The sequence below is a fragment of the Dendropsophus ebraccatus genome, chromosome 6 (genome assembly GCF_027789765.1).
Source record: "Dendropsophus ebraccatus isolate aDenEbr1 chromosome 6, aDenEbr1.pat, whole genome shotgun sequence".
NCBI lineage: Eukaryota > Metazoa > Chordata > Amphibia > Anura > Hylidae > Dendropsophus > Dendropsophus ebraccatus.
The window spans coordinates 8,290,410-8,578,767 of NC_091459.1; the positions used below are offsets into that span (position 1 = coordinate 8,290,410).

General features: G+C 44.0%; 4 protein-coding genes and 5 long non-coding RNA genes across 14 annotated transcripts in view; 6 read left to right on the forward strand and 3 right to left on the reverse strand.

The window, feature by feature from the left end:
* Positions 1 to 17,760: 17,760 nt before the first annotated feature.
* Positions 17,761 to 30,341, forward strand: NPPC (natriuretic peptide C). Its single transcript, XM_069973401.1, has 3 exons — positions 17,761 to 18,119; positions 24,778 to 25,065; positions 29,649 to 30,341. The coding sequence occupies exons 1-2, from the start codon at positions 18,027 to 18,029 to the stop codon at positions 25,039 to 25,041; spliced, it is 357 nt and encodes a 118-aa protein (XP_069829502.1). The 5' UTR covers positions 17,761 to 18,026; the 3' UTR covers positions 25,042 to 25,065; positions 29,649 to 30,341.
* A 23,573-nt stretch (positions 30,342 to 53,914) lies between these two features.
* Positions 53,915 to 67,547, reverse strand: COPS7B (COP9 signalosome subunit 7B). Its single transcript, XM_069973402.1, has 7 exons — positions 67,440 to 67,547; positions 61,123 to 61,306; positions 60,555 to 60,630; positions 60,108 to 60,196; positions 59,498 to 59,700; positions 57,911 to 58,016; positions 53,915 to 55,080 (listed from the first exon to the last, which is right to left on the reverse strand). The coding sequence occupies exons 2-7, from the start codon at positions 61,282 to 61,284 to the stop codon at positions 54,922 to 54,924; spliced, it is 795 nt and encodes a 264-aa protein (XP_069829503.1). The 5' UTR covers positions 61,285 to 61,306; positions 67,440 to 67,547; the 3' UTR covers positions 53,915 to 54,921.
* A 5,424-nt stretch (positions 67,548 to 72,971) lies between these two features.
* PDE6D (phosphodiesterase 6D) lies at positions 72,972 to 109,804 on the forward strand. Of its 2 annotated transcripts, XM_069974454.1 has the most exons (5): positions 72,972 to 73,140; positions 103,000 to 103,088; positions 103,272 to 103,397; positions 105,008 to 105,113; positions 109,456 to 109,804. In XM_069974454.1, exons 1-5 carry the CDS (start codon positions 73,037 to 73,039, stop codon positions 109,535 to 109,537), a joined length of 507 nt encoding a protein of 168 aa, XP_069830555.1. In that variant the 5' UTR covers positions 72,972 to 73,036; the 3' UTR covers positions 109,538 to 109,804. The 2 variants fall into 2 exon arrangements, with proteins under 2 accessions (XP_069830555.1, XP_069830554.1); XM_069974453.1 differs by lacking the exons at positions 72,972 to 73,140; positions 109,456 to 109,804 and adding an exon at positions 78,383 to 79,044 and having other exon boundaries at positions 105,008 to 105,122.
* An 8,287-nt stretch (positions 109,805 to 118,091) lies between these two features.
* Positions 118,092 to 194,356, reverse strand: LOC138795416 (uncharacterized). 5 transcript variants are annotated; one of them, XR_011363605.1, is made up of 5 exons: positions 194,253 to 194,356; positions 157,527 to 157,680; positions 145,734 to 145,814; positions 119,139 to 119,222; positions 118,092 to 118,705 (listed from the first exon to the last, which is right to left on the reverse strand). It is a non-coding gene; the product is annotated as an uncharacterized lncRNA (long non-coding RNA). The 5 variants fall into 5 exon arrangements; XR_011363602.1 differs by lacking the exons at positions 118,092 to 118,705; positions 119,139 to 119,222 and adding exons at positions 131,478 to 131,707; positions 137,652 to 137,758; XR_011363606.1 differs by lacking the exons at positions 118,092 to 118,705; positions 119,139 to 119,222 and adding an exon at positions 118,970 to 119,138.
* LOC138794631 (uncharacterized) lies at positions 120,141 to 126,208 on the forward strand. Its single transcript, XR_011363477.1, has 5 exons — positions 120,141 to 120,167; positions 120,248 to 120,282; positions 120,508 to 120,539; positions 123,743 to 123,785; positions 125,711 to 126,208. It is a non-coding gene; the product is annotated as an uncharacterized lncRNA (long non-coding RNA).
* Positions 134,621 to 166,446, forward strand: LOC138795417 (uncharacterized). Its single transcript, XR_011363607.1, has 3 exons — positions 134,621 to 134,855; positions 156,037 to 156,244; positions 166,287 to 166,446. It is a non-coding gene; the product is annotated as an uncharacterized lncRNA (long non-coding RNA).
* LOC138795415 (uncharacterized) lies at positions 146,592 to 153,510 on the reverse strand. The gene is made up of 2 exons (XR_011363601.1): positions 152,268 to 153,510; positions 146,592 to 152,212 (listed from the first exon to the last, which is right to left on the reverse strand). It is a non-coding gene; the product is annotated as an uncharacterized lncRNA (long non-coding RNA).
* Positions 194,357 to 224,859: 30,503 nt separating the features above from the next.
* LOC138795418 (uncharacterized) lies at positions 224,860 to 229,217 on the forward strand. The gene is made up of 4 exons (XR_011363608.1): positions 224,860 to 225,272; positions 226,417 to 226,597; positions 228,763 to 228,997; positions 229,141 to 229,217. It is a non-coding gene; the product is annotated as an uncharacterized lncRNA (long non-coding RNA).
* A 54,067-nt stretch (positions 229,218 to 283,284) lies between these two features.
* The window catches only part of PTMA (prothymosin alpha), a 7,608-nt gene continuing 2,534 nt past the window's right edge, over positions 283,285 to 288,358 (forward strand). Inside the window, exons 1-2 of the mRNA XM_069974456.1 lie at positions 283,285 to 283,494; positions 288,118 to 288,192. Of these exons, the coding sequence (XP_069830557.1) occupies positions 283,450 to 283,494; positions 288,118 to 288,192 (120 nt within the window). The 5' untranslated portion in view covers positions 283,285 to 283,449. The remainder of the gene's footprint in view (positions 283,495 to 288,117; positions 288,193 to 288,358) is intronic.

Below are 288,358 nucleotides of genomic sequence, written 5' to 3' on the forward strand. Positions count from 1 at the left end.
CACCGCATCTCGTGTCGTCCACGGTCTCCGATTGTCAGCAGTGACGTCTTCTTCGGGAGGCCGGCGGATAACTGTGCTCAGCCAATCGCGGCTGAGCGGCTGATGACGCGGCCACGTCATCAGCTGCTCAGCCGCGATTGGCTGAGCACAGTTATGCTCAGCCAATCGCGGCTGAGCTTCGGATGACGCTGCAGAGGGCGGCCGGTACTCTGGAAGATCCGCTGGCCTCCCGAAGAAGACGTCACTGCTGAGGATCGGAGACCGTGGTCGGCACGTGACAGGTAATGTATAGCGCACCACACTTCCGGGTACACGGGTGGGGGTGGTGGGACACGGGGAAGGGGGCCATTCACAGACATAACATACATTACAAAGTTGTATAACTTTGTAATGTGTGTTATTCTGTGAATAATTTTTTATCGCCGGACAACCCCTTTAAAGGGGTTATCCAGCAGAAATATTTTTCTTTCAGATTATTTGGTTTTAGAAAGTTATATTGATTTGTAATTTACTTCAATTTAAAAATCTCAAGTCTTCCCATACTTATCAGCTGCAGTATGTCCTACAGGAAGTGGTGTATTCTTTTCAGTCTGACACAGTGCTCTCTGCTGCCACCTCTGTCCATGTCAGGAACTGTCCAGAGCAGGAGTGGTTTACTATGGGAATTTGCTGCTGCTCTGGACAGTTCCTGATATGGACAGAGGTGGCAGCAGAGGGCACTGTGTCAGACTGGAAAGAAAATACCAGACATCAGTATTCAAATGCCGAACGATCGGACTTGAGCATGCTCAAGTTGCACTCAACTCTTTAACTTATCTCGTATTAAGCACCATTTGCTCTATTCTGCACTTTCACTTAATCAATGTACATTTGTTATTGTGTAATTTATTTATTTTATTCGGCAAAGTTAAATGAGTAAAAAATGTGTTTAAGGAGCCTTGAACTGCCTAGACTAAGGGCCGTACTACATGGGCCAACATTTGCTGTAAACAAGCAATAATCTGCTAGATCGGTGGTCACTTACCGAGCCTACTACACGATTTATTGATCGTACAGCAAGGGCTGTATGTGTGTGTGTATATATATATATATTGTTAGTGGTGTCCAACTACACGGAGCGATAATTCGTTCAATTGATCGTTTAACGATTTTGAAGCAACGATTTGGTTTTTATAACGATCAGTGTTTAGACAAAGAGATAAATCGTTAGAAAAAATCGTTTTTGCGATCGTTTTAAGATCTCTTATGCCCACCTCACACATTAGGATGAATATGTGAAAGACTGTTTACACGAAGCGATCTGCAAATTTTTAGCGAACGACCAAAGACGATTTGAGAACATGTTGAAAGATCACAATGAACGATTTGTCATTCGTCAAGCAGATTATCGTTCAAATGGGATCGTCATCGAGAAAATTCAAACGATAATCGCTCCGTGTAAACGCACCATCACAGGGCCCTCACTTTACATTTTCTGAGTATTTCAAGGGAATAAGGCTCCGTTCACACGGAGTAAAACTGGCGGAATTCCGCGGCGGATATATATTTATATATAACTTATCTAAAGCTAAATTAGGTTTTGTAACAATTTTATATAATTTTTGTCTCCCGTATTTAATTCAGCAATTTTGCACGTTTGTACGTTGTCATTATATGTGGATTGGTATAAGCTGAATGTGCTCCCTGTTCCTTGTCATCAGTCAATGCTTCGGTCTCACCAGAGATTGTCTTTAAACTTATCATTATTACCTCATGTGAAAGGGCAGGGTTTGTATATCTCAAGTAAACATTTAAAACTATGGGGAGTGCATATTGTTATTGTACTGGAAGCAGAGGTTGGCTCTGTGGGGCACAGCACGTCCACATGTGCACTCAACTTTTGCATAACTAATGTCTTTTAAAAGTATCCAGCCAAAAGAAACTCTGCCAGTATTGTTTCATGATTTCCCCTCTTAACATTGGGCAGAGAGAATACACTGATACCAGGCAGTGCAGTGTGTGGACATCAAAACCTTGGCTTAATTCTAAGGCTAGGTTCATACTGCGTTTTTGCAATCCGTTTTTTTCCCTTCTGTTTTATGGGATAAAAAGAATGAAAAACAGATGCATTTGTCTGCATTCGTTTGATTTGTTTTTTCATTGACTTTCATTTCATTATATAAAAAAAAAATCATAAAATGGATCAAAGCACATGCATTTTTTTAGCATACACAAAAACGTGGTTTTTGTATGCTAAAAAAAGAGGATGCATTTTGCTCCATTCTTTCATCTGTTTTTCTTTATCATGGAAGTCAATTGAAAAAAAACGGATCAAACGGATGCACTCAAATGCATCTGTTTTTTTCATTCTTTTTTTCATAAAACGGATTGCAGTGTGAACCCAGCCTTAGATATGTTGGGTTCATGTTTCTCTGAGGGGCAGATATAAGATTATTTCTACTTCAGAAATTATATAGCTTTTACTAGGGTACATTCACACACAGGAGATCAAGTGCTATACAACAAAAAATCGAAACTGTAAGGCAGTTAAGGGTACATTCACACGTCCCATCTTTGCTGCAGATTTGATGCTTTGATGATACATTAATGCACATCAGTAAAAGTGGCATCTATAGCGATCGCAGAGTTTAAAACGACTCTCATCCTCAAAAGAAGTTCAGTGGCACTCACCAAATGACAGTGGTATGGATGCTTTATTTTAAGGAGATACAAACAATAGTAGCAGGTGCGTTACACACCTTCCTGCTACCTTTGTTTGTATCTCCACTGAGTCTGTGGAGTATAGGAAGCCGTAGTGCCTGCCTTTCTTCTGTTTTTGTCATATAAATCAACTCTGTACCCACAATCTGACCCCCCCACAAACTGCTCGGAGAACTGCTTTTAATCCAAGATCTGCCCTGGAGTCCTGGCAGGTGATGCAGTTATTGTCCTAAAAACAACTTTTATACTTGCACTGTATCAAACTGGTGTGGCCTAGAGTGTTTGTGCCCTAGGCTCTGTCCCTCCTCCCCGCCCTCCTCATCATTAGGAATGCCCCAGGGCAGGATTTTTCCTATTCCTCACCTGTCTGAACACTGCACAGGTGCCTAAATGATACTGCACATGTGCAGTGTTCAGACAAGTGATAAATAGGAGAAATCCTGCCTGGGAGTGTTTCTAATGGTGAAGAGGGCAGGGAGGAGGGGCAGAGAGGCGTCCCAAGCCTAGGGCACAGACACTCTAGGCCACGCCAGTTTGACACATGGCTGCAAGTTTAAAAGGTTTTTTTTAGGACAATAACTGCATCACATGCCGAACGTACCCCAGGACAGATCTTGGATTAAAAGCAGCTACCCAATGGTACAAGCGGCTTGGAAGGGATAGATTGTGGGTACAGATTCGCTTTAAGGATGTCAGTGACAGGAATAGCACCACAGCATGGGCCCCCAGCCAGCCCTGTAGGTGCAAAAATAAAAGCATCATGGCTCCTAGAAGATGAGGAGGTGACATGGCTTCATTGTGACCTAGACAGGCATGCATCAATGCCCTTGGTCTTGAAGGGGTTAAGTACACTTTTTCATTTCTTCAGATGAGCAAAAATTAGGAATGCAATATGGATGGGTTGGGGATGAAAAATTTATAAAAAAAATATACTGCCTCTTATAGACCCCAGTTCCTGTGCCATCAGCAGACAAGGGGGGAATCACCAGCCTCTCCAACCAGGCAAAAGTGTTCTATAAGTAATCACTTCTCTGTATACTATGTATCAATGCAAAACCATTGGTGGTCTGACATCAGAGCACACCTATTATTATATTTACTATTCAAAGATAAGTCAATGAGAAAAACCCCATTGATGTTCATTGATTTGTATCTTGGAATCTACTTATTACAACCAGTACTTATTATGTAACACCTTACTCATTAAAAAGGCCTTATAGTTAACATGACACCCATTTTGCTGTTCTAACTTTTAAGTCCTTCACACCCAACATGCTGGAACATCTCATGCTAGGTACAAATTTAGACATTTATTAAGTCATTCAATTAAATCTACCTAGCATCAGATCAGCGCACGTTTAACTCACATGCGCCACATTATGTCACGAAACCTCAGGTGTTAATGTACTGGAAACATTTCAGAAACAGTGACTCTCTAATAACCTCTACTACGTAGGTTTCATAACCTCATGAGACATGATATCACGAGACATACAAATTATGTAAAGTAATGCAGAATCCTTATCGGCCAGTGCTGAATAGTGCGTCATAGAGTACTATTTTAATGGGTCAAGGACTATGCAAACTTTTTGCATGTATTCTGTATTAGCAGATATACATGTAGGTGTAAGATAATAATCTTACCTTCTGTAGTCACAAGATAATGTAGGAGACATTAGCATACCTGCACAGCTGAGCTGGTCATACATATTGGACATGTCATATAGACGCTTTCATTATGGTAAGATCAGCCAACGTGTATGGGGATCTCCTAAAAGATTGGGTTGAAGAATTAAGGCCCAGTTACAGCAAATCAACTGGTGGCAGAAAGTACCAGAGATTTATAACTTACTTTTATTTTAAAAAAAATCTCACGTCTTTCGGTACTTATCAGCTGCTGTATGTCCTGCAGGAAGTGATGTATTTTTTCCAGTCTGGAGAGGTTTTCTATGGGGATTTGCTCCTGCTCTGGACAGTTCCTGACATGGACAGAGGTGGCAGCAGAGAGCACTGTGTCAGACTGGAGAGAATACACCACTTCCTGCAGGACATACAGCAGCTGATACGTACTGGTAGGTGAGATTTGACTTGACAGATGTTCAGAAGGCCGTCATTCACACACTCCACAAGGAGGGTAAGCCACAAAAGTTCATTGATAAAGAAGCTGGCTGTTCTCAGAATGCTGTATCAAAGCATATTAATGAAAAGTTGAGTGGAAGGAAAAAGTGTGGTAGAAAAAAGTGCACAAGCAACCGGGAGAACCGCAGTCTTATCAGGATTGTAACCAAAATGCCATTCAAAAATTGGGAGAGAGTCAAAGAGTGGCCAGCTGCTGGAGTCAGTGCTTCAAAAGCCACAAGCACATCCAGACATCTGCAGGACATGGGCTACAAGTGTTACATCCCATGTGTCACTCCTGACCAATAAACAACGCCAGAAGAGTCTTATCTGGGCCAAGGAGAAGAAGGACTGGACTAGTGATCCGTGGTCCAAGGGGCTGATTTCAGATGAAAGTAAATTTTGCATTTCATTTGGAAATCTCGGTCCCAGAGTCTGGAGGAAGAGCGAAGAGGCACAATCCAAGCTGCTGGAGGTCTAGTGTGAAGTTTCCACAATCAGTGATGGTTTGGGGAGCCATGTCATTTGCTGGTGTAGGGTCACTGGGTTCATCAACACCAAAGTCACCGTTGCCGTCTACCAGGACATATTAGAGCACTTCATGCTTCCCTCTGCTGAAAAGATTCTTGGAGATGGAATTTTCATCTTCCAGCAGGATTTGGCACCTATCCACATTGCCAAAAGTACCAATCCCTGGTTTACTAACCACAGCATCACTGGGCTTGATTGGCAGCAAACTCACCAGACCTTAACCCCATAGAGAATTTATGGGCGATTGTCAAGAGGAAGATGAAAGACACCAGAGCCAACAATGCAGACGAGCTGAAGGCCGCTATCAAAGCAACCTGGTCTTCACTAACCCCTCTGCAGTGCCATCAGCTGGTCGCCTCCATGCCGCATTGATGCCGTCATTCATGCAAAAGTTGCCCCGACCAAGTATTGAGGGCATTTACTGTACAGACTTTTCATTTGGTCGACATATCTTTGTTTAAAACTTTTTTTTTTCATTTGTTTTTATATAATATTCTAATTTTCTGAAATACTGACTTTTGGGATTTTCTTGGCTGTAATCCATAATCATTAACTGTAACAGAAATAAACACTTGAAAAAGTTCACTCTGTATGTATCAACTTTTTGTTGATACATTATACTAATTTATTGCAAACCACTGTACTTTTACATTTACTGTCAGCAGAAATGGGTGACACCGCCCATCTCTAGGAATTGCAGGGTTGCTGCATGCAGTGTAAGGCTTGGTTCACATCACAATTTTGCAATCTGTCTTACTGTATCTGTTTTGGAAAATGTACAGAAAAATGGGTCAACCACGTATTTGTGTACATTACAAAATGCTAAAGAAAAACAGATCCGTTTTTATAATGTAAGTCAATAGAAAACATCTGTTTTTACCATCCATTTTTTATCCTACAACGGATACACTGAACAGATAGCAAATAGTAATGTAAACCTAGCCTTAGGGTGAGTTCACATGTAACGGATGCAGCAGATATCCCGATGTGAGTAAGTACGCGGCAGGCCCCTTAGCCCCCCACGGTCCGGTGCATACATTACCAGTCTGTACTCCGGCTTGTTCTGTGGCTCCCAGCATCTGAATGTTCCACTCAGCCAATCAATGCACTGCAGCAGGACAGCGCGACTGATTTGCTGCGGCTTACATACTCGCAGCAGGATGACAATTCCGCTGCGAGTATGTAATACTATTGAAACTAACAGGAGGGGAGTCGCAGCGATTTTGCTGTGAATTGGCAGTGTGTAATCCGCTGCCATTCCATTACATGTGACCCCCCTTAAAGGGAAATCATCTAACCTATTGATATCTCCCCATATCGCACGGGGTGCTGAGGATGAAGGTACGTTTTTTACCTTCATATTTGGGCAGTTTCCATGATATAAGCTACCACTTCCACCAATCCACCCCGTACTCGGCTGGCCCGCACTGCCGATATTCATTTGAAGGGGATGGTCGGTCACAAGTGGATTGTTGCACTGGGGGCAGTAGCCCCGCCCCCAGTGCACCAAGAGACCTACTTAGCATATGGATTTAACTGCTAGTATTGTGGAATAGGAAGATATCATAACTTTATGATATAAATGTAAGAAAAAATATTTTTTATTTGCTGCAAAACCCTTGGGTAAAGCTGTGTTTTTATTTTTTTTACCTAAAGGGCTGATTGTGGCTGATTTTTTTCTTGTACCATGGTTTGGTTATTATTGGTGTCACACTGGTGTTGATGGCAATTTTTGATTGGTTTTTATCTATTAATTTTTTTCTGAGAAAAAAAAAGTGACAAAAAAAAAATCAGCAATCCTGGCATTTTCTTTTTGTTTATGCTGCTCACCGTGCAGGAACAATATTTATATATTTAAAGAGTCACTGTCGTGAAATTTTTTTTGCAGAAATCAATAGTCCAGGCGATTTTAAGAAACTTTGTAATTGGGTTTATTAGCCGAAAAAATTATTTTTATCATGAAAGAGCAGCTTGAAGCTCTCCCCCCTGTCTTCATTGTTCTTCTATGGAGAGAGGGGAAAGAGACACCAAAACAGGACAACAAAGAGTTAATTAAAAGCTACATTACCCTCTGTCCTCTCTCCTCTGATGTCACCACTATCTGACCTCTGAATAGCTGCCCTGCTGAGTAATGCTTTGTTCTCTGTTTTCTGCTGCCTTCCGTCTCTTTCCCCCCTCCCCTCTTCATAGAACAGACAGGACACGTCTGATTGAGATTTCCTGATAATGAGCAGTGGATGACAGAAAGGAGAGGAGGGGGGACCTGGGAAAAGGCTTTTTGAATGCAGATAATGGCATATTTGCCTAATAAACCCAATTTAAAACAAAGGATTACACAGCAGGACCTGTGTGAAAGCCCGTATTCAGAGGTCAGAGAGGTCAGTGCTGACTTCATAGGAGATAGCCCGGTGATGTAGCTGTAAATTAACTCTTTGTTGTCCTGTTTTGGTGCCTCACCTCCCTCAACTGCTCCCCTCTCCATAAGAGAACCATGAAGACAGGGGGGAGAGCTTCAAACTACTTTTTCATGATAAAAATGCTTTTTTCGGCTAATAAACCCAATTACAACGTTTTTTTTTTAATCGCCTGTACTATTGATTTCTGCAAAAAAAATTAAACAACAGTGACACTTTAAGCCCCTATTACATGGCCCAATCTTCACAGCAAGCGAGTGCCGATCTATTAGCGCTTGTTGCTCCTTGCTCCCCCGCCCACTGCCTGTGCTTTTACACGCGGGTAAGAGTGAGGGCTGCCCCGGGGTGATTGTTAGATCGTCTTTTCAGCCCATAGAAGATAGCGGCGGTCTGCTGCCGCCGCTCCTGTTACAGACAGCAGATCATTGCTATCGTGGTCGTTGTCTTTCAACATGATGAAAGACAACGATAAGCAGATATCGAGCATTTCAGCTGATCGTTACCTTTTACTAAATGATGTAAATATGGCCGATAATCACTTGTGTAATAGGGCCTTCCTGAAGCAAGCTGGAGAACACTGAAGCTCAGGAGGTGCCTGAGCACAATTGGTTTATATAACCTACTGTCTATTGATTATTGTGGGGGAAAAAAACAAGGTGAGAGCCAAACCCCGTGCTAACGTGATGAAGAACAAAGATGTTATTATATAGTGGCGAGTTCTAGACAAAAGGAGGAAGCAGGTAAATTTTCCATCTTCCCTTACGTTTCCTTAGCTTGGTTAACCACAAACCAAGTCAATGGTATAAACGCTAATGTCAAGTAATAGAAATATTGAACAGCTTGTTAATATTTTTGTGACACATCTATGAATCTCGCTTCTGTACCGTAACTAAGGGCCCTATTCCACCGGACGATTATCGTTTCCATAATCGTTAACGATCTCAAACGACCGCTATTGCGAAAGACCTGAAAACGTTCACTCATTTCCATGGAACGATAATCGTTACTTATGATCGTAATTGCGATAGTTTTTCTTCGCTATTTATTCGCTATTGCCTTCGTATCTATTGCGAACGACCGAACGATGTCTTATTCAATGCGAACGATTTGCGAACATTTTGCGAACGAGCAACGATAAAAATAGGTCCAAGTCTTATAAAGCAATCAACGATTTCTCGTTCGATCGTTAATCGTTAACTGCATTTCAACCGAACGATTATCGTTTAGATTCGAATAATTTAACGATAATCTGAACGATAATCGTCCGGTGGAATAGGGCCCTAACGGTGGCGATGCACATTAGTAAAAAGTAGTTCGATGGAAGAATAACCATTGATGGAACAGTCTTTTTACCATTGCAGCCATAAACATTTTAATTAATATTATTGTCAAGAAAAAAATAAGTTTAAGTCCTGCTTTACTAAATGGAAATCTTTTATATGTGCATTCCGTCGGACAAGATGGTACTTGAGAGTGGATGTGGCCGATTCTCTGGGAACGTCGCATGTACCACTGGAAACCAGACAAGCCTCAGGTCGAGACAAATGATAGATAGGGTAATGGGGGGGGGGGTTCCTCTTGCAAAAGAGGTGGAATAGGGAGGGGGGGGGGGTCAGGCATATTTTGCTCTCTAGAATTCTAATACGTAATACCGTCTTTGAAGTCACCAGGTTCCGTGGTTTAAATGGTATCTTTATTAAGGTAAGCGTGCTGTTGTGCAGATCCTATATAGATGTTGTTAATTATGTACTTTTCTGTTATTAGAATATTAGAGAGTACAACTAATGTGTGTTTTAGGCTATGTTCACACAACGTTAAAAACAAAAAACAGAAAAGATGTCTGTTATTGCCGAATTTTATTTGACCCTAATGCATTGAAGTCAATAGAATGGCGGATGCCCAATGTCTACTATGTATAAAATGATGGACGTCAAAATACTGATCATGACAATTATTTTCAGACGTCTTTTGCAAACAGCGGACTGTATTTTTAGTTGGTCACACACAGTTTTTCTTTTTTTCACCATTCTTTCACCGTTTTTACTATTAAATTTCATGGACTTTTAATTAAAGACAAAGGGCGATCAGTCCACCTGACCTAGAATAACGGGCCGATAGCCGTCACTGCACTGACCGGCAGCCAAACAGCAAAATAACAGACGTAATTTTTTCTTTTCAAAAATGGAGAGGAAAAAGGGTCCTGTAAACATAGCCTTACCCTTATTTAATCATTTCTTATGTATAGCTCTGACTTCATTGGCACATAATCACATTTGATTAGTTTTGTTCTATAAAATATGTTTAAAACTGAATAAAAATATTGAAAAAAATAAATAAATAAAAAATGTATATATATTATATATTTATCTACTGGGGTAACATGATGCTGCAGTCACTACAGACACAACAGGAAGTCTCAGCTTAGTTTTAGCCCCAGTGGTGAGAATGAAAACTACAAGATCTCAAGATTATTTTATAATACAGATAGAAAAAGGGAAAATTAGAAAAATTGTCACCAAAAATTCTTTAAAAATATGTTTAATATAAATCATTATTTATACAATAAGTCATTTTCTGATGACACTGTCCCTTTAACTCTTAGACCTTTTAAATATTGCTGACATCTGACCGCCTAAAACGTGGTTGTTTATTTTCATGCTAAGATTATTTGTTGGGGTTGAAATTAGTTTTTTCATCAACTTTAGAGTAATCTGTTTGTTGTCTCTGCTCTCTCTTATGAGAAGACATCTTCAGCCATAATGCGGTTGCCTTATATACTGACCCATAGAATGGCCTTGATGGAAGCAACTGAAGCAAGATGAGCTGAAGACACCCATCAATTCATCAAAACAAAGAAGACAGATCGGTCAGGAATAAGAAGGTTATTATAAGAGAGAGATGTCCAAAATGTCACCAGTGCTTTCTCCACAGATTTTTTTCTTAGGATTGTTCAAAGTGGATTGACTACTGGTCGGGGTGTAAGAGCTTTCTTCAGGGGTGTAGAAACAGAGCTGTCTTTTCCATTGGCGGGGTAGGCAGCTGAAGCTTTGGGGCATAACTACTGCTGTAGCAGCCATAGCAGCTACCACATCAGGGGGGCCATCCCTGCAATACACTAGGCCTCCTGAGCTGTCATCATACTTCCAAGGGGAGATGCCTACCAAGGGGGACACTATGTACTGGCAGGGGGGTAGGATAATAGGGGAGATGTCATTCTGGGGGACACTATGTACAGGGGGGATACGAGGTGAGATGCCTACCGCGGGGAACACTAGGGGAGATGCCTACCATGGGGGACACTAGGGGAGATGCCTACCATGGGACACACTAGGGGAGATGCCTACCATGGGACACACTAGGGGAGATGCCTACCATGGGGGACACTAGGGGAGATGCCTACCATGGGGGACACTAGGGGAGATGCCTACCATGGGGGACACTAGGGGAGATGCCTACCATGGGGGACACTAGGGGAGATGCCTACCATGGGACACACTAGGTGAGATGCCTACCATGGGGGACACTAGGGGAGATGCCTACCATGGGGGACACTAGGGGAGATGCCTACCATGGGGGACACTAGAGGAGATGCCTACCATGGGGGACACTAGAGGAGATGCCTACCATGGGGGACACAAGGGAAGATGCCTACCATGGGGGACACTAGGGGAGATGCCTTCCACGGGGGACACTAGAGGAGATGCCTACCACGGGGGACACTAGGGGAGATGCCTACCACAGGGGACACTAGGGGAGATGCCTACCACGGGGGACACTAGGGGAGATGCCTACCATGGGGGACACTAGGGGAGATGCCTACCATGGGGGACAATAGGGGAGATGCCTACCATGGGACACACTAGGGGAGATGCCTACCATGGGGGACACTAGGGGAGATGCCTACCATGGGACACACTAGGGGAGATGCCTACCATGGGACACACTAGAAGAGATACCTACCATGAGGGACACTAGGGGAGATGCCTATCATGGGGGACACTAGAGGAGATGCCTACCATGGGGGACACAAGGGAAGATGCCTACCATGGGGGACACTAGGGGAGATGCCTTCCACGGGGGACACTAGAGGAGATGCCTACCACGGGGGACACTAGGGGAGATGCCTACCACAGGGGACACTAGGGGAGATGCCTACCATGGGGGACAATAGGGGAGATGCCTACCATGGGACACACTAGGGGAGATGCCTACCATGGGGGACACTAGGGGAGATACCTACCATGGGGGACACTAGGGGAGATGCCTACCATGGGACACACTAGGGGAGATGCCTACCATGGGACACACTAGAAGAGATACCTACCATGAGGGACACTAGGGGAGATGCCTATCATGGGGGACACTAGGGAAGATGCCTACCATGGGGGCACTATCTACTGGAGGGAGGGGGAATACCAGGGGAGATGCCTAATATATGCTATCTACTGGGTAGAGGGCTAACAGGGGGATCACCTACAGTGGAATGGGGGAGACGAGGGGGCTGATCAAAAGTTTGCTATGGGGCCCAGCCGCTTCTAGTTATACTCCTGTGTCCAGGCATGATGGGAATTGTAGTTTTGCAATAGCTGGAGGGCCAAAGGTTCCCCATCCCTGATTTAAAAGTATGTCAGCGGGGTAATGTTCTCTAAGTACAATACAGCGACTCCCCTCCAGGTTTCAGACACTACAACCTTTCCTACTTCTAGAACACCTGCTCACAGTCTAGCAGACACCTCTTTTAGTCTCGCATCTAACATTTCCCTCAGTCTGACAGCTAATGGCAGCACACAACGTCTGGAGAATTTTGGTGTCAGTAATTTAGTTCTATTTAAAAATCTCCAGTCTTCCAGTACTTATCAGCTGCTGTATGTCCTGCAGGAAGTGGTGTATTCTCTCCAGTCTGACACAGTGCTCTCTGCTGCCACCTCTGTCCATGTCAGGAACTGTCCAGAGCAGGAGAGGTTTCCTATGGGGATTTGTTACTGCTCTGGACAGTTCCTGACATAGACAGAGGTGGCAGCACTGGAAAGAATACACCTTTTTGCAGGACATACAGCAGCTGATAAGTACTGGAAGACTGGGGATTATTAAATAGAAGTAAATTACAAATCTTCATAACTTTTTGATCCCAGTTGATATGAAAGAAAAAAAAAAAATAATCGGACTTCCCTTTTAATGTATGAACTGTGTGTTATGTCCTACCCCAGAAGCTCAGTCATGACGCCTACACTTTACCTTTAAATGTCGTCTTACTGTACTGAGTATTATCATACAACACAACACAATTATGCTAAATGTCAGCTATTACTTTAGAATTTCCTTCGCTGCACTTTACATAAAATACATATTAGATCAGTCATTTGCAGATAAAGCAGGTAAAGGTCCAGAAGTTCAATGCCCTAGACCGGGGGTAAGGAACCTTGGCTCTCTGGCTGTTACAAAACTACAACTCCCATCATGCATGGACAGCCAAAGCTAAAGCTTTACCTACCCAGGCATGATGGGTGTTGTAGTTCTGCAACAGCCAGAGAGCCAAGGTTGCCTACCCCTGGTCTAGACCCTCGCCTTTACTTCTCCTCATGAGTCATGACATGAATGAAGTCCCCCAGGCTATCTATCCATCAGAAACCATTCAGGGTGATGGATATGTCATTGTAGGAGACGCCTGATACTAGGTTGGTTTCCATCTTCAGCTTATTTCCAGATTTTGTCATTCTGGTCCTCTTGGTTGCTGGCAGCTCTCGGCGGGTTTCACCTCTTTTCTTGCTTCATCCTCCTCCATGTTGACTGCTTTGTTTCCATCTCTCCAGTTCCGCTGCATTATCTCCCGTCCAGGTTGATTCCTTTCTTGGAGATGTCAGCTTTTCTTCTAGCCATCCAGTTTTCCGATGAGACAATGACTAGTTATAGGTATTATCCCACCCAGCTGCACAATGGGGGCTCCTCAGGGATGGAGACTATTACCCTCTTACCTCCAAGGTAATAATAACCCAGAGCCTGGGTGGCATGTCACGCTCATTACTCGTTCTTTTCTATCCTTCCTTTCCACTGGTGTCCATGTTCCTGTGTGGGAATTCTCGGGGTGCAGCTGGGATGTCGGATAGGGGACTGACTCAGAACTGACTCAAGAGAAAACATTGCACAATGTATCGATTCTCTTTGTTCTCACGGATGTTTCATTAGGAAAGGAAGGAAAAGGCGAGAAAGTTGGTGATGCTGCATGATAAGTGAGAGGAGATCTGTCACCCCATGTCACTATCCTAGGCTGTAGCGTAGTACATGGTGTATGAGCGCAGATATGTCACTATCCTAGACTGTAGCGTAGTACATGGTGTATGAGAGCAGATATGTCACTATCCTAGGCTGTAGCGTAGTACATGGTGTATGAGAGCAGATATGTCACTATCCTAGGCTGTAGCGTAGTACATGGTGTATGAGAGCAGATATGTCACTATCCTAGGCTGTAGCGTAGTACATGGTGTATGAGAGCAGATATGTCACTATCCTAGGCTGTAGCGTAGTACATAGTGTATAAGCGCAGATATGTCACTATCCTAGGCTGTAGCGTAGTACATAGTGTATGAGAGCAGATATGTCACTATCCTAGACTGTAGCGTAGTACATGGTGTATGAGAGCAGATATGTCACTATCCTAGGCTGTAGCGTATTACATGGTGTATGAGAGCAGATATGTCACTAGACTAGACTGTAGCGTAGTACAGTACATAGAGCAGGGGTACTCACCAACTTTTAGTGAAGGGACACTTACCGGGGTCTATTGTTAGGTGAAGGTCCGAGCTGAACATCAGTAGTAAACATGTTTTGTTAACGTTTTACAAACATTGTTGAACTATTTACATACAGAATTGATGCTTATTAGTGGGAAAACTGGCATTTTTTTCTCTATAACCAGCCCTTATATAGTGCCCCTGTGCGCTCCCCCATTGTATATAGCCCCGTGTGCACTAACTCAGTAGTATATAGCCCTTCTGTGCGCTCCCCCAGTAGTAAATAGCCCCCCATGCGCTCCCCCAGTAGTATTAATAGTCTTCCTGTGCGCTCCCCCAGTATATATATAGCTCCCATGTGCGCTACCCCAGTAGTATATAGCTCCCATGTGCGCTCCCCCTGTAGTATATAGCCTTCCTGTGCGCTCCCCCAGTAGTATATAGACCCCCTATGCGCTTCCCCAGTAGTATATAGCCGCACACTTTGTGCTCCCCAGTAATAAAGAGACCCCCTGTGTGCTCCCTCTCCCATATAGCATATACCATTAAAAAACTATATAAAAAACATTATATAGTGCCCCTGTGCGCTCCCCCAGTAGTATATAGTGAGAGCAGATATGTCACTAGACTAGAATGTAGCGTAGTACATAGTGTATGAGATCTGTCATCACATGTCACTAGACTAGAATGTAGCGTAGTACATAGTGTATGAGAGCAGATATGTCACTAGGCTAGAATGTAGCGTAGTACATGGTGTATGAGATCTGTCATCACATGTCACTAGACTGTAGCGTAGTACATGGTGTATGAGAGCAGATATGTAACTATCCTAGGCTGTAGTGTAGTACATGGTGTATGAGAGCAGATATGTAACTAGACTAGGCTGTAGTGTAGTACATGGTGTATGAGCGCAGATATGTCACTATCCTAGACTGTAGCGTAGTACATGGTGTATGAGAGCAGATATGTCACTATCCTAGGCTGTAGCGTAGTACATGGTGTATGAGAGCAGATATGTCACTATCCTAGGCTGTAGCGTAGTACATGGTGTATGAGCGCAGATATGTCACTATCCTAGACTGTAGTGTAGTACATAGTGTATAAGCGCAGATATGTCACTATCCTAGACTGTAGCGTAGTACATGGTGTATGAGAGCAGATATGTCACTAGGCTAGAATGTAGCGTAGTACATGGTGTATGAGCGCAGATATGTCACTAGACTAGGCTGTAGCGTAGTACATGGTGTATGAGCGCATATATGTCACTATCCTGGGCTGTAGCGTAGTACATAGTGTATAAGCGCAGATATGTCACTAGGCTAGAATGTAGCCTAGTACATAGTGTATAAGCGCAGATATGTCACTATCCTAGGCTGTAGCGTAGTACATGGTGTATGAGCGCAGATATGTCACTATCCTAGGCTGTAGCGTAGTACATGGTGTATGAGCGCAGATATGTCACTATCCTGGGCTGTAGCGTAGTACATGGTGTATGAGCGCAGTGCCACTCGTGTTCCCCCCTGCAGTGAGTGGACATGACGTGTGGCTGATCACAGGTGAGGGACAGGTCTGAGCCGGTGATCACGGATGAGCCAGTTCCACCCGGTGTGTGCGGTTACTAATCCCCCGGAGATGCTATCTGCCCGTCACCACATCAGGCGTCTCCACCACTTCAAAGCCGCATCCTCCGGGCTGCTGCGTTATCTGCTCGGAGCTGGAGACTCGCGTCTTTCCTCAGGTGCCGCTATGTAATGTGACCAGGGGAGAGGCTGTCCCCACCTGTGCCCTGATAGCATCTCCCAGCACACATGGGGGTCACCTGGCTGGCAGTGCCGCAAGGAAGGGAGGACTCCTAATGAGAGTGCCAGGGGTCCGGGTGCACTGTGTGACGGGTACAGTCAGGGTCGGGGTGCACTGTGTGACGGGTACAGTCAGGGTCGGGGTGCACTGTGTGACGGGTACAGTTAGGGTCGGGGTACAGTCAGGGTCCGGGTGTAGTCAGAGTCGGGGTACAGTCAGGGTCCCGGTACAGTCAGGGTCGGGGTGCAGTGAGGTTCCGGGTGCAGTCAGGGTCGGGGTACAGTCAGGGTCGGGGTGTAGTCAGGGTCGGGGTGTAGTCAGGGTCCGGGTACAGTCAGGGTCGGGGTACAGTCAGGGTCCGGGTGTAGTCAGAGTCGGGGTGCAGTTAGGGTCCCGGTAAGTCAGGGTCGGGGTGTAGTTAGGGTCCCGGTACAGTCAGGGTCGGGGTGCAGTGAGGTTCCGGGTGCAGTAAGGGTCCGGGTGCAGTCAGGGTCGGGGTACAGTTAGGGTCCCGGTACAGTCAGGGTCGGGGTGCAGTTAGGGTCCCGGTACAGTCAGGGTCGGGGTGCAGTTAGGGTCCCGGTACAGGTAGGGTCGGGGTGCAGTTAGAGTCCCGGTACAGGTAGGGTCGGGGTGCAGTTAGGGTCCCAGTACAGTCAGGGTCGGGGTGCAGTTAGGGTCCCGGTACAGGTAGGGTCGGGGTGCAGTTAGGGTCCCGGTACAGTCAGGGTCGGGGTGTAGTTAGGGTCCCGGTACAGTCAGGGTCGGGGTGCAGTTAGGGTCCCAGTACAGTCAGGGTCGGGGTACAGTTAGGGTCCCGGTACAGTCAGGGTCGGGGTGCAGTTAGGGTCCCGGTACAGTCAGGGTCGGGGTGTAGTTAGGGTCCCGGTACAGTCAGGGTCGGGGTGCAGTTAGGGTCCCAGTACAGTCAGGGTCGGGGTGCAGTTAGGGTCCCGGTACAGGTAGGGTCGGGGTGCAGTTAGGGTCCCGGTACAGTCAGGGTCGGGGTGTAGTTAGGGTCCCGGTACAGTCAGGGTCGGGGTGCAGTTAGGGTCCCAGTACAGTCAGGGTCGGGGTGCAGTTAGGGTCCCGGTACAGGTAGGGTCGGGGTGCAGTTAGGGTCCCGGTACAGTCAGGGTCGGGGTGCAGTTAGGGTCCCGGTACAGTCAGGGTCGGGGTGCAGTTAGGGTCCCGGTACAGTCAGGGTCGGGGTGCAGTTAGGGTCCCGGTACAGGTAGGGTCGGGGTGCACCGTGTGCCGGGTCCGGTCTCCAGGCTGGTGCCTCCACGTTCCCGCTCTCCTCCTTCCCCTTTTATTATAATGAATAAAGCAGATCCCGCGGAGTGCCAGGAGAAGTTAACTCGTCCGAGTCCCGGCATAGAGAGCGGCGCGCTGCCCGGTGCCAGGAGATGGGCAGGATGGGCAGGGAGCCGGGCGGACACCTGAGGCCACGCTGCTCCCGCGCCCCCCGTGACACCAACAAACAAACAGACCGGCGGCGGATCGGTCCGGGAAGGGTTACAGATCCTCCTATCACTGGGTGACGTCACCCGCCCGGCAATATAAATGAATGGGCTGATGATATGAGACTTACAGAAAGAGAAGAGAACAGGAGGAGGAGGGACTACAAGTAACCGGGACTCCTCTGCCACCGGGACTCCTCTGCCACCGGGACTCCTCTGCCACCGGGACACTGCAGGATTCTTACCCCGAGGAGACTGAGACCACTGTTAGGATGCACTGCTGCCATATTGTGGGCTGGGGACTAGTGCTGGCCGTGCTGTGCTGCAGGATAGAGACCAAGCCGGTGATGCAGCCACATCAGAAGGTCAGTGACCACCTGGAGAACCCCCCATGTATCCCAGCCCGTGTATCGCAGCCCATGTATCCCAGCCCGTGTATCGCAGCCCATGTATCCCAGCCCGTGTATCCCTGCCTTTGTGTGCTCTCTCTTTCTTCTTACACATCTGGCTGCCCCTCTGCTTTTTCTTCCAGCCTTCACTTCTGTATCTAATCCTGTATCTAACTTCTCTATACTTATTCAGGATGCAGTGGTTGAGTGACAGGTGGCAGAGGAGAGGGGGCACATGGCTTCCATGCACTGATCCTGGTACAGAAGGTTACTGGTAGAGAGTATTGGTACATAAGGCATTGGTAGAGAGTACTGGTAGAGATGGGCACTGGTAGAGAGTATTGGTACAAAAGGTACTGGTAGAGAGTATTGGTACAGAAGGTACTGGTAGAGAGTATTGGTACAGAAGGTACTGGTAGAGAGTATTGGTACAGAAGGTTACTGGTAGAGAGTATTGGTACAGAAGGTACTGGTAGAGAGTACTGGTAGAGATGGGCACTGGTAGAGAGTATTGGTACAGAAGGTACTGGTAGAGAGTATTGGTACAGAAGGTACTGGTAGAGAGTATTGGTATAGAAGGTTACTGGTAGAGAGTATTGGTACAGAAGGTTACTGGTAGAGAGTATTGGTACAGAAGGTACTGGTAGAGAGTATTGGTAGAGAAGGGCATTGGCAGAGAGTACTGGTAGAAAAAGCACTGGTAAAAGGTCATTGGTAGAGAGGAGCATTGGTAGAGGAGAGCACCGATAAGAGGGCACTGGTAGAGAGTATTGGTAGAGAGCATTAATAGAGAAGAGCATTGGTAGAGAGTACTGGTAGAGAAGGCACTGGTAGAGAGTATTGGTAGAGAAGGTATTGGTAAAGAGTATTGCCAGAGAGCATTGGTAGAGAAGGCACTGGTAGAGAGTATTGCTAGAGAGTATTTGTAGAGAAGGCACTGGAAGAGAGTATTGGTACAGAAGGCACTGGTAGAGAATATTGGTAGAGAAAGTACTGGTAGAGAGTATTGGTAAAGAGCATTGATAGAGAAGAGCATGGGTAGAGAGTACTGGTAGAGAAGGCACTGGTAGAGAGTATTGGTACAGAGCACTGGTAGAGAGTATTGGTAGAGAAAGTACTGGTAGAGAGTATTGGTAGAGAAAGTACTGGTAGAGAGTATTGGTAGAGATGGGCACTGGTAGAGAGTATTGGTAGAGAAGGCACTGGTAGTGAAAGCACTGGTAGAGAGTATTGGTAGAGAGCAGTGATAGAGAAGAGCATGGGTAGAGAGTACTGGTAGAGATGGGCACTGGTAGAGAGTATTGGTAGAGAGCAGTGATAGAGAAGAGCATGGGTAGAGAGTACTGGTAGAGATGGGCACTGGTAGAGAGTACTGGTAGAAGGGCACTGGTTCTTCATGATTCATAGTGGATGATCAGACCTTTATAAAGTCCAGTAGTCAGAGTCCCCATAGCGGCAATCTATCTGGAGCAGAGGGCACACAATGCATGGCTGTAAAAATGGTGATCGGGCTTCTCCAGTGCCAGGTGCCCTGACCTGAACTAACTCCGGGCTCACACACATATACTGGCCCCATTCACACCAATACACTGCTCACACATTGGGCTTCATTAACACCAATACACTGCTCACACATTGGGCTTCATTCACACCAATACACTGCTCACACATTGGGCTTCATTAACACCAATACACTGCTCACACATTGGGCTTCATTCACACCAATACACTGCTCACACATTGGGCTTCATTCACACCAATACACTGCTCGCACATTGGGCTTCATTCACACCAATACACTGCTCACACATTGGGCTTCATTCACACAGGCATATTCTGCTTTTCTTATGACCTTTTCCAGGCTCTGATCCTATACTAGTGATCGATACACAGTCCACACATGGTGCCATAATACCAATAACCCCCTCCCATTACCCTCACCAGGATTATCTATGGGGTCAGGTTGATATCCTCGTAATAGCAGTGGTAGCCGGTCCCATCCATTTTCTGATCACCATTCCATTATTTATCTGTTTTCACGGCCATCTGACTGGGAACGGACTCTAGACGTGACGGGCTGTCAGATAGCTCTCCCATTCCCTCCAATAAGTAGACGGCTGAGGTTTTGAGAATGAATTCCTATGGGCGGCTTTAGTAATTGGTGCAAACTGGGAGACCACCCATTTAGGACAGTGAGCAGCAGCCAAGTCTTCAGAGCGGACTGTGATATTTTATTCCTGAGGACTCCAGGTGTCTGGCCGGGTACCAGGAGATGCTAGGACTGCGGATGGGAACAGATAATAATCCCCTTACTATGACAACATAATGGAAGGATACTAGAAGGTTTTATGATCTCTGCTAGTAGGAGAGGGTCCCAGTAAGCTCTGTCCTTGGGTGGCCTTATATAACCCCATCTATATAACCCCATCTATATAACCCCATCTATATAACCCCATCTATATAACCCCATCTATATAACCCCATCTGTATAACCCCATCTATATAACCCCATCTGTATAACCCCATCTATATAACCCCATCTATATAACCCCATCTATATAACCCCATCTATATAACCCCTTCTATATAACCCCATCTATATAACCCCATCTATATAACCCCATCTATATAACCCCATCTGTATAACCCATCTATATAACCCCATCTATATAACCCCATCTATATAACCCCATCTGTATAACCCATCTATATAACCCCATCTATATAACCCCATCTATATAACCCCATTTATATAACCCCATCTATATAACCCCATCTGTATAACCCCATCTGTATAACCCCATCTATATAACCCCATCTGTATAACCCCATCTGTATAACCCCATCTGTATAACCCCATCTGTATAACCTCATCTATATAACCCCATCTATATAACCCCTTCTATATAACCCCATCTATATAACCCCATCTATATAACCCCATGTATATAACCCATCTATATAACCCCATCTATATAACCCCATCTGTATAACCCATCTATATAACCCCATCTATATAACCCCTTCTATATAACCCCATCTATATAACCCCATCTATATAACCCCATCTGTATAACCCCATGTATATAACCCCATGTATATAACCCCATCTGTATAACCCATCTGTATAACCCATCTATATAACCCCATCTATATAACCCCATCTATATAACCCCATCTATATAACCCCTTCTGTATAACCCATCTATATAACCCCATCTATATAACCCCATCTATATAACCCCATCTGTATAACCCCATCTATATAACCCCTTCTGTATAACCCATCTATATAACCCCATCTATATAACCCCATCTATATAACCCCATCTGTATAACCCCATCTGTATAACCCCATGTATATAACCCATCTATATAACCCCATCTGTATAACCCCATCTGTATAACCCCATCTGTATAACCCCATCTATATAACCCCATCTATATAACCCCATCTATATAACCCCATCTGTATAACCCCTTCTATATAACCCCTTCTATATAACCCCTTCTATATAACCCCTTCTATATAACCCCATCTGTATAACCCCATCTGTATAACCCCATCTGTATAACCCCATCTGTATAACCCCATCTGTATAACCCCATCTGTATAACCCCATCTGTATAACCCCATCTGTATAACCCCATCTGTATAACCCCATCTATATAACCCCATCTGTATAACCCCATCTGTATAACCCCATCTATATAACCCCATCTATATACCCCATCTAACACCATTGTAGACTTCAGACCAGGGATGGGAAACCTTGGCTCTCCCGCTGGACAGTCAAAGCTTTAGTTGTCCATGTATGATGGGAGTTGTAGTTTTGCAACAGCTGGAGAGCCAAGGTGCCCTACGCCAATCTATAATGCACCTGTATCTGTATATACAGCGACCATCAGGCAGCACTGGATACAAGTGCATTTTTCTAAATTATTTCTATTTTCTATGTAGATCAGGGATGGGGAACCTTCGGACCTCCAGCTGTTGCTTCGCTTTGGCCATTCAGACATGATGGGAATTGTAGTTTTGCAACAGCTGAAGGGCGGAAGGTCCCCCATCCCTGGTGTAGATAAACCTGCTTCATTGATGCGGAAACAATGCAGACCTAGGCTAGGTTCACACTATGTAAAAACAACGTCCGTATTTCATAACAGCGGCCGTTGTTGCGCAAACAATAGCGGTTATTTGCCATACGGCCGTTGTTTTACATGGGTGAACATAGCCCTAAACTTACATGGCAAACTCAGCTCTGATAAATAGGTTCATAGACAGCTGACGGAGAAGGCTGGTGCTAAAATAAAATTCAAAAAATAAAATAAAAAAAGACAGAAATGAGTTAAAATACATGTTTCCAATAAAATAGACGTGTCTAGCTCAAACACAATGTAGTTGCCCCTCTGCCTGGGCCCCCCCCCCCCCCCCCATGTCATTGATGAGATCTATAGAACTATGTAGGCGGGCAGAGGCATGTGTTCTTATATATATATATACGTATATATTTATATACACAGAGTCGCAGGGAGATCTCGCTGATATTCCCCAACAAGGCTCCCAAATTAGTTTAGCAGGTGGTCGCCTGACATTATATTTAAATCAAGAGGTCAGTCTGCATGGTAGATGTAATGCCAGGCGTGGAAAAGCGTCTAGAACGTTAACCCTTTCCTCTTCCAGCACTGTGACAATGTATATTACAGGACAATACGTTTTATATTAATATTATTGCATTTTATGTGCAACACGACTACCGGCACGGAATGGGTTACTGAACAGGTGACATAATGCAGTAGCGGCAATCTCCAGCTCAGAGTCCACCACGTAGTCAGCAAAGTCCTACTTGTAGCAATCTAAAATAAAATCCTTTATTGCCCCGTATACCCCTGTTTATAAGCCGCCTCTGTGCCGGACGTGACCGGCTTATCCCATGGGCAGACACCTTGCTGAATGGTACAGACTGGAGAGCAGAATACAGTTCCTGATCTGATCGGGTTATCTCTTCTTCTCCAATTACAGTAACTGATAGGACCAATTGGAAGTCTGTTATCTTGCAGACCAAGTCCGATAGCGCGATGTCAGCGACAGTCATCACATGTAATATCTGACTACATCATCAGGGATAGAGACAGAGTTCCAGACTATACAATGCAGGCGGAGGGAGAAACCCTCTTTCCCAGTACTATATGTACAGTAATATCTCTGCTCTCCAACATAATAGGTTCAGGAAGGCAGTTTGAGAACCGAGCAGTGTCCTCCCATGTAAATGTGTTTAGTTGGTTCCAGCAGCCGCCAATAATTACCTACAGTACCCATATATTACATTGTATAGTGCCCAGTATAATCCCTACAGTACAGAACAGCACTATATACTGTACAGGACTAAATACAACAAAACCAGCAATTATAGTACAGTAGTCACTAACTCCTCACTCATCCTTTACTGTATAGGGCCCCCCCCATCGCAGCATTGTAATGGATGGGAGATGGTGGTGCACTGACTGTACTACTACTGTGCTGTATATGCACTCCAGCAGTCTTATACAGTACAGGATGGGAGATGGTGGTGCACTGCCTGTACTACTACTGTGCTTTATATGCACTGCAGCAGTCTTATACAGTACTGTACAGGATGGGAGATGGCGGTGCACTGCCTGTACTACTACTGTACTGTATATACACTCCAGCAGTCTTATACAGTACAGGATAAGAGATGGTGCACTGACTGTACTACTACTGTGCTGTATATACACTCCAGCAGTCTTATACAGTACAGGATGGGAGATGGTGGTGCACTGCCTGTACTACTACTGTGCTGTATATGCTCTCCAGCAGTCTTATACAGTACTGTACAGGATGGGAGATGGTGGTGCACTGACTGTACTACTACTTAACTGTATATGCACTTCAGCAGTATTATACAGTACAGGATGGGAGATGGTGGTGCACTGCCTGTACTACTACTACTGTACTGTATATGCACTTCAGTAATCTTATACAGTACAGGATGGGAGATGGTGGTGCACTGACTGTACTACTGCGGTGCTGTACATGCACTCCAGCAGTATTATACAGTACAGGATGGGAGATGGCAGTGCACTGCCTGTACTACTACTGTACTGTATATGCACTCCAGCAGTATTATACAGTACAGGATGGGAGATGGTGGTGCACTGACTGTACTACTACTGTGCTGTATATGCACTCCACCAGTCTTATACAGTACAAGATGGGAGATGGTGGGGGTGCACTGCCTGTACTACTACTGTGCTGTATATGCACTGCAGCTGTCTTATACAGTACAGTACAGGATGGGAGATGCTGGTGCACTGACTGTACTACTACTGTGCTGTATATGCACTCCAGCAGTATTATACAGTACAGGATGGGAGATGGTGGTGCACTGCCTGTACTACTACTGTACTGTATATGCACTCCAGCAGTATTATACAGTACAGGATGGGAGATGGCAGTGCACTGACTGTACTACTACTGTGCTGTATATGCACTCCAGCAATTTACTGATTTTTAAAGAAACATCTACAAATTTCCAGTGAGTTTTCCTTGTGAGGCCGCGTTATCTGAGAACACCCTGACTAATGGCCTCCTGTATCCTGTGTCTTTATCTTGCAGTCGCTGCGCGCATTGTTAGGGGAAGAACTTGCCGAATACTTGGCCTCTGGAGAAAGGGGTGAAAGACACATCGACCCCAAGACTCGTGCTCGGCTTCTGAGAGATCTACGTGCAGATACGCGGTCGAGGGCGGCGTGGACAAGGCTGCTCAACGAATATCCCAACACCCGAAAATTCAAAGGCATCAATAAAAAGGGGCTATCGAAGGGCTGTTTTGGCCTCAAACTGGACCGCATCGGAGCCATGAGTGGCCTGGGGTGCTAGAAGTTGGAGCACCATCTTGTGGTGGTCAGTATGAATTACTCTATTGTTCTCCCTTACCCTGATAGTCAGCTACTATTGTAATTTATAGGAAATTCTAGGTGTAATAGAAAGAAAATTACAGACTGGTTCAGAGGGAGAGAGGACCCTGCCCTGAGGACTTACACTCTACATACTGTATACTTTAAGGTTCTCCTATATAGTCTTATGTATTTCTAAAAAAGAAACATGGGCGGAGGTTTATCAAACATGGTGTAAAGTGAAACTGGCTCAGTCGCCCCTAGCAACCAATCAGATTCCCCCTTTCATTCCTCACAGACTCTTTGGAAAATGAAAGGTGGAATCTGATTGGTTGCTAGGGGCAACTGAGCCAGTTTCACCCTTTTTGCAAAAAAAAAAAAAAGGGATGAAAAAAACGGATGTATTTGTCTGCATCCGTTTTTGATAAAAAAAAAAAAGTTTTTGTATACGTAAAAAAAAACCTTATGCATATTGATCCGTTTCTTTTAAATGGAAGTCAATGGAAAAACGGATTAAAAAATGGATGCACACAAATACATCCGTTTATCCATCTGTTTTTTTTTCATCCGTTTTTTGTAAAAACATAGTGGGAATTTAGCCTTAGGGCCCTATTCCATCGGATGATTATCGTTTAGATTATTATTAAATCATTTGACTCTAAACGATAATCGTTTGGTTGAAATGCAGTTAACGATTAACGACCGAAATCATTGATCGCTTTATAAGACCTGGACCTATTTTTATCGTTGCTCGTTCGCAAAACAGTAACGATTATCGTTCTATGGAAATGAGTGAACGTTTTCAGGTCTTTCACAATAGCGGTCGTTTGAGATCGTTAATCGTTAACGATTATGCGAACGATAATCGTCCGGTGGAATAGGGCCCTTAGGCTATTTTCACACACTCAGTATTTTTGCTCAGTATTTTGCCACCAAAATCAGAAGTGGATTAAAAACACAGAAAGTCTATGTTCACACACTGCTGAAATTGAGTGGATGGCCGTCATTTAATAGCAAATAACGGCTGTTATTTCAAAACAACAGCCATTGTTTTAAAATAACAGTAATTATTTGTTATTAAATGACGGCCATCCACTCAATTTCAGCAGTGTGTGAACATAGACTTTCTGTGTTTTTAATCCACTTCTGATTTTGGTGGCAAAATACTGAGCAAAAATACTGTGTGTAGGAACATGGCCTTACCCAGCTGTGTATCAGTATTGACAAGCTAGACTCTTGAGCATTGTACGGTCACTTGTATCCAATCCATCACATTAGTAGCGTGATATCAGACACTGGTTATTTAGTCGTATTCGGTATTTGCCTATTCACATTCACCCTTGAATTCCAGCCCCTTTATTCAGTACTAGAGATTGAACTGGTTCCTCGCAGATTATTCACAGTAATTGCAGACCCTTATCCTACATAACAAATTATACAGCTTCATTCTCGGAAATTGTCTTTCAAAAGAAGAAAACACCGAAGAAGCTAAAATACAACAAATAATGGTAGGCGTTAAGACAGGAAGGCAAGATTGCACATGAATGTGTCTGTGTTTGTTCTCTACAACCACAAACAGCAGGCTGACATCAATCACAAATCGCACAGTATCTTAAAGGTTTTTTTTTTTTACACAAGAAAGACCTTAATTAGATAAGAAATAATAAGAGAAGCTAATGGGCTCACGCCCACACCCTCCTCTTCTGATCCTAAAGTCTACATATGTACGAGACTCCTCTTGGCCAGTCACAATGCACAGAAGGTTCTGGACTTTTGCTCCTTCCACTGCATGAAGGAGCATTACATGCATAACGTGCAATCTCCGCTCCCTATTTAGTGTATTCACTCTTTATTATAACATATTCAAATAGAGTGTACTGTGGGTATTACACTCAAACATAACTTTTGATATGTTGCTGCCCATGGTGAGACTAACAACTCCTTCCATACTTGTTATTATCTATTCAGTCTCCTTCCTCCAGTTCTCAGCTGCTGCTTTCTGCTGAAGACACAGAAATCTGTGTGTGAGCCTCTTTCTCTGTCTTCTCCTCCTCCCTCCCTTCTGGGACAGCTGATGTAAACAAGTCCCTGGGAGGCTTTCTCTGCAACATTGTATTTTCTTTGTAATGCTGAGATGGTGAATCTTAGTGAGTTCATTAGCAACTTGACCTCAGAATACAAGCTACAATGCTGCAGATAAAGCCAGTCAGTAACTTGTTTACATCAGCTGTCTCAGAGGGGAGGGAGAGGAGAGGGAGACAGAGAGAAAGGCTCACACACAGATTTTTGTGTTTCAAGCCGAAAACAGCAGCTGAGAACTGGGGAAAGGAGACTGAATAGATAATAACAAGTATGGAAGGAATTGTTAGTCTCACCATGGGCAGCAACATATCAAAAGTTATGTTTGAGTGAAATACCCCTTTAAGCGTTCCATTATTATGTATTACAGTTCTAGATACTGTTCTGGCAGTTATACAGGAAAGCATAAAACAGATGTATGTGGTATATTTCCTATGAGAACACTTCATTGGCTTCAGTTTCACAGTGACAATATTTACGATGCTAAGACAGCCCTGTGTACTTATCACATTGTTCTTACGCTGTGTGATAACTCTCCTGAATTATCCTGAGATGCCATACAGTATAGATAAGCTATGAGATCATACTTAAAGGGAATGTCATCAGAAAATGACTTACTGTAAAAGTAATGTTTTTATGTTAAACATATTTTGAAAGAATTTTTGGTGAAATTTAGTTTTTAATATATATATATAATATACATATATATATATATATATATATATATATATATATATATATATATATATATATACCGTGTTTCCCCGATAGTAAGACACCCCCGAAAGTAAGACATAGTTGGACTTTCGGGGGCTGGGCTAAAGTAAGACATACCCCGAATGTAAGACATAGTACATAGGGCGGTATTTTTGTACTTTTATGTCCCTGCGCCCGTCCTGTCAGAGGCTCGCACGCGCGCGCACACACACACACGCGCGGCCCGGCACGAGCGCTGCACGTCATGTGCAGGGACGCCGGTATTGGTGCGGGAGCTGAAGGAGCAGCAGGGCCCAGGTGACTGCCCGCACCGCCCCCGTCTGGTCCAAGCGACCTTCCCCCCACCCCCCGTGCGCGCACCTGTCCGCCCTCTCTGAGGCCCCGTCCTGCCGCACCGTCCATGCGCCCACCACCCGTCCGGTCCGGCGTCCCTGCTCACTGAGGGGAGTACAGGACAGCCGCCCTCACGTGCTGCTGCTCCTCCAGCTCTGACATGGCCGCCTCCCTGCACACACAGGACAACGTGTGACAGCTGACCTGTCATCTCATCCCCTCAGTAACAGTACAGGATAGGAGGAATAATGGGCTGCAGCAGGCGGGATAACTTATAGCTGTGTGTGTTATCCTGCCAGCTGCAGCACATCCATTCCTCCTATGTTACAGTCCTGCACTGTTACTGAGGGGACTACAGTCATACACCCCTGTCCGCCCCCCTATACAGTCATACACCCCTGTTTCCCCCCCCTATACAGTCATACACCCCTGTCCGCCCCCCTATACAGTCATACACCCCTGTCTCCCCCCCCTATACAGTCATACACCCCTGTCCAATATAAGACATACCCCAAAAGTAAGACATAGTGGGACTTTTGGGAGTAAAAAGAACGTAAGACACTGTCTTACTTTCGGGGAAACACGGTATATATATATAGTTATAAAATAATACTGATCTTGTAGTTTTCATTCTCACCACTGGGGCCAAAACTAAGCTGAGGCTTCCTGTTGTGTCTGTGGAGATAAGAGGAGGCTGATGTAAAGTGATCTGTACAGCATCGCAGCGTCATGTGACACCAGTAGACAGAGGAGACAATAGCAGCTCCCTGTGGAGTGACCTCTTCACAGGTCACAGAGCGCGCTCAGTAATGTTTCACATTCATCCCAAGGGGACAGACTCGGTCTATTGTCGTCTATGTCCATGAGTCTTGCTGTAAAGCATGTCACTAAATGCTGTTAAAAACAGCTCAGCCAAGATGGCCGCCCCCATAACAATGTACAAAAAGTGAAGTAAAAAAAAAAAAATTGCAGTCAGAAAATAGAAACCGATTAGAATTAAAGAACAAGTTTTACTATCTGACTCTAATCAGTAAATAAAATGTAGGTGACACATTCCCTTTAAGTGTGCAATCTATGTTGGTTGATTGCAGTGTTTCCATAGCTGAGAGCCATATTGTCCTTTAGTAACAGTGATGTAAATGTGAAAGCGCTGCGGTCCATCGGACCCGTTCTGCACAGTAGGTTCGGGCTTTGCCTGTGTACAGAAATGTTCAGCCTGTGGGAGGAACACGGTGACAACTCGAGGAAAATGAATGATTTGAGGCCAGAGCTGCGCTTCCCAGGCTTCTGGCACTGAATATCCTGGGGCTGTGTTATTAATAACCAGGATCATAATTCCATCTGCATTTTCCATGTGCTGTTACAAGCCTCGAAGTGCTGTATGAGAGAAGTCAGAAAGCTGGCCTGCCGTACGCTCGTAACATCAACGCCATCATCCAAACTCTCCTTCTCTCTTTCCAGGCTCCTGACATCGACAACGGTTTGCTGATCACTGGTCATTATCCTGTCTTAGTGTAGACGCCCAGCTGAGAATCTGACGTTTTCCAGAAGATTCTATGGTGAACGGACAGGCCGGTACGATGGGACGTAGGACCTGCTGTTACCACATCTCTCATCATTTTGTTGCCGGCGCACATGAGAGCCATTAACGTGCGTTTTTGTATACCTATGTGTAATGAGGGCCGCCTAGATGTTTACATATCAGTGTTCAGACACGTGCTTCACCTTATAGGTGGCCAAGCAGACTGTCCTGGGTGTTCTTAACCCTGTAGAGTGACAAGGCTCCGTAAGTGCAAAAACCATTCCTAATCCATGGACTGTCAACGTGTGAGCCTCAAGGAACCTTCTCCAGGTTACCACTAAACCACCCTATGCCTGACTTTCAATTTTTAACCCTTGACGGCTCATCTTGAGCTGCTGTTTGCGCTGTAACGAAGCACCGGAGTTCAGTTACCAACCCGCCACGTCCACAATAATGACCTGCCTCTAGCCGAGAGGTCCGTAATGCTTGTCCAGTAATAGGGTATGACTGCAGTGCTTTCTGGGACAAAGGTCGGTCTCGAAACCTTAGTAGCTGCTTGACTATTTCTCCTCCTTTCTGTTAGTCTTACGCTGATCTTATGGCCAAGTAAATAAGCTCCAATGCTACAAAACAACACGGACATTTTGTGTTTTTACTTTTAGACGTCTAGCGTTGTTACGGGACTGCGCGTAACTATAGGAAAACAGGGAATTTACTATGTTCTTTAGGATTTCTCCCAGATCTGGGATACCTAATCGGTAGAGGTTCCGGCCAACGTGTACGATACTTGATAACGATACTAGCATGATGTGTGACTTTGCAGAAACGGTCTGCGAGAGTGCTATGAGTTTAGACAGGAGTCCTTGTACATCTCAGCTTTTCATATATTACGAAATGTATCCGACAAATATAACTTTTTTTTTTTGGTTATTATCAGAACCTGACACTGAGGGCTTGTTATCTCTACAATGATATAGTTAGTTGCATGATTAAGTATTCCGAGAAACGGACAAATTCAGTTCATCTGTATGCAGTGGGTTTCACTGAAGTTGACCGACCAGACAGAGCACACATAAAGTCTTCACTTACCCCACCACTCTCATTGGGAGCTTTGTCAGGGAGAACCAATCCAGCAGTGCAAGGATAAGGTCTCCTGGGGTACTCATCTAGATGGATGGAGGGGGGGGGGGGGGTCTGACAGAGCGATATGTAAATCCTCACCTTGCATCAATGTATTTATGTTGTAAAGCTATTTATATTGTTTATGAAGAGATATTTATAAAATCTTTTATTTATGTAATGAACCGGGTCAAACATTGTACAGTGAAGAAAAAAAAGACTTCATTCCATGTACATCTGTAATCTGTCTTTATTTCTGATGTTCTGTGATTACATTCATTCTTAGGGCGCACTCACACACGTTTTTTGGCTGGCCCAAAAAAAAAAAAAAAAAACAGTGCGGCACATGGCTTTTTTTTATGCATTTGCGTTTTTTTCTGACGTTTTTGACTTTATGTGTGAATGATCTTGTTTGTAGTTTAGGTGTTTTAGTGTGGTGAACTTTTTTTTTCCTCTGCCATTACATGTCCTAGCTGTTGGACCACAAAAGGTGACAAAAATAAAAAAGAAACGCCATACGCACAGTAATGGCATTTTTGAGAAAACCAGAACAATCCCGTTGAAGTCTATGGGAGAAAAAAGCCACCCCCTCAGCATGCTGCATTTTAACAAAACTGCCACAGAACCTCAAAAAGGCCAGAGAGGGGAGAAAAAGTCACCCCATATAAACGCCATGTGTGTAAGGCCGATCATAAACTGCCAATGACCTTTAGCTAACATCTGGCCGCTGGCTTTTTAAAGGCAATTTTAAGACCGTGTGAATCCGGCCTTAAAGGGTTATTCTCATCTGCCGAGAAACTCGGCACTGCTGTGTCTTCTGCTTCCATAGGGGGGAACAGGGGGAGCGAGGACGGGATGCAGCGGTGCTGTGCTGAATCAGCTTGGCATCGCTGTGTCTCCCATAAGGTACACATGTCTCCCAGGACAATCCAAACCCCAGAGATATGTGTAAGACATGGAGTGAGAGTGGGAGACATAGAGTGAAAGTAAACACTTACCACTCTTTAGGATCCCAGCCACCCGAGTGCATGACAGCCCTGCCACCGCTCCTATAGCTGGTGGTCGGGAACCTAGGCAACAAGCTGTCAACAGTACAGTACAGGTGCCAAGCTACAAAAAGAAATCAATTTAGTAATGCTGAGCGTTTTCAGAATTGCTTTCTTTTGCATTCCCTATCACCTAACAAAACTTTTTAAAATCCTTAAAGGGGTTATCCGGCACTCACATATTTTTAACATGATGCTGCCATATAGGAAAACATAAACATGTAATGCTTACCTCTCTGCGCTCCCCTGGTGTCCCCCGCTCTCTGTAGCGGCTGTTACTGCTGAGACGAGCTTGTCTCAGGAGTGACAGCCCAGTCCTGTCTGAGTTATTGATTGGCTGAGCTGGTTGTCACTCCCAAGACAAGCTAGTCTCAGAAGTAACAGCAGCTACAGACGGCAGGTAACACCGCACAGGACACCGGGGGAGCACGGAGATGTAAGTATATAATAACCCCTTTAAGCCATGGATTACACACATAATTGAAGATTTCTGTGGATGTTACATAAGAAGAGTTCCCAGTGCTAAGAGGTGGCAATTGCAAAGCTTAAAGCTCTTGGACCCCAGAACATCATTTACAGTTCTCCTCATATGGGACAAAAGGACCTTCTGCATCCCCTCAGGGTCTGGGTCTAGGTGGGCCTAAGAAATCTAAACACTTTAAATACCAGTGTCGTAGTTACCATAGAGGCAGGTTAGGCAGCTGCTATGGGGCCTGTGCAGCAGGGGGGACAAAGGTAAGAGCTGTCCTGCGTCCTTCTGCTTAAACCCTTATGTACTGCAGTGTGTAAGGGTACTATTACACGGAGCGATAATCGGCCGATTATCGTTCCGTGTAATAAAGACAATGATCCGCTGATGATCGTTGTCATCGGCTGATCGTTGATATAGGTTCTGACCTATAATTGTCGGGCGCCGACCATGCACCACTACATGTAATAGCGGTGCGGGGCCGGAGACATTACCTTTTCAGGCTGCAGGGCTCCTCTTCCTCTCTGCTTCTCCCTGGGTCCCGCGCTATCCAGCTTCAGAGCGGCCTGTCTCAGCTGACAGGCTGCTCAGCCAACCACTGGCCGGGACCGCCGTGGCCAGTGATTGGCTGAGCGGCCTGTCAGCTGAGACAGGCCGCTCTAAAGCTGGAGCGTGCGGACCCGGGGAGAAGCAGAGAGGAAGAGGAGCCCTGGACCATGGACAGGTAATGTATGCAGTTTAAACAAGGGCTGCAAGGACATTGGTAACGATGTCCGTGCAGGTCTTGTTAAACAATTATCGGGCCGTGTAATAGGTCCAGTAAACGAGCACCGATCTAGCAGATCGACACTCGTTTAAATTTATTATTGGGCCCCCATCGGCCATCTAATAGTACCCTAAGTGACCCAATGTTTACTTACATGCTGCAACACACAAAAGGGTTAAAAAGCAGAGGACAAGGAGATCTCTGCTTCACTGAACTGATAACCCCTGACCTCTGTTCTCGGCTGCCTCCCACGATCAAGTAGGAAAATGTGCAGCTCTCCAAGCAGAGGTCAGGGGGTTATCAGTGCACCAGCAGTAAAGCAGATATCTCCTTGTCTTCTGAACTTTGGGTCACTTATACACACTGCAGTACGTAAGGGGTTAAGTAAAAGGTAGTCTGCTCCTGCACCTATGTATTTAACCGTAAGGGCTCCTAGCAGCCATTAGATCTCTGCTCTGCTATATATATATATATATATATATATATATATATATATATTGCTCTGTGCTGTGTGTGGGGGGGGGGGCATCGCAATTTTCTGCTATGGTGCTCTGTGAATAATACCTACGCCCCTGCCTATAGTTTTTTGTTTTGGAGGAAATACCTACCTTGCTGGGGACCAGTTATATAATGATATCAGCTATCTCACATGACGGCTTTTCCTCTGTACACATCTGTCATTCCATACAGTGATTGATGACACCAGCATGGGGGGGGGGGCAGGTACAGATGTCGCACCAGTGCCGCCTCAGGCTTTGTCTCTGAATAACTTGTACAGAACATGGTTATTATTCTGCATTTAAGCATGATAGGAAATCTAGTTACCTGCGATCAGAGAGGATTACTGTAGAACTAGCAGGAATGTAATAACAAGCTCACTCCTAATCAATGTATGGCCTGCGGAAGAGCGTGACTGTAAAAGGGGTTGTTCACCAAACATTGTTTTCATTCTAAACAACTGGTGCCAGAAAGTGACAGAGATTCGAAGAAAAAAAAAAAAAATCTTGAGTCTTCCAATACTTATCAGCTGCTGTATGTCCTGCAGGAAGTGGTGTATTCTCTCCAGTCTTGAGCGCAGGAGAGGCTGTCATTGTAAAATAGCAGCCAATATTTTAAAAACAGCGGCCGTTATTTTGTCTAAAAAGATGTTGTGGGAACATACCCTAGGGCTTCGGTCACACAACGTACATTTTATGACATGAACGGCCGTTCTTCTCATAGTGAAATGTGTTGCATTGAAGTCATGTCATGAAGACATGTCAATCATTTCCGGCCATTGAGCATTGATTTCAATGCAATTTTCCATGCCGTTATCCGTACACTGTGTGAATATAGCCTAAAGATGTGGTGTATTCTCTCCAGTGTGACAGTGCTCTCTGCTGCCACCTCTGTCCATGTCAGGAACTGTCCAGAGCAGCAAATCCCCATAGAAAACCTCTCCTGCTCTGGACAGTTCCTGACATGGACAGAGGTGGCACCAGACTAAAAATAAAACACCACTTTCTGCAGGACATACAGCAGCTCATAAGTATGGGAAGGCTGGATATTTTTAGAAGTGAATTACAAATCTATATAATGTTCTGACACCAGTGTGCCCCTTTAATTCCATTAGAAGTTTCAGGAAATGTAATAAAACATCATCCATTTTATTGTCAAATGTTTAAATCCTGTGGTCGAGCATTGCTGCAGTTTTGGCCTATAGATTTCTGTGTGCGCCACCTTATAGATCCACATCACACAGATCTCTGATATGTAATGTACATGAACATTGGCCCAAGGTAAAAACTGAATACAAGCACTTTCAATCAAGCATCAGGTGTCTCCTCCTCCCCTCTCCCTTCTCAGAAGTCCCTGGCAGGCTTTACCTGCAACATTGTAGCTTCTTTGTGATGCTGGGAGGGTTTATTGTGGTCAAGTTGCTATTGATCTCACTGTGATTAACCCTCCCAACATAACAAAGAGGCTACCATGTTGCAGATACAGCCAGCCAGGGATTTGGTAACATGAACAGTCTCAGAAGGGAGATGGGAGGAGGAGAAGGAGACAGAGAGAAAAGCTTACACAGAGATTTTTGTGTCTTCAGCAGAAAGCAGTGCTGAGAACTGGGGGAAGGAGACTAAATAGATAATAACAAGTATGGAAGGAATTGTTAGTCTCACCATGGGCAGCAACCTATCAAAAGTTATGTTTGAGTGGAATACCCCTTTAATTGAGTCCATTGAATTTAACAGTAAACTTTGTGAAATGACGGTGAAAAAAAGAAAAAACTGTATGTGAACAACTAAAGAATAACGTCCAGTGTTTGCAAAAGACGTACGAAAATAGTTGTCATTATCATTATTTTGACATCCGCGTAAAAAACGTCCATTATTTTATACACTATGTGCATTGGACGTCCGTCATTCCATTGACTTCAATTAACTTGCAGCAATAACGGACGCCTCTTCTGTTTTTCTCACGTAGTGTGAACATATCCATAAACTTTTCAATTGTTTTCAAACATGCAAACATGTTCAGGAGCAGTGATTACAGTAAGCACCATCCTGGATCATCAGATGTATAGTACGGAGTCTCCGCTGGATGGCCGCTGTAGCTCGCTGCTCTGTTGCAGTACCATTTTTCTGCATGTGCTGCAATTCATCTAATAATGTTGTGGAAAACTTTTAGCAGCGGAATGTCACTCTAATCGTTTTTATACACTTTGTTAGAACACGACTTTAGAAACCTTTCCAAACTATTTGCCTGTGGGTCTCATATATCACCTAAGTGTGTAGAAGTGCCTGCGATAGAGGAACGCAGGTCAAGATAACGTCTGTAGTATCAACACTCACCAGCAACTTTAGTCATTATAAGCATCAACATTTAGGTGCCCTCTATACACAGAATTAAAGGGCTTGTTCACAAAATTTATCAGCTGCTGTATGTCCTGCAGGAAGTAGTGTATTCTCTCCAGTCTGACACAGTGCTCTCTGCTGCCACCTCTGTCCATGTCAGGAACTGCCCAGAGCAGCAGCAAATCCACTTAGAAAATCTCTCCTGCTCTCCAGACTGGAAAGAATACATCACTTCCTTTAGGACGTACAGCAGCTGATAAGTATGGGAAGACTGGAGATTTTTTAATAGAAGTAAATTACAAATCTCTGCCACTTTCTGGCACCAGTTGATTTGCAAGAAAAAAATTTTAGATGAAGGCAAAGCTTTAAGGTGTTACCAACGGGAGTCGTGGATCCGATGTACCGCCGTTAGCGATGACATAAGCCGTGGACTTGGATCGATGGACTTGCAGAATGTTGTTCAGGTACACAATGATACACGAGGTCTCGGGATGTCATTGACAAATTCTTGGAAGACCGCTGGAGCATTGCATAACCCAAAGGGCATGACTAGATTCTCAAAATGCCCATCCCTGGTGTTGAGGGTGGTTTCCCATTCGTCACCTTCACCAATCCTGATCAAATTGTATGCGCCCCTAAAGCCGAGCTTTGTGAAAATTCTGGCTCCTTGAAGACGATTAATGAGCTCCGAGATCAAGGGCAGAGGATCCCGGTTCTTCCCCGTCACCTTGTTAAAGCCCAGGGAATCGATGCCGGGATGGAGAGACCTGTCCTTCTTCTGGGCGAAGAGGAACCTGGCACCAGCAGGAGAGGGTGATTTGCGGATGAAGCCTTTCTGCTGGTTCGGGCCAATGAACCTGCTGATATCACCCAGCCGCTCTTAACCTTAGGACTGCAGTGCCGTTATTCTTATTTCAGTGCGGTCTGGTATAGTGGCGCTTTTTGATAAAAGCCCATATGCTAATCTCCGGGTTTGGAGCATTTTGGGCATTCTCTGTCCACCCGGAGCACCCCCTCGGCCAGCCTAACTTGCCCCTCCCACCTGCCCACTATGTATATTCATATGAGCATAGTTAGGCCGCTTGTTACCGCACATGTGTAGGGAGCAGCTTGTAATATTCATAGGCTCGGTGGGCTGAGGGGGTGCTCTGGGCGGACGGGGAAGGCCCAAAATGCTCCGAACCCGGAGTTTAGCACATGGGCAATTATAGAAAATCGCCACTATACTGGACCCCACTGAAATAAGAAGAATGGCACAGCTGGGTGATATCAGCAGGTTCATTGACCCAAACCTGCTGATAGTGCCGCTTTAATACAAGCCAACATGGCTTCTGTCTCTGCAACAGACAAAGGATACACTCTTCCTTGTGGGGGCAAAGCACCAGGGAGAAGGTCGATGGGACAATCATATGGCCTGTGTGGGGGAAGTGTCTCAGACTCCTTCTCGGAAAAGACATCCGCCAGATCTTGATACTAATCCGGGAGACCTGGCAATGGCTTGGAGGGGTCTGGTTTAGGAAAGGATGACCGAGCCTGAGTGGTCTTTAGACAGTGGTCAAAGCAATTCGATCCCCAATACAAAATCTCCCCAGTAATCCAATTTAGGATAGGAGTGTGAAGCTGCAACCATGGGAGATCCAACAGAATGACAGAAGAGGAGCAAGGCAGAATGTAGGGGGCGATCTTCTCAGTGTGCAGGGTGCCCACTTGTAGGAGAAGTGGTTAAGTCTGGAACTGCAAATTGGACCAAGGGTTTGGCAAATTGGACCACTGGAAGTTTCCACTCCTTCACCAGGGATGCAGCAATGAAATTGCCTGCAGAACCAAGGTCCAAGAAGGCTGTGGACTGGAACTGCTGACCAGAAGGAGGAGGGACCGTGACTGGCAAGTAGAAATGTGGAAGTACACACACACCAAGGGAGGCCTCTCCTACTGACCCTAGGTGCAAGAGTTTCCCGACCGTTGTGGGCACTGAGGACAGTTCGGGCGGAAGTGGTTGAGACTGGCCCAATAGAGGCAAAGGTTCTGCTCCCAATGGCACGTTCTTTCCTCAGGTGTCAGACAAACTCTTTCCACCTGCAAAGACTTCTCAGAAGCTGGCGGGAGCGATGCAGTAGGCAATTTTTAGAATGCTGGTGCCAACCAGAACAAGTGGCGAGGATGGACCAACTCGCTTTCTTGATGGGCCTCTTCCTCTTTTGCACAAGCTAACGTCGATCCAAGTGGTTGGATGGATCAACTCGTTCAAGGAGGATGGGAGGTCCCGGCTGGAGAGCATGTCCTTCACTCGACTGGAAAGGCCCTTCTTGAAGGTGGCTACTAGGGCAGCATCATTGCAGTCAAGTTCGGCTGCCAGCATGTGGAACTGTACCGCATACTTTCCAACATAGGAGTTCCCTTGGTTTTGATTGGGCGGGCGGTCTCCGCAGACGAGGCTTGAGCTGTCTCCTCAAACACATACCGGAACTCTGATAGGAAGGCCTGGAGATTAGTGGTGACTAGATCATCCCAATCCCACAGAGGTGTTGCCTAGGCTTTTCTTCAAGGAGGCTGATGACAAATGCCACCTTGGAATGCTCCATGGTGAACTTGTTGGCCATAAGCTCTATGTACATGGTGCACTGTAACACAAAGCCCCTACACATCTTGGGGTCACCACCATACTTGGACGCCAGGCATAGATTCGACCCAAGGGAAGACATCACTGGCGGTGGAGGAAATGATGACGTGGATGAGGCTTGCTGAGCCGAATCGAGCTGCTGTATCATGGCGGTCAACTGCCGTAGCTGTTGCGTCCATTGAGTAATCTGCTGGGTCTGTTGGGCGACCAATCTGGCAATCTAATGGACTTCTGGCACCTTGCTGGGATCCATGGTTGGAGCCTACTGTTACAAGTTTCAAGTCGTGCATCCACTATACCACTGCTAGCAATGACATAAACCGCATCGGGGAGTGGAGTCTAAGTCTTCACCAGCATACACCACAAGGTAGAGGCGACCCCCCCACTCCACTAGCTATAATAATGTCACCATATTATCCAATATTCTGCCACCACTTTTCCACCATGTAGGGTGGCTCCTATGTACACGTATAAATGTGGGGCCAATTTCATCACAGAGGTTACAGGAAGGGTTTCGTAGAAATTACAAAGTTGCAAAACTTCACGCATTGCCAGAAAGGAAACTGTATAAACAAATTCCTTATTGACAGTATAAAAAATTCATGACAGGAGTCTTGTACCTCGGCTTTACTCATAGTAGCCTGCAGCTAAATCTACGAAAAACAAGCAAGGGAGCAGCAAAGACAGCGCCCAAACTGGCAGCTTTATTGATGACTTGTCTGAGGGTTGGTTAGTAAGAAGAGTCACTATAAAGGCCTCATGCACAAAAATAACGAAATACGATAAGTTTTACGATAAGAATTATTGCCGAAAATCAACAAATGATAAAAATGATTGTCTCAGGTTAAAGGTACTTTAGTTGTGCATTCAGCTTTGGAATCTCTAATTCTAGTAGTGATGATTCCATAGAATATGATTTCGGCGGATACGATAATCTATCAAGAGAAGAAATAAAAACATTGCTGAAATTAGAGATGGATCCATGGATGGACTGCAAACCTTCTGCTAAAAATTTAGGACCCTATAACACTGGACGATTATAGTGCGGAAAATCGTTATATCATTCAAATTTAAATGATAATCGCCCTGTGTAATTGCAGGCAACGATTGATTTGTGTGTGATTGATTGTTAATTTTGATCTGACCCTAAAATCATTGTTAATCATTCACTAATCGTTCAGAGTAATTCCACATTTGTTCCTAGTAACGATCATCGTTCTGTGTAATATTGTGAACGATTTCCGGTTAACGATAAACATCTCATTTGCGACTGTTTATCGTTAATCGTTAAAAATCACTTTGTGTAACAGGAGCCTTAAGCCCCTATTACACGGCGGGATCTCACCTGTCAGGTCAGCGCTCACTGCCGGTGCTATTACACGTGCCTACAGCCAGCGGGTAAGAGCAGAGGGGGGGGGGGGGGCCGCAGGCAGCATTTTTATTACACAAATCGATTGGCGGCCGATAATCGATTCATGTAATATGGCCATTACTGTTCAGAGCTTGTGTGATTTGATCTGAAAGCGTAAGTCAACCTGAATAGCAAATCAACTGAGCCAATTCCCAAAAAGTTGACTATCACAACTTTTTGGGGGACATTTATCAAGACAGACCTACTCATACGCCTGTTCTAAATAAAGCCCCGCCCCCTTCCCCCGTCTGGATTTACTGAGAGGTGCACGCCGGCCCTGCCCCTGGCGCAGGCATTGCGGGACACAGCTACACCTGCTGGGGAGCTAGGTATAGATTTGGATCATGATTTACGCCTCTTGCAGAAGGGTCATCAGGCGATCGGGGGATACGGCCGGTGGCACCACTGAAAAGGGGCAAACCTGGATAAATGTCCCTCTTCATTACCTTCTTAGAGTTCAGGAAAGGGTGGTAACCCTTAGGGGCCACCATGTTGTATCTAATGTCTCCTACATCGAACAAATCTCTGTTGTCTACATTTACCACGCTTTTGTGAACACGGCCAATTTACATTTTTGCCTCCTCCCCTTCTAAGAGCCATAACGCTTTTATTTCCCCATCTACAGGGCCATGGAAGGGCTTATTTGTTTCTCAAAGAACAACTCCGGCGGGACCTGAAAAAAAAACCCACATACACACACACACACACCATACTTACCATACTTACCATACTCACCATACTTACCATCCCTCCGGTGACAATCGCCACTTGAATCACCCGGTGTCCACGTCTCCGTCACCTCCGGCCGCCGTCCTGCAATCTCCCTCACTTCCGGTTTCAAGTTTAGTGAATGGGAGAGAATTAGGGCCAATTAGGGCTGAGCAATCTGGAAGCCATGTGATGCGCTCCAGCCAATGAAAAGCACACTGTAAAATAAAAGAAAAATACGGCCATAATTTTGAGCTTAAAATACATCCGTATTTTTAATATAATGATATGCTCCATTGAAGTCAATAGGAAATTAGCCGGCAATGCGTCTAAGCTCTTAGGGTATGTTCACACTAAGGAATAGGCAAGGAATTTCAACCTGAATCTGTGCTGAATTTATGTGTATTCCGCTTTAAATTCTACCTGGAAAATATATACAGAGCAACGTCCCCTTGTGTTGCATGGGATTTCCGCTCTGTTGTTCACATGGCGCACTTTACGCATGAAATGTTCTGCAGCGGATACGCTTTCGGCCCAAAGAGTTGACATGTCCGCTAGAGAATCCCATAGAAGTCATTGGGGCTTTAAATTTCCGCTTTCTGCTCGGATTCTGCACCTATTCCACCGCAGCTGAAGAAATGAGGAAATTTTAAGCAGAAAACTTTCCTCTTCAGCTCCTCACCTGTTCCTCAGTGTGAACACACCCTTACAGTCTAGTCGTGAATGAGGCCTTAGATGTCTTGTGTATCGTGACTTATTCCATAGTTCTTCCATGTGTACCTGGCTATGGTTTACCTTTATTCTACCTCTCAGCTTGCTCTGGTTTTCTTCTCATCACAGATGTCCGGCCCCGGCTCTGGGAATAGAGGATCCACTGGGAGAAAATCAGTAAGAAAGTGCCGGCATCTATCATGTCGTAGAGTCAGTAATATTCCGATGCCAGATGGTAGCGAATATTTTTTCTGCTCTGATTGCCGAGCTAATGAGTTCCCTATAGAAGATCGACCTACAGCGCGTCCGATAGGGAAACGTTACTCTGGCTGAAGGACTTTGGTTCTATCTCATGATAAAGAAGTGTCGGGTGAATCATCTGGAACCCAGCTTCCCAGGTTCTATACTAGTCATTGAGACCCTTGATTCTTAAAGGGGTACTCTGGAGAAAAAAAAATTGTTTTACAATTAACTGGTGTCAAAAAGTTATATAGATTTATAAATTACTTCTCTATAACCACGAAAATTCAAGCCCTCTGTGGTGACCCAGTACGGGCCCCTAAGTCTTTATTGCACCTGAGTAATGTAACTCCCTCGGGTTCACACAGGTGGGGATGAGGTATCCACTGCAGTTAGGGTTTTCCCCACTAGGTGTCACTAAAGCACAGACTCTGCTGAAGTTAAAGGGGTTATCCAGCGCTACAAAAACATGGCCACTTTCCCCCCTCTCTTGTCTCCAGTTCAGGTGTGGTTTGCAATTAAGCTCTATTTACTTCAATGGAACTGAGTTTGAAACTCCACCCAATCTGGAGACAAGAGAGGGGAAAAGTAGCCATGTTTATGTAGTGCTGGATAACCCTTTTAAGCCTGGTCCTCTGACAGGGACAGAAGCAAGCCACAGATTCTCTCTATACAAGCTACTTCCCTATACAAGCTACCAGCTACTATGCACTGCTAGAAAGTATCAAGGGGGAGAGCAGCCACCGAAGGATCACCACGCCAGGAACCTTTCTAACAGGGCAGGGCAGTTACCTCAGCAGTCATAGGAACTGACCCCAGTGAAACAAAGTTACTTCGAGTCTAGGTATTCCACTGCGCAGTGCAGGATGACCGGAAAGTCTTGGAAGTCTGCTTAGCCCAGCTAACTAGACCTGAGGCCTGCCTAGTAAACTGTTTTGCCAGTAAACGGTTTCATTTTTAATGTGTTTTTGCCTATTACTGTGCGCCCGCACCTACACACCTTTACACTGTAGTCAAGCCTTGCATGCAGGCGGACCACCATACTGTCTGAGGTAGGTCCTATCCCACTCCAGGCTACTGTGACAAGTGCCCAAATTAACCTAGACCCACTCAGCTACCACACCATCGTACCAGCAGTAAAACCAGCCCCCCCCCCCTTGCCGGTGCACCTCCAGTACTTAGCATCTGCTGTATGTAGTGTGTGTAGGAAGTGGTGTATTATTTCCAGTCTGACACAGTGCTCTCTGCTGCCTCCTCTTTCCATGTCAGAACTGTCCAGAGCAGGAGCAAATCCCCATAGGAAACCTCTCCTGCTCTGCAGACTAGAAATAATACACCATTTCCTGCAGGACATACAGCAGCTGACAAGTACTGGAAGACTTTTTTAATAGTGAATGACAAATCTTTGTCACTTTCCGAGACCATTTGAATAAAAAGAATAAAGCAGAAAATCAAGACAAAGCTGGAGCGGCTTAGGGACAACTTGGTGAATGTCCTTGTGTAGCCCAGAGCCCTGACATGAACCCAGACATCTTGATGGTCTCACTCCGACCTGACGGAGCTCATGAGCTGCAGAATTGGCAGAAAATCCCCCGATCTTGGGTGTGTAAACTGAGTGACATTATACCCCAAAAGACTGGAGACGCGAATCGCTGCCAAAAGGTGCCGCAACCAAGTACTGAGGACAGGGCCCTAATGTTACTGCCATATAGAAGTCTTCACTTTTTCAATAAATTAGCGGTGATTCCAGAATTATGGGGGGAGGGGCATCATTACTATAAATTTTTTCTTTTTTTTTTTTTTTTTTAAGCACAAAGCCATCACAAAATGTGAAAAAGTGAAAAGATTGACGTATTTAATTTAAAAATTCCTATTTAAGAATGTACTAAATCCTAAAACATTGCAAACAGTGACCCTCTGCTGCCCTGATGCGTCACTGAGCCGTGATGTACGGTCGCTGTCTAACAGATAGCTGCGCGGCCTCCTGCATATACGATTAGCCGGCTTCCCTAATGTCATTGTCATGCTTTATCTTTATTATAGTCTAATTCACTTTACAATAATACATGTGCTCATTCCTCTAAGAACGCTCTCTGGTGACCCTGACCCTCTAAGTCAGTTCATGTGGTTATTATTCTTGTTTGGCACATTTATATTTCATATTATTTTATATTATATTGATCTGATCTCCATCTACTCCCTAAACGTAAAGCTAGAACATACAATGCCTATAGATGTTAGAATATGACTTTACATGATGAATTTTTTTTCTTTAAAGGGAACGTGTTGCATAGAATTTCATTTACTGATTAGAATCAGATACTAAAGCTTCTTCTTTTATTCTATTCTATTTCATGACTTTTTTTTTTATTTCACTTTTTGTACATTGTTATGAGGGCAGCCATATTGCCTGGGCTGTTCTTAACAGCAGTTAGTGACATGCTTTACAGCAAGACTCATGGACATAGATGACAATAGACAGACTCTGTCCCCTTGAGATGAATGCAAACATTACTGAACACGCTCTGTGACCTTTAAAGAGGTCATTCCACAGGGAGCTGCTATTGTCTCCTCTATCTACTGGTGTCACATGACGCTGCAATGCTGTACAAATCACTTTACAGCAGCCTCCTCTTATCACCACAGACACAACAGGAAGTCTTAGCTTAGTTTTAGCCCCAGTGGTGAGAATGAAAACGGCAAGATCTCAGGATTATTTTATATTAGAGCAGGAGAGGAGGTTTTCTATGGGGATTTGCTGCTGCTCTGGACAGTTCCTGACATGGACAGAGGTGGCAGACTGAAAAGGACAAAAAACAAAAACAAAAAACACTACCTGCAGGACATACAGCAGCTGATAAGTACTGGAGATTGGAGAAATTGGAGATTTTTAAATAGAAGTAAATTACACATCTATAAAACTTTCTGAAACCAGTCGATTTACATGAAAAAGAGTTACGCCGGAGTACCCCTTTAAGTACCAGGGGCAGAATCTAAACATGATTATCCTTGGCTGACAGAAAAAGCAGATTGATTGTGCAGTAGCTGAAAAAATACTTGATATTAAGCCCAGTTTTAACTCCGTTTCTAATGTTAGCAATTTGGATGACCTCATAGAAATTGCAAAGACTATAGCGTAGTGGTTACAATAGCAAACATATCTCAGATGGTGTAACTACAGCACAGCGGGGGTACAGAAGCTGCTCCACAGATCAATTTATTAGGACCACAAGTGCCACACGCTCATAGGGTCCTATTACACGGGCCGATCACCAAGAGAGCGCCTATCTGCTAGATCGTTGCTCTTTAACTGGACCTATTAGAAGGCCTGATAATCGGGCAGTAAGGACTGCATGGACATTGTTAGCGATGTCCATGAAGCCCTTCCCAAACACCTGATACCTTACCTCTCCCCGCTCCCTTAAGGAGTTTTATACGGGACGAATATTGGGCAGGAGCATCGCAAGAAACGACGCGGCCAATAATCAGTCTGAGTAAAAGGGACAACATTAGGCCAGATGCACGCTAATCTGAGGAAGGGAATCAATGCTCCGCGTGATGTCAGTTTGTAGATCACACAGCAGTACATACTTACCTAGTGTGCTGCTGCTGCTACTGTGATCAGGCATTCTCTTCTTCAGCTCTCCCGTCCAGCCGGTTCATCTTTAGGTCGCCACCTCCTTTAGATTGATTGACAGCCGGAGGTGGGGAACCTAAAGACACAGCGGCTTGACAGGAGAGCCAAAGAAAAGGATGTTGGATCACAAGCAGCAGCGCACTAGGTAAGTATCTACTGCTGTGTGATCTGCAAACTGACAGCCCAGATGTATACATATCCTATATGTACAGTATATCCTATATACGTATCTGTACTGTCAGTTATCAGGGCTGCACAAACAATCCCTGTTGCTTGATTCGTTGTGTTGTGTGAAGAAACAGAAAACGTTTGGGCCCCCCTGGGGTGCGGCTTTACTCTTGTTTCATTTCATTGGTCGACAGTGGGAGATGGCACCCAACTGCCATGAAGCCCCGTCTAGGTGTCACTGTCCATGTAGGAGATGGGGCCCAACTGCCATGAAGCCCCATCTAGGTGTCACTGTCCATGTAGGAGATGGGGCCCAACTGCCACAAAGCCCCGCCTAGGTGACACTGTCCATGTAGGAGATAGGACCCAACTGCCACAAAGCCCCGCCTAGGTGACACTGTCCATGTAGGAGATGGGGCCCAACTGCCACAAAGCCCCGCCTAGGTGACACTGTCCATGTAGGAGATGGGGCCCAACTGCCACAAAGCCCCGCCTAGGTGACACTGTCCACGTAGGAGATAGGCGGGGCTTTGTGGCAGTTGGGTCCTAGGTGACACTGTCCATGTAGGAGATGGGGCTCAACTGCAACAAAGCCCCGCCTAGGTGACACTGTCCATGTAGGAGATAGGACCCAACTGCCACAAAGCCCCGCCTAGGTGACACTGTCCATGTAGGAGATGGGGCCCAACTGCAACAAAGCCCCATCTAGGTGACACTCTCCATGTAGGAGATAGGACCCAACTGCCACAAAGCCCCGCCTAGGTGACACTGTCCATGTAGGAGATGGGGCCCAACTGCAACAAAGCCCCGCCTAGGTGACACTGTCCATGTAGGAGATAGGCGGGGCTTTGTGGCAGTTGGGCTCCATCTCCTACATGGACAGTGTCACCTAGGCGGGGCTTTGTGGCAGTTGGGTCCTAGGTGACACTGTCCATGTAGGAGATGGAGCCCAACTGCCACAAAGCCCCGCCTAGGTGACACTGTCCATGTAGGAGATGGAGCCCAACTGCCACAAAGCCCCGCCTAGGTGACACTGTCCATGTAGGAGATGGAGCCCAACTGCCACAAAGCCCCGCCTAGGTGACACTGTCCATGTAGGAGATGGAGCCCAACTGCCACAAAGCCCCGCCTAGGTGACACTGTCCATGTAGGAGATGGAGCCCAACTGCCACAAAGCCCCGCCTAGGTGACACTCTCCATGTAGGAGATGGGGCCCAACTGCTGCAAAGCCCCGCCTAGGTGACACTGTCCATGTAGGAGATGGAGCCCAACTGCCACAAAACCCAACCCAGGTGACACTGTCCATGTAGGAGATGGGGCCCAACTGCCATAAAGCCCCATCTAGGTGACACTCTCCATGTAGGAGATAGGACCCAACTGACACGAAGCCCCGCCTAGGTGACACTGTCCATGTAGGAGATAGGACCCAACTGACACGAAGCCCCGCCTAGGTGACACTGTCCATGTAGGAGATGAAGCCCAACTGCCACAAAGCCCCACCTAGGTGACAGGGCCTCTATGGTAGCCCTGCATTCTGGAGCATCTCCCTAAATGGCCGCTTTAACTGATTTACCAAGCGAAAGCAGTTTATCATTTCGGCACAAACAAAATTCATGCGGATCACCATAATCTGGGGCTTCATCAATCAGAAATCAGAAACTTCGGCATTTGAGTCTGAGATGGAAGAGGACGCTAAGGGGGAAGGATATGCGACACTACGAGCCATACGGTTTTGCAAATGACTTATGGAGGGACTTGACTTGTGAAAAGCTTCCACAAGCTGTGAACCAGCCAAAAAATTCCTTGACCTCAGACTGGAAACCTGATCCGACATCCTGCGGGGTACAAAAATGACATACATCCAGGGTGACATAACCAGGGAGAGCCTGCAAACACTTTACACAAACCCTGAATGTTTCCTTTCTCTTTCTTTCTATAACCGAAGACAGAACATGTAATGCACAAAAATGGCCACAAGGGGTCACTAGAGCAGCATAGATACCTTGTGAGAGCAAAGCAGAGTACTGGACTGATCTTCCACAGTGATAGAACAAAAACAGATTGCTGGTGTTTTATATGCCTCTACCTGCTATACTTAGTTACTGATCCATCTGGCTAAAGGGGTACTCCAAGCAAAGATAACTTTTGATATTCTCATCATGGGCAGCAACATAACAATTATTTCCATACTTGTTATTATCTATTAAGTTTCCTTCCCCCAGTTCTGAGCTGCTACTTTCTGCTGAAGACACAAAAATCTGTGTGTGAGCTTTTCTCTCTGTCTCCCCCCCCCCCTTCCTTCTGAGACGGCTGATGTAAACAAGTCCCAGATTGGCTTTATCTGCAACATTGTAGCTTCTTTGTAATACTGGGAGGATTAATCACAGTGAGCTCATCAGCATCTTGACCTCATATTAGACTTTCCAGTATTACAAATATGCTACAATGTTACAGATAAAGCCTGACAGGGACTTGTTTACATCAGCCGTCTCAGAAGGGAGGAGGGGGAGACAGAGAGAAAAGCTCACACACAGATTTTTGTGTCTTTAGCAGAAATTAGCAGCTGAGAACTGGGGGGAGGAGACTTCCATTTGTGCTGTCTGGAAATCTTATTCCTGTTGTCTGTAGGCTAAAGAACAGTAGTTTGTTTGTCAATTATTTTTGCTTGATGAAAATAAAGCTGCTGGGAACTATTTTTGAAAAAAACAACAACAAAAAAAACAACTCTTTGCCAAAGCTAACATCCCAAACTGATACCAGTCCTGCTGGCTCGGTGCCCGGTGTCCTGTGTGCCAAAAGTTGCCAATGATGCCCAGCCTTTTCTGGATACACCACTGACTCCGTATTTTTCTCCACAGCTAGACCGATAAAACGGTAAGGTAAAAATAATACAGTCTTCTCCCTCCTTCCATTGCCTCCAAATTAGAGACGTTTCAGAAGACGTCTCCCACCATCATAACTTTTCTTACAGGGATAAGGTTACTTAATCCCTCGGCTTTGGCTGTACTTAGAGGGAATTTGTCAAAGCTTTAGCTTTGGCTGTATGATGGGAATTGTAGTTTTGCAACAATGGAGGGCTGAAGGTTTCCCATTCCTGACTTATCAGCTGCTGCATGTCCTGTAGGAAGTGATGTTTTCTTTCCAGTCTGGAGAATAGGAGGGGATTTCTATGCGGATTTGCTGCTGCTCTGGACAGTTCCTGACATGGACAGAGGTGGCAGCACTGTGTCAGACTGGAGAGAATACACCAATGTTGTAATGACTGTTACATAAGCTAAAAAAGCAAATCGTCAGTGTGGTCCTATAAAAATGCCTTATAGTCCATGTTTACAATTACTGCATCTCATTCTGACTGGTGACTACCTAGGAGAAGGGGTCCGAACATCTTCACAAAGAGAAGGACCACATGAATCGTGTCACTTGAAACTTCCCAGCCAATGGTGTTCCATAAAAGAGAGCAGAGAACAGGAGGGAGATGGCCCCGGTTTTCAGCTCTTTTCGGACGGAAACACACACAGCAGTTTTTTTGGGGGGAAATTGCTCCCACAGTTTTGTGTCAAAACCAGAAGAGGATCCAACAGAAGAGAGAAGTACACGTCCGACCTTTGTATTTTTCCTTCCCATTGGAATCCACTTCTGGTTTTGGCACAAACAACTGAGATGTGTTTCCACTAGAGATGAGCGCACCTGGAGCAGCTGGAGTCCATCCGAACCCGATCGTTCGGCATGTGATTAGCGGCGGCTGCTGAAGTTGGATAAAGCCCTAAGGCTATGTGGAAAACATGAATATAGTCATTGGCTGTATCCAGGTTTTCCAGACAACCTTAGGGCTTTATCCAACTTCAGCAGCCCCAGCTAATCAAATGCCGAACAATCGGATCGACTCGAACCCGATTCGCTCATCTCTAGTTTCCAGGCTTCTAGGGTCATTTCCTCTCCTTTGCATCTGCAGACGGAACACAGAGGAGCATAGTGTCATCTTCTTCAGGGTGAAAGAAGAAAAGCTGCCAAGCACTTTGCAGTTGCTGCCATGCTATATACCAACATCGGCCAGTCTGTATGATAGGCTTCTGCACATGCTGCCACTACATATCGGACAATTTCCTGGAGAACCCGGGGATGATACTATGAAAGTAATACTCGAAAGCGGAATGAGTTTTGCAATATTAAATAAATCAACGGCCCAGTCATTGGCTTTGCCAAACCTGTCTGTTCTATGGAGAGGGGAGGAGAGAGATTAGTCGCTAGCAGAGAACAAAGGATTACACAGCGGGAGCTGTATGAAAGCCAGTATTCAGAGGTCAGTGCTGACTTCAGAGGATATAGCTCGGTGATGTAGCTGTAAATTAACTCTTTGTTGTCCTGTTTTGGTGCCTCATCTCCCTTCACCCCTCCCCTCTCCATAGAAAAAGATGAAGACGGGGGGCAGAGCTTCAAACTGCTTTTTCATGATAAAAATGCATTTTTCGGCTTATAAACCCAATTAAAAAAAGTTTCTTAAAATCGCCTGGACTATTAATTTCTGCCAAAAAAAAAAAAAGAAAAAAAAAAGAAAAATGTAAACGACAGTGACCCTTTAAGAATGGTGCTGAGAACTCCTGATAATGGAAAGGGGGGACATCATCACTATAACCTGCATTCTGTATAATTTCTATGAGACTACCCCCGATAAAAGCTCAGTTTTGCCTGATTGCGTCAAGAGGTTCCATTGTTATCAATCTGTCTTTCTAAAACAGCTGGAACGGATATGTGATCTATCTTGCTGTGTAGCAGCATTTGCCGTATTGAAATATCTGTAGCAGGTGGGTTTCCAGGCAACAGGAAGACGAACACGAGAAGAAATGCTCACGTTATTCTAGAGATCCATATAAGCAAAGGTTTGTTTGTTTTTTTAGGTAGAATCATACTGATGAAGTGCGGGTATACCATTACACTCTAGAGAGGAAAGCGGATTCAGTGGTATGAAGGAAGCAGAGGTCCCCGATTGACAAGAAGTTGTGAATAACTGCAGGGAAATGAACAGTGCGCTTTTCCTAAAATTCACTTAGCGGTAACTGAAGTATATAAATAAAAGCTTAAAGGGGTATTCCACTCAAACATAACTTTTGATATGTTGCTGCCCATGGTGAGACTAACAGTTCCTTCCATACTTGTTATTGTAGCTTCTTACAAAGAAGCTACAATGTTGCAGATAAAGCCAGCCAGGGACTTGTTTACATCAGCTGTCTCAGAAGGGAGGGGGGAGGAGGGGGAGACAGAAAGAAAAGCTCACACACAGCTTTTTGTGTCTTCTGCAGAAAGCAGCAGCTGAGAACTGGGGGAAGGAGATTGAATAGATAATAACAAGTATGGAAGGAATTATTAATCTTACCATGGGCAGCGACATATGAAAAGTTATGTTTGATTGGAATACCCCTGTAAGACTAGTGTTGAGCAAACATGTCAAATTATTCGGCAACTTTCTCCCCAACCCGAACACTCAGCATTTGACTGGAGAAGTTGGATTCATGGATGAAGCGCTAGAACGGTATCCAAGTTCTCCAGCTAACAGGAGTGAAATGCTGAGTGTTTGGGTTCGGAGAACATCGCCGAACCTGAGTTTGGCAAGTTTGCTGAACACTACTTAAAGGGGTAGTTCGGCGCTAAACAATTACTCACTAAATAACACACATTACAAAGTTATACAACTTAGTAATGTATGTTATGTTAGTGAATGGCGCCCTTCCCTGTGCTCCCCCCACCCCACCCCCCCACGCCAGAAGTGTGGTGCATTATACTCACCTGATCCCTGTCGACCCCCGTCCACCATCTTGTGACAAAGATGTAATCTTTGGGCGGCCTGCCGAACCGCTCCGACCATCCCTAGTCCCGGCCACCCTCTACCGCGATTGGCTGAGCACAAGATGGCGGACGGGGGTCGACACAGATCAGGTGAATATAATTGCACCACACTTGCAGGTCTAGCGTGGGTGGGGGGGAACACGGGGAAGGGGGCCATTCACTAACATAATATACATTACAAAGTTGTATAACTTTGTAATGTGTGTTAATTAGTGAATAATTGTTTAGCGCTGCACTACCCCTTTAAGATAGATGTTCACTGTATGGGGTCTATATAGTAATCCAAAGATGTTACGACAATAGCTAGCCTCATACTTTTCCTGCACAGTCCAACTTATTCTCTTCATCTGTGAAGGTGTAGTAAACCGCAATTGAGTAACGAGTAAGCAGATCGACTGCAACATCAGGTATATAATTCACCTTATCAGAATCTTGCAGGAATATACGTTTTGTAGATTTACCCCCAGGTCACAATGCATTTTGGTCAGAATATTTAGCCAAAACACAAAATGGAGGAGACACAAAGTAAATCTACAAAAGGAAAGGTTTTCACTTTTTTTTTTTTTTTTTCAACTCATTCTTTGTCGTGGCTGGAAATACTGACCCAAACACTAAGTCTGAGCACAACCCAACAAGACTAATGCTTTGCATCAAACCACGATCACAAAGATGTATAGCAGTAGCGAAATTTGATGGGGGCAGGGGGGCGGCCGCCCCCGGGCCCACTCTGGCAGGGGCCCACCCAGATCGCTATTGATTTTTTACGCCGCCCGCCGCCCGGCATGCTGACGCAGCTCCCCCGGCCGCCGCCATCTTAATCAGATGCGTACGGCCTTAGCGCACCGCTGCTGGTGCGTGCGCCGCCCTGGCCCGCCCACCTGCCAATCACCTCTGGCGCCGCGCTGTTCCGTCTCCCGCTCGCGCGCACAAGGTCAGTGCCGGACTGCTGCAGCACACAGACAACCCAGCTGGTAAGCGGGGGGAGCTGGATATGTGGACACAGGGGGGGGGGGGGGGGGAGCTGGATATGTGGACACAGGGGGGGGGGGGGGAGCTGGATATGTGGACACAGGGGGGGGGGGGGAGCTGGATATGTGGACACAGGGGGAGCTGGTAAACAGGGGGAGCTGGACATGTGGACACAGGGGGAGCTGGACATGTGGACACAGGGGGAGCTGGACATGTGGACACAGGGGGAGCTGGACATGTGGACACAGGGGGAGCTGGACATGTGGACACAGGGGGAGCTGGACATGTGGACACAGGGGGAGCTGGACATGTGGACACAGGGGGAGCTGGACATGTGGACACAGGGGGAGCTGGACATGTGGACACAGGGGGAGCTGGACATGTGGACACAGGGGGAGCTGGACATGTGGACACAGGGGGAGCTGGACATGTGGACACAGGGGGAGCTGGACATGTGGACACAGGGGGAGCTGGACATGTGGACACAGGGGGAGCTGGACATGTGGAAACAGGGGGAGCTGGACATGTGGAAACAGGGGGAGCTGGACATGTGGAAACAGGGGGAGCTGGACATGTGGAAACAGGGGGAGCTGGTAAACAGGGGGAGCTGGACATGTGGAAACCAGGGGGAGCTGGACATGTGGAAACGGGGAGCTGGACATGTGGAAACAGAGGGAGCTGGTAAACAGGGGGAGCTGGACATGTGGAAACCAGGGGGAGCTGGACATGTGGAAAACAGTGGTTTTCTGATTTAACCCTATTTGGCCCAGTTCTCTCTGGCAGCTTCATAGAGGAGCTGGGGGCTGATCTGGAGATCCTGGGGGGAATGGGGGCAGAGGTCCAACCCCCCCACCCCAGTCTCTTACAGGATAAGGGACAAGTATCTTTAAATCAGAAAGCTGTGATTCGGATCAGAGAGAGCAGGGTGCAGCAGCCTGAGGTCTTTTGTAGTGGCAGCTAGTGATTGAGCCTGCGGTACCTCCCTGTGAGTGATGCACCTGTCTTAAGCAGAATGCAAATTATCTACCTCTATGGTATATGGGTCAGTCAGTGTATAGGGAAAATAATAGTCTTTGCATAATGGATTTAACTTTTTTTTACAGTTTTAACTACAGATCTCAGGTGAACCTGTTATACTGCCCATACATCCATGACATTGGGATAGTGAGCGACTCCGATGAGAAGACACCCCTTGTAAGTCACTGTTTCATTTTATGTGTCTATATATGTAAATGTAGAAGCCTCTAACACTGCTCTTAATTCACTATGAGTAATGGAGCAGAATATACCCTTTATTATTTAGAAAGCATTGTTGTCAAGCGAGGTTCCCTTTGGGTAACATAATCGGTTGGGGGCCCACTCAGACTTGCTCGCCCCCCCCTAGGCTGAACCCCTAGCTACGCCCCTGATGTATAGATAACCTTTAGGCCATGTTCACACAATGTATTTTTTATGATAAGAACGTCCGTTTTTGTCATAGAAAAATGTGTTGCAATGAAGTTGATGCAAACAACGGCTGTGCTCACACGATGTATTGAACAAAGGCTGCTGCGCAACAACGGCCGTTCGTACACTGTGTGAACACAGCCTTAAAGTTCACCTGCTGCCACCACTCCATACAGGATCTAATAAGACTTTCTACAAAAACTATTACAGACGTGCCATGTGGATTTGTAATTTTTTAATAATTATTTGGAGATTTAGAAGCACAGCAAGGAAACAGTGTATCATCGGCAAACTGGCTCCACAACACCCGAACTGAAAGGCAGCAACGGGACAAGGCAGAGACGCCTTCTCAGAGTGAAACACATCATTGGGATCCCCAAATAACACTTACTGTTTAAATAGTACGGAGTTTTGTTTAAGATGCAGTGAGGATTATGTTCCTATAAATCCTGTGACTTTTCCGATAATAGCACCACATACATAAGAGCTACTTTTTACACCTCCTTAAAAGGGGTATTGTCCTCTGGGCTTGTCACCACCACCAATCCTGAGAACCGGGATGCAAGTGCCCAGCGATGAGAAAATACCCCCCTTACACTTACAGATATAACTGGCTACAGTCTGAGTCGGATGACCACAATATATTGTTCTTTCCCCCATTCAAAAACAGCCCTCGAATATAGCATGACATGGCGTGACTGTATCAGGCAAGACGTCTCGTACGAGAAGAAAGAAAATACAATCTCCTGGAAAAATAACGCTATAACAGGGTGCATTTAAGAAAATAGGAAAACTTACTGTACAGACCTGTCCCTACTGCACATTTTAAATCTCCAGCAAGAAAGAGAGAGAGAGAGATGACAGGACCAAAGTCACCTGGGATATTATAACCACACAGCAATAAGCAGCCATTTCTATAATCCTCTCTCTGACAAAGAAGCCGACTGTGTACTGCGGTGACTTCCACAGCCGACCTCTCCAGCAGAGAGATGGACCCACAAACGTATAGGCAGTGTCCTGGTCTGCATGGACAACAATTTGAAAACCAAGCTGGGGGTCTCAGCACTGTTAGCGCTAATGGGTTTACTGTCCCCTCCTAGCAGGCAGGATCTCCAAGGGTTCTGGATGGAAAGAGGCCGATACAATGGTGGTGTGTGTGGTCGAGTCTGTAAACAAGCCAGGGGCAGTTGTAAGCCGCCTGGTGCCTCCTCCATGCTTTCGGCTTCATTAGTGGCGACTGGAGACCAGACCTTTAACTTTTGACATCTTCTTAGTGGGCTGTCGCTGCTCAGCAAGAGGGGGTCCTTCCCGCTCTGCGAGGTGCTGGTCAGTGTCCTGAGCGGTGGAGGAAGCTGTGGCTTTCAGAGTTTTTTTTATATTTGTCACCTGGAAAACAAAAAGGACAAGATGAAGAAAAACTTTGCTTATGTACATCGAGTACCCAGCAATGATGATGTGCACTTGGTAGCACGTACGTGTAGAATCCTGGTTTAGATGAAAAGAAAACAAAAAAGAACATTTGTGTATTATATGTACATTTCCACTGAACCAGTGAGTAAATTTATGCTTCATTTTTATCCTACTTATCGTGTGTATGCTTAAAGGGGAACTATCAGCAGGTGAGACACGCTATAAGAGACACGCTATAAGAGACGCTATAAGAGACACACTATAAGAGACACGGTATAAGAGACACGGTATAAGAGACACGGTATAAGAGACACGGTATAAGAGACGCGCTATAAGAGACGCGCTATAAGAGACACGCTATAAGAGACACGCTATAAGAGACACGCTATAAGAGACACGCTATAAGAGACACGCTATAAGAGACACGCTATAAGAGACACGCTATAAGGGACACACTATAAGGGACGTACTATAAGAGACATACTATAAGAGACACGCTATAAGAGACATACCTTCCTCCTCAGCATCTCCTGTTCAATAGGGACATATCTGGTTAAGCTTTGTCTAAACTGCTGATATTTCCCCTTTAAGCCTAGATTCACACACTGTAAAATAAAGCTAAATACAGCCGTAATTTTGAGTGAAAATAAAAACAGATGAATAAAAACTGATGCATTTTGGAAGAGTAAATGGTAAATAATAAGCATTTTCATTATTTGGATTCATTCCTCGTGAATTACGGGTGTTATTCTATACAGTGTGTGCACCGCCATCCAATTTCCCATTTACTTCAATTGAGGGCATTAATATGGCTGTATGTTTAAGTCAATATTACCCCTGTACTTTGGTTTTATTTTATAGTGTGTGAACATAGGCTAAATATATCCAAACGGATCCACTAGTCAGATGAAATGTGACGCTTTGGTCTCCATCTGGCTGGAATATGTCAGAATACCACAAAATACACTGTGCAATATCAAGACAAAATAAATAAAAAAAAAAAAAAAAAAAGCTACCCATTAACCCCTTTCAGCACCACGCTGTCGCGATTCGGCGTCGTAAGGAGGTATAGAAAAAAGTTTTTTTGTTTTTTTTTTAAAAATGTATCTTGTAATAAAAGGTAAAGTCACCCCCTTTTCCTATTTTCCAAATAAAAAAATATAAACAAAAAAAAAAGAAATAATAATAATAAACTATTTGGTATCGCCACATGCAGAATTGCCTAAACTATTAAGTTATGGCATTCCTGGTCTCATATGGTGATCGGCATAAGCTCAAGAAATATGCAAAAGTACAAAATTGTGGATTTTTTACCATATCACATCCCAGAAAAAAATTTGAACAAAAAATTATCAAAAAGTCACTTATACACAAGTGTGGCATCAAAAACTACAGATCATGGCGCATAAAAAAAAATGACACTTAACATAGCCCTATAGACCAAAAATTAAAAGTGTTATAAGGTTTAGAATAGAGCAATCTGAAACACCTTTAAAAAAAAAAAAAAGAAAGAAAGAAAAAAAAAAAAGTTATATAAATTGCCTATCATTGTAATCAGACTGACTTCAGGAACATAGATAACCAACGTGTCACATTTAACCCATGGTCAACAGTATAAACACAAAACCCACCTAAAATTGAAAATTTACTTTTTTTTTTCCTTTCAATTTCACCTCCCAAATATTTTTGCCCCATTTCGCAGCATATTTTTTGTTGTTGCATAAAACGGATGGAAAAAAAAAAAAAAAAACAAGCAAAAACGCAGTATGAACCCAGCCTATATTTTATCATGGGTTGTCACCGCAATAAATTCAATAATGGTGGTAATATCACATGTGGATAACTAACGCCCTCTGCTGGCCTCATGCAGAAACATCACATCACTACAGTCTATGGGTACGGAACTTTCTATCTGTTACGTAAATATGATTGAAAAGTACTCCAGAGACTTCTTGGACATGATACTACGATATAAGCAGTTTCTTATTTATAACAGCTGCTTGAGTAGGCAGAGACACTACCTCCATAAGGCCCATAGAATCACAAACATAGCAGATAGATATAAGTCTCTCAAACTAAGTTTCCTCTAATACAGGGGTGTCAAACTCAGGCCCTCCAGCTGTTGCAAAACTACAATTCCCATCATGCCTGGACAGCCAAAGCTACCCAGACATGATGGGAGTTGTAGTTTTGCAACAGCTGGAGGGCCTGAGTTTGACACCCCTGCTCTAATATATTACTGTATACAAACAATGCATGTATGCCTGTAAGTAACAATCTCACATTTCAATGTTTAAAGTTAAAAAATAATATAATAAATATATATATATATAATATATATATATATATATATATATATATATATATATATATATATATATATATATATATATATAATATATATATATATATATATATATATATATATATATATATATATATATATATATATATATATATATATATATATATATATATAATTATTATTATTATTATTATTATTATTATTCCTACCGCTGGAAAAAAAAAACAAACAAACATAAAAAAGATAAAATACACAGCAGTCTCCAGAATCAGGCCAGGTTCACACCAGGTTTTTGCAGTTTCCTGTTTTGTTTTTTTTATCCCTCATTTTTATAATTGAGGTCAATAGAAAAATGGGTCAAAATGGATGCACTTCAGCTTTTTTTTTTTTTTTTTTTTTTTTTTGAGACAGATAGAAAAAAAAAACACTGCAAAAATGCAGTGTGAACTGAGCCTACATGATATTTCCTTACCCATCTAATGAACGGCAGAGTATACTTACTTCTGTCTCTATTTGCTGCTGTGTACGGATGTGGTTCTCCTTGTACTGGTTTGCCCTCAGCACTTGCTGTTCGATTCCCATTAAAACTGCTTCACAACCATCACACCTGGAACAACAAGATTTTTAAGATGTCATGGGCAAGTACTAAAGTAATACAAAGAAAATGATATAGATTTTTAAAATCATATTGTAGTTTAGGTCTAACAGTCATAATGATGATAAAAAGAACTTTTGTCATGTCACAGGGACATGGGACTTCCATGGTGTCAACCAAAACTCCTGCATAGCTCTCCGAGCTCCCTGATGTCCTGCTAGCTTCAGCCCACCCCCCGCAATGCCTGAAGTCACGTCAAAAAATTAAAAAAAATCCTACAAGGCCTGCACGGACATCGCAAACAATGTTTGTGTAGCCCTTGCTGCCTGATTATAGGGCACAGTATGGGCTCAGTAAGCAAAAAAGTAATTGGGCTGTGTAACAGAGCCCTACGTTACAAAATCACACCCAAACTGGAGACATACTGTTTCTGGAAGAAAAAAGCCGTGTTTTTCTAAACCTGGATAACCCCTTTAATGCTCATGTTAAAATGTAAGTTCTATCTGAAAGCATTTATAATCTATTTTTAACTTGTGAGCGATGGAAATACTCAAGCACAGGACTTGTCTGTTTCTGTCCAGTGTGCAAGATTTTCCACTTCTAGTCCCATTCTGTGGTCATGTGACCCACACAGCTGGGTTCAGACCTCCACGATCCAACATTCATCACCTATCCAGGTAGATGTGATAAGCTTTTGAGACACCTTAGTGACCAATGTTTGTCACTATACGGCCATGTGCACACTATGTATATCACCGGCCGTTCTACGATCCGGCCAGATCACAGAATGGCCGGTGTTACTGAAGATCATCCCGGCCGGTACTGCAGTTCAATGAATAGTGGTCGCCGAAAACCGACAAGTCAGTTTGCTGTGCGGCCGGATAGAATCCTGGCCGCAGAGTATAGATGTGTATACTCTATTTCATTCATTCATAGACAACATATGGTTTGTATAAATCATGGCCGTTGTTGCAGATTGCAACAACGGCCGTGATTTATACAAAACATACTTTGTGTGAACGTGGCCCAAGAGTCTAAGAGCAGAGATACAATAGTGATGGCCTGAACACTTCTTGCTTCCGCCTTCTCCATACTAAAGTATAGCCAACTTGCAAAGAATGTGGTCAAGAATGGCAACTTTCTATAAGATTGATTCTGTATAAGACGGCAGTTTTCAAACGCCTGTGTTAAAGCCGGCAAGAGAAGAGCTTGGTGACCTGAAACAAAGATTTACTGGTTCTTGAAATGAAGCGATCTAGAAATAATGTGATCCACAACTCAGCTTCCAATATCTTAAGATGCCCATACACCTAATACTGACGGGATGCAGACAATACAAAGTGTATAGCAGCAGGAATTTTGCAGCCCAGCCCTGCTGTTCTTTGAGGGATAAGCCAGAGCTGTCTGACTGCAGCTTAGCCCCTTCCCATTATAGAGAACACATGAACATTTGGCCATGCAGAAAGTGCATATGTATAGACTAGTCCCCTTACCATTCCTGGAGGGTTTTCACAATGCTACTTATGTCTTTCTTGGGAATGTCCCGTCCAATGCAAAAATCAACTTCTAATACGTGATTACGCTGATCCAGTTTGCCCTGAATAATGTCTGTGTAAACGGCTTCTATGATTAGATCCTCCAACTCCCGGAGGTTTCTCATGTCTAAATCTTTCAGCAGCACAGAGTACGGAATGCACTGGCAGGTTAAAAAGATAAAAATAGTATTAATATCAATTAAGAGCAAACAAAAAAAGCAAATAATGACAGTAACATTACTCTAAGGGTACAAACACACACACCGTATACGCAGCAGATACGCAGCAAATACGCAGCAGATTTCATGGTGCAGATTTGATGCTGTGTTCAGTTATTTAGATCTAATCTGTTGCGTATTTGCTGCGTATCGCAGCAGTAAATACGCTGCGTATATGGTGTGTGTGTGTTTATACCGTAAAGCAAAGATGAAACCTGAGCGACAAAGTCACACAGCCTGCACCACTCACACAGCCTGCACAAATCCCATTACCAGCCAAGCATGTGTTCCCTAAGAGCGGGCTTAATGATCACACCAAACAGAAGGCAAGTGCACCCCATCCATATTACCTTCATCCTGGATGCAAGGCTCACAATTGTCAGGTGTTTCAATTTGTTTTTCTGTACAGCTGAAAGTTCTGGCAAACTGTCCTTTAATGCTAAGGGAGGAAAAAAACTAATTTAGACAAGGTACGGTATCATGATTAAGGTAATGCACTATACTTAAAGGATTATGCTAGCACCAATGCAGAAATTCATATGCTGTTGGGTCTGTTCAAAAATATAAAAACCACTGGCCTAGATTAATCAAACTATAAGGGTGCGTTCACACGTACAGGATCCGCAGCAGATGTGATGGTGCAGATTTAAAGTTGCAGATTCAAAGCAAATCTGCAGCATCACATTTTCAGTAAAACTCCAAAACTAATGACTGAAAATCATTTCAGACTTTCAGTTTTTTTTTTTTTAAACTTCAACACCTTCAGTTACTACAACATAGAGTAAGATTTAACTTACCAACATAATCTGGATAGGTTCCATAAGCGAACAAGTTTAGGAGTTGTAGGTAGCCAGAATGTGGGCTATCTGCGAGCTGTACAAAGAAACACAGATACCGGGGGTGAGTGAACTGAAAATGTATTTACTGGCACATACAAAAGAAATGACAATATCAGCTCAGCATTCTGTAACTGCATTTACGTACAGCCCATCTGTACCTGCAGGTTCTGTACAATAGCGTGCCCACCACTCCATAATAATACAGTATATATGGTGGTGGTATGGTTTGCAGATTATGTTCACACACTGTATAGCCAACGGCCATTGTTGCATTAAAAATGTAAATGTTGCATTGACGTCAATTATCTCCACGGCCGTTGTCCAATACATTGTGTGAACAGCAGCCGTTGTTTGCAATGACTTCAATGCAACCTATTTTACTATGTAAAGAAAGGCCATTGTTTTAATTGAAAACAATGGATGTTTTTTTCATAAAATGTTGTGTGAACATAGCCTATATATGAATCTATCCTAATAGGCCACTATAGGGTATACAGGTGCTGACACTTCATAAAGCCCCTCTTACCTCTTGTACTGTGGGTAAATCTAGAAGTTCTCCAAATACGTAAACTCCTGGAGCTTCTAATACTTGGTTGATGAGGGCTGGAAGAGCTGAACCTTTCGTTCCCTTGGCTAGTAAGATGAATTGCTCCAGGAGACTACTGGAAGGCTTCTGTTCTCCTGCCATACTACAACTAGAGATCTGAGACCTGTAAAGAAAACGACACGTTATAAGACACAATGGGGGGGGGATATACTATGGCTTGTGTTACCGTTCTCTGAATAACAAAAGTCCTGCCACTTCTTTAAAGTTTGCTGGGGCTTAATGGGAAAGTGTGGGGCCTCCAGCAGCCCAGCACATTTACTATATTGTAATGTGTACCTCCAGTGGGGGGAATTCTGTGCTGTGCCAAGATCCATTTTGAATATAAACCCAGCAAAGGTTTCTGGGTGCCTGTTCTCCCTGTCACAGAGCCCATCGTCATCTTTATCAAGTGCATTGTCAGTGCTGGCCTGAGGCAGACAGAGAGCACATCAGCCATGAGCCCCCTCCCCCATGGTGCTGTCCATCATTGAATAAAGAACCATTTTGAGCTGAATACAAGCAATGAAGGTCAACACCAAAGGTAATTTTGAAAATATTTAATTAAGAGGAACACCACCGAGCCAGAACAGACAGGGGTGACCTTTCCCCTTCAAAGTGTCACGGTTTAATTTTTTTTTTTTTACAGAAATCAATAGTCCAGGCGATTTTAAGAGACTTTGTAATTGGGTTTATTAGCCGAAAAAAGCAATTTTATCATGAAAAAGCAGTTTGAAGCTCTCCCCCCTGTCTTCATGATTCTCTTATGGAGAGGAGAGGGGCGGAGGGAGATGAGGCACCAAAACAGGACAACAAAGAGTTAATTTACAGCTACATCACTGGGCTATCTCCTCGGACGTCAGCACTGACCTCTCTGACCTCTGAATACCGGCTTTCACACAGGTCCCGCTGTGTAATCCTTTGTTCTCTGCTGAAGACTAATCTCCCTCCTCCCCCTCCCCCCTCTCCATAGGTTACACAGGGCCCGACTGATGTAAAAGAGTCAAGATTTTCTGATAATGAGCAGTGAAGGAGAGAGAGGGGGGGGGGAGCCTAGGGAAAATCTTTTTGAATGCAGATAATGGCAGATTTACCTAATAAACCCAATTACAAAGTTTATTAAAACTGCCTGTACTATTGATTTCTGCAAAAAAATTAAAAATAAAAATTTTTAAACAACAGTGACACTGTAAGGCTATGTTCCCACACAGTATTTTTGCTCAGTATTTTGCAACCAAAACCAGGAGTGGATTGAAAACACAGAAAGGCTCTGTTCTCACACTGCTGAAATTTAGAGGATGGACGTTATGTAATGGCAAATAATGGCCGTTATTTTAAAACATTACATAGCGGCCATCTAGTAAATTTCAGCAGTGTGTGAACATAGCACATAGCTTAAAGGATAACTAACAGCAAAGGCATATTACATGGGGCGATTATTGGCTGAACGGGTCAATGTTGCGCTGCACAACAGACCCAATGATCAGCCTACAGACACTTGTTTATGGGCTGTTCTGACATATTATGCAGGGCTACTAGTTGGCCACACATTTTCTTGTATAAATTCGGTACGTGCTGCCGGCAATAATGGAAGTAATGGTCCAGTCATTGTTCATGCAGCTTGTCCCTATTCTTTGCAGGACTATTTTCACTTCGTAACACCTTTAAATGTACCATAAAATATACTGCCAAACCAAAAATTATAAGACCCTGCATCAGTACAAACAGGCCAGATACGGGGGCCTCGCCTAGGCCACAGAAATTTGGTGGCACCCCATGACTGCATCCAACTACTTTAAGAGGTATTCCACCCCAAATCATTACTGCAGTCTTAGGCTATGTTCACACACCATAAAGACAACAGCTGTTATTTGGCGCTCAAAAACAACAGACATTGTATTAGGTGTCAAACAACGGCTATTCCTGCATTGAAATCAATTCACGACAGTCGGAAACGGACATGTCAATTATTTCAATGGATGTTGTTCAATACCTTGTGTTAAGAATGTCCGTTGTTTGCTTGACTTCAATGCAACACATTTCCCTAAGAACGGACGTTGTTTTATTTTAAAACAATGGCCCTTTTTGTCATAAAATATACTTTGTGTGAAGAACTTGCAACCGGCCCCAATAACGGCTGCTGCAGCATTCAGCTGCTTTGAAAGGTAATTTACCCCACTCTGTCTCGCTCCTGCTCTGGTCCCCCCTCCCATCTGAGACGTGGATCACCTGTCCTCCGTCTCTGCAGTGGGCTGGGTTAGTGCTTACAAAACGGCCCAATACAGAGAAAGGGGACACGTGATCCATCACATCTCCTCACTGTTCTGCAGCAACTTGCCCCCGGTGTAGACAGCTCGTGGCGGCGTCCCGTGGTTGAGGCTGTAGCTGGGGGTCCTCAGGTCAGGTAAGACCCCAAGGAGCACTGCAGCACGGCTAGGGGTATTGCCCCGCTCCCATAGCGCCAATCTGTAACTGGCCAGCCTGCCCCTTTCTAATGATAATAAAAGAAGCAGGCTGGCTGGGGGCGGCGCTGGATGAGTACTATGTGGGCGGGCAGTGCTCCTAATGGTCTCAACGGACTGTGGAGTGTTCATTATCAGGAAATCTTGACTCTTTTACATCCGTCATGCCCTGTCTGTTCTATGGAGAGGGGAGGGGGGAGGAGGGAGATTTGTCGCCAGCAGAGAATAAAGGATTACACTGTGGGAGCTCTATTCAGAAGTCAGAGAGGTCAGTGCTGACCTCAATGAAGATAGCCCGGTGATGTAGCTGTAAATTAACTTTGTTGTCCTGTTTTGGTGCCTCATCTCCCTCCACCCCTCCCCTCTCCATAGAAAACCATGAAGACAGGGGGGAGAGCTTCAAACTGCTTTCTCATGATAAAAATGCATTTTTAACAAACCCAATTAAGTTTCTTAAAATTGCCTGTACTATTGATTTCTGCAAAAAAAAACTAATAAATAAAAATAAACCACAGTGACACTTTAACAGCCAGGATTGGATTTATATCCAATTTTGTATGTTACTCAGGGGTGACCGCAGGGTCATCAAGGGTCATCCGCTGGTAGTGGCGTTCTCATTTACCAGTTATTATATATTTTGTATCCTTAAATTTTATGCAGTTTCCCATTGACCTTCTACCAATTGTAAAGATGCTGTCAGCAAAAAAGAACATTCTTGTTAAAATCCAATGTCTAAAACCCCCAAACATACTGTACAAGGTCTGCTGCAGTTGTATCCTGTCCAGGCAACGTCATCAAAGCTGCCAGATCTCCAACATGGAGGAGAAAACTACTCTGATAAAACGTTTGCCTCTATGGTCTATGTGCAGTTCCACCAAACCCGGAACCCTGGAAGAAACCGAAAGGGCAAATCCCATGGATGGGATGGAACCTGGCTGCATTCTGCTTGGTTCTATCACCGACCAGCCAGTATATTTCTGCTAGTGAGTACAATAAAAGTCTATTATTTTTCACGCTGTCCGGCTGCGCTCGCTGTCCGTAGTCTCCAGGAGAGGAAGGATCCGGAATTTCCTGGAATAGTCTTCTTGGAGAATGACAAGGTTCAGCAACACATCTGTCAGCACGGGGAGCAGCAGTCATTTGGCAACTATCCCGAGGAGCTTAAAGTGACGGTCCCTGAAGATGTTCGGTATTTGGAGGAATCGTACACAGACATTATTCTGGGAGTCGACAAGTTTATTATAATGTTCTTTTCTGGCCTCTTCTAATCCCCACCTGCTCCTATGTTCTGTGTGTCCCTTTCATTGCTATACAGAAACACAGATCTTAAACAATGGTGAGGGACAGAAAGATCATTTTAAAGGGGTAGTTCACAAAAAAAAAAATCTTTAAAACCAACTGATGCCATAAAGATTTGTAATTTACTTCTATTAAAAAATCTTGAGTCTTCCAGTACTTATCAGCTGCTGTATGTCCTGAAGGAAGTTGTGTATTCTCTCTAGTCTGACAGTGCTTTCTGCTGCCACCTCTGTCCATGTCAGGAACTGTCCAGAGCAGCAGCAAATCCCTACAGAAAACCTCTCCTGCTCTCCAGATGGGAAAGAATACACCACTTCCTGCAGGACGTACAGCAGCTGATAAGTACTGGAAGACTTGAGATTTTTGAATAGAAGTAAATTACAGATCTCTGGCACTTTGTGGCACCAGTTGATTTAAAAGAAAAAGTAAATGTACAATCAGATACATTGCTCTTCTTTTTTACCTTAATTGATCGGCCACGGCAGTGACACAATCCTTTTTTATGAAACACCCGCACTCGGCACTGGTCTTTCCCAGGGCCCAAAGCACTGGGGCCAGGCCTGCCGCCGCCGCCACCACCAGCCCCAGTGTGACAAGTGGAGCAGCATCACAGAGGGGAGGGGGGTTTCATCACACACCACAACAGATCTTACAGCGACTTATCAAGACTCCGGATTAGTAAATGTAGCAGCAGTATAGCCCGGTCATCTATAGCAGTGATTTTCAACCAGTGTGCCGTGACACATGGTCGGGTGTGCCACCGGGAAAGTTCCCCAAACTATGGTGCCCCTGTGTTTTGTTCCCACGCAATGTGCAGCGATCAGTGGCGGATTATAATGTGGGCAGTTGCGTGGTGCGCTGCGGCGGGCCGTGATGCACACATCCAATCAACGTGTGTGCTACGGCCCGCCGCAGCGCACCATGCTCCCGGTCTGGGCCCTACGGGCGGCCAGTAGGTGAGGCGGACAGCAGCGGCGACCATCTCGGAGGCGGTGAGGAGGAAGGGGGGGTGGGGGAGAGAAAAAGCAGAGAGAAGTATGGTGGAGAGAAGCACAGGGGGGAGAAGTATGGTGGAGAGAAGCACAGGGGGGAGAAGTATGGTGGAGAGAAGCACAGGGGGGAGAAGTATGGTGGAGAGAAGCACAGGGGGGAGAAGTATGGTGGAGAGAAGCACAGGGGGGAGAAGTATGGTGGAGAGAAGCACAGGGGGGAGAAGTATGGTGGAGAGAAGCACAGGGGGGAGAAGAAAACAGGCCCAGGTTTCACACTGAGTATAAATACATTTAGAATCTATATTATTAACTATATGTATAATATATACTGTTTTAGTGTCATTTTGTGCCATTTTGGTTGGTGGTGTGTCCCAGGAATTTTTAAGTATAAAAAGTGTGCCGCGGCTCAAAAAAGGTTGAATATCACTGATCTATAGTATAGTGGTCATACAGTATAGCCTGGTTATATATAGTATAGTGGTCATACATAGTACAGTGATCATACAGTATAGCCTGGTTATATATAGTACAGTGATCATACAGTATAGCCTGGTCATTCATAGTATAGTGGTCATACAATATAGTCTGGTCATACATAGTACAGTGATCATACAGTATAGCCTGGTCATACAGTATAGTGGTCATACATAGTACAGTGATCATACAGTATAGTGGTCATACATAGTACAGTGATCATACAGTATAGCCTGGTCATACAGTATAGTAGTCATACATAGTACAGTAATCATACAGTATAGCCCGGTCATACAGTATAGCCCGGTCATACAGAGTATAGCGGGGTCATACAGTATAGCCCGGTCATACAGTATAGCCCGGTCATACAGAGTATAGCGGGGTCATACAGTATAGCCTGGTCATGCAATTAGCATGACTAGAAGAAAAAAAAAAAAAACATTGCAGTCTGGGGCTGACACTATGGTAAGTGCCCAGGAGGCGGGCTCTTCTTCTAAGGTGTCCCTGACCCTTCCTCTCAGTTATGATTGGCAGCTTATCATGTTCTCCTGATTGGACGCCAAAACTGTCACTCAGAGCTGAAAGGAGGAAGGAATACAGCGGGCTCTGGTCACCTGACATGGGGGCCCGCCCCCTGGACACTTGGACCTCCTTACCCCCCGTCTCCTGACCTCTGTATAACAGTGAGCGGCTACAGGAGCTCAGAGACTGCTGACAGATCCCCCGGTCCCGGAGCTCTCCCTTCCGGTGGGGTGTGCTGCTCTCTATCACATCCCCCTCTCTACTACACTGAGTACAGGCAGCTGTCCCGGGCACACACCGCTCACTGCACCGTGTGTGGGGGCGGCCGGCGCACACCGCTCACCACCGGGAGGCCCGCTCTCCGTGCTCAGGCCCGGCACCTCTCATCCAGTCACCCCCCGGGCCCGGCCCACTCCCCCGGCCGCGGTGTAGCTCTCTCCCGGGCCTCGGCAACCCCACACCCCACGTTGCTCTTCCTAATCCCGGCGCCCGTCCCTCTGACTCCCGCTACCTTATGGCTTCGCTGCTTTGGTCAGGACACACTCTATCCGGCTCTACCGTGTGGTTGTCAGGCAGCCATGACAGCGCCGGGTCCGCTCTGATCACCTTCCGCCGGAAACAAAATGCCGGCACTCTGGTGCCGCCCGGAACCTGTTCCCGGTCACATCGCTCCTGTATACTGCGGGCGCTCCTGTATACGGGGGGACGTCTATGGGGTTATAGGTGGATTCACATAGGAGGGAACACATGTACATAAATAATGGTATAACCGGGACCACAGGCGGGGGAGAGGGACTATCACATAGTATTGCACTACAACTCCCATCATGCCACGAGCTAAAGCTTTGATGTCCGGGCATGATGGGAATTGTAGTTTTGCAACAGCTGGAGGGCCGAAGGTGTGACACCTCTGAAAGGTTTTCATTGCACTTTTTGGCTTGTGCTTTTTACTTAAAGGGGAACTCTGGAGATTTTTTTTTTTTTAATACGCTGCTTTAAAGAGGTTTTCCAGAGCAAAATAAACTTTTCCTCTATCCACAAAAACATTTTTTTTTAATTAACCCCTTCAGGACCAGACTAATTTTCGTTTTTGCTTTTTCGTTTTTTCCTTCTTGTGCTTAAAGGAGAAGTCCTGTGAAACTTTTTATTAAAGTACTGTATTGCCCCCCAAAAGTTATACAAATAAATAATATACACTTATTATGGGAAATGCTTATAAAGTGCTTTTTTCCCTGCACTCACTACTGCATCAAGGCATCACCATGTTATCCAGGAAGTGACATCACCATGTTATCCAGGAAGTGACATCGCCATGTTATCCAGGAAGTGACATCACCATGTTATCCAAGAAGTGACATCACCATGTTATCCAAGAAGTGACATCACCATGTTATCCAGGAAGTGACATCACCATGTTATCCAAGAAGTGACATCACCATGTTATCCAAGAAGTGACATCACCATGTTATCCAGGAAGTGACATCACCATGTTATCCAAGAAGTGACATCACCATGTTATCCAAGAAGTGACATCACCATGTTATCCAGGAAGTGAAGCCTTGATGCAGTAGTAAGTGCAGGGAAAAAACACTTTATAAGCATTTCCCATAATAAGTGTATATTGGTGATTTGTATAACTTTTGAGGGACAATACAATACTTTAATAAAAATGTTTGCCGGACTTCTCCTTTAAAAGGCCATAGCACTTGCATTTTTACACCTACAGACCCACATGAGCCCTTATTTTTTGCGGCACTTATTGTACTTTGCAATGACAGGCTAAATTTTTGCATAAAGTACAGCTGCATCTGAATACTTAATTAGCGAGCACAGCGATCGGACCGTTCCCGCTAATAGCCGCAGCCCGGGCCACATGTGGCACCCAGGACCGCGGCGGTTCAGAGCGGGGTCGCTGCGCAGCCCAGCTCTGAACGCCCCCACCGGCGTGAGGACGTACAGTTACGTCCTTGTGTGGGAAAGGGTTAAAGGGGTTGTCCAGCGAAAAACTTTTTCTTTCAAATCAACTGGTGTCAGAAAGTTATATAGATTTGTAATTTACTTCTATTAAAAATTCTCAAGTCTTCCCGTACTTATTAGCTGCTGTATGTCATGCAGGAAATGTTTTCTTTTCAGTCTGACACAGTGCTCTCTGCTGCCACCTCTGTCGGAGACAGGAACTGTGTCTCGGTTTTATATGAATCCCCATAGAAAACCTCTCCTGCTCTTGACAGTTCCTGTCTTGGCCAGAGGTGGCAGCAGAGAGCACTGTGTCAGACTGAAAAGAATACACCACCTCCTGCAGGACATACAGCAGCTAATAAGTATGAGAAGACTTGAGACTTTTTAATAGAAGTAAATTACAAACCTAAATAACTTTCTGACACCAGCTGATTTTAAAGAAAAAGGTTTTTATAAAACAAAGTAATATAACTTTATTAAGGCAATCTATTGTTTTTAAATTCTCTTCGGAGAACCCCTTTAGAGGGGTTGTTCACCAAAAAATTTTTATTTTAAATCAACTGGTGCCTGAAAGTGCCAGAGATTTGTAATTTACTTCTATTTTAAAGAGTCACTGTCGTTTTTTTTTTTTTTTTGCAGAAATCAATAGTCCAGGAGATTTTAAGAAACTTTGTAATTGGGTTTATTAGCCAAATCTGCCATTATCTGCATGTAAAAAGCCTTTTCCCAGGTCCCCCCCTCCCTCCTCTTTTCCATCCACTGCAAAAAATCTTGTTGCATGAGACGTACCCAATCTGTTCTAGGGAGAGGGGAGGGGGGAGGAGGGAGTTAGCCGACAGCAGAAAGCAGATAACAGAGGATTACAGGCATGGAGCTGGGTGACAGCTGTAATCAGAGAGGTCAGTGGTGACTGACAGCTCAGAGAGGTCAGTGGTGACTGTTAGAGGAGATAGAGGGTGAGGTATTTGTAGATTAACTCTTTGTTGACCTGTTTTGGTCTTTTATTTAGCTCTCTTCATAGGAGAACAATGAAGACAGGTGGGGAGAGCTTCAAACTGCTTTTTCATGATAAAAATGCATTTTTCGGCTAATAAACCCAATTACAAAGTTTCTTAAAATCGCCTGGACTATTGATTTCTGCAAAAAAAAAAAAAATATTTACAACAGTGACACTTTAAAATCTCAAGTCTTGCAGTACTTATCAGCTGCTGTATATCCTGCAGGAAGTGGTGTATTCTCTCCAGTCTGGAGAACAGGAGAGGATTTCTATGGGGATTTGCAGCTGCTCTGGGCAGTTCCTGACATGGACAGAGGTGGCAGCAGAGAGCACTGTGTCAGACTGGAAAGAATACACCACTTCCTGCAGGACATACAGCAGCTGAAAAGTACTTGGTGATTTTTTAATTAAGTAAATTACAACTACCCCTTTAATAAATCTGGATCAAAGCGTTAAAGGGGTACTCCAGCCCCCCCCCAAAAAAAGAATCTTTCAAATCAACTGTTTTCAAAAAGTTATATAAATTTGTAATTTACGTCTATTTAAAAATCTCAAGTCTTCCCATACTTAAAGAGGATGTACCAACCGATACATCCTCTTTAACCTGAACCCACGGATCGATCGGCGCCACAGGGAAGCTGGTGCCACGGTCCGTTTTTCGGACCGTTGCCCGATTCCCGTGCAGGCGCCGTTCGATCCAGAGGTACCGGCCGGTGCTGAAGCACTGGAAGTCGGCCGGCCCGCCCCCAGTGGGAGGGAATTCCCTCCCCTGTATGACGCGGCTCCATTCATTCTAAGCGAGCCGCGTCATACAGGGGAGATCCGTCCTTACTTCTCTCCTGCCTACAGTATGGCTACATTGGCCTGAGGAAGGTCGGAAGCAGGATCGAAACGTCGCCAGTAGCATTGCTTACCTGCATAATTACATTGTACTCTGATCTGGTTGGATTGTGACAAAATTCTTATTTCCATGTGAATAAATTTCTTTTCAAGAGCATCATAAAATTGGAAGTGCAGTGCTTTTGTCTCTATATACAGGGGAGGCTCGGCCGACCTCCAGTGCTTCAGCACTGGCCGGTACTGCTGGATCGAAAGTGCAGTGCACGGAAACCGGGCGGCGGTCCGAAAAACGGTCCTGCTCTGGACAGTTCCTGACATGGACAGAGGTGGCAGCAGAGAACACCATGTCAGACTGGAAAGAATACACAACTTCTTGCAGGACTTACAGCAGCTGATAAGTACCGGAAGACTTGAGATTTTTAAACAGAAGTAAATTACAAATTAATATAACTTTGTGAAACCAATTAATTTGAAAGAGTAAAAAAAAATCATTGCTGTAGTACCCCTTTAAGATTGTGAGTCCCAGTGGAGACAGGGACAGATTCTTTGGCTCATCATTGCAGAGCCTCCATTGGCTCGGAGGAAAATATATAAGAAAACGAAAATAGTCATGTAATGCTGGAGAAAGATGAAGATTACATGGGAGATGCTTCCTGCTCACCAGCAGATGGCAGTCAGCATAAGGGTACTATTACACGGAACCATAATCGGCCAAATCAGAACGATTCGGCCGATTATCGCTCTTTGTAATAAATACAACAATCAGCCGATGACAACGATCATCGGCTGATCGTTTATATAGGTTAGAACCTATATTTGTTGGGCGCCGAGCGCGCACCGCTACGTTTTAAGGGGTACTCCCGCGAGGGGGCATTTTTTTCCTGACACCTGAGGTGGCTGAGGGAAACGACGTCCACTCACCTCCCCGGTTTCAGCGGTGGGTCCCGGCCGCTTACTGGTGTCTGACGCGGGCCCGAGATGTGACGTCCCAGGTCCGCTCAGCCAGTCAGTGACGGAGGCGGGATCCGTTTCGAGTCCGCTCAGATGCCACCTCTGTCACTGACCTGAGACGTATCGTCTTAGGCCCGCATCAGACACCAGGAAGCGGCCGGGGACCGGAGCGCCGCGATACGGGACCTGTCCCTGGAACCGGGGAGGTGAGTGGACGTCGTTTCCCTCAGCCACCTACTTCCCGGTGTCAGGAAAAAAATGCCCCCCGCCAGAGTACCCCTTTAATAGCGGTGCACAGCCGGTTACTGACGATATACATTACCTATCCACGCTCCAGGGCTGCTCTTGCGGTCCGCTTCTCCCCGGGTCCCACGCGCTCTAGCTTCAGAGCGGCCTGTCAGCTGACAGGCCGCTCTGGAGCTAGAGCGCGTGGGACCCGGGGAGAAGCGGACCGCAGGAGCAGCCCTGGAGCATGGATAGGTAAAGTATACGGTAACGATGTCCATGCAGCCCTTGTTAAACGATTATCGGGCTGTGTAATAGGCCCAGTAAACGAGCGCTGATCTAGCAGATTGGCGCTCGTTTACAGGTATTATCGGGCCCCTATCGGCTTGTATAATACCACCCTAAGGCTCTGGTCATCTCTGGGTTGTGGTTTCCTTTACAGAGGTCACAAGGCCGGGATCCATTTCTCATCCACAAGACACCAACAGCACCCAATGGATCCCACAGGATTATATAAGAGTCCACTCATGTATAAATGGCATAAAAAGCCGTAGAAAACAACAATACTCTTGCTGTAGAAAACAAAGGAATCTGCATCGGCTCCATAAATACTCCATTTTACATCTGTAAGCCCGGCCTTTCACATAAGCCTTCTCTCACCTCTATCCCTTCTATCAACAATATCATATGAGAATACATTAAATCTGTTCTTCCTACTACTATTACACTGATCTCAGCTCCTGGCTGTCCATTAACTTATAGAATAAATCTTTAAAGGTCTTATATATACTACCAGCTCATGGATATCGATCCATATAACAAATAATCCTACATTTCTACATCCTTAGTAGACATGTTACTACCGTGTTTATCCGAAAATAAAGACATTGGGGGGAGGTTTATCAAACATGGTGTAAAGTGAGACTGGCTCAGTTGCCCCTAACAACCAATCAGATTCCACCTGTCATTCCTCACAGACTCTTTGTAAAATGAAAGATGGAATCTGATTGGTTGCTAGGGGCGACTGAGCCAGTTTCACTATACACCATGTATGATAAATCTCCCCCCAAAGTCTTATATTAATTTTTGCTCCCATAGATGTGCTAGGTCTTATTTTTACATGAAGAAGAATTCACATGTCACATACACAGCAGGGACAGAGCGTACAGTACAGCGGCTTCTGGCTACCAGGGGGAGCTCTTCACAGCACACTGGTACAGCACAGCAGGGACAGTGGACGGTATGGTGGCAGTTGACGGGATATTCTATATTCTGTATTTGTATTTATTTATTTATTTATTTATTTTGCTGTCCTGATTGTGTGGTGTGCATATTAACGAAAGTGGCAAGGGAAGTGAGCAAAGTAAGACCATGTGCACCCCCTTTGTTTGGGGGGGGGGTTTTGAAGTCTGCTAAATGGTCACTTTTAACGTACACAAAAATGTGGTCAACCACATTTTTGTGTACGCTAAAAAAAATTTTGGGAATGTTTCTCAGCAATTTTTTGGATTAAAAAAAAGCTATATTTTAAAGGCCAAACACCCTTGAAAATGCCAAAAAAATGACAGTGCACATCTTAAAGGGAACTATCAGCAGGTTATATTAATCTAAATGAGGAGTAATGTATTTCTCTTACCTTCATCCTCGGCGCTGGTGCAGTATAGTTAGTCATGTGCTTTGGTAAGACCGTTAGGAGCACTGCTCGCCCATAGGGTCGATCCAGCCCGCACCATTTATGATTATTAGAAAGGGGCCAGCCGGCCAGGGACAGATGGGCACTATGGGGGGGGGGGGAATGAAACACATGCCTAACTGCACTGGAACGACACATAGAAGGAAGGTAAGAGACATGACTCATGTGCAATGGGAACATATTGTTCCCCTATAAGGCCCCGTTCCCACTGAGGAAAGGTAGCGGAACTCCGCGACGGAATTGTCCGCCGCGGAATGCCGTTAGCCTCCCGCTCATAATGGGAGTCTATGGGAGGCGCGCGCTCCTGCCCTGTCCGCGCTGAAGAATGAACATGTTCATTCTTCAGCGCGGACAGGGCAGGAGCGCGCGCCTCCCATAGACTCCCATTATGAGCGGGAGGCTAACGGCATTCCGCGGCGGACAATTCCGTCGCGGAGTTCCGCTACCTTTCCTCAGTGGGAACGAGCCCTAAGTATGAATATAATCTAAAACAAAATTTGCTACAATGTTTTTTTTTTTTTTTTTTTTTTTTTTTTGCGATATGGGGTGGGAGGTGGTAAAGTATGCAGGCTGGCAGGATGTGTGTGTCAGGGCTGCTTTTTAGTTCCAATCCGACCCTGGTTTAAACTGATACATTATTTCAAATGTTTTAAGCATTTCTGAAACTGTTCTTTTTAAAGGGGTTGTCCGGCGCTAAAAAATTATTCACAGAATAACACACATTACAAAGTTATACAACTTTGTAATGTATGTTATGTCTGTGAATGGCCCCCTTCCCCGTGTCCCCCCCCCCCACCCGTGTACCCGGAAGTGTGGTGCGCTATACATACCTGTCACGTGCCGACCACGGTCTCCGATCCTCAGCAGTGACGTCTTCTTCGGGCGGGCGGCGGATGTTCCCGAGTGCCGGCCGCCCTCTGCAGCGTCATCCGAAGCTCAGCCGCGATTGGCTGAGCAAAACGTGGCCGCGTCATCAGCCGCTCAGCCGCGATTGGCTGAGCACAGTTATGCTCAGCCAATCGCGGCTGAGCTTCGGATGACGCTGCAGAGGGCGGCCGGCACTCGGGAAGATCCGCCGGCTGCCCGAAGAAGACGTCACTGCTGAGGATCGGAGACCGTGTTCGGCACGTGACAGGTAATGTATAGCGCACCACACTTCCGGGTACACGGGTGGGGGTGGTGGGACACGGGGAAGGGGGCCATTCACAGACATAACATACATTACAAAGTTGTATAACTTTGTAATGTGTGTTATTCTGTGAATTATTTTTTAGCGCCGGACAACCCCTTTTAAGAGATATAGATTTACTAATCCCCCTATGTGTCTGCTTTATTATGATAACCTGGTGTCCTTGGGTATGACTTACTAAGGTGGCACAGGTATGCTCAGTTCCAATGCAAACTCCAGTGTGGTTGCTGCTCGTGTGGTTTTGTAGCAACTGCGACCGGTCACTTGCTAGATGGTACTGTGTGACTCCACTGCAAGGGTGGTTGGTCGGTGGAGTAAAGCTCAGCCAGGTGGTAGGTTGTCATGACGCCAGTGCTGACTCAGCACACAGGTATAAAGGCACACCTGCTTTTAGTTTTTTTGAGGCTGGCTATACACTTTCCCCAACGGTCGGTGACCTGCTGGGTTTCTGATGGGTCTCTAGGGCTCTTATCACAGTGGTCCGGAGTGGAGATGTGACCCATCCGGCACCGTCGGTACCACCACCTACAGAAAGGGGAGATGACCCAAGGATGGTGTAGCCTGTGTGTAGGTGCTGGTGCAATAATCACTGAGTCCCAATAGAATAAATAAACCTTCCTTTTACTTAAGAATCTTCCGTGATACAAGTAAGCAGTATAATACAATCTGGACTTGACTAGATCTGCACCGAGAACTGTTGAGGTAAAAGTGAAATAGCAGTGCTGGCTTGGTTGCGTGCTGAGAAGAGTACATAGAGTGCAAAGGAGTGGAGAGGAGTAGGTCGTGAGGGTCCCAAATCAGTGTAGTACTGTGCTCTGCCAGAACTTTAGTAGAAGAGGAATACTTGTGAAGAAGACTACTTGTGCCTATGTTTCGACCTTTATTGCTATACCACCTTTTGCCCTGCAGTGTCGAGTTACCCATCCTACCAGGGTGACACAAGCCCCAGACCTTTTTACCTGAGTTGAGCAAGGTATCCAAAGATATCTGGTTTCACCTGCGCTGCGAGATACGTAGACTCTTGGCTGCTTTGCGCTATCCAGATCAGTTCCTCTGCTTTAGGATACTGTCTTGCACTTTTTAAGATGTTCACGGCATGGGTTGGGGTGATCCCTGACTTGTCCGCTCTTTAGTGTTTGGCACTGCATCTTAGAAGTTTTGCTTTGAAGAATAAAGTCTCTGTGTTTTCCATAAGCGTCTGTACACTACAGCTGGTGTGTCCTAGACGGGGAACCTGACAGAGACAGGTCCCTAGCTAACTCAACAGGGATGCCTGATCTGTGTGTCTTGCCTCTCTGAGAAACAGAAGAGAACTCACTAAGTGTGGGTCTACACTTCCTCTACAACCTCCTACAGGGTGTCTAACAGCTCCTGTAAGTGGTGTAAAAGAGAGTGCAAAGAGAAAAAAAGAGGTGGAAGAGAAGAGCAGCTCTCATTGGTGTGCAAATCACAAACAAACAATAACCCTTAGTTCACTACAGCTGTGCAACATACATATAGAAATACACATACTACTGACATCTAGTGGCAAAACTTATACATGACTTCATTACCACTTTACTTTGAGTTAAAGGCTTTTGTGAGGGGTGTTTAAACTACACCTGTGGTGGGACACCACACCAGGAAGTACTTGGAGTTGGTGCAACTCTAAGGTGTAGGTCCCCATGTCTTTATTATTTCATCCCATAAAAAACTGATTTTAAGCAAAACAGATCGATACATTTCAATTCAGGTAATCTTAAAGGGGTTGTTCATAAAAATATAATTCTGTCAAGTCAACTGGTGCCGGAAAGTGCCAGAGATTTGTAATTTACTTCTATTAAAAAAAGTCTTCCAGTACTTATCAGCTGCTGTATATCCTGAAGGAAGTAATGTACTCTTTCTAGTTTGGAGAGGAGGAGAGGTTTTCTATGGGGATTTGCTACTGCTCTGGACAGTTCCTGACATGGACAGGGGTGGCAGGAGAGAGCACTGTGTCAGACTGGAGAGAATACACCACTTCCTGACGGACATACAGCAGCTGATAAGTACTAAAAGACTGGAGATTTTTTTTTTTTATAGAAGTAAAGTACAAGTCTCCAGCACTTTCTGGCACCAGTAGATTTGAAAGAATTTTTTTTTGTGAACTTGTGACAGAATCAGCACAGAGCAGGGCAGCACATCCTGGAGGAGGGGAGTCTGATTTTAGCTCTATGAGGTCCACAGGGAGCTGCTGTCAGTAAGTGCAGTGCATACATTTATTTATACTGTACACTGAAGAATTTTACTATAAAGTGGCCAACCCCTTTAAATAAATATTAAACGGAAAGAGCACCCTTTTATTAAACATTTTTTCAAGTAGTAATGGACAGTCAGTGGTTACTGAACGGTGCCTGTCACACAGACTTAGGGTCCTATTAGATGGCCCAATCAATAATGTAAACGAGCACCAATCTGCTAGATCGGCGCTTGTTTACTGAGCCTATTACACGGCTCGATTATTGTTTAGCAACAGCTGTATTTATATATAAAATCATTAGTGATGTCCGTGCAATCCTTGCCCTAACCTGTTATACATTACCTCTCCATGCTCCCAGTCTTCTCCTGCCCTCTGTTCTCTTCCCTGGTCCTGCAGCTGCAGCTTTAGAGCGGTCTCTGAGCTGACAGGCCTCTCAGCCAATCACTGGCCGCGCTGGTCCCAGCCAGTGATTGGCTGAGCGGCCTGTCAGCTCAGAGACCGCTCTGAAGCTGCAGTCACGGGACCAGGGAGGAGAGCAGAGGGCTGGAGAAGACTGGGAGCGTGGAGACGTAATGTATATCGTCGGACGCACATCACTTTTACACATAGCTAATACATATAATGTTGCGTGGTCAGCGGCCGAGGATTTAGGGTCAAGACCTAAAGAAACGATCACGCGATAATTGTTGTCTCTATTACACGGAGCGATAACGTCCTGATTCGGCTGATTTTTGCTCCATGTAATATGGCTCTTGGGCTGGGTTCAGTGTTTTGGTATATATATATATTTTTTTGGTAAAGACACGGAAAAGATTGTGATTTTAGTTTTTCTCCACTATAGGAGCCACCGAGCACGCTCTTCTCCACAGAAGGAAACCGCTCACTTCTATATAGCATTGCAGTGGCTGCAACACTTTATATTTTACATAGTGATTGGCTATGCAGGTAGTTCCTGTCACATGACCTATCAGAGGAACAAGGACAGCACCAGGGAGGGAATGGGGGAGGTAGGTCTTGTTATAGAGCCCACCTAGCCATGTAACTTTACATTTAATTATCATACTATTATATTACTTTCGCATTATGTATTTTTATGTAACGCTTCAGCCACCATATTACCACATGGCCAAGGTTTCCTATCCTGTAGTCTGATTTTTAATCGTGTGATCACAATTTGCCTTTATGATAAAACGAGAGCGTCTAGTTTTGTCCCCTCTCGCTTCCCGTACACTCCACACTCCGTTTCTAAGGAACGTCACGTTGCTGGGTAGAGTGACGCGCATATTCTGTACTAGAACGTTTAGCTCACAACTAAAAGTGTTGTCTGTTAGGCCACGCCCATAAATGCGTCGTTCTATGTAACCCGGCTTCTGATTGGTTAATAGCGCCTTTCTCCGTGAGGTAATCTTACTGCCATTGGGTCGCCGGGTAGTTCGGTTGAAGTGACAAGGCGGGAGGAGGCGCTGTAGCCGCTTCGGTAAATCCGCTTATCTGATGCCCGAGATACCTGATAATGAATAGCGGCCTCCCAGCCGGGATTGTAGCACCTAATAGGCCGTTTCTGCTACCGTCAATGTAACGAAGCCGCCATTGTGGGTATTGAGAGTGACCGCAGACTTGTTCTGTCAGGTACTGGAGCTGCCACAGCGAAACTTACACGGGACAGGTCCCAGCTATTACCGGGAGCCAGTCAGCGGCCCACCAAGTCCCCGGCCCATAGGCTGCTGCCCACATAGCCCGTCCCTTCCCTCCTAGTGACCCTGACTGCTTCTCCTGGGGGCCACAGGGTCCTTCCCTACCTGAGGAGTCAGCTGGTGTCCTCCTTCCCTACCTGAGGAGTCAGCTGGTGTCCTCCTTCAGCCTCCTCCTCCATTGCTGACAGATTGTGGTGTCTCCTATATTGGGTTCCTGGACTTGTATTCTGCCAGAGGAGGAAAGTGACATAAAGCCTCCACAGATCCTTCAGCCATAGAAAAGACTGGAAGAAGACGCTGAACATGTCCAACAACGAGCGGGCCAAGAAGATCATGGAGGGATTCAAACTGTATCCGAACCGCGGGTGTTGTGGTAATAGAGCTGTGTGATCGGAGGGAGGTATACCGTGTATATACCGTATAACAAAACAAAGACGGCACTTAGGGCCTATTCCACCGGACGATTATCGTTAACGATAAACGATCCAAACGACCGCTATTACGAAAGACCTGAAATCGTTCACCCATTTACATGGAAAGATAATCGTTACTTATTATCGTTTTTGCGGTCGGCTTGTCGTCGCTATTGCGTTCGTCACTACTGCGAAAGACCAAACGACTTCTTATTCAATACGAACGATTTGTGAACGAGCAACGATAAAAATAGGTCCAGGTCTTATTAAACGATCAACCATTTCTCGTTCGGTCGTTAGTCATTAACTGCTATTTAAACGAACGATTATCATTTAGATTTGAACGATTTAACGATAATCTGAACGATAATCATCCGGTGGAATAGGGCCCTTAGGGCTAATGCACACGTCCATAGATTTCCATCCGTCCGGACTAGTGTATTAGCCCTAAGGGCCGTATTACACGTAGCAATCTATAGGAGGAGGTGAGTGCAGACCTGTCAGTGCTGCCGACGCTCCCGGTGCTGTCGCCGCTCCTGTAACTCGGGGTGACGGGCAGCAGACTGACGCTATCATTTTCGTTTTGATAGAACGTGTTGAAAAAGAACAATCGTCTGACATCATGCATGTTGATTGATTGTTGTTTTTTAACATGACCTATTACACCAATCGATTATTGTCCGGTAATTGGGCAACTACGACTGATAATCATTTGGTGTAATAGGGCCCTAAACTTGTGTGGTTACCAGTTGTTCTGGTGTCTTAAAGTGACTGTACCACCAGGCCGCGGCTGAAGCACTGGAGGCGGCCGACCCACCCTTAGTGGGAGGAAACCCCCGCCCCTCTATGATAGGGTTCCATTGATTCTAATGGAGTCACGTCATGGAGGGGCTGGAGTTTCTTCCCACTAAGGGTGGGTCGGCCCGCCTCCAGTGCTTCAGCCTTGGCCTGATGGTACAGTCACTTTAAGAATATTTAGGCTAGATTCACACGTAACGTGTCCGCAGCGTATTTCACGCTGCAAGTTTGCAGCGAAAATTCACCACGGATACCTCTCCTGTCAGTGTCAATGTGATTACATACAGCGGGATTGTCGTCCTACTGAGGGTATGTAAGTGCCGCCCCCTTTAACCCCCCCGCTGCCGGGAAGATACTCTACCTGCTCCACGCTCCGGCCTCATCTGAGGCTCCCAGTGGTTATCAGCAGCCAATCAGTGACTGTGGCGGTGCCGTGCACTGATTGGCTGTGACAGGTGACAACACTATAGCACTAGTATAGCAGCTTCCTGTGGAATGACCTCTTTAAAGGTCACGGAGCAGTGCTTGTACCTTTTATCCAGGGTTAGAAAAACATGGTTGGTTACTTCCAGAAACCACAATACTCCCCATAGTGAATGGAACTGGATTGTAATATTACAGACAACCTGACGACAAGTGTGATGCTATTATTGCAAAAAGAAAAAAGTAGCCTTTTTTTTTTTTTTTTTTTTTTCTTGACCTGGATAACTCCTAAAACTTATCTCATCATTTATCAGGGCCACAAGTAACGTGTCTTACACATTTCACCTGTATTTTGACTGCATGCTAGTAGGCAGACCTATTGGTACATCATATAGCGATTTCTGTATATCTTACCTCTATATTCTCTTTTCTGTTATTTATTTTAAAGTGCCCTTAAAGTGAAACTATCATATGAAAAAAACTTCTGACACGTCAGAGATATGTATTGGTTAGGGTCCGGGTGCTGAGACCCCCGCTGATCGCTAGAATGAAGGGGCAAAAGCACTCGGCAGCGCACGCTGTGCCCTTTTCCGTATGGCGGAAATGAATTCCGTAGACTAATATGAGCAGTCTACGGAATTATAATGGGAACCTATGGAACTTCCGGGCAAAAGTTACATAGGTTTTATTATAAGGGTACGTGCACACTACGAAATGGCGACGGAAAATCCGTTGCGCATTCCTCAGCTCGCACTCGCTGCTCATGTCATAGACTCCATTCTATGAACAGGCGGATTCAGTTTTGTGTGCAGCTAGTAAATTCATTGTTATTGGTCGCATATGTCTCGGTCCGAACTGAGGCGTCATCAGCTGCTTAGCCGTGATTGGCAGAGCTTAGTTATGCTCAGCCAATCATGGCTGAGCAGCTGATGACGCGGCAGAGGAGGGACGGCTGGAGAGGTCCGGCTGGCCTCCCGAAGATGATGTCGTCGACAGCAAACACGTAAGTATAAAGCACCAACACTTCCGGGGTGGGGAGAACACGGGGAAGGGGGCCATTCACTTAAATAACACACATTACAAAGTTGTATAACTTTGTAATGTGTGTTATTTAGTGAATAAAAGTTAAACGCCGCACTACTCCTTTAACCAGTGTAAATATTTTTCTTTCATATCGACTGGTGTCAAAAAGTTATATAGATTTGTAACTTCTCTTTAAAAATCTCAAGTCTTCCCATACTTATCAGCTGATGTATGTTCTGCAGGAAATGTTTTATTTTCAGTCTGACTCAGTGCTCTCTGCTGACATCTCTGGCCGAGACAGGAACTGTCCAGAGCGAGAGAGGTTTTCTATTGGGATTCATAGAAAACTGAGACAGAGTGTCAGCACAGAGCACTATGTCAGTCTGAAAATAAAACAACACTTCCTGCATGACATACAGCAGCTAATAAGTATGGGAAGATTTTTTTATTAGAAGTAAATTACAAGTCTGTATAACTTTGATATCAGTTGATTTGAAAGAAAAAGACTTTTGCTGGAGTACCCCTTTAAAGTGTAATTGTCATTTCACAATTCGGCAATCGTTTCAGGCAACGAGTAAACGACTAACGAGAAATTGTTGATCGTTTGATAGCATCTGGACACAAATCGTTTGAACCTTGTTCGGTGTAATAACACGTTGTTCAGTCGTTCAGTCGTTCCCTGGCCTTTCAGCCAGGAAGGACGAGCGCAAGAACGTTCGTAAGTATCGATCATTGTCCTGTGTAATAGGGTGAACAATTTAAGACTGTTTGTCAAAGCGGTAATTTGAGATCATTTATCGTTAATCGCTGAATCGCCCCATGTAATCCCACCCTAAGGGTCCATTTACACAGAAAGATTATCTGCCAAAGATTTATAGCCAAAGCCAGGAATGGATTTGAAAAGAGGGAGAATCTCTGTTTATAGTCTGTTTCTGGATTTGGCTTCAAATCTTTGGCAGATAATCTGTCAGATAATCTTTCTGTGTAAATGGACCCTTAGGGTACTATTACACGGAACGATAATCGGCTGAATCGGCTCGATGGAATAAATGCAACGATCAGCCGATGACACCGATCATCGGCTGATCCTTGATATAGGTTCTGACCTATTTTCGTCGGGTGCTGACTGCGCACCGCTATGTGTAATAGCGGTGCGCGGCCGGCGACTGATAATATACATTACCTATCCACGTTCCAGGGCTGCTGCTGGCATCTTCTTCTATCCGGGTCCTGCACGCTCTAGCTTGAGAGTGGCCTGTCAGCTGACGGCGGTCCCGGCCTGTGATTGGCTGAGCGGCCTGTCAGCTGACAGGCCACTCTGAAGTTAGAGCACGCGGGACCCGTGGAGAAGAAGACGGCAGGAGCAGCCCTGGACTGTGGATAGGTAAGGTTTAGAGTTAAGCAAGGGCTGCAAGGACATCGGTAATGAAGTCCCTGCAGCCCTTGTTTAACGATTATCGGGCCGTGTAATAGGTCCAGTAAACAAGCGACGATCTAGCAGATCGCTGCTCGTTTACAGGTATTATCGGGCCCCCATCGGCCCATGTAATAACACCCTTAAGGCCCTATTCCACCAACAGATCTGACGACAGATTATCTGCCAAAGATTTGAAGCCAAACCCAGGTACAGACTATAATCAGAGAACAGGTCATAAAGGAAAGACTGGATTTCTCCTCTTTTCAAATCCATTTCTGGGTTTGGCTTCAAATCTTTGGCAGATAATCTGTCGTCAGATCTGTTGGTGGAATAGGGCCTTTAGTGTTTGATTTTATGACTCCCTACTATTTAAGAACTGAAAAGGGCAGAGTTGCTTATCTAAGCACCGTGATCTGCTTTGCCCTTTTGAGAATTCAATCTAGCAGTGCACAGACTCATACACTTATCTTGGTGGTTCTTGCAGATCGGAACAGATTATAGCCAAAAGGAACAAAGCTGGGCGCTTCCGTAAGGGCCCAACTACACGGCAATGATAATAATTGGCAGAATCAGGTAATTTTGGCCAGTTATCTCTCCATGTAATAGAGACAAGGGTCAGCCGATAATTGTGTCATTGGCTGATTGTGTCTTTAGTTCCTGACCTAAAATCATCGTCCGCCGACCACCAATGGCTAACTATTGAATAAACTGTTATGCATTAGCAGACCGGAAGCATGGAGAGGTAATGTATTATAGGTTAGGGCAAGGGCTGCACAGAGATTTATCCGACAGATTTTGGAAGCCAAAGCCAGGAATGGATGTGAAAAGAGGAGAAATCCTAATCTTTCCTTTATCACCTGTTCTCTGTTTATGGTTTGTTCCCGGCTTAGAAAATCTGTCAGATAAATCTTTCTGTGTAAATGCACCATAAGACTCTGTATGGCAGCTGAAGGTTTCACACACGGAGAAAGAGTACCTTGAGAGCTATGACGGCTAAGATGTACTTTACTGATGGACATAAGCTTTTTTGTACTAAATGGGAACCAATGGTAATACTAAGAATTTAGATATGTTTCACTTCTCCTTTGTGCTAAGAAATTCCCACTTTTGGGATAAAAAAAGCATAGAAGATAGTATGAATTCAGGCTAAAATGAAGGGGATTGGCAACTTTATATTACTTTTTTTTTTAGAGTACTGCAGTAGTATATTTGTGTGATGTAATGAGGGCCTGCTCCAGGGTGTTGTGGGCCCTCGGGCGACACAGCCTTAGGGCCATATTACACCAACAGATTAGCTGACAGATTTTTTTAAAGCCAAAGCCAGGAATGATTTGGAAAAGAGGGGAAATCTCAGTCTTTCCTTTATTACCTGTTCTCAATTCCTGGCTTTGGCTCAAAAAAATCTGTCAGATAATCTGTTGGTGTAATAAGGTCCTCAGCGGGCCTCTCATCCATCCACTATGCACAATCACTTGAGACTCCACTAACATACACAAACACACATGACTGACACAGACACTGTTTGACTCTGACACGGACTGACAGACACTTACTAATTGACTGACTGACAATGACACACAGCACTTACAGCTCAGTCTTCTCCCTTTTTCCTCTCTGTCGGACAGCTCTCCACACTGTGGGGTTGAGGACCTTCCAGTCATGTGATCAGGTCCTTCACCCTTTTCTCTCTTTGTGCAGGCCCTGCTTTGTCTCCTGTGTCTTTTGATGTTCAGTCTGCTCACCCTACACTTCAGTGAGTAGGCTGAACTTTAGAGCACCGCACCCCTCTCATTCTCTGGGCCCCTAGAAGCGCTGTGGGCCCCGGCACTTGCCCAGATAAGCCCTGTGCTGACGCCGGCCCTGGATGTAATGACGGTTGCTCATGCTGTGCCCCACAATGATTCTATAAAAAGACACACACCCTTTCTATGCAATATCATTCATTATATGGCAGAACATAAAGGAGCATGTGACCATGATCCTCCATTAATGTCCTCCATAGACATATGCAGTCCCAGTGGAGGACGCTGAGGGTGGTGCATGGCCATGTGCTCCTCCATGCTTGGCCATAGTATGGATGGAATCACTATTCACTGCAAACAGGATGGCACAGAAATGGGGTGTGCAGGCGAACAGGATCACTGGGGGGAATGGTGGAAGAAAGCAAGTAATTACATGACACACACACAGAGGGAACCTAACTACTCTATAGGGGCCTAAGTACTATATGGTGATACAGTGGGTACCTAACTACTATAGGGGGCACTGTTACATGGGGCCAAAGAGAGGGCTTAATATGATATGTTCTGTAGCAAGGAACCTAATTTTCAAGGGCTATAATGACTAGCAGATACCAGTATGTATTTTATACAGTCTGAACTCTAGGCTATTACGGTGCTCCATTGATTCTAATGGAGCTGCATTCTAGAGGAGGAGCAAACTACTATCTGCATTGGAACGGCTACGAGGATGGAGGTAAGAGAAATATCTTCCTCCTCTGCGTCTCCTGTGCAATAGGGCTTAGCAGTTGGGTCGGGGAACCTAATGATTAAACTTAGGTAGAGAGTTCCCACAGTCCTAGGCTTTTTAAGAATAAATAAACAAAGTGGAGGGACTGTGGTGAAAATGCTATAATACGTCTTATAGCATGTATTTATTAATATGTACATTAAACACAAACATGAAAGACAGGTTTTATACTTAGATGATTATAGGTAAAGATATAGGGGGTACGGGGTAAAGGTACGAGATGGGTTACCCCTAGTTTAACCCTGCCTATTGCTGAAGTGGGACCCCCTGGTTTAGGCGTCCCCAAACAACAGGAGGGATTGACCCTGTGCTAGGGTTGTGTAGGTCTTTCCCGTCACAGATGTCAGTTGTCACTGTGTCTGGTAATATACAAAGTGTGTAGCATATGAAAGGCAGGTATAGATGTTTTTTAGTCGTGGTTCTGATATCCCTTCTTCCGTTTATCCAACGCGTTTCCCTTGTTCTATGGCGACAAGTTCCTCAGGGAGTAGGAAGAGTGTTGGAGTATCAATGGGATATGCCTGTAAGCATTTACAGGCATATCCCATTTATACTCCAACACTCTTCCTACTCCCTGAGGAACTTGTCGCCATAGAACAAGGGAAACGCGTTGGATAAACGGAAGAAGGGATATCAGAACCACGACTAAAAAACATCTATACCTGCCTTTCATATGCTACACACTTTGTATATTACCAGACACAGTGACAACTGACATCTGTGACGGGAAAGACCTACACAACCCTAGCACAGGGTCAATCCCTCCTGTTGTTTGGGGACGCCTAAACCAGGGGGTCCCACTTCAGCAATAGGCAGGGTTAAACTAGGGGTAACCCATCTCGTACCTTTACCCCGTACCCCCTATATCTTTACCTATAATCATCTAAGTATAAAACCTGTCTTTCATGTTTGTGTTTAATGTACATATTAATAAATACATGCTATAAGACGTATTATAGCATTTTCACCACAGTCCCTCCACTTTGTTTATTTATTCCTGTGCAATAGGGACATATCAGCAGATTTGTTTTGTCTAACCTGCTGATAGTTCGTTTTAAGGCTATGTTTACACTACTTTTTTGCATCAGTTTCACTGTATCCGTATCCGTGAAGCTGCCCAGATGACTACCTCCCTGCCCGTGGCTGTTACATGCCCATGCTTGATGGACCCAGACCAGCATGGCTTTACTGCGGGCAGATCAGTAGCAAATACCCATAGAAAACCTCTCCTTTTCTGGACAGTTCCTGACATGGATAGAGGTGGCAGCAGAGAGCACTGTGTCGGACTGGAAATAATGCACCACTTCCGGTGGGACATACAGCAGCTGATAAGTACTGGACGATTTGAGATTTTTAAGTAGAAGTAAATTACAAATATGTATAACTTTCTGAAACTAGTTGACTAGTAAGAAAAATATTTTCCCCGGAGTACTCCTTTAAAAACATTTCCTATAATTTCAAAATACATATATGGTGTGTGGAATAGGGTTAGTTTTTGTGTTTAGTGGTGGTCCGTGTGTTCTGCTTCCGATTACAGACCAGACACAGTTGTAATAAGTTGTTTACTGCCAAGTGCTCCTCTGAGTCCGAGTCCCTTGTCTCATACTTCTGATTTGGCGTCTTTCAGTTCCCGCAGTGATGATCCAACCATCTCTTGCCTCCCTGCTGCACATATAGTGACTGCTGTCATGTAATATATATATAGTTATTTGGCGTAGCACCAAATAAGAAGCTTGGCTACAAGTGACCACTGTGTCCAAATATTAATCCACTAAAACAAAGGTGAATGCCAAGATCTCAGGCATTAAGAACAGGGGTCATCTTGCATTGTGTTGACTCCTACGAGATGATATTTTTGTCTGGCCCTTTCCTGCTGGATTGGCTGCTGAGCGTTTCCCATAAATGACACCCACACGTCCATCTGTTTGCAGCTGGGTGAGCCTCACATTGCAGATTATAACTCCATTCTGAGTGTCTGCATAAGATCACAGATGTTTATGTAGCTAGGGAAGGGAGGGAATCCACCTTCCCTGGTGAATCCCTTTAGTTTTTGTTTTGGTGCCAAGTAAAATTGAATTTTGCCTCGATCATGAAGTTTTGGCCTTTAGTAAACCTACTCCCGCTTGTTAAACCACTTTTTGGCAATCTAAAACCAGTAAAATTCCTTGTAGCATACTGCTCTGTGCCTCTTCTGCTTACTGGCCCCTTGTCTTCATTGGCCAGTGTCTTTAATAACCCTTAGGGGACACAGCTAACTTTCACTTTTGCGATTTCGTTTTTTTTCCTCCTCGTGCTTAAGAGGCCATAGCGCTTGCATTTTTTGTACATTTACTACATAGGTCGTCTAGGGGTTAACTCTAGCTCTGTTAGCTAGTAGTCCTCCTGAGAAGCCTAGAGAAACTCCCATGATGTTGGACGTTAAGCAGCAAGATTTTTTTCCTGTCATTATACAATACAGTAGGACAGGTGCCTCAGATAAAGAGCCGGGCCAGGAAGGCTGGGTTCAGGCTGTGTTTTTTCACGGTCTGTTGTATTTGTGTGCCTCCGTTTTGATGTGTTTTTCCATTGACTTCAATTATGAAAACAGATCAGAAAATGAATCAAAACGCATCCGTTTTTTGAGGTATGCAAAAAGGTGGTGGGCCATTCCATTTGCTTTTTGATCGATCACGCATCCTAGGTTAAATACCTAACAGTGGGAGTGTATGTAGATTGTTACAAAACATACAACTTTATTCAAAACAAACATATAACAAATGCAGCAAAGTTAGACTGGGTTCACACTGCGTTTCTGCAATCCATTTTTTGCAAAAAACGGATGCATTTGTGTGCATCCGTTTTTCCATTGACTTCCATTGTAAAAAAAAAAGATCAAAACGGATCTGTTTTTTTTTTTTTACGGACACAAAAACGTAGCTGACACTATTTTTGTGTCCGTTAAAAGAAACAGATCCGTTTTGTTTTTTTTTACAATGGAAGTCAATGGAAAAACGGATGCACACAAATGCATCCTTTTTTTTCAGTGTGAACCCAGCCTTACAAACACATATTTATTCAATCCGTTCATTAAAGTGTACCTGTCAATATACCTTTTAAAATCTAAATCAACAGTAGATGTGATGTGAAGCAAGTCTGCAGTATACATTCATGTATATTTTTTTTAATTGTCATGCTGTAAAACAAAGCTATACTTGTATGCAGGCCCAGTCTCCTGAAGGCTGCTATATAACAGCTATATTACTGTATCCAGGTCCAGTCTCCTGAAGGCTGCTATATAACAGCTATACTTACTGTATCCAGGTCCAGTCTCCTGAAGGCAGCTATATAACAGCTATACTTACTGTATCCAGGTCCAGTCTCCTGAAGGCAGCTATATAACAGCTATACTTACTATATCCAGGTCCAGTCTCCTGATGGCAGCTATATAACAGCTATACTCACTGTATCCAGGCCCAGTCTCCTGAAGGCAGCTATATAACAGCTATACTTACTTGTATCCAGGCCCAGTCTCCTGAAGGCTGCTATATAACAGCTATACTTACTTGTATCCAGGTCCAGTCTCCTGAAGGCAGCTATATAGCAGCTATACTTACTGTATCCAGGTCCAGTCTCCTGAAGGCAGCTATATAACAGCTATACTTACTGTATCCAGGTCCAGTCTCCTGAAGGCAGCTATATAACAGCTATACTTACTGTATCCAGGTCCAGTCTCCTGAAGGCAGCTATATAACAGGTATACTTAGTGTATCCAGGTCCAGTCTCCTGATGGCAGCTATATAGCAGCTATACTTACTGTATCCAGGTCCAGTCTCCTGAAGGCAGCTATATAACAGCTATACTTACTGTATCCAGGTCCAGTCTCCTGAAGGCAGCTATATAACAGGTATACTTAGTGTATCCAGGTCCAGTCTCCTGATGGCAGCTATATAACAGCTATACTTACTGTATCCAGGTCTAGTCTCCTGATGGCAGCTATATAACAGCTATACTTACTGTATCCAGGTCCAGTCTCCTGAAGGCTGCTATATAACAGCTATACTTACTGTATCCAGGTCCAGTCTCCTGAAGGCTGCTATATAACATCTGTACTTACTGTATCCAGGTCCAGTCTCCTGAAAGCAGCTATATAACAGCTATACTTACTGTATCCAGGTCCAGTCTCCTGAAGGCAGCTATATAACATCTGTACTTACTGTATCCAGGTCCAGTCTCCTGAAGGCTGCTATATAACAGCTATACTTACTGTATCCAGGTCCAGTCTCCTGAAGGCTGCTATATAACAGCTATACTTACTGTATCCAGGTCCAGTCTCCTGAAGGCAGCTATATAACATCTGTACTTACTGTATCCAGGTCCAGTCTCCTGAAGGCTGCTATATAACAGCTATACTTACTGTATCCAGGTCCAGTCTCCTGAAGCTTTTTAGTCTTGTGCTGGTTGAAGAAAGACTAAACACATGATGTCCCGGCCAGTACAGAGAGTCACGGCTCAATATGTCCATTAATCACAGGGACACATTGAGCATTGGTGGCCACAATCCATTTAGCCTCTCTTTGTAGTAATGTTTTATTTTTTTTTTGTTATCTGACTCCTTACTTATTTTAACTTGCTTTAACCCTAGAAAGTTCAGGGGTTTAACCTCTCCATCATGCTTCTCCTATACATGGCTAATCCGCCTAGAGCAGGGATGTCAAACTCAGGCCCTCCAGCTGTTTCTTTAGCTTTGGCTGTGCAGGCATGATGGGAATTGTAGTCTTAAAACAGCTGGAGCACCTGAGTTTGACATGTCTGGCCTAGAGGAACCATCTTCTCTGCAGACTGCTGCTATGGTGACTGCTGTTTTGTGACGGAACTCTTACTACTTTGGGTCTAGAAGAGATGCTGGTTTTCCTGTGGAGTGATCAGGAATAGATCATGGGTGGCCCAGTCCTCCTTTACTTTCAAGCATTTGTATCTGCTGACATTACTTCTGAATTATTGGCACAGTGTTAGACATGAACCTGCGTCATGCAGAGACCAGGGGAGAAGGGATTACTATTCTAAGTAACTCTTGTATGTTTCAGCCTTCTGTTTTACTGCTCCCATTGCTCCTAAACTGGAAGAAGCAGACAAGGCCAAGAAGGACAGGGTAGTGCCAAGATGGTAGAAGATCAGTAAGAAAACTGTATTTGCCTTCATCCTGCAGCGCAATTGAGTTAGTGTCCAGTTCTTAGTAGTTATTAGTAGTTTTTCTTTTTAACTAATAGTAATGTGGGAAGATATACTTCATTATCGTTTTAGTACATGGCAGGTATAATATTGCCAGGGTTATCCGGCAAAAATTTTTGTCTTTCAAATCAACTGGTTTCACAAAGTTTTATATAGATTTGTAATTTACTTCTATTTAAAAATCTGCAGTCTTTCAGTATTTATCAACTGCTGTATGTCCTGCAGGAAGTGGTGTATCCTCTCTGGTATGACACAGTGCTCTCTGCTGCCGTTCCTGTCAGGGACAAAGTGGCAGCAGAGAGAACTAACTGTGTAAGATTGGAGAGAATACATAACTGCAAGACATGCAGTAGCTGCTAAGTACTGGAATATTGGAGACTTAAATAGAAGTAAATTACAAATCTATATGAGACTTTCTGAAACCAGTTGATTTATAAGAAAAAGAATTTCACTGGTGTACCCCTTTGAAGAAGAATTCCGGACAGGAACTGCCAAGGTGGGGGTGGGGAAATAAACGCCATGCACTTACTTTCCTGGCTCCAACGATGGTGTCCGCTGTCCTCTGCTCCACTTCTATGTCTAAGCGTAGACCTGGACGTGACGTGTCAGGCCCACTCAGCCAGTCAGCGGCAGAGGTAGGACCTTGCTACAGCTGCCAACTGGCTAAACGCCTTGGAACGTCACGCCCCAAGTCCCCTCTCTTGGGAAGTGCATGTTGTTTTTTTTCACCCATCTCCCTCCCCGGCAGATTTGAAAAAATAATGTCCTGGCCCAGAATTCTCCTTTATGGTGCGTTCACACCTACAGGATCTGCAGCTGATTTTCTGCAGCAGATTTCATTTAAATAACTGAACACAGCATCAAATCTGCTGCAGATCCTGTAGGTGTGAACGCACCCTTAAGGTTCACCTTTAGCAGTCTCTCTGCATTTGTGCTAGGTCATCTGTCTGGAAAAATAAAAGTATATGTTTAGAAATGAACCAGACGTCTCATCAGTCTAGTTTGCCTATAAAGCCCCTTTAAGCTTAAAGGGAATGTGTCTCCAAGCTTTGGCCTTTAGTAAACCTCTTCCCTCTTTTTAAACCATGTTTTGGTAATCTAAAACCAGTAAAATACCTAGTAGCATACTGCTCTGTGTCTTCAGCTCCCATTGTCTCTTCTGCTTACTCTGGATGGCCCCTTGTCTTTATTGGTCAGTCTCTTAAAAGGGAATGTGTCAACTAAATTTTTATTTATTAGAATCTGATACAAAAAAATTGTTGTTTAATTCTTATGTTTCTATTTTCTGATTTTAAATTTTTATTAATTTCACTATTCGTACATTATTATGGGGGCGGCCATATTGCCTGACCTGTTTTTTAAACGCATTAAAGGGGAACTTCGGATAAGAAAAACTTGTTTTCTATTAAAAGTTATATATATATGTGTCTATACAATGTATTACCATATCTGTGCGGTTCTGCCACACTGGTAGCTGATAGAAATCCAGGAAGTGAAAAAAAAAAAAATGGCCCCTGTGCTAATCCACATTGTCTCCTGCTCCTGCTGCTCTTCCCCCTTAGGAGACAAATCTTCCATGCCTCTGTCTCACATTGTGTGTGTTTGCTGAGCACAGGCTGATGATGCAGACAGGGGGCAGGGCGTGATGTCACAGGAGGCGGGGCTGGATCCCCCAATCCCCTGAGTGATTTACCATCTCTGACCGGCCAGAAGCAGGTGTTGCACTGAATTCTCTAATTGTGCAGAAGTGTGCAGTGAAATTAGGGCTGGAGGATCAGAGCCTTATTGTGGGGCTCAACTTCAAAGATAACAGATGCATGCATAATATGTGTGTGGAAAAGAAAAAAAAAATTCAAAAAGTTCTTTACTTTATTCCAACATCAACGTTACAGGTAGAGAATACAGTGCTGTGTGGTGTTACAGGTAGAGAATACAGCGTGCTGTGTGGTGTTACAGGTAGAGAATACAGCGCGCTGTGTGGGGTTACAGGTAGAGAATACAGCGTGCTGTGTGGTGTTACAGGTAGAGAATACAGTGTGCTGTGTGGTGTTAGGCAGAGAATACAGTGTGCTGTGTGGTGTTACAGGTAGAGAATACAGTGTGCTGTGTAGTGTTACAGGTAGAGAATACAGCGTGCTGTGTGGTGTTACAGGTAGAGAATACAGTGCTGTGTGGTGTTACAGGTAGAGAATACAGTGTGTTGTGTGGTGTTACAGGTAGAGCATACAGCGTGCTGTGTGGTGTTACAGGTAGAGAATACAGCGTGCTGTGTGGTGTTACAGGTAGAGAATATAGCGTGCTGTGTGGTGTTACAGGTAGAGAATACAGTGCTGTGTGGTGTTACAGGTAGAGAATACAGCGTGCTGTGTGGTGTTACAGGTAGAGAATACAGTGTGCTGTGTGGTGTTACAGGTAGAGAATACAGTGCTGTGTGGTGTTACATGCTCGCTGTAGACCTTGGCTGTGGATCTGCAGGCATCGGTACTAGGTGTTGCTGTTCTCCATTATACATAGACTGGCCTGTAGATGCATAAGCCCACCAGCTACAAGCCTTGCCATATATTACATTTGGAAAATCTAGAGCTCCAGTAAATCAGTGGGATTTACCAGCAGCCGAGGTAATGGCCGTTGTTGGTGCATTAGTAATGCTCTTAGCTTTGTGGATAGAATGCGCTCACGGCCCTGGCTCACTAAGTGCAGTGCTTTCCTGACCACAATGAAAGCTAGCTTTAGTACCGATCACGGCAAGCAGCAGGAAGACCTTGGCTCTCGTCGTACGGGTTTGAGTGGCCGGCACGTATGGCAAGACTGAGGCGGAATTTATGGTGCATCTAGGAAATTAGCGCGGCGGCGGTGCGTCCATGACAGGCACACATTCACGTTTATGTATTTAATGCAGGTGTACACAGCTCCTTGTCATTTATAGCTAAAGAGCGGGGAGCGGAGCCAGGTCTATTTTCTGCGGAGCTGGCCTCTGCCATAAGGATGATGGAGTTTTAATGCTCTCAGGAAGATTGCTAATACATGGTGTCATTATGGGATAGATGGAAGGAGACGGAGAATATTCCAATAACTCGGGCAGAACCCGGACTTGAGCCGGCCGTCAACTACTCGGCATTAAGTATTTAAAATGTGTAATCCGTTAAACATGTTGGAAAAAAAAATCCCCCTACATCTGTTTTTATTTTTATTTTATTTTTTTGTTCCTTTATGTGAGGTTTCTAGGACTCTATCCAGAGCAGATTATGTCTAAAAGGGAAAATATACATCGGCAGTAACCGTGGTAGGAGCTGTACAGTAGAGAGAAGAGTCCGACAGCTGGCTCACAGTGACAACTATCATCAGCCTGGATTTTTTTTTAATTTTTTTTTTTTTTTTTAAGCTAATGCAAGTTGTTACAGATCCTTAACCCCTTTAAGACTGAGCCCTTTAAAGGGGTTATCCAGCGCTACAAAAACATGGTCACTTTTCCCCCTACTGTTGTCTCCAGTTCAGGTGTGGTTTGCAATTAAGCTCCATTTACTTCAATGGAAATGAGTTTCAAAATGCCACCCAAACTGGAGACAACAGTAGGGGGAAAGTGGTCATGTCTTTGTAATGCTGGATAACCCCTTTAATGCACGGATGTCCGAGTCAAATTAATGCAATATTCCTAAGAGCCTTCTAAGAGCCAAAGCACTTTTATTTTTCCACCTACAGGGCTGGTTGGGTGTCATTTTTTGCGCCATGATCTCTAGTTTTTATTAATATCATATTGGTGTAACAGAAAAATATTGATCGCTTTTTATTTTTTTCTGATATATAATTTAATAAAATCAGGTGTGTGTCCAACACGCCCCCCCCCCCCCCCCGTTTACGCCGTTCAACTTGCGGGAACAATAATGTTATATTTTAATCGGATAATTTCGCACGCTATGATATGTAATATGTTTGTATATTTTTTTAAAATATTTTTATAATGGGCAAGGGTTTTTTAAACTTTTATTGAGGGGGGGGGGTAATAAGGGGTTTTTATTACTTTTAAAAACTTTTTTTATTACACTTTTTTTCACTGTAAAACATGCAATCATTAGAGTACATATACTGATCTATGCTATGCCATAGCATAGCATAGATCAGTGTTATCTGTGATCTATGTATAGAGCCTGCCTGAGAGCCAACTCTATACACAGATCGCCGAACTGACAGGACAGAGGTTAGTGGCTTACCCCCGCCCGTCGGTAGATGCAATCAGGACCCCCGCAGGATGGCTGCGGGGGTCCCGATCACTCAGTGACAGAAGTTTGTTCTGTCACTGAGTACCTTAAACGCAGCAAACGCTATAGATCGCGGTGTTTAAGGGGTTAATAAGAGGCAGCTGCGGGATCACAGATGCTTCTCATTACCTCTGGCCCTGGACACAGTGATGTGTGCAGGACCGCTCTCACTACAGCCGCCCCACACACATCAGTAAGCCCCTGAAGTCATGAACGTATATATATATATATATATATATATATATATATATATATATATATATATATATATATATATATATATATATATACACATACACAGATTACTGACGGGAAGGGGTTAAAATACTGTTTTTGGTCAAGTAGTAAAAATCTTACATTAGGGCAGGAATAGGGAACCTTGGCTCCCTAGCTGTTGCAAAACTACAACTCCCATCACGCCTGGACAGTTTCCCTAACCCTGTATTAGATGGTATCCAGAAAATCTACTAATATGGTGACAGCGGTTGTAATTCCATGGAAGATCACCCTAGGTGTACGTGAATAGGGAGAAGGATATTATAAAGTAGCTCTCTAATGCCACCTTTTGGAAGTAGAATTCTCTTCAAGTCAGTGTCTAGCTGCTTTATGAAGCCTTAGAACCTTAAAGGGGTACTCTAGTTATTTTTTTTTCTTTCAAATCAACTGGTTTTAGAGCGTTATATAGATTTGTAATTTACTTCTATTTAAAAATCTCAAGTCTTCCAGTACTTATCAGCTGCTGTATGTCCTGGTGTTTTCTCTCCAGTCTGACACAGTGCTCTCTGCTGCCACCTCTGTCCATGTCAGGAACTGTTCAGAGCAGGAGAAGATTTCTATGGGGATTTGCTCCTGCTGTGGACAGAGGTGGCAGCAGAGAGCACTGTGTCGGACTGGAAAGAATCCACCACTTCCTGCAGGGCATACAGCAGCTGATAAGGACTGGATATTGTTAAATAGAAGTAAATTACAAATCTATATAACTTTCTGAAACCCGTTGATTTAAAAGAAAATGATTTTCGCCGGAGTATGTGGTCTGAAATCTGTGGAGCTTTGGGGGCGTCCTGCCACTACGCTGTGTCTTCCGCTGAGGGTCTTAGCCAGCGATAATACAACTGGAAGCTGTTGGGGATAATCTGCTTTATCTCACATACATTTGGGTGCTTCTGGGCTCCATCAGGCACATATATGTTATCAGGTCTGGTTACAATATGTCTATAATTTTTACGATCCCCCTCATGGCACAGATGTGTGTCCAGCTTATGGCGGCTACTAATAACCCCCATCCCCCCCCCCTTTTGGTGTTTACCTCTTAGCTGTCTGTCAGATTAAAATACTAATTCCTAGGGGTACAGAGCGCTGCTATCTCAGCCTCCCCTGCTGTAATCCTAGTGGTAACCACTTTTCCATGGCAGCTACCTAAGCGGTCCCCAGAGCTGTCCCTGCCGTGTTTGAGGACCTCTGGGGATGGGGGTGCTCTTGGGATAGCAGCTATAACAACCTGTTCTCGCACGATGATGGTGTCAGCACATGTATCCCATGTAACCCCCACGCACATAATCCTCACCCTGGAAACGTCTTCCTCTGCTTCACCAGGGCTCCATATGGGAATGCTATTGCCGCTTTGCACATGGTTACACTGCGATGTATCTATCACTTACTAGATGTTTAGTTTGTCTGTATTCATTGATAAAGATTGCTGATCACTCATCTTCCAGACAATTTATTGGTGGTATGAGAGAGTCTACCATATTGTCATCATGTAACATAGCATCCATCTCCTCTGCAGTCTCGTCTGTTCTTCCCGCATTACGTAGCGTCTTACAGTCATGTATACTATCAAACAAGTTAATGTCACTTAAAGGGGTTTTCTGTTTCAATATTTTTATTGAAATTTTTCAAGTTTTCAGTTTTACAAACAATAGTGTTCCAATGAATAAACAGGAGGAACAGTTATGTAAAGAATACCAAGGTTGAATTTACAGAACCAGCAAATACAGTTAACATAGTTATCAACTTATAAAGATAACGAAAATTAACTAAGAACAGTAAACAGTAGACGGGCATCATCCAGCGACAATAGAACGGTAACTTGTTATGTTGTTTCAAAAAGTGTAGATGGACTTGTGAAGGATTAAAGGGGTACTCCAGCGGGGTGGGGGCACTTTCTTGCTGGGACCGGTTCCAGCGGCGGGTCCTGCATCGCGGCGCTCCGGTGCCTGGTTCCCGGTTGCTTTCGGATGTCTGACACGGGCCCGAGACGTGACGCTCAGCCACTCAGTGAAGGAGCCGGGATCTCAGCAGACTTGAAACGGATTCCGCCTACTTCACCGAGTGGCTGAGCGGACCTAAGGCGTCACGTCTCGGACCCGCCGCTGGAACCGAGGAGGTGAGTGGATGTCTTTTCCCTCGGCCACCTCCTCCCCGGTCCCAGAAAAAAAGTGCCCCCCCCCCCCCCCACTGGAGTACCCCTTTAAGGCATGAAATAAGCACTGTGTGTCCATGGATACCATATTTTATGGAATAGTTACCATATGCTACTGCTTCCTCGTTTTTGTATGTAGTATTAGTGGATTGGAAGTTGAGCTATAGATGGAGTTTCTGCTGATTTCCATTACCTGCTCAGAACGAGTTTTGCTATGGTGAGTATCACATAAGACTCTGGGTAAGCATTTTAAATATTATCCTTCCCCACACACCTCTTGCTATTTTCCGTTTTATTATACCTGATGTTGATGTGTCTTCATGGATACCCTTAGGGCCCTATTCCACCAGACGATTATTGTTCAGATTATCGTTAAATCGTTCGAATCTAAACGATAATCGTTCGGTTGAAATACAGTTAACGATTAACGACCGAACGAGAAATCGTTGATCGCTTTATAAGACCTGGATCTAGTTTTATCGTTGCTCGTTCGCAAAACGTTCGCATTGAATAAGACATCGTTCGGTCGTTCGCAATAGATACAAACGCAATAGCAAATAAATAGCGAAGAATAAACGATCGCAATTACGGTCATAAGTAACGATCATCGTTCCATGGAAATCAGTGAACGTTTTCAGGTCTTTCGCAATAGCGGTCGTTTGAGATGGTTAATCGTTAACGATTATGCAAACGATAATCGTCCGGTGGAATAGGGCCCTTAGGCTTATCTGAGGTTAACCTTTTATTTGCCAATGGAATTATGCAAACCTATCAAGATCTACAACAGAAATATAATCTACCTTCCCAAGATTTTCATAAATACCTACAGCTCAGACATAGCTTACTCGCCCGCAAAGAAACTACTGTTTCTTGCGACCTGGACTTACTCAATTCGTTTAGGACTCAACCTAGGGGACTTAAACATTTATACAATGCAGTAGATAATTTTCATAGATTTGAACCCCTGGGCCCTTATGAGTCTTGGACAAGAGACCTCCAGATTTCCCCAACACCAAATGAATGGGAAACTGCTTTCAAGTGGTCCTTTCAGTCTCTTGGCTGTGTTTTGCATATAGAAGCAATTCTTAAAACAAGGCTTAAGTGGTACTTCACTCCCCATAAACTACACAGGGTTTTCCCCATCTCGACCGACCGACAGTTGTGGCCACACTGGTACACTACTACATATGCTTTGGGAATGTCCCCATGCTACAAATTACTGGAATAGGGTATGGCAACTTAAAGGGTTTTTCTAATCAAAACTTGTCCCCTGTCCACATAGGATATCCACAGAACAGAAAAAAACTGTATCTGGCTCTAATTAATATGAAAGGGTTTGTTCACCAAAAATCAACTGGTTCCAGAGACTTGTAATTTACTTCTATAAAAAAAATCTCAAGTCTTCCATAACATATCAGCTGCTGTATGTCCTGCAGGAAGTGGTGTATTCTCTCCATTCTGATGCAGTGCTCTCTGCTGCCACCTCTGTCCATGTCAGGAACTGTCCAGAGCAGCAGCCAATCCCCATAGAAAACCTCTCCTGCTCTCCAGACTGGAGACAATACACCACTTCCTGCAGGACATATAGCAGCTGATAAGTATTGGAAGATTTGAGATTAATATTTATTTATTTTTTTAGAAGTAAATTACAAATCTCTGGCTCTTTCTGGCACCAGTTGATTTGAAAGAAAATGTTGGTGAACAACCCCTTTTTAATAAAAAAAAATAAAATGTAAAAAGTGTATTAAGAACTTTATAACAGTCTGTTCTCAATTGCAGTCCCTGCTGTGATAAATTCTGGGAAGGTAAGGCCGCGTTCACACACCCGTAGTGCAGTCTGCGGCCCACACTACGAATGTGCATCCCTAGTGCTCCATGCTTCGCGTTCACACTCCATTACTCTAGCGATCCGTGCCGCAAGAAAACAGTCCACGTTACAACATGTCCGTTTTTTTCCAGCACCGATCGCGGCCTTGTATACACGTACGGACGTGTGAACAGGGCCATTGAATAACATTGGTTTCATGTTCTGTCTGCAATTGTGTGCCCACAATCGCGGACAGAACAACGGATGTGTGAATTAGACCTAAGTATGGGCAGTGCACAGTTTTGTAGGGAGTAATAATGTGGGTTAGAATAATGTGGGCAGATCCCTTAATGTGTATAGAAGCCCCTGACGTGTCTACGAGATGATGATGATGATGATGATGGTGGTGGTTTTGCTCTGATGGTAGATATCACTGCTTTCTTTAGAGGTTTATAGACTGTGGAGAATATTGACCATCTTACATATGATATAACCTCAGTCTGTTGTTCCAGAGGTTTTGCGTCTCCTTGAGTTCATAGCTTCTAATAATAGTGACCCCTCCGCCCCTGGTCAGGATGAAGAAAACTAAAGCTGTTGAAATCACATTAAGAGATAACCCTTCAGCCATGCTGTTATGGCCTGCGCTCCGCTCCATAGGGTGCACACATTTATGTTACCAGCCAACACATTGCAGCAACCTAGGTGTAATGGCTGCAGTAGGCATATACATTTCATTTATCTAGTTTATTGATGCAAAGAAGAGCTGATCAGACGGGCAATGCGTTCTCATCAGGTGTAACATTTACATCAGTACGTTTCCTGCTAAAGAGGTTAGCTAGAAAAACCTAAGCTTTGCCTACAGCCTCTTCTAGCATCACACAATAAATCGGCTGTGCTTACCCCCTGCTCCCACTGCGCTCTGCGAGGATGATTGACAGGCAGAGTGGCCTCATCCATAATGTTAGTGTCAATCATCCCCGCAGAGCACGCTAACAGGCAGAGAGCTATGGAAGGCGCACGCGCTGCAGCTCTCGGCACTGGAGAATAAACATGTTCATTGTTCAGCGCGTAGAGAGGCTGAGCGATGCGTCGGGCGAGCCTCCCATGGTGTCATTATGACACGGAGGCTCTGTGTGAACAGGGCCTTAGTCTGTGTAGACATTATATCCTCAGCCAGTGGAGCGCTATATGGTCAGTCTGCCAGTGTAAGAAGTTCTTATGATATTATGCACCCTAGTCTGTTGTCGGTACAGCTGTGTGAAGGCTCATTTATTGCGCCGTAATCAGAAATGTATACATTTTTAATCACCTTTTTTTTTTTTTTTTGTATGTGAGGTGACCAAAAGTCATAAAATTTGAACTTTGATTGTGTTTTTTTTTTGCGATTTACAAGATTGCAAATGGTTTAATTTAATAGGTGAGGCAACTGATACCAAATATGATAAACACTACCATTCAAAAGTTTGGGGTCACTCAAACAATTTTGTGTTTTCCATGAAAAGTCACACTTATTCACCACCGTACGTTGTGAAATGAATAGAAAATAGAGACAAGACATTGACAAGGTTAGAAATACTGATTTGTATGTGAAATAACATTGTTCTTACATCACATTTCGCTTTGGTCCCAGAATCCTCCTTTTGCAGCAATTCCAGCATTGCACACCTTTGGCATTCTAGCTGTTAATCTGTTGGGGTAAGCTGGAGAAATTGCCCCCCACGCTTATAGAAGCAGCTCCCACAAGTTGGATTGGTTGGATGGGCACTTCTGGCGTACCATACGGTCCAGCTGCTCCCACAATGGGGTGGTGATCTGGTGACTGCGCTGGCCACTCCATTACCTATGATAGAATACCAGCTGCTGCTTCTGCTGGAAATAGTTCTTGCACAATTTGGAGGTGTGTTTAGGGTCATTGTCCTGTTGTAGGATGAAATTGGCTCCAACCAAGCGCTGTCCACTGGGTATGGCATGGCGGTGCAGAGTGATAGCCTTCCTTATTCACAATCCCTTTTACCCTGTACAAATCTCCCACCTTACCAGCACCAACCCCAGACCATCACATGACCTCCACCATGCTAACAGATGGCGTCAGGCATTCTTCCAGCATCTTTTCATTTGTTCTGCGTCTCACAAACGTTCTTCTTTGTGATCCAAACACCTCAAACTTGGATTCATCCGTCCACAACACTTTTTTCCAGTCTTCCTCTGTCCAATGTCTGTGTTCTTTGTCCATCTTAATCTTTTTCTTTTATTGGCCAGTCTCAGATATGGCTTTTTCTTTGCCACTCTGCCCTGAAGCCCAAAATCCGGCAGCCGCCTCTTCACTGTAGATGGTGACACTGGTGTTTTGCGGGTACTATTTAATGAAGATGCCAGTTGGGGACCTGTGAGACGTCTGTTTCTCAAACAAGAGACTCTAATGTGCTTATCTTCTTGCTTAGTTGTGCAACGCGGCCTCCCACTTCTTTTTCTACTCTGGTTAGAGCCTGTTTGTTCTGTCTTCTGAAGGGAGTAGTACACACCGTTGTAGGAAATCTTCAATTTCTTAGCAATTTCTCGCATGGAATAGCCTTCATTTCTAAGAACAAGAATAGGCTGTCGAGTTTCAGATGAAAGTTCTCTTTTTCTGGCCATTTTGAGTGTTTAATTTACCCCACAAATGTGATGCTCCAGAAACTCAATCTGCTCAAAGGAAGGTCAGTTTTGTAGCTTCTGTAACGAGCTAGACTGTTTTCAGATGTGTGAGAACATGATTGCACAAGGGTTTTCTAATCATCAATTAGCCTTCTGAGCCAATGAGCAAACACATTGTACCATTAGAAGACTGGAGTGATAGTTGCTGGACATGGGCCTCTATACACCTATGTAGATATTGCACCAAAAACCAGACATTTGCAGCTAGAATAGTCATTTACCACATTAGCAATGTATAAAGTGTATTTGTTTAAAGTTAGGACTAGTTTAAAGTTATCTTCATTGAAAAGTACAGCGCTTTTCCTTCAAAAATAAGGACATTTCAGTGTGACCCCAAACTTTTGAACGGTAGTGTATATGACATGGAAAAGGGGTTCTAATTTTTAAAAACATGTATTTACTTATTTTTACCCTTAAAGCGTAACTGTCATGTTTTTTTTTATTGCAGAAATCAGTAGTATAAGCGATTTTAAGAAACTCTGTAATAGGTTTCATCAGCCAAAAAAGCGTCCTTCTGTACTCAAGAAGCAATCTCCCAGCCTCCCCCCTGACTTCTTATCTGTGCATTATCAGGCAAACACGTCTTCATTACAGAGAAGCCAGTGAAGACGGGTTCTGCTCTCTCCATTGTAAGCCTATGAAGGGGGGAGGGGCTGAGGGAGATGAGGGAGCAGGAAGAGGTGACATGAAGGTCAGCTGTTTGTAAACTCTCTGGGCACCTAAAACGCTAAATTCAGGGGTCAGAAAGGTCAGTGCTTATCTATGAACTTACTGAGAGAAGATTGCAGGGTGTTGTGCTGTGCAAGACTGCTCCGTGCTCAGTCACTCCTAACAGCCCCTCCCCTCTCCATAGCCACATAATATAGACAGAAATCCTGCTTCATCTGATGTGAGGGGGGAGGCTGGGAGATTGCTTTTTCAGTACAGAAGGAAACTCTTTTAGTACATAAAACCTATTACAGAGTTTCTTAAAATCGCTTGTACTGTTGATATTTAATGTTTTCAGAAAAATGGCCCTGAAATGACAGTTACACTTTAAGTCCCCCTAGGGACTTAATTGTCAGACTGATAATTCTTGTTAATTCTTGGTGTATGGGGAATTGAGTTTCAGTCAATGGGACAGGCGGAACTTAAAGCTGCCTCCACTTGAAACCTTTGCTCACATTCCATAGTGGGAACATACCCAAACTGTGTAATGCTGTAGTCAGTGAGGTACAGCGCCATCTTTATTTCTGCAATGAGTCAGTAATGTATGAATGGCAGATTTGCCTTTGTGTTCTAGCCCACATCAGGTTGTATTCCTTAACCTTATTAGAAATTCAATGATTCTTCGAGATGGCGAGACAGGAAAGACTATGTGGCAAGGAGCCGAAGATTTGTCATTTCCGGGAGTAGAACATGAAGGTAATTTGCTTTATGTACTTTTTAAATATAATTTTTATCCATATATCCTATAGATACTGTGTATAGGGTATAACCCAGACCTTTAAAGTCCCAAACTGATGCAAAGACTTTCTTTAGATGCATTTTTCACGTTGAAATTGTTCTTTATGAATTATCAGTTTGCTTTTTTTTTTCTTTCTACAGCTCGGGTGCCCAAGAAAATCTTAAAATGTAAATCTGTGTCCAGAGAAATCAACTTTGCATCTGAGGAAGAAATGGAGAATTTTAGACTAGAACAGAAAGTCTACTTTAAAGGGCAGTGTTTAGAAGGTACGGTGGCTCGAATAGCATTAATGCTATTGTTAAAGGGGAACTGTCAGCAGAGGCGAATCTAACCTGCTGATATTGCACAGGAGACGCTGAGGAGGAGGGTATGTCTCTTATAGTATGTCTCTTACCTTCCTCCTCTGCGCCGTTCCCGTGCAGTAAGTCATTTGCTTCACAGTCCGGTGAAACCGTTAGGAGCACTGCCCATCCCCATAGTGCCGATCCAGCCCCGGTTGTGCCTTAACGCAGGAGGGCGTAAATGTACACCCTGGCGCGGTCCCGGGCTATGGAGCGGGCTCACGAGCTGAGCTCGCTCTAAATGCCTACACATAGCCGGTGAGGACTGGCTGCTATCTACAGCCAGGCCCTCACCCTTAATGGCGGGCCGCCGCAATCACGTAGCCGCCCGCCATTAACCCCTTAAACACAGCAATCGCGCCGCGCCCGCTGTATTTAAGTATAAGTGACTGGAACCTCTCCGGTCACTTAGCGATCGGGACCCCCGCATCAGAAGATAGCAGATAACACTGATCCCTGCTATGCTGTGGCATAGCAGGGATCAGTGTCTGCAATATAATGTATGTATGTGTTAGTTCCCTAAGGGAAAATGCCCCAAAGCCCCTCCCCCAATAAAAGTGAAAATCACCTTCCCCCCCCCTTCCCATTTTATTCATAAAACACATAAAGATATAAAAGGTAATTCTCATAAAATATACCGTAGCGTGCGTAATCGTCCGACCTATTAAAATAAATCAATACTATTCCCGCACGGTGAATGGCATGAATAAAAAGCGGTAAAAAAACAATGAGATTGCTTTTTTTAAATAACATTTTATGTTTAAAAAAAATAATAATAATAAAAAATGATCAATACGTCTGATCTAAAAAAAATAAAAATAAATGCGCTATAGGAGTCACAATAGGGCCATTTTAAATATACCTATTTGGAAAAAAAGTTTGACTGTTAATAAAAATAGTAAAACATTAGAAAACCTAGTAACCTTCATATCGCCGTGTTCGCTGCGGAGTCAGCTTTAATGAAAGTGACTATAAACTGCACAGTCCTTTCTATGGCTGCAACAATCTTTGGTTTATACCTATTTTTATGTTGTTATACAAAGTTTAGGATTCAAATTAAGGGTAAACTGAGCAATAGTTTTTAGTGAGTGAGGCCCCCGGCATCCTCCTGGTGAGTCTGGTGAGGCCCCAGCATCCTCCTGGTGAGTCTGGTGAGGCCCCGGCATCCTCCTGGTGAGTCTAGTGAGGCCCCCGGCATCCTCCTGGTGAGTCTGGTGAGGCCCCGGCATCCTCCTGGTGAGTCTGGTGAGGCCCCGGCATCCTCCTGGTGAGTCTGGTGAGGCCCCGGCATCCTCCTGGTGAGTCTGGTGAGGCCCCGGCATCCTCCTGGTGAGTCTAGTGAGGCCCCGGCATCCTCCTGGTGAGTCTAGTGAGGCCCCGGCATCCTCCTGGTGAGTCTGGTCCTTTGCTCTGTTGGGTGAGGCTCCAGTAGAAAAAGTTTAAGAAGCGCTGCTGTAGGTACTACATAGGATGAAATGTTTAAAAGCTAAAACAAATGATGTGTTCCTTTTTGTGTTTGTGTTTCTGTCTTTCAGAGTGGTCCTTTGAGTTTGGCTTTGTAATGCCCAATTCTGTGAACACCTGGCAGTCCATGATAGAAGCAGCACCAGAGTCTCAGATGATGCCAGCTAACGTTTTAACGTAAGAATTTACCAAGTAGGCTGAATATATTATTTCTGTAGCATCAACTTTTGATTATCTGTCAGTGAAAAATTCATAGGAAAATATTATTTCTGTAGCATCAACTTTTGATTATCGGTCATGCCCAGGCTCCTCCTCCCAGCTCTGTCTGGCAGCTCCTGATTGGACAGAAGAGCCATCACTCAGAGTTAAGATAAGAGGCGGGGAAGCACACACTGTAGAGCGCTCTGGCTGTCTAATGTGACGGGTCCAGGTGCACCATAGAGGGAGCTGGGACATTTGAAAGATGATGATCTCAGGTGTGCAAAATGCATGACCGAAACTTAAAGTGTAGTTACAGTAACCATCTTGTCTACTTTATGGCGCTGTCAGACAGTCCTAAGAGCTGAAAATTGCTGAATCAATTAAAGCAACCGTAGCACTTTTTGTTTAATCCGCAGATAATATAATTTCCATCAGTACAAAAAGGCTGCAACGCGTTTATATAAAATGGAGCTGTCCTTACCTGGTGTCTAAAAAGCAGTTTATACTGTCACAGGTAGAGAGCAGCACAGTACAGTGCAGGTAGAGGGCAGCACAGTACAGTGCAGGTAGAGAGCAGCACAGTACAGTACAGGTAGAGAGCAGCACAGTACAGTGCAGGTAGAGAGCAGCACAGTACAGTGCAGGTAGAGAGCAGCACAGTACAGTGCAGGTAGAGAGCAGCACAGTACAGTGCAGGTAAAGAACGATGATTGGTTGAATCTCCCAGCCAGTCACCCATGACATAGGTCCAGACCAAAAGGACGCTGGTTGACCTCAGGGAGATCAACCAAAACACCGCAGAGACACCATCACCTGTCTCAACGTCAGTGTATTCTAGAACATTGCCCTCTGGGAAATCAAATATGCAAAAGAACACTGCAGAGACACCATCACGTGTCTCAACGTCAGTGAACTAGCCAGACCTTCCTCTGGGAAGGAACAACCAAGCCAAGGAATGTCTCCAATTAAGGAAACCACCTAAGCAAGGTATCCATCCACATACAGCTGTTTCAGGGTTTTTGCCCCTCATCAGTGTGGAGTAGGTTTCTGGCTAGTGGGAGCAATGCCTAGTAAGTGCATGCAAAAGGACGCTGGTTGACCTCAGGGAGATCAACCAAAACACCGCAGAGACACCATCACGTGTCCACCTTTACCAGCACTGCGCTGCCGCCATTGCACTGATCCAACCCACCCACTCCATTGGTTATCACTAGAAGGAATGGGCTGGATCGGCGTGATGGGGGCGGGCAGTGCTCCTAACAGTGCGCTGGGCCGTGGATTCAACTATGAACTGCACAGGAACGGGGCTGAGGAGAAAGGTAAGAGACATATCTTTCTCTGGGGGCCATTCATCTAACCTGCTTGATAGTTCCTCTTTATTTCCCAGATATTCCAGGGACTCAAGATCCGCAGATCTCCTATGGGATTTGTAACCATCTCATCTACTAGTAAAAAACAAGATTTTCCCCAATTGATTGATAAGCCAGACATGGCACCAAATGCATCCAGGGCCTCTATCATACCAGGGTATTATACCAGTGTTGCTGTGCCCATGTCGCCAGAGGTTCATAGATTGTGGCAACCTCCTCTGATCACAGGATTTATTGAGAACCTCAAGCAACATGTGCAGGTCAACACCAGAGAGACACCCAGAGACATAAAAAGGCAGTCCACCCCCTCCTGGAGAAGAGATCCCCAAAAAAGATCTCAGAGCATCCTCTAATTCCCGGAGAGTTATGTCCTCATTTCTTAAGGCTATGTTCTCTTTGCCAGTATTAGTTGGATCCTGCATGCCCAGAGCTTAGACTTACTGTTAGCTTTGGAGAGGCCATAGTACAGTGTAGGGGCCATCCAGGGCATGAGGCCACCTTATCGTGGTGGGATGGTTCACACTATTTGCATATAGAAAAAACAAATCTTCCCTTTTGATCATCTTAACAGAATCAATTACAAACTTAACTTTTTTGTGAATAGAAACTGAAATGGCAGAGGAATAGGCAGATCAGGCCTAATGAAATTCAGCTTGGGTACAGTGTTTTTTTTTTTTTGTTTATAATAACTGTGTCCTACAAGAACTACTACCACCACGAGGAGATGTTTGTTCATTATCTCTGCTATTATCCTTCTTTTCAGTCTGTCCTCCATTCCAAACAAAAACTCTAAAACTTATTCAAGGGGGGAGGGGGACCTTCTCCATGGCCCCCCTTGACCTGTACCGAATCAGAGACCACTGTATAGATTTATAATGAATTCAGGGGAAGATGTATAAATCCTTATGCATTGAGCTCCCCCTAGTGGTATACAAGTGGTTGCACAGTGGTCTTTAGGAGACTGGACCAGGTTTTCATATAAGTTATAGCTGTGTTTTAAAGCACAATAACAAAAAAAAATAATGAATGTAAATTGCAGACTTGCTTTATTTCACATCTTCTGCCAATTTAGATTTTAAAAGTTATAACAGGGACACTTTTAAATTATGCACCAACTATATTTACATGAGACATAAATTCTGTACCTACAAATAGTGCTGTTGTCAGATGATTTTTCTCTCCACATTAATTATGGGGTTAGCAGTGTGTATTGTCTATGGCCATATTAGTGGCACTTTTTCAGCTGCATCTGATGATAAAGGTCGTACCTTTAGCAAAGGGTCATGGCTGATGAAGTGACATCATGCACCTAAAATGCTGGTTAAAGGTTAATTTAAAATGAAACTAGACAGTCTAAAAATGCAAGAAAAACAGCACTTTTGTTTGGTGGTCGTCCCCCCCCCCCCCCCCCCCCCCCCCCAAAAAAAAAAGGCCCAAAAAACGCCTAAGTGGTGCATGGTGTTTTTGTTTGTTTGGCTTCATTTTTTGTGCCGTTTGTGACCTCATCTTTGAATTTATTTATTTTCTCTACTCTTGGTGCTTTTCAATGAAGTCAATGTTTGGGTCAAAATGCCGATCCAAATGCACCCGCTCCAGAAAGGAAGGGGTTAAGTGACAGTGCACACAGAGTTTTGTGTGTGCCGTATCGCTGGGAAAGTGGGCAGAACGCCACAGTCTGGTCCCCAGGGGGTTAAATGAACCCCAGGCTGTGCTGGGGGGGGGGGGGGGGGGGGGGGGGGTGCGAGGACGATTAACTGTTCTCCCGGTCTTCTCCCCATCTTCTTTCAATCAGCGGCTTACTGCTACTGATTGACTGAAATAACACTTGTGGCTTTCCATCTCAGCCAATTAGCGGCTGCAATGATGTCCTAGCGGCAGCTTTGAAAAGCCAGAGTCTGGCACACTGTGTCAGCTCAGTGTGCCAGGCCCTGGTAAGAAAGAATATGTTATTACTTATGGAAAGTTAGACAAATTTCTAATGTTCATTAATTATGGGAAATGCACATATACTGCTATTTCCCTTAATTTAGTAAATCAGGGAGACTTCAGATTCTCTGAAATTCTGTGACGTCACTAACCGGGGGTGTAATTCCAATGGAGTGTCCAGCAGGGGTACACTATATATATAGAAGTCAATGGTAAGTAATAAGTATTAAATTGTTTTGGCCGGACTTCTCCTTTGTGTAAGGGTGGCATGCTTCCTCATTTAACCCTTCTGGGGGCCACATTGTTCAGTCTGGCACACAAAGGCTTAAGTGTGCATGCCATGCATCTTCACTTAACGCCTTGTGTGGCAGAGCCAGTCACACTGAGCCAGAAGTTTGTCAGGCTGTTGGCTATTTAAAGCTGGAGACAGTGAGTCAGCAGCTGATTGGCTGAGGTGACAAGTCACAAGTGTGATTTCAGCCAGCCAGTGTCCCTGCTCAGCCGCTGAGTGAAAGAAGACCGGAGGGTTAATTAACTCCCTGAAAAGCGCCACTAAAAAGTGCCATATGCATAGGCTATGGTGTTATTTAGTGGAGCAGAAGACTTCCACTGATGTCTATGGGAGAAAAACGCCACAGTTTGCCCCCAAAAAACGCCAAACCCTCAGCCTGCTGTGTTTTTCAAAAACTGCCACTGAGCCGCAAATGCCAAAGAGGAGAGAAAAACACTACAAAAAAAAAAACTCCATGTGTGTAGGGGCAATTGTAAACTTCCATTGACTCCTAGCTAACATCTGGCTGCTGAAAAAAAAACCATGTCATGGCATTTTTACTTAAAAAAAAAAAAAAAAAAAAAAAAGAGGAGGTGTGAAGATTCGTCTAACTTGCTGATAGTTCCCCCTTTAACATATTCTGTACCTTTCAATAGAAAACAGCATGTGTATATGTGTATAATAGATATATAGGCTTGATCTAAATATGTGCTGCTGTTTTAACATTTTTTTTTTTTTTTTTTTTTTACAGTGGTAATGTCATCATAGAAACCAAGTTTTACGATGCTGAACTTCTTGTCAGTACATCAAGGGTCAGGCTCTTCTATGTTTGAAATATAAGGAGCCACTTTTTATTTTAACCCGTCTCCATTCTCTTTCTACTTTTCGTTTCTTCTTGGAAAAAAAGCAAAAAAACATTTGTTGGGTGCTATGGACTTGAACGCATTTCGGGACTATGCCCTGGTTTCCAACAACATTGTGGGCAACACCAAGCAGCACATTGCGCTCGACCCAGTCTTCACGTGGAGCAGAATCCATTTTATTCAGTTATTGTTATTAACTTCTGCATCATCCACTACTATTACAGATTGTTCTCCACAGTATGTTATTCTGCATGGTTTGTTTTCTCTTGTTCTTGTCTTTTTTTTTTCCCCCCTCTTTTTTTCAAATATACTTTTACGTAGTATGAAAATTTCTCCCTGGCAAACAATGGGATCCGCCACTGTAAGCTCATTTATGAAATTCAAACTCAGACAGTTTGTACTCCTTTACTTGTAAAGGAGAAGTCCAACCATTTTTATTTTTGGGCAGCCGTCAGGGATTCTCCATGTGACCACACCAATGCTGCTACACCGGCACCACCCCAAGGTCCCCCCCCCCATGTTACAAAGAGGGGGAAATGCCATCCCAGCTCACGGATCTGCCGCTCAGCCGATAAGTGACTGCAGCAGAGTCCCGCCCCAGTCACTGATTGGCTGAGCAGGCAGTCACTCAACCGTAATGTGAGCTGGGAGAAGATCCTGGAGCGCTACAGAGGAACGGAGAGAAGTGAGCTAAGCTTGTTTTTTATGTCCCCTGCCCCTACGTTTTTTCTTTTTTTATGTTTGTTTTTTTAAAGTCCCCTCGCTGGACTTCTCCTTTAATTCCCCCCCACACACACACATACACACCTCCCTAAAATATTATAAAATTATACCATATATTTCTGCCCTTCCTTTAACAATATTGTTCCCTCTGCCCAATGTGTAAAGTTTTTGGGAGATACAAGTCTGCAAAGCATCATGGTCCCACAGTAGCCCCTAATATTTTTTTAGTTTTTTTTTAGCTCTATGTATGTAACTCTTTCAGTATTTTACGTGTGGCTGTAAAAGCCATTGACTATTAATCCATGCATAAAATCCAGCTTGGTATACCGGACACCTCTGATAATTCTGATCTGCTAAGGTCTTACAGTGGCTTCCAAATATTACCAGGAAAACATAGCATATTTTCTGTTATATCATACTCTTCTCTCCACTTAAACTTATTTTTTATTTTGCGCTGTAGATACCAAATTAGTAAAATATATACTGGAACCAAATGTGATTTGTAGTTTAAATATGCATAATTTAAGTTATTCTTCCTTATTTATTTTAGATCAATTCCCCCCCTCCCCCCCAAAAAAAAAAAAAAAAAATAACAGTAATAGTAAGGTAGAAGTTGTGGTAAGTTAGTGATTGATCACTAAAGCTTAACATCATGTCTTAAAGGGTTAATTCCATCTTGTAAAGTGAAGTGATGGCGTATTGCTGGGTGCTTGGTACAATAAAGGCACTTAAATAAAAAGCTGTTATGTTGAAAATTTAGTCTCATCTGCAGGCAACAGGGGGACATTTACTATTGAGTCTAAATTTATCAATTTAACAAACTGTTCAGAAATTTATGAATAAAATATTCTCTGAATATTTGCAAAAATTGTGCAAACATATTTCCGTTACTGACCAGACGCAGGCCTGCACTTTTTAAAAAGTTGCAAATGATAAATTGAGCGCAAATCACAGATTTCATAAATTTTTGGGTGAATACTCAAAACAGGCAGATTAAAAATAAAATTTGCCTCTCAAATAGTTGTTCATAAACAAAACTTAGATCAAAAACGGGTGAAAACTCCAATTATAGGCGCAAAGCCCTTGATAAATGTCCCCCTTGGTAATGTAATTTGAGTCCAGAGGGCAGTACTACTTAGGTTACATTCACACCCCAGTATACTTTTAAGGATGAAATTCATGATCAGCATTTTTTTTTTCCTCTGCAAAATATCATCTGTAGTGCATTTGTATTGTGCTCCGTATTTTGTGGATCTGCCAAAAAAAAAAAAAATGGCATAAAATGATGTCACTAGCTGTCTCAACCAGCCAGGAGCTGAGGTCACAAAATTGCAGATAGTTTTAATGGAGCGCTTAGGTTTTCTCTGCAAAATACGGAGGCTCCTATAGAGTTCTATTGGAGTGTCCGTACCACAGTTGCAGCCCGTATTACAAGTCCTTTTTTATATTGCGGATCCGCAAAAATAGAGGATGTGCGAATTGCACCATAGAACTAAATGGGTTACAAAGCCCTTTGTATTTGTGGATCCACAAATACTGAGAACTTTTACGGACGTGTGAATGCAGCCTTAGGGTTCATTTACACAGAAAGATTATCTGCCAAAGATTTGAAGCCAAAGATTTGAAGCCAAAGCCAGAAACAGACTATAAATAGGGAACAGGTCATAAAGAAAATCCTGAGATTCCTCCTCTTTTGAAATCCATTCCTGGCTTTGGCTTCAAATCTTTGGCAGATAATCTGTCAGATAATCTTTCTGTGTAAATGGGCCCTTAGTGTTTGACATTTATCTCTACGCACACTCATGCAGGGAAATTTTTCAGACACAGAGTAGGACCACCCACTGGACTCCTAAGCCTAAAATGAGCAGAAGGTCACGTGATCTCACAATATTTTCCACGCAAATATGCACAGAATTCTGCTTGGCTTTATGAAATGCTGTCTGCAGAGGGCACTGCATTTACAATGTGACAAGTCTTCTTTCATATATTATGGTATCCACAATTTTATACTGGCAACGCAGTAAAAGTAAAGTGATACTCCTCCTCCAGTTATCGGCTGAGTGAGCAGGTCCTGCTGAATGGCTTATTATACCAGGATCTTCTCTGATATCACACCCCATTGTGCAGCTAAAGGGGGATACTACGGAAAAATGTTTCTTTCAAATCAGCTAGTTTCAAAAAAGTTATATCCCCTCTATCTACTGGTGTCACGTGACGCTGCAATGCTGTACAGATCACTTTACAGCAGCCTCCTCTTATCACCACAGACACAACAGGAAGTCTCAGCTTAGTTTTAGATGCAGTGGTGAGAATGAAAACTGCAAGATATCAGGATTATTTTATAACATAAGACAGAAAAATGGAAAATTAGAAAAAATGTCACCAAAAATTCTTTAAAAATATGTTTAACATAAAAAAATAATTTTCTGATGACACATTCCCTTTAAGAACAGGGCAGGGCATTTGTGGGAATTTCTTCAAATCCACAGGGAGCCTAGTGCCTGTGCATCTGGGATAGAGCAATAGCGCATGAGCTGTTCTGTGCTCTGCAATAGCTGATGGACGCTGCATGTTTATTCTGCCCAATACTAAACTAGAGGACGTAAGTAATAGAAACAATGAAGAGACGCTGGTAGGAGGAGGGCTAGTTACGTAATGCTGCACATTTTTTAACATAATTACTAGTGTCGGGCGAATTTGGTGAAAGTTTGGGTTTGGCAATGTTCGTCTGAATCTGAACACTCTGCATTTGACTCCCAGCAGCTGCAGAAGTTGGATGCTTCCCTATGGAGTCCTGCATAACATGTACACAGCCATTGGCAAGTTTGCTCAGTGCTAGTAATTACTTTCAGTGGCACCCTTGATATTTTTACAATGTTTTCTAATATAACATCTCTTAATAATAGTGGGAATATCCATATTAAGTTCTACTTCATAGACTTCTGACTTCGCCTGTCTGCAGAATAGACTCACCACATAATAGTAATACTGACAGCTATTGTTATCTGCTGCTTTCTGCTCCAAATACAAGTTGTTTGAGGAGTTATCTGAAAGCTTTGCGAAAAGAATTCTGTAAGGTACAGGTTTAGCAAGTAGGTACAGAACATTCTGTTCTTTTGTGGTAATAGGGACCTATAGTTAAATAAGAGGTATACCACACAAACATAACTTTTTATATGTTGCTGCCCATGGTGAGACTAACAATTCCTTCCATACTTGTTTTTATCTATTCAGTCTCCTTCCCCCAGTTCTCAGCTGCTGCTTTCTGCTAAAGACACAAAAATCTGTGTGAGCTTTTCTCTGTTTCCCTCTCCTCCCCCTCCCTTCTGAGACGGATGATGTAAACAAGTCCTGAGTGACTTTATCTTAAACATTGTAGCTCCTTTGTAATGCTGGGAGGGTTATTCTGAACTCACTGCGATGAATCCAGCCTTACAAAGAAGCTACAATTTTGCACATGTAAACAAGTCCCTGTCAGGCTTTATCTGCAACATTGTAACTTATTTGTAATGCTGGGAAGATTATTTTTGTTTTTTATCAGCAAGTTGACCTCAGAATAATCCTCCCAGCATTACAAAGAAGCTACAGTGTTGCAGATAAAGCCAGCCAGGGACTTGTTTACATCAGCCGCCTCAGAAGGGAGGGGGAGACTGAGAGGCTCACACACAGATTTGAGCTGGGAACTGGGGGAAGGAGACTGAATAGATAATAACAAGTATGGAAGGAATTGTTAGTCTCACCATGGGCAGCAACATATCAAAAGTTATATTCAAGTGGAGTATCCCTTTAACAGATCTGGGATGTTATCTGACTTTTTTGTACATCCACATAACTAATGTGTATGGAGTTCCACAATAAATCTACATGTAAAACTCTGTATAAATTGACTTGTGCAGATTAACGTCAGGGTTTTTCTGCTTCTTTTTTTTTGTTTAACAACAAACTCGTTGAGTGGAGATGAAATGGAGCGTGCCCACCCAGGCATGGAAAAGTTACTTTATGATGTTGAGCAGTTTTCCATTTTCTGGGGGCGGTAAAAACTCTGCTTTCTGGAGTGTATTAGTCAGTCACAATACCTTGGAGTACTGAGTTATGGGCTGTGGAAATTAAACGACACTCAGGCTTTGTAAACAGGTATTTTTATTTTTTTTATTTTTTTTAAGTCTCGGCAAGCAGGAGCCATACAACGGTAAATGTCTGTCTGCAATAAAAGTTCAGGATTTTTTTTCTTCTTGTATCAGATTATCGGTTTCTGGCAGCGCCGTTTAACAACTCCTCTGTCTTTCCATTGATCGCTGGACCAAAAATAGACTTTGTAGGCACAATGCTGCCTAAACTTTGTTGAGCAAAGAACGTGTTGTATGCCTTGTGATCAAGATTCATAGAAGACACCACAAATATATTACAGTGGGTTTTCATTACTACAAAATAAATTTAAGGGTTTTCTCACAGTCCCTTTATAGAGTTTAGGCTAGAAGGAAATGTATATGAGAGTCCTGTATGTACGTGGTAGGATAAAAGGCTTCAATAAAGATCTTTTTCTGGAGAGTCTCTGTTGAGAATTTCTATTGTGTATGCTGAAGGTATTGAGGTGGTCGGTTGTCCATCTAGTCCAGGGGTAAGGAACCTTGGCCCTCCAGCTGTTGCAAAACTACAACTCCCATCTTACATGGATAGGTAAAGCTTTAGTTTGGCTGTCCCATGATGGGAGTTGTAGTTTTGCAACAGCTGGAGGGCCAGGGTTTCCTACCCCCGCTCTAGTCATTGCTAAACACACATAGACTCTTTGCTGGACATGATAACAATGCATTCAGACCCTTTTACTTATCTTACCTTTTGTTATGTTGTGGCCTTGTGCATATCCTGGATCCTCTAAAGCTCGATGGAGAACCTCGGCAGACAGACATTATTAGGTCTCCCCAGAGATGTTTGAGTTCAAATCAGAACTGTGGGCCGGGCCACTCAGAGACATTGACAGAGTTGTTTAAAGGTGTTATCCATCATGGAACGATTACCGAAACGATCGCATTTCAGCGATAACCGGCTCGTGTAAACAAGCGAACGATCAAGCGACGGGTGAGAAATCGTTTATTGTGATCTTTCGATAAGTTCTCAAATTGTTGTTGGTCGTTCGCTAAAAATTCGCAGAACGCTTCGTGTAAACAGTCTTTCTCCAATTCACCCTATGTGTGAGAGTCTAAACGCCGATTGTTATAAAAAAAAGTTTTACTGCACAGACACATGGTTATGGGGAAGAAAGGCCTTCTTTACCGTGGGCCAGTCATGTCTGCATCTCGCTTGAGGCAGCAGATAGTCCATAGGGGTCGGTACCAGGGCGAGAAGCAGGATAAGACAGCTCCCGAGTCCAGTCTCCTACCACTGACAGAGCTGGTTTTCTGCCATTGCCTGACTTTAAAGCGACTCTGTACCCACAATCTGACCCCACAAACCACTTGTACCTTCGGATAGCTGCTTTTAATCCAAGATCTGTCCTGGTGTCTGTTCGGCAAATGATGCAGTTATTGTCCTAAAAAACAACTTTTAAACTTGCAGCCCTGTGCCCAAAGGCCGTGGCTTAGAGTGTCTGTGCCCTAACTTTGTACCACCCCTCCGTCCCTCCTCCCCACCCTCCTCATCATAAGGAATGCCACTGCCAGAATTTATCCTATTCCTCTGCAGTGAACACTGCACAGTTGCCTAAATGATCCAGCCCATGTGCCGTGCTTACACAGGTGAAGAATAGGAGAAAATCTGCCTGGAGCATTCCTAATGATGAGGAGGGACGGAGAGGTTGTGTCAGCCTAATGCATACAAAATCTAGGCCATGCCAGTTTGACACAGGGCTGCAAGTTGTTTTTTAGGACAATAACTGCATCACCTGCTAAGGGACCCCAGGACAGATCTTGAATTAAAAGCAGCTATCCGAAGGTACAAGTGGTTTGGGGGGAGGGGGGGGGGTCAGATTGTGGGTACAGAGTCACTTTAAAGAAGCCCTTTCTTCCCCATAAGCATGCGTCTAATGTGCTGTATAGCTTCATTCAAACTTGTGGCACAAAGGACAGGATTGCAAACAGGGCCGGACTGGCCATCTGGTATTTTGGCCAAATTTCATATAGGCCGGTCTTTTCTGCCTCCTGGTCAGAGCTGCATCTTGCCTGAGGCGGCAGATAGCAGAGTCTGTAAAGGTGCAGGAAGCAGCTAGCGCCCAAGTCCTCTCTCCTACCAATCCCAGATTGCACAGGTAGGGGGGCTGTGCAGGCACTAAGGGTACGTGCACACTACGGAATCGCTACAGAAAACCCTTTGCGAATTCCACAGCCCGCACCCACTCGCGGACTCTGGTGGCCTTGCACATCGTCGTCCGTGTCATAGACTCCATTCTATGCACAGGTGGATTCCGATGTCCGTCCAAAGAAGTCTGACACGGGCTAAGATGCGCAAGGCTGCCAGAGTCCACAAGCAGGTGCGAGTTACGGAATCTGCAACATGTTTTCCGTGGTGATTCCATAGTGTCCACGTACCCTTACACTTTTTTTTCATTCTGCTGCTCCAAAATTGCACAATGCAGAGGACGGGACTAGGGAGGCAGGTGCTCCTGCCTTTGGATTTAGCAGTCCTGAGTGGGAGGTCCACTCAGCATCATGGTGCGGACCAGTTGATTCTCCTTAGTTTGTTTAAATCGTAGCCCATTCACCAGAACAGGGTAGAATCAACTGTACTGTGACTGCTGCATAAGGTCTGTATGTGAGTTCCTGCATGTATAATGTGTGTGTGTGTGTATAATCAGCTTTGCATATATGTTGCTTGTATGATATGTTATATGGGCTTGAAGGGTTCTTTTTATGACAGGGCTGCTTTATAGTCTCAGTCCGACCCTGGTTGCAAATGTAGAATTGTAGGCGCTGCAACTTTTAAAGGTCTTAACCCTTGATATAACACCACTTTGTAAACGGTGGGGTTCTGATCCTGGGACACTACTAGGGAATCCTATGCTGTGGATTTAAGTGACTGAACTCTGCTCCCTCTTCAGGCATTAATGGTCAGTGAAACAGTGCCACCTCATGGTAAAACGATTAACTGCAGCATCCGCAATAAGAAGGCATATACTGTATATACTATATGGAGAGAGACTAAATCTTCACTTTCAAAGTCTATCTGAAGTTAGGATAAAATATTAGCTTAGAGCTTGAGTTAAAACAGAAGGTAATTTCTTGTCGGAAACTTGCCCTTTAACTGTTTTGTTGCCAGGGCTTTGATGCACATTTTACTTGGCCGGTATCTGGGAACCTGAAAGTTCGATATTTGATTAGCTGGGGCTGCTGAAGTTGGATAAAGCTCTAAGGTTGTCTGGAAAACACGGATACAGCCAATGACTATATCCATGATTTCCACTAGGGATGGTACGAACCCGAACTCTCGGTAATGATTCCCACTGTCTGCCCGCTCCGTGGAGCGGGTGGATACAGCGGAAGGACCGCCTGGAAAACTGGGATACAGCCATAGGCTGTATCCCAGTTTTCCAGGCGGTCCTCCCGCTGTATCCACCCACTCCACGGAGCGGGCAGACAGCGGGAATCTGATGCCGAGTGTTCGGGTTCATACGAACCCGAATCTCTGCAGTTTCGGACCATCCCTAATTTCCACATAGCCTTAGGGCTTTATCCAACTTCAGCAGCCACCGCTAATCAAATGCCGAACGCTCGGGTTCGGATGGACTCCAGCATGCTCCAGGTTTGCTCATCTCTATTTATAAATAAAACTGAAGTATTAAAAAAAATCCCAAAAGCATAGTTACCCAATACTCATATTTTTTATAAAAAAAAGAAGTTAGGTTCTCAGCAAACCATTTGATCAAATAGAATGTACTAACTCACCACGTTAAGGTGAACCCCAGAGTTGGACCCAATACTAGCCAATGGTCTCTCTTGGTACATTCTATTTGATCAAATATTTTTTTTTTCCCCAAATCTGTTAATTGTATTTTTTTTAAATCATTTTAACAGAGACTACTGTAGAAAGCATAAAACATAAACTATATCAGTACACTCACCAGCCCTAGATATTTCGTTATAACCGTGGCCTCTGCACTCGCTCTTACAGCAAATGCAAATAAAATATTCAAGCACAATGGTTCCATCTTGACTTACATCTGTACATCCAAACCAGGGGTGGGGAACCTTCTGCCCTCCAGCTGTTGCAAAACTACAATTCCCATCAAGCCTGGGCAGCCGAAGCTTTGCTATAAGTTACAGAGTCATAACAGTCTTTTCTAGATATAAAATATAGAGAGGGCCTTAGGTGAGAGGCGGGGAGGAGGTTTTCTATGAGGATTTTCTGATGCTCTGGACAGTTCCTGACATGGACAGAGGTGGCAGCAGAGAACAATGTGTCAGACTGGAGAAAATACACCACTTCCTGCAGGACATACAAAAGCTGATAAGTACTGGAAGGCTTGATATTTTTAATAGAAGTAAATTACACATTTTTTAGTGAACAACCTCTTTAAGGATAGGTCATTGTTTTATAGTAGGTTCTAAGATGCGGGAATAAATATGTTCACACAGGATAAAAAGTTAATAAAGTTTACTTAAGTGATAAAAGCAAGGAAAATATAATACAAGATACAAAGCTAAGTCACATACCGAAGGTACAAATGCAAAGCTAAATACAGTACAGATACAGTACAATATACTTAGCTATCCCAGGTGAGGGCCCGCCCGTTCTTCTGGGCACGCGGCGCCGATGCATTCCATAGGCTGGAAGTGATGTACCGGAAGTATGACGGAACGCAAACTGCATTCCACTTCGGCCTATGGATAATATTAACCGTTCTAGACCAAAGACTGACCTGAAAAGAAGAGAGTCTGTAAATACAGCCTGAAACCCGGATCCTGCGAAGGATATCTTAGTTTAGCCGGAACCATGCAGGTACCTAAAGGCAAAAAACACAGGGTTTAAGGAGGAGGGACAAAGTCCCCTAGCGCTACACAGAAACGAAGAAAAAAGACTGATGATCCAGGGAGGTGGGGCCTATTTATACTTCCTGGAGGAGGGGAATAAAATTTATGTTTGATTAATTTATTAAATATTCCTTCGTCCCAGGGGCGATAATACCCCATATGTTGTGATACCAATGCAACGTAAGAGAAACAAGCATTACAGACTGACGCTGTTGGGGATCATGCACACTGAGCAAACGGCGAGGAATTAAAGAGGAATCCGCTCTTAAATTCTGCTTGAAATTCCTCCTGTAAAAGAATGAACAGGGCAATGTCTCATTGTGTTCAATGGGATTTCCGCTCTGTTGTTCACACTGCAGAATTTTCTACCGCAGATCTGCTTTCAGCCCCAGGGGTATGTGCACACTGAGGAAAAGGCGAGGAATTGAAGAGGAATTTCAGCTTGAAATTCCTCCTGTAAGATATGTACAGCGCAAAGTCCCATTGTGTATCATGGTTTTTCTGCTCTGTTGTTCACACTGCAGAATTTTCTGCTGTAGATCTGCTAGAGGAATCCTATAGAAGTCAAGGGGGGGGGGAGGTTAAATTCTGCTTGAAAACTTTCTGCTTCAATTCCTCGAGAATTGCTCAGTGTGCACATACCCCACAAGAAGAATTTCAAGCAGAAATCTTCAAACAGAAATTCCTCGCCTTTTGCTCAGTGTGCATTAGCCCTAAGAAACCCAGGCAACAGGGCAGACTGAACATAGCTCTACCCTAACTGGTCACATGAGCATGATGTCATCAAAGGTCCTTTAGCCTTCAAGAAAATAATGTAGAAAGTAGACTGAAGGTATCTCCGCCCACACTGGTCACATGGACATGATGTCATTAAAGGTCCTTTAGCCTTCGCCATGTGGCTGCAGCACAGCAGCAGGGTGAGTAGGTGGGTGTGGGGCTGTATGTATGTATATGTACAGTGCTGAGCACCTGGTTTCCCGCTCTTTCTGTTTTGCAGGACTCTCCTGTGTGCGTCTCACATGTAAGTGATAGGTAAGTATTCCAGATGTGGTATATTGGGATGGGCACATGTGGCTATAGTAATACCCACTGCTTCCATTATTGGGTGTTTCTGCCATGTGTGCCAGAGTGAGTCTCCCCAGACAGCCTGAGCCCGTCCCATAGTGGCTGCTTAGGTTCGCAGTGGGAGAAACATAGAGCTTAGTGGGTGATGTTTCTGTCCTTATAACCGGCTTATATCTGTGTTTTCTCTTACAGGACGCATTACCCATGATGCTTCTTGCTAAAAGGTGAGGTTTATAGTTGGATCTGTAAATGCACCGAATAATAACCCGCACACTTGCCTCTATAACGCCCATTTGTGTGGTTATTTGGGTGTTTCTGCCATGTGTGCCAGAGTAGTGAGTCTCCCCAGACAGCCTGAGCCCGTCCCATTGTGACTGCTTAGGTTCGCAGTGGGAGAAACATTTAGGTTGGGGGAGGGGATTTGGGAATTTCAGGTGTAATTTGTCCTATAATTATATTATACATTACAGGTTCATCTGGATGCGTCTGTGCTGCGTCACACCAAACTCCCAGGTGATTTTATTCTATTTAACAAAAAATATTCATAATAATAATTAGAAGAAGTTTGTGTTTGAGGCTAAGTTAACACAATGTACATTTTATGAGAAAAATGCAATGAATTGAACAAGCAACATAGCAAACAACGTCCGTACTCCGTGTGCTGCTATAAGTGAATGGAGAGGGTACGCGCTCGTCCGCTGCCGCCGCTCTCTGCTCGGAGGAGTAACATGTTAGTTTGAGCGGAGAGGAGAAGGGTGGCCTGTCTGAACTGAATAGTACTATATGTGCGTTTACCATAATTAGTGTATATTAGGAATTTGTCTAACTTTCCTATGTAATAACACATAAAAAAATACATTTTAGCCGGAGTTCTCCTTTAATCGTTGTCTATTACACAAAACAATTTTTCGAACAATAATCTCCTGTGGAATAGGGCCCTAAGCCTGACTAATCTAAGCCACCATCTTCTTTGCCGCTCCATGCTTATTGCCCCATGCAGGGAGCATTTGGTCTTCTCCACAAGGTAAACAGACGGCCTGACTCCAAGCTAATCAATACTTGTATATCCAGCCAGCACACACATCCTATCACACTGAGTATATGAAACATCCTCTGACAAGGCTTTCTATATTCCCCCCAGAAATATATTAAAGAAGAAATAATGGGGCTATTTGTGACTGTAAAAAGTAGGAGCAGGGGGGATAACCCAGGGGTTATTTGGGTAGAATAACTCGGATACAGCAGGGGAAAGGCAGAATTATGGCGATGAGGGCAGATACACACGATGAGGGCCCTATTACACCAACAGATTATCTGACAGATTTTTATTTTTTTTTAAGCCAAAGCCAGGAATGGATTTGAAAAGAGGAGAAATCTCCAGTCTTTCCTTTACCTGTTCTCTGTGTATAGTCCAATCCTGGCTTTGGCTCAAATAAATCTGCCAGATAGTCTGTTAGTGTAATAGGGCCCCAAGATCGTAGAAACCTTTTAACCTTTAGAATTTTATTGTAAACAATACTCTTTGGAGGTTAATTGAGAGGAAGACCTGGTTAAATATCCCAATGAGATCCCTCTGTGTAAGCTATCCGAGGAACAAACAGCTTGGTTAGATGAACCTATTGCATTGAATAAGCTTAAATTGGCAATAGGGGAGATGAGGGATGGTAAGGAGCCTTTTACAGGGGTTAATCATCGTGCAAGAAATCGTTAACTCTTTCAAATTTCCTTGCTTTTCCTTTGGTATAAAAGCGCCAAACGAAAACTTGTTCATATATCGATCACATCTTTTGAGCTGACCTCAAAACCATTGTTAATCGCTCTAAAGTCTAAGTGTAAACACTTATCGTTTCTAGTGTGTATACAAATATGGTCGCTATTACAATTGCATTAACGACTTTTTGTAGCAATTTAACTTCTCGTCTAAACGCCTATCAGTTAAGATAAAGAATCATCGCTTGTCAATCGCTAAATGAGCGCTAAAGCTATTTATCTGTACGTGTAAAGGGACCCTAAGACCAGAGATGAGCGAATTTAACGAAAGTGAAGTAAAGTGCTTTGTTCCGATCGGGATTACGCTTATCAGGCTGCTGGGCTTTGAAGTCCGATCTGTGCCGCTCCTCCCCGGATGCTGGGAAAAGATGGATCCAGTCCTGGGAAACGGGGAGAAGTTTCCCAGGACTGGATCCATCTTTTCCCAGCACCCGGGGAGGAGCGGCACGGACTTAAAATCCCGCAGCCCGATAAAGGCTTCCCTTCACACTTACTGTAAATTCGCTCATCTCTACCTAAGACTCCAGGCTCTGATGGCGATCATAGTAATAGCTAAAGATGGAAAAGATCAGAAGAGCCCGGAGTGTTACAGACCCATCTCCCTCATAAAGGCAGATTTTAAACTGATTGCAAAGCTGTTAACCAATCGATTGGCCAAAGTAATAGGAACAGTGAATAAACAAATATGGGTCAAAGTAGAGGGGTCGACCACAACATATGCAGTGACTTTTTCATTAAGGGTCCTATTACACTGAGCGATTTTTAAATTTGAACGGTTTAACGATTTTTCGCACGAAAATCGTCCCGTGTAATAGGGCCCTAACAGGAGGGAAAGGAATCACCCATAGGTAAGGCTCGGTTCACACTACGTTTAAACAATCTGTTTTTACAAAAAAAAATCCTTTTTTTAATGTACACAAATTCCATCGACTACAGAATGTGTTTTGATCCTTTGTCTCTTTTTTTTTTTTTTAAGTCAATGGAAAAAAAGATCAAAATGGATGAACACAAATCCATCTTTTTTTCCCCAAAATGGATTGCAAAAATGTAGTGTGAACAAAGTGGGAATACCTGTGGGTCGTTTCTTAGAATAAAATATTCACCAATTCTATTTTTCTGTTTTGCAGGACTCTCCTGTGTGCGTCTCACATGTAAGTGATAGGTAAGTATCCCAGATGTGGTATATTGGGATGGGCACATGTGGCTATAGTAATACCCACTGCTTCCATTATTGGGTGTTTCTGCCATGTGTGCCAGAGTGAGTCTCCCCAGACAGCCTGAGCCCGTCCCATAGTGGCTGCTTAGGTTCGCAGTGGGAGAAACATAGAGCTTAGTGGGTGATGTTTCTGTCCTTATACCCGGCTTATATCTGTGTTCTCTCTTACAGGGCGCATTACCCATGATGCTTCAAGCTAAAAGGTGAGGTTTATAGTTGGATCTGTAAATGCACCGAATAATAACCCGCACACTTGCCTCTATAACTCCCATTTGTATGGTTATTTGGGTGTTTCTGCCATGTGTGCCAGAGTAGTGAGTCTCCCCAGACAGCCTGAGCCCGTCCCGTTGTGACTGCTTAGGTTCGCAGTGGGAGAAACATTTCGGTTGGGGGAGGGGATTTGAGGTGTAATTTGTCCTATAATTATATTATACATTACAGGTTTATCTGGATGTGTCTGTGCTGCATCACACCAAACTCCCAGGTGACTGTTTTTTTTTTATTTTGTGTTTAATCCCTTACCTCCGCAGCCTGTTTTGGCCGTAATGCCCAGGTCCTATTTTTCAAATCTATGGTACTTCTGGGAGTTCCCATGCATCACTCGAGTGAGGAGAGACAGCCTACCTGTCATTTTCACAGCATATCCTGCCTCACCAATGAAGAGATAGGTATCGTTTAATTCCCTAACTACCCAGCGACTGTAGATGCCTTCTCTCAGACCGGGGTCAAGAGATGGCGTATGCCTTTCCTCCCATATACCTAATTCTTTGGCTTGTCAAACATGCAAAAATACTGTACAGACACCATCACATGTTTCTCAACATCAGTGAACTAGCCAGAACCTCTACTAGGAAAAAACGAAGCCAAGAGGGCGTCTCTAGTCAAGGAAACCAACTTCTAAAGAGCCACCGTCAAGAATGACATAGGAAATACCTAAGCAAGGTATCCATCCACAGACAGCTGTTTCAGGGTATTTTCCCCTCATCAGTGTGGAGTAGGATTCTGGCTAGTGGGAGCAAAGCCTAGTAGGTGCAAGAGAATGATGGTTGCCCTCAGGGAGATCAACCAAAACACCATCTTGTGTTTCCCAACGTCAATGAATCTAGGAACGTTGCTGCCTGGAAAACTAAATATGCAAATACTGTGGAGACACCATGTGTTTCTCAATGTCATTGCGCTAGCCAGACCTTCCTCTGGGAAGAAACAATCCAATGTTCCTAGATTCACTGACATTGAGAAATGCGTGATTGCGTCTCTCTGGTGTTTTGGTTGATCTCCCTGAGGTCAACCATCTTTTTCTTGAATACACTTACTAGGCTTTGCTCCTACTAGCCAGAATCCTGCTCCACACTGATGAGGGGCAAACACCCCAAAACAGCTGTCTGTGGATGGACACCTTACTGAGTCCAGTCAATTTTTGATTGTGGCTTGTTGGAAGGTGGTCTCCTTGACTGGAGATACACTTTGGATTGGTTGTTTCTTCCCAGAGGAAGGTCTGGCTAGCTCACTGATGTTGAGAAACATGTGATGGTGTTTTGGTTGATCTCCCTGAGGACAACCATCATTCTCATAAAAGGCTTTGAAGGGTCACTGTTACAAAACACTTTCGGCATGTCTAAAGTTTTCATTGGTCCGGGTCTGAGTGTTCAGACCCATACCGATCGGGAGAATGAGCAGGAAGAGGACTGTGTTGCAGCATGTCCACTTTCTGCTCTAAGTTAGAAAAAAGAGTCGGACTTATAATGGCGCTCTATGGAGTCCAGCTCTTTTGTTTCTAACTCAGAGCGGAGGGTGGACGTGCTGCATCGCAGTCTTCACCCCTCTCGTTCTGACGATCAGTCTAACAGTCTGAACACCCGGACCGATCAAAACTTTTGACATATCTCTATGACACGTCAACATTTTTTTGTAACGACGGCGACACTTTCTAGAAGCTTTATACAGTAAACAATGGTGTTTGTACCAATAGGTGTTAGTTTCTTGTTCTCCACAAGATGGCAGCAGATTTGGGTTCAGTACGTAAAATTTTGGCACTTGGCATATGCATCTAAACGATCAATTAAATAATTTTCTGAAGTACACGTTAATTTTATAAATGTATGCTGGTATTTTTTTGTTAGATTTCTAATTCAGTGCAAGTATTTAACATAATACATTTTTCTTGTGTATTAAATCAATTATTGTCTAATCACATCTTAATTTAAATGCTGATCCCAGCATTGCTCAAAGAATCCGTGTAGCATTGTGACTGTGTTCAAGCTGCACATCCTTCACCATCTGTATACATATTTTTACTTCAAATTTGAATGGACAAAAACATTATAATTAAATTTTACTATAGTTTAACTAATTCATTTTTTTTTACCATATACAGAAGAATAATTGGTAATATTATTTTTCTTTTCCAAGTTTGTTTTCAAAGGAAATCTGTCTGCTTCAATTCACATTCCAAACTGCTGACACTGGATAAGGTGACACATGGTACCGTTATTATATCTGTCTGTGCTTCTAAACTACAGAAAAATGCTCCAAAGCTGCAGTCACCGTTCTGCTGTCACATCATGTTTTATGCTCTAGTCACATCTACACCTTGTTGCTTTTTTTGTCTGGGAATGCAATCTTGCTAAGACAAAAAACATGGCTGTTTTCTTAAAGGGGTACCGCCCCCTTAAAGGGGTACCGTGGGGGAACAGGGCCAGACAGCTTATTAACACACATTACAAAGTTATATTACTTGGTAATATGTGTTAAATAAGCAGAAAAAGAAAACCGCCTACTACCCCTTAAAGCCCCTAAAAAGCTGTAATAATACCCGTTTTATTCCCCACACAGTAATTGTGTAATTAAAGGAGAAGTCCGGTGTTCGTCATTTTGTTCAAAAGATCTGGGGAAGAAGCGGCTGAACATAATACCATCTACCTCCCCGACTCTAGTGCTGGGGTCCGCTTTCCTCAGCTCTGGTTCCCAGTTGCTTCCTAGTCTGAGTGGGGACCTGGGTTGTGACGTGTCAGGCCTGCTCAACCAACCAGTGGGCGAGACAGGACCCCGCCACAGCCATTGACACGTCAAGACCTGGCTCAGACCAGGATGCAGCTGGGGGTTGGGGGCGGCAACCAGAGTGAGGGGACAGTGGACCCCTGCACTGGAGCCGGGGAGGAGGTGGTTGAACATAACATGCACCTACCTCCCCGGCGGCTCTTTTGAAAGAAAAGTCTGACACCAAACTTCTCCTTTAAGGAAGTTCAGTAGGTCCTGTCATTATGTACTTAGGTCATACGTAAGTCTCATTAGATAGATGGATACCCCCATTTAGTAGGTAGTTCTCCTAGTAGGTAGATATTTGCCATCATTAGGTTGGTAGGGCCCCCTGATATGTAGGTTCCCTAGAAGGTAGGACCATGGTAGTTAGGTCCACTCTCCCCAATAATACACAGACTCAAGACAATTTCTTAAGAAAACAACTTATCATTAAGATTTTTAAGTTTAGGAGGAAACCCTAACAAATTTCTTGTAGAAATTGCCCTTAATTGGGTTTGAAGTGAGGACACCAGAGCTGTAAGACAACAATGCTCACTACTGTCCTAACTGCCGCATGTGTACTATAGTAAATTTGCCTTCACTGGCTAATTCAGACATAATTGTTTTAGGCTGCAGCTGCACGGTGATCTTGGCTACGACAGGGGTCAGACGACCAAAGACTGTCATGTTGCATTATAGATTGTAGTGCATCATACCTAATATAGATAAATGGGGTCGCACTGTGACACATGAGCGGCCACAACCCGACACCTGCAAGAATATTCATCAGCTTCTTTTTATACTTTTCAAGCAATGTCTCATTAGAAATTGTTTAAATAATGATTTTTATGTTACACATATTTTTAAAGAATTTTTGGTTAAATATTTTCCAGTTTTCCATTTTTCTATCTATATTATAAAATAATCCGAAAATCATGTAGTTCTTATTCTCACCACTGGGGATAAAACTAAGCTGAGACTTCCTGTTGTGTCTGTGGGGATAAGAAGAGGCTGCTGTAAAGTGATCTGTACAGCATTGCAACAACATGTTGTTGAGACAATAGCAGCTCCCCGTGGAATGACCTCTTCAGTATCTGATTCTAACCAGTAAAATAAAAACTTAAGGCCCTATTTCACGAAGCGATTATTGGCTGTATTTGGCCAATAATCACTTTGTGTAATAAAAGGCAATGATCAGCTGGCATGCACAATGTCGGCTGATAGTTGTCTTTCAACATGTTGAAAGACAACCAACACTATGGCAGCGACTTGCTGCTGTTGCTCCATTCAATAGGAGTGGGGGCAGCAGACCGCCACTATCCTATGGGCTGCCTGGACGATCTAATGATCATCCAGGCAGCCACCCCCCAGCTCTCTGCGGCCCCACCTGCACTTACCCGCTTGCTGTTGACGTGTGTAATAGTGCCCCCCCCCCCTTAAAAAAATAATAATAATGAATCCCCATTCACCGCCCAAATTGTTTTTTTTTTCCGTAGCATATTTTATGGGGGAGAGAGCAGGATGAAGAAGGAGATGCTGCAGTTAGGTGAGTATAATTTTTTTTTCTTTTTTTTAACATGAGGATGCCGGCATGGGTGTGTGTGATATCTTTATTGGGGAGGCGGCTAATTACAAAGGATTGCTTACATTGGGGGGGGGGGAACTAACATGGGATTGCCTACACTGGGAGGGAGATAACTAGCAGGATTACCCACAGGAGGAAGAGGTGGTAATTTACATGGTATTGCCTACATGGGGGGGAGAAGTAATTTGCAGGTGGAAGCCTGTATGAAGAATGGGGTTAATCAAGGTAGATTCCTTCATGAGGATAGGGGCAAAGTACCAGGGGAGATAACTATATAGGGAAAAGGGTTGACTACAAGGAAAGATATCTATATGGAGGAAGAAGGCTAACTACATGGGGAGAGGCCTACAGCAGGGGGCTGACTACTCAAGGAAATGACTACATAGGGGAAGGTTAACTTCCAGGGGGGTAAATTACAGGGAGATGCCTACCTACCATGGACACTACCTATGGGAGATATATCTACATGGGGATATTACCTACTAGGGGAGCTACCTGCAAAGGGAGGTCTAACTACTATACAGATGCACAGCGTGGGGTATCACTACTATATAGGGGCACAGAGGGGCCTAACTACTATATAGGGGCACAGAGGGGCCTAACTACTATATGGGGGGCACAGCGGTCTAACTACTATATGGATACAGAGGGGACTTACTTTTATCTGAGGGAACAGATGGAGCAAATAGATGTGGAGGATGGTGGGGCATAAGTAAGAAGCCTAAACTGTTTGGCAGATCCTACTGAGAGAAGTCCTCATGGTGACCTAGGCTGGATGGAGAAGAAGAGAAAAAGTGAGCAACTCTAACTGGAGAAGACCCCCCTCCTGTGATGCACTCAAAGAAGACGACCCCTGTGAGTTATTGGCTGTAACTGCACTGTTATCACTTATGGTGCGCAGAGCCTGTGTTGAGCTTATATATGCCAATATATTGGAATTAGTGATATTGGACTGTGGATTTTATTCTGTAGCAGTGGTAGCATTATTCAGTATGCAGGTTTTTTTTTTGCAAAAACACCATCGGCCAGATGTTAAATTGGAGGTCAATGGAAGTTTATGATCGGCCTTACATGGCGTTTTTTTGGGGTGGCGTTTTGCTGATTGGCTGAGCAGACACTAATGCATTGGGCTCTGGTGAAGAGAGAAGACATTGGAGATGAGTATGGACACTTCTCTCCCCCCCCCCCCCACCACACACACACTTCACCTATTCCAGCAAGAAAGGGGACACAACCCACTTCCTTGCTGGTATGGGTATGGGTACAGTGTGAGATCAATCTGGCCCCCAGGGTGTTAAGTGGAGATTGCATCTCCACTTAACACCCTAGGGGCCACATTGTTCAGTATGGCATCCAAAGTGTCAAGTGTGAAGGTGATGCATCCTCACTTAAAGGAGAACTCTGGGCAAAATGTATTTTGTATATGTTATTACTAGAGATGAGCGAACCGGGTTCGGGTACGAGTCCATCCAAACCCGAACGATCGGCATTTGATTAGCGAGAGCTGCTGTACTTTAGCTCTAAGGTTGTCTGGAAAACATGGATACAGCCAATGACTATATCCATGTTTTCCACATAGCTTTAGGGCTATATCCAACTTTAGCAGCCACCGCTAATCAAATGCCGAAAGTTCGGGTTTGAATGGACTCGAGTATGCTCGAGGTTCGCTCATCTCTAGTTATTACATAAGGAAAGTTATTAGAACAAATAAGGTCAAATTCCTAATATACACTAATTATGGGAAATGCACAATAGCTGTATTTTGTGAATAAAGCATAAATAAGCCCCTAGTTATTCTTACAATGTAATTTCTCTATATACTGCGCCCCCTGCTGGACACTTCATATGAATTACACCCGATTAGTGACGTCACGTTTTTTTTAGAGAAATTGAAGCCTGCCTTTATGTGCATTTTCCATAATAAGTGTACAGTATATTAGGAATTTGTCTAACTTTCCTTATGTAATAACATATTAAAAAATAAATTTTTCCCGGAGTTCTCCTTTAACCCCTTGTGTGCAGACTGTTAGCATCTGGCAAGATGCTGCATACTTTAAGGCGCAGAAGACCTGTCAAAATGATGGGTGTTCTGCTCCTGCCTTTTTTTGTGTCTTCCTTTTGTTTTTCAGATATTGGTGTCAAAAGGATTGCAGCAGATTTGGTCGACTATGTTGATGAACAGCGTTTTGATGTTGTTTATTTTCTGTAATAAAATAGTCAATGAGGGGTGCAAGGATTTAATTTTTGGAATAAAATCAATTGTGTCTTGTCTTTTTTAATTTACTTTATAAGGCTTAGTGGTGAAATCTGTCTGATGGCATCCAGTACTAAGTTGGGGCTTAGTGTTAGATGGTATAAAATGGCTACCTACCCCCCCCCCCCCCCCCCAATTACCCCAGTATCCACCGCACCAGGGGCACTGGGAAGAGCCAGGTTTCAGTAGTCATGGAGCATCAAAATTGGCGCTTCTGGAATGGGCGGTAGCAGGCTGGTACTATTAGGCTGAAGAGGGCCAAAATAAATGGCCCTTCCCATCATGGTACTACTATGCTGCTGCTTTTTGGTTTGTTAACCTCAATTTCTAAACATACCAGTCCTCAAAGCAAAATCTGATAATATGTCATTTTTTTTATTACAATAAATTGACATATATTATCAGATTTTGCTTTGAGGACTGGTATGTTTAGAAATTGACGTCACTATGTACATTGGATGGTATATCCCAGTTAACCTCAGCAAAATCAGATACAGGTGAGCTGCACCTTAGATCGTTACTGTGGTTTGTTAACCTGGCTGGTCATGGAAATAGGGGGAACCCTATTTGCCTTTTTTAAATAAATTATTTAAAAAAAGTAGAGTAGGGTTCCCTCCATTTAACCCTTCCCCCCTAGTGGAGCAGTGTGGCCCACAAGGGTTAACTTAACCCCCTGGGGACCAGACTGTCACCCCTTGGACCCCCTCCCACCCACCTACAGACCACAGTCTACCACACAGAAGATCAGACTGTTTGTTCTCCCCCCCCCCCCCCCCCCCCCCTCGCAAACTCTGTGCAAGGAAAGGGTCACTTAACCCCTTCCTTTCTGGAGCGGGTGCATTCAGGTCAGCATTTTTGGACCCTTAACAGGGACTTCAGTGGAAAATGTCAAGAACAAAGAAAACATTATTCACACATACTATCAAAACACCAGAAAGAAAGCCAAAAAAAAAGGCAAAGAAATAGGAAAAAAAGGCCAAGCGCCACATTGATGTTTTATCTGGTATTTTTTGGGGGGCCTGAAAAACTGCAGACAAAAAGTGTGTATGAGGGCACCCTAAATGGGTGGTTCAGTGAAAAGTGATAATTTAAAGGGGTTGTCCAGGACTTTTCAATAAACTGATTTTACTTTACAATTGCATTCATTTCTGTAGGTGTATATTCTATATACACTTTCATTATTTATTTCTAGCTCTTCTTGTGTTTTCAGTCATTAGACCACTTTGCTTGTAATTTTTACTTCCTGTGATGTCAAGTTCAATATCTGTTTCCTGTTACGTCCTCTAAGCATAATCACAGGTGGAGTATCCGGTAGGCTTCCCTCCCATGGGTTGGTTAGAATTCCACATTGAGTTTAGCCCTGCCCCTGTAGACGGAGCTAATATTGCAGCTCAGTCGAAGTTGTAGCAGAAAGCTCAGCATGAAATGGAGGGGAGCAGGGGCTGAGAACTACCTTGTAGGTGGCACAGTGGTTAGCCTTGTTGCCTTGTAGTGTAGCAAGAATATCCATAGCACTCATCAGCTTAATCATAGACTTTAAAGGGAAACTCTGGAGAAAAAAATGTTTTTTTTATTTAATCAACTGGTGTAAAAAAGTTATAGATTTGTAAATTACTTCTATATAAAAACTTATCAGCTGCTGTATGTCCTGCAGGAAGTAGAGTATTCTTTCCAATCTGATGCCGTGCTCTCTGCTGCCACCTCTGTCCTCGTCAGGTGAGAGGTTTTCTATGGGGATTTGCTCCTGCTATGGACAGTTCCTTACATGGACAGAGGTGGCAGCAGAGAGCACAGTGTCAGACTGGAGGGAAAATCACACTTCCAGCAGGGCATATAGCAGCTGTTAAGTACTAGAAGGATTAAGTTTTTTGTCTAACAGTTCTGTATAATTTTCTGATACTAGTTGATTTAAAAATATTTTCTCTGGAGTCCCCCCTTTAATGCTCCATAGCAGGGATTACAAACAGGGAGACAAAGCGGTGTTTCCAAGCCATTACTACTTTCCACATTAGCGCTTTCTGTTGAATTTTAGACTGTCCTCCACATTAAATCTTTTAATAGTATATTTATACCACAAAATTTGCGTAGAGGAATCCACATTGGGAAATAGATAGATAGACAGATAGATAGGAGATAGATAATAGATAGATAGGAGATAGATAGACAGACAGATAAATAGGAGATAGATGATAGGTACATTAGAGATAGGAGATAGATAAGAGATATAGATAGATAGGAGATAGATAGATAGATAGGAGATAGATGATAGATAGGAGATAGATAGATGCATACATACATAGGAGATAGATGATAGATAGATTAGAGATAGATATTAGATAGATAGATAGATAGGAGATAGATATTAGATAGATAGATAGATAGATAGATAGATAGATGATAGAGATAGATGAATAGATAAGTGATAGATAGATAAATTGATAGATAGATTAGAGATAGATAGATTAGAGATAGATATTAGATAGATAGATAGGAGATAGATGATAGATAGATTAGAGATAGATAGGAGATAGATGATAAAGATAGATAGATGAATAGATAAGCAATAGATAGGAGATAGATAGATACATAGATAGATAGGAGATAGATGATAGATTAGAGATAGATAGATAGCTAGGAGATAGATGATAGAGATAGATAGATGAATAGATAAGCGATAGATAGGAGATAGATAGATTAGAGATAGATAGATAGATGGATAGGATAGATAATCTGTAAATGAGAAATGAGTGCTTATCCTGGTGATGTAGCGGAGATCTTAGATTTTCTGTAACCCTGTCCCTTATCCCTGGCTGTAAATGTTTTTGAATTAAGGGCGCTGTTACATGATGATCGGCCTATGTAAAAGGACCAGCAATCAGCTAGTGAATTAACTAACGGTATTCTGATTCGAAGCAAATATATTGGGTGGGTCTGATGCTGGGACCCCCACTGATTATCGGAGCTTTTTTATCAGTTCTATAAACCTTGAATGGGGCAGCACAGGCTAAACTGTCCGTCAGCTCAATCATGCTCCTCCTTGCCATGATCTGGGGGGGAGGGGGGCACTTTGATGGAGGACCCAGCAGTCAGACTTCCAGAAATATAGCAGCTATAACCTATCCAGTGGATAAGGGATAATTGCTTTAAAATAGAATACCCCTTTAAAATGTAAAAACATGCATCTAGCCAATGAGCACAGGGGAGTGCAAGGTACAGATACAGTATTGGCCATGATGTGTGGTTTGTAGATAGTCCTTTAGGTCCATAGGAAATGTATTTCTGGATTTCAGGTAACCCTGGATATAAAACAGATGACATAGCATTGCTTAAGGGGAACTATCCGCAGGTTAGATAAAGCTGCAGATTCATCTAACCTGACAATAGTTCCCCTTTAGTTTATTAACATGCCTGCACCATGTTTTTAAAGGGGTTATCCAGCGCTACAAAAACATGGCCACTTTCTTCCAGAGACAGCGCCGCTCTTGTCTCCAAGTCAGATGTGGTTTAAAATTAAGCTCCATTCACTTCAATGGAACCAAGTTACAGAACTCGCACCCAAACTGGAGACAAGATCGGTGCTGTCTCTGGAAGAAAGCGGCCGTGTTTCTGTAGCGCAGGATACCCCCTTTAATTATTAATCTACCGAATAAAGACCGCACACTGCTTTTTTTTTTTTAAGGAGCTTACCCTAAGCTATCATGCTGTACAAACGTCTGGCTACAGGGTGACTGAATCAGACAGAAAATAGTAGCAGAACCAGAAAATACATTCGACTTTTCCAATCCTTATGCCGATAAAAAGCAAGCGAGTGCTTGGAGATGTTTTGCAGGCGGTGTTTATTTAGCGGTGGTGTGACTATGGTTATAAACAGCTTCAGAGGATGGACGGTTCGGATGAATAACCCCCCTCCGCCCTTGTGATGTGGGCTGCCACTTCTCCTCCTCCAATCCACAGGGCTCGCTTTCATTACAGGGACGCTATTTTAGGAAGCTTTATAAACCACAAAGGATCCTGGCAGGTCCCTCCTTCTCCAGAGACTCTAGAATCCTCTTTAGGCAGAGTCTTACTAGAATGTCTCTGCCCGTAACCCTTTCCAGCCAATCCCTAAACAAAGTCTGGGAGATTTTCACATATCTATATTTTGTTGACAATTACTGTACGGCGCCGCCCTGCCTCGCCCTTCTGCTCTCTATGGTATTGTCTGTTTCCTTAGTCGTGCCCTCCCTTCTCCTATCCTCCTCCCCCTCCCCCAATCCTGTTTTCCTTCTTGCTCCCTCTCATCTCGTTCTCCTCCCCTTTTTCACCTATTAATGCTCTCTCGTCTCTATACCTCTCTGCCTCCCATCTCCCCCCCCAGCACACATCCCTCTATTCCTGATATCCAACCGGTCTCCTTGGTAACATTGACCCTGCAGCCTTTGGGAAAGCAGGAGGAGGCTGGGGAATAGGGACCAGGACAGTTTCCATAGCAACCATCAGCGGTGACATCTTACCACTCCCCTGGCACCAGTTCCTGTGGCAACACACCCAACACATCCCCACCTACTCTGGGCTTCCCATCAACCACTAATGTCAAATTTAACTCTTTCACGGTCTCCTTAGGGTTGGTCTGCAAGCCCAGCAGGCAAATTGTCAGCATGAAGGCGTGCTTTAGTTTTCCACCATAAGGAAGAGGCTGATGCATCGTGCAGTAGGAGGTACAATGGTGCAGGGAGATGTTCTCGGAACAATGTAATACACCAGCATACAGATTTTATACGATGGAAAAGCCACCATCCTACTTTCACGGTGTATTCATACATATGGGTTATGTCTTTTTTTTTTTTTTTTTTTTAGCAGTAATATCACATTTTGCAATAAGAGATTGAGACTATGTTCCCACAGCGTAAAAGTACGGCCGTTGTTGCAATCAGTAACAATGGCCATACTTTGTACGAAAGGACAAGCTGCCTTATCTTCTATGTGTATATGCTCCGGCCGGGATCTCTCGCGGCGCCGTAGAAAACTGACGTGTCAGTTTTCTGCGGCCGCTATTCAGTGAATAGCGGCCACAGAAAGCCCTGTCAGTGCAACCTATGAAGCGAGCGGCTACGGCCACCGATCCATAGTGTGCTGTGGGGAGTTCTGATAAGAGTGCGCAGGGAATGCGCCCGCATTAGAACACAGCGGCTGAAAAGATCCTCCGGCCGGTACTGCAGTTATGTCCCTATTGCACAGGAGATGCTGAGAAGGGTATGTCTCTTAACTTCCTCCTCAACGCCGTTCCATTGCATTTAGCCATGTGCTCCACGGTCCGGTGAGACTGTTAGGAACACTGGGACGCCCCCATAGCGCTGATCTGGCCCCGACTGGCCCACCCCTTTCTAATGATAATCAATGGAGCAGGTTGGCGCTATAGGGACGGGCAGTGCTCCTAATGGTCTAACCGGACCATGGGCCAAACTACTAACTGCATCGAAACGGCACAGTGGAGGAAGGTAAGAGACATACTATAAGACACATACCTTCCTTCTTGGAGTCTCCTGTACAATAGGGACATATCAACAGGTTAAATTCCCCTAACCTGCTGTTAGTTCCCCTCTAATATTGCTCTGGTATCAGCCCACAGGGATACAGTAAGTTGGTTGCACGTGTATGTCCAATACAGAAATAAATAGTGCTTAGTCATACACCATCTGCTTCTGCAGAGGTAACATGGTACTTGTACGTTCTATGAGACTAACTAAATTGCACGTAATTAGTTTAGGGAATGGGCTTCTCTTTATGTTCTTGTTAATGTTCATTGAAATGATTCTGGAAATACATTTTTGACACTTGTTCGCTATTTGTTTATGTGTAATCCACATTCACTAACATTTTTTGGCACAAAAACAACATGGACAGTAGTAGTGTTGCTGCCATTTATGTTAAATTATCTAGTTTCTATGTATTGATCTAAACTTACTGCAAATAATATAGGACCAGATGCAGTAGGGACACAAACTGCTTTTATCACATGTTAAAGGGGAACTATCAGCAGGTTAGACAAATCTAATCTGGTGATATGTCTCTACTGCACAGGAGACGCTGTTCCGGTGAATTGGTGTGGTAAAAAATACATGGGATTACATTGGAATCTCTGTAAAGAAAATGCTAATTTGAACTTTTCACTCTTAGGGTACAGTATGTGCACCCTGAGGAAATTTGACGAAAAATCCGTTGCGGAATTCGCCGCTCTCGGACTGCAGTGGGCGCGCGTCTCCGTCCGTGTCATAGACTCCATTCTATGCACAGGCGGATTCCTTCATCTGTCCAAAGAATTAATGTTATGGGGATTTCTATTATATAAATGTAGAGAAATGCTATTTTTTTAAATTATTCACAACAAAAAAACTTACCACTAACATAAAGTAGAATATGTCACGAAAAAACAATCTTGGAATCACGAGGATTGGTAAAAGCATTCCAAAGTTATTAAATGTCATAAACACCAAAACTGGCTGCGTCCCCTAAGGGTTAAGCAGTTTTCTCCACGGTCTGGTGAGACCGTTAGGAGCAATGGGGCACCCGTTAGGAGCACTGCCCACTCCCATAGCCCCAATCCGCCCCCGACCATTGCGCCCCTCTCTAATTGTAATCAATTGGGGCGAGCTGGCCGAATCAGCGCTATGGGGACGGGCAGTGCTCCTAACGGTCTTACCGGACCATGGAGCAAACTACTAACTACATGGGAACGGCACTGAGGAGGAAGGTAAGAGACATACCCTCTTCAGCATCTCCTGTGCAGTAGGAACATATCGATTTGTCCATCCTGCTCCTAGCTGCACTGTGCTAAATGAGGCAGCAGGTGCTACAACCGTATTTATTGTGCAATAATCGGCAGTGAAATTAGATGTTCTGCAACAGTTTGGGGCAGAAAACTGTCAGGAGTGCTGGGGGAGAAGAGTAGGCAGGGTGGAAGGATCAACTGGGGGAAAGCAATGCATTCTGGGACTTTTAGCACGGAGCAACTTCTCAACTAGGCTGTACAACCACCAAATACTTCAGCTCTCACAGTCCTCCTCTCGGCCTATTCACCTTCCACGGTACTTCGGACAGTTCCCTGCCCAGAGCCGTTGTAGATAGAGATGAGAACAACTGAAGCATGCTCGGGTGCATCCTTACCCAAGCGAACAGCTTTGGACTAGCAGTGGCTGAAGATGTTGGATGCAGCCCTAAGGCTGCCTGCCTGTATCCATGTTTTTCAGGTCTCCCTAGGGCTGCATCTAACTTCTCCAGCCACTGCGTATGCATCATTCTTCAGGTCTGAGGAAGAGACTCTAGAAGTGTTACCTAAGAATTTGTTTATATAAACTTCCACACATATATGGCCTGTGCGGAGGATGACTTTTTTTGCTATTTTGGATATTTTGAGGCCTTCAATAAGATAACAGAGTACATTGCCAAATCCTGTAATTGGGGGTAAACTACTTGAGGAAGGACAGACCCTCAGAAAATGAATAGGAAAGAAATACCTGGCTGTGAGAGAGGACCGTGGACCAAATCGGTTCAAAAATACAAGCTTATCACCTCTGTTTTCTGCTCCCCTCCCTGATACCCAGCAGCCAGGTAGGTTTTGTCCCTGGAAGAGAAGAGAGGCCAAGGACAATATCATCAAAGCTGAACACCCCTCTTTATCTCCTATCAATGCTAAAAAGTTTGGAAATTTCTTCAGCAGGTTCGGCCCCCAGGATCATAAACCCAGTATGCCACTGATCAGGTTAAAGGGGTATGCAGCAAAAATCTTTTTCTTTCAAATCAACTGATATCAGAAAGTTTTTTAGATTTGTAATTTACTTCTATTAAAAAATCTCAAGTCTTCCCATACTTATTAGCTCCTATATGTCATGCAGGAAGTGTTTTATTTTCAGTCTGACACAGTGCTCTCTGCTAACATCTCTGGCCGAGACAGGAACTCCGTCTCAGTTCTCTATGAATCCCCTTAGAAAACCTCTCCTGCTCTGGACAGTTCCTGTCTCAGCCAGAGATGTCAGCAGAGAGCACTGAGTCAGACTGAAAATAAAACAACATTTCCTGCATGACATGCAGCAGCTTATAAGTATGGGAAGACTTGAGATTTTTTTAATAGTAGTAAATTACAAATCTATATAAAACTTTCTGATACCAGTTGATTTGAAAGAAAAAGATTTTCGCTGGACAACCCCTTTAAAGGGAACCTGTCACCCCCCCATGCCGGGGTGACAGGCCCCCGACCCCCCGCTACAGCCCCCTATACTCACCTGATCCCGCTGGGTCCCGCTTCTGGATCCGGTCGGGTCACAGAGATATCAGCCGCTGCAGCCCGGCGTGCGTGCTGAGAGATGAGTCCAACGCTCATAGAGAATGACGGAGGGACCGTGACCCGACCGGATCCAGAAGCGGGACCCGGCGGAATCAGGTGAGTATAGGGGGCTGTAGCGGGGGGTCGGGAGCCTGTCACCCCGGCACGGGGGGTGACAGGTTCCCTTTAAGGCCCTATTAGTAATTATCAGCCGCATATTGCTAATCGCTTGGTGTAATAGGTAGTGTTAAAAGGCAGCGATCCGCCGACATGCACAATGTCGGATGATTTTTGTCTTTTGACACAATCCCCCTTGCTCTTCCTTGCACACTGTCGGAGTGTGTATTAGCAAAGACAGTGATCCGAAAACGAGGAGCAAGCGAACGACAGGTCATCATTCGCTTGCTCCTCAACAATTGGCCCTTAGAGTCCTCATGATAACCTTTTATAATTCCAACTAGGATGTGATAAGAATGGCCATTGTCACTGTTATATCCTTGCTATGGAATGCATTGCCAGGGCAGTAAAAGTTTGCATATCTTTTGCACTGGTTTCATCAAAAGACTCCAAACAATGGACAGCTCATTGGAATTACCACGACCACACATGCTGTGGCTGTTCCCTACCCACAGGCCAGGGAGTATCCCTGGAAGCATGGTTGTAGTATACTAGGTTGTAAAGCACGGTAACTAAATTAGGCCCTTCCCCCCACACTATACAGAGGCCTGACCCAAATCTAATCTACTGGTTATCAAATAAAATGCCCTTCAGGGCCCTATTATGCTGTTTTTTCACAGAGCGATAATTCGCCCAATCAATCGTTTAATGATTTTGAAGCAACTATTTGGTTTTTATAACGATCAGCGTTTAGACGAATAAATCGTTAGAAAAATTATTAGAAAATTCATAAGAAAAATTGTTATTGCGATTTTTAAGATCGCTTAAAGGGAACCTGTCACCCTTGATGCGGGTGTAAAGCCTGCCCGACCCCCGGGTGCAGCCCCAGAGACTTACCCTTTCCAACAAGTCCCTCTCCTGGGTCCGGTCCCGGGACGGAAATCTTGGTGCCCGAAGCTGAACGCGCGCTCAGCAGAGATGAGTCCGATGCCCATAGAGAATGAATGGAGTCGTCATTCTCCATGGGCATCGGATTCATCTCAGCTGAACGCACGCTGGTCTTCTGACAGGGATATCTTCATCCCGGGACTGGGTCCAGGAGCGGGACTTGCAGGAAAGGGTAAGTATCCGGGGCTGCACCGGGGGTCGGCGGGCTCTGCGCCCGCATACCGGGTAACAGGTTCCCTTTAAGCCCATCTTTTACATAGGGTGAATCTTTGAAAGACTGTTTACACAAAGTCATCTGCAAATTTTTAGCGAACGACCAACGACGATTTGAGATTATTTTGAAACACTCGCTTGATCGTTCGCTGTGTTTACACGGAACGATTATCGCTCAAATGCGATCATTCTTGTGAAAGTTCCAACGATAATCGTTCCGTGTAAACGCAACATAACATGGGGCGGTTATCGTGCGAAAAATCGTTATATCGTTCAAATTTAAACGATAATCAGTCTGTGTAATTGCAGACTACGATCGTTAAATCATTCATATGTCATTAATCGTTGATTTAGATCTGAACCTAAAATTATCGTTAATTGTTCGCTGTAATTCCACATTCGTTCGCTCAAGTTCCGCATTTGTTCACTAATCGTTCAGTGTAATTGCACATTGTCCATTGTTTTGCTGGAATCAAAAGGAGTAAACGATCGTAGTAACGATTGTAACTAACGACCATCGTTCTGTGTAATATGGTGAACAATTTCAGGTTAACAATAAACAAACAATCTCGTTTGTGATCATTTATCCTTAGTTGTTAATCGTTAAAAATCACTCCGTGTAATAGGACCCTTAGGGCCCTATTGCACGGGACAATTATGCTTCGCATAATCCTTAACGATAAACAATCTCAAACGGCCGCTGTTGCGAACGACCTGAAATCATTCACCCATTTACATGGAATGATGATCGCTACTTATGATCGTTCTTGCGGTTGTCTCGTTGTTGCTATTGCGTTTGTCGCTACTGCGTATGACATCTTATTCCATGCGAACGAGCAACGATAAAAATAGGTCATGGTCTTATTAAGCGAACAAAGATGTCTCGTTCATTGTTTAATCGTTAACTGCTATTTAACCAAATGATTATCGATTTGTTTTGAACGATTTAACGATTATCCAGGCGATAATTGTCCCTATTACACCTATGGATATTTTACAGAAGCGTTCACCGCTCGCTGCACTGTGCTATTACACACACAGACAGCGAGAAGTGCCCGAAAGATTTGGGCGGCCTATTATACGGAGAGACGTGCTGCAGACCATCGCTGATTTTGAAAGTCGGCCGAACGTTGCCTTTCAACTTGTGCCATTAACACTGAATGATTATTGGCCTGAATAGTCGGTAAATGACGGCCAAATAAGGCTGATAATCATGCAGTGTAATAGGCTTGTGTAATTAGCCTGCATTCACATGTCCGTGATATACAGTATACTGTATTGTAATGGATGGTCCAAGCCTGGTTTTCACCAGTGCCCGCCACAAGGCAAGATGGACTTCGCTGAATAAACTCCCAAGTGGCTACCTTCAGGGAAGGACCTCAGTGACCACCGACTGAAGAACTGGAGGAGTGCTGGAATCCGGGACTAAGTGCTCTTCCTTTGTGGTAAAAGTGCAGGATGCAGCAGAGGATGTAGTTCAAACTTCAGATGAGCTGGAACTAGGAATGGATGGAGATCCAAATAGGAGGTGAAAACGATATATACCCTCAGGAGAATATGTCAGAAGACTCCAGAGCCAGTAGGCTGAGCTAATAAATACTGGTGGACAGGTGCATGTCTGCCACTAGAGGGAGACCGAGTCCAGGAGACCAGCTCAGAGCTAAGGAAACTGCCAGAGGACAAGCAGGCTGAGAGAAAAAGAGATGATCACAGCTACCCAAAGCAGGGGTAACGGACATGGCTGGGTGCAGTTACATATATGGTCTATATGCAGGACTCCCTGCATCATAATTCTGTAAGATGCAGTGAGCTAAAAACAGCTAAAGCACTATGCTACCGAACTGACACAGAAATGACTGGGTTACAGGTGGTAAAAAAGGACGTGAAACCACAAAACTTTTCATCTTTCATTGTCATCGGCTGATCGTTGTCTTTATCACACAGAGCGATAATTTACCGAATCGATCTGATTCTGCAGACTTATGCTCCATGAAATAAGGCCCTAATGCTTGATCTGTCTTGACAATCAATAGGTCACAGAAAAAAAGACAAAATATTACCACTATAGCACTGTACAATTAGATGACTTTGAAAAAACAGGACAGTATAGGGGACAATTATTGGCAATGATTGCTCCTAGAAACGCTCATATGGTCGATAATCGGCCTGTGTAAAAATGCTAGTGATCAGCCCACGAGAGGGGAAACACGCACTCATCAGCTGATCGCATATTTTCTGCAGCGGTAAACGGGAGATGTGCACCTGCTAACTATGCCCCCCAAAAGTTATACAAATCACCAATATACACTTATTACGGGAAATGCTTATAAAGTGCTTTTTTTTTCCCTGCATTTACTACTGAATCAAGGCTTTACTTTTTGGATAACATGGTGATGTCACTTCCTGGATAACATGGTGATGTCACTTCCTGGATAACATGGTGATGTCACTTCCTGGATAACATGGTGATGTCACTTCCTGGATAACATGGTGATGCCACTTCCTGGATAAAAAGGTGATATCACAACCCGACTCCCAGAGCTGTGCGGACTGTGGCTGCTGGAGAGGATGATGGCAGGGGGGACACAGTTATGCTCAGCCAATCGCGGCTGAGCAGCTGATGACGCTGAAGAGGGCGGCCGGCACTCAGCACGCTCGGAGGGATTCGGCCCGGCCGTCCGAAGACGACATCGCAGACTGAAGATCGGAGACGAGTCAGCACGTGACAGGTATGTATAGCACACCACACTTCCGGGTACATGGGTGGGAGTGGTGGGACACGGGGAAGGGGGCCATTCACAGACATAACATACATTACAAAGTTGTATAACTTTGTAATGTGTGTTATTCTGTCAATAATTCTTTACCGCCGCACTACCCCTTTAAGGGGCACCTATCAATAATAAAAACTTTTGACAGTCAGAAAGACATCAAAAGTTTTATCGTTTTTTCCTCTCCCTGCTCTGTGTCCAAGGGCCCTATTACAGGAGCGATAATCAGACGATTATCGTTACGTGTAATGCTGGGTTTACACGGAACGATAATTCGCCCAATCGAACGATTAACGATTTTATTTTTATAACGATCAGCGTTTAGACGGATAAAAATCGTTAGAAGATTCGTAAGAAAAATCGTTATTGCGAATCGTTTTTAAGATCGTTTAAGCCCATCTTTGAAATGTGAATTTTTAAAAGACTGTTTACACAAAGCGATCTGCGAATATTTAGCAAAAGACGATTTGAAAATATGTTCAAAGATCAAAATGAACGATTTTTTGCTCATCGCTTGATTGTTTGCTGTGTTTACACAGAACGATTATCGCTCAAGTGCGATCGTTATTGCGAAAATTCGAACGATAATCGTTCCGTGTAAACCCAGCATTATAGACAATGATCAGCCGATGAAACGATCATTGGCTTGTCATTGCTTTAGGCCCAAATCTAAAATCATCGGCTGCTGACCGCACATTGCTGCAATTCTGCAAAAAGGATACATTATCTATCCACGCTCCAGGGCTCTGCCTGCTCTCTGTCTGAAGACCGCATGGGCCCTGGAGCGTGGATAGGTAATGAACACAGTTTAAGCAAGGGCTCCAAGGACATCGGTAACGATGACCATGCAGCCCTTGCTAAACGATTATTGGGGCTTGTAATAGGCCCAGTAAATGAGCGCCGATCTACCAGATCAGCGCTCGTTTACAGTATTAACTGGGCCCGTGTAATAGGGCCCTAAGACCTAGAAGGCCTCATAGGCTTGCACTGGGAGTCCATCTAGGTCACCTGATACAGAGTCAGGAGTGAGCACACTAACCACATACTTCTTCCAGCTTGTTCTCCTGATCTGTTGCTGTGTGAAAAGTCTAACCCCACCAAAAAAAAACCTTTTAATTTGTCTCACCGAGATTTTAAAATTTCTTTTTAACAGCAGTGCCTACAGTAAGCCGGAAGAGCAATGTACTTGTCTCTCTCCGGCACCTTCATTGGAATCAATAGAGCCGCAGGTCACGTGCCGTATCCAACACAGAAGCTGAGGGCCGATATGGAGATCGTTGGGGGGTAACAGAGGTCGGACCCTCCTCGTTCTCTTACTTTTCCTCTATCCTGTGCATAAGGGAAAAGTTTTACTTCTTTAATAACTATATACATTTGTTTTGGGACAAACTGGGGACTGAATCAGTTGTAGGAAGTGTGTAGATTCTGCAGGAGGCTCAATGAACTGATGTTGCTGAATATATTGAGAATCTACCATCCGAACATATGAAAATTCAACACACACTGGACTCCATTACTAGAGGAAGCAAAGATCGCAGAGTGTTAAATTGAATATTGTGCCACATGGGAATGGAGGGAATGGACGTAACATGGGGCGCCATGAATGCAACAATTAAGGTCCCCATACACTTTATAATCGGTTACTAATGCACTGGGTCTATAAGGTGGTATGTAAGCAGAAATGCAACAGACAGCAGCAATAAAGAAGTTACAAATGGAAGGGGGAGATTACACTGCAGTACTGTGGACATACAGCAGCTGATACAGTGGTATTTGCACAAGGGACAACTGTCCCGATCTTTATATGGGTGGTCTGAGATGAAAGGGAAACCTTTATGTACCCTTGTGGATCATCTTTAGTAGACAGACTTGCTCTTTGCAGGTACACAGCCCAAACTTTCAGGTTTTCTCCTCCTCATGGCAGATGGCATGTCTCAGCCCCTCCCCCACTTCCTGTGTTATGGTGCTGGGTCTCTCTGTTACTAGAGACAAGAAATATTCAGACAAAAGACAGTGGAGAGCAGATAGCAGAGATGTAAGACAAATGGTGCCCGAGGCTTTGGGCTGTTTTCCTTGGGTTAAGAAGCAACTTTTGGTAAATGATGCAAGTTACAAATATGTTAGCAATAAGATAGGATATCAAATGAAGCCAAATTAAGTTAAAGTCGGGGGCAAAACTGTCTAGCCTTCCCTCAGCAACCAGGCACGGTGCTTGTTAAGATATGAAAGCTGAGCTGCGATTGACTTCTTTGGGATAGCCAGCCAGTTTTGCTGTTTTACAGTTTTTGTTTATCCCCCCTCCCACCAGCGTCTATTTAAAAATAGGCATCTAATAGATACGCTATAAACAGAGGGCAGAAGGAGGACAGACTTTAACCTGATAAGCCCTGGGTTTACCATTTCCAGAAGGTCAGAAAGGTTTACAAGTGCACAATGTAAAGAGGGCAAAGAATACAAGATTTTTTTTTAATAAACAATATTATGAAATGAAGAAAGCAAGAAAGAAGATCATATGCTTGCCACTGTGGCAAAAACTGTGATCAGTACCAGAGATGAGCGAACCGGATCTTCTGAACCCAGATTAGTTTCGAACTTTGAAAAAAATTTGGTTTGTTACCAAACTGAACTTTCTGGAAAGTTCGGAGGGGTTTGGCAAGATGGTGGCACTCATGTACAAAAAAAAAACATATATTCACAGTCCCTATGTGTGTGTCTCCTGGTGACTCTCTGGTCCCGTCCCGGCTTCTTCTATGGTGAAGCCAATCACAGGCTAATAGGGACGGGACAGCAGGCTACCACTCCTGAGACAAGAGTGACGGCCTGCCCAGCCAATCAGAAGCTGCCGTGCTTTCCCATCCTAATCAGCCTGTGATTGGCTGAGTGGGCCTTTACCGTAGAAGACGCTGGGACAGGACCAGAAAAGAAGGACCCCAAGGTAGCACAGACATGTAAGTATAAGCAGCAGCCTTTAGAAACCGCAATAAAACAGCTAAAAACTTGCAGTCATCGGCCTAAAAATCATCGGCCGCGGGACGCGCATCGCTACATAATAGCAATATGCGGCTGATGGCAGATGACAACATTAGAGGATGTACATGAAAAAGCATCAGTGAAAGTTCACGATTATAACAAGTTTTTGTTGGCCAACAAGGTATCACTCCTAAAATACTCTGATCGAAAGTATTTACCACCACAGAGATTATATCTAAGGGTGCCGTCACACGTACCGTATCGCTGCTTATTTCTCGCACAAAACTCGCATCAAACTCGCATGAAAGTAGCTGCGTTTTTTGTGGTGTTGAACTCGCCTGTGAAAATCATATAAAAGTCAAAACTTGCATGTAAAAATCGCACCAAAAACGCAGTGAGAATACATATACATTGTCTTGATAGAAATCAGTATCACTGTGTGGAGTATCACCAGCTGTAAGTGCAAGGAGACATTGCTGGTCACTTACTGTGGGTCAGAGAGCCTCAGGTAACCAATCAAAACTTTTAAATATGTTAAAGGACTGAATATGCTTCAGGAGGGAAATGTTTTTAGAAAAAAAAAAAAAAACTACATTCAAGAACAAGAGGACACACTGAGAGGTTAGTTGGGGGAAGAGCAGAAGCAAAGTGCGAAAATATTACTTTACTGAAAGAGTAGTAGATACCTGGAACAAACTTCCAGCAGATGTAGTTGGTAAATCTACAATAACAGAATGTAACCTGCCTGGGATAATCATATACCTATTCTAAGTGCCCTGTTACACAGAGCGATAATCACACAAAACAACACTCAGACGCTGCAGCCGCCGGGACCAGGAAGCCGCGGAGCAGAGGAGAGAAGACCTAGAGCGGGGAGAGGTAAGGTATCAGTTGTTTGGGTAAGGGCTGCATGGACATCGCTAACGATTATCGGGCAGTCTAATGGTGCGTTTACACGAAACTGTTAAGGTTAAATTTATATGTTGACCTCTCTCTATGGAGAGAAGCCAAAAACCCAGGTAAAGGATGGTTCTTTAATTATATCTAGAGTTGGAATCCTGCAGTATTACCAGCTCGTTACTTATACGTCATGGACACAGATAAGACAATGTATCATGATTATAAGCCTGGAGAAAATGGCCCAAGTTTTATTATGGTAATCACATTTTATAGACAGATAAAATATAGGGTGGTAACAAATGCTAATAAGACATAGATGAGGCGGTGCTAGTGATTTAGATATTCAGTCATGCGCAATGGCATCTATATTAGTATTCATTATTATTATTCAAAAAGGTTAGAACAATACATTCTCTGCAATGATACTTTCACATTATTCCCACTGTAACAGACAGGCAGCTTTCCTCTGAGAACGGCCTTGGACGCTGATAAACATGTCTCTGAGGGAAATAGTTCTTGAGACAAAACATTCTTTCTAGTGTCATATCAGAAGTTTTCCAAGGTAAGAAATGGTCCAACTATAAGTTAACCCTATCAGGGACTCTCTAATGTGCTGGAGCTTCTGAGCAAGAGGCCTATATATATGTGTATTCATATAGGTACGGTGCAGGTAGGTAAAATCGTATCGCTGGCCTTATCATTCCCCCATTTGACATCCGTGGAGCATGGATATGGTTCATCACTGGTGGTTGGGTCGTAGCCGGAGGTTTTAAGGACTCTACCCTCAGTCGCAGGTTGATCAAGGGACCACAGGTGAAAACATCCTCCAAGTACTAGTACAGCATCCAACCTCCAGAAATGTCCAGGCGGCACAGATTCAAGAGAACCGATAAGAAAAAGAAAGCATAGTAACGTTAGTCTCTTATATGAGGGTGAAGCTTCTTCCTGTTTGTCGAGGTTTTACACGAGAGAAAATACACATGAACACTTTTACTGAAAAACAGATCAGTATTATGCATAAGACCACTTGGAAGAGACCCTGAAGGACTCCCATTAGTTTATGGGCATCACCATAGGATAGACAAAAATAGTACCATACGTTTTATTGAAAGTTATAGATGGCGGAACAAACTTACAGCAGATGTGGTAGTAAGATCTGCAATAACCGAAAGAAAATACTAAACAATGGGTGAGTCTGTACAGTATACATCAATATACAGCTTAGTTACAACAAGACAAATAAAAGCTTATTATCAATACTCAAACAATCATATATATATGACAAATACCTCTCCGGATTTTATCAAAATAACCAAACCTTATTGTCTCATCACTCCTGTCCCTAATCTTGTCCCTAATCTTGACTACAGATGTAGCCCCCTTCTCTAGGTCCCTTTACCGTAGGACTGCTTTAAAGGTAAGACAATCCTCCGTCCCGAACCTAACTAGTCTCCTGTCACTCCTACGTCTCCCTGTGACACTGAGTGATCAGACAATAAGTTCTTCACTGTATATAACAGACGTGACTCTATCACAAGGACTCTACCACTTTGGTATCATGTGGGTATTGGAAAGTCACAAAAACTAACTTTAAAAAGTTTCTGAAAATAAAAAGTTTTGATGTGAGCAAATCTTATCTCATGGCAAAAGCAAAATGAAAAGTTGATTGATACATAAACCAAAAACAGCATAACAGGTAAATGCAATAAAATCTCCACAATGTGACCTACTATGTAACCACTAGATTCACTTATAATAACCAATTAGTGAATTCACAATCTTTAGTACCGGATTCTCAAAATTCCCACTTCTTTTTAGTCTTTTTACTTCATTTTGTACCTAGAAAACGTCTTTATGATTAGATCACACAGGACTAATGACTGGTCGCATGGTCACATCTCTTCCTGTACATAATCATATAGTATAATACATACACCAATAATATGAAGTAACTTAGCGCTTATTACCGATATAATATTTGGATCCTACTGAATTGTCTCTTGTCTGACTGAGATCATCACATATTACACATAAGATAACCACCATAGAAATAAAAGCAAAGTGTAAACGATACATCACCTAAGGTTTCAAAGACCTTATTATGAGAATAATATATCCTATGATCCTTTTTGTAATAGTAGCATTGGTATGGATCCTTTATCCTTAAACCCATCTTTTGACTGACAGGCCTCTTTACAGACACTTGGACTCTTGGCCTCAGTTATATCGCTTCTTTTAAGGCCACTAGTATCACCTCAGAAATTGGCTTTGTCGTCTCCCATAGTTTTGGCTTGACCTGTAAAGAAGACACCAATACAGACAAGGACATACCTATATAGGCCACCCGTGGCAGGTGGATGACGTCCACTTACATTCCCTGAAACAGGCAGGAAGATGACAGACTATGCAGACAGGCACTTTACGGTGTTACTTACAGTAGGTTATGACAGGTGTAGATAATACAGCCGTACACAACCCTCTCTGCTATATTTGTTGACCCCTGGGCCGCCCAATGTGAGGATACTACATCACATTACACATGGCTTCCTTCTGCTGGTTTTGTCAGATAACTTACAGTGGGATACAAGGCAGGCGGCAAACACAGTTACTTACTGTCTGACTGCCATCTTTACCCAGTACCTCTTCTCCATCCGCTGGTCTCACAGCTTGTTGCTGATTGTCTCTGGAAAAGACTTAAAAACAAACAGATCCACATCTCCCCTCCACCTGTACACTATGTACGGTTACCTCAGGAAGAGACTGGAAACATCTCCCCATTCCCTTGTACGCTTTGTACGCTGTTACCTTGGGAAGAGCACAGAAACCACCGCATCACCAGCTTTATCCATCATCCATCACCCTTTTTGGCATCAGGGTTTGTCTGCGTGAACGTTGCGTCAGCCGCTCTATGGCAGCTTTTTGGTAAGCCCAGGGACCAAACAAATCTCTAATTTGCCAATTAACCCATAATGGTGGGCTTCATATAGACATCTGCACAGTTACCTTCAACCATCCTACATGTCTCAGTGATTGTCCTCACCTCCAGCTTATAGCAGGAGCGGTTTCTGCAGTGGAACGTCACTCTGCATGGCGGTCACCATATATCCTTGCGTCTTGTGTCATCCATCTTTGAAAAGTCTGGGATAATCTACAATGAAAACTTTTAAACTTTCATTAATATTTGGGCTTTCAATTACATTTTCATCTTTCACAATTTAAAATATCAAACACAATAAGTAATAAAAACATCCTTATTCAAAAATAAAAATTTGTACGGTGTTTAAAATTTTTTTTTTTTTTTTTTTTTTTTTAAACATCAAAATGGGCTACTCCCATTTCCATTCACCTCTATCCCCTCCCCCATTTGAATCTACATCAAGAGGCAACAGAGATGCTAGATTCAATGCACTTAACACAAAATATATATATATTGGGGGGGCATAAGGAGTGCAGACTGGAGCCATGGACATGGGTTTGGTTTTTACTAGGGATAAAAGTACATATATATTCATGAGCTAAGTTTGCTATAATCATCACAAAACTGTTACCCCTAAAAATAACAAATAAAAATAATTAAACATTGTACACTCGTCCTATATTAACCTTCTTTTGATAAAAAAATTAAATAAAACACACCTTAAAGATGAAATGTAAAACATACGGTATATAGAATAATTCTTTTTGTCAGAACCTTCAGCTTAATTTGTACCATCATTAGCTGAAATGAATCCATTCCTCTAGTAAGCGTCTCTTATCAGTAAGTAGAACGCTCTGTACCTCACTTCTAACCTTGAGCAGTGAGCAGTAAAATCATAGATACAAGAGTTAAAACTTCTTTTTTTTTTTTCTAACATCCTTGAAGTTACAGAAGATATCAGCGCTGTGCTCTTATGCACCAGACTGTAACCTTGGACAGTGGCACACATACTTATAACTTAGTAGGAAAAAAAACAATTTGCGTAGAACTTATTAGGATAGATGTGTACACATATGTACACATATATATATATAAACACTTGTTAAATAAAGTTACATAGAAATATATATTACAGTAGTAAGTTACTACTCCTTATACCATTGGGTTCTTAATAAGTGCACAAAATTCTGCGTTTGATCTTTACCAATTATCACTTTTCTCTTGACATTCCTAATAAAACGTACTTTTTCTCTCTGACTCCTACTGACACTCCCGTATAACAATCTTATACACTAATAGGTCTAATAGACCCAGCTCCTTCAAACAGTCTCATTGCTTTTCCCTCCAACAAACCTTTGTCTAACTTTCTTCACCATCAGGTAATAATATTCATTAATAAATGTGCAAAACAGTTGTTAGACTCTATCGGAAAGTCCTGTGCCCGCCCCCTCAGTGACACTAAGCAGTATGGGCGGAGGACAGAAATGCCAGGAGTTAAAATGGCCACCGGACTAGATAACCGGATATAGGGGTGTTGGCTTAGGGCATGGTTTTGAGACGTCACAATTATAATACAGACGTAGATGATATGGGGAGTGGTTGGCTTTCCGTCGCCATCTTTGAGGGCTGATTACAGAAAAGTGGCGTACACAAATAAGCAAATGTTCCACGGTCGGGACAACAGAAAATGATCAACATTTTTTTTAACACGTAACATACTTCTAAAGGGGAACACCAGCTTAGTAAAACTGGCTGAAATACAGTATAATGTAGGAGCGTACATTACATTACACTAACAGCTCTGATTCTCTTTTTTTTTTTCCTAATGCTGCTCGCATGTGATCTGCAGCCCTCAGAGCTGGTTGATGGCCTTGTACAAAACATAACAAATAACACACATTATGTACTTTGTATGCTGCTTCACTACGCAGCATTAATTAACCTCTTCAGCTCTCTCAGTACTGTATCTAGCAATGAGCTGGACTGTTCTCCTTGTCTGAGTACGTGGCATTGTACTTAGACACTTACATGGCAATATACACTATTTGAGGTTAGGCTGCCCACCTCCACAAAGGCATTGGTCTTACTATCAGGTAAGGGGCACTTTAAATCAAAGTAACTACTTCAACAGCCAACCAAGGGGAAGATTCCTGCAGAACATAGGGTCTATACGCCACCATTGGAGGTAGGTTGGCTTTTCGCAGGATCTGGGGTTTGTATACAGATATAAACTGGGTACAATGGTGTAACATAATGATGTGGCTTGGGTCTGCCACACACACTACAATATTCTGTCTTATCTAGATATTGTTGGTCACCGGCACATGACATGTCCACCCAGCTGGACCTGTGCTTCCCACCCATTATCCTAAATGTTTTCCTTCTGTCTGACCCTCTGGCTCTCATCTATCTACTCCACACCCTCCCCTCTTAGAACTCTAATCCTTGATTCCCCCTTAGGGATAGTACTTACATTGACCCTTAAGGTTCCTGGAAATTCCAAGGACCCATTTGCCCTGCATGTTACATGTAGGTCTGGTTACCTACCCACAAGGCAAAAATAAGTGTGCACAGGAGTGTAAGGGGTTTCCCAAGTGTTGGTCAGAGAGCCAGAGGTTGGTGGGGCTAAGGCATGTATCTGCCTTCATATCAAACCTCCTAAAGATCTGTTCTAGATCTTGCACTGCATCTTCTCATGCCCATCGCTAACTATATCTTCCTTAGCTTCACATCAGCTTCACATAAACTTCTTGTGGAGACTGGGGATCCCTTCTTTTAGTGAATAACTGTCTCATCCTTGCTCAGCTAATCCCTAGGTAGCGTATTGGGGAACGAAACCTAAACCTTAGGTTTTAACAAGCACAGCCGCTATAGGCCCAGCCGTCACAGTGACACACTATGGCGACGCACTACAGCAACCTTGCTATAGGCCCAGCCGTCACAGTGACACACTATGGCGACGCACTACAGCAACCTACTGTCCCTCGTTGCTAATTCCTCCTAGGGGGCAAGGGGGTAAGTCACAGATCTTCTGACCTGCTCTCTACCACAGTACAAGCACAAATAATGGGATCAATACAAGTATTGTTCCCGCTGCTCGAGACAGATATCACTTATCAGGAACCCGTTCACTCCAAAAGTTATGCGGCCGCTGTCTGTGACCTCGCAGCTGTTCTCGATGCCATGCTGTATTACAAGGGTTAAGCATTAATCACAGCCTCCCCGTAAGGACGCAGAAGTGATCATGTTCGGCAATCCCTTTCCTTAATTCAGCATAAATACAGCAACAGCTTATCTCAATCACACAACAGTTTGCGATGGCAATGCAGCACTTTAACCTTGTCCTATCCTGGGTTACAGAGTTCTTTGTCTAACAATTAGACTCAGCTTTACAAACATATAGAGAACACAGGTGACGGGAATCTCATTAGATCCGTTCCCCTGAGGCACAGATAGTACGTAAGAAAGGAAAGTCTTTCTTACCTGGCCAGTTATATCTGCGCGTCCGATGACGGATAAATCACCACATCCCGTCTGTCTGCGTTCTAGTTTGCAAGAGGCTGAGTCCCAGTTCGGACGCCAAATGTTAAGGTTAAATTTATATGTTGACCTCTCTCTATGGAGAGAAGCCAAAAACCCAGGTAAAGGATGGTTCTTTAATTATATCTAGAGTTGGAATCCTGCAGTATTACCAGCTCGTTACTTATACGTCATGGACACAGATAAGACAATGTATCATGATTATAAGCCTGGAGAAAATGGCCCAAGTTTTATTATGGTAATCACATTTTATAGACAGATAAAATATAGGGTGGTAACAAATGCTAATAAGACATAGATGAGGCGGTGCTAGTGATTTAGATATTCAGTCATGCGCAATGGCATCTATATTAGTATTCATTATTATTATTCAAAAAGGTTAGAACAATACATTCTCTGCAATGATACTTTCACATTATTCCCACTGTAACAGACAGGCAGCTTTCCTCTGAGAACGGCCTTGGACGCTGATAAACATGTCTCTGAGGGAAATAGTTCTTGAGACAAAACATTCTTTCTAGTGTCATATCAGAAGTTTTCCAAGGTAAGAAATGGTCCAACTATAAGTTAACCCTATCAGGGACTCTCTAATGTGCTGGAGCTTCTGAGCAAGAGGCCTATATATATGTGTATTCATATAGGTACGGTGCAGGTAGGTAAAATCGTATCGCTGGCCTTATCAAAACGATAATTGGCCCGATCGTACGATTAACGATGTCAGAGTAACGATTTCTTTTTCATAACGATCAGCGTTTATACGGTACGATATATCATACGGAAAATTCGTTTTGCGATCCTTAAGCCTATCTCACACATTAGTTAAATCGGCGAACGACTGTTCACACGGAACGATCTGCGAATTTTTTGATCGTTCGCTGCGTTTACACTTACGATTATCGTTCGAATTCGATCGTTATCGCTCAAATTCGCACGATAATCGTTACGTGTAAACGCACCTTAATAGGTCCCGTAATTGAGTGCAGATCGGCGCACATTTACTAAAATGTTCGGGCCATAATGGTCTTGGGTAATAGGACCCTATAATAATAAGAATGGAAATACTTAGATGGACCAAGTGGTCTTTTTCTGTCGAAAATCTTCTGTTTTAATTTATGATAGCTAAGGTCCAGCAGGCAGTCTATTGCTATGAGGAATCGGTTGTGCACACAAGGTCTCGCAAGTAATGTAGTCTGCTTGGCACTGCAATGTGGCACTCTCTTTTCGGAGGACTGTATGAGCCTTGGACTATAAACTTTTCCTTCCTCGTTCATGCTATGGTGCACAGTGGTGAAATGTCTTGTTGCTGTAAGATTGCAAGTTAAATTCAAATTGCACTGGAAAATATGGACTTGATATAGGTATATATTATCAGTGGGATTATAGTACAAGTAACAGTACACAGATTTGCGAAAAGCGCTTTCATTTATTTATTTTTTTATGATTGCTAACGTGATTGTAATATCATAGACGCTGTTATGTTCGGGGATTTGTCTGCTGAAACGATAAACAATAGGAGACGTTTACAGGTCTCCCAAGCGTACACGTATAAAAGGGGGGAAGGGCAGTGAATGATCCATGGTATTGTGTAAGGTAATGCAGTGTAGAGAGCTGCTGCTGCAGTACTACTGTGTCATGATCATTATTACAATGTGCTGTTGTCTCTCCCCCCTCCCCCACACATTGATGTCAGTAGGTAGACTGCAGATGGCAGCAGGGAGGGGGGAGGATTCCTAGATCCCCGCCCCATTCACTGTTGCCCTATTTCATCCTAGCAGAGATGCTTCTGCAGAAAGTAGATTTTGCAGCACAAGAGGATTTCTCAGAGGGCTTAACCACTGTTAACCCATTCAATGCAAGTATAATGGCTAGAGAGGCTTTTTTTTTTTTAATTATTTCTCTATACAACAATATACAGATATACTCAATATATCATTCAGCCATATAATTAAAAACACCTGTCTAACATTTTCAAAGCCGCCTTGTGTGGACTCCACATGACCTCAGGATTCATCCTCTGGTATCTAAACGTAGATCATTTTTAGTCCTGTAAGTTGCAAGGTGAGACCCCCCCCCCCCCCCCCCCCCCCAGCATGTGCTACAGTTGTCATGTTCATCAAATCATTACGGAATATTTTTCATTGTGTCCAGTGCTATTAGGGAATATTATAACCATAAAGGCGTGTGCTTCATCTGCAGCAATGCAAAGGTAGAGGGTACATGTCCAAGTAATATTCACTTTAATTCCAGTAGAGCAGCGGTAGGGAACCCTGACTCTTCAGTTGTTGCAAAACTACAACTCCCATCATGCCTGGACAGCCAAAGCTAAAGTTTTGGCTGTCCAGGCATGATGGGAGTTGTAGTTTTGCACCAGCTGGAGAGCCAGGGTTCCCTACCCCTGCAGTAGAGCATGCCTTGTTCCCATAATGCATCTTGTGCTGTCTCTTCCCAAGATAAGTAACTTACACATATCCAGCTTTCAACATAATGTGTAAACAATGTAATCAATCAGACCAGACCTTCCTCCATTGCTCTCGATTCCTGATGTTCACATGCTATGGGGACAGGGGGTCAGAATCAGCATTCTGTCAGGTTTGCTGCCATACATACATACAATCATACATGCAGCATGCTGAGATGCACGGTCACCCATCATAGTGTTAACTTTTTCAGCAATTAGTAGCTTTTCTGTGGGAACAGATTAGATGAGCTAGCTTTCCTACTCCACATGCATCAAACAGATCTGGGCACCTTGGACCCTGTCACCGGTTCACCTAATGTCCATCCTGAGATCATTCATTGTAGGTAGTAACCACTGAACAGCCTATAAGACCTGCTGTTTTGGAAATGCTGTAACCCAGTAGTCAGCTAGTAATCCATCATTATGTAACAGATCCTACACTTACCTATTTTTCCTGCTTCCAAGACACCGAATTCAAGAACAAACAGCTGACCTGCTATATTGTATATACCACTCCTTCATGGGGGCAATTGTAACAAGATAACAAATCTTATTCACATGATATCATCTGTACGTTTAATGTTATTTCTGAGGCTATAGATCCATGTAGAGATATAGACCATCCATAGTGCACGTCTTATCGCCTGGGCTATCTTGTCTGCAACTTATACTAGGTGGTTCTTCATACCAACAGGTTTTCCTTTTTTTTCTACAAATGCTGTTTTCTATTTTTTTTTTTTCTCAGACCTTTTCAACTGTACACCCTCCCCCCAAAAATAGGGGGAGCAGGGCTTACACAAGCAGAGAGAAGAGAGAACTCACACCAGAATAAGGGAAGGTGCTAAAACCATCATGGTTATAAGAGAAGGCAAAGCGGATCTGGAGACAGAGAGAGAGACAAGGGATGAAAAGGGCATTGCTAGCAAGAGCAATGAATGACACAAGGCAGAGAGGTAAGCAATGAGGGGAAAATAAAAAAAAATGGAAAAAATACAAAGGAAGAGGGGGGTGGGGGTCTGCTAGTGCTGGGGTCTGCAGAGTGTAAGTATGTGAATTATTCCAGAAAGAGATGCTAGAATGTGTACAGAATGATTTATCTAGCTGTGTACATTGCTGTATGCACAGATTCATGAAGGACTGCCTCGGAGGACTACACATTCAGGTATTTTTTTCAATGTATAATGCATGTTGTTGTTTTTTTTTCCAATCTTGGTATAAAACAGAGGACGACGTATGTATTTTGTAACAAAATATCTGCAATAATAATTTACAAATTCAATAACCAAAAGGACTTTTAGTGTATACAAATGTACAAAGATTTTTGGTATGAGTCAGTGTGTGTGATTTCTATCCCTCCAGACAGGATAGGAGTGTTTCCTGTAAAGCTAGCAACCTTATTCTATTTATATGTAGAGAAAATACAAATAAAGTCACTTTTTAATCATGTTATGTAAAATACAGCTGTTTTCTGACGCTGTGTCAGCTTTAATCTGGATGCATGCTATATACATTTATGCTATTGTGCAATATACATCTGTAGCCAATTGTGTGCATACTGTATTTCACATAGCTCCAACTTTCCCTCTGTCCCTGGATCTCAATAAAGCACTATTAACACAGACAATGATGTCTTACAATGTGGTTCAATTGTGATGATGCTGTTTGCGTGGTGCTGCTCTGCGACTTGCACCATCCGAAAAGGAAATAAAGTGTTTTAAAACCTATCGCTGGACATTAAAGGGTCAATGAAACATGCGCAGAATTCTACAGGATGCATAATGTGTCAGTGTTTTAGCTCGGTGACGCCTTCTTCATGTAAAGCTTTATAGGAAAGAACATAATACATGCCTTTAAATCTGCTTGTGTAACACATGAAAGTAGCCTAGGCAAAGAGGGCAGTGATGTAATGGAGGATCGCCATCAAATGGGACATCTGCCATCTATTATATAGCTATACAGTACATCTGAGCAAAGGGAGTTTTCCTGTGCTAATGTATTTGCTGTTACTGTCAGAGTGAAATTCATGTCTTCAATCAGAAATAATACTTTTATAGTCCAGATTTAATGGACCAATGTACCCTAACTAGACTCCAATATAGAGCATAAAAACAACAAACACCACAGACTAATTCTAACTATGTAAGTGTGAACATTCATTAACAACTGTTCTTTCCAATAAGCCTGTTAGCCCGGCTCCCAGTCATGCTTGGGTTGTTATTCCCATGAGATACAAACCTCTAGAAGAACAATTTGTGCACTGAACTGTAAGTGTCCATGTTAACATGCATGGGAATAGGCAGCTGGCATGGTGTAAATCCCCTCTCTCGCATGGCGGTTGGTCTGCTGCAGTATATTCATGTAGCTTCCAGGTAAGTTGGATTGGAACCCCCTAAAGATAAGGTTTTAAATAAACATAATTAAAAACACATATACACATAGGATTTTTGAAGACGACATATACTATATTAATATATTTGGTTTTACTTTGTGTTGATGGATCAAGGAAAGGTGCACAAACAAACAAACCTATTCCCGGATTTACCTGTGTAAAGCACTGCACTAGGTGGATGCACAGTATGTCTGTTTGTTTACACGTTTCCTGTCCATACCGTTTTTCTATTCTGTTGATTATTGACTATACCACTGAATCCCAACCAGGGTTCCAAAGGGCCCTGGGGTTACTTGGATCTGATTTATAAAAGAGCAGTAAAAACAGCAAGGATTTTTTGTAGCCTCCCAAATTGATGCCATCAGCCAATGAATTAGCACTTGCTCATTTGTCAGCTGATCATTGCCCCGTTTAATACAGCCCTTATACTTCTTTTTCTGGATCCACTTCTGACTGTCGGCTGTGGTTGTCAGTGTAAGCAGTGGAAAAAAAAAAAGGTGCAAGCAGCAGTGCCGTAGGCCCCAATGCTGGCCCTTCAAGGGGGAAAATATGCTTCACGTAGGTTGGATATGCTGTGGATTTTCTGCAGCAATTTTTTTTATGTGGAAAATCTAAAAAAATGCCAAAAGAGATCCAATCATGGTCGTTTTTTTATTTTTCTTTATTCCTCCATTTAATTTACATGGCATAGTTAATTAATTTTGTGGCCGCGTTTTCAACTCATTCACCGTTTCCTCACTGTCTCGCGCCGGCTCTTTTCAAAAGAGTCGGCACGAGACAGGAAATTCCCATCATGCAGAGCAGCGGGATAGGTTCCCATGATCCTTTGCCCACTGCTCCGTTAATACACATTGATCTTACGCTATACAGCACAAGATCGATGTGTATTATCTAGTGTCCCTGTTCTCTGATCTATTCATGAAGATACAGACTGCCTTTGCAGTCTGTATCTTATACTTTACCTAATCCTCTGCTTCAGTGCAGCAAGGCCAGGCGCCGCCATTTTGATGACGTCACTTGCATTCCAGCGCTGCATTCCACCACTGGAACGCAAGAGATGTCATCAAGATGACGACGCCTGGCCTTGCTGCACCGAAGCAGAGGATTAGGTAATTTAGTCTATTTACGAAGATACAGACTTTTTCTAATACTCTGTACCAGTGCAGTAAGGCTGGGGCGCCGCTATCTTGATGACGTCACTTGCGTTCCAGAGCTGGAGCGCAAGTGATGTCATCAAAATGGTGGCACCCGGCCTTGCTGCACAGATGCAGAGGATCAGGTAGAGTAAAATATACAGACTGCAAAGGCATTCTGTATGTTTATAAATAGACTTAGGGAGAGATAAACTTTTATAATAGGGACAGTCACATTTAGATGATGGGTTCTCTTTAAAGGGGAACGATGAGTAGGTTAAGACGCATCTAACCTGCTGGTCTGTCCCTATTGCACATGAGATGCCGAGGAGGAGGATATATCTCTTACCTTTTTCCTTCTCTGCTCCGTTCCGGTGCAGTTAGTAGTTAGTCCTTTTTTAATTATAATCAATGGAGTGGGCCAGCTGAGTTGGATCAACGCTATGGGGGCTCCTAATGAGTGCCCTTTACCGGACCGAGGAGCAAATTACTAACAGCACGGGAACGGCGCCAAGGAGGAAGGTAAAGACACACTATAAGAGACATACCTTCCTCCTCTGCGTCTCCTGTGCAATAGGGACATATCATGTCATTCAAGTGTTGCAGCGCTTTATGTTGGAAAGTCCACAAGCATGAAGTTTTATATTCATATTCATAAGTCGCAAGGGAAAACGGAATTTGCTGTATGGCATATAGCAGCATCAATTTTTACCATGCGATAATGTATGTGTTTTTTTTTTACATTTATACGTTAAAGAAAAACAACATAGTACGAAATCAACTTGACGCTACGTTCACACATTCGCATAATAACAGCCAATATGTGCTGTGAAATGACGGCCATTTGTGAAAAAACGGCCGTCATTTCAACAGTGTGTAAACATAGCCCAAAAGGTGGTAAAAGTATTACTTTAGCTTACTCGGAGATACCATGGAGACATGCAAAACTGTTAGTATTATATATTCTGATCAAAAATTATTTTAGCCCCTACAAGAAGTGTGTTTGTGGTGAAAATGGGTATCTTAATGATTGGCGAAATCTACTGGGGGTTCCTTCATAGAAATCAGGCAGGGACTCGAAGGTCTGTGCACCGTATCTAGAGGATAATTGCATTGATGTCTCTGCAATAAATTTACTAGGTTTTATATCTAGGACTGCATTGGCTTTATAGCTATCCTATACAATGGCTTTTGTTCTCATTTTACCAGTGTGAATTTTCTTCTCTCATTTATATTTTACCAAATGTATACATTACCAACATAATAGTTATGAACACATATACACTTCATCTGCAAAAAAGGATTTCACATGTATTGCTAATACATCGAACAGCTTGTAAAGGGAATCAAGGCTGAATAAGCAATATGGTATTACCCAAACCATTCATCGTGCTATGTCATCGTTTTTATAGGTTGCTTCGTGCAGACTGTCGTGCATGAGCAAGCACTGTTTTTTTAAGGATGAAGTTCAATGAGTTTTACCGTGGATTTTGTAGCATGAAACAAAATGGTTCTCTTTTCTATCCAGGAAGGGAAAAAAAAACACAGCAAGTGCAGGTCAGCACCAGCAGGAGGCAATATACTTGAATCCATTATTTAGATATCATGCATTATTTATATACCATAGATGCATATCATGCATCTGTCAACAACGGTACAGGGACAAATTCTGAGCCAGGGTATCCATGCACCTGCTACCATATAGAATGTGAAACATAGGATGACATATTAAGTTCACACTCTGGAGACTTCTACTGTACCAAATAAGTCAGAATCTGCATAGGTTCTATAAAGATTTTGATAGGGATTTCACCCTCTGTAGAATGTCCTCACTTTTTATATCCCATTCACATAAGGTGGTGATTTCTAGTATAGATTCAGCAATTCCAAGGTATGTGAATTCACCCTAATGCCCCCTCTATTATGTCTCCACAGAAAACAGAGCAGATAAAACTGGTGTAATATACTAATGGTCAACTTACTACCTCATAGGGGTAACACCTGAGGGCCTCACATTTCCCTGAATATCCCCTATAAGACATCTACATTGGAGAAATAGCCACACATGAAGGGTCACGCACTGGTGATGAGAAAATCAGGTTCCTGTCGCTGCCGCACAGACCTCTCACTCCTCTTTGCTAATTTCTATTCTCTATGATGGGTGCCGAAGAGAAAGCTGGATGCGATGGGCACATTGCATCCAGATTCCCAAAAGTAAAGGTTCTATGTTCAAACTTCCTGAGAATGGGAGATAAAAAGTCCTGCAGGACCTTCCATGAAGTCAGTCGTGATCAGTCATATTGTTACAAAGAGACTCTGTCAGCAGGTTTAGTAACTTCTGATTGGCAGTTATCTATCCATGCTGTGTATAGGCAGTTAACTGTCAATCAGCAGCTGGAGGACGGAGGGAGGGGTGTGGCAAGAATCCTATTCTTCTGCATATTAGGAGAACAGCTGAATAGAATGATATAAGTAATACACCGATCTGTTCAGCATTTCTGTCACTAGTTTATGCTGCCCTCATTTAAAGGGGTAGTGCACCAAAAATATTTTTCTTTCAAATCAACTGCTGCCATGAAGTGCCAGAGATTTGTAATTTACTTCTATTAAAAAATCTCAAGCCTTCCAGTACTTATCAGCTGCTGTATGCCCAACAGGAAGTTGTATTATTTCCAGTCTGGACAGCAGGAGAGGTTTTCTATGAGGATTTGCTCCTGTTTTGGACAGTTCCTGACATGGACAGAGGAGGCAACAGAGAGCACTGTGTCAGACAGGAAAGAAAACACCACTTCCTGCTGGACACACAGCAGCTGATAAGTACTGGAAGACTTGAGATTTTTTAATAGAAGTGAATTACAAATCTCTGGCACTTTATGGCACCAGTTGATTTGAAAGAAAAAATTTTTGGGTGGACTACGGCTTTAAGGCAGCATAAACTTAGTGACAGATTCCCTTTAAAATAAATCTGTAGCACTAGATAAAGTTGCAGTGTAGCCTTGGCCTAATGGAAAGATTTGCACCTTTTTTTGTCTTGGACAGTCCTGAATTTTGCTAAAAATACTGACCAATGGACTACACATGAATCCAGGCCAAGGCTATTTTCACACAATGATTTTCTACGGCCGTTATTTGATACTTAAAATAACAGCTGCTGTTTTGGGTACCAATCAATAGCAGTGTTTTAACATGTTCAAGCCACCATCATTGCAATAACGGCCGTTGGAACATTACAAAGGACGGTGAAAAAAAATTTGTGAACAACTTAAAATAACGGCCACTGTTGGTGCAGTAACCAACAGCCATTGTTTCCATAGACTTCAATTGAAATCATTGAAGAATGAAAAAAACTGCTGTCTCATTAAATTCAAGTGACGGCCGTTATTTTATTGTTTGTGAACATAGTCTTAGGGTGCCGGATTTACAGCGGATTTCACGCCGCGAGTTTGCAGCGAAATCCGCTGCAAATCCATGTAGTGTGAAGTTCAATGAGGTTACATACCCGCAGCGGAATTTTCGTTTCGCTGTGAGTATCTAACGCGACCCCTTTAACCCCCCGCAGCCCGCCGCCTGGAGCATACATTACCTGCTCTGCGCCGCGACTGCGTTTGAGGCTCCCGTTGGTCCCCATCAGACAATCTGTGCACAGTGAGTTTGCAGCAAAATCCAGTGGGAATCCGGTATGTGTGAAGGCACCCTTAGGGTATATTGACAAATGGCAGATTTGTCTGTTGTTGAACCTTCTCTAACTGTTCCATTCATGTGAATAAGCTTGCAGAAATACATGTGCGTGTATGGAATCTATTTTCAATCTATTTTCAGAATTTCTGCAAAAATCTACAACATGTGAGTATACTCTTAAAGATCTTGAGCGCACACTTTTACCAACATTTGGGCAACAATGAGAAAATGTCCCATATAGCCGACACATATTAAAGGAGAAGTCCAGCGAAAAATGTTATTAAAGTATTGTATTGCCCCTCAAAAGTTATAGAAATCACCAATATACACTTATTACGGGAAATGCACATAAAGTGCTTTTTTCCTTGCACTTACTACTGCATCAAGGCTTCACTTCCTGGATAACATGGTGATGTCACTTCCTGGATAACATGGTGATGTCACTTTCTGGATAACATGGTGATGTCACTTTCTGGATAACATGGTGATGTCACGCCCCGACTCCCAGAGCTGTGCGGGCTGTGGCTGCTGGAGAGAATGATGGCAGAGGGATGCTCAGTGTCCCTCCAGTGCCCTGTGTCCCTCAGTGTCCCCCTGCCATCATCCTCTCCAGCAGCCACAGCCCGCACAGCTCTAGGAGTCGGGGCGTGACATCACCATGTTATCCAGAAAGTGACATCACCATTTTATCCAGGAAGCATTTCCCGTAATAAGTGTATATTGGTGATTTTTATAACTTTTGGGGGGCAATACAATACTTTACTAAAAATTTTCGCTGGACTTCTTTAATTTTGGCTGTAATTGTTAGTATCTGTAAAAAGTGGGCCAAAGTACCTGTAAAGCTATGGCCACAAAGTGACAGCGCACAGGCTGTGAGGCCCCTGCTGGAAGGCATTATCCCCCGAGTTTTGATAACATTACAACTTGGGGCGGGGGGGAATGTCTGCCCTGGCTGATGGACTGTGCGCTCAGCCAATCAAGTGACTGCAGCAGTGTCCCATCTCAGCCACTGACTGACTAAGCGGACAGCCCATCAACTGGGTTGTGACAACGGAAGTGCAGGAAGTCCCGGAGCGGCAATCCAAATGGTTATGTTCCCTTATGGCTCTGCCATATGAAATTTTTTTCAAATGTCTGGACATTGCCTCATAAAGTATAGCCTTTAACCACAATCCCCCCAAACCGCTTGTACTGTTGGATATCTGCTTTTAATCCAAGATCTTCCTGGGGTCCATTCTGCAGGTGATGCAGTTATTGTCCAAAAAAACTACTTTTAAACTTGCAGCCCCATGTCAAATAGGCGTGGCCTAGAGTAGGGCATGGGTACTCTAGGTCACGCCAATTTGACACAGAGCTGCAAGTTTAAAAGTAGTTTTTTAGGACAATAATTGCATCAACTGCTGAACAAACCCCAGGACAGATCTTGGATTAAAAGCAGCAATCTAAAGGTAAAAGCGGTTTTTTGTTTTGTTTTTTTTGTTGGGGGGGGGGGGGGGGAGTATTGGATTGTGGGTACAGAGTCGCTTTCATTTTGTATTAATTAAGGACCAAAAAAGCCCAAATGCAAAAAAAGTCAAGGCTCAAAAACTTATGTGCACTAAAGGTCCTATTACAAAGGTCCAGGTCAGGTAAATATCTCCCCATGTACTAGAGCCAGCAATTAGCTGACGAGCGGGCAAACAATCGCTGAGCTGATCACTTACTTTAAATATGTCAAAAGATATTTGCACACCAGCTACATAAATTTCCATGTAATAAGAGATGTGGGTCTGACGGCTGATTAAAGGAAAAGGCTGCATGAACATCGCTAGATTATCGAGCCATGTAATAGGCACTGTAAACAACTGCTGATCCAGAACCGATCCAGATCAGCGCTTACACAGAGGGTTGGGCTGTGTAATACTTACCCAACAAGTACAGGGAAGATCCTTCCTCTCTTCCAGTCTGTGCAATGTACACAATAACCATACATTGCAGGAAAAGGACTGCCAAGCTTTTTTTTTTTTTTTTTTTTAAATAAGTAAAACAAAATTTGCAAAGAAAGCCATATTATAATTGTCAAGCAACTTCACGTGTCATGTTTTGGTTCTTCCATAGATATAATATATATTGGGCTTTTTAATTATTAAAATTTGGAGCAGATATTAATTTGTCATAGTTTTTTTTATTAAATAGTTAATAGTAAAAAAAAAATAATGTATTATATATATATATATATATATATATATATATATATATATATTCATGTAATGGTTTAATTGTTATTATTATTAAAATGTCACTGTCGTTTAATTGTTTTTTGCAGAAATCAATTTTACACGCAATTTTAAGAAACTTTGTAATTGGGTTTATTAGCCGAAAAATTCATTTTTATCATGAAAAAGCAGTTTGAAGCTCTCCCCCGTCTTCATTGTTCTCTACGGAAAGGGGAGGGGTGTAAGGAGGTGAGGCACCAAAACAGGACAACAAAGAGTTAATGTATAGCTACATCACCGGCTATCTCCTCTGACAGTCAGCACTGACCTCTCTGACCTCTGAATACAGTCTTTCACACAGCTCCTGCTGTGTAATCCTTTGTTCTCTGCTGGCTCCCTCCTCCCCTCTTCATAGAAAAGACAAGGCCCGACTGTGTAAAAGAGTCGAGATTTCCTGATAATGAGCAGTGGATGAGAGAGGAGGGGGGGGGGGGCTGGGGAAAGTCTTTTTGAATGCAGATGATGGCATTTTTGCCTTAAAAACCCAATTACACAGTTTCTTAAAATCGCCTTTACTATTGATTTCTGCAAACGTGTTCGTGTTAAGTAGGATGTGCAAATTGGAGTGTGTGTTATTGGTAAGGTGAGCACTTTATTTTGCAAAGGGGCCTTTTTTCATTTTTTTTCCTTTTTTGTTTATTTTTACACTTTGTGTATTTATTTAGTTTTAACAGTGGCATTTAAATTGTTAAACGGGCATTAGCGGCAGGTTTTAGCTGGAGATAACAGCCTGTTCCTGCTCCATACTCTCCCTTCACATCAGTGACAAATTTACACATCAGAAATGTAAAGAACATAATCACAATGCATTTTTTTCCTTATATTTGTCCCTTTAAGCTCAGATGTTTTTCACTGCACGGTAACATTGCATGGCATGGACTGTGAACTCTGTTAGGCATTAATGTGGTACTGTGTTTGATCAAGTTTTAAAAAAAGGTTCTCTACTATCCAGCTTTTGCATCTGCAATTTTTTAACGTATTCAAAATGTGTAACAAACATGGATATTATTATACTATGTGCGTGTTTATGAATCCCTGCTGTAAGGTATACAAATATGTACGTGCCTAACCTGCTGATAGCTCCCTAGTTTGCACGGGTCGCTGACGATAAAGGTATGTCTGTTAACTTCATCCTCAGCTCTGTTTCCCTGCTGTTCATCCTAAAATTGTAAGCCTTTAGGAGCACTGGGGGTGGGGTTACAGACCCCCAGCACCGGTTTGGCCGCCCCCCTCTATTAGTGATCATTGGAACGCCACATAGGGGCAGGGCTACAGTCAAGGCTGACCTCCTTCTAATGGTTATCAATGGAGAGGCCTGGCCAGATCGGTGGCCAGAGGAGACAGTAGCCCCGCCCCCAGTACTACTAACAGCTAACCGGGCAGAGGATTTCAGAATGAACAGCACAGGAAAAGTGCCAAGGATGCATGTAGGAGACATACCATCATCCTCAGAACCCCGTGCCTACTAGGGAGCTATCAGCAAGTTAGATTCGCCTAACTTGCTGATAGTTCCCCTTTAATTATATGTCTCATTATACAGTTAGGATGTCAACTACGGTAGTTTTTCACAGCAGCCATGGAGGCCTTCAAAAGGCCTCTTCCAGAATGACTGAAAACTGGAGGAGACTGCAGCGGCCTAAAGATACATCAGCAGCTGGAAACAACCTTTTTTCCGAAGATGCTGGATCACACAGCATCACTAAAGGTATGTATACAGTGCTTGTGTCATAGGCATCTGGGAACTGGCAGCACGGATATATATGCATATCCATGCTGTCAATTTCCCTTTAAGTACGTGTAAACATTACCTTAGGCAGGTTTTACAAGTCAGTGTTTGGCATCATTATTTTCAAGTCAAAAACAGGAGTAAAATTGGTCTGAAAAAAACAAACAAAAACAAAACATAATGAGAAGATTTGTACTTTTTCAGTGTTTTGGACCCACTTCTAGTTTTGACTTTTACTAATGCAAAATACTGAGACAAATACTGCCATATGGAACCAGCCTAAGGCTATGTTCACACACCGTCAAAATAAATTACATTTGACGTTTATATTGGATGGCCTCCATTTAACGTCAAATAGACGTAATTATATGAATAACGGCCGTTGTTTTAAAATAACAGCCGTTATTTGCGTTCCAATAAAAATGGACAGAATTTTGGTGTGTGAACATAGCCTAACGCTGCATTAGTTCTGAGAAATCTCTCACAATGTGTTCATTAGTAACTTTTTAGTAACTTTAACCTATCCATACTAAATTGTACTCGGTTTAGTTTTTGCTCTTGTCATTACCCTGAGGCAACCCTGACTAAAGTTGCTAATGATTTACACTGTTAAATCCAAAGGTCATAATCTTATCTGCTTCTCTGCCTGTAGTTTTTCTTTATTTTTTAAGTCCTGTGGCTCATGGACAAATAGGCCCTGGTGTGGACACCCCTCCTAAATATTGAGTTGATAAAACCTCACACATTCAAAGAGCAGCAAATAAAACAAGTAAATATCCTTGCAATTGCCATAGGTACACACTGGTAGCAGTATGGGTCAGGTCAGTGGCCCTAAAGGGGTATGCCAGTAGAAGAAAAGTGTATTTAAATAAAACTATCATGCCATGACATATAACCCAGGACAGGAAATGAAAAGTAGAACTGCAAAATGTAAATGGTCCCCAGCTCTCTGACTCTTCCCTTTCTTTCAAGACAATGCATCAACCACATAACCATATCCTATCTATCTATCTATCTATCTATCTATCTAAATATCCAAAAAAGTAACCGCAGCACACAGGACTTTAGTGAAAAATAAATCTGTATTGGTAATTAATCCATACAAAACACACGTGTGTATAATACCAAATGGTTTTCAGCGTCTATAAAAAGGTAGGTTGCACATGCCCAGTAGCCCTACTGGGCATGTGCAACCTACCTTTTTATAGACACTGAAAACCATTTGGTATTATACACTTGAGAAAGAAGTCAGCACGACTTCGAAACGCGTTGTGTTTTTTAAATAAAAATCTTTTTACCTATCCTTAACGTTCTTGGACCTGCGCCCTATCTACCCAGGGATTTGAGTGGAGGAAAGTTGCTATATGTTACCTGTTTGTTTCTGGGAGCGGCTGCGGTCCACACACAAGCTATCGTTGAGAGTTGTGCCTTGCATTTGCACAACCATGCCAGGTGAGAGTCTTCCTTTACTCCCCTGCTTTTTGTCTATGCTTTTGCAAACCTCACACATTGGAGCGCTGTTCACATTTATTCCTACAGGTTCCTTTTAATGACCAGGCCATTTTTGTTTTTTTCTTCCTCGTTTTCTAAGAGCTATAGCGTTTTTATTTTTCCACCTACATTGCTGGTGTAGGCGCCACAATCTCTAGTTTTTATTAGTATCATATTTGTGTAGATGGGAGGTTTTGGTCTTTTTTTATAAAAAAATGTTTTTGATGTGACAAAAAATCCAAAATCCTGGTGTTATCTTCTCTTTTTGTTTATGCTGTACATTGCACAGGAATAAATAATATTGTTATATTTTGATAGATCAAACAATTACGCATGCTACGATTTAGAACAGGTTTATTTATTTATGAAATGTTTTATTTGTGCATAGCATAGATTAGTGTAATCTGTGATCTTCCCATAGAGTCTGCCTAAGGCAGACTCTGTTAGGAGATTGCCAAACTGACTGTACGGAGGAAATTATTAGACCAGTCACTCAGTATTAGACCATTCAGGCAAAATGATCGGGACCATGCCCACACTTTTCATAAAAAAATCAGGCACTGGAGGAGGCCACGCCTCTTCCTCGCCTTGCTGGTAATACTGATCACATGGCAGGTCCCCGTCTATTTAGACACAATGAAACTGTGAATATGCTAAGAGCCTAAGGTTGTTTTTCCACACTTGCATTCAGAATGTGTTTTGAACATACCCAAAAGCATGGCCTAATTTCTTCACCAATAGTTGGGTTTTGTTGCCAATAATCCAGACTACAGCATGGGGCTATTGATGAAGAGCTGGGAGTGTTGTTTCAGCTGCAATCACAATGTATATTGAACTCTGTACTCGGCTTTTTTTGTTGAGTGTCTTACACAGGGTAATTTAGTTGCAGTTTTGCTCCTCCCTCTTTCTCCAAATGGGTTTACTGTGACCAATTCACAGAAATATATATGTATAAAACTCCCCCCCCCCCCCCCCCACACACACACACTTTCCCTCTTTCTTTCCTCTCTTTTCTTCCTCTTTCCCCTCCCTCTTTGCACTCCTCTTTATTCCTTCTCACTACCCTCAGGGTCTTCCTCTTGTTCGAGGATGGGCGCTCCTCTCCCTTGATACCACAACATTGTTATGCATTTCAGGATGTATGTGCCTTTCTCTTCTGTCATATTTCCTACTAGTTTTTGTCTGTGCCTACTGGGCATAGGTTATATTGTCCTTATATGTAAAATAAAATAAAAAAATTATCTGCAGTTTTGGAAATGGTCTTATACAGTGCAGTATGGCATGAAAAACACAATTTTTTTTATTATACAGTAAAGCTAATTTAATACATGCCACAATTTTTGGCAACACAATTCAACTGAACCACATTGTAGAAAGCAAAAAGAAATTGTAGGGCACTCACCATAAAATCTTTAAACTTGATAGTAGATAGGTTAAAAATTCATTCACAGTAGTGCCTACCGCTCCAGTTCTACCTAACAGGTGACAAGGCACCAAGTTTAGTTTTAAATGTTCATTCCGAATTGCTTTGTACTTACCCTGTTGTTTTCTCATATCATTGAATAAAAACAGATTTGATAAAAAAAAAAATCCATTCACAGTAGAGCAGACGGCAGATATCTGTAGAAGCGCACTAACATGTGTGAAACAGCTTTCACACTGCCTCATAGTGCTGGCGTCTCTGCCGTCTGCTCTACAAAAAAAGTTTGAAGATTTTATGGTGAGTGCCCTTCAATTTCTTTTTGCTTTCTACAACGTGGTCAAGATATATATAAGTATTGTCAAGAAGAGAGCACCCCATATGTATAAGCATACTCTATAAAAGCTTATTCATCGGACATATTTATACAGACACTAGTGCCAATCGCTATATTTCTTGATTGAACAATTTAACTGAAACGTTAGGCCCTATTCCCACAATTGCAATCCTGAATGCGGTTCAAACGATGCCCCTATTTCTTTACTAAGAGCCATGCGAGGTTGCTGGGACTATCAGCAACATTGTGTGGTTATTGGTGATGCCACGAAGGGCATGTTACGGCCCCATGAGGGTCCTGCAATGTGGGAACAAGGCATAACAAAACCAAGAGAAAAAAATAAAGAGAAAAATCAAATTCATTATGATTAGAGATTTGTACGAAGCAAAACAATCGGCTCTTAAATCTTGCTGTCTGCCCGCTCCATGGAGAAGGTGGAGACAACCCAAGGACCGCCTGGAAAACATAAAAACAACCACAGACTGTTACCATGTTTTCCAGCCGGTCCTCGGGCTGTCTCCACCCTCTCCACAGAGCAGGCAGAGAGCAGGATTCAAAAGCCGATCATTTAGCTTCATGCGAAGCCCACTTCGCTTATCTCTAATTATGATCCATGCCTGAGCAACCTCAGGTGAATTGTGTTTTGTCAGTAATTGTAGCATGTGTGGAATCAGCTGTTAGCTGCACTCTGTAATAGAACAAAATCATCATGTGTTTTTGATGCAGTACTCCACCAGAAAAAAGCAGCTTGACGGCACCTTTGAAGCCAAAACTGGGTGTAGGTCATAACAAATTAATAATGTAAAGAACAGGTTCTACTTTAGGCTTCATTCATATGTCCGTAGTGCAGCCCACAATTGCGGACTGCACTACGAATGTGTATCAGTAGTACTCCGTGTTTCGCAGACCACTCCATAGAAGAAGACTCATAATCACCTTCACAGTGGGGACGGAGTGGTAGGATACCGATGGCAGCGCAGGAACCAGAGAGGTAAGTGCAGTTATTTTTTACTCCCCCTAACTGGCTATATATATATATATATATATATATATATATATATATATAGCCAGTTAGGGGAGTAAAAAATAACTGCACTTACCTCTCTGGCTCCTGCGCTGCCATCGGTTATATATATATATAGATAGATAGATAGATAGATAGATAGATAGATAGAGAGAGAGAAAGCCCCCTACCTGGACAATGCTGGTAATTGTTTTGAAATAACCGTAATTATTTGGGAAGAGACAGCAGCACAAATATGGCTGGCTGTTATCAAGAGTGTGTGTGTGTGTGTGTGTGTGTGTGTGTGTGTGTGTAAACACATTGCCACCATCATAGGACAAAAATAAACAAAAACATTAAAAAATAAACTTAAAATGATTTAAATGGAAATTAGAAGCATTTACCCTGCTGATATGTCCCTAAGGGTCCATTTACACAGAAAGATTATCTGCCAAAGATTTGAAGCCAAAGCCAGAAACAGACTATAAACAAAGATAAGGTCATAAAGGAAAGTCTGAGATTTCTCCTCTTTTCCAATCCATTCCTGGCTTTGGCTTCAAATCTTTGGCAGATAATCTGTCAGATAATCTTTCTGTGTAAATTGACCCTTAATCGCACTTTTAGTTTAATTTATACGCTAATAAGGCAGTTTGGTGCACTCGGGTCAAGACTACCACCCTCATTGCACTGATCTGCCCCGACTGGCCGTCACTTCTAATGAATACTGGGGCAGCACTGCAGTGATGAGTGCCAGATAAATATTGATTAGAAGGGATGGGCCAGCCAGGGTGGATAGGTACACTGAGGACAGTAGTCCAACCCAGTACTCTGAACCACCTAATTAGCGTATGGATTAAACTACAAAAACATCACCGAAGATCAAGATAAACTTATCTTTATCCTCAACGCCCCTTTTGAGGACATATCAGCAGGTGAGATGTTTCTAGTTTCCCTTTAATATCTATTTTAAATTAGGGGTCTTTTCCAACTGTGGATGCACCAAAAGTTCTCTGTGTTTTTTCCACTTTTCTGCCACTACTCCTAATTTTGTGAAATTTTCTTGGTGCAATTATTTAGCGCACATCATGTGCTTCCAAAAAAGAGGAAACTACCACCAGAAAACAGTCAGAAAAAGAATGATAAATGTGGGCCAATATATGTATTCCTGTTTTTTGAGCCAATAAAACGTTTGGTCCAATAGCTGCAGAATGTCACTGGTGTTGCTGCATCATGTGTGGATGTAGATAATTAGGTTATACACTTGCCCCCTCACTTCTAGGAAGGCATATGTCTGTAGTAAGGGTATGTTCACACTACGGAATACGCAAGGAAAATTCAAGCAGAGGCTCAATTCGATGGGACAGACAAAACCTCCACCGCGTGCCCTTCGCTTGAAATTTCCTCTCATATTACGTAGTGTGAACACACCCTAAGGGCCAATTCACACTGAGTAATTCTCGCGGAATTTCAAGCGGAGCCCGCACCGTGGACTCGGCTTGGAGTTCTTTCTGTCCTATTCATTGAATAGAATCAATGAGTAGGCCAGGCAGAACTTCAAGCAGAGTCCTTTGAGAGAGAGTTCTGTGAGAATTACTCAGTGTTAATGGGCAGCAACTGTATTTTACTCTCCTAACAATCATTTTAAGGCTAGATTCACATGTAATGGATCCACAGTGGATTTCAGGCTGCAAATTTGCAGTGAAATCCGCCGCAGCTCCATTGCCTGTTAGTTTCTATGTGAAGTTAAATAGAAGAGCCCGGCACTCACCAGTAGGTTTTGCTTATTTATTCATGTGCAGAAAAGCATCAATATTACAGGCAGGACGTGCTTTGGCCAACATGGCCTTCATCAGCCACAGGCCCCCCATTATACTATATATACAGAGCCCCCCATTATACTATATACACAGAGACCCCCATTATACTATATACACAGAGACCCCCATTATACTATATACAAAGAGCCCCAGTGGGGGGCGCTGATACCTGGTGGTACCCCTAATACCGCAGTGTACTGAGCAGCAGCTGGTTAATGACGCAGAGTACAGTTTAATATATCGCCATCATTCATCTATAGAGCCGCCACATCACTGTCTATGTATGTCAGATCAGTCACAGCCCGGGGGCCACACAGCACCGCAGGAGACCCCCCACCCCCAATATACTGTACAGTCACTCTGCTCACCCTGACTCATCATATTACACACTCCTTAACCCTCCAGAGCTGCACTCACCATTCTGCTGTTACGTCATGTCTTATACACAGGTCACCTCAAGTATAACAATTTATAAGAAAAGACTCATGCCCGGATGACCGGCGATCGTCCGAGCAGCCCCCCCCCCCCCCCGCACAGCTCCCCGCCGCCCCTCCCGCTCTCTGCTGCCGCGTTAAAAAGCGGCGGCAGCGAGCGGGGAACGAGGAGCAAACGAGCGCTGAGAGCGCTCGTTAACACATGATGTGATCTACAGATTATTATATTTCCCCCCGACCGACATCACCCAGGGATTTACTGACTGAGAAGGGGAAGATTGTCACTGCAAGGAGGTGTCTCCTAACTGACAGGGACACCCTAAGTCTGTAGACTAAGCTGATGAAGGCCATGTTGGCCGAAACGCATCCTGCCTGTAATATTGATGGTTTCTGCACATGAATAAAAAAGTGAAGACATAGTGACAGCCCCCCCGCCGGCCGAAGCACACTGTACCTGCTCCAAGCTTCGGCGTGTGGGGGCTCCCGGCGTCTGGTCGTCCTGCTCAGCCAATCAGTGTGCTGCAGGACAAACTAATCTCTTACAAAAGTAAAAGGATGTTTAATAAATGATATATAATAGATAGTAAGATGTAGATGTAAATTAAGGACTAATTTATGTGGCATGACTATTTTTCCTCAAGCAAAGAATTTCAGACATAGAAAAATACAAATGTTTTAAGACGTTCACTAAATTTTGGATTTGTATCACTAACAAAGCACAATAGGGGAAAGTTATGATTGCGTTCATGCATTTTTCTCACTAATAATCTCTGTTTGCGCATTTTTTCCTGTTCACTGTATTAATAAAGGAAAATCTGCATGTGTGCAACTTTTTTTTTTTTTAATTATGCGCCTAACTGAACGTAAAGCAGTTCTTTCAGGCTGTGAAGCTGTGTTGGGCTAATTCATCTTTGCACAAATTTTTGCAAAAAAATTAAAAATTGTGCAAAATTTTTAAACAACCATTCACAACCTATTTGCCAGGTGTCAAATTTACACATTTTGATTATTAAGGCATAAGCAGGCCCGGTCTTTAAAGTGTCACTGTCCATGTAAACAACTTTTCATATGTCAGACAACACTCCTCAGTGTTCTTCTAGCTTCTGCCTGCTCCCACTGTTGTAATGTCTGAGCCAGTCTCTGAGAAGATAGGCCGCTCAGCCAAATCAATGCCCAAGACAGGACAGGGCCACAGCCAGTCACTGCAAAGACTGGCTCTGAAGTTGTAGCAGTGGCTGAGGGACCAGGCAAAAGATGTGAGAACACCAGTAGAGTGGTCAGGTATGACCGATGAATAGAACAAGCAGGAAGGGGACCGCATGGCTATGTGTCAATAAAAAAAAAGACATGCCCCATAGACTTCCATTATGAGGCCGTCTTGTCACGTGTCAAGAGTCAGGAGAGAAATGAGCTGAGCACAGCTTCTCCCAGCTCGTTGTCACAATCGGTCAGGGTGAAAACATGACACGTCTGACATGTCCTTGAAAACATTTTATATGTTGCAGCCCTTGCGGAGAACATGCTCATGCTCCCATGGTGTCCGAGCTGGGCTCGTTTCAGCAGTGACAGCCTGCTCAACCAATAACTGGCTGCCACACTGTGCCATCTTAGCCAGTTATTGGCTGAGCAGGTTGTCACAAGACCTTGGAAGTGGCAACTGCTGCGTTCAGCAAGGACTTAAAGATACCACAGTAGGAAATCAGGGGAGTGTGGGGAGGTAAGAATAGCATGTTTGTTATGTTCTCCACCAGGGCAGCAACATATAAAAAGTTTTTAAAGGGCAGAAGTAAACCTTTAAGGCAGTGGTTCCCAACAAGGGCGAATCAGCACACTAAAGTGCATGTATACCCATCAGTGGTGCAGCGGCATTCCTGTGGGCATGTCTCGTTAAGCATCCCTAGAAGCTGCAGATTGAACAGAATGGAGCTACAGGACCTGTCAGCCACCTGCTCCTCCTTTCATTCTCATAGGCTGCAGGAACTTCAGGCCTGCAGCCTATGAGAAACCAGGATGAGATCATTCTAAAAGACACAATGATATGAAGTCCCCTCACCTGCTGGAGGATCCATCGTCATGGTTCACAGGCTGGAGACCAGAGGCCAGAAGAGAGGAAGACCCACACCATCCATGTCTGGATTAGGTATTATGTTGTTATTTTTTTGGAGCGCAACAGGGGGTCATTATTACTATATAAGGAGTCTTTGCTCAGCAGAGGGATGTTATTACTATGTGTTGGGTGATACACAGCAGGGTGACAATATCACTATGGGGGGTGCACAGCAGGGGGCCATTATCCCTATGTTAAGAATGCACAGCAGGGGGGGATTATTTGGGGAGGAGATGTATAACAGTGGGACATTGTCACTATGTGGGGGTGGATGCAAAGCAGGGGGACATAATTATTATGTGGGGGTGGATGCATAGCAGGGGGACATTATTACTATGGGAGGGCTGCACAACAGGGGGCATTATTACTATATGTGGCGGGCACATCAGGTGATGCCCCATACAGAGGTCAGACCAATATTCCTCCAGCTAACTTCTGACTGTGTCCCCTTGTTCTTGAACCTAATTTAGTCCTTTAACATATTTAAAGATTTCGATCATGTCCCTCCTTTCCTTTAGGCTATACAGATTGAAATACTTGAGTCTTTCCGGGTATGGTTTATGCCTCCTACCCTCCTCCATTTTTGTAGCCTATCTTTAAACCTTCTATTTTATCAATATCCTTTTTTAGGTGAGTTCTCCAGAACTGGACACGGTACTCCAGAAGTGGTCTCACTAGAGCTCTGTACAGCGGGATCACAATCTCCCTCTTCCTACTGGTTATACCTCTAGCTATACAGCCCAGTATAATATATGTATCATATATACACATACATCCCAGCATACCATTTGCTTTTCCTACTGCCTGGCTGCACTGGTGACTCATTTTAAGGCATAAATCACTGCCCTAAATCCTTTGCTTCTGAAGTCTTTGCCAGCACAGAACTGCCAATATGATACTGGGATAGAGGATTCTTCCTTTTAGCCAAATGCATTATTTTACATTTGGAAACACCAAACTGCAGTTTTTACTGTTTGGACAATTGATGCAGTAAAGCTAAATCATTTTCCATATTACTGACACCTCTAGGATTATCAACCCTATTTCACACTGTGTAAACAGCAAACAGACAAACCTTATCTACCAAAGCTTCCCCTATGTCACTATCCTTACCTATCAAAGCTTCTCCTATGTCACTATCCTTACCTACCAACCCTTCTCCTATGTCACTATCCTTACCTACCAACCCTTCTCCTATGTCACTATCCTTACCTATCAAACCTTCTCCTATGTCACTATCCTTACCTACCAACCCTTCTCCTATGTCACTATCCTTACCTACCAACCCTTCTCCTATGTCACTAACCTTACTTTCTAAAACCTCTCCAATGTCACTATCCTTACCTACTAACCAGTCTCCTATTTCACTATCCTTACCTACCAACCATTCTCCTGTCAGTATTCTTAACAAGCAAACCTTCTCCTATGTCACTTACAAACATATTAAAAAGAACAGGACCCAGAACAGACCCTTGTGGCCACTACTTACCTGTCGCTGCACAGAAGATACACCATTAACAAAAACCCTCTGATATTTATTCTTCAGCCAACAACAAATCCACCGAAATCCACTGTCCAAAGTGGCTGTTAGCAAGTATATATGCATATATGTTGTCAGTTTCCCATGTATTTATGTTTTCAATGGTGAGAAAAGTCTTCTACATGAGCAGATGACTGCCCAATACAAGCACCTTCTAACTTTGTACAAGTCAATTGGTCTTAATTAAAAGGCCCATTCACCCCCCCCCCCCCCCAATAAAGAGAAGTGAATTTTTTGGCTGGAGTCGGAGCTAGATTTAGCTGGAGTCGGAAAAAAAATGTACCGACTCCGACTCCAGCTTTAAAAAAAAAATCTTAAAAAAATGTAGAATTGAATTTTAATATGAACTTTACAAGTTTTGCTCATGAATATATATCATGAGCAACATTCTAATAGGACACTGGCGTTATTACATAAGGGGGTCATGGAAAAGTTGTCTGTCACTATTAGGCAGTTTTGTTTCTGAGCTGGAAGAGTGCATTGTGTGGGGGAGATCTGTGCTGTTCTCTTCCTGGATGCTGGATGACTGTATATGAGCAGCAGTGTAATATGAAGATATCCTGTGTAATATAGAGGAGGAGGAGAAGACATAAGTAGTGTAGCTGTAACCTCTGTCCTCAGTGTGGTGTTTTCTCTCTGGGAGGATTGAGTGTTTTTCTTCCGTGTTCTATGGCTGCAGCTGTGTGCGTGTGCGTTCTATGGCTGCAGTAGGCTGTGTGTGTGCTATGACTACAGCAGGCTATGTGTGTGTGCTATGGCTGCAGCAGGCTGTGTGTGTGTGTGTGTGCTATGACTACAGCAGGCTGTGTGTGTGTGCACACTATGGTTGCAGCAGGCTGTGTGTATGTGTGCTATGGCCGCAGCAGGCTGTGTGTGCATGGTGTGCGCTATGGCTGCAGCAGGCTGTGTGTGTGTGCTATGGCTGCAGCAGGCTGTGTGTGTGTGCTATGGCTGCAGCAGGCTGTGTGTGTGTGTGTGCGTGCTATTGCGTGCCCCCACAGTGACCTTCTATATTACTGTGTGACCTTCTATATCACTTTGTGACCCCTCTCTATATCACTATGTTTGACCCCCTGTATATCACTATGGCTGACCTCTATATTATAGGTATCTGTCAGTGTTAGCAGTGTTTCTTGTATGGTGAATATTTAGTTAGAAACATAGAAGACTGTCAGCAGGAAAAGACCACCTGCTCCATCTAGTCTAGTTCTGAGTTGCTCAGGACATGGAGGCTGGAGACTTGCTGCATCCACTGCACACACAGGAGAAGCTGCTTTATATACAGTATTCCTTTATTCCCTCAGAAGTCACCCCAGGATCCTGTAGGACATTAGGGAGAAGCTGCTGAGCCAGTGTGATAAATAACTCCCCTGGTATATGACTGGCCATTTATGAAGGAGCAGGAGTCAGACCTGATAAAATTCAGGAGTCAGAGTTGGAGTCGGAGCTGCGGCTTACCGACTCCACAGCCCTGGTGAAACCGCCATCGCCCCACACCTGACACCCAGTGGCTGGAGAAGATGGAGATACAGCCTACAGTATCCATGTTTTCCAGACAGTCCTAGGGCTGCATCCATCTTCTCCACCACTGGGAGTTAAATGCTGAGTGTTTGGGGTTTCGCAAACCTGAACTTACTGAAAATTTATTCATCTCTAGTTCGTAGCAAAAAGCCACACGAATGATCACTGGATTGTGCAGCTTTTCACTTCCATCATTATTGGCAGCACATCCTACTGATGCAGGTAGAAGCGCTGCCTACAAGTGACGATTTTTAATGAAATGGTCAGATCGAAAGCATGCCCTTATTTTTCCCCAACAGCTGCGTAATGTTGCAGAATCCTGAGAAGGAATTGGGGGGGGGGGGGGGTTTCAACCGTGAACATGCATTTCGAACGTGAAAATGTACCCTTTCACAGGCAATAATTGGAACTGAACATTTGTTCAACCAATAATTGTGTGAAGTAAAAGGTTTTTGAAGGCGTCTTACCTCCAGGGAGAACAAAAGGTTCAGGCGTTGTGGTTCAACAAGTTAAAAGGAAACTAACAGCAGGTTAGAAAAATCTAGCCTGCCCTGCTGTTATGTTCCTATAGGACAAGGTTCAGAGTTTTGAGAAATTTAACTTTTTATTGTTATGCTAATGGTATGGTTATGTGGTAAGTATGGTAAGTTAAAGCGTGCCTCCTGCTTCCTGGACAAGTAAAAAAAAAAAAAATCTGCTTTGTATTAAAGGGAACCTTCTTCTCTCTGCCCTGACTTGATTGATACACTTCTTCCTATACCCAAATAATAAAGGCAGGTGGGCCTGGGAGAAGCCGCGGGGGACCGCAAAAATGCAGTTCAGGAAGCATGAAAATGATGACAGGTTCCATTGAACTATGTTATGCCGGGGGAGGCTGTAGGCAAAGTTTGAAGGGGTTTTCTGGGTAAACAAAATAATTATTTTAAAATCTTTCCTTTTTGCATGTTCTCATTGCGGATCCATTAATTTGAATGGCCCCGTTCAAAAATCTGTAAATGTTATAAGCCGTGATTTGTGCCCCCCCCAAAAATGGACAGGTCCAAGACAGGACCGCATTATGGACGAGTGAAAGGGGTAGTGCAGCGCTAAGAAATTATTTACAGAATAACACACATTACAAAGTTATCAGACGTCATCAGATGCTCAGCCGCGATTGGCTGAGCATAACTGTGAGCGGCTGATGACGCGGCAGAGGGCGGTCGGCACTCGGGACGATCGGAGAGCTTCAGCCGTCCGTCCGAAGATGACGTTGTGGCACAGAAGATCGGGGACGGGGTCGGCACGTGACAGGTATGTATAATGCACCACACTTCCAGGTACACATGCGGGGGTGGGGGGAGACAGGGAAGGGGGCGATTCACAGACATAACATACATTACAAAGTTGTATAACTTTGTAATGTGTGTTATTCTGTGAATAATTTCTTAGCGCCACACTACCCCTTGAATGTAGCCTTAGGGTCCTATTAGACAAAGCAATTTTTAACGATTAAGGATCGCAAAAGAGAGCTACCTGAAATCATTTATCATATAACACAGAACGATAGTCATTAGTTATGATCGTTACTATGAATGTTTACTCCCATTGGATCCCAACAAGTGAAAGAACGATGTGGTCTTACACTAAACGATTAGTGAATGATTAGCGAACAAATGCGGAATTACAGTGAACGATGAGCGAATGATTAGCAATTTTAGGTTAAGCTCACACAATAATTGTCCTGTGTAATAGGGCCCTTACTTTGCTTCACTGTGGGGCGGCTGCAGTGTTCTTGACAAAGGCAGCTTTTCCAGTTGTAATGTGTATATTAATGCTAATATGCATTAAAAAAGACATTGGGGGAGGGCTCAGTATCCCTAACACTGCATGTTTCGGAACCAGGGAACTGCAGGGCTTAAGAAGCCCAACAGAGACACTTGTCTTCTCTTACTCCTATTAGTCAATGGGTTACGTGTAGAGATGAGCGAACCTCGAGCATGCTTGGGTCGATCCGAACCCGAACTTTCGGCATTTGATTAGCGGTGGCTACCGAAGTTGGATAAAGCCCTAAGGCTATGTGGAAAACATGGATATAGTCATTGGCTGTATCCATGTTTTCCAGACAACCTTACAGCTTTATCCAAGTTCAGCAGCCACCGCTAATCAAATGCCGAAAGTTCGGGTTCGGATGGACTCGAACCCGATTCGCTCATCTCTAGTTACGTGTCACAGTTGTTGTTACCGAGCCTCAGCATGCATGCCTTCTCCCTCCTCTACTATCTTGCATGAGAGAGGAGGCATGGATACATGTCTCCTGGAAAAAATGCACACAGCCATGTTTAAGTGAAAAATGACTCCTCTAGCAGCCCCATAGACCAAAAATATAAAAGTGTTTTAAGGATGATAACAGAGCAATTTTAAACGCTTTTTTTGAAATATTTGAAAGTAGTAACATTAAAGTTATATATGTTGCCTGGTACTGACTTGAGGTTCTGCTGCATATCTTACAGAAAAAATATGTATGTAAAGTATGTAATTGCAAAGTACAATTGGTGTCGCAAAACATAAGAGGTAATATGGGTTTGTAGGTGAAAAAAATGCAAGCGCTATGGCCTTTTAAACAAGAGGAGGAAAAAACAAAAATGTAAAAACAAAAATTGGTTTGTTCACTAAGGGGTTAAAGCATTAGTCAACTCCTGGACAGTCTGTGGTGCAATATGGCGTTGGTAAATGGAACGAGACATGATGTCCCAGATGTGCTCGATTGGATTTAGGGCTGGGGAACGGTCAGGACAGTCCATAGCATCAATGCCTTCATCATGCAGGAAATGCTGACACACTTTGGCCTCGAGGCCTCCTGGTATCTGCTCCATGCTCTGGACACTACGGCCTTCCACACGTCTCAAGTTGTACTGACCTGTCTCCTGGTATCTGCGCATTGCTGTGAACACTATGCTGAAAGACACAGCTAACCTTGCCACAGCTCGCACTGATGTGCCATCCTGGATGAGCTGCACTACCTGAGCACCTTCTGTGGGTTGTAGACACCCCCTCATGCTACCTCTAGGGGCGAAACCAATGACAAAATGCAAAAGTGACCACAGCAACAGCCAAAAAGGATGAGAATAGAGAAATGGTCTGTGGTCACCACTTGCAGAATCTCTCCTTTATAGGGGTTGTCTTGCTACTTGTCGATTATTTCAACCTGTTGTCTCTTCCATTAATATAATTTAGGCTGTGTGAAAATGCATGTTTTGTAACCAGAGGGCAGGAGAAGACTGGGAGCGTGGGGAGGTGATGTATAACAGTTTATTCAATTGTTAGGGTACTATTACACGGAACGATAATGAGCCGAATTGGCCCGATTATCGCTCCGTGTAATAAATGCAACGATCAGCCGATGACAACGATCATCGGCTGATCGTTGATATAGGTTAGACCCTATTTTCGTCGGGCGCCGACCGCGCACTGCTGCGTGTATTAGCGGTGCGTGGCCGGCGACTAACGATATACATTACCCATCCACGTTCCAGGGCTGCTCCTGCCGTCCGCTTCTCCCGGGGTTCTGCGCGCTCTCTAGCTTCACAGAGGACTGTCAGCTGATAGGCCGCTCAGCCAATCACAGGCCGCAGCGGTCCCGGCCTGTGATTGGCTGAGCGGCCTACCAGCTGACAGGCCGCTGTGAAGCTAGAGCGTGCACGGGACCCCAGGAGAAGCGGACGGCAGGAGCAGCCCTGGAACGTGGATGGGTAATGTATGCCAGTTTAGCAAGGGCTGCAAGGACATCGGTAAAGATGTCCTTGCAGCTCTTGTCAAACGATTATCGGGCCGTGTAATAGGTCCAGTAAACGAGCAACGATCTAGCAGATCGCTGCTCGTTTACAGGTATTATCGGGCCCTGATCAGCTCGTGTAATACCACCCTTAGCGGTCAACCCCGTATCACTATTACACGTAGCTATGTGCAGTCAGCGGACGTGAATTTTGTTGTCAGACCAGTTGACACAATCAGCCGATTATAGTTGTCTCTATTATGGTTCGTTTACATGAAGCGATAATTCGACCAATCGATCGTTTAACAATTTTGAAGCAACGATTTGGTTTTTATAACGATCAGCGTTTAGACGAATAAATCGTTAGAAAAATTATTGAGATCGTTTTTAAGATCGCTTAAGCCCATCTCACACATAGGGAGAACATGTTGGAAGATCACAAAGAACGATTTCTCGCTCGTTGCTTGATTGTTCGCTGTGTTTACACAAGCCGATTATTGCTCAAATCCAATCGTTACTGCGAAAATCCAAGCGATAATTGTTCCGTGTAAACGCACCATTACACGGAGTAATAACTGGCTTGATTTGGCAGATTATCACTCAGTGTAATAGGACTCTTAGTGCCCTACTACACGCTACGATTATCGTGTGAAAAATCATTATATCCTTTGAATTTAAACAATAATTGTCCTGTGTAATTGCAGGCAGCAATCGTAAAATCGTTTGTGTGCCATTGATTTAGATCTGACCCGTTCGCTGTTGTTCTGGATTTGTTTACTAATTGTTCAATGTAATAGCACATAGTTCCTTCTTCTGCTAGGATCAGATGGAGTAAACAATCGTAGTAACAATCGTAACTACTATCGTTCTGTGTAATATGTTGAACGACTGTGATCGTTAAAAATCCCTTTGCTTAATAGGATCTTTACACTAATGGTCCTTTTACACGGAGCGATAATTTGCCCAATCGAACGATTAACAATTTCGTAGTAACTATTTGATTTTTATAACGATCAGCGTTTAGATGGAACGATATATCGTTTGAAAATATCGTTATTGCGATCGTTTTAAGTTCGCTTAAGCCCATCTCATACATAGGGTGAATCGGTGAAAGCCTGTTTAGACGAAGCGATGTGCGAATTTACAGTGAACGACCAATGATGATTTGAGAACACGTTGAAAGACCAAAATGAATGATTTCTCGCTCGCCGCTTGATCGTTCGCTGTGTTTACACGAGCCGATTATCGCTGAAATGTGATCGTTATCACGAAAATCCGAACGATAATGGTTCCGTGTAAACGCACCATAACAAATCCTAGAGTGCTTGGGTGAGTGCCCACATGTGTGAGTGAGTGAGTGAGTGCCCACATGTAAGTATTCTCTGCCAGTAAAGGTCATCTACATAGTGGGACTATTCCTAAAAGTCACAAACCTTGTGCATGATGTGAATTCACACCAGAGCGCTTCCAGTCAGCAGGGAAAATCCCGCTCTTTATGCTCCCATAGCCCGTGAGGACCTGGTGAAGCATATTATTTACATACAACCAATTCAATGTGCGACTGTTTGACGAGGCTGAAGTTGGTTTCTTATTCGGCCAGTTTCTTATTCGGGGCTGAAGTTGGTTTCTTATTCGGCAGTTTCTTATTCAGAGGATTTTTCTTTTTCCTGTTTTAGCTATTATGCTTACAGAAAATGTATAATATTCATACCCTACCGTAAGTGAGGGGCCCTGAGAGGACTGGTGATAAAAATGGCAAAAAAGACCCCACGGTTGGCATAAAAATGGGCATGAAAGTAAAACCACAAAATTATTATTTAAAAATAAAAATGACTTTGGGCCACTGATCTCACACTGATAATACACAGAGAGGGATGCCCCGCATCACATCCAAGAGAGTCCAGCCTGGCCCAAAGTGGTTCTGGGTATAAAAACTGGCATCAAAGTGGGCAGATTGGCATTTTTCCCAATTTGAATAAGTAACAGGTATTTTCAAAGGGTTAAATGAGTTTGGGCCACTGATCTCACACTGATAATACACAGAGAGGGATGCCCCGCATCACATCCAAGAGAGTCCAGCCTGGCCCAAAGTGGTTCTGGGTATAAAAACTGGCATCAAAGTGGGCAGATTGGCATTTTTTCCTAATTTGAATAAGAAACAGCTGTTTTCAAAGGGTTAAATGAGTTTGGGCCACGGATCTCACATTGATATTACACAGAGAGGGATGCCCCGCATCAGATCCAAGAGAGTCCAGCCTGGCCCAAAGTGGTTCTTGGTATAAAAACTGGCATCAAAATGGGCAGATTGGCATTTTTTCCTAATTTGAATAAGTAACAGCTGTTTTCAAAGGGTTAAATGAGTTTGGGCCACTGATCTCACACTGATAATACACAGAGAGGGATGCCCCGCATCATACCCAAGAGAGTCCAGCCTGGCCCAAAGTGGTTCTGGGTATAAAAACTGGCATCAAAGTGGGCAGATTGGCATTTTTCCCAATTTGAATAAGTAACAGGTATTTTCAAAGGGTTAAATGAGTTTGGGCCACTGATCTCACACTGATAATACACAGAGAGGGATGCCCCGCATCATACCCAAGAGAGTCCAGCCTGGCCCAAAGTGGTTCTGGGTATAAAAACTGGCATCAAAGTGGGCACATAGCCATTTTTCATGATTTGAATAAGTAACAGCTATTTTCAAAGGGTTAAATGAGTTTGGGCCACTGATCTCACACTACGTACACACAGAGAGGGATGCCCCGCATCACATCCAAGAGAGTCCAGCCTGGCCCAAAGTGGTTCTGGGTATAAAAACTGGCATCAAAGTGGGCAGATTGGCATTTTTCCCAATTTGAATAAGTAACAGGTATTTTCAAAGGGTTAAATGAGTTTGGGCCACTGATCTCACACTGATAATACACAGATAGGCATGCCCCGCATCACATCCAAGAGAGTCCAGCCTGGCCCAAAGTGGTTCTGGGTATAAAAACTGGCATCAAAGTGGGCAGATTGGCATTTTTTCCTAATTTGAATAAGTAACAGCTGTTTTCAAAGGGTTAAATGAGTTTGGGCCACTGATCTCACACTGATAATACACAGAGAGGGATGCCCCGCATCATACCCAAGAGAGTCCAGCCTGGCCCAAAGTGGTTCTGGGTATAAAAACTGGCATCAAAGTGGGCAGATTGGCATTTTTCCCAATTTGAATAAGTAACAGGTATTTTCAAAGGGTTAAATGAGTTTGGGCCACTGATCTCACACTGATAATACACAGAGAGGGATGCCCCGCATCACAACCAAGAGAGTCCAGCCTGGCCCAAAGTGGTTCTGGGTATAAAAACTGGCATCAAAGTGGGCAGATTGGCATTTTTCCCAATTTGAATAAGTAACAGGTATTTTCAAAGGGTTAAATGAGTTTGGGCCACGGATCTCACACTGATAATACACAGAGAGGGATGCCCCGCATCACAACCAAGAGAGTCCAGCTTGGCCCAAAGTGGTTCTGGGTATAAAAACTGGCATCAAAGTGGGCACATAGCTGTTACTTATTCAAATCATGAAAAATGGCTATGTGCCCACTTTGATGCCAGTTTTTATACCCAGAACCACTTTGGGCCAAGCTGGACTCTCTTGGTTGTGATGCGGGGCATCCCTCTCTGTGTATTATCAGTGTGAGATCAGTGGCCCAAACTCATTTAACCCTTTGAAAATAGCTGTTACTTATTCAAATCATGAAAAATGGCTATTTTCAAAGGGTTAAATGAGTTTGGGCCACTGATCTCACACTACGTACACCCAGATAGGCATGCCCCGCATCACATCCAAGAGAGTCCAGCCTGGCCCAAAGTGGTTCTGGGTATAAAAACTGGCATCAAAGTGGGCAGATTGGCATTTTTCCCAATTTGAATAAGTAACAGCTATTTTCAAAGGGTTAAATGAGTTTGGGCCACTGATCTCACACTGATAATACACAGAGAGGGATGCCCCGCATCATACCCAAGAGAGTCCAGCCTGGCCCAAAGTGGTTCTGGGTATAAAAACTGGCATCAAAGTGGGCACATAGCCATTTTTCATGATTTGAATAAGTAACAGCTATTTTCAAAGGGTTAAATGAGTTTGGGCCACTGATCTCACACTGATAATACACAGAGAGGGATCCCCCGCATCACATCCAAGAGAGTCCAGCCTGGCCCAAAGTGGTTCTGGGTATAAAAACTGGCATCAAAGTGGGCAGATTGGCATTTTTTCCTAATTTGAATAAGAAACAGCTGTTTTCAAAGGGTTAAATGAGTTTGGGCCACTGATCTCACACTGATAATACACAGAGAGGGATCCCCCGCATCAGACCCAAGAGAGTCCAGCCTGTCCCAAAGTGGTTCTGGGTATAAAAACTGGCATCAAAGTGGGCAGATTGGCATTTTTTCCTAATTTGAATAAGTAACAGCTGTTTTCAAAGGGTTAAATGAGTTTGGGCCACTGATCTCACACTGATAATACACAGAGAGGGATGCCCCGCATCATACCCAAGAGAGTCCAGCCTGGCCCAAAGTGGTTCTTGGTATAAAAACTGGCATCAAAGTGGGCAGATTGGCATTTTTTCCTAATTTGAATAAGTAACAGCTGTTTTCAAAGGGTTAAATGAGTTTGGGCCACTGATCTCACACTGATAATACACAGAGAGGGATGCCCCGCATCACAACCAAGAGAGTCCAGCCTGGCCCAAAGTGGTTCTGGGTATAAAAACTGGCATCAAAGTGGGCACATAGCCATTTTTCATGATTTGAATAAGTAACAGCTATTTTCAAAGGGTTAAATGAGTTTGGGCCACTGATCTCACACTGATAATACACAGAGAGGGATGCCCCGCATCACATCCAAGAGAGTCCAGCCTGGCCCAAAGTGGTTCTGGGTATAAAAACAGGCATCAAAGTGGGCAGATTGGCATTTTTTCCTAATTTGAATAAGTAACAGCTGTTTTCAAAGGGTTAAATGAGTTTGTGCCACTGATCTCACACTACGTACACACAGATAGGCATGCCCCGCATCACATCCAAGAGAGTCCAGCCTGGCCCAAAGTGGTTCTGGGTATAAAAACTGGCATCAAAGTGGGCAGATTGGCATTTTTCCCAATTTGAATAAGTAACAGCTATTTTCAAAGGGTTAAATGAGTTTGGGCCACTGATCTCACACTGATAATACACAGAGGGGGATGCCCCGCATCACATCCAAGAGAGTCCAGCCTGGCCCAAAGTGGTTCTGGGTATAAAAACTGGCATCAAAGTGGGCAGATTGGCATTTTTTCCTAATTTGAATAAGAAACAGCTATTTTCAAAGGGTTAAATGAGTTTGGGCCACTGATCTCACACTACGAACACACAGATAGGCATGCCCCGCATCACATCCAAGAGAGTCCAGCCTGGCCCAAAGTGGTTCTGGGTATAAAAACTGGCATCAAAGTGGGCACATAGCCATTTTTCATGATTTGAATAAGTAACAGCTATTTTCAAAGGGTTAAATGAGTTTGGGCCACTGATCTCACACTACGTACACACAGATAGGCATGCCCCGCATCACATCCAAGAGACTCCAGCCTGGCCCAAAGTGGTTCTGGGTATAAAAACTGGCATCAAAATGGGCAGATTGGCATTTTTTCCTAATTTGAATAAGTAACAGCTGTTTTCAAAGGGTTAAATGAGTTTGGGCCACTGATCTCACACTGATAATACACAGAGAGGGATGCCCCGCATCATACCCAAGAGAGTCCAGCCTGGCCCAAAGTGGTTCTGGGTATAAAAACTGGCATCAAAGTGGGCACATAGGCATTTTTCATGATTTGAATAAGTAACAGGTGTTTTCAAAGGGTTAAATGAGTTTGGGCCACTGATCTCACACTGATAATACACAGAGAGGGATGCCCCGCATCACACTGATAATACACAGAGAGGTGCCCCGCATCACACTGATAATACACAGAGAGGGATGCCCCGCATCACACTGATAATACACAGAGAGGTGCCCCGCATCACACTGATAATACACAGAGAGGGGCCCCGCATCACACTGATAATACACAGAGAGGGATGCCCCGCATCACACTGATAATACACAGAGAGGGGGGACCCCGCATCACACTGATAATACACAGAGAGGGGGGACCCCGCATCACACTGATAATACACAGAGAGCGATGCCCTGTGGGTCCTTACCAGACTTTGGAGCAAATGCCAAACTTTACTGAAACGGTAATGAGGATTAAGGTAAAACACACCTTTATCCATGGTGTTTTTGGTGCAATAAGGAGCTATCAGCAGTTTAGATTAATCTAACTGGCTGACAGTTCCCCTTTAATAATGGTCATTATTTGCCCTTATTTTTACTTTGTTTAAACATAGCCTAAAGGGGTATTCCTGGAAAAATTAAAAAAAATAAAAATAAAATTAACCCTTAACTAAAGAACTTATATATTCCTTGTTGGCTTTACTCGGAGATTGCTGGTCCAGTCACATGATGCAACCTTTCTTACAGTGATGTCCTACTTCCTTTCATCTTCTTGGGTATGGTGACGTCAGCACTTGGGGGCAAAGCAATCTCTCGTACCCAGAACGGCCTTCCTACACGTGCGCAGTGCGATCATTAGTATTGCAGCATGCATCTGCTAATCCCACTGGGTACAGGGACATCAATGCTCCCGTAATCAGGTTCTGCTGGCTACAAGGGCGGTCTTACTGGCTACAAAGGGGTCCTATATGGCTATTAGGGGACCCTGACATTGCAGGCAACACATAGGACAAATATATTTCAATGGACAAAAAAATAAAGGATAGATTATAGTGCGGACTTGCATTTGCGGCACGAATCATTGTCTTCTACATAGTGCTCCATAAACTGCGTAGCACTGTTACTGCACATTCATAGTGCGGTCCACCATTACAGGTCCGTATTCACTGGCTGAACTATGGATGTGTGAATGAGGCCTAACATAGCCTAAAGCAGACCTGTCAGCAGAAAACATTGCTGCAGGTATTGTTATTATAGAAATGTATTCAGGGTTAGCCGAGAAATGTTTAATAAGAAGAGATGGGACAGCGAATTCTGGGATCCTGTTATGCTGACAAATGCCTCCTGAGTACTTTAGCCCTGTTTGCTTAAAGGGATAGTGCGGCGCTAAACATTTATTCACAAAATACCCAGAACCACTTTGGGCCAGGCTGGACTCTCTTGGATGTGATGCGGGGGATGCCTCTCTGTATATTATCAGTGAGAGATCAGTGGCCCAAACTCATTTAACCTTTTGAAAACAGCTGTTACTTATTCAAATCATAAAAAATGGCTATGTGCCCACTTTGATGCCAGTTTTTATACCCAGAACCACTTTGGGCCAGGCTGGACTCTCTTGGATGTGATGCGGGGCATCCCTCTCTGTGTATTATCAGTGTGAGATCAGTGGCCCAAACTCATTTAACCCTTTGAAAATACCTGTTACTTATTCAAATTGGGAAAAATGCCAATCTGCCCACTTTGATGCCAGTTTGTATACCCAGAACCACTTTGGGCCAGGCTGGACTCTCTTGGATGTGATGCGGGGCATGCCTATCTGTGTGTACGTAGTGTGAGATCAGTGGCCCAAACTCATTTAACCCTTTGAAAATACCTGTTACTTATTCAAAATAGGACAAAAATGCCCATCTGCCCACTTTGATGCCAGTTTTTATACCCAGAACCACTTTGGGCCAGGGTGGACTCTCTTGGATGTGATGCGGGGCATCCCTCTCTGTGTATTATCAGTGTCAGATCAGTGGCCCAAACTCATTTAACCCTTTGAAAACAGCTGTTACTTATTCAAATCACGAAAAATGGCTATGTGCCCACTTTGATGCCAGTTTTTATACCCAGAACCACTTTGGGCCAGGCTGGAATCTCTTGAATGTGATGGGGGGCATGCCTATCTGTGTGTATGTAGTGTGAGATCAGTGGCCCAAACTCATTTAACCCTTTGAAAACAGCTGTTACTTATTCAAATTGGGAAAAATGCCAATCTGCCCACTTTGATGCCAGTTTGTATACCCAGAACCACTTTGGGCCAGGCTGGACTCTCTTGGATGTGATGCGGGGCATCCCTCTCTGTGTGTATGTAGTGTGAGATCAGTGGCCCAAACTCATTTAACCCTTTGAAAACAGCTGTTACTTATTCAAATCACGAAAAATGGCTATGTGCCCACTTTGATGCCAGTTTTTATACCCAGAACCACTTTGGGCCAGGCTGGAATCTCTTGAATGTGATGGGGGGCATGCCTATCTGTGTGTATGTAGTGTGAGATCAGTGGCCCAAACTCATTTAACCCTTTGAAAACAGCTGTTACTTATTCAAATTGGGAAAAATGCCAATCTGCCCACTTTGATGCCAGTTTGTATACCCAGAACCACTTTGGGCCAGGCTGGACTCTCTTGGATGTGATGCGGGGCATCCCTCTCTGTGTGTATGTAGTGTGAGATCAGTGGCCCAAACTCATTTAACCCTTTGAAAATAGCTGTTACTTATTCAAATCATGAAAAATGGCTATGTGCCAACTTTGATGCCAGTTTTTATACCCAGAACCACTTTGGGCCAGGCTGGACTCTCTTGGATGTGATGCGGGGCATCCCTCTCTGTGTATTATCAGTGTGAGATCAGTGGCCCAAACTCATTTAACTCTTTGAAAATAGCTGTTACTTATTCAAATTGGGAAAAATGCCAATCTGCCCACTTTGATGCCAGTTTTTATACCCAGAACCACTTTGGGCCAGGCTGGACTCTCTTGGATGTGATGCGGGCATCCCTCTCTGTGTATTATCAGTGAGAGATCAGTGGCCCAAACTCATTTAACCCTTTGAAAATAGCTGTTACTTATTCAAATCATGAAAAATGGCTATGTGCCCACTTTGATGCCAGTTTTTATACCCAGAACCACTTTGGGCCAGGCTGGACTCTCTTGGTTGTGATGCGGGGCATCCCTCTCTGTGTATTATCAGTGTGAGATCAGTGGCCCAAACTCATTTAACCCTTTAAAAATACCTGTTACTTATTCAAATTAGGAAAAAATGCCAATCTGCCCACTTTGATGCCAGTTTTTATACCAAGAACCACTTTGGGCCAGGCTGGACTCTCTTGGATGTGATGCGGGGCATCCCTCTCTGTGTATTATCAGTGTGAGATCAGTGGCCCAAACTCATTTAACCCTTTAAAAACAGCTGTTACTTATTCAAATTGGGAAAAATGCCAATCTGCCCACTTTGATGCCAGTTTGTATACCCAGAACCACTTTGGGCCAGGCTGGACTCTCTTGGATGTGATGCGGGGCATCCCTCTCTGTGTGTACGTAGTGTGATATCAGTGGCCCAAACTCATTTAACCCTTTGAAAATACCTGTTACTTATTCAAAATAGGACAAAAATGCCCATCTGCCCACTTTGATGCCAGTTTTTATACCCAGAACCACTTTGGGCCAGGCTGGACTCTCTTGGATGTGATGCGGGGCATCCCTCTCTGTGTGTATGTAGTGTGAGATCAGTGGCCCAAACTCATTTAACCCTTTGAAAATAGCTGTTACTTATTCAAATCATGAAAAATGGCTATGTGCCAACTTTGATGCCAGTTTTTATACCCAGAACCACTTTGGGCCAGGCTGGACTCTCTTGGTTGTGATGCGGGGCATCCCTCTCTGTGTATTATCAGTGTGAGATCAGTGGCCCAAACTCATTTAACCCTTTGAAAATAGCTGTTACTTATTCAAATCATGAAAAATGCCTATGTGCCCACTTTGATGCCAGTTTTTATACCCAGAACCACTTTGGGCCAGGCTGGACTCTCTTGGATGTGATGCGGGGCATCCCTCTCTGTGTATTATCAGTGTGAGATCAGTGGCCCAAACTCATTTAACCCTTTGAAAATAGCTGTTACTTATTCAAATCATGAAAAATGGCTATGTGCCCACTTTGATGCCAGTTTTTATACCCAGAACCACTTTGGGCCAGGCTGGACTCTCTTGGATGTGATGCGGGGCATCCCTCTCTGTGTATTATCAGTGTGAGATCAGTGGCCCAAACTCATTTAACCATTTGAAAATAGCTGTTACTTATTCAAATCATGAAAAATGGCTATGTGCCCACTTTGATGCCAGTTTTTATACCCAGAACCACTTTGGGCCAGGCTGGAATCTCTTGAATGTGATGGGGGGCATGCCTATCTGTGTGTATGTAGTGTGAGATCAGTGGCCCAAACTCATTTAACCCTTTGAAAACAGCTGTTACTTATTCAAATTAGGAAAAAATGCCAATCTGCCCACTTTGATGCCAGTTTTTATACCAAGAACCACTTTGGGCCAGGCTGGACTCTCTTGGATGTGATGCGGGGATCCCTCTCTGTGTGTACGTTGTGTGAGATCAGTGGCCCAAACTCATTTAACCCTTTGAAAATAGCTGTTACTTATTCAAATCATGAAAAATGGCTATGTGCCCACTTTGATGCCAGTTTTTATACCCAGAACCACTTTGGGCCAGGCTGGACTCTCTTGGATGTGATGCGGGGCATCCCTCTCTGTGTATTATCAGTGTGAGATCAGTGGCCCAAACTCATTTAACCCTTTGAAAATACCTGTTACTTATTCAAATTAGGAAAAAATGCCAATCTGCCCACTTTGATGCCAGTTTTTATACCCAGAACCACTTTGGGCCAGGCTGGACTCTCTTGGATGTGATGCGGGGCATCCCTCTCTGTGTATTATCAGTGTGAGATCAGTGGCCCAAACTCATTTAACCATTTGAAAATAGCTGTTACTTATTCAAATCATGAAAAATGGCTATGTGCCCACTTTGATGCCAGTTTTTATACCCAGAACCACTTTGGGCCAGGCTGGAATCTCTTGAATGTGATGGGGGGCATGCCTATCTGTGTGTATGTAGTGTGAGATCAGTGGCCCAAACTCATTTAACCCTTTGAAAACAGCTGTTACTTATTCAAATTAGGAAAAAATGCCAATCTGCCCACTTTGATGCCAGTTTTTATACCAAGAACCACTTTGGGCCAGGCTGGACTCTCTTGGATGTGATGCGGGGATCCCTCTCTGTGTGTACGTTGTGTGAGATCAGTGGCCCAAACTCATTTAACCCTTTGAAAATAGCTGTTACTTATTCAAATCATGAAAAATGGCTATGTGCCCACTTTGATGCCAGTTTTTATACCCAGAACCACTTTGGGCCAGGCTGGACTCTGTTGGATGTGATGCGGGGCATCCCTCTCTGTGTATTATCAGTGTGAGATCAGTGGCCCAAAGTCAATTTTAGTTTTAAATAATAATTTTGTGGTTTTACTTTCATGCCCATTTTTATGCCAACCGTGGGGTCTTTTTTGCCATTTTTATCACCAGTCCCCTCAGGGCCCCTCACTTATGTTAGGGTATGAATATTATACATTTTCTGTAAGAATAATAGCTAAAACAGGAAAAAGAAAAATCCTCTGAATAAGAAACTGCCGAATAAGAAACCAACTTCAGCCCCGAATAAGAAACTGGCCGAATAAGAAACCAACTTCAGCCTCGTGACTGTTTGATCAACTGTTTGCTTGTGAGTACATATAGGTATAGGGATGAATGTACATGAGGTAAATAATAATAATAAACCCCCGATAGTTTATATCCTGGTTTCTAAAAAGCTTGAACAAAAAAAAAAAAAAAAGGCTGAATAAAACGAACAGCCCGTCCTCCACCACACAAGCAGCTGGCTGCGACACAACAAAGAACACCCGCTGCTCCATGCCCCCGGATACCAGATGGTTTCCCGCTCCACTTCCAGGATTTACCACATACCGAATCCAGTCACACTCCCGTAAGCACGCATTACAATGGTACAGTCTGCGTGTCTTTACCATATTGGGAGAATTTCTTCAGAGTCGCCTCAGTTGGGTTATTCCATTTCACACACGCGGGGGTGTTCGCAAATTATAAAAGCACGGGTTCTTTGAAAGCGCGAGCTCTTCTATTTCACGAGTGTGCGTGGGACGTGATATAATTAGACGTTTTAAGAAAGTAACCACCGTGTGTGTGAGAAGTAAAAGCAGCTACGGGACAGCTGCTGAGGAGAGACGGCCGCCATTGTGTGCGTGCGCTGCAGGACACAGTCAGCATTCGGAGGAATGATTCTCCACACGGAGAAGTATGGCGGGAGAATTACCACACAGAGCCCTCACGCTGCCGGATCGCTCACCGTCACTCGTGTAAGGGTTTGCTGTGTGACACAGTAATACCGTATGTCTGCGGGTTTATCTCGTACACTCACATTCAGGGACGTTTATATCAAGTTTCCTCCATTTTACTGACACAAACACTTACGTGTATGAGGGGCGTGGCCTCTCACTGACTCCAATAACAGGAAAGAGATGATGAATAACACCAGGAGCGCGGTAAATACCTGCGGCTGCCTGGCGGGCTACAGGGACTGCGCATGCGCGTGTCTGCCCATTGTTTGTACAGGGCGCGAGAGAGCGCTGCTTATCACGGTCCTCGCCACAAGAGGCCGCCACTAGCTAGAGCAGGAGCACGATGCTGGTCTGTCTATACTGTGCAACTGTCCATAAACCTGGTAGGAAAGCTCAGTCCCAGGCAGCCCATAGGACGGAGCTGCAGTACCACACACAGCCACAACAGCGTGCTTAGCGCTCTGCTCCACATATATAAAGTTATCCAGGCACCTTAGGTTACTACTTATGCAAGCCTATGACCTACCTGACTATTCGTGCCAGCTCAGAAGACCTACTGCACCCTTAGTTACTAAATTGGGAGGCAATTTTTTTTTAGTCACCAAATTTAAATAAATGCTAGGATTTAGGGGTTATTAACACGTCCGCAGAATTCTGTCTGGGCAGAGAGGGTGTTCTGCGGTAGTGTACTGATAGTGTACTAATGCCTTTAAATAGGCTGGATAACCCCTTTAAATAGCCGCCACGAGCGATTGCTCTATGTTGGCTATTTGAAGTTAGCGCTACTGTGAGCAGCGGGGCTTGTTGGGCCAGGGAGATGATTGATGAAAGGGGGTGGGTAAGAGGGAGGGCACACAGAGAACATTGCAGGCACTCATCTTGCCGTCCGCCATGTTTTCTACAGCTTAAGGCTGGGTTCACACTATGTATATTTCAGTCAGTATTGCAACCAAAACTAGGAGTGGATTAAAAACACAGAAAGGATCTGTTCACACAATGTTGAAATTGAGTGGATGGCCGCCATATAACGGTAAATAAAGGCCATTATTTCAATATAACAGCCGTTGTTCTAAAATAACAGCAAATATTTGCCATTAAATGGCGGCCATCCACTCAATTTCAACATTGTGTGAACAGATCCTTTCTGTGTTTTTAATCCACTCCTAGTTTTGGTTGCAATGCTGACTGAAATATACTGATTGAAATATACATATACTGACTGAAATATACGTAGTGTGAACGCAGCCTAAAGGGGTACTCTGGGCTGGGGGGCTTTTTTGCGTATGGCCGGGGAGGAGGTGGATGAGGATAATCACGTCCCCTTACCTCTCCGGTTCCAGCGCTGTGTCCCAGATCGCGCCGCTCCAGTCCACGCTGCCCAGCCTCTTCCTGGTCACTGACGCGGGCTTGAGACATGACGTTTCAAGGTCGCTCAGCCAGTCAGTGGCAGAGGCGGGATCCCTAAAAAACAACTTTTAAACTTGCAGCTCTGTGCCAAACTGGCGTGGCCTAGAGTGTCTGTGCATTAGGCTGGCACAACCTCTCTGTCCCTCCTCACCGCTCTCTTCATCATTAGGAATGCCCCAGGCAGGTATCCTTCTATTCATCAGCTGTGAAAACACGGCACATGGGCTGGATCAATAAAGTGACTGTACCACCAAACCTAGGCAGAAGCACTGGAGGCGGGCCGACCCACCCCCAGTGGGAAGAAACCCCAGCCCCTCCATGACGTGACTCCATTAGCATCAATGGAACCCTATCATAGAGGGGTGGGGTTTTCCTCCCACTAAGGGTGGGTCGGCCCGCCTCCAGTGCTTCAGCCTGGGCCTGGTGGTACAGTGACTTTAAGGCACCTGTGCAGTGTTCACTGCAGAGGAATAGGAAAAATCCTGCCAGTGGCATTCCTAATGATGAAGAGGATGAGGAGGAGGGGTCGTGCAAAGTTAGGGCACAGATACTCTAGGCCATGGCAGTTTTGCTGGAATGGTCTTGGGGGTATCACATATGCTTAACCCTAATGGCCCTATTCCACGGAACGATTATCGTTCGTTTTCGGACGATATCGACCGATACGGACGATAATCGTTCCGTGGAATAGAGTGCAACGATCAGCCGACATCGTTCATGTCGGCTGATCGTTGCAGTCGCTTGTTTTTCAACATGTTGAAAAACAAGCGACTGATATAGCAGCGATCTGCTGTCGTCGCTCCGTTGAATAGGAGCATCGGCAGCAGACGCTGCTATATCCTATGGGCTGCCCGGACGATCAGCGATCACCCGGGCAGCCCCCCCGCAGCTCCCCGCCGCCCCCTCCCGCTCGCTGCAGCCGCGTTGAATAGCGGCGGCAGCGAGCGGCGAACGAGGAGCAAACGAGCGCTGACAGCGCTCGTTTGCTCCTCCAACGACCCGTGGAATACGGGCTTAAGGTAATCGTACAGTCAAGGACATGTGAATAGCCACCCCAGCGCTTAGCTCCTGCATACTGCAATAGCCATACAACACTTTTGGGCACTGCTACCATCTGAGGTCCATACTTAATAAAGCCTTTATACCGGCACTCCACCCTTAATCCTCGTATCGTGGTGCTCATAAGTAAAGTAATATTCAAAAGTAGAAAAATCTCAGCATTCACATCTAGTGCCGAGATTTTTCTACTTTTGGGGTCAATACTTGTTACACCCACCCGTAGAAGTGGCCTGGTCTGCGTCTCCATAGCAGAAGGTGCTGGAAAATGTACAAAACTGGCAACAGGATTAGGTGGCCATGAAATTCTTCCTGTAAACCTCTTTGGCAGTGCGCTTGAAGAGGGCACTGCTGCAAAGCCCACCGGCTTTGCCATTAAACAAGGGAAAAGCCAACAGCCTTGAGGGTGACACAGCCAGCTCAGCACCAGGGCATGGCCTCAGCTTTAGATATGAATAACCACTGACAGATGATGTTAGTGGTGACAGGGGTCCCAATCCCCTTTGTTCAGAGAGAGATAAGCCGCAGCAAGAGCACTCTCGCTGCAGCTTACCCCTACCCATAAAGAGCGGGAACACTCTTGTCCATGCCGAGAGTTCTTGTGTATAGGGAGGATGGACGGCAGGCAACATAACCGACATCCGGACAATTGTTCGGCCGTCAGTCATTGAAGGTGTATGAGGTCGTTTTCACTGACAATTGACTGGACATATCTTGCAAATCATAGATTTCACAAAGTGACTGAGCGCTACAAACCATACTACTATCGGTGTCTGTAGAGACCGCGTGGCTGTGTGCTTGGTACTATGCACCTGTCTGTAATGGGTGTGGCTGAAACACTTTGATTTCTGGTGTTATAGGTGCACACTGGTATATCCAGCAGCTGGTGAGCCACATAAAACAGACCAGAGAGTCGCATTTGACACCTATGCCTCAGGTTAGGGAACACTGCTATAAACTGCAAGCAGTTGTCCTACAGGAGAAAACATGACTGATCACGTCTGAGCTCCATTAGTTTTTATCAGAAAAACAAGACTCATTATTATTGGTATGCAGCAGAAGCTCGGAGCAAATGTCTAGAGAGGAAGTAACATCTCCCAGGAATTCCACACATTAAGGAATTCCATACATTACTATAAGTAGAGAAGAGCGAATTTACATGGGATCAGAGGCAGAAATCACTTTTCTAATGTTTTACTATTTTTTTTTTTAAAGTAAAACTATATTTTTGCAAATAGGTGTGATTACAATGGCCTTTATAACACTTTTATGTTCTCACCTATGGGGCCGTATGCGCTATGATGTCTAGTTTTAAATAGTAACATACTTGTGTAGATGGCCTGTATTTCTTTACTTTTTATTAAAAAAAAAATTATGTATAAAATGTAATAAAAGAAAATCAGCAATCCTTGCTTTTTTTTTTTTTTACACCGCTTTTTGTCTACGCTGTTCACATTGTGTGAGCAATATTGTATTATTTTAATATATTGGACAATTATTTATTTTATTATTTTTATGTGTTGACTGCACCGAGGAAGGTAAGAGACCTCCATCAGTCAGACAAAACGATTGGAACCATTGAGTCCCGATCAGACAGAAGCGCCGCTCCTGCCACTGTCTTAAATGGCACGATTGCAGCACTAAAAGGGTTGATGGGGGCCAGGCCGTCATTACCAGTGAGGACATGGCGGCTGATAGCAGCCAGTCCCCACGCTCTGTGAAGCAAGCTAAGCTCCTCAGCTCGCTACCTAGAGCCTCTGGACCTATTGGCATACCGGTACGTCATGGGTCCTTACGGGTCTAACTGTCACCACATGTAAGGATTCTTTCACATGGCCTAACCGCGGTTATAAAGCGTTAGAAAAACAAGGCCACTTTCTTCCAGAGACAGCATGACTTTTGTCTCCAGTTTGGGTGCAGGTTTTTTAACTGTGTTCCATTGAAGTGAATGGAGCTTACTTGCAAACCACAGAAAGAAAGTGGCCATGTTTTTTCCCCTTTAGGGTACAAACCCACACACCGTATATACAGCAAATACGCAACAAATACGCAGCAAATACGCAGCAGATTTGTTGGTACAGATTTGATGCTGTGTTCTGTTATTTAGATCTAATCTGCTGCGTATTTGCTGCGTGTTTGTTGCGTATTTGCTGCGTATCGCAGCAGTAAATACGCTGCATATACAGTGTGTGGGTTTATACCCTTAATATGAATGTCTGTCTTACAGCCAACATAACTAGACATCTTATCAGTTCAGCTGAATCAGACGTAGATCATATGATTTTATGATAATCTAAGGCCACTACAGTAGAACTGCCAAGGAGTCAGGGCATCTGGACATCATAGAAGGGAAGGTACGCACCCTAGGGTATATAATGAAAAATTGGTGCCACCTTGGACCTGTCTTGCACTACTGTCTTTTTGAAAAATGGGACAAAACAGTAATGCCAGGGCAATAACATTCAGTGCAGAACCCCATGTCAGAAACGGACAAACACAACCAGACATTGGGCCTTGATCTGAAACCACCCACTGTCCCTGCCTAATTGCCTCAGTCGGCCCTAGGCGGTCGCGGACAACCAGGAAGACGTTCCCTGCGCTAAGTACGTGGAACACAAAACACTACAGACAGACAAACACAATAGAGAGTAGTGAACAAAGCCAGGTCAAACCACACGGGCAACGAAGTACAAAATCGGCATACAAAGAATAGTCACAGGTCAGGAACACGAGTCAGTAGGCAGAAGGGAATTAGGACGGGGAACTCAGGAATAGACTAGGGAGAGCTGGGACCAGGGGTTAACCTAATAGCCAGCGATCAGAAATTGACCGCTGGCTCTTTAAATACAGGACCAGGAGCCCAGACCAGGGTGTGATTGGTCCGGACTCCTGAGTCCTGATTACCACACTTGTGGAGGTGTGGCAGCGGCGTCTGCCACTCAGCTTGAGCCTGATACGACTCAGCTGAGCGTATCACGCTCAGCCGAGCCGCCGCTGCACTCCAGCTGGGACAGACGTCGCTGGAGCGCGGTCAGGTAAATTTTCTATTTTGCAGCGTTGTAGTATCTGTTTCAATTATCTTTGTCTTCAGAGTGGTTACTGCTAGAACTGTGCCCATGGAAATTGGGCAGGAAGGACAGTTTAATTCTTTGTACCCACAGGTTTGTGTTTAGTCTGCTGTAATCTGATGGGCAGCCCTGCAGTAAGGGCCTGTTACATAACCGCCCTCTGTAACAGGGTCAGAGATCAAACAAGCAAACGCTTTTTCGTTGGATGATCATATGCTTTTGACATTTTTAAAAACAGTCAACCGTGCATGCCCTGTAAAATGATTTAACAACAATTCTGGTGCTGATGTTAGCATGATGGCGCTAAGGATGAAGGTAAGAAAAGTAAAGGCGCCTTCTGACATGCCCTTTGCGTTTACACGGAGCGATAATTCGCCCAATCGATCGTTTAACTATTTTGAAGCAATGATTTGGTTTTTATAACGATCAGCGTTTAGACAAAAAAATCGTTTGAAAATTTGTAAGAAAAATCATCATTGCGATCGTTTTAAGATTGTTTAAGCCTATCTCACACATAAATATATCGGTGAAAGACTGTTTACACAAAGCAATCTGCGAATTTTTTGCGAACAACCACTGACGATTTGAGAACTAGTTGAAAGATCAAAATGAACGATTTCTCGCTCCTTCGTTCTGTTTACACAATCCAATTATCGCTCAAATACGATCGTTATCGCGAAAATTCTAACGATAATCGTTCCATATAAATGCAGCATATGGCTCAACTATTAAGCAGTTAAACAGCTTGCTGAACCATCAATTGATACTGTAAATGCACTGATTTCCAACTGCATCATAGCTGAGCTACATCTCAGCCATACAGGCTTCCACAAACGATTAGAGATGAGCGAAACTGCTGGATTTCTGGTTCGTACGATAGGCTGTCTCCCAGTTTTCTAGGCGTTCCTTACGCTGTATCCACCCGCTGCACGGAGTCGGCAGACAGTGGGAGTCAGATGCCGAGATTTCTGGTTCGTACGAACCGGAAATCCGGCAGGTTCGCTCATCTCTACGGACGATCAGAAAGAAGAAGTAAAGCGTCGGAGAGCAGAGACCTTTCTTTTTTCTGGATATCCCCTTTAATATCTCCCAGAATGTGGCACCCAAAGCCATTTTTTTTGTTTGTTTCATTCTGCAAAAGATGGAAAAAGAAAACGCCAAAAGTTTTAGAATTGCTGTTTTTAATTTTTTTATTCCCTCTAATAAAAGATAATTTTAAAAAATTATATGTGCCCAGAACGTTGCCATTGAAAAATACCACTCATCCTTCTGAAAGCAAGCAGCGACACCGCTATATTGATGCCAGTCTCATGACAAGGGAATTTACCCCTGAAACTCATAATTGTATTAGTGTAATTTTATTAAACTGGATGGACTTCTGAAAATGTCTTGAAGCATTATTAAAGTAGTGCTGTTTGGGGTCACCACCCCTATATTGATGCAGAAGTAAAAATTCTACGACCCCTGCAAAGAATGTGAAGGTACAAGAAAAAAAATAAAATGCTAGTACCATAATGCCCAATGTACGCTATTTCTATATGAGCATGTTAACATGAAATAGCTGTCAGCACTCGTTTGCTCCTTGTTCCCCGCTCGCTCGCTGCCGTCGCTACTACATGTGGCGGCAGTGAGCGGAAGAGGCCGCGGGGGGCTGCCTGGGTGATCCCTAGATCGTCCGGGCAGCCCATAGAGGATAGTGGCGGTCTGCTGCCGGCGCTCCTATTATACGGAGCAACGGCAGCAGATCGCTGCTATATCAGTCGCTTGTTTTTCAACATGTCGAGAAACAAACGACTGCAACGGTCAGCCAACATGAACCATGTTGGCTGATTGTTGCCTTCTATTCTATGGGATGATTAGCGACCATATGGGCCGATAATCGTTCCGTGGAATAGAGCCTTAAGAATCACATTTAGGAATGAAGACTGTGTTCCATGAATGTTCGGTTTCCCAATAGAGAATCAATGGCTGTGCACTGTTTATTCCACAGACATTCTCATGGGGGTCCCACTAGTCGACCCTCACCTATTGGCATGTTATCCACTCTCGTGTGGATGGGGGACAACATGCGGAAATGTGAATGTCCCTTTAAACTTTGTTAGCACCTTGTTAAAACCTCACTTCGGAAGTATAGATTGGGAGTATTCACCAAAGTGTACCTCACTAGAGGGATATGTTGTATACCACTATACAGCTATACAGTCGTATGCTGGGTTCACACTATGTATATTTGAGGCTGTATTTGTGAGGCTGTATAGCAACCAAAACCAGGAGTGGATTGAAAACACAGAAAGGCTCTGTTCACATAATGTTGTAATTGAGTGGATGGCCATCATTTAATGGCAAATATTTGCTGTTATTTTAAAACAACGGCTGTGGTATTGAAATAATGGCCGTTATTTACTGTTATATGGCGGCCATCCACTCAATTTCAACATTGTGTGAACAGATCCTTTCTGTGTTTTCAATCCACTCCTGGTTTTGGTTGCTATGAGGACCTGACATGAGGACCAAATACAGCCTCAAATATACATAGTGTGAACCCAGCCTATAGTATACTGCTTTTTATCTATACAGATTTCTTTCAGTTGAAAGAGGCATATGGCTACACTCGTATGTGACGGCCTTTCCCTGGACATATGCTACATATGTTTATATGACAAGGTGTGAAGGCTTTTCTATTTTTCTGCAATTTTCAAGACCACAACAACAACAAAAAACATGCGAATGTGTATACAGCCTTGGCCTCCCAAATGTTAGGTGCAAGGAGGTTAAATCTCCCCCAGTGTTTCCTTGAGGCCTTCAAGATGAAGAGAAAACATGGTAAGTCCACATCAATATGTTATATTAAAAATTAAGTGTTTTTAAGAACTTACCTGCTGGAACATACCTTCGATATTTTGGATTTGCTGTCATGGACCGTTTCCCATGGAGTTCCATGTGCACATCTTCCAAACACGTAAATACAGAACAAGGTAAAGTGTTTCTCAAGAATATTTTTTTCAGCATTATTATGCTGTATGAGGTTTCTTTTTTGTGTTATTTATGTTATATTAGTGACACTTCTTGAAAATCAGCAGCACTGATTGGCTGATGGGGACGGATGGGAGCCTCATACACAGCCGCGGCCCCGAGGTAATGTATGCTCCGGGCCGGGGGATTAAAGGGGCCGGGTTACATATCCGCAATGGAATGAAAATAGACCTTCACACTACATGGATCTGCAGCGGATTTCGCTGCAAACTCGAAGCACGAAATCCGCTGCGTATCCGGTATGTGTAAAGCTACCCTAAAGTGTCACAAATACTGACACAAATGAGCAATATTATCTAATTTGTCCTGGGGGTATGTTCACACATAGCATTTAATGTGTGTTTAATTGGCGTTAATTAGCGCTGTTTTGCTGTGAATTGCACAATTTGTAATAAAACATCAACATATTTGTTGCAATTCCGTCAAAATCGCGGCAAAATATAACTGTTGTAATGTGAAATTACAAATTTGTAGTAACATAGCATTAATTAACGCTTATTACATGCGCTTTTAGTCTATGCTCACACATAGCATTTCATTACCGCTACATGTGAACACAGCCTTGGAGTCCATTGATGCAATGAATGGCTGGCTGAATGGCAATTAAATAATTACTGCAACTTATGGTGCGTTTACACGGAGCGATAATTCGCCCAATCGAAAATTAACAATTTCGAAGTAACAATGTGTTTTTTATAACGATCATTGGAACGATTGGAAAAATCGTTATTGCGATCGTTTTAAAGTCACTTAATGCTATCGCATTTGAGCATAATCGTTCCATGTAAACACAGCGAGTGATCAAGCGACGAGCGAGAAATCATTCATTTTGATCTTTCAACATGTTTTTAAACCGTCGTTTGCTAAAAAGTCGTAGATCGCTTCATGTAAACAGTCTTCACCGATTCACCCTATGTGTGAGATGTGCTTAAGCGATCTTAAAAACGATCGCAATAACAATTTTTTTTTACGAATTTCCTAGCAATTTTTCTAACGATTTATTTGTCTAAACGTTAATCGTTATAAAAACCAAATCATTGCTTCAAAATCGTTAAACGATCGATTGGGTGAATTATTGCTTTGTGTAAACGCAGCATAAGACTCACACATCGGTGAAACACACTAAGCAATCTGCAAATCTTTAGCGAACAACTAACGACGATTTGAGAACATGTTAAAAGATCACAATGAACGATTTCTCGCTCGTTGCTTGATCGTTCGATGTGTTCATACGAACTAATTATCGCTGAAATGTGATCGTTATCGCGAAAATTTTAACGATAATCGTTTCCGTGTAAACACACCAGTAATAGTGCATCCACATTGCATTTTCTTTGTGTTACTGCAAGTGTGAACACAGCCTAATGGTCCTTTCACAAGAAGCAATTATCATTCAAATCTGCACGATAGCGATCACTTTTAAGTGATTATCTGCTCGTGTAAATACAGCTAACAATCAAGTGACGATCGAGAAATTGTTCATCGCCTTTCAACATGTTCCCAAATCGTCGCTGATAATTCGCAGATCGCTTCATCCAAACAGTCTGCCACAGATTCACCCTAGTGTGAGTTGGCCATCAGGTACATTCGCTTTAAAGGGGAACTCCGGATAAGAAAAACTTGTTTTCTATTAAAAGTACACAAAAAGTTTTATAGATGTGTCTATACAATGTATTACTGTATCTGTGCGGTCCTGCCACACTGGTAGCTAATAGACATCAAGGAAGTGAAGAAAAATGGCCCCTGTGCCAATCCACATTGTCTCCTGCTCTTTCTGCTCTCCCCCCTTAAGAGACAAGTATTCCATGCCTCTGTCTCACATTGTGTGTGTTTGCTGAGATCAGGCTGATGATGCAGACAGGGGGAAGGGTGTGATGTTACAGGAGGCGGGGCTGGATCCCCCAATCCCCTGAGTGATTCATCTCTGACCGGCCAGAAGCAGGTGCATTTTTTTAAACCTCTACCTGGAGTTCCCCTTTAACATGACCCACAGATACATCAGCGCCAGCACAGGGAAGCTGGTGCCACGGTCCATATTTTGGGTACAAAGCCGGCCCCAGTGGGAGGAATCCCCCACCCCTCTATGACGCGGCTCCATTCTTTCTAACGGACCCGCGTCATAGAGGGGCGGGGGATTCCTCCCACTGGGGGCGACCCGGCCCACCTCCATTGCTTCAGCCCCGGCCCGGTACCCGTGGACAGAACGGCGCCATACATGGGAACCGGGCCACGGTTCAAAAATGGACTGCAACACCGGATTTCCTACTCTGGTGCCGATCCATTCGTGGGTCATGTTAAACCTTATGGTACATTCACTTTTAAGTGACAATAAAAACTATTTTTTTTAACGATTTACCTCTTCGTCTAAATGCTCATCGTAATAAAAACCAAATCGCTGCTTTAAAACCGTTAAACAATCGACTGAGCGATTTTATTCATCCATGAAAAAGGACCATTAGGAGCTAGAAAAGATAAGCAGGGCAGACAATACGCTGGTTGTAGGCTGCTTTTTGATTCTATTATAGGATGCAGAAATTCCCCCTCCCATGTGCTTTGTATTGTATGAGTAACAGCTGTGTCCGGCAGACACTGCAAGGAACAGTCCAGTCACATGTATTATGGCTCTCCAGTTCCTCCACAAGATATAACCCCACGGTTTGTAGTGTTGTCACGCTGGAAGATTTTATATTTGGAGAAATGTTACGGTGAAGAAGGAAGAGTGTCTGTTCTTCTAGTGACATGCCCTGGCCGCAGGCCAACACATTGGTATTTTCCAGTCTGAATAATGAGCCATGAAATCAGTCTACAAACATGTAAGGGGATTCCCAGTTAAGATGACAAGTTGTGGTTATCACATGGTTTTTAAAATGTTAGGTTTCTCTTTGGTTTTTAGCCAACAATGGAAAAACTCTGCTCAGTAGATTCTCACTTAACCCCTTAAAGGGAACCTGTCACCCCCCGTGTCGGGGTGACAGGCTCCCGACCCCCCGTTAGAGCCCCTTATACTCACCTAATCCCACCGGGTCCCGCTTCTGGAGGTGGTCGGGTGACGGAGATCTCAGCCGCTGCAGCCCGGCGCACGCGCTGAGAGATGAGTCCAACGCTCATAGAGAATGACGGAGCGCTGGACTCTCCTGTCATTCTCTATGGGTGTTGGACTCATCTCTCAGCGTGCGCTCCGGGCTGCAGCGGCTGAGATCTCCGTCACCCGACCACCTCCAGAAGCAGGACCCGGCGGGATTAGGTGAGTATAGGGGGCTCTAACGGGGGGTCGGGAGCCTGTCACCCCGGCACGGGGGGTGACAGGTTCCCTTTAATAACCTTAGTAATACCAATTGTACTTTGTAATTACATGCTTAAATTTCCCATAAAATATGCTGTGAGGGTAGAGTCACACATCACGCTGTGATACTTTAGACTATTATGGCCAATGGCTCTGCATCCTCACAGCACACTGCCAGAATGTAGCCACGTCCTACTTAAAGGGGAACTCCAGGTAGAGGTAAAAAAAAAAAATGAAACTTCTGCAGAAGCATATAGCATAACTTACCTATCTATCCCAGTTTTGAAACTACCAAAAATCCATTTGTTTTGGGTGGTTTGTGTTCTGTATTGTGTTTCTGTACTTCCTGGTTGAGCAGTTCCCAGAATGCAATGCTTTCCCTCAGCTGATCATCACAGTCCCCCACCCTCCCTGCCCAAATCTGTTGCAGAACATCTAGGCTGTGTTCAGTTCACACATTGCAATTTCATTGTGTTACTGAATTATTTGCAGTACTTTATCATTTCATTGTGGTCCCACCCACACAGCACGCTGTATTCTCTCCCTGTAACACCACACAGCACGCTGTATTCTCTCCCTGTAACACCACACAGCACGCTGTATTCTCTCCCTGTAACACCACACAGCACGCTGTATTCTCTCCCTGTAACACCACACAGCACACTGTATTCTCTCCCTGTAACACTACACAGCACACTGTATTCTCTACCTGTAACACCACACAGCACACTGTATTCTCTACCTGTAACACCACACAGCACGCTGTATTCTCTACCTGTAACACCACACAGCACACTGTATTCTCTCCCTGTAACACCACACAGCACGCTGTATTCTCTCCCTGTAACACAACACAGCACACTGTATTCTCTACCTGTAACACCACACAGCACGCTGTATTCTCTCCCTGTAACACCACACAACACACTGTATTCTCTACCTGTAACACCACACAGCACGCTGTATTCTCTACCTGTAACACCACACAGCACTGTATTCTCTACCTGTAACACCACACAGCACACTGTATTCTCTACCTGTAACACCACACAGCACTGTATTCTCTACCTGTAACACCACACAGCACACTGTATTCTCTACCTGTAACACCACACAGCACACTGTATTCTCTACCTGTAACACCACACAGCACTGTATTCTCTACCTGTAACACCACACAGCACACTGTATTCTCTACCTGTAACACCACACAGCACCCTGTATTCTCTACCTGTAACATCACACAGCACTGTATTCTCTACCTGTAACACCACACTGTATTCTCTACCTGTAACACCACACTGTATTCTCTACCTGTAACACCACACAGCCCGCTGTATTCTCTACCTGTAACACCACAGCACGCTGTATTCTCTACCTGTAACACCACACAGCACTGTATTCTCTACCTGTAACACCACACAGCACGCTGTATTCTCTACCTGTAACACCACACAGCACTGTATTCTCTACCTGTAACACCACACAGCACACTGTATTCTCTACCTGTAACACCACACAGCACGCTGTATTCTCTACCTGTAACACCACACAGCACGCTGTATTCTTTACCTGTTTGCTGTTTGCCAATATCTATTTGTGTTCCTGCATTATTTTTGTGAATACGCTGCTTTACTGCAATGAAACTCCAACATGTGCGAACACAGCCGTAATTTCACTGCAGACTTTTGTACAATCAGTGAGATCAGTGCAGCAGCTGCTTCTGACCGGTCAGAGATGGTGAATCACTTAGGGGACTGGGGGATCCAGCCTCGCCTCCTGTGACATCACCCCCTGCCCCCTGTCTGCATCATCAGCCTGTGCTCAGCAAACACACACAATGTGAGACAGAGGCATGGAAGATTTGTCTCCTAAGGGGGGAGAGCAGTGGGAGCAGGAGACAATGTGGATTGGCACAGAGGCCAGTTTTCTTCACTTGGATTTCTATCAGCTACCAGTGTGGCAGAACCGTACAGATACAGTAATACATTGTATAGACACATCTGTATAACTTTTAATGTACTTTTAATAGAATTTTTTTCCTTATGTGGAGTTCCCCTTTAACCCATCAGCTGCCAGGCTTTAAACAAGCTAATACGTTACCTGCCCTCCTTCCCGTCTCCTTCTCCTCGATTACTGGCGTCCCACTCAGCCAATCAGTGCGCTGTCCTGCCACAGCCACTGATTGGCTGAGTGGGATGTCAGTGACCCGGGAGCTGGAGAAGCAGGCGGGAACGCAGGCAGGTAATGTATTAGCTTGTTTAAAGCCCGGCAGCTGATGGGTTAAGTAGGCAGTGGCCACAGGCCATAACAGTACAGAATGTTGCAGTGGATTTCACAGTGAAACTCACAGCGTAAAATCTGCTGTGATAACTGTCTACCCTGAAGAAAAAAAATAAATTGTAAGGTGAAATTAAAAAATACATTTTTTTTTTTTTTCACCTTACAATTTTTTTAAAGGTGAAATTAAAAAAAAAAAAAAAAAAAGATATAATTCACTTCAGGTATAATTTTTACACTGTTTACCTTGTGGTAAAATAGTACATTACAATGGTACCCAATCTATATAACTTATTTTATTTTACTACTTTTAAAGCATTAAAATAAATAAATGTGTTTAAAATTGCTCTGACCCTTAAAAAGCGCAGATAAGCTCTAGTGGATTCTGTGTGCGCTCCCACTTGAACATCTGGCTGACCCACAGGCTCGGGGAAGGGCGAGCACAAGCAATCCGCTGCAGCTTATCCGCGCAGATTCCACAGTGTGGCCGGGCTCTTAGGGGCCGTCGGCAGACTCCAAGCCGAATCCCTCCAGCTATGTCTTTGAATGGGAGGGCTCGCACGCCTCCACTCTCCACGCCTCTCCGCTCAAAGACATAGCAGGAGGGATTCGGCACGGAGTCCGTGGACAGGGTTCCCGGCGGAGTCTCCACACCGAATCCATAGTGTGAATGGGCCCTTAGAGCGGAGAGCAGAGGCGCACAAGTAATCCCATTGAAGCAATAGGAGAGGCAAAATGACAAGAGGAATCCGCTGCACGGACTCCACCTCTTCCGCCTCTTTTACTCAGTGTGCAGGGGTCCTATGTAAGTCAGAATGCAAAAGAATGCTGATTGAAAAACACCTGATTATGATGATCATATGGCTTATCTGGGTATATGGGCAGGTTAATTCTTCATGAGATAACCTTTTCAAAGGGGTAGTTCACCAAAATTGCAAACTGTTGGCAAAAAGTTATATAGGTTTGTAATTTACTTCTATTAAAAAAAAATCTCAAGTCTTCCAGTACTTATCAGCTGCTGTCCTGCAGGAAGTGGTGTATTCTTTACAGTCTGTAGAGCAGGAGAGGTTTTCTATGGGGATTGGCCACTGCTATGGGCAGTTTCTCACATGGACAGAGTTGGCAGCACAGAGCACTCTGTCAGACTGGAAAGAATACACCACTTCCTGCAGGGCATACAGCAGCTCGTTTTTAGTTCCATCTTTCTGTACTGATTCATATTATGATAAATCCTTACAGAGAACGTAGGAACAATTTCTGATAGAAAGCAGCTGATTTGCACTGTACACTTTAAGGCTGGGTTCACACACAGTATATTTCAGGCAGTATTTGTTCCTCATAGCAACCAAAACCAGGAGTGGATTAAAAACACAGACAGGATCTGTTCACACAATGTTGAAATTGAGTGGATGGCCGCCATATAACAGTAAATAGCTGCCATTATTTCAATATAACAGCGTTGTTTTAAAATAATAGCAAATATTTGCCATTAAATGACGGCCATCCACTCAATTATAACATTGTGTGAACAGATCCTTTCTGTGTTTTCAATCCACTCCTGGTTTTGAGATATACGTGTTAAACTCCGGCCGGGGATTTACGCAAGTTGCGGCCGACTACGTACGTACCGCGAACTTACGCCCGTACTCTACTTACGCTTCCCGAGCGCCCTACGTAGCGATCTGACATCGGTCTTTTACTTGGAAATCTTCGCCTAGCACCGGACACCCCACAGAACCTTTTGAATCGGCGAAGAAAAGTGGAAAAATGAAGAAATCACACTACGGAAGTAAGTTACGGCATTTTCATTTTTTACGGCGCCGCGTACGATCCGGGCGTAAGTTCGTACGTAGTGTGAACTGTGCAGCCGTACATCATATACTTTCCATTGTACGCAAACTACGTAAATCTCTGGCCGCTTATTCACAGAACGCGTTACGGCCGGAAACTTACGTAGTGTGAACATAGCCTTAGAGTGCGTTCACACGTACAGGATCCGCAGCAGATTTGATGATGTGTTCAGTTATTTAAATGAAATCTGCTGCGGATCCGGTACGTGTGAACAAACCCTAACATTGAACAGTTTTTACATCTCAAAATATTCCCAAAAATTCAATGTTTTCTACATTGAACTCTGTTGAAGTCCTTGTGAAAAGTCGCTTAGTTCCCACTGTTTTTACTTTTACGGCCATAATGGTTATCGAACTGAAAGTGCATGAGAGTTCTTATTGGCTGTTTATGTGATAAAATCCTTCCATATTTTGTCCATTACTCCCACATGTCATACATACAGATGCACGTTTAACCTGTTGACTGGCTCATCCACCCTTATGTGCAATACCCTATTTATAAAAGATGGCCGGACCATTGCACAACCCCAGCACTTTTTGCCTTATGTCACAACCCTATTTCCTCCTAGACTGTAATATCTCCTCCTCTTGTTTGGATTGAGTGTAATTCTGTAATGTAAGGTTTTCTCTTGTATTTCTCTTGAATTGTAAAACTGCTGCAGAGTATATTGGCGCTATACAAACCTAAATTAGCATAAATGCGTTATAAATAATATATAAAACGTTATAATAATATACGCGTTATAAATAAATAACCAAATAAACATAGATAATAAATTAATATAGACAAAACAGGAGCGGCCTATACACAGAGCGGTGATGTTGGTAAGGGATTGCCGATGCACTACGGAAGGATAACTTTTTGTCGATCATGGACGACGATTGCGGACATACTATACAGTCCCAAAAAAAGAACCTATAGAGAGTAGCCGGTGTGACGTTAGCCTTACATGCACTCAATACCTTAGATTGGTGATAATGTCTTCAGCCTCCAGAAATACACTGTGTCATACACCGTGAATACAGTTCTCATGCCTCAATTCTGTTTCCTATTAAGATTTTTTAACTAAATTTATCTACAGTAAAGCAAGGTGCAGTGACTAACAATGATTTTATGTCTATAATGGCACCTGTCAGAGGTGGGGGACGTATCAGGCAAAAAGTGAACAGTCAATTCTTAAAATTGGTTGAAAGAAAACTAAAAAAAGTCTTTACAATGACCAGGTGGTCAGAGCATCTCCTAAGTAGCAAGTCTCATGGGGTGTTCCTGTTACGCAGTGGTTAGTACCTGTCAAAAGTGGTCCATGAAAAGACAACCTGTGAACTGACGTTATGGTTACCCAAAGGTCATTGATGCACTGGAAAGTGAAGGTTAGTCCAACTGTACAGAGGGCCACAGAGACTACACTGGGGGCCATCTACTTATATGGTGCACTACACTGAGGGCCATCTACTAAAGGGGGACTACACTGAGGGCCATTAACTAAACAGGAAATACACAGGTGTCTGTCGACTATAAGGGGACTACACAGGGGGACATCTACTATAGGGGGACTACACAGGGAGCCATATACTAAAGGGGGACACAAATGCTTAGGATGCCTCGTCTGTGGTGGGGTGTGGGGGGGCCCAGGGACATTAAAGCTGCCCCTGAAATAAAGACTGTCTACTCTTAGCTATTACTGCTTAAAGTGCACCAGTAATTTAGGCCATAAAACATATACATTAAACGGACTGCAAAAAACGCAGTGTGAACCCAGCCTTACAGGAAATGTGTCCTCCGAAAATATTGTTTAAATCGTTTTTTTTTTTTTTTTTTTAAATCCTAGAAATTGGAAAAACCTAGCTGCTTACTTCCAAAAACAGGCCACACCTGTCCTTAGTTTTTGTACTGTATTACAGCTCTGCTCCATTTACTTATAGGGGCTATCCAGCGCTCACACATTTTTATGTGCTGCCAATTAAACATAACAAACATGTTATGCTTACCTCTCTGCGCTCCCCCCCCCCCCCCCGATGTCCTGTTGCCGTGTCGCCAGAGTCCCCCACTGTCTGTAGCCACCATTACTTTCAAGACTAGCTTGTCTCGGGAGAGACAGCCCTCTCAGCCAATCACTGGCTGTGGTGCTGTCCTGTCTTAGTCAGTCATTGGCTGAGCAGGCTTTCACTTTCAAGACGAGCTAGTCTCGGAAGTAATGGCGGCTACAGACAGTGGGCGACACTGCCGATACCGCAACAGGAAATCGGGGGAGTGCGGAGAGGTAAGCATCACGTTTGTCATATTATCTTTTTTTGGCAGCAACATGTTAAAAACATCCATGTTTTCGAACCCATTTAGTAATTCAAAAGTCTTCTGTATGAAAGTGGTTACACAAAGTCTTATTTATTAAGGTGATCTTAAATGGTCTTTGCTGTATGCTCTAGTGGTGTTTAGATGCTGTTTAGAGATAGCCAATCCCATGTGTGTGACTTTTTATTACCAGAGGTTAAAGAAGTTGGATGCAGCCCTAGAGAGTCCTGGATAACATGGATACAGCCTATGGCTATGTTCAGACAACGTCAAAAATGGAGAAAAGGCGGACGATTTTGCAATTTAAAAAAACGTCCGTTATTGCCGCGATTTAACTGACTGCAATGTAATACATTGAAGTCAAGAGGAAGATGAACGTCCAACGCACACAATGTATTAAATAACGGACGTTTTTAACACGGACATCAAAATAATGAACATGATGATTGTTTTCGGACGTCTTTTGCAAACAAGACTGTTTTTACTATTAAATTCAATGGACTTTTCAATTAAGTCACACCCAAAGGCCAAATAGTAATGACGTCCGTTATTTTAGATAAAAAATGACGGAACTGAAAAAACGTTGTGTGAACATAGCCTATGGTTGGATCCATGTTTTCCAGCCAGCCTTGGGGCTGCGTCCAACTTCTTCAGCCACTCCAGGTTTGCTCAACTCTAGTTGTAGATATTTGAAGCTCAGAGACTTCTATAGCTGACACTTATATGTTAAATAGTTATTTTATGTCTTTCTTTATGGAAATCTGGAGTTTAGGGGAAAAAATGGTGATTGTAAATTTCCATTTTGCCACCTGGTGGCAGTGTTATCCAGGTAATGAAATCAATAGTACAAAGAAGTATTTTACAATCTTGTATCAGCATGGTGGCAGTGTTGTTTCACAGCATAGCGCTTGTTATGTAACTGATCTGTATATTCCCTGGTATATAATATGCATGGAATACATGTAGGACTATATTGTAATTTACATTATTAAATGTTCTGTCTACTTTCGATGTACATTTTGTACATGTGCCACTTATACAGTGGTGCCTTGGATTACGAGCATAATTTGTTCTGGGACAGCGCTTGTAATCCAAATCCACTCTTAAACCAAAGCAAATTTTCCCATAAGAAATCATAGAAATGCAGACAATTGGTTCCACACCCCAAAATAATGATTTATTATTCTGAATAACATGTAAAACAGATGAAACAAACATTCAGAAACAGCAGAATCTGTGATATTATAAGTTACTGTACAGTAATGGAGAGGATGGGAAACACAAGGGCGGACAGAGACTGCAGGGGGCAGGAAGGAATGAGCAGGACAGATGTGGGCACATACATGCAGCGCTCTCTGTCCGGGGAGAGAGGGGTTACAGCTATGGAGAGATTACCTCCACAGTCCTGTCCCCTGATGCAAGCCCCAGCCTGAAGTGGATCTGCTATGATTTGGAAGGTGAGGGAGACTTCCTGGGTCAGAGTACAGGGCTGTAGACCCCGCTATGCAGACCATGTCCCTCCCCCACTCCCACCCAGTACAGGGAGCTCTTACACCAAAGCAATGCTCTTACACCAAGTCACAATTCTGAAAAACTGTGAGCTCTTAAACCAAAACGCTCTTAAACCAAGGTACCACTGTACATTAAACAATTTTTAATTCCACAAACCATACAGACGGTTGCAGATCTGTATGCTGTAGGGCCTATAGGAGTGATCAAAGAATCCAGCAGACTCATAGCTGTAAGTCGTCTGTATTCATCCTCCTACCCATCTCTGTGTTGGCTGCCGGGCTGCTGTGTATACAAGGATATACGGTAGAGAGGGGGAGGGGAGCACTCTCCTGTACTCAGGATTTGTACTTATTCACCTAATCCTGCAGCACCTGGACAGGCCATTATGAATGCTAATTCCTGCCCAGCCTGTTTATAACTCTTTTTACATCAGGCAGATCAGCTCATGCCACTTGTTCCCAGTGGAAGACGTGCCAGGAAATTGAATAAGAAGGGCTACCCTGCTCGTAAAAATTGTAGTTTACTTCTATAAAAAAAAATCTCAAGTCTTCCAGTACTTATCAGCAGCTGTATGTCCTGCAGGAAGTGGTGTATTCTTTTCAGTCTGGAGAGCGGGAGAGGTTTTCTATGGGGATTTGCTGCTGCTCCTAGAAAGAGGTAATAGAGAGCACTGTGTCAGACTTGGAAAATACACCACTTCCTGCAGGACATACAGCAGCTGATAAGTACTGGAAGACTAAAGATTTTTTAATATAAGTAAATTACAAAACTCTGGCACTTTCTGGTACCAGTTGATTTGAAAGAATAATGGTGAACAACCCCTTTAAGATTATACACCACTGGAGAGAGAAAGAGAGAGTTTTCACCGTAAATAACAAATCCAAATCTCTTTGCATATTTCCATGCTACTTACAATCATTACGTCTACAGAGATTGCATTGCATTGCGCTGAAGTCATTCTCTGACTAGAAAGCCTTTATGTCTGATATTATACTGCGCTTCTGTGTTAATGGGATAATGTGGGACTATGCTAATCTCTCGCTACAAAAGTCTGACCGAAAACTGGGCACTGTTACTGCTGGCATGTGGATTCCAAGTATCTGGCAGCCTGTGTCTGTGCACTGCCCATCCATTTCTACAGCAGCCCTGTACAATCACGCCTACACCCCTGCGGCCTGTGACCACAGAGGGGAGTGTAAGGGGTTGGGGAGTGTAAGGGGGTTGCTTCAGCTAACATTGCCTAATGGAAGCCGTGCATGTCACTGCCTGCCAGCCACAGCACAGCGCTCCACACCCTGTCAGACATATAAAGATTGCCGACATATCACTCGGAATCTTGTTCTCTTAGTCAGGACTACAATGTGGATTTGCACACCACTCCAGGAATGTGGCTGCCACAGTGACAGCAGGCGTCCCAGTGAGGCAAAGTGGTATCAGTGACAGGTAATATGGAAGTAATCGAGTTTTCGCTCATCTGCGTCCGTGAAAACTCATGACATTAAAATGACATCACAAGATTTGCTATATGCATTGGGGGGGGGGATACAGCTGAGATGTGATCTGGTAACTCTGATCGCATGGACAGCTGTCATTTAGTTGTATATAAATAGATATGTAGTGCACAGATAATTCAGTAAATATGGAGTGTGTCTGTGTGTTAAAGGGGAACTCTGGCTATTTTTTTCTCTTTAAAATCAACTGGTTTTAGGAAGTTGTATAGATTTGTAATTTACTTCTATTAAAAAAATCTCCAGTCATCCAGTACTTATGAGCTGCCGTATGTCCTGCAGGAAGTGGTGTATTCTTTCTAGTCTGACACAGTGCTCTCTGCTGCCACCTCTGTCCATGTCAGGAACTGTCCAGAGCAGCAGCAAATCCCCATAGAAAACCTCTCCTGCTCTGGACAGTTCCTGATATGGACAGAGGTGGCAGCAGAGAGCACTGTGTCAGGCTGGAAAGAATATACCATTTCCTGCAGGACATACAGCAGTTGATAAGTACTGGAAGACTGGAGATTTTCAAAGAGAAGTAAATGCAAATCTATATGTTTCTAAAACCAGCTGATTTGAAAGAAAACATAGCTGCTTTTAGTGCCGAATCATGAATCAATGGATATGTACTGCATTGATCTCCTGGTATTGCTCATAGCAGTCCCCTAAGAGGACCATGGAAGTGTGTTGAAAAAATGTTTTGAAAACTGTTTTTTATTATATAAATAAAAATGTTTTTTAAAAAAATCATATTTGCCATTGCCTTGTTTGGAGTGGCCCGAACTATAAGAACTTTAAGAACTTAAAAAAAGCATATATATATATATATATATATATATATATATATCTCACAAAGCTGTCATACAGATAAGTAACTGTAGTTTTGGTGATTTTATGAAGTCTATCCATCTCGCTGTACACAGGTGGGTGAGGTGTTCTCTTTTATAAATATACTGTTGCTCTTTGTTTCCTGCTTCCCTTCTGTCTTGCATAGTAACTATTGTAAACATACATAACAATAAGGACACACCCATAGGAGCTGTAACGTCGGCCTGATAACACTCCTGGGTGTACATACGCCCTGATCAGGTTGCACCTGGGATATTTCAGGAAACACATTGCAAGCTGCTGACATATTTGTATAAATGAAATGACAAGAAACTATTGATGGTAGTACACCTAAAGTCAGTCCTTGCGGTAAATGTCCACCTGTTATCAGCTTGTTGTTCTTAGGTCGAGATTTCTTTGTAGATCAATTGCTTAATTTATCTTTATAGCTGTCAGAGCTTTTTTTTTTGTCTAGATAGAGCACTATATTCTCCTGTAAGCAGGGGCGTAACTACCACTATAGCAGCCATAGCGGCTGCTATGGGGCCCGCTGCATCAGGGGGCCAGGCCAGTTTCACATGTAACGGAGCCACAGCAAAATCTGCTGCGGATCCCTTGCCTGTCATTTTTAATGAGAAGACATATGTTAAATGCATAAAATCCACTGTGGATCCGTTACGTGTGAAACTGGCCATATAGACAGAAATACAAGCTAGCTGCCAGCAGTGGCTAATAGAGTTTGGAGATTGATCCGTACTGTCAATGTATAACAGTATGCAGGGAGTGCTGAAGCTCCCCCTAGTGGTGGCTGTGGATAGGATAGATAGATTAGATAGATTAGATAGATTAGATAGATAATAGATAGATAGATAGATAGATAGACAGACAGATAGATAGATAGATAGATAGATAGATAGATAGATAGATAGATAGATAGGAGATAGATAGATAGATAGATAGATAGATAGGTAGATAGGTAGATAGATAGATAGATAGATAGATAGATAGATAGATAGATAGATAGATAGATAGGAGATAGATAGATATGGAATTTGGGGCTCTGTGCTTTCAGTTTGCCAGCATAAAATATTTCCTATTTAGATCACAGGTGTCAAACTCAGGCCCTCCAGCTGTTGGAAAACTAAACCTAAAACTTTAGCTGTCCAGGCATGATGGGAATTGTAGTTTTCCAACAGCTGGAGGGCCTAAGTTTGACACCCCTGATTTAGATATTAAAAAAAAAGTTAAATGATTTGGTGCATAGTCACAATAATGGTGCCCTTACACATACTTTTTTGTTTGGTGTGTTTCAGGGCGGAAAAAAAAGCCATAAAAACCGCCAATGTGGCACTTGTTTTCAGCAATTCTCACATTTTATGTGTAAATTATCCTTTTTGTGGTTTAGGCATTTTTGTGTGGTGAACAAAAACGACAAAACACACAGCAAGGACGTTTTTGAGACAACCAGAACAATCTCATTGAAGCCTATGGTAGAAAAACGCCAGTTTGCAGAAAAAACGCCGCCACCCACTCAGCATGCTGGATTTTGACAAAACTGCCTAGCCTCAAAAATGGCGTAGAGGAGAGAAAAACGCCACCCCAAAAAACATCATGTATGTAACGCTGATCATAAACTTCCACTGATCTCCAGCTAACATCTGGCCTCTGGCGTTTTTTCTGAGATTTCAAGGCAGTGTGAAGCCGGCCTAAGTGCCCTATAACACGGGAAGATTATCGTGCAAAAAATCGTTATATTGTTTGAATTTAAACAATAATCGTTCTGGAAGTGCAGGGGGGGGGGGCTGCCCGGGTGATCGCTAGATCGTCCAGGCAGCCCATACCATACAGCAGTGTCTGCTACCGCCGCTCCTATTCCACGGAGCGACGGCAGCAGATCTTTGCTGTATCAGTCGTTTGTCTTTCAACATGTTTGAAAGACAAACGACACAACGATCAGCCGACATGAACGATGTCGGCTGATCGTTGCCTTCTACTTCATGGGACGACTATCTGCCGTTACGGCCGAGATGGCCGATAATCGTTCTGTGGAATAGGGCCTTTAGAGTGATAGGGTGGTATTACACGAAGCGATTATCGTTCGAATAATCGTTCAATCGGTCGTATTTGAACGATTATCTTTAAGTGTAATAGTAGACAACGATTAAACGACGAACGATTGGTCGCTGGTCGTTTCATAGGTTTTGAATCTATTTTTATCGTTTGTCTTTTACACATCGTTCGCACATCGTTCGTTTGAATAAGATGTCGTTAGCCGTTCCCTGTTCATTCGCAAATTGAAAGGGGAGTGTTCTTGAATTTTGTTGCTCCAATATAACCGATAATCTTTCCGTGTAGTAAAACGAACGATTATTAGGCAACCGCTATTGCGATCGTTGGAGATCGTTTATCGTTAATCGTTAATTGAAAAAAATCGCTTCGTGTAATACCACCCATAGCTGTTGGCCAAACCAACTTTCGGCTGATGGCAATTGAAGATGTATGGCCACCTTTAGATTTAAAGCAATCGTCAGATACCTGACTGTACTTTAGGCTGTTAGGAGTACAAACATTTACAAGCACACACACACACACTCACTCACACAGGCGTACAAATGCTGACAGATTGTTGATTATCAGTTGCTGACATGACAAAATGTGGTTATGGTCAACTTACAGCCTTGGCCAACACAGATCTCTAATCTAACAGACTGCAGGGGGTCCAATAAACAGAAGCCCCGACAAAGCGGTTCTTCTCCTGATAACAGTCGCCAAAAAGAGAACTCTGTCAGGATGAGATCTGTTCCTTTGCCGATACCCTCTGGTGCACTGTCTGTAGCAGCTGCAGGCCACGGCCCAATGCCCCAGACAAAAGGCAAAGCAAAATAATTATTTGCTAAGGGATATGAAGATCCATAATGAAGACACCCAACAGACACTTCTCCCTGACTCTGACAATTAGGCCGCTCTTACAGGTCGGTTATTGCCTGTGTTTGCTGCATGTGTTTAAGCAGCACAACGTCAAAATATCCCCATTCTTACTGTAACTCCTTTAAATTCTAAGCAAAATGGCACAATTTTACTGCAGTTACACAATATTCAGTAAAACCACGGCAAAAACACTGAGGCTGTGTTCACACATTCATGTTTTTAAATGGATAGTTCACAAAAAAACATTCTTTTAATTCAACTGGTCCCATCAAGTGCCAGAGATTTGTAAAAAATTTTTAAAGTCTTCCAGTACTTTTTAGCTGCTGTATGACCTGCAGCAAGTGGTGTATTCTCTCCAGTCTGACACAGTGCTCTCTGCTGCCACCTCTGTCCACGTCAGAAACTGTCCAGAGCAGGAGAAAATCCCCACAGAAAACCTCTTCTGCTCTCCAGACTTGAAAGAATACACCACTTCCTGCAGGACGTACATCAGGTATAAATACTGAAAGACTTAACAGTTTTTTATAGAAGTAAACTACAACTCTAGGGCACTTTCTGGGACCAGTTCATTTAATTTTTATTTTCTTTTTGTGACCGATCTTTTTAAGGGTGTGTTCACACCTACAGGATCCGCAGCAGATTTGATGCTGTGTTCAGTTATTTAAATGAAATCCGCTGCGGATCCGCAGCAGGAAAGCCAGGAATGTATTTGAATGTATTTGAAGAGGTGAAGTCTCTGCCTTTTCTTTGTACATGTCTTCTATGTATGATCTGTTCCTGGCTTTATGTTCAATAGTTGCAATTAAAAACCTGAATGCGTGAGCACACCCTCCGACAGATTTTTATTAAATTGGTTATTAAAGTTATCTTGTCTTGTCTCCGAAACCACAATCCCGAACCCTCCCGTATAGATGCACAATACTGCCAGGATTGATCAGCAATCATGTGATTGATCATGCGACCCCACTCTGCTGGTTTCCAGTATTCCAGTACTCTGCACCCAGTTTGTATTCGGCACTGTAGCACTGACTGTCAGGTTAGAGTCATTTTACTGTATGTCTAAATATAATTAACCTGAATATAATTAAGCAGAAAGTGCAATGCAGTGAATAAGCGATTGTTATGTGAGATATATGATGGATTATACTTTGCTTGCCAACTTTCTGTCTAAAATTATCCAAACTGTCGATGCCGCAGGTATTTAGTAAAGGAGATTTTCTTTCTTGATAAACTATGTAGGTTTGTTTTGACTCTTTATTTTTAGCTTCTACCACAATATAAGAATAGACGGTAACAGTTCCCCCTACTGGCAGTAGCGGAGCATTACACAGACAGTGTACGGTAGGTGTTACACAGTGAGTAGTAAGTGCAGCATCGCCCAGTGTGCTGGAATTTACAGGGTTGAGATACAACAGTTGCAGATAAACCTCGGGTGGTTGGCCTAGAAACAGGCCCGTTTCTGCCATGAGGCAGACTGAGGCTTCAGCCTCAGGCGGCAGCTCCTGTGTTCCTGCAGGGGGCGGCACAATCTTCTCTGCCACTGTCATTTTTCTTCAGTAAAATGACAGCAGTCCCGACCCCTATCAGTGCTGAGTGCCTGGCCGCCCCCTGCCGTCCTCTCCAGGAACTGCCGGGCTTCGTCTCTGTGATGTGTGACGTCACCTGGCAGTCTTCCTGAGGATTGGGTAGGAGCATGAACGGACAGCCACAGCGGCTCCACATGCTGATCCCTCCTCCTCCCCAGTACTAGTGAGTATAACAACGAGGGAAAGGGGGGAGGCTGGTGGCTGAGGGTTGTGATTGTTTGTAAAGGCCCTATTCCACGGAACGATTATCGTTCGTATTCGGCCGATATCGGCCGCTACGGACGATAATCATCCCGTGGAATAGAGTGCAAAGATCAGCAACGATCTAGCGATCCCCCGGTCCGCCCCCCCCCCCCCCCCCCCGCAGCTCCCGCACTCACCCGCTCGCTGCAGCCGCGCAGAATAGCGGCGGCAGGGAGCGGGGAACGAGGAGCAAACGAGCGCTGAGAACGCTCGTTTGCTCCTCTGATGACCAGTGGAAAATGGGCATAAGGAGGAAGGGGGAGGGTCTGGAGGGGGGTCCCGACAATTGGGGGTGGGGGAGCAGGTCTCAGACCCAGGAGGGAGCCATGTGCCAGGTCTGTACCTCTGGGATTACAACTGTGTGGTGCTCTGTGTGGATGTGTGAGCTACAGGCAGTGCAGTGTGCTTCTAGGAGAGTGTGCACACTGAGGAAAGCACATAATCCGTCTTTGTGACAACAGACTGATAATAGCAGCAAACACAAGATTCGGCTCCTCCAGCAAGTTGTATCCTGTCAGTGTGTGCTCCCCCTCCTCCTCCTGTGCTGGACTCCAGCCCCTTTATTACTATAGTGTACAGACTGGGGCATAGTGCTGGAGGTGGTGGTATATAGCAGCACATGTGATATATACTGTATATGTACACTGGGGCATAGTGCTGGAGGTGGTGGTATATAGCAGCACATGTGATATATACTGTACATGTACACTGGGGCATAGTGCTGGAGGTGGTGGTATATAGCAGCACATGTGATATACAGTATACTGTATATGTACACTGGGGCATAGTGCTGGAGGTGGTGGTATATAGCAGCACATGTGATACATACTGTATATGTACAGACCGGGGCATAGTGCTGGTGGTATATAGCAGCACATGTGATATACAGTATACTGTATATGTACAGACTGGGGCATAGTGCTGGAGGTGGTGGTATATAGCAGCACATGTGATATATACTGTATATGTACAGACTGGGGCACAGTGCTGGAGGTGGTGGTATATAGCAGCACGTGATATATACTGTATATGTACACTGGGGCATAGTGCTGGAGGTGGTGGTATATAGCAGCACATGTGATATATACTGTATATGTACACTGGGGCATAGTGCTGGAGGTGGTGGTATATAGCAGCACATGTGATATATACTGTATATGTACAGACTGGGGCATAGTGCTGGAGGTGGTGGTATATAGCAGCACATGTGATATATACTGTATATGTACACTGGGGCATAGTGCTGGAGGTGGTGGTATATAGCAGCACATGTGATATATACTGTATATGTACACTGGGGCATAGTGCTGGAGGTGGTGGTATATAGCAGCACATGTGATATATACTGTACATGTACACTGGGGCATAGTGCTGGAGGTGGTGGTATATAGCAGCACATGTGATATACAGTATACTGTATATGTACACTGGGGCATAGTGCTGGAGGTGGTGGTATATAGCAGCACATGTGATACATACTGTATATGTACAGACCGGGGCATAGTGCTGGTGGTATATAGCAGCACATGTGATATACAGTATACTGTATATGTACAGACTGGGGCATAGTGCTGGAGGTGGTGGTATATAGCAGCACATGTGATATATACTGTATATGTACAGACTGGGGCACAGTGCTGGAGGTGGTGGTATATAGCAGCACGTGATATATACTGTATATGTACACTGGGGCATAGTGCTGGAGGTGGTGGTATATAGCAGCACATGTGATATATACTGTATATGTACACTGGGGCATAGTGCTGGAGGTGGTGGTATATAGCAGCACATGTGATATATACTGTATATGTACAGACTGGGGCATAGTGCTGGAGGTGGTGGTATATAGCAGCACATGTGATATATACTGTATATGTACACTGGGGCATAGTGCTGGAGGTGGTGGTATATAGCAGCACATGTGATATATACTGTATATGTACACTGGGGCAGAGTGCTGGAGGTGGCCCCTAGTGTACATGTATATCCACTTGTGCTGCTATATATCACCTGAGAAGCTGAGGTGTGTATGATGAGGTCCTGCAGCAGCTGAGGTGTGTATGATGAGGTTCTGCAGCAGCTGAGGTGTGTATGATGAGGTCCTGCAGCAGCTGAGGTGTGTATGATGAGGTCCTGCAGCAGCTGAGGTGTGTATGATGAGGTTCTGCAGCAGCTGAGGTGTGTATGATGAGGTCCTGCAGCAGCTGAGGTGTGTATGATGAGGTTCTGCAGCAGCTGAGGTGTGTATGATGAGGTTCTGCAGCAGCTGAGGTGTAGTGTGAGGTTCTGCAGCAGATGGGGTGTAGTATGAGGTTCTGCAGCAGCTGAGGTGTAGTATGAGGTTCTGCAGCAGATGGGGTGTAGTATGAGGTTCTGCAGCAGCTGAGGTGTAGTATGAGGTTCTGCAGCAGCTGAGGTGTGTATGATGAGGTTCTGCAGCAGCTGAGGTGTAGTATGAGGTTCTGCAGCAGATGGGGTGTAGTATGAGGTTCTGCAGCAGATGGGGTGTAGTATGATGTTCTGCAGCAGCTGAGGTGTATTATGATGTTCTGCAGCAGATGGGCTGTAGTATGATGTTCTGCAGCAGCTGAGGTGTATTATGATGTTCTGCAGCAGTTGGGGTGTATGATGAGGTTCTGCAGACCATCATAATACACAATGAGAAAATAATTAATTTACTAATAGTACACAATTGATGGATTGATGGGGCCCCCCGCCATTTAATTTTTTTGCCTCAGGCAGCAGAAAAGCTAGAAATGGCCCTGCCTAGAAATGAGCAGCAGATCACTTTTCAGGTGTTTGAAACCTTTGGGCTGTGTTCACACATGCTTATTTTGCGTTAATGATGCGTTTTCTCATTTGGGGAAAAATTGCACCAAAGTCACGACAAAAACACATCACTGGTGCAAAATAAAATCCATTTGTGAAGACAGCCTATAGTACACTATATGAAACTAATGGCAGCCTCAGAAATCTACACCAGTTCTGAGCTTTGCACAGAAATCTACGACTTTTCACCCAGCCTGTGCGAGGCCCAACTATGATAAATTTCCTCAGGGCCAGTTTCACATGTACTGCATAGTGTACTGCACAATCGGGCTGTGTAATAGACCCAGTAAACGAGCGATCTAGCAGATCAGCGCTCGTTTACAGTTATTATTGGGCCCCCATCGGCCTATGGAATAGCACCCTAACTGCACTGGAGAGGCGCGGAGGAGGAAGGTGACAAACATAGCTTCCTCCTCGGCGTCTCCTGTGCAATAGGGACGTATCAGCTGAATAGATTTGCCTTACCCTTTAAGCAGTGCTGATGGTTGGTGATCTGTAAAATATTATCTCCACCAATGTACCCCAACAGTCGGCTGAGCATACATTTATTCTCAATGGGGAGAAGGGGGGAAGCCACCGCCAGAACCCTCTTGGGACAGCTTATCTCTCTAGAAATTATAGAGGCAGCTGAAATGCAATTGGCTGATACTTATCTTCCCCAACATCTTCTGTAGGGGATGCGTCTGGGTTACCCCTACCCATTCCCCCCCCTTTCACATTTATCCAGATTGTATGACCGGCTTGAATACTGTTGAGCTGACTTGCCAAACTGTTCTTCAGCCGTTAGAAGTCAAATGCAGAGCGTTCAGGTTTGGAGAATGATGCTGAACCCGAACAGTTCGGCAAGTCTGCTCAACACTAGTCATGAAGCAAAGAAGGTATAATCAGATGAGTACCACATACATATATGTAAATGAGGACAAGTGTGCTGTTTTTAGTAAAGTAGCTTCCATCCTTGGACCACTTTTCTTCCCTATGCATCTGATCACTTCCTGGTTTCCTCTGTGAACTGTGACCCTGTGGTTGCCATGCAACAGTGCAGACACTTTCCCACAATCCCCCTTGCTTGCATGTGAAATGAAAACACTAGTGGATGCCCAGTGGGCCGTAACCAAGGCAGCAGGTTATCAAAACAAAGCAGCACATGGGGGATTAGTGAGTCGATAGGTCTGAAATAATACGTTCTAAGTACATTTGAAAGTATCAATTAGCAGACTAGTTTCCTGTGATACAACCCCTTTAATGCCTTTTCTTCAATGTGAAGCCCCGTCCCCTTACTGCGCTTGGTGTCCTCCATAGGAATATACTGTGGCCAGAAAACAAGGGAAGTCATAGTAAAGTAGACTGAATGGTCACATGTTCCTTAACGTTCAGCCATACGATGGATCGGAGAGCCATGTAGAGTGTTCAGAAGGAGGTTTGTCGCCACATAGATGAAGAACAGGCATAGCAGGAATATAGTGGCTATAAGTAAGAGTCCTTTTACACTTAGGCTGCATTCACATTGTGTTTTTGTAATCCATTTATTCATCTTTTGTATGCAAAAAAAAAGGATAAAAAAAAAAAACCTGATGTATTTGTTTGCATCCATTATAATCCATTTCCCATTGACTTCAACGATAAAAAATGGACCAAAACACATCCGTTTTTCTTTCACATAAATAAAAATGTGGCCAAGTAGCATATAAGGCTATGTTTACACACATTATTTTTGCTCAGTATGTTGCAACCAAAACCAAGAGTGGAGTGAAAACACAGAAGGGCTATGCTCACACACTGTTGTAATTGAGTGGCTGGCCGTCATCTACTGGCAAATAATGGCCATTATTTTAAAACAAATGCCATTGTCTTGAAATAATGGCGGTTATTTGCCATTAAATGACGGGCAGCCACTTAATTACAACAGTGTGTTAGCATAGCCCTTCTGTGTTTTCAATCCATTCCTGGTTTTGGTTGAAAAATACTGAGTAGTGATGAGCAAATCTACAGTAGGAACACAGTAGGTGCTTGGAAAAAAAGTGATCCAGTCCTGGTTAACTGTGAGAAGTTTCCCAGGACTGGATCCATTTTTTTTTCCAGCACCTGGGGAGGAGGGGACGTTGTTCTTACACAGTGTGAACATCGCCATAAAGTAATTTTTTAGCATTAAAGAGGACCTGTTAGTGTTGCTAAGGTTGTGGAGCCTGGCATACTCAACCCTCCCTGCAAGTCCAACTCCTGGAAACGGTCACAGGGTGGAGAAATCACGGCCCGAAGCTGAGCACATGCGTTATGCAGATCATTAGAGATGAGTCCAACATCCATAGAAAATGACTGCTTCAGTCTTTTTTTATGAAAGTCGGACTCATCTCTATTGATTTGCAATGGGGGTGTTGTCAGCCGGGCTCCGCCATCTTAGCCGGGCTGATAGGTTCCCTTTAAGTACAAAACAATTTACTGTGTGATTTAGGACACTGCTACTGAGGAGGGGGTTAAAATCAAATGTTTTCTAAAAATAATAAATGATCATACCTTTGGCAGCTTTGTGATACACTTGATTAAAAACATTGTTAGATTTAAAAAAAAACGCCACTTTTTGGACCTATATAATGATATTTTTACTTTCATTTTACAGTGTGTGAACCCGGCCTAAGCACTTCCTTTATATTTTCCGTTCCTTTTTTTTTTTTTTAACCCATTTCTGGCTTTTGCTCAAGAAACCGCCACACATTTATAATTCTGCAATATTTCCGGATACCAAAGAGCAGTGCATTGTGGGAGCCCGAGCTCTGTTCACATTGTGCCTTTAATTGGAGGTATATGTCATAACATTATGCTGAAATGAAACATGCACATACTCACAGCGAAGTTCATAGGTCACACGATGTCTGTGAAGTACAGAAAACCACTAAGGAGGAAGCAGCAGAATATTTAGTTTCACTTACAGTGTGAATGGTAAAGAGGACACATAGAGCAGTATCAATGCAGAATAAATAAAGCGAAGGATTAAAGTTAAAGTTACACAGTATTTTAGGTAGATTTTAATCGTGATACGTCTAAAGTGAAAGGGGAAGATGGTAGAGGTAAAGAATATTGCCCTATAGCTGCCCAAACTGCAACACTATAGAAAATACTCTGCACAAAAGGAACATATAACCACGTCCTATAACACTAACTGAAACACTATAGAAAATACTCTGCACAAAAGAAACATATAACCACGTCCTATAACACTAACTGAAACACTATAGAAAATACTCTGCACAAAAGGAACATATAACCACGTCCTATAACACTAACTGGAACACTATAGGCTGTTAGGCTGTTTCCACATAGAAACAGCAGCCGTTCTGCATGAATGACCGTTGTTTAACACTACCTACGGACGGAATTAAGGATTTTGGCCGTAGGTAGCGTTAAACAACACTCTGTCACCTGGAACGGCCGTTGTTTATACAGCAAGGGAACATAGCCTAAATCTGTGTTACAGGCCTCATCCAGAGGGCCATCCTATATGGTTTCAAACTGCTGACACTGTTAGATAGCTGTTAGGACACAGAGATACATGGCACCTTTCATATATCCAGGAGAATGTAAAAAAATGCATTTATTCCCTAATATAAAAAAAATTAAAGAGGCTTCTCCAAGCTGAAATCCCTCCTCTCTGTCCCCTTCCTGTTTGATTGACACCTGGAAGCTGAGTCCCAATAAGGTTAAAGGGAAACTCACCCTGAAAATGCTACCTAAACTATCGGCATTATAGAGCAGAAGTTGCTGAGCAGATTGATATATATCTTTATGGGAAAAGCTTTATGTATAACTTGTAAGTTATTGATTAAAAACCTGCTAAAAAGTCCAGTCTATTGAGTGACTCCGCCCACTGGACTCCTTAACACAGAATGATCAGGGATTTCAATCAGCAAGTTACAAGGTATGCCGAATCTTTTCCCAAAAAGATATATATCAATCTGCTCAGCTCTTCCTGCTCTATATCATGATGGCGATAGATTAGATCGCATTGTCTTGGTGACAAGTTTCCTTTAAGGTATGGGAGGGGGGAGTAAGGAGATGTTACAGCTTGCAGCTCAGGAAAGCCTCTGACTCTATAAGGCTACAAAGACACAGAGTGGATCCGCTGCGGATCCCTGCCCTGTAATGTCTATGGGAAGCCATACTCGCAGCAGGATGGACACCCTGAAGCAAGTATGTCAGTAGACCACCCCGTTAACCCCTCCGTGATCCACCTTGCTTCGGGGGTTCCCTGCTAGACGTCCCGCTTAGCCAATCAGTGTGCTGCGGGGGTTAACGGGGTGTCTCCTGATATACTCACGAGTATGGCACCCATAGACATTACAGGGCAGGGATCCGCCCTGTACCCTTAAAGTGCTTCTCAATTCCAGTCTTCAGGCCTCACCAACAGGTCATGTTTTAAGGATATCCCATACAAAGAGCACCTGTGATAATACCTGATGCACTTGGTATAATTATATCACCTGTGAAATACTAAGGAAATCCTGGAATTGAGAATCACTGCTCTATAATATGCCCAAGCACAGAAAAGAAATGATTGGGATGGTCTAATCAACATGTTATAGAGTTTAAAGGGGTACTCTGGGAAAAAATTCTAATCAACTGGAACCAGATTGTTATACAGATTCTTACTCAAGTCTTCTAGTACTTATCAGCTACTGTGTGTCTTGCAGGAAGTGGTGTATTCTCTGACATAATGCTCTCTGCTGCCACCTCTGTCCATGTCAGGAACTGTCCAGAGCAGCAGCAAATCCCCACAGAAAACCTCTCCTGCTCTGGACAGTTCCTGACATGGCAGAGAGCACTGTGTCAGACTGTAAAGACTATACCATTTCCTGCAGGACACACAGCAGCTGATAAGTAATGGAAGATTTGAGTTTTTTAAAGAGAAGTAAGAATCTGTATAACAATTTGGCACCAGTTGATTAAAAAAAAAAACTTTTTTCCTCAGGGTTCCCTTTCTTGTGATGTTAGTAGAGTAAATGTCATCAGATCTCAATCTAATTGACCATATATTAAATGCACTGGAAAACGAAATCGGATTTGTGGAGTCCCCACCTGCAAGCTACAGATCTGCTGTAACCATTATGTGCCAAATGCTACAGAACATCGTCAGAGGTCTTGTGGAGTCCATGCATTTCCGGTCAGAGCTGTTATAGTGGCACCAGGAGGACCTACAATATTAGGTAGGTACAGTAGTTTCGTCTTGTGTCTGTCTACAGCCAGAATACTGATATCCACATATTAAAAAATCAGACTTTCAATCAAAAAAATCTGCATAAATAATAAATAAATTGTAAAAAAAGCTTCTTTTTTATGGACTTTCCAGGAACGTACAGATAGTCGGCCGTTCTGCTGTGGGATACGTTGGCATCTTATAAACAATCAAAATAACTAGATGAATAAACTTGTTTAAAGCCAATACATTAATACTCGCTCTATGGCTCTGGAACATATCGGGCGAAGGCGGCAGTCTCGCTATATAGACGACCGCTAATGAAGATCATTCTTATTGGCCTGCGATATAACGGATGGCCGTTACGTTCCCATTGTGAGAACACAGCCTATAAATGTGGTCCAGATTGCAATTCCAGCAGCTAACAGCAGAGAGTAGCAGTAGACAGCAGAAGGTGATTTCCCTTTCTCTATGACTTATCACACAAATACACCAAGTACCCGGTCACTCCGCACCAGCAAGTTACATCACAGCAAATCTATAGGAGAAAATTTAATTTAATTTGCAAAATTTGGAAATTGGAAGAAAATTTTAAGAAATTGGAAGTTCTGCATGGGATGGACCCCTAGGTATGGTAAGGTACAGGGCACGCTCATTCCGAATCATATAGCCATAGCTATCTAGTCGTCATAGGGAAATAATTTAAAGCACAATGCAATTTGTAATCTTTCAAGCTGCCCTGAAAATTGGGCGTAAATTTGCTAATATAATAAAGTGCAGCATAGGCTTTTATTAGAGCAGTAAAAACACTCTTATGCCTGATATGTGTATACCTATTTCAATTGATATGACGTATAGGTTGTTTCCCATGATGCCTCTGGCTTGGCAGGTGGGTTAGAGTCTTATCATTGCACTTGCTCTGACTGAAGTGCAGAAAGTGATAATTCACCGACAAAAACTTCTGTCCCTTGTCTCACACTACACAGCGTCATGTGAGATCTGTTTACTTTTCTTCCTGTTAGCTATTATATAAAGGAGAGATCAGTCAAGATATATTACACCCAGGGGCAGATTATCTGCACCTTGGGCCCCGGGCTGTCCACCCAACCTGGAAACCGGAATCAAATAACAGCACCAGAAAGATTATGGAACACAGCAATGGACTTCTTGTATTATCAACAGGTACCAGTGGCTTGGGGTGCGTTAATGGGGGGCCGGGGGTCACAGATTTCATTCAACATAGGTAAGACAATTGTTTATGCATTATGAGGCTATGTTCATACTATGTATGAGACCAGCCGTTCGACCAAACGGCCGGTCTCTAAGAAGATCATCCCAGCTGGTACTGCAGTACCTGCTGAATGATCTTTCCATCCGCAGAGTACTGATGCGGGCACATCTGTGTGCGCCCACATCAGAATTCCCCACTGCACACTATTGAGCGTGCGGCCACAGCCGCTCGCTCCACAGTGTGCACTGACAGGGTTTTGTTTTGACATGTCAGTTTTCTACAGCGCCGCGAGAGATCCCGGCCGCAGCGTATGCTATGTGTATACGCTTTGGCCGGGATTCCATAGAGGGCAGGTAATGTATATTTTCGTATTAATCACGCCCGTTGTTGCAATCGGCAACAACGGTCGTACTTTTACGAAAATATACCTTGTGTGAGCATGGCCTGACGCTGTATACCGCCATACTGTTACTGGCCAAATCCTGCATACTGAGACCAATATGACTAATAATAACAGCATACACTGGGCAAATATCCAGTCCAGTATCCAAATCCAGTAAACTAACACCAATAATATCAGCAGTGCTGATTGACAAAGTACAAATATTACCACCACTGTGCTATTGAATAAAATCCACTGTACGAAGACCAATATCATCTCATTTAGTGACCATATAGATGTAGATGCCAGCTGTACACAGGCTCTGCACACCAGTACAGTTACATCCAGTGACTCACCAGTAGCATCTCCTTTGACTTCACAGGGGCAACTTCTCTGAGTGAATCACAGGGGGGGGGGGGGGCAGGTGCTAAAATGTAATGGGCCCTGGTGCAGGAGGTCAGCTTGGGGCCCCCCTTGACCAGTGACACCATGCCACTCCAAACCTGTATATTCCCCCAACCACCTCCCTCCACACTGCCATTGCATAATACCACTGTACTGTTACTGCATAAAATCTACTATGTAAAGGCCAATATTCGCCATCATCAGTGAAAGCACTATTTTGCAGTCTTTTTAAGTGTTACATCCAGTAACTCACAGGGGGCGTCTGCTCTTCTTGTTACATTTTTGCTAATCGAAGTTCTTCACCCTTCCTTTTCTTCTCCATCTGGCTCGGCCATCATGAAAACATCTTTAGACATGACTCGTCTCCACAGGAGCCGGCAGACAAACATTTTAAGCTCCTGGCTCCATCATCCTCATCTCTACACAAACTCCACATGTATATTGCTTTACACAGTATCAGTGCCCCTCTGTGCCCCCATAGAATCAATTATGCACAATATGTCCCTCCAAATAGTAGACAAGCCCCCTCTGTGCTTCCATATAGTATTAGGCCCCCTTTGTGCTGCCAAATAGTGTTAGGCCCCCTCTGTGCTGCCATATAGCACAGGTCTTCTCTGGGCACCCGAATAATATGGGCCCCCTCTATGCCCTCATATAGCAGCTAGATCCCCTCTGTACATCCATACAGACCTTGCTAAGACCCATACAGTACTTAGGTACCTCCGTGTCCCTATATAGCATGTAGGTCCCCTCTGTACATCTCCCCTGTAGGTAGTCCCCCTGGTAGTTATCTGTGGATATTCACCCTCATATAGGTATGGCTGCCTCCTGGAGGTATCCCCATTTGTAATATTAAAAAAAGTAAAACAACAAAAAACATACTCACCTGGCTCTGCAGTCCTCAGGCATTCCTTCTTCCTCCCTAGTGAGCTGAAGGTGCACCGTGTGTGGCATTGGTAGGAGGAGCATCTACTGGAGCACCACAAAGTAAGAGCATAGCGCATTGAATTATAGTATTATGCCTCCTGTGCAGGCCCCATATAGTATTAGGCCTCACTGTGCATTCCCCATATAATATATGGCCCCCTCAATGCATCCCATATATACAAGATGTCTCTCTCTGTGCAGTTCCAATAGAATAGATGCCCCCCCCTACTTGCTGCCCGCTAGTAGATGGTCCCATGTGCTGCTGCCCCCTAGTCCTACAGCTTAGTGTGTAACTCGTCCGTCCAAACCTGTAAGTCTCAGCCTTTGATTACTGGTGGCAACATAATAGACTATAAAGACAATGACCCAGATTAATGGTGGTTTACACGGGACGATAATTTGCACGATCGCACGATTAACGATTTAGAATGAACAATGTTTTTTTCATAACGATCAGCGTTTACACGGAACGATACATCGTACGGAAAAATCGTTTTGCGATCTCATACATAGGTGAAATCGTTGAAAGAATGTTTACACGGAATGATCTGCAAATTTTTTGCAAACGATCAAAATGAACGATTTCTCGCTCGTCGCTTGATCGTTCGCTGCGTTTACACGTACGATTATCGTTCAAATTCGACCGTTATCGTGCAAATTTGAACGATAAATCGTTCCGTGTAAAACCACCATTACTAAAGTGTGTAAAAGAAAAACTGGTGTAAACTGCCCATATCAATCAATCAATCACATTTTTAATTTTTCTAAAGCTGAAAGCTGAGCTGTGATTGGTTGCTGTGGGTAGTTTACATCCGTTCCTGTTTCACACACTTTAATAAATATGGGATAATGCCAATCAGATTTCTCATGATGTAGAGAAACAAAGTTACAGACAAAAACCTGCGCTGTAGCTTTTCCTTCAGAATTCTCCCATCTACCCTGCAGATTTTACTACTACTATGTGGCAAAGTAATAGGCCGCTGATCCTGATTATAGTAATCGGCCGCTGATCCTACTCCACAATCTTTCACAGTTCTGTGATCTATCACTTTCTGACCTTCGCCTTGATACTTGTCTGTCTGACTACTGCCTTGTTCCTGGATTTTCCTGGGTCCCTAATATCAATCCTGGTCTTATCATTATTACCTTATTGCTTGTGATTTTGACCTTTGATTTGTATTTAAATGTCAATTCTTTGTGCAGATTGCACTTGAGAAATCCCATTGGATCAATAAGACAGGCAAAATTTTAAGCAGAATCTGCTGCGTGGAAATTCCTCACCTATTCCGTAGTGTAAACATACCCTAAAAGCTAAAACATTGCAAGAAGGTGTTTGTTTACCTGTCTCCATCGCTACTATTTTTGGAGCTATTATTTGACATGAATGAGAACAGAGTCTCTGTGACCTCTTTACAGAGGTCAATCCACAGGAAGAGGGGGGCTGCTATTGACTTCTCTATCATTTGCATTTCCAGCAGCCTCCTCCTTATCATCACATGCAAAAGTCTTAGCTTAGAAAACTGAAAGATTTTGGGATTTAAAATACACATAGTAAAATTGAATATTAGGGAAAAAAAACACCAAACTAGAAAAAAAAAATGTTTAACATAAAAATTTTCTGATGATACATTCCCTTTAAAGGAGGGAAATGGCAGGGTATGGAGGGGGAGGCGCAAACTATAAACGGCACTAACTTACCTCTCCTAATGCCGGCGATCTGCCATCTGACCGGCCCTGGCACCCTGCTGCCAACGTCATGACCCAGCTGATTGACAGCATTTTCCCCCAAGTCATCATAATTTGGAGGCAAATGGCTTCCAGTGGGGGTCCAGGACCTTCTGGCACTGCGATTCTCAGGCACGAAGAGAGGTAAGTACTTGTTTCCTATAATCCCCCTCCCCCGCCAGATTTAAAAAAAAAAAAAAAAGGGAAACTTTTGTCAAGATTATAGCTATAAGGGGTATGGAAGTGGGAGTCATGTCTGACTTTTGATGCCTAGGGGAGCCCAAAAACTCCTGTGCCACATTTTTAGACATTAATTGTACTTTAAATGGCCCAGATTCAGATTTTTGCATTGGGGATCAGGAGCTTCTAATTTAGCCTGTAACTAGTTTTATTTATGAGACCTGTCTGGCTATGTTCACACAACGTTTTTTCAGCTACGTCATTTAATTAGCTGTTTGGCCGCCTGTCAGTGCAGTGACTGCTCTTGACGGCTGTTCGTCCATTATTCTAGGTCAGGTGGACTGAACGCACTTTGCCTTTAAAGGAGTAGTACGGCGATTTGCTTTTACGCTTAATTAACACACATTACAAAGTTTAACCCCGGATGTTAAATAAAGTATACATACCAAATTACTGTCCACCCCATCCTCTTCTCCCGGGCGCCATCTTGGGTCGATGCTGTTAGAGAAGTGGGCGGTCCTGGTCTTTTCCTGGTCGCTGTCTTCCACAGCAGTGAATGGGAGAGGAAAGGGCCTTTTCATTGACTGGAACACATCACATGGCTTGCAGCTTGCTCAGCCCTGATTGGCCAATGAAAAGCCTGCCAATGAGCATGCGCACCAGCAGCCTTTCCTCTCCCATTCACTGCTCCGCAACCCGGAAGTAAGGGAGATCCGAGGACGGCGGACGAAAATGATGGGGACGCGGTCAGCAGGAGATTCAAATGGTGATCGTCCATCATTCTTTGACTTTAATACATTGCATTGCAGTCAGTTAAATTGCAGCAATAATGGACGCCTTTTTATGGTAAATTCATACGGGCGGATCCGCTGCAAGTTTCCCGCAAAAAAAAATCGCATCTAATCCGCAATGACCAAACCAAACGTTACAAACACGCTGGGAGTTGAGTTTGCCATTGACTTACATGACATTCTTGCAACGTTTTAATCTGCGGATTTATCGCAATCGCGGCAGATCCACCCATGTAAATTTACCCCCCAAGAGAAAAAGTGGACGTCTTTTCCCTTTTTTTTGACCTTGTGTGAACATGGCCTTTGGGTGTATGTTAACTGGTGTGGAGTAGTGAAATTAAAATATGAAATGAAAATGAATATCCCATTCTCAGATTTTAGCCGGTGATCTGGTAAAGGAAAATGCAGCGTGAGAAATGACATTTTAAATAGCCGTTTTACAAATGATTAGCAGCTTTTTGTGAATGGGACCTGTAAGATCTCTAGCGTAACAACTCTGAATGACATCTGTGCTGAACTTTCCTGTAGCTCCCTATAGATGGAGCTCTTTACTGACTGCAAAATAGCAGCTTCTCCGTACATAGTTACATGTCTATTTTATCTTTGGTAACGTAATACAAAACACTCTTAGGCTATGTTCACACACCGTAAAATAAAGGTTAAATACAACCGTATTTTCAATATAATAATGTGTTCTATTGAAGCCAATAGGGAATTATCCATCAGTGCACACATCGTACAGAATAACAGTAATTGATAAACATGCTGCTTTTCCAAAATACGTGTTTTTTTCCCTTTCTATCTATTCACACATTGATGTATTTTTTAACAAAATTTCGGTCGTATTTAACTTTTATTTTACTGTGTGTGAACATAGGGGGAGATTTATTAAACATGGTGTAAAGTGAAACTGGCTCAGTTGCCCCCGGCAACCAATCAGAATCCAACTCACAGACTCTTTGGAAAATGAAAGGTGGAATCTGATTGGTTGCTAGGGGCGACTGAGCTAGTGTCACTTTACACCATGTTTGATAAATCTCCCCCATAGCCTTATACTACAGGACACAACTAGTGTGATTTGAAAATACTAAAATAGCTACAATTTGTAATATCAGACATAGTATATAAAACAAAGAAGTCAAAAGGAATAGTTTAGAGATAGCAAATAGGTCTCTTAAAGCATACCTCATATGAAACATAAACATGGGATAGCCTCTTCAAGGATGCTGCTAATTTTGTCCTTAAGGCTATGGCCTTATTCACACGTCCTGTGAAATTACTCGGATCCGCAATCACAGACATTTATAGGGCCCGTGCAGCAAAAAAACATGATGCCACGTAGAGTATATACAAGTGAACAACATAAGATCTCTCATGCAGAGGGCTGTAGAGTGAATATGTAACTCTGGTGTTTTTGCCATTTCTCGGTGCACTGCATGGTCCGATCTTGTGGTGAATTTGCTGGAACCTCCACTTCTGCGACGACGGTCAGCTGATAAATGTTTTCCACTTGTAATCAATCTTTCTCACTGCAGAATGATGTACTCCAAACTGTTCAGAAATGGCATAAAACCCATCTTAGATTTATGGGCAACAGCAATGTCTTTTCTAAAGGGGATCCTTACACCTTACTAAAGTTGGAAAAACCTGCCGCCTTAAAGGGTTACTCTGCTGAATACTGTTTTCTTTCAAGTCAACTGGTGTCAGAAAGTTATATAGATTTGTCATTTACTTCTATTTAAAAATCTCAAGTATTCCCATACTTATCAGCTGCTGTATGTCCTGCAGGGAATGTTGGTTTTTTTTATATTCAAACGCTGCCATCTCTGTCCGAGGCAGGACCTATCCAGAGCAGAAGAAGTTTTCTATGGGGATTTGCTGCTACTCTGGATAGTTCCTGACATGGACAGAGCTGGCAGCAGAAAGCACTGTGTCAGACTGGCAAGAATACACCACTTTCTGCAGGACATACAGCAGCTTTTAAGTATGGGAACACTTGATAATTTTAAATAAAAGTAAATTACAAATCTATCTAACTTTCTGACACCAGTTGATTTGAAAGAAAAAATGTTTCACTAGACATCCTAAAAGAGTAAGGGCCCTATTACACAGAGAAATAATTGCTCAAATCAGTCAGATTTGGCCCATTATTGCTCCGTGTAATGGTGCATTTACACGTAATGATTATCGTGCGAATTTGCGAGATAACGATCGAATTCGAACTATAATCCTACGTGTAAACACAGCGAACGATCAAACGACGAACGAGTAATCGTTCATTTTGATCTTTCAACATGTTCTCAAATCGTCGTTCACAAAAAATTTGCAGATCATTCCGTGTAAACAGTCGTTCGCCGATTTAACCAATGTGTGAGATAGGCTTAAGCGATCGGAAAACGATTTTCCGTACGATATAATGTACCGTCTAAACGCTGATCGTTATGAAAAAAAAAACAAAACGTTACTCCGACACCGTTAATCGTACGATCGGGCCAATTATCGTTTCGTGTAAACTCACCTTAATAGAGACAATGATCAGCCAAAGAAATGATTATCAGCTGATCGTTTGTTTTGTTTGGACCTAAAAACGTTGGGCGTCGACTGTGCATCGCTACTACTAATAGAGATACGTGGCCGACGATATCCCAAACACCTGATATATATACCTCTCCCCGCTCCCGGTCTTCTCTCCTGTGCTCCGCAGCTTACCGGTCCCGACAGCAGCAGTGTCTGAGCATCCTGTCAGCTGACAGGCCGCTCAGCCAATCACAGACCACTAAGACGCTGCTGCCTCCAGGATTAGGAAGCTGCGGAGCACAAGCGAGAAGACTGGGAGCGGGGAGAGGTAAGGTATCAGGTGTTTGGGCAAGGGCTGCATGGACATTGTTACGATGTCCGTACAGCCCTTACTGCTCGATCATCGGGCCATCTAATAGGTTCAGTAAACGAGCACCGATCCAGCAGATCAGGCCGTAATCGGCTTGTGTAATAGGACCCTAAAGCCATGTGTCTATGGTTTACTGCTACCACCCGAAACTCCACCAACAGATGATGTCGGTGGAGAGAACAGTTGGGCGTGTCAGAATGTCATCATGCTGGAGACGATATAAAACAATAGAGGCTGATCAGACATAGAACATGGGTGGTCTCTGTCTTGGCATAATTAATTCATTGTACTGTGCACTTTTGTAGCCTTATTTAGGCTATGTGCACACTGAGCAATTCTCGAGGAATTGTAGCTGAAAGTTTTCAGGCAGAATTCAAGCAGAATTTAAGCCCCCCATTGACTTCTATAGGATTCCTCTAGCAGATCTACAGCAGAAAATTCTGCTCGGAAATTCTGCAGTGTGAACAACAGAGCAGAAAACCCATTGAACACAATGGGACTTTGCCCTGCCCATTTTTTACGGGAGGAATTTCAAGCTGAATTTCGAGCTGAATTTCAAGCTGAATTCCTCGCCTTTTCCTCAGTGTGCACATAGCCACACTGTACCGTTGGCCCTCGATTTACCACATCACATCACCTGATCTTTGCACTTTCTGAAGTATCATTTAAACTTTTCTGGACGTCCTCAGGCAGCACACCGATTGGACAGAATTAGGATAATTAGCCACACAATAATTAACATGAGTAATTACTTCAGTATAAAGGAGACTAGGGATGGTCCGAACTGAGTTCGGTTCGGGTCCGTACGAACCCGAACTCTCGGTAATGATTCCCGCTGTTTCCCGCTGTCCAGCGGGAGGACCGCCTGGAAAACTGGGATACAGCCATAGCCATAGGCTGTATCCCAGTTTTCCAGGTGTACTCCCGCTGTATCCGCCCGCTCCACGGAGCGGGCAGACAGCGGGAATCTGCTGCCGAGCGTTCGGGTTCATACGGGACCATCCCTAAAGGAGACCTAGAAAGGAGCACACACAGTTGTTGTTGTTTTTCTGTCCCTATTGCATCAAATTTTTTGTTTTTGTGAAAGCAAGGATTCAGTCAGTCACACAGCGGTAAATCATTGATTCTGTCCCTCCGCTACCCCACAAAGGGTTAACTCTAAATCTGTGGTAAACAGGTGGTACTGTCTTTTCACATAATTGAATCCCAGCCGGAAGTGTTCTGATGACTAAAGGCCCTGTTATGCTGTGTTGACACGGAACGATTATCGTGCGAAATCGCACGATAACGATCGAATTCGAACGATAATCGTACATATAAATGCTGCGAACGATCAAACCATGAACGAGAAATCGTTCATTTTGATCTTACAACATGTTCTAAAATCGCCTTTCGCAAAAAATTTGCAGATCGTTCTGTGTAAACAGTCGTTCGCAGATTTAACCAATGTGTGAGATAGGCTTAAAGGGGTAGTGCGGCGCTAAACAATTATTCACAGAATAACACACATTACAAAGTTATACAACTTTGTAATGTATGTTATGTCTGTGAATCGCCCCCTTCCCCGTGTCCCACCACCCCCACCCGTTTACCCGGAAGTGTGTGGTGCATTATACATTACCTGATCCGTGTCGAGCCCGTCCGCCATCTTGTGCCAAACGTCATCTTCGGACGGACGAATCCCTGCCGCCGCCCCCCCCCCCTCCGCCGCGCCATCAGCCACTGAGCCGCGATTGGCTGAGCATAACTGTGCTCAGCCAATCACGGCTAAGCACAGTTATGACGCGGCAGAGGGGGCACGGCGGCAGGGATTAGTCCGTCCGTCCGAAGATGACGTTTGGCACAAGATGGCGGACGGGCTCGACACGGATCAGGTAATGTATAATTCACCACACAGGGGGCGATTCACAGAGATAACATATATTACAAAGTTGTATAACTTTGCAAGGCAAGCGACAACAGGGGAGGGGGGGCCTCAGAATAGCCCTGCAACCCCAATGTCACAGGACCAAACCCACTGGGTCCCCCACACCCCCGGTGGAGAAGGCGGCCACCAAGCAACACAAGTGTGAACAAGGTGTTTCTACTCACCACTGCACCGAGAGATAGAATGGGAGAAATAGGAGGTACTTACCATGTGTGCACAGGTGCTTCCTGCTAATTGGGGTCACATGGGTCTTACCAGGAGGAGTGCTAGCCACTCAGAAAAAAAGAGAAAAGTAAAATACGGACATGGTATCTCCATGTTGGTATATAATTTGATCAAATCATATTGCCTCATGAATTCGTCATTTCAGCGAACAATTAACAATGATTTTAGGGTGGTGATTTCTCTGCGGCTGGACCGCCTTCTAGAGTGGGACTTGCAGGACAGGGTAAGTATCCAGAGCTCTACTGGGGGGTCGGGCGGGCTCTGCCCTGGGTGCCAGGGTAAAGGTTTCCCTTTAAAGAGTCACTGTCGTATTTTTTTTTTTTTTTGCAGAAATCAATAGTCCAGTCGATTTTAAGAAACTTTGTAATTGGGTTTATTAACCAAATCTGCCATTATCTGCATGTAAAAAGCCTTTTCCCAGGTCCCCCCCTCCTTCCTCTTTTTCATCCACTCTGAAAAATCTGAAAATTGTGACTTGTTGCAGGAGACGTCCCCTGTCTGTTCTAGGGAGAGGGGAGGGGGGAGGAGGAAGGAGGGAGTTAGCCGGCAGCAGAAAGCAGATAACAGAGGATTACAGGCACGGAGCTGGGTGACAGCTGTAATCCGAGCTCAGACAGGTCACTGGTGATGGTCACAGGAGATATCCCGTGAGGGATTTGTAGATTAACTCTTTGTTGTCCTGTTTTGGTCTTTTCTTTAGCTCTCTCCATAGGAGAACAATGAAGACAGGGGGGAGAGCTTCAAACTGATTTTTCATGATAAAAATGCATTTTTCGGGTAATAAACCTAATTACAAAGTTTCTTAAAATCGCCTGGACTATTGATTTCTGCAAAAAAAAAAATTCACGACAGTGACACTTTAAACATATCTTAAATCTGAATTATACTGCATATTCTGTTTAAAGACATTCTATATAAAACACATTTCCCATATCACACTTATTTATCAGATACCAAGTTTTTCCGATGTGATGGTGTTCTTTTCCGAACTGCCTGGATAAACTATTTTTGGCAAAAGACTTTGTACAGATTTGCATAAATCAGAATAAGTGTACAATATCAGGAAGATATAAAACGGAGCATATATGAGCCTGCCCTGCTATATGAACCCAGTGACTTTACGAATGTCACTTTTATTTTTAATATATTTTGTAAACAAATGTTAGTGCAGGTAACTCCTAGCACCTATTACTACTAGCTCCACATTATGACTGAGCAAAGTACAACGTAAACTAGCATGAAAAAGACCAGTAGGAACTTGCTGAGTATAGAAACCTCTGCCGTTAGCAATATATTTGACATATCTTCTAGTGAATATAGAACCTGTACATCTGTCTAGTATCTGCTACATAAACTGTATGAGATTATATAATACAAAGGCTCTGTCTCATCAAGTTAAGTCTTTCATTGGACATATACATTGGGAAGATCTTCTATCATACATCTCTGCTACACATACCACTAAGGTTAGGGTTGCACAGGGACATTGGTTGCACAACACAAAGATTGTAGTTTTTCAGCTGAGTTGTAAGTAATGTTAATGAATAGTTCCACGTTGCAATCGAATAGAATCCATCTCTTCTTTGATTTTTTTTTTTTAAAGATGTTGTCAGGAATGTGCAGTAGCCTGGTGTGAACTTGGCCTGGTTTTTGCCTTTGTGTGACACACCAGACTGCTTCTCAGCATCCAGCAATGCAGGAGTTACTCAAGAGTTCTGCTAAACTTGATTGCTGCAGCTGAGCAAGGCTTTTGATTGACTTTTTCCACTGCCTGTCCAGAACCTTGAGGATCAGAGCGCTGGTCCAATGGGGATCCGGACCGGGCTCTTGATCCTCATAAAAGAAATCTGAGCCAGTCTCTCATCACTGGCTATTAAGGTTTATACCCTGATCCCAGCTCCCCTTGTCTATTCCTGCGATTCCCGTACCTAATCCCTCTGCTCGATTTACCTGTTATCTGACCTCCTGCCTGACCTTTGACTATCCGTTTGATTACTGATTCTGTACTGTGTTACCCGTTTGGTTTTGACTTTGGCTTGTTGACTCTCCTTTGTGTTTGTTTGTCTGTCTCGTTCTGTGTTACACTTACACCAGAGCAGGGACCGCCTTCCTGGTTTTCTGCAGCTGTCTAGGGCCATTTGAAGCAAGTAAGTAGGGACAGTGGGTGGGTTCGGGCCTAGGGCTCACTGTCGTGTCTTGTCCCTACCTCCCTTGTCCTGACAGATGTATCCATTGGTTTTGTGCTGTATATCTTTCTATGAAATGTGTAATTTAAAAATGTATACCAACATATAAGACCCAGATGTGGCCAAACACAAATCAGTCTTTTGACCTTCATTGGGTGACTTAAATCCTATTGATGTTTAGGGGTAAATATACATAAAACATGAGCAATCTAACTTCATCCAGTCTAGGGATCTAAAACATGGCAGCCATCTGTGTCCCCTCTGCTGTCATCTGCAGCCTGTGGGGCATAGAATTCCCAACTGGGGTGTTACAATCAACAGGAGCACAAACCCTGGACTTCTAGCCCAGTGACAGTAACTCCCTTCAATGGTGGGGTGAGGGCTATATTGCTGCCAACTTTACTATTCACTCTCATACACTACATGCAGTTCATACCTGCATCCTGTGAGCTACCAAGATGCTATTTTTGCACTGGCTGGCACAATATGACATTGCATCTGTCCCTGCGGCTGATAGGCGGCCTGAAGAGAAAAACGGCAGCTGCACCCAACAATATAGTGACTAGTTGTTTTTTTTTTCTTTTCTGTTTGGCCATCAGGCATTATTACATTATGGTGACACATATGGGGACATTATTACAGCATGGGGCTCTATTACTGTATGGAAACACAGGAGGTACAACATAACAGCAATCACTGAGCTCAGGGGGATCAGTGAAAAAAATTAATGAAGTTCTCAGTCAGGAGTCTCCATTGATACATTGCCCCCTATAAATTTAAATATACAAAAAAGGGTCAGTGGAGCCTCAGTTATGAGTCTCAAAACACAGGAAGGAAAACAGGAAGTACTTTACAGTATGGGGACATGGCTGGCACAAAAATAGTATGGGGCATAGGGGGCACTATGACTGCATGGGGAACAGAGGGCACTATTACAGCATGGGGTCACAGGAGGCATTATCAACTAATTATGTAACTAATTGATTAACAATAATGTATGGTACTATATCAAATGTAAAAGAAATATGGCCCATCAACTTAAAAAATATATATATTATTTTTGTTTTTGCAATGGGGGACCATTTACCCAACAAACTTTGAGAAACCTATTCCAGACATACAGGACAAAAAAAAAATGTTGATAGGAGCCAAGTTGCTGTGGTGCCACCACTACAGAATGAAAGAATCTGACTGTTTCCAGGCCGGCTCACTCAAAACACTAGTAAAAAAAAAAAAAAAAAAAAAAAATTCTTCAAGTACATAGTGGATTTTGGCCTTATGGACAGAGACAATTATTATGTTTACATTTTTGCTTTTTCCTTTTAAGACCCATAGCCCTTTGATTTAGCACAGGGCTGGTTGGGGTGAATTTTTTTTTCAATCTCTAGTTTTTATTAGTATCATTTTCTTTAAAATTCATTTTAAAAATATTTTTATTTTTTCTGATGTGATAAAAATCCGCAATCCTAGTGCTTTTTCCTCCTCTTTTTGTTTATGCCGTTGACATACTAAAAAAAAAGAAATATTGTTATACCTTATTAGATTGGACAACTGCACGCGCTGCGATATATAGTGTTTATTTATTTTTAGGCTATGTTCACACAACGTGAGAGACCGGCCGTTCCGTGACCCCGGCCGCAGGGTTCTGATGCGGGCGCATCAGCGCGTGCCAGCATCAGAACCTCCCGCAGCACACAATGAAGCAAGCGGCCGGAGCCCCTCGCTTCACTGTGTGAACTGACAAGGTTTCCTAAGGCCGCAATTCATTGAATTGCAGCCGCAGAAGACTGACATGTCAGTTATTTGCGGCCCCGCAAGGGATCCCGGCTGGAGCGTATACGATGTGTATATGCTCTGGCCGGGATCCCATTGAAAATAAGGCAACAACGGCCATACTTTTACATTGTGTGAACATAGCCTTAAAGGGAACCTGTCACCCCCCGTGCCGGGGTGACAGGCTCGCGACCCCCCGTTAGAGCCCCATATACTTACCTAATCCCGCCGGGTCCCGCTTCTGAAGATGGTCGGGTGATGAAGATCTCAGCCGCTGCAGCCCGGCGCGCGCGCTGAGAGATGAATCCAACACCCATAGAGAATGACAGGAGAGTCCAGCGCTCCGTCATTCTCTATGAGCGTTGGACTCATCTCTCAGCGCGCGCCGGGCTGCAGCGGCTGAGATCTTCATCACCCGACCACCTCCAGAAGCGGGACCCGGCGGGATTAGTTAAGTATAGAGGGCTCTAACGGGGGGTCGGGAGCCTGTCACCCCGGCACGGGGGGTGACAGGTTCCCTTTAATGTGTTTTGTCCCGATCGGACAATAAAAGGAACACAGCTTTTGTCACAGTCAGTTAACTGGCGTGGCACTGAAAGGGTTAATGGTGGGCGGCCACGCGATCGTGGCGGTTCATTATTAAAGGTAAGGACCTCGCCCTCTATGAAGCGAGCGCAGCTCCTGAGCTGTTTTCATAGAGCCCCTGCAGATAATAGTGTAAATGTATGCCATGGGTCATTAAGGACATAGCCTACCATGGCACACATTTATCTTCATTGTCGTTAACAGGTTAAAGGACTTGAAAACATTTGTGTTTGTGATTTGTCTCTGCTACCACCAACTAACTTCTGATCAAGAGCTCCCAACCTACCTCTGACCTGTTTGAGGCCAAGGATGGTTGGGAAGCTGAAAACTGCTAGAAGTTACATAAACATCTTAGATCACGGTATACGCCATTTGTGCCACCCTAATGGAGGCCAAACTTTTGGTCTCTGTTGCTGGTACATACAGGCCTCTGGCTACTTTCTGCATAATCTAATCTGTATGAGTCTCATACAAAAAAATAAGTAGATATACACTGCTCAAAAAAATAACACTCAAATAACACATCCTATATCTGAATAAATTAAATCTTCTCCGTGATAATTTGTTCTTTACAAAGCTGAATGTGCTGACAACAAAAACACACAAAAATCATCAATTGAAATCACATTTATTTCCCTGGATTTTGAGTCACACACAAAATTACAGTGGAAAAACACCCTCCAGGCTGATCCAACTTTGATGCAATGTCCTTAAAACAAATAAGGCTGAGTATTGTATATGGCCTCTACGTGCCTGTATGACCTCCCTACAAGGCCCGGGCATGCTCCTGATGAGGTGTATTACCTCCCTACAAGGCCCGGGCATGCTCCTGATGAGGTGTCTGTATGACCTCCCTACAAGGCCCGGGCATGCTCCTGATGAGGTGTCTGTATGACCTCCCTACAAGGCCCGGGCATGCTCCTGATGAGGTGTCTGTATAACCTACAAGGCCCGGCCATGCTCCTGATGAGGTGTCTGTATGACCTCCCTACAAGGCTCGGGCATGCTCCTGATGAGGTGTCTGTATGACCTCCCTACAAGGCCCGGGCATGCTCCTGATGAGGTGTCTGTATAACCTACAAGGCCCGGCCATGCTCCTGATGAGGTGTCTGTATGACCTCCCTACAAGGCTCGGGCATGCTCCTGATGAGGTGTCTGTATGACCTCCCTACAAGGCTCGGGCATGCTCCTGATGAGGTGTCTGTATGACCTCCCTACAAGGCCCGGGCATGCTCCTGATGAGGTGTCTGTATGACCTCCCTACAAGGCCCAGGCATGCTCCTGATGAGGTGGCTGCATGATTTCCCTACAAGGCCCGGGCATGTTTCTGATGAGGTGTCTGTATGATCTCCCTACATAGCCCGGGCATGCTCCTGATGAGGTGGCCGATGGTCTCCTGAGGGATTTCCTCCCAGACCTGGACTAAACCATCCGCCAACTCCTGTACAGTCTGTGGTACAACGTGACGTTGGTGGATGGAGCAAGACATGATGTCCCCGATGTGCTCAATGGGATTCAGGTCTGGGGAACGGGCAGCCAGTCCATAGCTTCACTGCCTTTATCTTGCAGGAACTGCTGACACACTCCAGCCACAAGAGGTCTAGCATTATCCTGTGTTGGTCTCACAAGGGCTCTGAGGGTCTCATCTCGGTACCTAATGGCAGTCAAGCTACCTCTGGTGACCACATGGAGGGCTGTGCGGCCCTCCAAAGAAACGTCCCCCCACACCATTAAAAACCCACTGCCAAACCGCTCATGCTGAAGGATGAAGGAGCAGCAGATCGCTCTCCACGGCGTCTGTCACGTGCTGTCAATCCTGGTGTTCTCTGGCAAATGTCAAGCGTCCTGCATGTTGTTGGACTGTGAGCACAACCCCCATCTGTGGACATCGGGCCCTCATACCATCCTCATGGAGTCAGTTTCTAACCGTTTGTGCTGACAGTTTGTAATGACCTGCTGGAGGTCATTATGCACGGCTCAGGCAGTGCTCCTCCTGTTCCTCCTTGCACAAAGGCAGAGGTAGCAGTCCTGATGCTAGGTTGTTGCCCTCCTACGGCCACTTCCACATCTCCTGGTGGACTGGCCTTTCTCCTAGTAGCACCACCTGCATGTCGACACTATACTGACAGACACAGCTCGCATTGATGTGCCATACTGGATAAGTTGCACTACCTAAGCCACTTGTGTGGGTTGTAGAGTCCGTCTCATGCTACCATGAGTGTGAAAGCACCACCAACATTTAAAGGAGACCAAAACATATGCTAGAAAGCATAGGTACTGAGAAGTGGTCTGTGGTCTGTGGTAAGGACTGAGACTTGCCATGCACCGGAGCATGGTGCGAAGACCATCTGGCGTCCGTCCGTCCGTTACACTGTGGTGACTTTCTTTATGTTATTTATGTGAAAGACTTTATTTGTATCATTTCAAGTACAAGATAAAAATATTTTTGCAACTTCAAGTTGGATTACAGTTCCATTGCTGTGGTTATTATTGTCTGTGGTCCCCACCTGCAGAACCCTCCGTTATTGAGTGTGTCTTGCTAATTGCCAATAATTTTTGATTGTCAATGAGTGTTGCTTCCTAGGTGGACGGTTTGATTTCACAGAATTTTGATTTACTTGGAGTTATATTGTATTGTTTAAGTGTTCCCTTTATTTTTTCAGCAGTGTATTTTTATGGGATTCCTTTGGATTAAAAAGTTCAGATGGTTAAAGAAGACAGTTTGAGAACCAAGCAGTAAATGTAAATGTGTTTAATTGGTTCCAGCACCCACTAAGAATTACCTACAGTACTCATATATTACACTGAAAACTGCCCAGTTCAATCACTGCAGTACATTACATAGCAGCATTATACTGTACAGTACATTTAAAACAAGAGATGTTCAACAAAACCAGCAATTATAGTACAGTAGTCACCAACTCCCCACTCATCCTTTACTGTAAAGTGACCCCCCCCTATCGCAGCATTGTAATGGATGGGAGATGGTGGTGCACTGCCTGTACTACTACTGTACTGTATATGCACTCCACAAATCCTATACAGTACAGGATGGGAGATGGCGGTGCACTAACTTTACTACTACTGTACTGTATATGCACTCCAGCAATCGTATACAGTACAGGATGGGAGATGGTGGTGCACTGACTGTACTACTACTGTACGGTATATGCATTTCAGCAGTTTTATACAGTACAGGATGGGAGATGGCGGTGCACTGACTGTACTACTACTGTACGGTATAGGCACTCCAGCAATCTTATACAGTACAAGATGGGAGATGGTGGTGCACTGCCTGTACTACTACTTTACTGTATATGCTCTCCAGCAGTCTTATACACTACAGGATGGGAGATGGTGGTATACTGTCTGTACTACTACTGTACTGTATATGCTCTCCAGCAGTCTTATACAGTACAGGATGGGAGATGGTGGTGCACTGATTGTACTACTACTGTACTGTATGTGCTCTCCAGCAATCTTATACAGTGTATTACTGTATGTGAAGCTTCACCAGTGCTAAACTCACCACATACAACCCATGGTCCATGCTCGAAAAATGTTCAGATACCAAGTAAAGTTTGAATTTGGAATGTTACTTCCGGGTAAATTTTCGTTAGAATACCAAACACTTCGAATTCATAAGCGTTCGATCACCGAGGTATTGCTGTACTTGAAAGCATACTGACCAGACTTGAATCAAAAGGACACTTGTTTGGGACATGTTTGGTCACTGTGGATATAACTTTAACTTCTGACTAGTGTAGACTGCTGTCACTTTAATTTTAGTGTTGGCTTTCTCACTGTGTATACAAAACAACTCTTTTTCCCTGAGGTTGGTTTGTCAAGTTTATCTACTTTCAGTGGTTGGGTTATGAAATCGTGGGAGTTGGAGGATCCTACGCCACTGAATCACTAAGGTAATTTTTTTTTTTTTTTTTTTTAAACTGCATTTCCTTCTAGTTTTATTAGGGCTGCAGTATCCTACAAGGAACAGCCAGCTCCCTTTATGTGCAATGCACGGACATAGAGTTTCATGTTGATGTTATGTAGCGCAGGTTGGGACCCAACCTTTAACTGTACATACAAATGTACAATGGGAGATTTATCCAAACACCCTCTAGTAAGGTAATCTTTGTCTCCCAAAGCACCACTTTTCAGTCTAGAGAGCAGGCGAAATTTTCTATGGGGATTATCTACTATTCTCAACAGTTCTTGACAAGGACAGAGGTGGCAGCAGAGAGCACTGTGACTGGAGAGAATAAACCACTTCCTGGAGGACAAACAGCAGCTGATAAGTACTGGAGGATGTGAGATTTTTTTTTAATGGCTGTCATTTAATGGCAAATAGGAACAAAGCCTTTAAATGTGTTTTCCGCTTTTATTTATATTGATTTTGATGTTCCATATCTTTCAATGAGACCAGCAATCAAAACAGAAAACATGTGACAGCCATATTTTTTAGTTCCGGAAAATAAATTTACAGCGGGGCTGGAAGAAGCACGCCTGCGCAAAACAGCTTTATCCTCCGTGAAACGCACCCACACCATGATCCCCTATCTCTAAGCTGCTGTACAGCTTTGAAAAAAGACCATGTTACTGGTGAGTTCTGTTGTTCTACTCCTTCTTTCAGCTTTTACATTTAAATATTATTTAAATAGGTTGGATGGGTCACCAGTTGACTATATTTGGCCCATTACACTAAATGCATCTGCAGTCAGTACAATTCAGTATACATTGGCATCGCTTTTTGACAGGGTACTGATATATACACTTCTGAGATTCATGAATTCTGTCAAAACTGTATTGCTGTTCTTGATTCCCCCTACAGGCCAATGGCCACATCGCCTGTAGCCAGCAGTAGACAAATGTAACAGTCTCTTTCACCACAGGGCAGGAGCAGTATGTCAGTGTTTACAGCTTGTAGGCATTCCAGGCTTGTCTCTCATGCAAAAATCCTCCAGAAAACATGAACTTCAAAGAAATCTCACCATTCATCATTTCAGTGATGTTGGACTAATTCACCAACCATACAGTTGTGTTGTCTTTAAAGAAGCTGCTGATACCTACTGTAATAGCCCTAATGTCTTGTGAGTCAAGATTGGATATTAAGAAATGGGAGGCATACTTGGGCAGGTCTCTGCCTCCCCAACTCTGGCAGATCATCTGGTCCCAAGCGGCGAAATCTTCTTCCTGTATAACATTCCGGGAGAATCAGAATAAAATAATGCTCCATTGGTACCATACGCCGGAATTACTAAACCGTCTCTATCCAGACGCGCCGTCTGAATGTTGGCGTTGCTCTAATGTAACGGGTACTCTCCCGCACATTTTCTGGGATTGTGAGAAGCTTTGTCCCAACTGGGAAGGAGTTCAGGGCCTAGTGGCGACTATTATAGGTAAATTAGTTCCTTTGGACCCTCTAACTTATCTCCTAAATCTCATGCCCAAGACGCTTCCGAAGCATTCGGCCAGGCTATTTCTCCATATACTGACTGCAGCTAAGTTTTTGTTAGCTAAATACTGGAGACAGGAGCTGATCCCCTCGTCTCTGGAGCTCATTAATAGGATTCAAGAGGTTCGGAGGATGAAATTCCTCACAGCCTCCCAGGAGAATAGAATAGAGCACTTTAGGAAAATATGGGGCATGTGGGACAAGTATTATGACGTGCCCTCTACCAGTTCGGCCTCTCATCCGTAGGTTCCTACTCATACATATACCCCCTATACCCCCTGTGTTTCCCTTGTCCAGTCCTGGTCTTTGTCTTGTCTCCCATTGTCTTCTATGTTAGTTCAATGATTACTTATATGCTTATGTTTTTTTTTTCTCATATATTGGGTTGTAATACTCGAAGGTGATCTGGGAATTGATTTCCTAGTTTGCCCACTGTACAACGTTGTTGTGTTTACTGTTATTTCTTGTCAGATTCCTGCATGTGCTTCTGTCTTTTTGGTTATATTGGAAAAAAGTAGGAAAAATAAACAATTATTTAAAAAAAAAAAAGAAGAAAAAGATTGGATATTAAGGCTGGAGAGGATGATGTTTCATCATTGTGCACGCTGTTGGAACCATTACAGTATGGTGACTGGAGAAAGTTAACGACTGACAGGTCAGTAGTAGAGTAATGGGAAACCCGGAGCTACTGTTCATTACAATGTGACAATGCCGTGAGCTTTCTACTTCACAGAATTATTGTCATATGATTAAGTTGGTAAAATTATTGTCATATGACAGATTCCCAACTTTGCAAATGTATAATTCTCACACAGTGACATTTTGGCAGATTGGCTGCATTTTCTTAATCTAAATAGTGGGTATGAGTACAAAATAATTACCAGAATATAATTGGTAGAAAAACAATAACATTCTTATACTGTAGTCGAGTTCCCGAATGGAAAGTGTAAAACTAAAGTCAGAACAGCATTGTCAGATCATGCGGCTACAGAACCCAAAAGATCACGACCTCTTGAGCATGACATAGCAAAATTCCAGTTTACCTGTGCAGATCCAAATTCAGGTGAAGGATGGAGTAGAACTGAATGGGATCAAGAAACATCTAAGGCTTCACTTACACAAAGGTATACCTCTTAGAATGAACAGAAAGATAGACTCATTGGGGGACCTTATGGGGCATTTCTAATAGAGAACAACTAGTTATATGAAATAAGCTTGTGTAAATGGGGACTAAGCAGTCGTAATTACCAAAGTAAATTCTAGTGTAACACCACTACGCCCTCTAATACTCACTGATGGTGCCGCCCTAATCTCAGTCATGTCCTCACCCTTTACCACCTTAGTTTAGTCCGCTCCTATTTCACACTCCTTCCTGGTCTAAGGTCCACTGGTATCGTCGCTCCTCCCGCTCTCTGTTGCTGGCCCCTGGCTGACGCTTTAATGCCCCCCCTGCCCACTAAAGGCCGTATTAAACGGAACGATTATCGCCCGTATTCGGCCTGTGTAATGGAAGGCAACAATCAGCCGACAGGAACGATGTCAGCTGATCGTTGCTGTCGTTTGTCTTTCAACATTTTAAAAGACAAACGACTAATATAGCAGCGATCTGCTGTCGTCACTCCGTGTAATAGGAGTGGTGGCAGCAGACCCCTGCTATCTGATATGGGCTGCCTGGACGATCTACCAATCACACCCCCTGTACTCGCCCGTTCGCTGCCGGCAGTGAGGAATGAGGAGCAAACGAGCGCTGACAGTGCTTGTTTGCTCCTCTATGTTGCCCAGTGGAATAGGGGCTTTAGGTGCACGCGGCCAATCATCTGGGATTTACAGGGCCAGTGTGTCTCTACCTATTCACGCCTCCACCTATTAAGAGTTGCTCTGCCTGTTCCTCCTTGCCTGTGCATTGTTGGATCCTTGTTAGGGATGAGTACATTTCAAGCATATTCGGGTTCATCAAATTATAAGAATTTGGGTTTGGACGAGCCTAAACGTGTTTGAAGTTCACTCATCTCTAAATCTCGTGTTCCTGAGCAAAGGTGTGTTCCTGTGTTATGACCATTGAATTACGCATGTTTACCTAACTCACTCCGTTTGCCTCTCCCGTGGACCATTCGGATTGTCTGACCTGCATCTGAAGCCGCCTGCCCTGATCGTGCATCTGTTTGACAACACTGCCGTCTCATTCCTGGTATTGTGCTGATTCTTTCGTTTTTTCAATCCAGCTTGGTGACTGTGTTCAATGGCCTGTTCTCCGATGCCTCGCACCGGTACGGTTTGGTTTTTGGGACCATACACTACCCAGACTGGAACCATGCTTATGGAGCCAGATAACTCCTGGACCAAGATAAAGGGTGAAGACCTAAAGGATAGTTAGACTCCGCTCCTTGGTGTTGCCCAAAGCCGGTTTAGTAGTACAGAGGGTCCACATCTGCTGCCAATTACAGGTTCCTTCTTCTCAAAGCAATCTTGAAGAAAACTGACCAATCATACATGGTTTTCTACAGCTGAACGTCAGTCTAGAGATCTACATGTTTACTCTGGCTATACCAGAATTAAATTCTAATGGTCTATGGCACAAATTATACCAAAGCACGATCCACATCTCAACTTCTTACTTGAAGTTACTTCCTCCTTAATCCTTTATTGAGGTGCAGCCAAGGTTCTAATCTTCTTACATAAAATCTGATTCCTTTTCTTAGTCTTTTGCCAGGTGACTACTGATTCAATTCACTGAAAATGACCTTCTGAACCTCAGCTGTTATTCTCAGTCATGGCTTTTTCTGGAGATGAATGGGAAAAAGCAAGCGCTGAAAGGAATTTTATAGTATAGCTTTATATTCACATTGGTATATAATTCAACTGTTGGGGTACATATTGTTTTTAACCAGTTTTAAAAAGAAATTTTTTTGAAAAAATAATGTTTTTTAAGCCTTTATAAAATATGTAATCAGCTGCATTTGCTTGTTCATTGACCCAAAGCTGGGTCTATTAGAGAAGGCACACGCCTTGAAATCAGACTTTAAAGGGGTAGTTCACAAAAAATCTTTCTTTCAAAACAACTAGTCCCAGCAAGTGCCAGAGATTTGTAAATTACTTCTATTAAAAAATCTCAAGTCTTCCAGTACTTATCAGCTGCTGTATGTCCTGCAGGAAGTGGTGTATTCTTTTCCACTCTGATACAGTGCTCTCTGCTGCCACCTCTGTCCATGTCAGGAACTGTCCAGAGCAGTAGCATATCCCCATAGAAAACCTCTCCTCCTCTCCAGAATGGAAAGAATGCCTCTTCCTGCAGGACATACAGCAGCTAATAAGCACTGGCCCTAGGTGTCTCACTTACTGAAAAACTGCAGTTGAGGCTCCATCACTATGGCAATTTGGTTTTTAGTAACAGCAGAAAAAAGACTAAATGCAGGAAGTAATTTTAGTTGTTCCTGAGCTCTGCACAGACTGGCCCAGTGAAGATAAATGCTGATTGGCCAGCAGCTATATATGCCCCTGTACACTGCTGCAGCTGGGAAACAGTTTTTTCGGCCTAATGGAGCGATAATTTGCCCAATCGATCGTTTATTGATTTTGAAGCAACAATTTGAATTTTATAACGATCAGCGTTTAGACAAAAAGATAAATCATTAGAAAAAATAATTTTTGCAATCATTTTAAGATCGCTTAGGCCCATCTCACACATAGGGTAAATATGGAAGACTGTTTAGACAAAGCGATCTCCGAATTTTCATCGAACGACCAACGACGATTTAAGAACATGTTGAAAGATCACAATGAAGGTTTTCTAGCTCGTCGTTTAATCGATCACTGTGTTTAAACGAGCCGATTATTGTTCAAATACGATAGTTATCGTGAAAATTTGAACGAAAATCGCTCTGTGTAAACGGACTATTAGGCAAACGTCATTTATAAAAAGGCCTGACCACCAGCCCAAAATGAAATGCAAAAGACTGAGCAGCTCCCTGGGGGCACTAAACTGTCCGCTGCAAAACAAAATCTAAATGAACAGCATACATAAGGCACTTCTCACTTCAGAGAGGAGGTGGTGTACAGTCAACCAGACAAATCTATCCATAAATACCCTTAAATTTTTAAACAGGGTGCGCTGTATAATTTGCACACATTTATACATGACAAATATTGCTTGAGGGTAGCTTCACACGGGCGGGCTCGCAGCGAGATTCTCGCTGCGAGCCCGGCAGGTCCTGGCAGTTCCCATAAACTACATACTTGCTGCGGACCGCAGCGAGTATGTAATTGTACCGCGCTTAACTCCTTCTACTCCCGCCGGCTCCCCCGCTGTAAGCAGCATACATTACCTGTCCTTGCTGCTCGGGTCCGGCGTCCTGCTCTCCCGTCCGGCCAATTAGTGTGTTGCCCAGCCGCAGCCACTGATTGGCCGGGCGGGAGAGCAGGACGCCGGACCCGTGCAGCAAGGACAGGTAATGTATGCTGCTTACAGCGGGGGAGCCGGCGGGAGTAGAAGGGGTTAAGCGCGGTACAATTACATACTCGCTGCGGTCCGCAGCAAGTATGTAGTTTATGGAAACTGACAGGACCTGCCGGGCTCGCAGCGAGAATCTCGCTGCGAGCCCGCCCGTGTGAAGCTACCCTTAAGGAAAACCTCATTAAAAAAAAAATAAAACAAGATAGCAAGTGCTGATTTCTATCACCACTCGCTGTGCTAGTGACTCTAGCTGCCCAGAGCAGGGAAGCGGAGACCAGGGAGACCAGGTATTAGACAGGTCTGCTGCCACTTAACATATAATGAAAGATAAATAAAACATACTTTATTAACCCCTTAAGGACCGAGGCAAATTTTATGAATATGACCTGTGTCACTTTATCCATTAATAACTTGGGAATGCTTTTACCTGTCCGGCTGATTCTAGCATTAGCAACATGTCTACTTTATGTTGGCGGCATTTATTAATCTTTCTTTTTTTTTAGACAATAGAAAGCTTAAAACATTAGCAGCAAATTTCCAAATTTTTTGTAAAATTTCAAAATCAGATTTTTTTTAGGGACCTGTTCAGGTATAAAGTGTATTTGAGGGGACTGTATGTTATAAAGCCCCACAAAGCACCCCATTTCAGAAACTGCACCCCCCCAAACTCTGCAAAAGCACATCCAGAAAGTTTTTTTTAACCCTTTAGGAGAGTCACAGAAATAAAAGCTAAGGGCCACATGTATCATCCGGCGAACGGATGATTTTTGGCGGAAAGAGCCGATTTGCGTATTTTTTTATACGCAAATGGCCGATTTGCGAATAAAATATTCGCAAATCGGCACTTTCCGCCGAGTACGCCAGGGGGCGGAAAGTAGGCGGGAAGTGGGCGGAACGGAGGGCGCGGACTCAGAGTCCGCGCGATTTATCATCCGTTCCGCCCAAATGTACGCCGAAAACCTACTCCAGTCCTCAGCTGGCGTAGGTTTTCGACGGTGCGCACCGGCGCGCACAGGATTTATGTACAGGCAGTCCGCCTCTACATAAATCCCCGTACCGCCGGAGCTGCGGGGGCATTTTTAAGTCCGGCGTAAAAAACGCCGGACTTAATAAATGCCTCCCTAAGTGTGTAAGAAATTTGAAAATTTTAATTTTCTGTGCAGAGATTTTATTGTAATCCAATATCTTACATAATTAAAAACCTATTACCAGAGAAATGCACCCCAATATTGATTGCCCCGTTTCTGCAGTTTATAGAAATACCCCATATGTGGCCCTAATGCATTGTTTGACGGAACCACAAGCCTCAGATACAAAGGAGCGCCTAGTGAATTTCAATGCCTTATTATTTTTGACTGTACCACTTCAGGTTGGCAGAGGCTCTGGAGTACCAAAACCTAAAAAACACCCCTAAAGGGACACCATTTAGAAAACTAGACCCATCGAGGAATGTAACAAGCAGTGCGGTGAGCATTTGGACCCCACAGATTTTCAGAACAATGTGGCGTGAAAAAAGAAAAATTTATTTTTTACACTAAAACGTTGTTCTAGCCTTCTATTTTTCATTTTCACAAAGGGATAAAAGGAATAAAAACCCAAAAAACATGTAGCGCAGTTTCTCTCGAGTACGGAAATACCCCACATGTGGCGATAAAGTGCCAAGCGGGCGCAGGACGAGCCTTCAAAGGGAAGGAGTGCCATTTGGCTTTTGGAAGCTGGATTTCACTGGAATGGATTTCAAGGGCCATGTCGCATTTACAGAGCCCTCGTGCTGCCAAAACACTGGAAACCCCCCACAAGTGACCCCATGCTGGAAACTACACCCCTCAAGGAATCTAACAAGGGGTGCAGTGAGCATATGGACCCCACTGGTGACGGGCACAAATGTGGAACAATGTGAAGTGAAAGTAAAGAAATTCATTTTTTCACTTTCACGGCACAAATGTGCCCGTCATCAAGGGGTCCATATCCTCACTGCACCCCTTGTTAGATTCCTTGAGGGGTGTAGTTTCCAGAATGGGGTCACTTGTGGGGGGTTTCCAGTGTTTTGGCAGCACGAGGGCTCTGTAAATGCGACATGGCGTTCATCATCCATTCTGGCCACATCCAGCCTCCAAAATCCAAATGGCGCTCCTTCCCTTCGGAGGCTTGCTCTGCGCCCACATGGCGCTTTATGTCCACATGTGGGGTATTTACGGACTCGGGGGAAATTGCTGTACACATTGTGTTTTTTTTATCTTTTAACCCCTTGTGAAAATGAAAAAAATCAAGGCTAGACCAACATTATAGTGTAAAAAATTTTATATTTCATTTTCACGCGACATTGTTCCACATTTGTGCCCGTCACCAGTGGGGTCCATATGCTCACTACACCCCTAGTTACATTCCTTGAGGGGTGTAGTTTCCATAATGGGGTCACTTGTGGGGGGGGTTCAACTGTGTTGGCAACACAGAGGCCTTTTACATGCAACAAGGCCCTCGAAATCCATTCCAGCCTCCAAAAGCCAAATGGCGCTCCTTCCCTTTGAAGGTTTACCCTGCACCCGCATGGCGCTTTATGTCCACATGTGGGGTATTTCTGAACTCAGGGGAAATTGCTCTACACATTGTGTTTTTGTTTTTTTTATCTTTTAACCCCTTGTGAAAATGAAAAAAAAATTAAGACAAGATCAATGATTTAGTGTAAAAATGTTACATTTTTTACATTAAATGTTGGTCTAGCCTCGATTTTTTCCATTTCCACAAGGGTTTAAAAAAGAAAATGAATGCAAAACATGTAGGGTATGAACATACCCCACATATGGATATAATGTGCCATATGGGCACAGGGCAAGCCACCAAAGGGACAGAGCGCCATTTAGAGGCTGGAATGGAGGATGGAGGCCATGCCGCACATGTGTACACCCCACAAGGAATCTAACAAGGGGTGCAGTGAGCATATGGACCCCACTGGTGACGGGCACATATGTAGAACATGTGGTGTGAAAAAAAAAAAATACAATTTTCACGGCACAAATGTGCCCGTCACCAGGGGGCCATATCCCGCTGCCCCCCTTGTTAGATTCCTTATGGGGTGTAGTGTCCAGAATGGGGTCACTTGTCGGGGGTTTCTACTGTCCTGGTCGCACAGAGGCTTTGTAATTGCATCATGGCATCCTCTAATGGGAATGGCGGCCATACCTATTTAGCTGGGAAAAGGGACAATTATAATTAATTTTGGGGGTATTAGGCCAATTATTAGTTTATAAGGTTGAAAATGACAGGTGTAAATCAAATTCAACCTGTGTTGATCCAAAGGAAGGCAAAAAAAAAAAACCTCCGTGAGGCACACGACAGTAGTCTCATCACAGGGAAAAAATTCCTTCCCGACTCCATAATGGCGATCAGAATAATCCCTGGATCAACGTGACCCCTGAAATAGGAATAAGGGACACAATTTTGATAATGTAGAACTCCAATGACGTGTGGTACGCCTTGAAGCGATCCAGTATGCAGAGGCCGGGGTGATTAGGACAGGTGTCACACTGTAAAATGGTGTCCTTCCTGACCCCCCTGTTACGCCACACTCTGCACTTCTTCTGGGGTCTCCTTTTTTCCAGTGTGCGGGACGTCACCTGGAAAATGTTGTCCTGGTGCGATACGGGGTCCTTCATATCCAGAAGCGCTGGGTCCGCTGCATGGCTGCTAAATATTAGGGCTCTATTACTACTTCTGATATTTACGGATCGTGCGGCAAGCTATAGTAGCTCGGGCAGCGAGGGACCGGAAGAGGGGGGTGCTGGTATAAAAGTTATCCCCGTACAGGTGGTAACCTTTATCCAGCAGTGGGAAGATCAGTTCCCAAACGATCTTCCCACTAACTCCAAGCATGGGGGGGCATCTGGGAGCTGGATTCGGGTGTCCCTTCCTCCATACACTGTAAGGGTACATGCACACTGCGGAATGGCGAAGGATAATTCTTTGTGCATTCCGCAGCTGGCACCCACCGGCGGACTGGTGCAGGCGCGCGTCTTCGCTCGTGTCACACTCCATTCTATGCATGGGCGGATTCCGCCCTCTGTCCAAAGAATGAATGTGTTCATTCTTTGGACAGACGACGGAATCCGCCCGTGCATAACATGGAGTCTATGACACGGGTGGAGACGCACGCCTGCATCAGTCTGCCAGCGGGTGCCAGCTGCGGAATGCACAAAGGGTTATACTTCTCCATTCCGCAGTGTTTGGAGAATTTCACGCCATACTGTCATCTCTTAATGGGACGGTACTGGCGGAAAAGACGTGTCTGGGGTGCAGCGTACGCTACGCTACCCCTAGACACGTCACTGGATGATGACGATGATTGGAGGTAAAAAGGATCCCCCCATTCATCCTCACTGGCTGTTTCGGTGTCAGAGGCAATAATAACGTATGCGTCCGACGCCGAAAACACCCTGGGGGCCATTTGTATACTGGGATTAGTATATGGGGTATGTAAATGTGTAATGTAATGTAGTGTAAAACTTTATTTTGTGTAATGTAGTGGTTTTTTACATGTTTTTTTTTAACATTAGGTATAAAAAAAAACCTGCGCCAAAAAAGGTGTTGCTGATAAATGCCGCACTTGTGTGTGGTACTTATCAGCAGACCGTGGCGGTAGGATATAGAAAAAAAACACCCTACGCCAAAAAGGAGGAGTCACTTACGTGCGATGCTGATCAGCACTCAGCGGTGGTATGGTGCGAAAAATGAAAGAAAAAAAAAAACACATTTTCTACATGCTGAACATCCCTATAGCTACTGATAAGTGTATAATATACACTTATCGGCCGCTAGGGGGCATTAGACGCAAATTCCGGAAAAAGACGAAGATAGACAACAAGGGACCCGAAAAAAGCCAAAGCCGGACCCGACGGAAATAGCCGAAGACGACGCGAGAAGATGACGTCGCGGACCCGGAAGACGCCGATCAGGTGAGTATGGCCCAAATACCTGCTCTGGACCCCTCAGCTACCTAGCTTTGGGGGCCATTCATCGCTGTGATCGGCCGTCCGGTCCCGGCCGGCTGATCACAGCGATCGGGCCCGTGGCCACCATTACTTTTATGCAGTAATGGCGGTCGGTGCTGTCTCGGAAAGCTGCAGATCGCCGCTATTGGCTGATCTGAATTGATCAGCCAATAGCAGCGATGGGCAGCACGGGGGTGTTAACCACCCACCGTGCCGACAAGCTAGGGTGGCCTGCTATATATTATAGCAGGCCATCTTCCCCGATCGCTCTGTGTGTACACACAGCGATCGGGGAAACCGCGGGCGTACATTTACGTCCGTTTGCGTTAAGGCACGGGCTGCCAGGACGTAAATGTACACCCGCGATCGTTAAGGGGTTAAACAAGGCCGTTGACGCTACCTATGGCTGGAATTAATATGTACACTGTGTGAACCTAGCCTCAATATTGTAAATTTCAACTACAAAAGGAAAAAGCATAAACAATTTACTGATAATAAAACTAACAAAGAAAACTAATAATGTAAACAAAATATTTCTTAATAAAAGATTGCAAATGCACATGACACCCATTCTGATCCAATTGGGGTCACAAGCATTTTTGTAAAAATTCACTGCTGATCGCGTCAGTGAACAGACTGACAGATACGCTTTACCCAAAAAAATAAAAACCTATGTGTCAAGAAATAATGTTTTACAAATTATTTTGTTAGCCCTATATAAATTTTAAAAAAGGTAAACGTGTGGCATTATAATTTAAACTTTATATAATTTATAAACACTGTTCAAATGCCGAAAAACACTTAAACAACACAATACAACACAGAGTGAATCAAACTTTTGTGAAATCAAACTGTCCACTTATGTTCGGTTTACACGGAGCGATAATTCACCCATCGATCGTCTAACCATTTTGAAGCAACAATTTGGTTTTTATAACAATCAGCGTTTAGACAAATAAATTGTTAGAAAAATCGTTAAAAATATCGTTATTGTGATCGGTTTTTAAGATTGCTTAAGCCCATATCACACATAGGGTGAATCTTTGAAAGACTGTTTACACAAAGCGATCTGCAAATTTTTAGCGAACGACCAACAATGATTTGAGAACATGTTGAAAGACCAACATCGCTCGTTGCTTGATCGTTCACTGTGTTTATATAAGCCGTTTATCGCTTAAATGCGATCACTATTGCAAAAATTCAAATGATAATCGTTCAGTGTAAACGCACCATTAGGAATCAACACTGACTGACAATCAATCTGACATGCTGTTGTGCAAATGGAATAGACAACAGGTATAAAATATTGGCAATTAGCAAGACACACTCTAGAAAGGAGGGTTCTGCAGGTGGGGACCACATAAAAAATAAAATAAAAACTATAGATCACGGTGCAAAAAAATTACACCCCAACCAACCATGTACGTGGAAAAATAAAAGCATTATGGCTCAAAGAGGGCGAGCAGGAAAACTGCTTCAATGTTTCCTGTACAGCCATGCATTAATAGCCTTTGGTGATGGAGGGGTTAAAGTGGACCTATCAGCAGGTTTTGGTATGTAAATTAAGACCATGGCTGTTTAGGGCTTTTGACTCTGAATCCATGCATACTTTTATTCTGACAATTGACCCCTCCAGTGCTTTTAATTAAATTGCAAATTTGTCTAAAAAGCCAACAGGACATCCCCCTGGGCTACAAAAGTTAAGCAAAGTTCATCCCATCCACCTGTTGACAATGAGGTTCTACATAATGGCCAAGTCAACCAAAATGTAATTAATTTTTCAAAGTGAAACTAGTGGACTCCAACAGTCCTCAGTGGGTGGTACTATACAAGCTTTCCTCCACTATTGGTAAATGATAGTAATTCCCAATCTAGAACTATTAGAGATGAGTGAACCGGTTTCGAGTTCGAGTCCATCCGAACCCAAACGTTCGGCTTTTGATTAGTGGCGGCTGCTGAACTTGGATAAAGCTCTAAGGTTGTCTGGAAAACATGGATAGAGCCAATGACTATATCCATGTTTTCCACATAGCCTTAGGGCTTTATCCAACTTCAGCAACCACCACTAATCAAATGCCGAAAGTTCGGGTCCGGATGGACTCCAGCATGCTCCAGGTTCGCTCATTTCTAAGAACTACCTTTTTTCAATTCCTATAGCATTTTGACTTGGCAAGATGTTCATTTCCCGAAGTGGGAGTGCTGACTGCTATTATATTAATGGCATATCCTAAGAATAAGAATATTTTTGAAAAACAATTTAGTAAAGTATTCACCCAAAAAAACAGGTGTAGGCCTACGTCTAATCAGTAGCAGGTAAAAACATTTTTTGCACAACTTTTTACAATTATTCTGCAAATATTTTTTATTCACAAATACACTCACCGGCCACTTTATTAGGTACACCATGCTAGTAACGGGTTGGACCCCCTTTTGCCTTCAGAACTGCCTCAATTCTTCGTGGCACAGATTCAACAAGGTGCTGGAAGCATTCCTCAGAGATTTTGGTCCATATTGACATGATGGCATCACACAGTTGCCGCAGATTTGTCGGCTGCACATCCATGATGCGAATCTCCCGTTCCACCACATCCCAAAGATGCTCTATTGGATTGAGATCTGGTGACTGTGGAGGCCATTTGAGTACAGTGAACTCATTGTCATGTTCAAGAAACCAGTCTGAGATGATTCTAGCTTTATGACATGGCGCATTATCCTGCTGAAAGTAGCCATCAGATGTTGGGTACATTGTGGTCATAAAGGGATGGACATGGTCAGCAACAATACTCAGGTAGGCTGTGGCGTTGCAACGATGCTCAATTGGTACCAAGGGGCCCAAAGAGTGCCAAGAAAATATTCCCCACACCATGACACCACCACCACCAGCCTGAACCGTTGATACAAGGCAGGATGGATCCATGCTTTCATGTTGTTGACGCCAAATTCTGACCCTACCATCCGCATGTCGCAGCAGAAATCGAGACTCTTCAGACCAGGCAACGTTTTTCCAATCTTCTACTGTCCAATTTCAATGAGCTTGTGCAAATTGTAGCCTCAGTTTCCTGTTCTTAGCTGAAAGGAGTGGCACCCGGTGTGGTCTTCTGCTGCTGTAGCCCATCTGCCTTAAAGTTCGACATACTGTGCGACATACTGATGCTCTTCTGCCTACCTTGGTTGTAACGGTTGGCTATTTGAGTCACTGTTGCCTTTCTATCAGCACGAACCAGTCTGCCCCTTCTCCTCTGACCTCTGGCATCAACAAGGCATTTCCGCCCACAGAACTGCAGCTCACTGGATGTTTTTTCTTTTTCGGACCATTCTCTGTAAACCCTAGAGATGGTTGTGCGTGAAAATCCCAGTAGATCAGCAGTTTCTGAAATACTCAGACCAGCCCTTCTGGCACCAACAACCATGCCACGTTCAAAGGCACTCAAATCCCCTTTCTTCCCCATACTGATGCTCAGTTTGAACTGCAGGAGATTGTCTTGACCAAGTCTACATGCCTAAATGCACTGAGTTGCCGCCATGTGATTGGCTGATTAGAAATTAAGTGGTAACGTGCAGTTGGACAGGTGTACCTAATAAAGTGGCCGGTGAGTGTATATGAACATTTATTCAATTAAATTTTATTTGGCTGGGTAAAAAACAAACGAATACTGTTTAGATAAATTGCGCGTTTTAGACTTAAAAGTAAAATGTCCCCATTGTTTCCCTATTGTAAGCATAGATGGCACTGCCACTATGTCTTACCTTGTTAAAGATGTAAAAAAAAAGTGTTGTAACCTTTTAAATCTATTTACCCAGCACCAAAAATGAAAATAGGAATTTACTGATATACGGTCACTGAGAGAAAAAAATGTGGTGTTAAAATTTACTTTCTTCAAGTGAAAACAACCCACCGATTGTTTTCACTTGAAGTGCTGCCTCAGTTTCCTCTTTAACCCCTTCCCTTCTACAAGATTTTTGGCAAATTTCTTACTCCTCACATTTAGGCTAGGTTTGCACAATATGTGTGAACCTACCCTCAAAGAGTCATAACTACTTTTCCATACAGTGAGCCATATGAAGGCTTAATTTTTTGCTGGACAAATAGACCTTTTGCAAAAGAAGAGCCCATGGAGCCCAATTGAACAGTCTCAAAACACATGACTAGCCAGATAGCCCTCTGGGAAGGACGCAGCCAAGGGGTGGCTCCTGTAAGGAAACCACCATATTAAGTGGCCCTATAATTCAATGTAATGACAAGGTAAAAACCAAGGCCACGTATCCATTCTCCCCCTAGTTGTGATGTCATCACAACTCGGAGAAAAATACCTTCCAGTGGAGGTCCCGAAGCCAGTCACGCGGTGAATCATGGACATGGGGAGAGGTAAGAATTGGTTGTTATGTTCGCCCATGCCCCTGACACCTGTCAAATGTTAGCCACATATGTATACACACTCCTGCTACACTTGTGTATGTATTTATTGTATATATTGTGGGGGACTCCCTCAGGTATAGCTAGGTAGCAGTCGCACACAGAGGAAAACAGGCAGTTCACAGTTTTAATGTCATTGTGTACTCAACGCAAAAACAAGTGAAACAAAAATCTAATATTACCTTTATGCTGGCACAGCACATAAGCGCACAGTCCCGGCTTGGCCTTTTTGCACAGTAGCGGAAGTCTCACACAAAGTTGTTGGTGTTTGTTTACACCTTACAGCAGCTGCTGTGTTGTACTTAGTCCATGTGCAGTCTGAACAGAGCCTACCTGTCCTCCTAGACAGGTCACATCTGTGTACCCAGCATAAACTCCACACTCTGAGACTAGAGCGCACATGATACAGTATTGTTTACATCTTACACTGGTTTTCACATTCTGTTCTGCTTGTTTCCTTACACAGCACACCTAGTGGCCAGAGGCAGAACTGCAGTGTATGCTTGTTACACTGCACCTTCAGTTGTCTATGTCTGTTACTGCTGTGTATGTTACTGCATGTGTCTGTGTGCATGTTAATGTGTCTGTCTGAGTGTGGCTGTGTGTGTTACTATGTGCGTAACTGCCTGTTTATGCATCTTACTGTGTGTGCTACTGTTTGTGTTAAAGGGGTAGTGCGGCGCTAAAAAATTATTCACAGAATAACACACATTACAAAGTTATACAACTTTGTAATGTATGTTATGTCTGTGAATAGCCCCCTTCCCCGTGTCCCACCACCCCCACCCGTGTACCCGGAAGTGTTGGTGCATTATACATTACCTGATCCGTGTCGAGGGCCGTCCGCCATTTTGTGCCAAACCTCATCTTCGGACGGATGGCCGAGTCGCTGCCACCCGTCCCCCATCCGCCGCGTCACAACTGTGCTCAGCCGCGATTGGCTAAGCACAGTTATGCTCAGCCAATCGCGGCTGAGCATCGGATGACGCTGCAGAGGGCGGCCGGCCTTCGGAACAGTCGGAGCTGTTCGCCGGCCGGCCGAAGAAAACGTCACTGAATGAAGATTGGAATCGGGGGTCGGCACGTGACAGGTGAGTATGGCGCACCACACTTCCGGGTACACGGGTGGGGGGGGGGACACGGGAAAGGGGGCCATTCACAGACATAAGATACATTACAAAGTTGTATAACTTTGTAATGAGTGTTATTCTGTGAATAATTCTTTACCGCCGCACTACCCCTTTAATGTGTCTTTTTTTTTTAAACGGTGGTGTTGGTGGTGGAGTTTTTACAAAAATATTCCCCAGATATCCCCCTACTTTCAGGCGGATATGCTCCTCTATCACAGCCAACTATCCCCCCAAGTGCAGCCATACATTCCCCCCCCCCCCCCCCCCCCCCAGCGTCAGCCAGCTATCCCCCCTTGTTGCAGCCAGACATGCCCCCCCCACACACACACACTTTCAGCCAGATATCCCCCCCCGTTGCAGCCATACTATAATGTACTTACCTGTCCTAAGTGCACTGTCCTGGGAGATCGTCGGTCCGGTCACATGATCCTACGGCCACGATCTTCATTCTTCCGGCGAGGTCCTGCATCTTCTCTACTTCCAGGTATGGTGACATGACTAGTGACGTCACCACTTCCGTACTGCGCCTGGTACTCCTTCTCATTGGCAGAAGAGCACTAAACCCCCATTGTCAAGTAAGCGCAAGCCAGCCAATCAGGGTTTAGTGCACTGCACGTGCGCCGGAATCCCTTCAGAGCAGAGCAGAAGACGACCCAGGATGTCACAGGAAGCAAGAAAACAGGCGGCCAAAGAATCATGTGACCGGACTGGCATTCTCCAAGGGCAGCCAACTAATGACAGGTAAGTATATAAGGAAAGTGTTAACCTTGGTTAACTCTTTCCATAGGTAAATACATTTTCCAAGATTTTAAAGGGGTATTCTGGGGAAAACCGCCAAATTAAACACCATGGAGGTAAACTGAAGTTTAGGATCTGCCTTACACACATGGCGTTTTTTAGGGAGGCGTTTTTGAGGCTCTGTGGCAGTTTTTTCAAAAGGCAGCATGCTTAGGATATGGCATTTTTTTGTCAAACTGTGGTGTTTTTCATAGAGTTCAATGAGATTGTTTTAGTTGTCTCAAAAACGCCATTGCTGTGTGTTCTGGCGCTTTTGGCACTTTTTGTGGTCCAGCAGATAGGTCATGTGATGGCAGAGGGGAAAAAAAAGTTCAGCACACAAAAATGCTTAAACCACAAAAAGATTATTCACAAAAAAATAAAAAATGACGGCAAAATATGCAAAAGTATGGAAAAAACACATTGGCACTTTGTGTGGCATTTTTTTGGGAGGCTTGAAAAACGCCACGCAAAAAGGATGTGTGAGGGCGCCCTAATAGAAATCCTGGAATCACATGGCATGTACTAAGAAAAAAAAAAATGCAAGGGTAAAAAAAAAAAGCCTATAGTATATTACACTAAAACTAGAAAACAGCAAAATAGAACACAAAAAAAGGCACAGCACCCAAGCATTGTGCGAATGTGGTGAGAGTATGTGAGTGCTAAAATGGGCACTGTCATTACCAATAAAAAAGATTAGATCAGCAGCGGAGGAGATATACTACATCTTTGCAATACTTCAATTATGTTTTTGCCTGTTTTCTAGAATCGGGCACTAGGGGTCTCACTTCCTGGAAAACTGCCGTTGATGCTCTGTCACTACGGCCATTTGATCTTTACGAACAGCACTGCTACAGCTGAGTAAGCTAACTGATCTAAGGGCACACCACCGGTTCATAGGGAAATACATAAACATGAGCAAAACAGAACAGCATACATATGGCAAGCATTACTTGCTGTTTTCTTTTTTTTTTTGTAAGTGTAACTATCACTTGTAAAAACTTCTGACATGTCATAGCTACGTGTCAGAGGTTTATATCGGTGGGGGTCTAGGTGCTGAGACCCCTGCTGATCGCTAGAATAAAGGGGCAGAAGCGCTCAGCAGCCCGGGCTCTGCCCCTTTATCTTCACTATAACTGCAGTCTACTGAAATATGATGGAGCCTATGGAGCTTTCGACTGGAAGTTCCATGGGCTCCCATTATAATTCCGTAGACTGCTCATATTAGCAGTCTAAGGTATTATCCCCTTCATTCTTGTAATTGGCGGGGGTCTCAGCACCTGGACCCCGACCGATACGCACTTCTGATATGTCAGATGTTTTTACAAATGGTAGTTACACTTTAATATGTCATGACTGGTACACTTTATGCTGCGTTTACACGGAACAATTATCATTCGAATTTTCGCAATAACGATTGCTTTTTAGCGATGATCGTTCCATGTAAACACAGCAAACGATCAAGCGATGAGCGAAAAATCGTTCATTTTGATCTTTCAAAATGTTCTCAAATCGTCGTTCGCTAAAAATTCGCAGATCGTTTTGTGTAAACAGTCTTTCAAAGATTCACCCTATGTAAAAGAAGGGCTTAAGCAATCTTAAAACGATTTTTCTTACCATTTATTGGTCTAAACGCTGATCGTTATAAAAACCAAATCGTTGCTTCAAAATCGTTAAACAAATCAATTGGGCGAATTATTGCTCTGTGTAAACGTAGCATTAATGTCTACAATCTATATATGTTCTTGGATAAGAAAATTACGCAGCACACCAACATAAGGTGAGAAAAACCCTGACCAAGTGATTTTCTCTGCCTGCACCTGCATCAATGAAGTTTGGATGTTCTGCTTCTTTCTGCGTTATTTGTTCTTGGTAAATGATGCATTTATATTTTTACTCTACCTATTTTCTGCTACATCTTTATGACCTTGCTTAGTTTTCACTTCCTTTATGATATGGATTGTTGTGGTCCTTTTTTGCATCTGCTCATAGTGAAAATGGAATTGTCATGTTTGTTCCTCCTGTTTAAAGTGTAGCTGTCATGACATATTAAAGTGTAACTACCATTTGTAAAAACTTCTGACATATCAGAAGTGCGTATCGGTCGGGGTCCAATATATATATATATATATATATATATATATATATATATATATATTAGGAGCAATATTACTGTTATAGCAGTGGCGTAGCCAATAACAGAGCCAATGCTTGTCAACAAAAGAATGGTCAGTCATGTGAAGGGTCGGAGGATGAGGTGGGAGAGTAGTCAGACCTATGAAAGTACCAAGCTATGTAACATATAAGGCAAAAGCACAGTAAGAGACAGGGCCAAGATCACAATCAGTATAAGTAGTGGGGATACTGCTCTTAGCCTTAGAAGCTGTGGGCTGTCCAGATATTTAATCATTTTGATAAATATTAATTCCAGCAAAAACAAGAACATACGGCGAGACTGGTGGAGGAAAACTTGGGCTTCCCCTGTAGACTGTCTCAAAAGGCCACTTTATGGAGGACTCAGAGATGTTGTTGTGGGTGACTGTGACTGTGGCTGCATACATGGCAGCGGCTCTAATTATATCCTAGTGGGCATTCAAATGTATACAGATATTGCTCAAGGACCTTATTGATACATTTTTTCTGGCCAATTGCATTCTGTCATTACTCTCATCCAGGGCACTCAGAAAGGCCACACAATGTGCACTCCAAAACATGGTGAAAAACTGCACTCCACAATTCAAAACAATATGGCAGTCAGCCATCATTCCTTCAACCCCTTAAAGGGGTTGTTCCTTTCAAATCAACTGGTGCCAGAGATTTGTAATCTACTTCTTTTAAAAAAAATCTGCATCTTCCAATACTTATCAGCTGCTGTATGTCCTGCAGGAAGTGTATGACACATTGCTCTCTGCTGCCACCTCTGTCAATGTCAGGAATTGTCCGGAGCAATAGCAAATCCCCATAGAAAACCTTTCCTGCTCTCCAGTCCGCTCAGCCAATCAATGCGCTGGCCCATCGCAGCCACTGATTGGCTGAGCGGAACGTATAGACGCCAGGGGCCCCCTGAAGCAAGCCGGAGCATGTAATGTATGTACCGGTGTGTGTGTGTGTGTGTGGGGGGGGTAGTTAAAGTGACACTGTCACCCCCTTTGTGCATTCTGACATCTCTACACAGGTGTAAAGGGTAAATTTAGCGGTTTTCATACCTTATTTCATATCATACGTCATGGTGCTTGTTCAAGTAAAAAGTGTCCTTTTATCAACTGCAGATTGTATTAAGTAGGCATGGCCTCGCTGCATTAGCGCCACTTTGCCCCGCCCACAACGTCACCGTTGGCCCCGCCCCCTTGACGCCCATTGGTTGGTTGACGTAAAGGGGGTGGGGTCTAGACCTTTCGGCCAGCCTGTTCCAATGGCCGGCAAGGGGGCGGGGCCAACTGTGGCGTTGTGGGCAGGGCTAAGTGGCTCTAATGCCGCACGGCCACGCCCACTTAACACAATCTGCAGATTGATGACTTTTTACTTGAACAAGCACCATGACGTATGATATAAAATAAGGTATGAAAACTGCTAAATTTACCCTTTACACCTGTTTAGAGATGTCAGAATGCAAAAAGGAGGTGACAGTGTCACTTTAAGGAGGATGTCGCTTATATACTCACAGTGGGATGACAATCCTGTTGCGACTATGTAATGTTATTGAAAATGACAGGCAAGAGACCCAGTGTGTGTTTTTACCCTTAATGTTACTATTATTTTTTTTAAGTATAAAGGCCAGTTCACACAAGAGAAAAAATGATGGAATTCCACGGTAGAACTCTCCGCTGCGGAATCCCGCCAGCCTCCATGTAATACAGGCAGTCTATGGGAGGGCTAGCGAATTGACATGTCAATTCTTCTGCGAGAAGAGAGGAGGTGTGAGCCCTCCCATAAAGTGCCTGTATGACACAGAGGCTGGCGGGATTCCGCAGCAGAGAGTTCCACCATTTTTACTCCGTGTGAACTGGGCCTAAATAACTGTATGCTTATATTGAGAAATAGCTATTTTATATTTTTTTGTTTTTTAACATTTTAAATTTGCCACTATGGAATTTTTCCAACAAATGCACAATTCTTGCTAAAATTACACAATTTTGTATCACAAATTCCTGGTCAAAAATTACAAAAAATAACAAGTTTTCTGATTAGCACAAGTTTTTCCAAAATTGTTCTGTTTATCACAAATTTACAGCCCAAAATTATGCATTTTTTGGTGACTGATGCAAATTTTTCTAAAATTGCACAATTTCTGCAGTTACAAATTACAAAATATTTTTCACTTGGCACAATTGTTTTTTAATTTTTTTTCACAATTGGCTCAAAGTTTTTTGTTTTTAATTTTGTAAAATTTTGCAGTAAAAAATTGTGCAGTTTTTCTGCAACGGCATAAGATTTTTTTAATTTCACAATATTTGAAACATTTTCAGCAACCGCGAAATGCTTGCGTCACCCAGGGGAGGGGATATTAGTAACTGGGGACATTGGGCCTGCCTTCAGTGCACCAAGCACCTCATTCTCGTATTTATAAAACGGGCACATCGCGGAAATGGGGAGGTGGATCAAAAAAAGGACCACACCAATGGAATCATCACAGTGGCATCCATTAGGTCATATGGAAGGCTTATTATGTGTATTTCACTGGTACATCAACTTTAAAGTGAATGTACCACTAATGAAAAATTTTTATATCACCTTGCCAGCGCCGATGCATAGATTCCTGTGGCACAGTTCATTTTTCATATCGCTGCCCGGTTCCTGCATCTGTGTAGGTTTCTTAACGCTGGATGCACTGCAAGCCCAGCTCTCCCAGTTAATCGATATCCCCTCCCCTCTATGATGAGCCGCCTTCAGAATCATGTCTAACCGCTAAGTGTGAGGAAAGGGGATACTGGGGTACTTGGAGCGCTAGGTCCCCTTACAGTGCACTGAGCCCCCTAATGTCAGATCGAGAGACAAGTGCACATGGCAGGAACCCTGCAGCGTTTGAAAAATGGACTGTGCCATCAGGAACTACGTGTCAGTGCTGACCAAGCAATATATAAAGAAAAAATGGTACAATGTGGTTCATTCGCTTTAATGGATCAAAACTGCCTGTGCTGTTATACAGCAGCTCATGCAGATGTAGCAGCCCCCCTCTTACCCACTTGCTGTCAGCACGTGTAATAGCGCTGGCAGCGAGCGGATAACGAGCAGCAAGTGAGTGCAGTATACAGTATTTGGGGGTGGGTTTAATAACGGGTCTTTCTTCAGTGAGATTTACATACGGCTGAGTGGCATTATATAACAGCAGGTGCGTATAATGAGCCTGCTGTCATATCTTCCTACACATAGCAGCCTCAGCCGGGATCCCTTTGGTGCGGCCTGCTCAGTCCTCTATATCTTCAGAGCCCTGTATTGGATCGCAGAGACAAGTCCCCTACTCTTTCTGTGACCTACCCGCTAAACACAAAAAACGTCCAGATTGGGTCCACTTCTTTTTAATATTTTTATTAATGATCTTGTTGAGGGGCTACAGAGTAGAATCTCCATTTTTGCAGATGATAATAAACTGGGTAAAGTAATCAGTACAGAGGAGGATAATATCATATTACAGAGGGATTTGGAGAAGCTAGAGGCTTGGGCGGTGAAATGGCAAATGAAGTTTAATGTGGATAAATGTAAGGTTATGCACTTGGGCCATAGAAATAATAAGTACAGTTATGTGCTAAATAATAAAACACTGGGTAAAACTACTTCCGAAAAGGACCTGGGGGTATTGGTGGACCGTAAACTCAACTTTAGTGATCAGTGCCAGGCAGCAGCTACCAGGGCTAATAAAATAATGGGATGCATCAAAAAAGGCAATAGATAGGGAAAAGATGAGAACATAGTTTTGCCTCTTTATAAATCACTGGTCAGACCACACATGGAATACTGTGTACAGTTTTGGGCACCGGTATATAAGAAGGACACAGCTGAACTGGAGCGGGTGCAGAGGAGGGAAACAAAGGTCATTAAGGGAATGGGTGGGTTACAGGACCAGGACAGGTTATTAAGCTTGGGGTTATTTACGCTAGAAAAAAGACGTCTTAGGGGCGATCTGATCACAATGTACAAATATATGAATGGACAGTACAGAGATCTTTGTAGTGATCTTTTTACTCCTAGGTCTGTAAACATGACTAGGGGGCATCCTCTACGCCTAGAGGAAAGAAGATTTTATCATCAGCATCGACGCGGATTCTTTACTGTACGAGCAGTAAGACTGTGGAACTCTCTGCCACATGATGTTGTCATGGCCGATTCATTAAATAAATTCAAGGGAGGCCTGGATGCTTTTCTTGAACAATATAATATCACAAGTTATGGGCATTAGATTTCCGGTGATACGTTGATCCAGGGATTATTCTGGTTGCCATTGGAGTCGGGAGGGAGTTTTCTCCCTGTGGTGGGGCAATTGTTGTCTGCCTCATAGGGGTTTTTGCCTTCCCTGGATCAACACAGGAGGATTTACCTAGGTTGAACCTGATGGACTCTTGTCTTCTTTCAACCTTATTTACTATGTTACTATGTTAATATAACCCAATTAGAAATAATGGTGCAGCTTTCATAAATGTCCTCCAATATGTATTACCCTGAATTTTACTTTTTAGAAATATTTCATGTGTGGCCCGGGTTTGCTGCTTGGCATGCACATAGGCCTCAGAAATAAAAGACCACCCTTTGGATTTTGGAGCCTTCATTTTATTAGGGTTTTTTCAAGCACCATATGGAGTCTGCAAAAGAGTTTAAGTGCCGAACCATAACAAATCCCCCACAAAAGACCAGATAGAAACTATACGCCTAAAGGAATTTATATAGGGGTAGTGAGCCTTTGACCACAATAGATGTTTTACAGAATGTGTTAGAATTAGGTTGTAAAAATTTAAAACTGCAATGTTTCCGAAATTCTCTTTTTTGCGTATATTTTCTCATATTTACAACGAGTAAAGCACCTAAAAATTTGTTATGCGTGACACCCTCTTTAGCTGTCCCGCATCTACAGTGGCCAGAAGTCAGTGTCTTCTATGCAGCTCTATGAGAGCGATCTCATAAAGATCCATTGAAGACACTGATTTCCAGTCTTCAAAAGCACAAGGAGGTTAGAAAAGATGTGAAGTAAGCACTAGCGGGATCAGAACGGAAAGCGATCACATGTATCACCTGTGTTTGCAATAAAAAAAAATATCAAATCTTGTGCATGATATCATTAAGGAAATAGTTGTACATGTTTAGGCTATGTTCACACAACATACTTTTTATGAAATGACCGTTATTTTAAATTTACACAACGGCCATTCTTTTCATAATGCATTGAAGTCAATGCAAACAACTGTCGAAATCAGTACATTCGCTTCAAGTTTTGCACATGGATAGAGTGACGCCGGTGCTGTGGTCCTTTTTTTTTTTTTTTTTACCGCGGCTCAGTTCCTGCGTACTGTGCTGTTCTATTCCCAGGCACATTCCCCTTTTCCACATACGGTGCCATTCTATTCCTGGGCACCGGCCAGGGGAGAAGCACTGGAGGCAGGCCGGCCCGCCCCCAGTGGGAGGAAACCCCCGCCTCTCTATGATGTGGCTCCATTGATTCTAACAGAAGGTGGGGGGTTTCCTCCTACTGGGGGCGGGCCGGCCTGCCTCCAGTGCTTCTTCGTCATAAACGGAAAAGAGCCAGCTTACCCCATCCACCGAGCTTCACAGCACGGGCTCACACTCCAACAGGTATCCTGAGTAGATGCGGAAAAGAAACGAGTCCAGCTCCCGGCAAGGTGGAATCAAGTGCGTTGTTTATTGTATCTCCGTCACCGTACACACGTGCGGCATGCCCCCAACTGAAGCCTACGCGTTTCGGCTGCTACACCGCAGCCTTAATCATGGCCATGATTAAGGCTGCGGTGTAGCAGCCGAAACGCGTAGGCTTCAGTTGGGGGCATGCCGCACGTGTGTACGGTGACGGAGATACAATAAACAACGCACTTGATTCCACCTTGCCGGGAGCTGGACTCGTTTCTTTTCCGCATCTCCAGTGCTTCTTCCCTGGCCGGTGCCCAGGAATAGAATGGCACCGTATGTGGAAATCGGGATGTTCAAAAAAAAAAGACAGTGGTATCGGCTTCCCCACACCAGCACCATTCTATCCATGTGCAAAACTTAAAGTGAATGTACTGATGGTTAATTCGCTTAACCCCTTAATGACAGAGACAATTTTCGTTTTTGCTTTTTCCTCCTCATGTTTGAAAGGCCATAGCACTTGTATTTTTTCCTCTACAGACCCACATTAACCCCTTATTTTTTGTGCCAATAATTTTACTTTGCAATGGCAGACTTAATTTTTACATAAAACACGCTGTGAAACCAGAAAATAATTTGCGAAAAAAAAGCTATTTTTTTTATTTGGGGAGTCTCGTTTTTGGGCCGTTAATCCTGTGGTAAAACTGACATGTTATATATGTTCCTCAAGTCGGTACAATTACAATGATATGCAGCACTTTTATATTATTTGATGTCTTTTAAAAAAATAAATGTCCCTTAAAATTGTTCTATTACCATGCTTATAGCTCTTTTATCCTGTGGTCTACAGGGGTGTAAAGCGTAGTTTTTTTGCGCCATGAGCTTTACTTTCCATCGGTACCTTGATTGCATATATGAGACTTTTTGATCGCTTTTGATTATAATTTTTCTGGATTTGATGTGACCAAAAATGCGCAATTTTGAAATTTGGAAAGTTTTTGCGCTTACGCGGTTTACTGTGCAAAATCAGGAATGTGATAATAGTTTGGGCAATTACGCACGCGGCGATACCAAATATGTCTATTGATATATATTTATAAAATGGGAAAAGGGGGGTGATTCTGACCTTTTTTTAGGGGACAGGATTTTTTATTAATAAAAACACTTTTTTTTTTAAATTATACATTAATTATTAGACTTCTAATATAACTACACTGATCTCTCACAGGGATCAGTGTAGTATGCATTATACAGCACCGATCAATGAGATTGGTGCTCTATTGGTTTGGTCTGATGCAGACCAGATCAATAGAATACAGATCCGGGATCAGCGTCATTCCGATGATGAGGCCCGGGCAGGTAAGCAGAAAGGATCCCCCCATGATTGCGAGGGGAGATCCAGCCACTAGACCGTAATGGAGGGGCTATGGAGGACTTTTATGCTGCGTTTACACGGAACGATCATCGTGCGAATTTGCGCAATAACGATCGAATTCGAACGATAATCGTGCGTGTAAACGCAGCGAACGATCACACGACGAGCGAGAAATCATTCATTTTGATCTTTGAACATGTTCTCAAATCGTTGTTGATCGTTCGCTAAAAAATCGCAGATCGTTCCGTGTGAACAGTCGTTCGCCGATTTAATCAATGTATGAGATAGGCTTAAGCAATCGCAAAACGATTGCAAAACAAATTTTCTGTACGATATATCGTACCGTCTAAACGCTGATCGTTATGGAAAAAAAAACGTTACTCCAACATCGTTAATCGTATGATCGGGCAAAATTATCATTTCGTGTAAACGCAGTATTAATTGCAGCTGTCATTTTCGACAGCTGCATTTAACGGTCTTTATTAGCGGGAGCTGCAGTCGGCTGCACCTGCTAATAGCCGCTGTTCCGGGCTGCAGAAAGCAGTCGGGATTGCGCCAGTTCAGAGCAGGTACGTGGCGCAGCCCCCCTCTGAACTTCCCTAGCGGCGGGATGACGTAAATATACGTCATCAGTCGTTAAGGGGTTAATGCAATTTTCATTTAAAACAACGGCTGTTGTTTGATACTCAAAACAACGATTGTTGTTTTGAGGAGCCAAATAATGGACGTTGTTTATATGTTGCGTGAACATATCCTAAGAATAAAAGCATGTTAGTTTTACACAACCATCTGGTTGGTGTAAACTGCTTTGTCTTTCTGTGCAGCAAAAATAGCATAAAACACTGAAAAATTTGGCAGCTTTACTTGAAAAGCAAGATGACACACCCACTTGTCGAGTACAGTCAAGCAGAGAGCAGAGAACTCCTAAAACCTTATGAAATCACTAAAAATTGGGTGGAAGGTGGAGACATATCCAAAGTTTTGATCAGTCAGGATTTGAGTGTTCAGACCAAGACAAATGGACTTACAGTACTTGTCTATGGGGCTGTCCGGGCAGAGAAGCATGTGGTAGCGCAGATGCCCCCGAGCTCCTTCTACCGATCGGTATGGGTCTCAAGCCTCAGACCCTGACAGATAAATACTTTTGATGTATCTCTCCGACATATCAAAAGTTGCTTTTTTTTTTTTTTAATGACAGGAACTTTTATTTTTAAGTGACTCTGTACCCACAATCTGCCCCCCCTCAAAACGGCTTGTACCTTTGGATAGTTGCTTTTGATCCAAGATCTGTCCTGGGGTCCGTTCGGCAGGTGATGTAGTTATTGTCCTAAAAAACTACTTTTAAACTTGCAGCCCTGTGTCAAATTGGCGTGGCCTAGAGTGTCTATACCCTAGGCTTGCAACGCCTCTCCATCTTCATAGTTAGGAAGGCACATGAACAATTTTCCTATTCATCACCTGTGTGAACACTGCACATGTGTTGGATCGTTAAGGCACCTGTGTTCAGACAAGTGATGATTAGGAGAAATGCTGCCCAGGGGCATTACTTAGGGTGAAGAGGGCGGGGAGGAGGGACGGTGGTGCAAGCCTAGGGCTTAGATACTGTAGGCCACGCCAATTTGACACAGGGCTGCAAGTTTAAAGGTTGTTTTTTAGGATAATAATTGCATCACCTCCCGAACAGACCCCAGGACAGATCTTGGATTAAAAGCAGCTATCTGAAGGTACAAGTGGTTTGACGGGGACAGATTGAGGGTACAGACTCGCTTTAAGGGGTTGTTCAGTGGAAATCTTTTTCTTTCAAGTCAAATGGTTTCAGAAAGTTATATAGATTTGTAATTTACTTCTATTTACAAACCTCAAGTCTTCCAGTACTTTTCAGCTGCTGTATGTCCTGCAGGAAGTGTTGTATTCTCTCAAGTCTGACACAGTGGTCAGGAACTGTCCAGAGCCGGAGAGGTTTTCTGTCAGCTGACAGACTGCTCTGACGCTGCATCCACAAGGGAAGCTGCGGAGCATAGGAGAGAAGATCGAGAGCGGGAAGAGGTAAGAGATCAGGGGTTCGGGCAATCATCAGCCGTGCATCGCTATTACATAGTGATGGCCGGTTGGCGCCTGGCGATTTTTAGGTCCAAACGAACCGAAACCAACGATCAGCCGATGATTGTTGTCTCTATTACACGGAGCGATAATGGGCCCGATTCGGCCGATTATCGCTCCGTGTAATAGGGCCCTTACAGTATGGGGGCACTATTACTGTATGATGGCAAAGCAACATTACTACATGGAGCATTAGTACTGTTAAAGGAAATGTGGCCTGTCAAAACTTTAAAAAAAAATTTCTATGTGTAACCCATTTACAGTCATTTTCTATGGATGTCAGGCTCATGTCTGGTAATTAGCATAACGTGCGCACAGGGCTTCCAATGGTAATCTCTCGGCAGCAGGATCGGGTACAGAAGGGGGACTACATGGAAGGGGTAAAGGCCGTATTCCACGGGCCGACTCTGAGGAGCAAACGAGCGCTGTAAGTGCTCGTTTGCTCCTCGTTCCCTGGGTGAGTCCGGGAAGGGCCATGAGGAAGTTGCAGGGAGGCTACCCGGGTGATCGCTGATCAGCCAGATAGCCCATAGGATATAGTGGCGGGCTGCTGCCGCTCCTGTTGCGCGGAGCGGCAGCACCAGATCGCTGCTATATAAGTCGTTTGTCTTTCAACATGTTGAAAGACAAACAACTTCAACGATCAGCCGACATGAACGATGTCGGCTTATCGTTGCCTCCTATTCCACAGGACGATTATCGGCCGATAATCGTTCCGTGGAATAGGGCCTTAAGTATATGGTACTCCACCGTGGGTCCGGTAAGCTCTGCCCCGGCAGCAGGGGTGAAAGGTTTGCTTTAAGGATCCGCTGCAAACCCACACTTAAAGGAAATCTGACAGCCGTAATTCACATTCCAAACTGCTGACACTGATAGCTGTGGAGACACGTGGTATCTTTCATATATCTGTCTGTGAAATTAGGATGTAGAAAAATGCTTTTATTCTATAGTATAAAGAGCCAAAGAGGCTTTCCTGAGCTCCTTAAGTACAGCAAGCTATAACACCTCCCATACCTAAACCTACTTGAGAGCTTGGCAACGCCTCTTTGACTCCTGGTACCAGAAAATAAATGCATTTGTCTACATTCAGGAAGGACAGATGGCGATATGAAAGGTACCATGTTTCCCATTGACCTAATAACTATCTAACAGTGTCAGCAGTTCGGGACGTGAATTGTAGCTGACAGATTCCCTTTAGAACAGTGCTTCTCAATTCCAGTCCTCAGGCCTCACCAACAGGTCATGTTTTAAGGATTTCCTTAGTATTTCACAGGTGATATAATTATGCTCAGTGCATCAGGTATTATCACAGGAGTTCTTTGTATGGGAAATCCTCAAAACATGACCTGTTGGTGAGGCCTGAGGACTGGAATTGAGAAGCACTGCTTTAGGGTACAAACCCACACACCGTATACACAGCAGATACGCAACAAATACGCAGCAAATACGCAGCAGATTTGTTGGTACAGATTAGATGCTGTGTTCAGTTATTTAGATATAATCTGCTGCGTTTTTGCTGCGTATTTGCTGCGTGTTTGCTGCGTATCGCAGCAGTAAATACGCTGCTTATACGGTGTGTGGGTTTATACCCTTAGAAGGAAACAGCATGGACATTTTTATACATTCATTCTTCGAGTTTACAGTTACCTAATGAGTATCATTAGGTAACTGGTGCCCACCCCGCCCTGTGTCCAGGCCACCCCTGCAAATGATTGACAGCCAGCTCATCTTCTCATCTTCGGCTGTTCAGAATTTTAACATACGCCAGCAGTCAAACATTCTAGAGGAGGCGAGGACGGCCTGGAGACAGAGTGATGGCCAGAAAGTGGAGAAGGCGCAAACAGTGTCACAGACTCCACGTTTGTAACGCCAGATCATAGAATATAGCAACACGTATACATGCTGAAGTTCAAGTTCCGCATTTTTTCACTAATTGTTCAGTGTAATTGCACATTGTCCATTGTTTTGCTGGGATCAGAAGGAGTAAACTATCATAGTAACGATCGCAATAACGATCGTAACTAACAACCATCGTTCTGTGTAATATGGTGAACGATTCCAGGTCAATAATAAACAATCTCGTTTGTGATCGTTTATTGTTAGTCGATAATCGTAAAAAGATTGCTCCTTGTAATAGGACCCTAAAATTTGCTTCGTAGGTAACTGGAAACTGGCGGCATTGGATATAAGCATATCTATGCTGTCAGTTTTCCTTTTAAAAGAAAAACAGCGCAAGAACACCATTTTCATGCTTCTTTGGTTTTTCAGTCGTTTGTTTTTCTATGACTTCCTTCCCATTTCTCTTTTGAATTACATGATTTCAAATGTGAAAAAAGCGACAGAAAATGCAACACATGGCTACACATGCATTGTTTAAAAAGGGAACTATCAGCACGTTAGAAGAATCTAACCTTTTTATATGTTTCTACTGCACTGGAGACACCAAGGTGGAAGGTATGTGTCTTACCTTCCTCCTCAGCGCACTGCCCGCCCCCATGGTGCCACTTTGCTCGCGGCCGACCGACCCTTTCTATTGATAATAAATGGAGCAGGCGGGATTGGCTCTATTGGGGCTTGCAGTGCTCCTTATGCTGCATTTACATGGAACGATTATCGTTCGAATTTTCGCTAAAACGATCGCATTTGAGCGAAAATCGTTCCGTGTAAACACAGCAAACGATCAAGTGACTAGCAAAAAATTGTTCATTTTGATCTTTCAAATGTTCTCAAATCGTCGTTCGCTAAAAATTTGCAGATAGCTTAGTGTAAACAGTCTTTCAAAGATTCACCTTATGTAAAAGATGGGCTTAAGCGATCTTAAAAACGATCGCAATAACGATTTTTCTTACGAATTTTCTACCGATTTATTCGTCTAAAAAAACAAATCGTTGCATCAAAATCGTTAAATCGATTTTATCACTTCGTGTAAATGCAGCATAACAGTCTCACCAGACGGTGGAGCACATGACTGCTTGTTTACTAGACCTAATAAAGTTCCTGATAATCAGACAGTAAGGGCTGCATGGACATTGTTAGCGATGTCCATGCAGCCCTTGCTCAAACACATGATACCTTACCCCTCCCTGATCTTCTCTGCTGTGCTCCACAGCTTACCAGTCCCGGCGGCAGCAGCAGCAGCGTCTGAGCGGCCTGTCAGCTGACAGGCCACTCAGCCAATCACAGGATGAGACCGCCACAGCTTGTGATTGGCTGAGCAGCCTGTCAGCTGACAGGATGCTCAGACGCTGCTGCCGCCGGGAAGCTGTGGAGCACAGAAGAGAAGACCGGGAGCAGCGTGAGGTATAGTATCACGTGTTTGAGCAATTATTAGCCACACATCGCTATTGCACATAGAGAGGCTCAGTCGGTGCCCAATAATTTTAGGGCCACATTTACACCAACAATCAGCCAATGATCGTTGTCTCTATTAATGGTGCGTTTACACCATCACATTTGAGCGATAAATCGGCTCGTGTAAACACAGCAAACGATCAAGTGCCAAACGATTAATCGTTCATCATGATCTTTCAACAAGTTCTCAAATCATCGTTGGTCGTTCGCTGAAAATTCGCAGTTTGCTTCGAGTAAACAGTCTTTCACCGATTTACCCTGTGTGTGAGTTGGGCTTAAGCGATCTTAAAACGATCGCAATAACGAATTTTCCAAACAATATATCGTTCCGTCTAAACACTGATTGTTACAAAAAACTTCAAATTGTTAATCGTTCGATTGGGCGAATTATCACTCCGTGTAAATGCAGCATATGGCCGTGTAATAGTGCCCTAAGATTCTAGGCATACCCTCCTGCTCTGCATCTCCTGTGCAATAGGGACACATCAGCAGGTTAGATTTGTCTAACCTGCTGATAGCTCCCCTTTACCCAATAAAGGAAAAATGTAACAAACTGCTTGAGGGTACAAACACACACAGCAGATACGCAGCAGATTTGATACTGTGTTCAGTTATTTACATCTAATCTGCTGCGTATCTGCTGCGTATCGCAGCAGTAAATACGCAGCGTATATGCCGTGTGTGTTTGTACCCTGAGGGTACAAACACACACAGCGTATACGCAGCAGATTTGATGCTGTTGTTTAGATCTAATCTGCTGCGTATCGCAGCAGTAAATACGCAGCGTATATGCTATGTGAGTTTGTACCCTAGAGTTGTCCTTTAGGGTACGTTCACACTTACCGGATCCGCAGCGTATTTTCTGCTGCGGATCCGCAGCAGATTTCATTTAAATAACTGAACACAGCATCAAATCTGCACCATCAAATCTCCTGCGGATCCTGTAGGTGTGAACGCACCCTAAGGGGTTATTCAGGCTTAGCCGAAAGATGTCCACTTTCCTCCGTAAACTGGACCATTCTGGTTCCCAAATTACTTAATAAAAAAAAAAAAACGCAACCCGTGAACACAGCCTGAAGCAGACATCTATGTAACCTGTGACAGATACCAAGCGTTTCTCTGGGACCCGGTTCTGTCATAAGATATATGCTTCCCTCATGTAATAAGGCTGGATTTGCTCCAGGTGCTTATAAGACTGAGGAACACAACGTTATAGGGCTACAAGAGCAGGCTAATAACCATGGCGGCGCGATATTTCCCTCAGCTGTCCACCCTGACTAGAAGTAATCCGGCAGGTAGACAAATCCTCTCCCTGACCTAATACTTTCCTACTACTCTCCTGACTCACATTAGCTGAACTCCAGGCTCCTCGTCCCGCGCTCCGGGTTTTACGCCTGCCGCACAACAGACATGACATATGATAGGCATTGCTTCTGACCAATCAACGGCCGCAAAGCGTCAGTTTTGTGTTCGTTCTAGTACTCCAACCAATCACGCTCCGTCTAGGTGTGGTTAGCCGCAAGCGCCACTAGAGCTACCAATCACTGCCCAGAACGTTGCTGACGTCACGATTTGTGACTTATCCCAAGCGCCATGTTGTATGTGGCACAAACGTCGCTGTTTTTACCTCATATTCGTCGACGTTTTTGACTAACGGAAGGCATTTGGAGCCAGTTTCTCCGCGGCTTTCGTGTTGCCCGGATGTTTTTAACGCATTGTGGGTAAAAAGTCCTACTTCTAGTGTTAAGTTTGCGGCTTATTTGAAGAAATATGTGACTCTGCTTGCCGAGGCGCCATATTGAGTGTGGCGATTGCGTTTTAATTTTTTTTTTATCTACAAAACGGGTTTCTCTGGTTATTTTAAAGTTTATAATTTTATGGACATTGTTCGCTCTCTCACGGTATGGCGTTACCGGGCAGTGAAGCGTGTGTAAAAACCCTACAAGTAAAGACGTATTTTGCGCTATTTTGGCGGGACGCGGGAAGGGCGGGGCTATTTACCTCACAGGTCGGAGAATAATAATAGCTGTACACCTTCTCAGCGGTATACAGCGCGGGAACGTGAGCGCCACAATACGAGACGCTGCTTTTCCTCATGAATACAATTTTGCGCGGTTAACCCTTTCTAAGCCTTAAATGGCATGAGATCGTAAGAATCAATTAAATAATGAGGCCGTCTATCGTACCGTCATTATCGGGATGGGGGGTGTTCCCGCTCAAAGCCGATCGCAATTGCACAATGACTGGGGCAGAGGATACATAGAATCACATTGGTTACAGGGACTCCGAATCCCGGGTCTCTCGACCCCCTCCCGCCTCACATTGGACCGATTATAAAGCGTCGACCATCGGCTAAACCCGTCTGTGAGATGGTGAGGAGCCCGAGGGGCGCCCTAGCGGCGGAGCGCGGTACTGCAGCATCGCCGGCAGTGAAGGGGTGGGCGGGAGGCGCGGAGGGCGGTGAGCTCCGGACAGATGACAGTTTGAGGGGGAGGGTTAATGTCGAATGGAAAATTTCCACTCGTTCTGCCCTTCACCTGAAGAGTTAAAAGAAAGAAAGAAAAAAAAAAAATTCCCTCGCAAAAAGCGAGCCTCGTGCGGCAAGGTCGGGGGATGGAATACGTGACAGAAAACGCACCGATTGCGGCGGTAACGCAATTGGTGTGGGGTACAATCGCATTGTGTGACTGGATCGTACGTAATAAAAGGATAAAGGATCAGATCGGTTACCGTCCATTGTGTGAGGACGTATAATTAGAATAAAATCTCCTCATAACGCCCGCCTTTCATTCACACTAGGACAATACGCGGCCGGTGTGCGCAGAGGGCAAGTAAATGCCCTGGGGGCAGGTTTCACAATGTAAGGGGCTGCTCTTCTCCCGGGCGCTCTGCTTTTTGTGTGAGTGTGTAATTTTGCACACGCCACTATCCCGCTCCCCCCTCCTCCCTCTAAAAGAAGGAAAAAAAAAATATAATGTTCATTTGCATTGGATTGCCAAAGCAAAGAGCTGCTAATGCTGAGCTACTGCGCATGCCCGGTGGAGAGGGAAGGGGGCGCGGCGGTCATTGTCGGTACTGCAGTTTGGAAAGGGAAGGCAAACAAGCCACCCTCCCCCATTGTTTGAGCTCAGACCAATCAGCGGCCGGATCTGGCTCAACCCCCCCTTCCCTGGGGCCGTTGGCCAATGAGGCGGCGAGGAGCCGGCGCGTGGCCCCTCCCACTAATCTATATTAAAGTCCCTGGCGCCGCGTGAGTCCTTCACTGGCAGTCACTATAAAAAATAAAAAAAAGCCATCTTTGCATTGTTCCCGCACCAGCGTCCCCGCTCCGCCGAGTCCCCGGGATCTACCTGCACTTTTCTTTTTTTTATTTTCTCCATCTCTAGACTAGATTATATTTTATCCCATTCACCATGTCAGACACAGCAGTTGACGCCAGTGTAGAGAAGACAACCAAGGTAAGTGGCGGGGGGGAGGCTTTGTGTGTGACGGGGTGTCCGCCGGTGCTGCTGGCCCCATTGTTGCCTCTCACAGCCGGGTGCTGCACCTGCCGGTGGTGGTGTACGGGGCCGGGGGCTGGCACCGTGCTGGGGGGAGAGTGATGGGCACCGTGCTGGGGGGAGAGTGATCGGTAACCTAGTGGGCACCGTGCTGTAGGATAGTGATCGGTAGCCTGATGGGCACTGTGCTATGGGGAAGAGTGATCGGCAGCCTGATGGGCACCGTGCTGGGGGGAGAGTGATGGGCACCGTGCTGGGGAGTGATCGGCAGCCTGATGGGCACTGTGCTGGGGAGTGATCGGCAGCCTGATGGGCACTGTGCTGGGGGGTGATCGGCAGCCTGATGGGCACTGTGCTGGGGGGTGATCGGCAGCCTGATGGGCACTGTGCTGGGGGGTGATCGGCAGCCTGATGGGCACTGTGCTGGGGGGTGATCGGCAGCCTGATGGGCACTGTGCTGGGGGGTGATCGGCAGCCTGATGGGCACTGTGCTGGGGGGTGATCGGCAGCCTGATGGGCACTGTGCTGTAGGATAGTGATCGGTAGCTTGATGGGCACTGTGCTGGGGGGTGATCGGAGGGCTGCTGGAGCATCCTGCTATGGGGGAGAGTGATGGGCACCGTGCTGTAGGACTGAGTGATCGGTAACCTAGTGGGCACTGTGCTATGGGGAAGAGTGATCGGTAGCCTGATGGGCACTGAGTGATAGGTAACCTAGTGGGCATCGTGCTATAGGGCATACTGATCGGTAACCTAGTGGGCACCGTGCTATAGGGCATAGTGATCGGTAACCTGATGGGCACTGTGCTGTAGGACCTGGCGGGTACCATGCCCTAGGGTAGAATGATCAGGGGTCATCGTGTTGTGGGACATTGTCACTGGTAGCCTGGTGGGCACCCGCTGTGGGTCAGGGTGATCGATGGGCACCGTGCTGTGGGCTGATCGGTAGTCTGGTGGGCACCCTGCTGTGGGCTGATCGGTAGTCTGGTGGGCACCCTGCTGTGGGCTGATCGGTAGTCTGGTGGGCACCGTGCTGTGGGCTGATCGGTAGTCTGGTGGGCACCGTGCTGTGGGCTGATCGGTAGCCTGGTGGGCACCGTGCTGTGGGCTGATCGGTAGTCTGGTGGGCACCGTGCTGTGGGCTGATCGGTAGCCTGGTGGGCACCGTGCTGTGGGCTGATCGGTAGCCTGGTGGGCACCGTGCTGTGGGCTGATCGGTAGTCTGGTGGGCACCGTGCTGTGGGCTGATCGGTAGCCCGTTAATCATTCCCCGGGAGGTGTCAGACAGATAAGTGTCCCGGTGCTCGGGGTTATCAGTGAGGAGGCGGCAGGTCGGTGCTGGGTACCAGATGTCTCCCCTCCCGTCTGTATCTATCCCGGATTCTTCTCCCCGGGCGGAGGAGACCGATCACTTATGGTGGGGAAAGTTTGGCGCGTGTGCTCGGTGCTGTGCTCGGTGCTGGGGCTGCTGAGGAGCGTCGTGTTCCCGGCCGGTGCCCACGCACAGGAGGGTGGGAGGTCTGCCATCCCCCGCCATCTATCCTACCTGTATACAGTATATACCCGGATGCATCGAGGGGGGGGGGGCAGCATCGTGTATACATAATCCCCGCGCCTGTCACCCTGCCGATCAGAGGGCTCTGCCAGCTGTACCCCCGGCCACCCCCCGACCACCTCCAGCCAGCAGATTGCGGGCGCCCCCGTGTGATTTCCGCATCCCGCACAATGAGAAGCCGCTGCGGTTTCCCCGCGGTTGCCTTTGTTGCAGCGTATCAGGGGTTAATGAGGTCCCAGCTGCGCGGATGAGTTATAGGGGGGAGGGAGGTGCTGCTGCTGCTGCCACTTGTTTGTGTTGTATACAGTTCTCCACCACGTCCACCGGCTCAGTCCCGGGGGAGACGCTGAGTCTGAAGGGACCGCGGGGAGGGGGGACAGATGGTAACCGGATTAGAGGCAGAGCCGTTAATTAGAGGGGGGGAGGGGTAATTAGCGGCTCCGCTCCCGCCGCGCGCTCTACCTGACACCACACACGGCATAAACCGCAGCGCCGTCTCCTAACCGCGCTGTGTGAACGGCCACCGCGCTCTATGTTACACTGATTACCATGTTACCTCGTTTATTCTCTACATCATTGTCCCCCCCCCAGCCCGTGCGTCACTCGCCACAACTTGCTGTGAACAGCCTACTGGGAGTTGTAGTTTCTCCGCCTCCTCTCCCCGGGCGTGTCTGCATGAGGGAGTGAGGGCGAAGCCAGCGCCAGCGATCTACAAATCCCGGCAGCCTATGCGCTGGCCGGGGGCGGGGCCTGGAAGGCAGCAGCCAATCAGAGGCTCCGGAAGGCTGGATAAGGAGGTGGGCGGGGACAGGAGCCCGGAGCTGGCCAATGGCAGCGGAGAGATAGAGGCTCCAAATTTGAAATGGGATTTAAAGCGTGGAGTGTGAGGAACACAAAGCCTACCTGGTGGGAGGGACAGTGCGGCACCTGTGCGGACTCTTATTCTGTAACCATGGCTCAGGGCTCCCAGTGCAGACTCTTATTCTGTAACCATGGCTCAGGGCCCCCACTGCATACTCTTATTCTGTAACCATGGCTCAGGGCTCCCAGTGCAGACTCTTATTCTGTAACCAGGGCTCCCAGTGCAGACTCTTATTCTGTAACCAGGGCTCCCAGTGCAGACTCTTATTCTGTAACCATGGCTCAGGGCTCCCACTGCAGACTCTTATTCTGTAACCATGGCTCAGGGCTCCCACTGCAGACTCTTATTCTGTAACCATGGCTCAGGGCCCCCAGTGCAGACTCTTATTCTGTAACCATTCCTCAGGGCTCCCACTGCAGACTCTTATTCTGTAACCATGCCTCAGGGCTCCCACTGCAGACTCTTATTCTGTAACCATGCCTCAGGGCTCCCACTGCAGACTCTTATTCTGTAACCATGGCTCAGGGCTCCCAGTGCAGACTCTTATTCTGTAACCATGGCTCAGGGCTCCCACTGCAGACTTTTATTCTGTAACCATGGCTCAGGGCTCCCACTGCAGACTCTTATTCTGTAACCATGGCTCAGGGCCCCCAGTGCAGACTCTTATTCTGTAACCATGGCTCAGGGCTCCCACTGCAGACTCTTATTCTGTAACCATGCCTCAGGGCTCCCAGTGCAGACTCTTATTCTGTAACCATGCCTCAGGGCTCCCACTGCAGACTCTTATTCTGTAACCATGGCTCAGGGCTCCCAGTGCAGACTCTTATTCTGTAACCATGGCTCAGGGCTCCCACTGCAGACTCTTATTCTGTAACCATGCCTCAGGGCTCCCACTGCAGACTCTTATTCTGTAACCATGGCTCAGGGCTCCCAGTGCAGACTCTTATTCTGTAACCATGCCTCAGGGCTCCCACTGCAGACTCTTATTCTGTAACCATGGCTCAGGGCTCCCAGTGCAGACTCTTATTCTGTAACCATGCCTCAGGGCTCCCAGTGCAGACTCTTATTCTGTAACCATGCCTCAGGGCTCCCACTGCAGACTCTTATTCTGTTACCATGGCTCAGGGCTCCCAGTGCAGACTCTTATTCTGTAACCATGGCTCAGGGCTCCCACTGCAGACTCTTATTCTGTAACCATGGCTCAGGGCTCCCACTGCAGACTCTTATTCTGTAACCATGCCTCAGGGCTCCCAGTGCAGACTCTTATTCTGTAACCATGGCTCAGGGCTCCCACTGCAGACTCTTATTCTGTAACCATGGCTCAGGGCTCCCAGTGCTGCCTCTATAACCAGTCAGTGATGTGGAGCGTTAGCCTAAAGTGATGCATTCTCACCGTTTCCTTCCCTAGCCTTTTTGTAGTAAGGCCGGTGACCCCCTCATCCTCTTTGCACCCCTGTACTTCTCAGATCAGCTTCAAGAAAGTAACTTTACCACCAGTGGGTGTTTACATAGGACTAATAAGATTTTGAGCCGTTTTTATATTTGAAGATATATAGATTATTATTTATTTTTTTCGCATTGTGCCTTATTATTTTTCTGTTATAATCTTAAAGTGACTGTACCACCAGGCCCAGGCTGAAGCACTGGAGGCGGCCGACCCACCCTTAGTGGGAGGAAACCCCCGCCCCTCTATGATAGGGTTCCATTGATTTTAATGGAGTCACGTCATGGAGGGGCTGGGTTTCCTCCAACGGGGGGTGGGTCGGCCGCCTCCAGTGCTTCAGCCTGGGCCTGGTGGTACAGTCACTTTAAGTTACTGTGGTTTCCTTCTTTTAGCCATGTAGTATGATATTGTACATCTCCTTCTTACCTATATAACGTGTGTAGTGGTAGCAAAACCTCTAGCTCCTGTATTTTAGTTTTCCCCTCATTGAATGGATCAGCGCCCCCCATGATGCCCTTTTAGAGCGAGAGGTCTCAGTTTCTGATGTTTCCTGTTACTGAGGTGTCTGAACTATCTTTTAGGTTGCTCTATTTGAGGCATAGAGAGTATTTGCTATGAAACATTTGGGGTCCAGTAGCCCGGTGTCCCTGTTGGTGCTTCAGCATGCTAAATATTTGTGCCAAGTAGAAGCTGGGATACTAACAGTCTTATTTCTGTGCAGGACCTAAAGGCAAAAGAAAAGGAAGTAGTCGACGAAGCAGAAAACGGAAAGGACAAGCCAGCCAATGGAAATGCAGTAAGTGTTCATCCATGCCGTGTCCTTACCTTGTTCTTTTAATCCTCTGTAGTTGTAGTTCACACTTCCACCTCTAGTGGGCTCTGAAGCAGAATCCACACAAATAGCTGTACATGATTTTCTCCAGTTACTTTAAAGCTGAGTGTGTTTAATATGGTGATAACCA

Coding starts and splice junctions, on each gene's coding strand:
- NPPC (XM_069973401.1), top strand. CDS start 18,027: ATGCACTGCTGCCATATTGTGGGCTGGGGACTAGTGCTGGCCGTGCTG. Junction 18,120..24,777: donor TGATGCAGCCACATCAGAAG/GTCAGTGACCAC, acceptor TTTATCTTGCAG/TCGCTGCGCGCATTGTTAGG.
- COPS7B (XM_069973402.1), bottom strand. CDS start 61,284: ATGGCAGGAGAACAGAAGCCTTCCAGTAGTCTCCTGGAGCAATTCATC. Junction 60,197..60,554: donor AACCTATCCAGATTATGTTG/GTAAGTTAAATC, acceptor TTCCTCCCTTAG/CATTAAAGGACAGTTTGCCA. Junction 58,017..59,497: donor GTGAAAACCCTCCAGGAATG/GTAAGGGGACTA, acceptor TTGTTGTTCCAG/GTGTGATGGTTGTGAAGCAG.
- PDE6D (XM_069974454.1), top strand. CDS start 73,037: ATGTCACATACACAGCAGGGACAGAGCGTACAGTACAGCGGCTTCTGG. Junction 73,141..102,999: donor CACAGCAGGGACAGTGGACG/GTATGGTGGCAG, acceptor TAACCTTATTAG/AAATTCAATGATTCTTCGAG. Junction 103,398..105,007: donor TAAAGGGCAGTGTTTAGAAG/GTACGGTGGCTC, acceptor TCTGTCTTTCAG/AGTGGTCCTTTGAGTTTGGC.